Genomic DNA, 244,874 nt, shown 5'->3' with positions numbered 1-244,874 from the left:
GAATTCCTCAAGCCATCAAGAACGAGTTCGTCATGCGGAACATGAACCCCAACTCGTCCCGCACCTCCCTGGCCCAGTACGCTCCCGCTCCCACTCCCGCCCCTGCTCGTGATCCATACGCAATGGAGATCGATGCTACCCGACCTGGCCCTAGTGGCAAGACCTACCAGGACTTCCTCAATGCCATGCGCGGTCGATGCTTCGGCTGTGGATCCACCGGTCACAACAAGAAGGATGGGAATCATGGGGCGTTACGCTGCAACTACTGCCAGCGTATGGGACATGCTGCCACCGTCTGCCAGGACAAGTACATGGGATTCCCACCTGGACGAGGGCTCTCTCGACCCCCGCATCGTCGTGTCGCCGCCACCCAAGAAGCACCCTTTTCCCTCTTTGACGAACCTGCCCCTGCTGCCACTGCCACCGTTGCCGCCACCACTTCTGCTACGCCTTCTGCCCCCACTCCAAGCCTCGCCTCTCTCTCTGCCACCCAACAGCAACAACTCGACATCCTGGCTCAACTCCAGAGGCTCCATCAGGGTTTTTGAAACGGGTGCCCGTCCCTGCCGCAACGCAGGCACCCTTTGCTCCTCCGTACGCCATTTCTGAATATGACTCCATCCGTTCATGTACTATTAGCTCGATTCGCGAAATAAACCCCCGTTCGTCACACTTTCGCGTGAACGTGAGGCTCAGAGGCAGAAATCGCAGTACCAACTCCGCGGCCATGATCGACTGTGGGGCGACAGGCAAGTTCCTGGATAAACCCTTTGTCGATCGACACAACATCACCACCTTTCCTCTCCGCCATCCTATCCGACTCCTCAACATCGATGGTACCCCTAACCCAGTCCGGCAACATCACACATTTCGCACGGCTAGAACTCACAGTAGATGGCCACTCCGAATGGACCGACTTCCTTATTGCTGATCTTGGAGGCGAGGACATCATTCTTGGGCTTCCCCTGGCTTCGAAAGATCAATTCCAACCTCGAGTACTGGCGCACCGCACAAGACCTCAGCCGTCGACAGGCTCGTTGGGCTCTCTACCTCTCCCGCTTCCGGTTCTCGCTCACCCACCGCCCTGGCAAGACAAACACCCAAGCCGACGCCCTCTCTCGTCTCGACGTCCACCAGGTCTCCGACGCCGAGGACAACAAACAACAGGTGGTACTCAAACCCGAGCTGTTTGCCAAGCTCGCCGCCTCGAGCATGGTCGTCAACCCCTTGGAGGACCGTATCCGGCAGGCCAGTGCCCGAGAATCCCAGGTCCTGGATGGACTCGCCCAGCTCCGCAAGACAGGTCCCCGTCGTCTCACCTCTGGTCTCGCCGAATGGGAGGAGGATAATGGCCTTGTTTACTACAAGGGTCGCGTTTATGTTCCCCCTGACGATGAACTTCGACGCGACGTTCTCAAGCAATGCCACGACGATCCCACCTCTGGCCATCCTGGTGTACACGGAACTCTCGAACGGGTCGAAAGACAATACTGGTGGCCGACCATGCGAGCCTTTGTCAAGAAGTATGTGGAAGGTTGCGACATCTGTGCCCGGAAGATTACACGCCCAGCACCCCCGCGCCTCGACTCAGCCCTTGGAGGTACCTGATGGCCCTTGGGAGACTGTTGGAGTCGACCTTATCACCCAGCTTCCTGATGCGAATGGACATGATGCCATCATCGTCTTTGTCGACCACTACAGCAAGCTCCTCCACGCCCTCCCCTGCACTTCCGACATCACTACCGAAGGCGTCGCCAACATCTACTACCGAGAAGTTTTTCGCCTCCATGGCCTCCCACTCCGGTTCATCAGCGATCGCGGTCCTCAGTTTGCCTCCAAGGTCATGCGCACCCTCCTCAAGCGTCTAGGCATCGAGTCCAACCTCACCACTGCCTATCACCCTCAGGCCAACGGACAGACCGAACGAGCCAACCAAGAAGTCGAGAAGTATCTCCGCCTCTACGTCAGCCGCCGACAAGATGATTGGGATAAACACCTTCCTATGGCCGAATTCGGTTGATACTCCCGAATCCACTCTGCCCACGACCGATCACCCTTTGAAGTCCTTTATGGCTACGTCCCTCACTTCAACATCCCTGTCGGTAAACGAACTGATCTCCGCCCCGTCGATGAACGCATCCAACAGCTTCAAGAAGTCCGCAAGGATGCCGAAGCCGCTTTACGTCTTGAGAAAGCGCAACAGAAGGACTCGTACGAATCCGGCAAGCGATCAGCTCACCAGTTCAAGGTTGGAGACTACGTCTGGCTCAACGCCAAGGACATCCAGATCAAAATTCCTACGTCGGAAACTTGGTGACCTCCAACTCGGCCCTTACAAGATCATCGAACGAATTGGCGACCTCGACTATCGTCTTGAACTTCCCCCATCCCTCTCCCGCATTCACCCTGTGTTCCACGTCGACAAGCTCTCCCCCTGGAAAGGCAATGATGTCAATGGCATTCTGCCACCTCCGCCTGAGCCTGTTGAACTGGAGGGGGAGCTTGAATACGAGGTTCACGACATCCTCGACAGTCGCTGGAGAGGGACGAGGGAAGAACCGCAGGCTGGAGTATCTGGTCAGTTGGAAGGGCTACGGATCGACAGAGGATACTTGGGAACCGGAGGAGAACTTGGAGCACGCCCCCGACGCCATCAAGGAGTTCCATCAGCGTCACCCCTCTGCACCCCGCCGCATCTCAGCCACCACCTTTGCTTCTCTCCCTTGGCGCTCGCTTGAGAACTTCACCGACGCTCCGCCTACCGACTTTGACTGGGAACTCGGACGCCGCCTACCGTTGATCATCGAGGACGATGAAGCTTAGAAGGGGGGTAATGTCGTGAACAGCGGGTACGAGCCCCTATTTTTCCTTATCTTATCTTATCGCTTTCATCGCCCTTATCACCTTTTCTTCATTTCTTATTTTACCTCTATTCTCGACACGGACACTTTCTCCCATGGAACACTGCCTCGCTATGCCCTTCGCCCTACGTCCTTATTGTTCTCTCTATTCCTGCACTGCCTCGTTACTCCGTTATTGTCTTCTTCACTTTTCGCGCAGCCTTCGCGCAGCCTTGTGACTCTGTTTATTGTTCTTTTGTATTTCACCATCTGTTCGTCATCTTGACTCATTTGCGGCTATGTAGGCTGTAGAATAGGTATATAAGCTAGGGTAGATCCCTCTGTATTTCCTCAGCTTGACCTTCTTCGTCAATACACCGCTTCAGCATTCATCAGCATCAGTCGCTCATCGCTCTTATCTCGCTCTACGCTCTTATCTGCTCCGCACATCTGGTCTTTGGTTTGGTTTAGTGTTCGCTCTTCGCGACATTAATGTCGTGATTAGACGGTCACACTAACCACTGCACCAAAAAGGCGCCCATGTCCAGCTTAGGTGGACAGGCAGACCGTGGTATATAAGCACCATTCTATGTCATGATTTCGCCTGTTCATGACATTAGCCCCCTTCTATGGCTTACGTCCTCGTAAGACGAGAATGATGCATCCCCTATACCGGCCTTTCCAGGCAGCGGACAACTGTCATGCCTGCAGGTCTATTGAGGGCCCAGAAGGTGCCCGGGTGATCCATTACATTTGCGCCTATCACATGGTTCTTATTGTCACATGACCTTAAGCTCACATGACTCAAACCGGCCAGTAAATGTGTACATCCCGGGAGTTGAACCCTCGACCTGTTGAAGCTGGACATAATGTCGTGATTAGACGGTCACACTAACCACTGCACCAAAAAGGCGCCCATGTCCAGCTTAGGTGGACAGGCAGACCGTGGTATATAAGCACCATTCTATGTCATGATTTCGCCTGTTCATGACAGGAATGGTCTGGACATGTCGGGCATCATAAGAACAGGTTCTTCGCAGAAGCGTTTCTTCAGAGTGTCGAAGGCTTCTTGACATTCGTCAGTCCACTTGAATGCTTGGTTCTCCTTGAGGAGTTCGTTAAGCGGTCGAGCGATGTCGGAGTATTTCCGTATGAACTTCCTGTAGAAGTTTCCAAAGCCGAGGAAGGATCTGACTTGCTTGATGGTTTGTGGTGCAGGCCAGTCTTGGAGTCCTTTAACCTTTGCTGGGTCCATGGAGATTCGGTCTTGTTCAATGATGAATCCGAGGTAAGCAATCTTTTCCTTGGTGAATTCACATTTCTCGGGTTTGACGTAGAGATCGTTATCGCGGAGGATCCGAAGGACTTCCTTGGTGTGTCGTTCATGTTCCTCCTTGGTCTTGGAGAAGATAAGAATGTCGTCCATGTAGATGATGACGAAATTCCCTTCAATCTGCAAAGAGAATATGTGGTCCATCATTGCTTTGAAAGGTTGCTGGGGAGTTGCACATGCCGAAGAACATGACCGTAGGTTCGTGTAAGCCAAATTTTGTTTTGAATGCAGCTTTCCACTGATCTCCATCGCGTATACGGATATTGTTGTAACCTTTCAGGACATCGAGCTTGGTGAAGTATTTGGCTCCTTTCAGTTTGTCCATAAGGGTCCGTAACCCAGGGGAAGGGGATAGGCGTTCTTGACGGTGCCATTCGTTCCAGGTAGCGATAGTCTTGACATGGGCGCTTCTTTCCGTCTTTCTTGGGGACAAAGAAGAATCCCGATGCTTGTGGAGAGTCCGACGGTCGAATGTATCCTTTGGCCAGGTTGTCATCGATGAATTCCTTGACGAGTTTCTCTTCCTCCGGTGTAAGCGGGTAGACCTTGGATGACCTTGGTTTGAATCCTGGTTTCAGATCTATCCTGTGGTCCCAGGGCCGAGATTCGGGGAATCGGGAGGCCGCTTTCTCGTCAAAGACAGAGAGGTATTCGTGATATTCCGGCGGTACATGTTGCCTGATGTCCTTGATTTCTTCTTGCTGATTGTACTGTGAGTTCGAAGGCCTGTGAGTGGGTGAGGGTGGTGTTGATCCAGATGTCCTCCGTTTCGTCGGAAAGTTCTCCATTGATGAATGAGATCACCAGGTCGTCAGTCAAGAGAGATCCCTCGTCATTATCCCAATGGAAGTTCCCTTCTATCAGCTCGTTGACGTAGGTTTCGAAGGTGTCAAAGTGATCCTTGGGTATCATAGGAGAGGTGGTTGGGTACCAATCAGGCAGTGAGTCGAGGTTCTGAGGTTCGGTGTCTGGGATTTCTTCGATGGTGGTTTTGAAGATCTGGGTGTATGGCTTGGTAGGAGTGATCGGCAGTGTTGACGGAGGGCTCTGTCGCCATTCGAGGGTACCCTTCCTCCAGTCGATGATGGGGTTGGCTTCCTCAAGCCAGGGAAAACCCATGATGACTTTCTGTTTTCCAAGGCCGGTGATGTAGAAGGTAATAGGTTGTGTGTGTCCGTGGATAGTGACAGTCATGGTGGTCGAGTATCGGATGGTTCCTTGTTTATTCAGGGTTCCGTCTACGTTGTAGACTTTCAGAGGGGTTGGAAGGAGTTGGAGCGGGAGTCTCTTGTTTCGGGCGAAATTTTGGTCGATGAACTTTCCTCCAGCTCCAGAATCTATCATTCCTTCGGTGTCGACGATTATCTTTCCACTCTCCGTTTCGCCCTCAAGATGCATTGGAATAAATAAGCATTTATTGTTCTTTCGGGCTACTAAGGCAGAATGAATCGATAAATAGGGAGACACTGACGTCGATGCAGGTCTCCATTCTAAAAACCCTGATTGGTTTCGAGTTCCTTGTAAAATTCTTCAACGACTTCCTCTCCTGCTTCTTGGATTGCGGCCCGGATGTTGGTGTAGAGATCCTTGCCATTCTTTGGGCGGAAAGACCAGTTTTTGACGGTTACTGGTGTTCTGGTTGCTGGTCCCTGCAGAGCGATTGTTGGTGGTGTTATTGGGGCATTCCCAGGAGCGATGTCCGTCCTTTCGGCAACGGAAGCATCCTCCTCTCTTGATCAGGGTCGGCTCTCTCTTGGGGGGAGATGCTTTCCAAGGCCGATTGCCCTGATGTGTTGTTCTAAAGCAGTCCCTGCAGACTGGTCTAAGCCCTTGACTTTGGAGATGATGGTGTCGATGTCCATGGCCATAGGGTCCTTGGCAAGGAGCGGGGCAACTGAAGTTCCACTGCCTGGTTGAGGTCGAAGTTTTGGTCGAGGCCTTGTTGGTTAGGGCAAAGTAGCGACGGTAATTGTTGTCCTTTTCAATGGCCTTTTCTGTCCACTCCTTGAAGGTTCGAGGGGGTTTCTCAAGGTCGAAGAGCTTCTTTCGAAGCGGATCGTTCAGACTGGCTTGGAAGTAGTCTCGGGCTACAGTGTCTCCAGCGTCTGCAACTCTTTGATCTTCGGTTTTGTTGGCGTGGTCTTTGGAGAGAAGGTTGGTTTTTGATAGGACAATTTTGAAGTCGGCTACATGTTCTTCGGCCGTCTTCTTCCCTTGGGTCATCGTCTTCAAGCGCTGTAAGGCGTCTTCTTGTTCGTTGATCGGGGTGAACGCCTGTTTCAAGATGGCGACAAAGTCCTTCCAGGTGCCTAATTCGATATCGGAATCGGTCTCCTTGGAACGTAGCCATGCTTCTTTCCAAGCGGAGGCTTCGTCTCCTTTGAGGAATGAAAGGAGATAGGTGATTTTGCTGTCGTCATCGGTGTAGATATGCTTGTTGACCTTCAAGTAGAGTTTCACATCTTTGAGGAAGGTGCTTGAGGTCTTCCTTCTTGCCTGTGAAGGGAGATGGCGGATTTATTCGCCTTTCGGGGATCTTCTGGTTGGTTTCGTCGCTCATTACGACGTCTCGGGTTCCGTTGTCTGGGTTGGTTGGGTTGACCATGGTGACTGGTTGTTCAAGGGTGATTGGCATAAAGGGTTCTTCCTCTTCACGTTCTGGAATCAAGGGTCCTTCCTCTTGATGCTGTGGCTCGGTGCTGGGTTCTTCTTGGGCGTCTTGGAATTCTGCAGAAGGCTCTTCTTCAAAAGAAACTTCTGACTGTTCTTGTTTGCTTGGTTGATGTCTTGGGTCTTCTGGGTAATTGGGGCAAGGTTGGTTTTCGCAGTTGAACCAGTCGTTAAGATTTAGTGTCGTAGTGTTCGCTGGTGAGTCGATGTTGGAAGTTACTGCAGTCAAAGTCGTCGTCTTCTGAGTCTTCTTGGGTTCCTTGTGCTTCGTTGTCTTCTTCTTCTTCAGGGAGCGATTGGTTAGCCGCTAATAAAGATGGTGTTGATGGTCTGGTCGAGCTTGGGGTAAGCCCTCGGAGACGTCCTCTGGGTGTGGTGGACTGGGATCCGGGTGTTGAGGCAATTAGGGTAGCTACTGGGTCGACAAATGGCGGTGGTGTAGGGAGTCGTTCCGGGGGATCAGATGCCGAGTATGTGGGAATTCTGTGTGGTCGATGGGGTCGTCACCCGTAGGTACGGATGACGATGTGTTGGAGCTAGTTCTTCTGTTACGGTCAAGGGACGCGAACTCAAATGAGCATGCACGTCGACCGTAGAGTCGTGGTTCTGAGGCGAGTTCGAGGAGATAGGCGTCTAAGAATGCCTCACAAGAGGTATTGTCTTAAGACGACTAGAGCAAGTTAGAGGGAAGGGTAGAAGAGGGTATGATTCACGAGAACTAGCTAAGGAACAAGAGAGGTATCTACAGAGCTTATATACCTATCTAGCTACGTGAATATGAGTCAAGAGAAGTCAGAGAAGAAGGCTGCGCGAGCACAGGTTACTGCGGAGCGCAGCAGAGATAACTTAGAGAACAATAGAGAGTGGCTGCGCCGCAGCAAGAAGAAGTCATAAAGAGTCAACGAAGGCTGTGCCGCAGCAATAAGAAGAATTAACTGATAAAACAGTCACGAGATAAAGAAAGGGATCATGTGAACAAGAAAGTGAGTCATGTGATAGAGAAAGGACGCGAAGAGAAAAGATAGGGGCGGAATTTGTAACACCCTCAGTTCGAATAAAATTGATGAACTACTGATTGATGATGGCGGAGAACAAAAAGGGTGAGGGTACCGAACCGACTGGTCAGAACGGGGACGTTTTTGGCGGGAGGGGCCCGTGAGAGAATCGACTTAGGAATTTGTCGCGTTTCGAGGTGGGGCCTCTGAGGTACCAGCGGGAGTAGGTCTCTCAATCACTTAGGTACGAACACAAAAGCATGTTTAATTATTTCGATTATACTGTACATTGCATGTAGCACCAGAATATGACCACCCATCATGGAGAAATCGAACCTGAGAGTGATTTTGTGGTGCATGATACAGGGCTGGGGGAGGAAGGGAGCCGGAGTGGTAGAATCCCCAACCAGGGGAAGGTGGGGGAGGAAAGGGTGTATCAACCAAATGAGGTTGATGAGGGGTAGCCCTGGGAGTGGGCAAATGTCCGTTTCCTGCGACGCGACTATGTTCGTGTGCCCGATTCTGGGCGGGCGTTCCTTGGATTGGAGGAGAGTCATAGCTCGTCGGCGTTGAATAAAAGTTGAAATGGTGGTGTCGGTCGACGGATTGGGGCTGTTGATGGATCGCGGAATGGTCGTAATACAGCGAAGCTGGCGATGCAGCGAGCGTTCATGGCCAAAATTGGGCTGGTAGGGCTGTCCGTTGTAGCCTTAGGGTGTTTGGGCGCTGGACGAGCGTGGCGTCTGATAAACAGGACTACCATACTGAGCGGTGTTTCCACGAGCCGGGGTTGAGGGGTGGGTCCAATGCGTTTGGGAGCGGTAGGCAGGTGGAGGCCAATCGATCGGATATTGGTATTTGGTCTGGCGCTGGCTCGGGTTTGGTTCAAAGGTTGGGAACGGATGGCTACGCGTTGTTTGGACGTCGTCGTTGTTGACAGAGTGGGTGGTCGTGGGGCATGGAGGTAAATCCTGGAAGTCGGTTTGATGGGGCGTGATCGAGTCTTCCTCTCTTCCCTCGACCGCTCTCCAGCCTCTCCTCGACAACGACGACCCCGGCGTAACCGACACCGTCATCTGCCTTCCGTTTTCCAGCGTTCCCTACTTGCAAAGGCGCTGGTGTTGGCTGTGTCACTCCCAAAGTGGAGACAGGTTCGATGGGGGCTGGGTTGGGGAATCTAGCGTGACTGCCCGCTGATTCCGATTCTGGAAGAGGAGGGTGCGGGATAGAGGTGGTAGTCGAAGGAAGGACTGGTGTGGGCTGTGAAGGATCGGACAATGCACGAAGCTCCAGCGTGAGTTCTTCCCATACGGTCCATAGCTCGGATCCGTACGTCTCTTGCCATGACCATTGGTGCGTAACTCCCCTCAGGTCCTGTAATGTGCTGATGCCTTCTGCCGTAGCAAGGAGTTCGATTTCTGCGTCCGATATAATATTGCGGCCGGGCTGATCATAGCGAAAGGCCAGTCGCGTTCGTGTATTTCGACACGCCATTCCTCTAACCGCTTCACAATAGCCGGCGTCATCACTTGGTCATCACTTCTCGTCTTTTCACTGCGTTTCGACGATCTTTGGCTGGCGGCTTTCCAGAATCCAGATCGTACACGGTCCATTAGCTTGGGGTTACACTATTACAGAGGTCGCAGCATAGTAACGGCGGGACAGGGTCTGCACGGGAGTAGGTACAGGTGAGTACGCCTCGTTTTATCCAACGAGAATTCTACTTACCCGCATCCTCGTTTCCGTACACAGACTGTAGAACCTTCCTTCGACACAATGTAGTTTGGATAAATGCGAATAAACCCTCGTTTGCGTGTTCAATATCGATGCGAGGCTCCTTTCGCTCCGTGGGCAGTTGGTCGGATGCGGACTCATGCGGCAGTTGGCGCGTATTTTCCTCGATTGACCCCGCAAGCTGATGCATATTGCTGTACTTCCTTCTTCTTTCGTTTGTCTGTTGCCGTATGAGTTGTCTGGGCGCCGTTCGGTTGGGGGGTTTGGGTGCTGGATGCCGGATTTTCGCGGGATGGTGGAATTTCGTCCAAGTTAACGTTGTATGCTGACTTTTCAACCAACAGAACCGCCAATCCTCTCAGGTGAGGGGACCTTGCAGCACGACCGGCACGCTGAACAAATGTCGAAATCGAATCAGGCATTTTCCACTGCACGACCACCTCCACCTTCGGCAAATTACACCCCTGTGCGAGGTCAATATTGGCGTCACGAACGACAACGGCAGGCAAGTGAATGACCATCCCAGCAGCATCAGTACACACAAGTACCCTCACTATACCGAGTTTGAACAGCTTCAACACGGCCTCTCTATACTCCTGACTATACGCTGCACTGAAAGGGCGAACTAGGCCCTGGCCCCGCAAGTGTTCTGGAAGGGTGTCGTCCAAGTGGTCGGCTATTTCAGGGCATTCTTGGATGTTGTCCATATACACCATTGTCGAAGGTATGTCTTCCCCAACTTGAACATTGCTTGGGATGAGGAAGTCGAGATCTGAATAACTTTTCATAGTGTTGTGGATTGCTCGAACGACGATCGATACGTTTGGGCGGTCGTTGCCAATATTGATGAACACATAGCCATCCGACGCGAATTCAAGCTTCTTCAAGACGTCACGACGTACACGAAGGGGCAGGGTTGCCGACATCGCAACTACAGGTGTTGCCTTTGGCAGGAACGCTCGAATTATCCCCAACTCTCCGTACTTCTTGCGGAATCCTGACCGCTCCATTACACGAATACAATGCAACATTTAAACGACTACAAAAGCGCCGCAAAATGAAGCCCGCAGTCGACGTATACAGGGAAGTTACATCTGGTAGTCCAACTACCACCTCTCCAATCGACAACCCTCGCCAAACGTCACAAACTGGACCAGGAGCATCTCAGAAACCGGCCGTACATCTAGGGGCGTCTTCTTCTGCAGTCGCGATAGGGGAGGATGCTGAAAATGTCATCGAAGGCGAAGGCGACGAGGAAGACGAGGAAGAGGACGAGTGTCCGTTGACTGAGTCGGCCTTTCCGGGTGTGGACGAGGTTGAAGCAACCCTAGAAAGGGTCGGACTTGAAGATATTGCGTTCGATATGGATGTCGAAGAGGTCGAGGTCGAGGTCGATGAGGTGGAGGAAGGATTGGAGGGCATATCGTTGGAAGATGTGTTGGCGAGCTAGGCGAAGCGATACTGTTTGGACTTGTTTGTCAAAGGCCCCCGAGGCCAGAAAGCACAAGATCCCTTGCTCAGGTGCGTATATACCATATTTCGTATGTGAAAATGATTGTCTGACATGCCCTCAGTCATCTACTCGCTTCTTTCCACATCACGCAGCCTTTCTCTGGCGCAATTGCGATTATTCCAACTTTGACACTCTTTGTTACCTGAAATTCGTGGATCTCTTATCCCAAACACCTCTATTATCCGTTTTTTTGTGCTACCTCCAATGTGACACATTTCCCCAGTCAGGTTGCCAAGTTATAGGACGCACCGCAAAGATTAGACGAAGGGACAGCGAAAGTTGCTTTTCAGGTCGCCAAAGAAATGCGTTCTTTTTCCCTCTTTCGTCAGAACCAAGCTGATTCACGAGCCTACCGCTATCTATCTACCCAGTTGTTCATTGACAATGATTAATGAGGTCGCCCAAATGAGATAACGATAAGATTAATGAGATTAAGATTTCAGGCGCTTGGCGCATCCCAAACTGGGGCAGACTGGGGCCCGCGGTTGGTGGGGCCATCAGCCCCTAACCCGGATTTGGCCCTACCCGCCTAGTCACGTTACACTTGGGAGTGGGCAAAATTGAGCACTGGTATGGATCAGCGGCGGATGTTGAACCAGACTAGCCGAGACGAAACATCAACAAAATTCGCCCGCGCTGCCCCTCCCCACTTAAGTAGTCTCCTCCATCATCTTGCCTCACCCATCTTGCCTCCAGTCTATCATGTCTGCTCCTATCGATCACAATGTACCTCACCCCAACTGTAAGTACCTTCTTTCATTTCTTTTTGTTTGCTCTTCCGCTGTGCCAATTCACTTTCTCTCTTTCTTCAGTGGACGACGTTGATGTTCCGGTCGAGCCCAACCTCGACGAGTACGTCCGCACGGCCGACTTCGACAACGAGTGTCACAAAAAGGCTCGCATTCTCGCCAACTCATCCTCTGAAGAGGGCAGTAGCTCCGGGGATGACCTCTGTCCTAGCGACGACAGTGTCTCGAGTGCCACCACTTCCTCGTCCTGCCCATACGATGTTTCCAAACTCGAAGCCCTTCTTTACTACGCTGGCTTGGGACCCAAGGGACACGGACCCAAGCTCATCTACAGAACGTCTGATGACGTTTTCGAAGCACCCTCTGGCCCTGAGGCGTACAACCGTCTTATGAGGATTGTCGCAGTTCCTGATACCTTCGAGTTCGGTACGGATGTTACATGGGATAAGGTTCGGGATCAGGTGCGTGGCGTTCTCTTTATGCAACAATTTCTTTGCTCATGTTTCGTCCTTAGGTTGTGATGCTGCTCGACCGGAGGAACATCAAAGTTACGCTCGTCGATTTCGTCCGATTCACTTGGTTGAAGAAGCCAGTAGACCGGGAGATCGACGACGACGACGACGACGACGATGCGAAGGAAGAGGAAGAGTTGAACTATGACGACATCCCCCGCATCCAGACCGTCGAGTACGGAGACCGCCATTACACAAACCCGACAATCTGGATCGGGGTCTTGCCCGACACACTCACCGGTAGTGTTGCTCATGAGTCCTCCCTCGACATCCGTGCCTACCTCGACTCGCTCCACATCCAGAACGTCGACATCGCTTACAGGGTGTCGCGAAGAGCGAACACTAAACCAAACCAAAGACCAGTAATGCGGAGCAGATAAGAGCGGCGAGTAAGATAAGAGCGATGAGCGACGAATGCAGATGAAGGCGGAAGCGATGTATTGACGAAGAGGTCAAGCTGAGGAAATACAGAGCAGACTACCTAGCTTATATACCTATTCTACAGTCTACATAGCCGCGATGAGTCAGAATGACAAACAAATGGCGAAACGTCGAAGAACAATAAGAAAGGTCATGAGGCTGCGCGAAGGCTGCGCGAAGAACAAGGATGAAACAATAATGGAACAAGAGAGTGTCAGAATGAGTCAAGAGGCAGTGCGTAACAATAAGAACAATGGAAGTGGGGCGAAGGGTAATACGAGGCAGTGTTCCAAGAGTGAAAGAGTCCATAGAGGGAATAAAGGAGCGAAGGAATAGGGGCAAGCGAAACGATAAGATGCGAGACAGATCAGATAAGATAAAGTGAAAAATAGGGGCTGTACCGGCTGTTCACGACATTACCCCCCTTCTAACCCTCATCGTCCTCGATGACCAACGGTAGGCGGCGTCCCAGTTCCCAGTCAAAGTCGGTAGGCGGGGCGTCGGTGAAATTCTCGAGTGGGCGCCATGGGAGAGAGCTGAAGATGTATAGCGGAAATTCGGCGTGGTGCAGAGGGGTGTCGCTGGTGGAACTCCTTCACGATCTCGGGCGCGTGCTCCAAGTTCTCCTCCGGTTCCCAAGTGTCGTCCGTCGACCCATAACCCTTCCAACTGACCAAATACTCCAGTTTGCGATTCTTTCCTCGACCTCTCCAACGGCTGTCCAGGATGTCGTGAACCTCGTATTCAAGCTCCCCCTCCAGTTCGACAGGCTCAGGCGGGGGTGGCAAAATGCCATTGACATCATTGCCTTTCCAGGGGGAGAGCTTGTCGACGTGGAACACAGGATGAATGCGGGAGAGGGACGGGGGAAGTTCGAGGCGGTAGTCGAGGTCGCCGATGCGTTCGGTAATCTTGTACGGGCCGAGTTGGAGGTCGCCGAGTTTGCGGGACGGAACCTTGATCTGGATGTCCTTCGCGTTAAGCCAAACGTAGTCGCCAACCTTGAATTGATGAGCCGTTCGCTTGCCGGACTCGTACGCATCCTTCTGCTGGGCCTTCTCGAGACGTAAGGCAGCTTCCACATCCTTGCGGGCTTCTTGTAGCTGCTGAACACGTTCATCAACGGGGCGAAGGTCGGTCTGTTTGCCAATGGGGATGTTGAAGTGGGGAATATACCCATAGAGAACTTCGAAAGGTGAACGATCATGGGCAGAGTGGACGCGGGGAGTTGATCACGAATTCAGCCATCGGTAGGTGCTTGTCCCAGTCATCCTGTCGGCGAGAGACGTAAAGACGGAGATACTTCTCGATTTCCTGGTTGGCCCGTTCGGTTTGTCCATTGGCTTGAGGGTGATAGGCGGTGGTGAGGTTGGACTCGATTCCGAGACGCTTGAGGAGGGTGCGCATGACCTTAGAAGCGAACTGAGGGCCTCGATCACTGATGAACCGGAGTGGGAGACCATGGAGACGGAATACTTCACGGTAGTAGATGTCTGCAACGCCTTCGGTGGTGATGTCGGATGTACAGGGGAGAGCATGAAGAACCTTGCTGTAGTGATCGGTGAAGACGATGATCGCGTCGTGTCCATGGGCTTCCGGTAACTGGGTGATGAGATCGACTCCTACTGTCTCCCAAGGCCCTTCGGGAACGTCCAAAGGCCGGGTGGCAGCCCGCGGGTGCTGGGTATGCTTTCTCCGGGCGCAGACATCGCAACCGTCGACGTACTTCTTGACGAAAGCCCGCATCGTGGGCCACCAGTACTGTCGTTCAACTCGCTCGAGGGTTCCGTGCACTCCGGGGTGTCCGGACGTGGGGTCGTCATGACACTGCTTGAGGACATCGCGCCTGAGTTCGTCGTCCGGGGGTACGTACACACGGCCCTTGTAGTACACAAGGCCGTTGTCCTCTTCCCCATTCGGGAAGTCCAGATGTGAGACGGCGAGGTCCTGACTTACGGAGCTGGGCGAGTCCGTCTAAGACCTGAGATTCACGGGCGCTGGCTCGACGCAGTCGGTCTTCGAGGGGGTTGGCAAGGACGGTGTGGGCGGCTGCGAGCTTGGCAAACAATTCTGGTTTGAGAACGACTTGTTGTTTGTTATCCTCTGCGTCTGCGACCTGATGAATGTCGAGGCGGGACAGGGGATCGGCTTGGGTGTTGGCCTTTCCGGGACGATGGGTGAGCGTGAAGTTAAAACGGGAAAGATAGAGGGACCACCGGGCCTGTCGTCGACTAAGGTCTTGTGCCGTGCGCCAGTATTCCAGGTTGGAATGATCGGTGACGATCTCGAACGGTTTGGGGAGTCCTTCCAGGAAATGTCGCCAGTCCTTGAGTGCTTCGATGATAGCCAGCATTTCTCGGATCGTAGATTTCGTAGTTGCGTTTCGGCTGGTTGCATGGGAGGCGGAGCGGAAGGCAACAGGATGCCAGAGTCCATCGTCGAGCTTCTGAAGGAGGGCTCCTCCAGTAGCAAAGCCAGAGGCGTCTACTTCAACGCGGGTTGGACGGTCAGGGTCCCATAGTGTCAGTATTGGAGCGGAGGTGAACGCGTTTCGGAGGGTATCGAAGGCTTGTTGTTGCGGTTCGTTCCACTGCCAAGGGATGTCCTTCTTGGTGAGATCGTTGAGAGGCCGGGCGATGGTAGCAAAGTCCTTGATAAAACGGCGATAGAAGTTGGCGAAACCCAAAAATCCACGGACGGCGCGAAGGTTGCGGGGAACAGGCCAGTTGCGAACAGCTTCTACCTTGGCAGGGTCCATACGGACTTCTCCCTCCCTGATGACCAGACCGAGGTACTCGATCTCCTCCCGCTCAAACTCGCATTTCTCCGGACGAAGGTAGAGGTCGTGTTTCTTGAGCCCGATGGAGGACCTCGTGCACGACTTGGCGGTGTTCGTCAAGGGTGGCCGTGAAGATGAGAATGTCGTCCAAATAAACAGCGACCTTTCCTGAAGCGATGAGGTCCGAGAATATCGAGTTCATGAGGGCCTGGAACGTTGCTGGGGAATTGGTGAGGCCGAAAAACATGACCAGGGGCTCAAAGAGTCCTTGGTTGGTGGCGAACGCGGCCTTCCATTCATCTCCTTCTTTGATGCGGATGTTGTTGTAGCCCCATCAAACGTCGAACTTGGTGAAATACTTGGCACCACGGAGTCGGTTGACGATGTCAGAGACGAGGGGAAGTGGATATCGGTTCTTCACCGTGATCTCGTTGAGCCTTCGATAATCCTGGACGAAGCGGAGTTTGCCATCTTTCTTCTTAACGAAGAAGACCGGGGAGGCGAGGGGCGATTTAGACGGTCGTATGTAGCCTTTCTTGAGATTCTCCTCGAGGAATCGGTTCAGCTCCTCCTGCTCGTTCTGCGACATGGGGTAGACCTTGGTGCGCATGGTGGCCGGTGCTCCTGCAACGAGGTCGATGGCATGATCCCAAGGCTTGTGTTCGGGGAGGCGATGGGACTCGGATTCGGAGAAGACGGAGGCGTGCTGTCGGTACTGGGGAGGAACCATCTCTTCGAACGACTTCTGGGGCTTGGCCTTCTGGGACTTCTCGGCGATCTGTTGGGAATAGGTGAAACCAGCGGCGCACCAAAGTTCGTCGCCTGTGTCTTCCATCAACCCCTTACGAACCCATCTCCGCCGGGTCATTCGGTTAGCGCGGATGCGGCAGAGAGGAGGCGCGCTTGAATCAAAGTCGGGGTCGGGCGCCGGGAACTCGTTGGTAGGAACAGGCGGATCAGGGTCGTTGTAGATCTGTTCGATAATAGCATTGCCGGAGGGTGATTCCTTTCGAGGGGGCTGTGCATCTTCGTCGGGGATTTCTTCGATGGTAACACTGGAGACACGAGGTGGGGGAATCTCCAAGGTGCCCTTGCGCCAATCAATCTGGGGGTTGATCTTGCGAAGCCAAGGAAGACCCAAGATGACATCCTCTCCCCCGAGATCGGCGATGAGGAAGTCCGTCCATTCGGAGTAACCGTTCAACCGTGAGTTCCAAGCGAGCGAAGTGAGTGATGTGTCCAGCCTGATTTGGGGTCCCATCAATATTGAGGGAGCCGAATGGGGTGTCGGAGTGGGTACGTGGTGATCCGATGCTTTTCCACAAAAGGCTTGTCCAAGAATTTGCCAGTAGCGCCACAGTCGATCATTGCTGCGGGGTCCGCCGTACGGTTTCTGCCTCTGAGTCTGATGCGAATGCGAAAATGCGAGGAACCGGGGTGTATTTCGCGCACAGAGCTAATAGTACAGGAGTAAATCGAGTCATATTCAGAAACAGCGTACGACGGTGAAAAGGGTGCATGCTTTGCAGCACGAACAAGCACCCGCTTCAAAAACCCTGTTGTTGGATCTTCTCGAGGCGCTCCAGGATGTCCTGTTGGTTCTTCTGAGCAACCAAGAGATCGGCGAGTGAAACGTTAGACGAGGTGGCAGCAGGTGGGGCAGGCGAAGTGGCAGCAATGGTGGCGGCGGGTGTGGAAGAGTCATCGAAGAGCGAGAAGGGAACCTCCTGGGGTGGCAGCAACGCGACGACGTTGGGTGAGTCCTCGACCGGGCGGATAGCCCATGAACTTGTCTTGGCAGACGTTAGCGGAGTGGCCGAGACGCTGACAGTGGTTGCAACGAAGTGAGCCGTGGTTGCCGTCCTTCTTGATGTGGGCGGAGGATCCGCAACCAAAGCATCGTCCACGCATTGCTTGGAGGAAATCCTCACGGGAACGGCCACTAGGTCCAACACGGGTCGCGTCGATGTCCATCGCATAGGGGTCACGGGCAGGGGCAGAGCGAGACGAGGCAGTCGGGGTCAAGAAGGAGGCGCTGCTTCCGTGAAACGTAAAATCGTTCTGGTTGACGATGTCGCAGTAGTCTTGAAGGGTCTTGGGCTTGGCATCGTCCGGTTTGGTGATGGCGATAAGATCCAGCATGAGGCGATCGTTGGAACTGAGTTTGCGACGAAAACGTGCCATACCATCCTTCTGGGATAGACCGGTGCGGGGAAATATCTCCATGAACTTGGCTGCGAACTGGGAAGCAGATTGTTTACCCTGGGTAAGGGCCTCGAGCTGGGCTTCAGCTGCTTTCTCCTGGTCGGCGGGTTGGAAGCGTTTCTTGAAGGCAGCCACAAAAGTGGACCAATCGCCACTGAAGGGCCAGGGGTGGGCGGCCTTCTGAGCAGCGTCGGCAGCAGCCTCGTGGGCGGCAATCTGATCCAGGTATTGGACAGCCCAGGAGGCAGCAGCACCCTGAAGGTACGAGAGGGCAGCTGAGATCCACTTCTTGTCATCTCCTTTGAGTTCGGACTCGGCGGAGGCCCAGTTGGTGAAATAGCGGAGGAATCGCTGGGTATCACCAGAGTCACCCTTGAAGGGCTCAGGCGCTTTGACGGGGCTTCTAGTGGAAGCGGTCTTAGCAGCCGTGAGCTTATCCAGGGATTGCTGGATACGCCTGGTAGTCTCTTGTTGCTCGGCAAGCAACTTGAGAAGAGTGGTGTCGGACATACTGAGATCGGGGATAGGCTTTGCGGGGTTTGGTAACGGGGTCTTGTTGGACGAGCGGCAGAGAAGTGGGTGGGGATAATAAAGATGGTGATAAGGTGGAAGTGGGAGGTTCGTTATCTGAGCGTTGGGCAACAGACGTGTCCTCCGACTCCCTGGGGATGGGAAGTGGTGTGAGGGCGCGGCGAGGAGTGAGGGTAAGGGCTGTGGTGGGGGTGGAGTGTCCGGAGCGGCGGAGACTTGTTACTGCGGGAAGGGCTTCTGCTAACGCGGCGTAGGTAACGTGAAAGGGGACGGGTGTTTCGGAGTCTTCTTCTTCGGTTTCGTCTTCCTTGTCGTTGTTGTCCTCTTCCTCACTGTCTTCTTCAGATGATGTTGACGGAGGGCGAAAGGACTTTGGTGCGGTGCTGGTGGTTGCTGTTACTGGGGCAGGGGTAGAGTTGGCGGAATGGAAAGACTGGGGAGAATCCTCTGGTAAGAGCTGTGTGACGGTTGGCGGCGGAGTTACTGGTGGGGATTTCTTCTTCGATTCTTCTTTCCTGGATTCGGCAAATTCGCGGGCTTTTACGGCGTTGTCGGAGGTGCAAACAGCAGCGTAGAAGCTGGCTGTCTGGAGGCGTCGTAACTGGTGAAAGGTGGGCCGGAGACTGAGGCGGTAGGGGCAGGGGGAACTGTCACACTCTACAACCTCTTCCTTGCTATCGAGGTGGCAGTCGATGCCAAACCACTTGTCAGGGTTGAGGTCTTTACTAGAGGCGAAGAAGTGTGGGTATCCTGCGCAGCTAATCTTGACGGTGTCGGAAAACCAGAGTTGCCAGAGTAAGACCTGATCGGCAGGTCAACCAGAGTGCCAGGGGGTCCGGAATGCAGGGACAACGATCGGCGTTGCCAGTGCACGGGGGTAGCTTGACCTAATGTCGCGAAGAGCGAACACTAAACCAAACCAAAGACCAGTAATGCGGAGCAGATAAGAGCGGCGAGTAAGATAAGAGCGATGAGCGACGAATGCAGATGAAGGCGGAAGCGATGTATTGACGAAGAGGTCAAGCTGAGGAAATACAGAGCAGACTACCTAGCTTATATACCTATTCTACAGTCTACATAGCCGCGATGAGTCAGAATGACAAACAAATGGCGAAACGTCGAAGAACAATAAGAAAGGTCATGAGGCTGCGCGAAGGCTGCGCGAAGAACAAGGATGAAACAATAATGGAACAAGAGAGTGTCAGAATGAGTCAAGAGGCAGTGCGTAACAATAAGAACAATGGAAGTGGGGCGAAGGGTAATACGAGGCAGTGTTCCAAGAGTGAAAGAGTCCATAGAGGGAATAAAGGAGCGAAGGAATAGGGGCAAGCGAAACGATAAGATGCGAGACAGATCAGATAAGATAAAGTGAAAAATAGGGGCTGTACCGGCTGTTCACGACACAGGGAGTCGACCTACAAGCCGTCGGCCATCTGCATCCCAGCCCTTTACCCCCCCGTCGAAGACGGTCACTCTCTCAAAGACATCATGCCATGAATGAGTAAAAAAGTAGTGTTTGCGTTTCTCACAAGTCGAGATGTACATACAGCATGTAAATTAGTCTGTGTGTATAGTAGTCTGTACCAGTGGTCCCGAGTGTCTCGACGAATCCCATCTTAAAATTCAGTACTGCAAGACCACTAGAAGTTATTCAAGACTTGGTCGAAGAACAAAGATAGATAGATAGATATAAACGTCCTCAGAGGAGAACATGCACAAAACGTCGCACCGACAATCCTAAACCAGGAGCCACAGCCGGTGCTGCCCATGCGCTTTGGATTTCAAGACTGAGCAAGCAGAGGAAGGTGAGTGGGGAGGTTAGGCCTAGGGTATTGCTTTGGCGATTTCGGAGGGGGAGGGTGATGGCACACCCGCCTTTTGATGAATGGTGGCCAAAGCTCTGTTATACCGTCCGTGTCTGATATTTCGGTGCCCTCGACTGGCCATCGCTGAAGCGTAGCGAGGACTCAAAAGTGGGGAGCGTTGCGAAGGTGTGGCAGGAATCGAGTTCTGCTTGAGCCTTTTCTCGGATGAATCGTGTTGCGAGGACTGGACACGAAGCGCCTTGGAGGCTTGGATCGTGATTTCAGTATATACTCGACATACTACCCCAGACCTAGAGAGTGGATAGGGACTGACATCGCGAATAGGAAACTATTCCCGTCCTGTTTTGTGAAGTTTGATCAGAAATTCGCCTCGAGTGGCGAAAACGAAAAGCACTCACCAAAAGAAAGCAGACAAGCATTGATATCCCAGTTAGAACTTGAGGTCCACATGATACCGATGTCAGACTCGATAGTAAATGAGTAGCAGTTACTTACTGATCATCAAGAGCACGTAGCTTATTCCATTATTTCTCAGTGTCGCTAGCAGCGCACTTTTGAGATTTCTGTACTCGGAAGTATGGATACGATATACAATCAATGCGAGAACTGGAGTAAAAATGATTAGTGTCGTCACTCGTGTCCTAACGAGCCTCAATTGACGCGACTCAATCACCTGCCGTAGTCGACAGCGGTATTAGGAAGGAAATCCCTATCAGAAGCAGGTGTTCATCGCTGGCAGGGGTGCAGTGTATCCCTGCCGGAAGGTCGGTAGCTAAGACTTGAAAGAATAGCGCGAGTTCAGACAAAGCTTTATCAGAATCGAGAGACAAGAAAATACCTACATACGATTGACCTGAAGTACCAAGCTTCGAGGAAGAAAGTAAGTGAGTATGATATCTAATGTATATGCGTTGGAATCGGTGAGTGACAGTCGGTCGAGGACGAGTTTCAAAGGCCACGCACAATAAACTGAGCCGCCAGGTAGATCCCCAATGGTCGACTGATGTAATTGTCTTATGTATGAGAACACACTTGAGTCCAAGGGGCGAGTTACAGAGTACGGAAACGGTTGGCTGGAGGAGCGCTAGCGTGGAGACGTTAGTACAGTATGTAGGCGGTAGAGTGTATCGCGCGATTCAGATTGAGCTTCGGGTTTTACTTGCGACGCGGTATATATTTACTCTACATACACACTCTTGCGCAAACGTGGACTTGGATTTACTTACCTCGAAATTTTTCAACTCGAACTTGAACTGCGCGCAGAGCCGCGACAGAAGCCGATTCCTCCCCTCCATATTATAATATATACACTTCGAGTTACTTCGAGTCTGCACTTTGCTTCGACTCTCCAGCGCTCGAGAGAGGAATTTGCGATCCAAACCCTAACCCCACACCCCACCCAACTGATGCCGCGCGCCAGCCTCGTGTTGTTGAACGGACGAACGACGAAATCCGTGACGACGACAGTGACGGGCCCCTTCTCTCTCTATTTTTGTTCGCGCTTTCCCTTCTTCTGTTCTCACACACAACCCACGCCATCCCGACATCTGGAATTTATCCAAGCCTACTGCCTCGTGGCGATCTTGGAGCTGTAGGAGATCCAGGTTGGATATCGATAACGAAGGGGGCTCCAGAGTTGTTCAGGTTTTCAGGTATGTAACCGTTCAGGCCAGAGTTTGAAATATTCTTGTCAATTGGCCGCCAACCACCTGCGATTTTTTTGCAGCCCCTGAGGCCTGAGAGACTGGGATTTCGGGGTTAGAAATTCAGGCGTCGTCGGACTTTTGCACTGTTGGACCCTGACGCAAACGACAAACGACCAACGACCACCGGGGGCGCGCTGCCGACTCGACTCGAATCGAATCGACAGGACAGACTGGCAGCCAGCCAGCCAACCGACCAGCGGACGACAAACCGACTTATACGACAGCAAGCACACAGAACAAAAAGAAACGAAGCGGGAGAAGAGAAGAGAAGAGAGGGGGAGATACATATATACGAGAATTGTGTTGGGTCTGGGTTTTTAGCGACGTGTTGACGTTGTAGTGGGCTACAGGTGAGTTGTGGTTTCGTCGTTACGCTTGGTGGGTGGCTGCCAGTTGGGAGCGGTGACTAGCTTCTGAAATATTCGATATTCAATTCGCATTCGAGTGCTTAGACGTATCTAACCACCTCCTAGACCCACGACAACAAGCAAAACTCGAATCCAAAATGTCATCATCTCGCTCACCATCGACCAACCCTACACCGCCAACGCACACCACCACAACAACGCTATCCTCGACACTCCTAACCAGCACCTCCCCACCCACGCTCCAAGAATCGATCAAAAACTCGACGAAGCAGTGGCAGGAGGACCTTGCCTCGCTCTTCAAGCACGCAAAGGACCGGTTCCCAGATGTGGTTTGGGAGACGTCGAACGAGGGGTTGTTGGAGGACGATGGGCTGGGGCTGTCGGATGGGTTTAGTGTTAGTTATGTGAATGGGTATGGGGACGAGGAGGAGAGGAGGAGGACGGTGTTGAGTCGTGTGAGGGTTGAGGAGGTGTGGGGGCATAAAGGTGTGTCTTATCATTCACTTCTCTATTATTGAAGGTGGTACTAACGAGAGTGACTAGCGATTGTATATGCACGCGCTCCCCCGTCGTTCCAGAACCGGTATTTCTCATTCAACAGGCCGCACGGCGCGACGTCGCCTTTGGGGTACAACCAATCCGATGACTACCACGGGACCGACGATGACCACCACTCGCATTTCCAGCACCAGCAGAGTCTCTACCCAGCGGAATCGAGTGTCTCGCTCGGCCTCGACCTGCGCACGCCCTCGCCTTACCGCAGCGGCACGCCCTCGTCGATGGTCCACCCGACGACGAATCTATTACGTATCTCGACGACAATCAACCCGGCTTTGTTCTCCAATGAGCTGGAGTACCTCTACACCGGCCAAGGCTTCGGCGAAGCCTTTGAATTCCTGTTCGATTCGTCCGAGCATGCGGCTCTTGGTGGTGGACTCGTTACCGGCGTCGACGGCGAAGACGGGGAGGGTGGTGGAGGAGGAGGGGTGGTAGACGCCGAAGCACTTCGGATCGATAAGCTGCGCAAGGACCTGGTGTTCATGTGGCGCTCGCGGTTGTACTCGGACGTGCGTATTGCGCTGACGGGCACTTTTGCGAGTTCTAGTGGGACGCATGAGAACACCACCGCTATATTCTCGAGTCATCGGTTTATGCTCGTTTCGAGGAGTCCGTATTTCCATTCGGCGTTGCTGGGAGGGTTTAATAGTAAGAGGAGGATTGGAGGAGTTGGAGGAGGGATTGGGGGAGGGGACGATGGAGACCCGCCGACGCTTACGCTGCCTTCGCCACCCTTCACACCCGCCTCTCTGCATTTCACCTTGGGATTCATTTATACCGGCACCCTCATCTTCAGCCACAGGACGTACGACCTCTCCACCGCCTTTGCCATCCTCCGCGCCTCGCTCTACCTATCGCTCACCACCCTCCACGACGAGATCCAAGCACGTATCACGACTGAGATGCTGCACGGGTTGTTCCACGCCTTCCTGCCCTTTGCCGAATACGAGAAACTCACGCAAGGAAAGTGGGGTGTTGGGGGGTGCAGGTGTAGGCAGTGCGCGAGGAGGGCGCCGAGGGTGTTGGAGTTTAGTTTGGAACCGGACGTAGGGAACCAGCATCTCGAGCGAGGCGCCAGACGCGCACTGGTAGGCCTCTTCGGCGAGGGATGGTGTACAACCGAATTCGCGTCCCTCCCTCCCAAACTGCGCGAGTCCCTCCTCAAAGGCCTAGCCAAACGCACCACCCCGCAAAACGTCTGGGCTCTCCTCTTCGCCGCCGAGCACGCCTTGCTCAAACTCGGCCCCGTAATAGACGCCTGGGCTGATACGGTTAGGGAGAACATTTTTGCGGCGAGGAAGGTGGTGGATGAGGTGCTGTGTAGGGAGAGTGAGAAGTGTTTTGGGATGGAGGAGTGGGTTGTGGGTGTGGTTGGGGAGGATGGGGAAGGGGTTGGGTTTGAGGATATGGAGAAGGTTGAGTGGGCTATGGCCGCGGTTTTGAGAGGTGTGAGGGAGAGGTGGGCCGCGGGGGTTTATCAGGTGCGTTCGTTGTCCTCTTTCCTGTTTCCTCATCTCTCCGCTGCGCGCATATACTCACTCCCGCCCCCTACAGACACTAGTATCCTCCATCCTCCTACGCCCTCACCCGACTGAAGAAAACGCACCTCTCCTCAGCGCTACATCCCCGATTAGACAACATGTGGAACAGACGAGGCTGGAGTTGCTCAAGTGGATTGGGAAGCGGTGGATTGGGATACGGAATGAACATGGGTTTGATGAGCTTGAGGGGTGGGCGTTGAAGGAGATTAGTGATTGTGAGTTGTCGAGTTTCTGGGTTTGGGGTTTCCTTGCTCGTTGGTTTGTTTTTTCGCTGTTGATTTGCGGGGAGGTGTGCTTTTTCTGTTGGGTTATGGGGAGACCTTGGTTTTACGACGAGGTTTTGGTTGGTTTCTCGTGGGGTGAACCTTTGTTGGACGCGAACGAGCGGGCGATACGTCCTTTTTTCTCCCCCTTCCTTCGTTTTCGAGTTTACGCGTTTGTTTTTCACTCTTTTGTTTTCCCTTCGCTTCGGTTCAAAGTGATGGGCGTTGTTTCTTTATTGTCGGGGCTTGTCTTGATCGTCGAGGCTTGTCTCGTGGTTGGCGAGGGCTGTCCTGCAGATGAGAGAGTGAAGGAGGAGGCGTCAGATGTGCACGACGAGAGCGTTCGTCTTCGCGGAGTTGACAGGCTCTGATTATCCCCTTGGCGGCGTGCGTGATCCACGCCCTTTCCCTCTGCGGCCTCGACTGGACCTTGTCCTTGGTCAAGTCTGCTCGTTCGTTTGGTCCTCGTCGTTCCATTTCGCTTCGACCATTTTTGTTCTGTTTCACGCTCTTCATTTCCTTCACTCGCTTCAATCTATCTTCCTCATGGCTCCGGATCTTGGACTAATTTTAACCCCTTCTATTTCACAGATATCGAAGTACCTATCGAAGATCTGCTCAACCCCATCCCCGCCGAGAAGTCGTCACCGCGTGCAGGTGGCGGGCACGCTCAATCCGCTTCAGCAGCCTCGCGCACCAAGACCGGTTCAGCCTTCCTCCGTCCTCACTCGCAGCACCCACACACCTCGCGAATTGACGCCGACAGCGACACTGCGTCTTCGATGCGCGTTAGCGTTCTTACTCGCAACACCAGCACTGTTTCTAGCAGCAATAGGTATGGGGAGAGGAGCTATACGGCTTCGTTGACGCCCTCGAGGAGGAGGGGTGGGGGGAACGAGAGTGTGGCTAGTAGTGTGAGGAGTTCGGCGAGGAGCACGGCGACGTTTGAGAGTGGTGCTAGTGGGAGTACGGTGGGTGCTAGTGGGAGGAGGAGGGTCACGGGGGGTGGGTCATCCGTCGTCAGTTCGTCGGTGGCTAGTACTCGACGCGAGGCTTCCTCTACGGTTTCGTCTTCGCGCGCTGGAGGGGCGAGGGATGGGGAGGACTCGCCTGCGAAACGGATTGCTGCGAGTGTGAGGAGCAGGATGAAGGCTGATGAAGTTAGGGAGAGGGAGAGGGAACGGCCGGATTCGAAGTTGACGCCTGTGGAGGCGGATGTGTTGCGTGCTGGTGGTGTGGAGAGTTTGTATGGTGACGATGAAGACCTTGACGACAACAACGACGATGATGATGAGGATGAGGGGGAGATGAGGACTGCGCCAGAGGGGAGGTCGACTGTCCATGAGGATGATGATGATGGTGCGTTGACGGAGACTGAAGCTGGGGATGGGGAGGATAGGGTTACGGATTTGGAGGATGGGGAGGAGGAGCCGCAGGAGGGTGATTCGGATAAGAGTGTGGATGGGCGTAGCACGTCTACGGCTGGAGGACGACGTCAAGCACGACAGGTTAAGCGGACGCCTACTTCCGCTTCCTCTTCTACCACCTCCTCGTCTGTTGCTGCGAGGTCGACCGCCAACCGCACGCCTACCAGGACAAACACGATGTCTTCGAGGCGCACGACGCTTTCGAATGCGAGTTCGATGAGTGCTAGTCCGGCTGTTAAGAAGATGGTCATTACGAGGGCTAGTTTGGCGGGATCGGGAGTGAGTTTGTCGACGAGGGGGTCGGTTAGTTCGATGAGGAGTGCGGCGAGTGGGGTTGGTGGGAGGAAGGTTAGTGGGGGGAGTGTGGTTAGTGGTGTTAGCGGTGTTAGTGGGACCACAGGGCTCAGTAGGAGTACGGGCGTCAGTGGGAGCACGGGTGTCAGTGGCCGACCGAGTTCGAGGGGGAGTACGAGGACGGGTACGGGTACGACGCTCAGTTCGAGGTCTACGGCTTCGAGGTCCACACTTTCATCCATCACGACGTCGACGACTTCCACCAGGAGTTCGACGTCGAGACCCGCGAGTCGGCTGTCGAGTGTGAGCACGAGTACGGCGGGTGGTGGGAGGCCGGTGTCGACGGTTAGCACGGCCTCGAGTACGACGGAGGGTACGTGGCGGACGGCCTCGCAGGGTGGTGGGCTGGCTACGTCGCCGCTGTCGCCGACGGCTCCGTCCTCAGCGAGGACGAGGAAGACGAGTGCGGCGAGTACGGTTTCGACGGCGAGTGTGAAGACGACGACGACTGCTACTACTGCGTCTGCTGCGAGGGCGAGGAAGGTGTCGACTGGGAGTGTGGCGTCGAGGAAGGAACCACCTGCGGGTGCGAGTGCGAGTGCGAGAGCGAGGAAGGTTTCGACGGGGAGTGTGAGCAGTGTGGCTAGTTCGAGGAGTCCGGTTGCCAGGAGGGGAGGAGGGAAGGCTCCGCCTGTTCCTGCTATTGACCCGACGAGGTTGGCTCCGGCGGTGGGTGGTAGGAGGAGTGCTGGTGTGTCGCCTACGGCTAGTTCGTTCAAGGGTACGTCGCCGACGACGAGTACGAGCAAGCCTGGTTCCTCGCCTTCGAATAGCACGCAGAGGCCTGGTGCGGCGGGTGGTAGAACGAGCAAGGGAACGCCTTCGTTGAGGAGTTCGGCGTCGTCTGCGAGTTTGGCGAGTACGGCTGGTGGTGGGAAGAAGGGTGTGGGAGCTGGAGGGACGGTCAAGAAGGTTGCGTCGAGCCCTGCTGCGGGTGGTGGTAGTGCCAAGGGTGGAGAGAAGGAGGACGATAGATCAAAGCGATCGCCGGAGAAGAAGAGCGACAGTCTGCCCACGACGCCAGCGCTATCCACCAAGTCTCTCGGGTCGTCGACGAGTGTATCGTCGGACGCCACGTCTGTCGCTGGTGGGGGCGAGCACAAGAAGACGAGCAGTTCGGCGTCGAATTCGAGTGTGGCGACGCTTACGATGAAGAAGCGCGATTCGGTGGATACGATTACGGGTCGCACGAGGGCGGCGTCGCCGCCTCTACCCGCCCTCCCGCAGCAGGAGGAACCCGAGCCCTACGACCCGGCGGATTATGTGCCCAAAGGCGCGACCCTCGACATTGGTATCCCGTGCATCATCTCGTGCAAGCGCAAGCGGTTCAAGGCGTATGCGCGGTACATTGGCGAGGTGGCGGGCGAGCTGGGTCCGTGGGTCGGCGTCGAGGTGCCCATGCCGTCCTGGGAGTCGGCGAATTACGGGTACTCGTCGATTAGTTCTTCTTCCACCTCGGCCTCGTCGCACCCGACCAGCGAGATTGACGATCGGCAGTGGAACGACGGGAGTTGGGGCGGGATTCGGTACTTTGAGATTTCGAATCATGGAGGGGATGGGTGGGGCGGTGAGGATCGTGCGTCGAGGCGGCGGAGGGTGGATGCGGGGAGTGTGGGTGGTGCGGTGTGGGGGCACCAGTCGTCCTCGTCGTACTCGGGGAGCAGCAGTATGTTTGGGGGGAGTGTGTTTGGGAGGGGGACGTTGAAGAGGGAGGGGGATACTTTGAGCATCAACGCGGATAGGATGAAGAAGATGAGGAGTGTTAGTCCGACTATGAGCGAGAGCAGTAGTATGGTGGAGAGTCGGGGCTTGTTTGTGAGGCCTCAGCAGGTGCTGTATGTCGTGGATGCTATTGGGCCGGATTAGTCGATGGTTCGATGGTGGTACGGTGCGCGATACCTCGTATACCTCTTTTCTTGGTCGCCTTTTTACAGTATCCTATGGTCTTCTCTTCTCGTTTCGGTTTTAATCGTTGGTTTTTCGGCATGACTCTTTCATTTCATGAACCCCACCTACACGCTCTTTTGCATTTCCGTTTCCTCTTTTCTTATACCTCTCTCTCTCTCGAATTGTTATCGTTCGCTCTCATGATTTTTACACGCTTTGTAGCATCACATACACACACTCGTTCCGTTTTTTCTCTTCTTGTTTCTCTCTTCTCTCTCTCTGTCTCTCGCAATTGGCGCATTGATTCGTAATACAAGACTTGGGAAATTCTCCTCTGGTTACCCCGTCTGTTCGTTTGTTCGTTGTTTCTACTACGTCCATGACCACCCCTTTCATACTACATACATAGCTATAATACTGCTTTCTTGTTCTCGAGTTTCGGCGTTTGAATGAATTACAGGTTTACAGTCGACAGAATATGGTTAAGCTACAGCCAATGCTTAATAGAGGGTCCTCCGGGGTCCCTGTTTATGTTCGTCGTTGTTCCCACCTGGAAAGTGTATTCCGATAAGTTGAAAAGAAGGGAGTTCTTGGATGAGATGGAGTGAGCATGGATGTAATCCCTTCGACAGATAAACCTGAAGCCTTAAGCGCTCATGGACGACCTGGGCCAGTTATTCGAATTTCGTCGAGTGAATCCCCTCTCAAATCCTGTCGCCCGTTGTCCAATTTTAGGGAAACAGTTCTTTCTTCGCAACTCCGGGGACATCTACGGCGATTGTGCACGAGACGAAGATCTTAGATGCCCACATGAACTCTACTCGGACGGTAACGTCGTTCGACAGAAAGCGACCACCCGCTAGGGTTTCTATCCCGGGTTCGAAAGGGAGGACGCTGTTGGAGACCCTTACCCGTAACTCGCGTTTTTCGGCGACTTCTAGCTCGATTATCGTCATCTCGGCAGCTGACCAGAGTGGCGAGGAGTGGTCGGAGGGAAGTGTTATCGCCGTTCCTAACCCCCGACAGCGATGAACAGAAGATGGTAGAATCTATTATCCACCAATGTCACTTCTACCTTTTTTCTCGAGGGTGTACGCAGTCGAGCACACTTTAACGCTTGGGACAGCACTGGCCATTGATATCGCTGTTGAAGGTTCATCGTAGAGCTAGAGATAGAAAATATATCCAGAGATTCAACTTCCATTGATGAGAATGACAGACTGCAAGGCGCTGGAGGATACACTGAGTGACGATAGAGAACTGGTCGGACTATACACGTCCCTTCTCTCTCTACGAGAGTATGCGGGCTCATTGGTTATTAGAACTACAACAACTCAACTCTAAGCACTGGAGGTGACGCGGGCCGCGTCGACGTCAATGAAAGGTGCCAAAGCCTCCATCCAACCACTAACTCTCGTCTCCCCAGAACATATGCCGATATGGGCCGCCTCCGGCGTGTACACGACGCTCATAACAAAAATCTCGTGTCCCAGCAATCGCTGTAAGACGCGAGTGAACGTCTCTAGTAACGACCTCCCATTTGATGCCGGAATGCGCGCCCTTGCGGGTGGCCTATCGGAGTCGAATACGGTCAGAACCGGAGTGCAGACTCGGCTGTGTTGGCAACTGCGTTGGTCGGAGTCCTGGCTATCCTCCCTCAAGCTGGAGAGCGGGCAAAGTCGTTAGATCATCGGTGAGCCGCGCATACGAGGATACGGCGACGTACAGCATAAGGATATCATCCGTGACCCACCGTTCCCTCAACGCCCCCCACTCTCTTTCTTTCTCCTCTTCACTCATCGGCCGAACATACGGCCCCCTCCTCCAATCATCACTCGCTTCCTCAAGGTACACCACAGTCGTATCACCCGTCGAAGTGACGTTCACAATCCTCGTTCCGCGTCTGATGTGCATTTCCAAGCCATCCGCCAAAGTGTAAAGCGTGCCGATCGCTTCTTGGAAGATGGGGTACGACACTGACACTATCTCCGTACCACCAGCTAGGTTTACAATGTTAAACGTGGGTGCTGGGCGACGGATAGGCATCCTAGACTTGTAGGAATCCGTCAATATATGTACTACGAGTGGGAATGGAAGTTCGTTCTTACACACTGGAGTCTTGAACAACGAATAAGACGGGCGGGAGCAAGAGAATGGGAATTACATGACTGTTCGAACACTTCGTTTAAAAATTCATGGGTTCGCTCAATTTTCTTGCGTTCTCATCGGCATCCCAGGACCCACTCTGAGCCCACGCAGTATACTCCCCCCCCCCCCCCCAAGGACTCACCAATTCGGTACAATGCCGTCAGACATTTGCTTCTCTCTTCTGTGCATGTCGCTTTTGTGGCTGTGCTTGCCTTGGGCGTTATCAACGGTGTAATGGGACTTCCTCAGCCCCCCTCGACCGCGACTTTGCAGACCATGGAGCAGAGACAGAACGCCTTGGACCTAATCGATTCCGCGGCGCTGAAACCGGCGAGCTCGAGATCGTACCAGGCCCTGGCCTCCCCTCACTCGCATCCCTGGTCTTTGTGCTGTCGAGCACCTCCAGCGTCTCAAACTCAAACTCGCTGAACACGACAATGAACTTGAATCTGGGTCAAACTCGCTCACCAAAAGGTTCTGTCACGAGTGGATGCCAGCCACGGTCGTATTGCTGTAGGTCACAGATTCAGAATGACCGTTTAGCTCGATAACTCTCAACCCGGAATGGGTTTCTGATCTTTTCGCTTACTCTCGAATTAACTGCTCAAGGACATGTAATTTGGTGCACTATCCCTAGTAATGTCAATCCTAAGCGGTGGTATCTGCGCCCATGAAAGGAGCCAAGGCTTCCGTCCACCCCATGCTCCTATCTTCTCCCGCCTTGGACATAATGACGATCTGTGCCACTTCAGGATTGTAAACGAGCGACTCGACCCGAATCTTGTGGCCTAACAAGCGCTGCAAGACTCTAGTGAACGTCTCTAGCAACGATCTTCCATTAGAGGCTGGGATTCTTGTCCTTGCTGGTGGACTGTCGGAGTCATATATGGTGAGAACCGGCGAAGGACCCTTGCCGTGGTCCTCGCTGCCTCCCCTTGAGTTAGAAAGCCTGTGAAATCATTAGCTCGTCGGTAAGGATAGATATGTGATGAAAGCTGAACAAGCGGGACGTACGACTCCAAGATATCGTCCGTAACCCAGCGCTCCCTCAAAGCGCCCCATTCTCGTTCCCGCGACTCTTTATCTAGTGGGTGAAGATACGGTCTAGTGAACCAGTCATCAGCTGCTTCCTCAAGGTATACCAAGGTTCTGGTACACGTCGAAGTCACGTTGACGATATTTGTCCCAAGCCTGATGTGCATTTCCAAGCAATCCGCTAGAGTGAAGAGCGTATCGACCTCGTCTCTACCAATAGCGTATGATATCGATACTGTCTCCGTGCCTCCGGCAAGGTTTATGACATTAAAGTGGGCTATACGAGGAGCAAGCATGCTAGACTCATCGCAAGCGTCAAGCACTCTACGAATGGGAAGAAGCTGCGCATTTACATACCTGATTCTCGGACGCCAAAGTGGACGTGGTGGGAGGAGGGAGAAATTACAATCTCCTGACGGCCCTACAACTCTTTTAATGGGGTATCTGAGTTCTGTGTGTTCTTGTAGGCCATATGTAATCCACTCCGGACCTACTCAATTCCCCACAAGTTGGAATGGAATTCGTTTCATGATCATGAGATCAATTGGGCCCCTACAAGAAACGATTTCTTGCACACTCTCACAAGGCTGCAGCATAGCATATTTCTTCTACATCACATCAGGGATACCCACTGTCGTCTACAAACCACCCCACTCGACATCTTCTTAGGTCTAAGTGAATACAAGATCAATGCTCCGAGTATGATTCGGGGCAGTAACCTGTAGACGCATCGTGATAGGGATTCGATGTTTTCAGTGGAGCTGGCACTCAGTGTGCATGTGTGTGGCTCTTGTCCCTCCCAATGTATTGTCCCAAGAAGTTTGAGTGTTCGTCGTCTTATGACTAGGGCATCCTACAATCCCGAACGACAACCCGCCTTAGACGGAAACACCTACATCATAGCCCACGGAAACAGGCGCACAGTCGCAGAGAGATACGTAAAAAGCGTATATAAGGAGTCGCACATACTCCCTCAATACATATCAATACCCCTGACGCCTGAAACTCCTTCCCAAGCCTGGAGTTCACAAGCATTCAAACCCACCACACCGCGGCATAGGTAAAGCCTGAGCATACCGTACTTGACACCATCCTCATCAGACTGACACCTAAGACCTCTAGATATCGAACACAATGCAGCTCACCTTTGGCCTCACCACCGCTGCTATCCTGGCGCAGCTTCTGGTTCACGCCAGTATCTCCGCAGCCCAATATGGCCACGGTCGCGGCCTCGAACGGCGAGACCTGCTCAATCTCCTCATTGAGCTTGAAGCTCGTGAATGGCTCGAAGAGCTTTCAGGGAGATCCATCCCAAAGCGTTGCAGGGTTGTAAAAGGCTCGGGCCGAGGCCCATGCGACGTTAACGCATGCGCTGGCTTTTGGATAACTTGCATGGATGACTCCTGTGAGACAGTTCCTGATGAATTACATCCGGACTTTCCAGAGGAGTGCAGGAACTGTATTTGCGTAAGGCGACTCATGGCTTAGATACAGCATGTATTCATTTCGAAAGATATAAATTTTGTTTGGCACCTGTACTGGTGCTCTTGATATATCAAACATCTCTACTTAGTGATTAAGCGAGATATAGCCTATCTCTAGCTTAGAGACGGGGCGGCATGTCGATTTGCTCGAGCTCGAGCCCGCGCCCATTTGATCCGGAGAGCCGATTAAACCAGCAGAGGGCATCGACATCGGATTGGGAGGATGGCGAGTAGTTGAAACACTCACCTCTATTTCTTTACTGTACACTCATGGCCACGAGTTCATAAGACTCCTCTCCAGCGCTACAGATGGTCTGTCTTTGTGCGCACATTCCCTACATACCGTTTCGCTCTTCGCGCTTACCAGATCTCGTCCAAGCTCTCTTCTGGACGTTGGTGACCTGTGGCATCCGGCATCTTGAAAACTCCGACTGAAATCGCGTTCGGAGTCTGCCCTCCGATCTTGTCCAGTTACCCCTATCTGTGCTCGAGCAATGGAGGAGGTCCAATCGTTCCTGGATCGATTCACTATTGCGGAATTGCTGGCTGAAGTGCGCTCTCGTGTAGAGGTACAGGCGCATCCCAGAGACGACTCAGATGCGTACAAACAACCAGATCCAGAATGGAGGTGAGTCTCGGTCAACGAAGAGCTTGTATACGAGATGTCTTAACGACATCCATAGGACGATGAAACCAGACGAAGTGAGGATTCTATACACCGTGTGGGGTAACAGATCTGATAACAGTTAGATTCTCCATCGCGAGCGCGAGATGCGCCATATCGCAGCGCTCCTGCGCACACGCTACAACTCGACCAGACCGATCAACCTCCTCCCTCCCGAGATCCTCGCCACAATCTTCAGATTCGTGCAGGATTTCGAATCACTACACGATGCGTTCCCTATCCGCCCTGATGAACGATGCTGGCACAACGCGTGGCTGCCCATCACGCATGTTTGCCAGCACTGGCGGACGATTGCGTCGATGTTTCCCGAGCTGTGGACGTACCTGTTCACTAGCTCGAGGACTCGAGGCCAGGACGCCTACGCTTCCCATTTCCTGGATCGGTCAGGAACGATGCCGCTACATATCTTCTTCTCCTTCAACTCCTCAGCGTACTCCTATGCAACGATGAGGGTATCTGAGGACTGCGCCATACTCCCCCGACTAGCTCAATACGGCGATCGAATCGAGACACTCCAGCTTCAAGAAACCAAGCACTTACGAACGGAAATATGGGATTACCTCCGATTCGAAGCACCAAAGCTGCGATCGCTCTTCCTCGATCCTATACTGTGGAACTTCCAAGACGCTGCCCGACCGCTTCCTCTTCTTTTCAAAGGGCACACACCTTCCCTTGAGCGGTTATACCTTAACCATGTCGGGACGTGGACGAACGAGTTTCGTAACCTCACCCATCTGTGCCTTAGCAACCAACAAGACCTTGATCGACCCCTCCTATCCCAGTTCCTCTCCTTCCTTTCGCGTTCTCCGGGGTTGGAGGTGCTGAAACTGATCAACGCTCTTCCGACTCGAGTATCAGAATCCCGTTCCGAATCCCCATCGTCGTCGTCGTCGCTGATGCGCATCTCCCTCCCCCATCTTCGCATTCTCGAAGTTGGAGCCTTCGATCCGCGTCTTGACGGCGCCGATACCTTCGTGGACCGCCTCATCCTCCCACTTGACTGCCTGAGGGTGATATGGGCCGACCAACTCTTCACAGCCGAGGGGAGCGTGCTCAAGTTCGTCGATACCTCCTCATCCTCCCCAATCACGACAGCCGCCATTCGCACGAACGGGGGCGCCGATATGCTTATTTCGCGTCGAAGGGGAGAGGGGTCCGAATCCGAGTGGCTTGCAGTGGAGACGCCGTTCAACCCTTCGACGTATGTACACCTCCTGCGCCCCGTTCTGTCTGGCGTGACTACACTCTATCTATACACCATGCCCCGCAACGCGGCAGTGTGGAGTACGATTCTTGGTGGGTTTCCCGCGCTCGTTAGCCTGCATATCACGAATCGGTGTAATTACCATCCGCTCATTTTGTTACTCAAGTCGAAGACCGCGGCGCCGAGAGTGGAGGATGGGCAGATGGTTGAAGTTGTACCACTGTTGGAGATTTTGTATGCTCAGCCGCTGATTGGGACTGCGAGGTTGACGGCGGTGGAGAGGAGGGAGTATGAGTTGTTGGAGAAGGAGGAGGACCCTGTGATTTTGAGGCCTGCGCCTTGCAAACCTTGTCGTATCAGGTTTGTTGAGCCGGATTCTGGTACTTCGACGTACCCCAAGGAGATGATGTATAAGAAAACCGAAGTACAGCGCTGGTAGAATTGTGCATAGAAGGAAATAATGCTTGCCCTTTTCGAACGTGATTCAGGGAGTGATAGAGTGGATACAAGGTCCGGACTTGGTGTATGATGATGGCTTGGAGCTCTCTCGTCGTGACTCGTGGATGTGGGGTCATCATCAAGCCCATCATCACGCGTTGAATGTTGAACCCATCGCCATCGCCCCTTGTTCTCTTCCCCTTTTCCTTTCTCCCTGCTCAAGACGAGTTGGGCGTCGAGTGCCCATTCAACTGCCCTCCACCCACTGGCCTGCGACACGTCGCGTCCTGAATCCGACCATTTCCGAACCTACCTCCTCGACCTCCGCTCTGCAGTTTGGAACTCCTATCACGCTGGCAGCAAGACTCCTCACGCGATTGGAAATTCGATTCTACGACTAGACGCGCACGACGAGATAGGTCATGCTAGACCTTCGATTTTGGAATCTGGCTCTGCTCTTCGTCTTCGTTCTCCGTTGGGGCGTTTCTCCGGGCTTTGCTTCCCCTCTCGACTCAGGGGCTAGTGTCGAATCTCGTGGGAGGGACTTGTCTCGACGGAAGGAACTACGACGAGAGAAAGAACTACGACAAACCACGGAAGAACCGAAACCGTGTTTCTTCTCGTGTCCACCGACTGACGCGCGTGGTCTGCCCCTCGTACGGAGAGCGGGGGCTGTGGGACCTGCGAGCTGGTACGACGTGGTTGAGTGTGTGTGAGTACTTGGTTTTGCTGGGTTGTCTTTATGACTTTATGGGATTGTACTTTCCGTGTTCACTGGTTTTATACTTTGGACTTCATTGATTTATGCTTTTCGTTTTTCGTGACTTCACTTTCGTTTTGGTGATTTACTGTATACCTTCGTTTCGGCGATTTTTACTGAAATTTTCGTTGTTTTGATCTAGGTACGCACCGAAGCATTGGTACGATTCGGGACATACGTGCGTCTTTGATAAGGTACGTGCAAGCCCATTGCCAATCACGTTCCGATTCTTCTCTCCCCGTTTCTGTCACCAGGCTCTCACTTTTCTACTGATGATTCTATCTGCCTTGCCGAGTTGGCCTTGACTGACGGAAACTTTCTTTTACTCCTTTCCGCACTTATCTAACAGAGGAACGGCACCCCACGAATGGGATACGTAGGCGATGGGTGTCCTCCGCGGGGTGTACCCTGCTCAACATCCGACTCCTCCTCGACGTCGCCTTCTTCGATGTACTCAAGCCACGATAGGGACGGTGGAGAGCTTGGGGTTGACAGGCCGTCGAAGTTGGACGCGGCGAGGACGTTTTATGAGAGGACTAGGGATGGATCGGAGGGCTAGGGAAGGTTTAGAGGGTTAGGAAGGGTTTTGTATCTCTCCTAAGTACGGTTTTTTCTCTCCTTATTATGTACGATTTACTCTTCCTAAGAACGGTTCAGTGAATGACGCATCCTGTCATGTCGAAGGACCAGGAAGTCAATGTATCGCTGACAGTTATGGTGTAGACAGAGAACGCGTTGTTTAACGAGCGCTTAAACAGGTCGTCGACATGTTAAGGGGGCCTGGAATCGGTGGCTGTGCTCTGATTCAGACACAGACTGTCAGACTAATAGCGTCTCAGCTACGGTCCACCCCTGTTTGTCATTGTCAACCACCATGTCGAATCTCCCTCCCTCCCTTCCCGTATCCATTCAAAACTCGGACGCCGCGCAAAAGGCTTATAATGTTATTCTGGAACTCGAGAGGAGGTTGTTGCATCCTAGTCAGCACAACGAGGTTGGTAAACAGACAAACGTTTTGGACGAGGAACTTGGAAGTTAACGCTAGAGGCGGCCGAAGACGCACACAGACCTCGGTGAACAAAGGAACTTGGTGCTATGTCGGATCCTTGGGTACCTCTTACACCACGCGCCTACGGAGCAAGCTAGAGCGTCCGTTGTGGATGGTATTATCGCGTGTGATGGTGATGATGAAAGAGTGTTAGAATTTGGGGAGGTGTTTCTGGATTTTATTCGAGTTTGTGAGCTTTCACGCAGTCGATAAAATAAAGCGTTTGGAACTGACGATGTCACCAATATGTAGTGCATTCGAAGAAAGGCGAAATGAGGACACCTCCCGAGTTCCCGGACGACCGTAGATATGATCTTCGAGTCGAGAGGGTGGAATGTTTGAACGATCTGCCGAAGGACGATTGGACAGTCAAGAAATACGTGAGTATTGTTCATTTGAACGCGAGCCTTGAACTTACTACTTTGAACTTCCTCTGAACCCTCGTGCAGGCTTTGAAGCGGGATGGATACCGCTGCATGCTCACGGGCGCCTTTGATGCAACGGCGTGCGAGCAATTACCAGAGATCCTCGCCAAACTCACGGAGAATCCAAAGAATACCTATACCGAGACAGAGTGCTGGTATATCTTGCCGGACGCCATGAACCGCGGAGTCGACGACGATCACGACGCAGACAACTTGAAGGTGATTTTATGCTTTGTCCGATTCAGATTGAATTCACAGCTCAGATTTTTCCTCTTATATTAGGGACCGTGGGGTTCGACCGTTTGGAGGTTGCCCCAGCGGTTTGGGTATAACCATATATTGAATGAATTGAACGACTCCAATATTAACCGACTAGATAATGTGTTGACGTTGGCGCCAGAGGTACGCATTGCATTCGATAATCTCAAGATATGGTTGGTCCCTTCGGTGAGCACCGCTCGATCCAATCCCTGCCTCTCCTTCTCATCTCTAATCCCTAGGACGACCCTGAACCGAACACTTACAAAGTCGAGGCATCCCATCCCCTCCGCCTCAGGAAATTCCCGAAAGTCATCCGATTCCAGTCTAGCGATCCTGAAAACCTCCCCCTTCCCGACCCTCGATTCCTGGAGATCCATGCGTTGTGTGCGAAGGTGGCTCATTTCTCGGGTGCCACTTCGTATTTGGATAGACTTCTGAGGGATTATGAGGACAGTACGGTACTTGCGGACGACGGGTCGCACGCTGAACTGCTCAAGCAGCTCCTCATGCAGGCTATCCCTCGCGCGACGCGAGATCGAGAGTAGTTAGACTCATGCCTAAGTAGCGCATATGTACCGTTCACACTTTGAACTTTCCATGCGCGAACGACGGAACATAAACAAGGACCCCTAGATTAAAAGGCAATGATAACGTCAGTAAGTCACTGAAACGATGGTATAAACGAAAGGAAAATGACCGAAAAAGAACCATAATCCAGTAGCAAAGCTAACCAGCTCGCAGGTCCCACAGCCCCCGCTCTCCGTACGAGGGGGAGACCACGCGCGTCTGTCGGTGGACACGAGAAGAAGCATGGTTTCGGTTCTCCAGGCGTTTTAAAGGTCTAGCATGATCTCCATTGCTCAAACCGTGACGCTGGTAGGGGTAACCAGTGGGCAAGATCGGAAAGCAGACTCCGAACGCTTTTCAGTCGGAGTTTTCACGATGCCGGATGCCAAGGTCACCGACGTCCAGAGTGGTTGACCACTGCCGTACCATGTCCGCCGAGGTGACTGGTCCCGTATTCACCAAACTCCTCAGTCTCGGTCTCCAACGTTCCTCTGTCGCTCTCATGGAGGTGTCACAACGGACCCTTTGTATTTCCAGTAAATCCCAGTCGACAACCTGCTCGAGATTCCTACGGGCGTCTATTTCGCTACCCGAGGTGCTTCTCCATTCCCACGATCAGGCTGTCATTCTGCCTCGAGGTTGTTGTGCAGGGACGCAACGCTTCTCACCCTGTTCACCACCGCGTCTCTTTCCCTGGGATTGGTCGCTTTGATATCCTCTCAACGTCTTTACAAACGGTTCGGCGACGAACGCGAGGATGGTTGAAGGTCTACAGTCCGGGAGGGTTTACAAGATCTCGAATAAACGCTTCGGCGGTGCAATCGAGTTGGAAGTTGGGGTCACGAATGATACCAGTGAGGCCTTCCTCTAGGTTTTCAGTGTATCGCAGCGTCTTACCCCCAATCTCTGTAGCGCTCAATGACTTCACTGGCTTAGCGTCTCAGCACGTGGGTATCTCACCACCCACAACTACAGTATTAGCGAACCCCGTCGCTTACCAGAGTCCAGTGGAGGGTCACCATCACCAACGGACTCTGTTCCTTCTTCAACGTCGCAAGTGAGCGATATCTGGGCTTGAAGCAATCAAGGAGCACTGCAGCACTCAGCGATGGCGTCCAACTCGTTGGTACGGCGGATGAATTCCTCTGGGAAGTCACCCGGACAGGGACGGTCTATCGGTGAGTCCTGGCACAGTATTCATTCAATGGTTCATTAAGCAGATATCTCGACCCTTTCGTATGCTTAGGCTATCCGTTCCATACACCAACTACGTACTGGACGCCGACACGTACGGGACTCTTCCTGGAATCAAGCTCCAGCTGTACCAGAGGTGGACAGACTAGAGCAATCAGCAGTGGACGATAGACACTGGTACGCCCATCGTGATTCGTCGGCGCGAGGGTATCGCTCTCAAGGTTGACTTCTTTCTGCCTAAGACATCTTCCCTCGTATTCCCTGCCTCGAAAACCGCAAGTACAAGATCGTTAATGGTCAAAGTGGAACCGTGATGCACCTCTAAGATACCATGAATGGTACGTCCTCGGCATACTGTACTTCGAGACCACTGTCGAGTGACGCTGATTGGACATGCTCATCGTAGTGTCTGGCTTCCGGTACAACGAAGGAAGGAACCAACTGGTGCGCGCATCCTCAAGTCAACTTATCCATCCCGCATTGGCTGATGATTTCAAAAATTCAGTGGGAACCTGTACGAGTCGACGGCCTCTATCGATGGATGTTCAGAAACAGCCGGAATGGACAGTACCTCGGAATCAAGCGTGGCGACGCAGCGAGGGGAACTCGCGTCGTCACAGTCACCGAACCCTTCGTCTGGATAGTTATTCCAGACTTGACCGAGCGCGACGCATTCAAGTACGTGTCCCTTCACAACTTGACCATCCCTTCAGTCTCTTCAACCGGTGCCGCAACGCGATGGCTGACTAGTTGCAACACGTTACACCTCCCATTGCCACTACTAGACTATTCGTCCCATTCACAGGTCTCAACGCCGAGCTATACCTGAGTAGGTCAGATCCTGGGACCGTTATCGACCTGAGAGCTCGGTCTGCAGGGAAATATTGGAAATTCGAACCAGGTAATCCTGTCAAACCCCCTATTTGGGTGTGGATTCTGGCAATTATGATCCTTGTTCTAACGAATACGGTTTCGTAGTCGAATCGACTCCGGATCCACTCGCTCCTCATGTTTGCCTTCCCGCCAGTCCGGGACCTCCCCTGTGAAGGTACTACATGACGGGGTACTTTGGGAAATATTGGGTGAAAGGGAGCATCCGAACTTGACCCAAAAGACGTCCTCTACTACTTATCTGTGTATTATTAGCCCATACACATAAATAACATGGTCCATGTCACGAACCCTTGACAAGCTCAAATAGCCGCACCCACCACGGCCCAGATAATCATCGAATCGGAAGCTCGACCAAAAGTCCACGCATACAAAGTAGCCCTTAGTTCCATTTACACTACAATTACATCGACAAGAAACAACGGCATCTTCTACAAACACCAAGCTAGTAATCGTACTTGAAGCACCAAGGGTACGATTCAGTGTTCATGACATCGCGAATCGCAATAGGTTCTTGAAGAGTCGTGAATGGCATCATGAAATGCAAAGTGGTGTTCGTGAAGGGAGGCCAGGCAGTGGTGTATCCACCGATATCAGTTAGGCGGGCTGGGTCAGCGCTCTGCCACTTTGCCCAGACACGATCGAGGTTCCCGTGGTGCAGGTAGAACAGAGGGCTTATAATCCAAAAGATAATGTCAATCCCACGTAGAAATTTCGGTCAGAACGAACACGTACCACCAGGAGCGGACCACCCGTCGATCATCATACCACCAACAACTCCATGTCCAGCAATATATGGATACCCGAGCTGACAGCGAGAGGCGCAGCGCTGACCTCGATGAACATCCTAAACGCCTCAAAGTTTGGTTGGGCGAGCGTAGCGGCGAGAGCGGTGCTGTTCAAGTTGGCTGGACGTCTTCGTAGATCCCACGAACGAGGCACCTGTCCATGACCATAGTGCGGGGACCAAGACGGACGACATGGTCTTTGAAAGGATCAGTTTGGACGCAGCCTGTGGGAGCGGTAGGTCCGAAGGTTGTGCCTGGGAAGGGCTGGCCTACGGGGAAGGGGACGTCCTCTGGCCAGTCGGCGCCTGGGAAGGGAGGGAGGTGTAAGGCCGGAGGCTTACAGCGCGGTCCCACACGCTCATATACCCGACGGTGGCTGAAGAGGTTAACTCTTCAGTCATGCTACCGTTTGGTGTAGCGGCAAGTGCGTCGGCTTGTCGTCTTACAGGAGGGGTCCTGGAGGAGTGTACGTTCCTGGAACACCGTTGCCTCCGAAGCCGTGAACGTTGTCAAAGACGGGGGAATCGGCGAATCTAGGATTGTAGCGAGGTTAGGGAAGAATGACATTTTAAAACGACTTCAGACTTACGGGACGGAGGCGTCAGCATCACGAGTCCAGTCCCAGAACCTATGGTGAGCGGTTAGAGTAAACATTGTACATAGGAAAGATGGAACTTACGTTCCAGGACCCTTGTAACCGCACTCTTCCTTCAAAGCCTTGTTATACAAAGTCACAAAGTGACGATGCCATGGCAAGAATTGACCCTACCAGTAAAGAGTGAGTAAACGAACCATCAGAGTATTTCTCTCAGCGGCGTACGACAGGGTGAATATGGTGAGCCAAGTCGAAATGTGTGGCTTGGAATTCGTCATATCGCGTAACAATGGTGCCTGGTTGAAGAGTCGTGGATTAACTGCAACGAGCGCGGACACCTCCCCACAGTGCTTCGTTAATGTTTGTATTTACTTGGTCACCTCGGGGGCGTTAGCGTCTACCTCCCCGATGGTACCTTATTTGTACCAAACGGGCTGAAGCATGGAATGGTTTGGGGGAGAAAAAAAATGACTCCATGGTACTCCCTTTATACCACGTCTTCCCAAGGAATGCTATTACGGTAAGTCAAGCCAGACGTTGTCGGGTCTTCCGACAAAACGTTTGTTTATCTGGGCGCGTAGCTCGACGCCAAGACTCAGACTGATGTAGGCGATGGTAAGTCGTCTCTTTGCTCACCCTATTTATACGCCTCCGATACTCGACATAAACATTGTACGGGCAGCGTCCATCATGACATTGACTGGAGCACATAACAGGACAAGACGATGATACCGATTTACATCGTCTTCCTGCAGAACTGGGCGAAATGCCGAGTAACAACTCATCACTACGTTATCTTTTCTATAGGAATCGCGGATGGTCCGTGAGCACCGCTGAGCCCTTGGCTTTCAATCCGACGCGAGAGGAGGGATCATAACTGACCATACAAACTTGTGATGGTCCGAGCGCTTTGATCTACTTGTATACTCGTATTTGTTACAGGCGGTATTGGCGACCTTGAAGCGTAATTACTTTGTCTCCGCATGACTTGCTCCACCAGGATCCCTGGGACCCAAAATCAAAGTATCCCCGAAAGGACGTTCTGCAGTGCCAACTGAATGGTACCAATCATGTTGAATCAGCTTCCGATTTGGCCTGGTATTATCTGATAACTAACTCACCATGCTCAAACTTCCAGTGTTGATGAGAGTCTGCACGCCGGTAGAGGTGGATGACAGTGCCAGGCGCCGAGTCGTGCTGGCTCAAATCGAGAACCAATGTCGTATACGGGACAAGGATCCTTACTGCGTCCCCAATGATAGAGTCTGGAGCGATATACCAAAAGAATGGAGTGGGGGAGCCGACGACTCTAGTCCTCTCTTTGGCCACCTCCGAATCTGAGTCAATGCCCAGGTAGAGACCGTTGAACACGTTCTTGAAGGCCCATAAATAGGTCTCGTTCTCGAAAGGAACGGCTTCCCACTGTGAGCACTCGGAATAAGAGTTAGAGAGGGAAAAGGGGTACGACTCGTTGACAACGTACCAGTTGATTTCGCCCTTCATTATATCGAAACCCAGAAACTAATTTCCACGGAGGTTAGCCCAATATTATCTCACATGACAGGAGCCATTCCATCTGGAGATATCACCTTTTCCTGTATCATCTTCCAGATGAGCAACGCTACTACCGTTGGAGCTAGAGATTTTATAGGTGCATCCAACCACACAGGGCGGCTGGGGAGTCACATCTACGGTTTCGACACATTAAAGTGCGAAAATGCAGTAGAAGTGAGGTACTCACTATCGTCGAGATACCACATCTGGTTCCCCGAGAACCAGTTCTCATAGACGTAGACCGTATTGTATGGGAACACACCACCTATATCATGTGGAGACGATGCATCAAGAACATACGCCGTATTTGGGACGATAAACCTGACCGCATCGCGTCAGATTTGATCATAACGGAAGATGAGTCGAGTGAACGACAGTATCGGACACGCACTGAAGGCACTGTCTCCCCTCAAACTCGATGCGATTCACTTTCCATAGGAACTCGGTTGGAGTATCCGTGGTCAGAGCACAGTTTTTGGCGATCTTCCCGAGGTCGAGTCCCAGATTGTTTCCAGTAGCGACGCTTCTAAACTTCCACAGTCCCCCTAGGCCGCGACGAGCTTCCCACTAGAATTGATGAATGAGCACCTGGTCAACATGGAATTAGTACCATACATCACCTGCTGGTACGCAGATCCGGTGAAATCGTTAAGAACTGAGGTCAGAAAAGTAAGTTCTTTTCACAGTTAATTTCAATGATCAAAGGCGCGATACCTGTGCCATGGCCTTGACGGTCGAGTTCTAGTGTCGCAGAAAAGTGTACGTTAACGAAGCGATAGATAGACCCTTCCACTATGTCCAAAGTCATGCTAGGTGAGGCGATATCAGATGGAGAATGAGGAAGAGATGGGAGAATGAAACGAGGTCATCGATGTCACCTCGAGGCCCTTACGTAGCGATCTTATCGTGCCCTCGAGATCATGGGCGCTTAGGGCCCCATCATTGGAAGATCACTTTGTACCGATTTGTACGTGTTTGGAATAGAGGCCTTTGGGCCCGCTGCTGCCAAGGTGAACTCCCGTCAGGTCCTGCGCCGTTAGCTCCAGCGTTCTGGTAAGTCGACTAAAAGCCGGGCCTTGTGCCCTGTAGCCCCTTCCAAAGCCATGAAACTAGACGAAGTCCTTGAAACCCGTGCCACCGGCACGCTCGTCCTACTGACAGTAAACTGCCCAATCCCACGAAGGAGTTCCCGATCGCCCAAGTTTTCATAATTTATTTCTAGTCCTCCACCCACAAAGAGATTGTATTACATGTTCTGAAGTTGTACGATCATATTATTATTCCCCGCCGCCGGATGTGCACCTGGGTCATGACACTGATCAGTCCAGCGATCATAGACATGGCGCAGATTTACTAACCTTCTCTGTGCATCGCGCCTAGTGGCGTGTTGTGCAGTACGCAGTTATCAAGGACCTGTCGTCCGCCCAAGGCAACATCCCGACTGCATTGAAGATGAATGAATGACCACATAAGATAGTGACCGAGAGACGCACCATGACGACTGGGATTGTGTTCCATCAACAGTGTTCCCATACCATGCGACTTCATTCCCATTCCCCGTAGTGTGGCAGAACCTCGTCCTTGTCCACATTGGGACGACGCAGGCGGTGTTTCCGAGAGCGTAGAGATAGTTGTAGCAGTATTGTGACTTCGATAGGGAGATGAAGGCGCTTCCGCACCAGTTGTTGACTTGTCTAGGATCCTTTTCCTTGGACTCGAATAGAGGGTCGACTGAGGGATGGATACTGTCAGCGATTGCATTAAGTAGAGTTTAGACGAGAAGGTCGCACCACGCCCGTATCGCGCCATCATGAATTCCTGGGGCGGCTTGCACAAATCTGCTGAAGTAAGATTGAGAGATGCAAGACTCGGGAGGCCAGGCCCAGGAACAATCTCCGGGCATTCCTCCACGAAATTCTTCGCCCTCTGGGGGAGAGCGAGCGATAGGGTAAGCGCGAGGGCCAGGTAGAAGAGAGTTCGCATCATATCCGCCGACGAGACCTGCTGGGCGCAAGTTCTTCGATAAAAGTGCCTGGAGATCCCTCGGTCTTTAATACTGCACGACGTCCAAGAAGTTGATGAAATTTGTCAGCTCATTTCTGTCAGAGTATCAGGGAGGAGGAGCATAACAAACCGGCGGAATGCCCACGGATTACGTTCCCGAAAGGACCGTCATAGAAACAGATTACATATTGACCATGTGGTCTCTAAAAGAAACGGTTACCCTACCCATCAGGTGCGTTTTTCATACACACCGATGCAAAGTTTGGGAATGTGGGCGCTTAGATAAATCACCGAAGCATCTCCGTAAAGTCCGGTCACTGCTGGGAATCGCTGCGTATCAGAAGGTAGCTCTCCGCATGAGAAGATATTGGGAATGCTGTTAAAAACCTTGGAAATGTTGGCGGGTGGAATCTAAGTCGCCTTTCAGCGCATCGTTGTGCGTTGGACGTCCGGCTGGGGAGACTCACCAGTGCGGCAATACTCCGGACCAGGGTGAGTCCTACAACTGTCTCTTGGGCCCCGGTGGGCTCTGGTGGAGAATTTCAGCTCGCACCCTGCGCAATGACGGTTCCAGATACCGTCCACTACCGGAAGCATAACAGCTCAAAAAGGGCATGCACCTTTCCTGAATGATTTACACATGATCCCCTATTGTTCGGCGAAACGTCAATCAATCTGTTGGGCCTGAAGTAAATTCCGTAAGACGGCCGCCCTTCATTTATGTTGAGAATGATACAATCGAACGTTGAAGACGTGTCCACGTATTGGTTTCTCTCAGGTGGTTGGGCGCCATTGGCAGTACTAGTAGAGCACCCGCGACACAATCAACTATTGAAGGAAGAGATAGGAATCGCACTATCGCCATGACATGTACAATTTAAGAGGTAGTTCGGCTCGTTCGCCCGGGGTCACACCATCTCCTAACAGCACTCAAAGCCCGAGCATTCAGTGAGGATCGGCGGGGCCCAAAGCAAATGAGGTCTTGGGATGACTGTCGTCACTACTCCCCACTATAGGACGGTTAGTTTCACTCGCTCGGGGACGAAGGAAACAACTCACCTTTCTGGAACCTCCAATACTTCTTCGCAGCCCGTTTGTACAGATGGATGACGGTACCAGGAGAAGAATTACCCATGTGTAAATCCACGTTCATTTTCGTGTAAGGAACGAACATCCTGAAGGCCCCAGTGATCATGGAATCCGGTGCGATGTACCAGACGAATGGGGTAGGAGACCCAATGATTCTCGTTCCCTCTTTAGCGGTTCCGGAAATAGAGAGGTAGTGACCATTCGAGACGTTTTTGAAGGACCACATATATTTCTCGTTCTCGTACGCAGTGGCTTCCCACTGGGAGTCGTATGAGGCGCTTTAGCGAGAAGGATGTGAGGTTAGCACGTACCAACTGGTTCCGGCCTTCATTGTAACGATATCCGGATACTACTCAAACGGTGAGTTCCCTTCCAGTCAGCGCGTCTGAGAGACTTACCGTTTCCTGTATCATCTTCCAGGTGGACGACGCTACTTCCGTTCGAGCTGAGGATCTTATAAATGGATCCAGAGACGCAGGGCGGGCCCTGATCTACCTCTGTACATACAATGGGTCAAACTCGGCGATTCCCCCCTTGACTTTAGTAGTGATAACTGACTTGCATCAAGAAACCAGGTCTGGTTTGGACCCTTCCAATATTCCCATACCTGGACGTTATTGAATGGGAATGCTGCCTCAGCGCGCTGTGGGTAAGAACCTTCTAGCGCATAGATAGTATTTGGAACGAGGAGGCTAGTCATCAATCGATATTAATACCGGGCGTTCGCTCAGGATAACATGCTTACTGAAGACATTGTCGACCTTCTGCATTAACCTGTCTCACTTCCCAGAGGAATTCAGCTGCGGTACCGATGGTAAGGGTGCCATTCTCTGCAATCCTTCCCACATCAAATCCCAGATTAAGGCCCGTTGCAACGTTTCGGAACTTCCAATATCCTGCTATTCCACGACGAGCCTCCCACTAGAGGAAAGGATGAGAACGCCACCATTCTGTGGACGATAACAGGCGAGTACCTGTTGATAACCAGTTCCCGTAAAGTCATTCAACACTACGGTAAAATCAGTGCGTCTGATCAGGTGATTATTCCAAGTCCAGTACCTGTCCGTTGGCCTCGAGGGTCCAATTCGAGAGTCGCAGCGAACTGGATGTTGACGAAGCGGTAGATAGTTCCCTCTGTAATGGGGACCGGCATGGCGAGTGGATGAAGGGCAGATCTGATAAGGGATACAGTAAAACTTGCCATCGATAGCGCCGATACACCTCAACGTGGGCTTACGTAGTACTAGTCACGGTACGCGCGGTGGTGAGCACAGCATGGGCGCTTATCACGATCATTTTGTGCGCGGCTGATGGAACCAACGGACAAGAGCAAGTGACGCTTTGCTCATGTATCATAAGTTACACCTCGGCTAGAAACAACCCACGACAACCTTCCGGTCGACTCGACTTTTCCATCAAACACTGCGTCCCGACCTACCTCAGAGCTCGGTCGACAGGCGGCGAAGCGGGGAAGAATGAGAATAACGACATAACCTGGTGGTTGGAGGGCTTAGAGGATAAAGGGATAGACATATAACAGGTATCATTCTCTTATATCGATGCGCATTCTTGAAGTACATCGAGGGCTAAGCGAATCAATATACATGGGAAAGACCGTACACGGGGATTTCAAAATCTTGAGGAAAGGAGAAGCAAAAATTACAGCGACGCATATATATACACAATACTGTCTCGGGTCCCATTTCACATGTTGCGGATCGTGACGAGGAGGTTCTCATTTCCCCAAGCAGCATTGGAGCCTGCACACGAAGTGACAAGCCGTCAGACACACCAACCGCACCAAAAGCACTTCACTCACCTCCATAATGCCAATCCGGGACCCAAGGATTCAGCAATTTGCAGTTATTCAGCGCCCATACTACACCTTCAGCGACATCAGCACTGTCAACGGGAACCGAAAGTTAGAGCAAGGTCGCGGGTGAGATTTTCTTCACTCAGTCAGAGTCCGTCGAGTACAGTATGAACAGCTCACCAGCTCGATTGGGCGTAGGACACGCCATTCACCGCCCCATGCCAGGCGACGTTGTAACCAAACGAATCTACAGAATGACAAAAACCTCGATCCTCCGGATGGAACAGCGCAGGTTGTACCTCCAATTGCGTGGAGGTACTCATAGCAGAACCAGGCCTTGCTTAGGCTTATTTTATCCTGGTTGCAAGAGGGGGTGTACCGCTTCATGAGAGAGCCCGACTCCCCACTAACCTCTGTTAGATTGAAGTGGTTGAAGTGTATGCAGAAAGGTCAAGGTATGATCAGGACCAAGTCCAGTCTCTGGTTGAAAGATTACAATAACTCACCTTCTGCATCTTTACTTCGCTCGAGTCTCTCGAGTGCGCGAACGACGAGATCGCGAGAGGTGAGATTCAGAGACTCAAGAGATGGTAGGCCTGGGCCAGGCACGATTCTAAGCTCTCCGGTCTCAGCAGCTCGGATGAGCTCTTCAGCGGGTGGGCGCAGCCGGGAGTGCAGGATTCGTCAACCCAGTATCAGTTTACTGTGGCAAAGCTATGGCACATCGAATCGCACTCAAGGCAATAGCGAGGAGCGGAGCGCGTACGGAGGAGAGACATCAGCAAAACATAGATATGATTGCCAGACATTTTAGCCACCTTATATTGTCCGTAATTTCTTATCAACTCGCGGTATCTTGCTGAGCTTGTAAGAAAAAGTGAGGAGGTGACACTATCTTTCGCAGCTTGTAAGATTATCTACGACCTTGCAAGATTGCTCGGAACCTTGCAAGGTTACTCGATCATTACAAGATTCACCTGTGCCTTGCAAGATTATCCAAACCTTTGCAAGGATCACGACCTAAAATCGACCTATTGAAGCAAATCAGACAGTATTAAACAGAGAAATCTATAGCGCTGGACCATGACCACAAAACGCGACAGGTTCTACAAGTCCTCGAAAGGCCATTTCCAGGATAGCACAATTTCGACGAATCGGCGAGGAGGGATTGAGTGAGCTCAGGTGGGAAAGAAACAGGTTCACTATCGCCTTGAGAGTTGCATTCAGTTTTTCGACGTATTCTAGCTCTTTAATGTATAATATCCACAGCGGTGCACCTGGTTGGCATTCGTCGTGTACGGCCCAGACGACCATGACCGAGGTTGCTGGGAGGCATGGAAGCGCGCACGCCGGAATCGGAAACGGCGAGAGATTGCAAGGACTTTGAGAAATCAGAAGGCAGTGGGGAATAATATAAGAAAATCGCCTCACATGGCAAGGTGAGGGAAGTGTAATAGCGACCTTACAAGGTGACGGTATAGATTACAAGCTTTCGACGAACCTTGCAAGGTTTGCCGAAGCTTGCCGGATATTTTGGTGCTTCCGATCAAAACCCCTTTCCTTGCAACGATACCTCACTCTTGTCATCACCGTAAGCTCTTGGAATCATATCTATGTTTTGCTGATGGAAGAGCGACCATTGTGTTGGTTGTTGGATGTCCATTGTCAGTGCCTACTCTGGAATTTATAGCACCTGGCAAAGGTTGTAGGCAATGATGCCTGTGCCAAAGTGCACTAGTGCAGTACGTCTGGCCCCAAAGGTAGTCGCCGTGAAATTAACTGTGGGTGTCTGCAGTCCATCGGTCCCTTGGCGGTGGCACTTCCCTGAGAGCCTCCGTGCACGTCGGTCGGAAGGATAGATGCGTCATGGGCGCACAAAGAGTCGCTAGACAGGATATTGATTCCCTCAGGGCCTCCTTAACCTGGTACCTCATCACCCATCTCACCGATCCGCGCGAAACCACAAGCTTCAACCCAGCACCCGGTGCGGGTGCGTCCGCCATACGGCCCATACCCTCTTAGATCATTATTTCTGTGTGCTTATGTCGCCTTCATGCTGAGGCTGGACGATACTCAATCATTTCTCTTAAATTTCTTAGAGCAGCCTGCACCGACTGTGACCGACATAGAGATATGAAGCATGAGGAAAGTTCAAGGGAGACTCTCTGAGCTACGACCTGCTCGTTAATGCATATATGGATCTTCCGCTTGAACACCCAGGTCAACGCCCCGCAATCGTATCCTGCATCTGGTTCCTGGGATTACATTCAATCAAAAACCGTTGTAGGCTTCGCTCATGGTGTGGTGGAATAACGTGAGCGCTAAAGTAGACGCGCCATACTCCGAGTCGCACCTCGTTCTAGATCTAGATCTACTCGGTCCGATACAGCGAATACGATACCGTAAGCGCCGGGGTTGTAGGGCCCAAATGTGGGCGTCTATTGTCCACGCCAAAGACCTGGTGACTAGTTAAAATGATTCTCTGTGTACCTGCCTGACACACTGTGATGCGTCCAGGTGACAAGTGCGGCTCAGAGAACGTTCTCCGCCCATTTTCTAGACGACATGGTCCGGGATTCGGGGACACCATGACGCCTACTCTGTAGACGTCTCGTTTGGACCCTCAAGAGTAAAACCCCAAATACGATATTGTTACTTAACAGTAGGGGAAGATCGTTATCAACCTTGGCGGCCTTACCTACCTATCTATCGTTTTCTTTGCCAACACTCTAGCCCACCAGGAACGGTATACGAAAGATCATGGACCTTGTAGCACCTGGAAAAAGATTGTGGGCAACGATACTGTGCGTGTACTCCTCTGGGGTACTTATGCCGTCCGTCTGGTTTCGTGTAGCCGCTGACGCTGTGGATGCGCTGTGCGGGCCGCGGCTGTGTGCATCCGAAATGCATTGGGAGGTCGCTCATCGACCATCCCGCCAATACGGCTAGCCAAGTTAACCCAGCCCGCTGCACGGTGCAGATGCGCGCGCAATACACCTGATCCTCTTCTGGCATTATTTTCATGTATATATTGATATAGTCTCCGTCGTCTTCATGCTGACGATGGATGAAACTGAAATCGCTTCTCTTTCAAGTAGTACTAGTGGTAGCTAGTAGTAGTAGTAGGAAGTATGTAGCGTACAAATACTCTTCGACTAACATCTACTTTAAGAACTTCCATTGGTACGATGGACGCCAATTGTTTGAACTGGAAAGACATCGGGCAACCAAGCGTTCCAGTCTAAAATCAAGTAAGAATTCGTACTTATTCCCATCGAGCTCGAACAAACTTATACATTGGCACTACTACAGTTATATGTAGTGAACTTAATCGACTACACTACCTCACTCCATCCAGTCCATCCGACATCGAGCGAGCCGATTCCAATCACGGCGGCCGTTCAAAGTCTGCCGATCTCAACGATGAGGTTCTCGTTTCCCCAAGCAGCGTTGGTACCTAGTATATCCACAAATAGAGGGCAAGTCAGTTATAATGCAACGTTGATAGGCGCGCAGCCTGGGCGGTGGAGCCCGAGGGACGACGAAGACTAAGATGTAGTATGGATGTAGGAAAAAAAGAACAAACAAAATCGTCTCCTCACCTGGTACATTCTGGTACCCCGGGGGCACAGGCAGGAAATGACGGCAATTATCCAGCACCCATCGCCCACCATCCGCAACATTCGCACTATACCGTACCCACAACAGAACGAGAGGTTAGAGTTAGAGAGTTTGACTCGAAAATGTATGTAGTCCACGTAGTAGCACACTAGCAGCGCGGACACTACTGGGACTCACCAACTCGACTGCGTGTACGACACACCGTTCACCCAGCCCCACCACGCGACGTCGTAGCCGTTGTTGTGAGTCGAGTGGCAGAACCTGGATCCCGCGGACGGGACTGCACAGGTCGTGCCCCCGATCGCATGAAGGTACTCGAAACAGAACCATGCGCTGTATGGGGACAAGCTACCGCTTGAACTGCATGTCGGTGTATACCGCTTCTCGAGCTGCGAGCCGCCCGACGGGGAATCTAAGTATTATCATATAGTAGCAACTTTGATCAGTTCTTTTGCTCAATGAATATATACAAGGCCAGGTAGCAGGGCCGGAGAGGACAACTCACCTTCAGCAGCAGCAGCAGCTTCAAGTTTAAGCCGCTCCACCCTCTCCAACGCGCGAACGACGAGATCGCGTGAAGTGAGGTTGAGCGATTCGAGGGATGGGAGGCCGGGACCAGGCACGATTCTCAGTTCTCCAGCGTCGGCGGCATGGACGAGATCAAGAAGTTCCACGTTCAGACCAATACTAGAGGCCTCAGGACGTGCGCGTGACCCTGGCAAAGCAGACACTCTGCTAGTAGTTCCAAGTGCGCTCAAGCAACAACGAGGAACGAAACGGCGCGCGTGGCAGGAGACAGAGGGGAAGAAACCACCATATTTGAGTCACAGACTGTAGTTGGTTGGAGTGGTTGTGCTGGTGAGTGTTTATTGCCAGAAGCACCCAGCAGCGGATTGTTCTTATACTGTATAACTGGCACAGAGGCCAGGCTGGATCGATGTAGGCGCATCCCGGTGGGAGAGTACGCACACACATGGAGTCACACAAGATCGTAGCGGCGTATCTAGCCCTGAGAGTAAATTGGGCCAAAAGCTCTAGGCGGATGTCCGATGAGCGCTCGGGTTTGCCCACACATGTACTTACGACCCATCATGTAGGCGACGCCAACGACGATTGCAGGAACCAGAAGCCACGAGGCCTCAGCGGCCGTTCTGAGGAAGAGTTCTCAATTCGGACTTTCCCAATGCAGCGATCCTCCCGAGTCGCAACTCCGGTCCGACACAGGCGAGTCTGCTTCGAGTATAAACGAATTACTTACAGTTTACATACGGTGTGGGCCAGGTGCAGGGTTCAATGTAGGCGTCTTCAAGCTCAGTGACCCGTAACTCTCCACGTCACAGTCAAAGGCAGCAGGCTAGACCCGGCTAAAACATACGTAGTCAAAGTATCCGTCATACTGTATGGAAAGCAAGCAATCCACCCAGAGACAATCCCACTCTTTCGCTCGCCATCCCACTTTCGTTTGGAACTTTGGGACCAACACTCGGGATGCGCGTAGTCAAAGAACCGAAATATAGGAATTTCTCATTAATAGAAAAACTGTGACTGACATACGAAAATACGTACCGCAGGTTGTATCCTCAGAGTCCACCGACATAGACTGGGGCCCTCAGCGATCGAAGTCCGATTGAACAGGTATGTAGACGCTGGACGGGAGATCCAGGCATGGTCCATGGTACGTGCGCTAGGGATATAGGTGCGAGCAGTCTAATGACTCTCAATCTCGCGAGGACGGGCCTGCTTAAGGAGGTGTTCGAGTAGTTCGCCAGACGACCCGTCATCCGCAAGGACCGTGCTGTCTTCAAGGTCCCTCATCACCCTATCAATGTACTGAGTGGCGCCGGAAAGGTGAGCTATCCTTGCCACCGCAGCATGAACCTCAAGGTATCGAGGACTGGGAAGAGGGAGGCTTTCAGGATCGCTCGATTGGAATCGGACGATTTTGGGGTAGTCCTCGATGAATAACGGACGGGTAGCCTCGAGTTTGTAGGTGTTCGGTTCTGCATTTGGATCGTCCTGGAGGTTAGTGAGGAGCCGTAGACGAGGATTTCAGGTTAGTATGGGTCGGAGTGGATCAAGTGGATTGCTCACCGAAGCGACCAACCATATTTTGAGCGACTCGAAGTGAGCGTGCACGGTTGGATCCAATGTCATCACATTCTCCAGTCGGTGGATACTGGAGCCTTTCAGTTCGTCCAGCATACTAGCATACCCAAATTTTTCGAGTGTCATCCAAATGCTCGCACTCCAGTTGCCCTGCCGCGAAGAAAGCAAGTGTCAGCTAGAAATTTAATCCAAGGTGGTATAAATTACCTCGTCTACAGTGTTGTCGGCATCGTGGTTCATGACTTCCGCAAAGATATGGGAGCACCGAGTGGCTGCCCACCGACTTCCGGGCACCCCTCGTTTCTTTGCGAGGATCTCTGGAAACTGTTCGCCAGCATCTCCATCAAAGGCGCCGCTAATCATGCAGCGATATCCGTCACGCTTCAAAGCCTAAATGAACGAATACAGAGTTCAATAAAGGCGAGGCTCATCTTCGAATGGAAGGTACGTACGTATTTCTTGACTGACCAGTGGTCTTTGGGCTGCAAGCTCGAGCCGCTCGCGTCCTCCACTCGGAGATCAGATGCAGCACGATCGAATAGGTCACGGGAAGGTGTTGTCGTTTTGGCTGGGTTTGAGTGAACTATTCGTGCAAATGAATGTGAGCCCTTTCAACCCCCTCCAAGTGACTGAGGTAAAGCTCACAAGCTCGAATAAAGTACAAAAACCCCTCCCCAAACTCTAACACCTCTTCTGCATCACCGTTACACGCGAGGATGCCATCGATGACGGACGCTCTAGCTTCATACGTAGGGGCGTGGTGTAGGAGGTACCCGAGGATCCGACATAGTACCAATTTCCTCCGTTCACGGGGGTCCGCGTTCGTTTTCGGTTGACTCGTACTCGCCCGCCCAAAACCAAACTGGATTTCCTGACTGGGAATCAACAACCGCTTTTCGAGTTCCAGAAGGAGATTATAGGCCCTTTGGGCGTCGTCCAAGTCCTGAATGGGTTTGGGAAGGGAGGGTGGAAGTTTCGACATGGGTGGTGGAATATGATGAACAGGGGGGAGCGGTCCACCGGAGATTTCCGAGTTTTCACCTTGTCTCGCTTACCAACCACGAAGCCGTTGATGCCGGTTTGATGCTACCTGATATCCGCTCCCCTATATGAGCCTCGCCTCGACGCGTTGGCTGCGAGAAATACCTTTAGAATTTGCGTAAAAGAGATACCGGGCAGGAGGGAAGCATGAATTGCATTGCGTAATGTGTATTCTGCAAATGAAACGACTTAGACTCCCTTGCGATGATGATACTGAACCCTTTAAATTCGCAATACCTTCGAGCCCGTAGTGTTCGCTTTTTCGCCAAGGTCTGCCTGTACTCTGTCGGCCCATTCACGGACGTCCGTACTATGTCACTCTCGGAGCAAATTCGGTCCTTATCCACCTACATATATCCACCTCACCTTGGGTTTATACTCCAAAGGCAAGGGCAGCTTCCATGGGTGGCACCCTGTACGGTCGACTCCATGTCAATCGCCAAGTGCATTCTACTCGAACTCGCTCGCCTTCAGTCAATCGACCCAAATATCAACTTCTACATTATATTCGTTGGGACGGACAGGCTTGAGGGTATATCCCCCCATGTGTCCGCACTCAGGACCCACGCGCGCGCAACGCCGACATTCTACAGCTATCGCACAAAATTAGCATCGGGGCAGCCTGAGAGGTCAACGCAATTTTCGAACGGCATCCCGACCTTTACAGAGGCCATACTCGCAGGAAGCTGGAGAATGCGGATGGGGTTGACCACGTAAACCCTAGGTAGTAGGTCTTGGAAATGGGATGTGAGGGTTGGGTCAGTGGACTTACAAGTGCAGTAGTACGAGTCAGGACGCCGGGAGGATGCTGTTACCGTCCTTAAATCAGACCTCGGCGGGAGCAAACGACGACTTAACCAGTGGTTGGAGGGTTTAGAGGGTTAAAGGGAAAGGCATATATGTCATTCTCTTACACTGACATTCAATGTAGACACTTACAATATCGATGCGCATTCTTGAAGTACATCGAGGGCTAAAAGAAGTAATAATATACATGGAAAAGACCATACTTCTGCGATTTCAAAATCGCGAGGAAAGTCGGAAAAGAAGCAACAATCGCAGCGCCACATAAGTATATATACACAATACTACTGATTTGGGTTTTAATTTCACATTGTTGCGGATCGTGACGATGAGGTTCTCATTTCCCCAAGGCAGCATTTGAGCCTGTCCTCAAAATCAAGCCGTCAGGCCAGGCACACCTCCAACCTACACAAAGTGTGTACCCGCACTCACCTCCATAAAATGCCAATGTGGGAACCAAGGGTTCAGGAATTTGCAGTTATTAATATTCAGAACCCATAGTACTCCACCGTCTGCGACATTAGCACTGTCAATGGGTGAAACGAAAAATTACATAAAAAGCAAGGGGCGGGGGCGCGGGGTGAGATTTCGATCTGTCTGTCTGTCCCCGAGTCAGTCGAAAGACAGTATGAACAACTCACCAGTTCGATTGTGCGTAGGACACGCCATTCACCGCCCCATGCCAGGTGACGTTGTGGCCATACGGAGATACAGAATGGCAAAACCTCGATCCTCCGGATGGAACGGCGCAGGTGGTAGTACCCCCAATAGCATGGAGGTAAGTACTCATAACAGAACGCGGCGTGGCTTATGTCAATTGAATCTGCGTTGCAAGAGGGGGTGTACCTCTTCATGAGAGAGCCCGAACCCTCGCTAACCTCTGCTACGTTGAAGCAGTCCAAGTGTATGCAGGGAATGGTCAAGGAATAGTCAGGGATCAACTCCTAATTTCTGGCGAAAACTTGGCAAGGTCGGAAGAAACTCACTTTCAGCTTCTTTAATTCGCTCAAGTCGCTCGAGTGCGCGAACGACGAGATCGCGAGAGGTGAGATTCAGAGACAGACTCAAGAGATGGTAGGCCTGGGCCAGGCACGATTTCGGAGCTCTCCAGTCTCGGCAGCTCGGATGAGCTCTTCACTGGTAGTAGGCGCAGTCGGGAGTGCTGGATTCGTCACTCCGGCGCCAGTTGACTGTGGCAAAGCTACGACGCATCCAACCGCGCTCAAGACAATGGCGAGGAGCGGTGCGTGTACAGAGGAGAGGAGAGGAGAGCGACCATTGTGTTGGGTTGTCGGACGTTCACTGTCAGTGCCTACTCAGGGCTTTATAGCACCTGGAAGTGGTCGTGGGCAGCGATAGCGATATACCTGTCACAGGGTGTACTCGTGCAGTACGTCTGACCGCAGAGTAGTCGCTGTGAAACTAAATGTGGGTATCTGGAGTCCATCGGTCCCTTGGCGGTGGCACTTTCCTGAGAGCCTCCGCACACATCGGTCGGAAGGATGGATGTGCGGGCAGACAAATAGTCGCTACCGGTTATTGTTTCTCTCAGAGGCACCGTAACCTAGTACCGAATCACCCATTCTACCCATACACCGCACGCGTGAACCCACTAGCCTCAACCCAGCACCCGGTAAGTTGGGCTCAAGGGAGAATCTTTGCGCTACGACCTGCTCATAAATGCACTCGTGGACCTTCCGCTTGAATGATGGCACCCAGGTCAAAGCCCCCACAATCGTATCCCAGCACCTAGCTCATGGGATTGCATTCAATCAAAAAACCGTTGTATATAGGCTTCGCTCATGATGTGTGGATCAACACGAGCGCTAAATAGCTAAATAAAACAGACGCTCCAGTGGCATACTCCGAGTCGCACCTCGTTCTAGATCTACTCGGTCCGATACAGCGAATCCGATAATACGGCAAACGCTGAGGGTGTAGGGCCCAAATGTGGGCGTCTATTGTCCACGCCAAAGATCTGGTGATTAGTCAAATGATTCTCTGTTTACCCCTCCTGGCACAGCGTTGCGCCAGGTGACTAGTAGTGCGGCTCAGAGAACGCTCTCCGCCAATGTTCCAGAAGAACTGGCAGGATGAACTTGGCACTGCAGCGTACATCCCATACACCTGTGTATGTATGTATAATGTCACGCCTTCCCATAATTATAATAGAATCCAGGAGGACAGGTGTAAGCGACAGTCGTCCATGGGACCCGTTTGTGTACTGTGTACAGGGCCCCCGTCCCGCATCCGCGGATAACCGATAATCGATAATCTCGAGTCAAGCAGCCAGTGCTACGACATTTCCATAACGTGGTTTCCGCTACTAAGGCAACGAGACGAAACAACTCGCGACACACGTCGGATCGAAGTAAAACGCGATCCAAAAAAAGTTCCATGAGTAGAGAAAACTGTACTGACATATGAAAATACGTACCTCGAATTCAAAGCTCAGGGTAGTTGCAGCCATTCCACAATCGTAGCGAGATCATATTCCACGGACACGGCAATGACGACGACACTGGATCCAATTGTACAACCCGAATCGTTGGTCCGAGGTCGAAGTGACGACCAGTCCTCCCTCCCCCTACTTCCTGGCGAAGGTGATCTGAAAGGAAGGAAGAGGTATAGTCAGAACAGGGTTATGCGAATAGGAAAGCCACAAGAGGGGCACCTTGATCTTGTTCTCGCCATCGATCTTGAAGTTGTGCAGCGCATCTTTGGCAACGCCAGAACTCGCTTCGTCCAAAAACTCGACGAAGGCAATGTCTTTCTTGGTGGGGATGAGACGGACTTCGTAGAGGTTGGGGTACTGCGAGAACAAGGTGGTGAGCTGGTCCTTGGTGACAGACTCGGGGAGGTTCTGGACGAAGAGGATCTTGTTGGGCGGGAGGTACTCGTCGGGCATCTGGATGGCTTGGCGTTTAGCTGCGGGTGCGGCTGCTCCACCGTCGACTGGTAGCGAACGTGTAAGTGAGAGGGAGTAACGGGGCTATTGAAGAGGAGACGAACCGTCAGCTGCGAGGCGTTTAGCTTTGAACTTGGCTTTGACGGGGTTGGTATAGCGCGTCGCTTCTACATTCAGACTAGTCGTGAGATCTATAGACTCATGGGAAACAGGGAAAAAACGCACTCTTATGTTCCTCCCTCCGCGCCTTGTGACTGTCGAAATTCTCTGCATCCTTCTGCTTGACCACCGCATCCGATCGGGTCTTTGCGAACGAGATTTGCTATCGGTCCCTCATCAGTCTGGGGAAAGGGATGACGATGGAGAACGACTCACCATGGGCTTCGAGTACAACGGGAACCTCTGCACCTCCCGCATCGCCTTCTCAGCGATATCAGCCGACTCGAACGAGACAAACGCCTGGCCGCGCATACGCAAGTTGGAGTGGGCGACGACGTCCAGGACTGGTCCGTACGTCTTGAAAAGCCCTCGCAGAGTTGTCTTGAGGACTACATGCATAGACGTCAGTTGTGCTTTTCAGGGTGGATGAATGGCGGCAGGGAACAAGACCTTCGGGCTTGATTTTCTCGTTCAGGTTCTGGATGTAGAGCGTTTCGCATTTGTAGTCCGGAGCTGGAGTTTCAGAGGGTGCACTGACAGCACCAGGAGGGGTCGTGGTGGGAGGAGCTTGAGCGGTTTCTGCAGACATTATGGTCGGTTGGATAAGAACAGGACAAATCAACGCACGCGGCTCGACTGCGCGCTTTGCGCATGTTTGTACTCGAAGGCTTTGGCGTCCTGCCCACCACAGCCGGGATTGTCTACGGCTTTAGGAACAAGCCCACACAAATACATACATACCCTGTGTCCGTCTTTGTTTGAACCCTTGTTTGAACCAAACCATCCGCTCAACCAACGCCAACGAATCACGAAGCGTAGCCGCTGCTAGCTCTGCATACGCCCTCTCTGGTTCTAGACTCTCGACCAATCCCCGCCCAATCCACTGTCAGATAGCACCCCAGATGTATTCAAGAATCAACGCTCGTAACCCCCTTCAACATGCGCCTTGGAACCCCTGCTGCTTCTCTTCCTCGAAACTTCGGAACCGACAACGTACTTCGCAACGCCGGTTAAACCGTTCGTCCCCTTGGTTCCGGGGTCTGAGGGTCGCATCGTAGCGCAATCGCTTCTCAATTGAATCGACAAAGAGACTCTATTGGCCCTCTTGCCATCACCTCTACACGTTTCTAGATTTCGAACTCGTCACCGCATCTTGGTCTGCATGTCCAATCTCAATCGGATAACTCTGCCTATGAAATAGCGCATTTCCGATTGGTTTTAGCGAGGTTTCGAGGCTCGGAGCCGCTTGGGGCGGGTAGACCCTGTGACGTCGTCCTGCCATCCATTGCTTCTCTCTATACACCTAGGGGAGAAAAGGCGCTTCCCTCGTGCACTTGGGAGAGAAACCGTCCAATTGCCCAATCAACGGCGATATATAATGGATAAACCTCGAATCTGGGTTCTTCTGTGGACGCTTGGCTCAAATGCTAGTAAACGATTAGCCGACGCCCTACCCAGTCCTAAAGAATGCAACCTAGGGTCTCTCTTCGATGGATACTGGATAATACTGGCTACCGCGAAGCGCCAGACTCAACTCTCAGAATTACGTCGATGGTGTGTAGGTTATGGGTGCAGTTGCGCCTCTGAGGGAATATAAACACACACGCAGTACTCATCCTTCACAGTCTGGCTTATTTCTTGTCCCTCTCCGATGCTCGCCTTCCGCCCTTCGGTCCCGCTAGCCTTCTTATTCAATCCTCCTCGACATCTGTCAATATTTCGAAGCTGTCTGGTCCATCGGTGATGGTTTGGAAGCTCCTTAGGGTATTCAATCTCTGTTGAAGAGTCGAAACAGCCCGCTCTATGATCGAACTCTTGCATTTCGAAGCTCTCCAAGTAAGGACATTCATTTCAGTACAGGCAAGGACATTCATTCAATCCACGTTCAAACTCCTGTCAACCCGAATTGCGAATTACTGCCATCCCCATTCACCCCGCATTCCGAGCCTACACCTTCCAATTCATCTCATTCATCCGTCCACGCCGCATTCCGAATTCCGAACCCAGCGCTTCCCATTCATCCCATTCAATCCAATCGGTACATTCAATCTCTACTAGCATCGCACGAGTGGAAGCCTCCCCCCAACCTTTCACTCAATACCATCCCATCCCATTCCATTCCCTACCCCACTCTTCTTCGAGAAGCTCAGAAGCGACCTGTCAACACGAACATGATCCCTGGGTGAATCGTGATGGCATTCAATGATAACGAATGGGAACGTGAGCTACACTGGGTCTTATGAGAGACTGCAGAATACTCGGATAAAGCGACTCGGCCAAGAAAAATCGAGGACTAGGGATCCGGGTGGGTATATAAAGGCGTCTTTTTGGTGTATGGGGAAGCCGAGGCCTTCGGCACGCGTATACGTATACTTTCGACGACGACGACGACGCCGCTAGTACCAAGTACAACTTCGTTCCTGACCCTCTCTCTCCCCCTTGCGTTCTACGAGACCCACCCAGCGCAAGCGGCTTTACTCGTGCAAGACGCTCCTCGAGTTCACGACACTAACCTCTACGACCCACCTCTAAAAACGACCGACGACAATTTCAACGATGGTAAAACTATCGACCACCTTCCTCCTCCTCGCCGTCGGGATCCAGAGCGTCCTCGGCGCACCCACCACCTCGCCCGCTGGCGCTAACAGCACGCTCCAGAAGAGAGCCAAATGCGCGAATGTGCGTGTCCGTAAGGAATGGTGCGTATCCTTTCGCTTTCCAAAGCATTGTACCTCTTAGGACTGGAAGCTGCCAAAGCATTGTATCTCTTAGGACTGGAGGATTGTACCTCTTAGGACTGGAAGCTGATATACTGACGACTCCAACCCCCTACAGGCGCGACCTAACCGTCGACGAACGCATCGACTACACCCGCGCCGTCAAGTGCCTGATGGAGACGCCCTCCACGGCTACGCGCGAGGGTGTCGTCTCGCGCTTTGATGAATTCCAAGCGTGCCATATCGATTTGACGAATCAGGTTCATCAAGTCGTGAGTACCTCTTTCTCTTTCTTCCTCTCTCTCTCTCTCTCTCTCTCTCTTTTTGATGAAAGGTAGTATCGACTTTGCTGACGATTGTGTTGTCATTCGGCAGGGACACTTCCTCGCTTGGCACCGACACTTCTTGACTCTCTACGCCAACGCGATGCGCGATGAGTGTGGGTACCAAGGTCCCGCTACGTACGTCCTCTCCTTTTCCTCCCCTCCTCATCGTCTGCTCACGCCTAGTTTGTTTCGTCGAACAGGTACTGGGACTGGTCTCGCGACGCCGACGGGCCAGGACTGTAAGTACTAGTCCCCCCTCTCTCCTCTTCCTCCGCCAAACATTAAGGCTAACAAAACACCCAACTCGAATCTAGGATGGCCGACTCCCCCGTCTTCGACCCCGTCACCGGTTTCGGCGGTAACGGCGTCCCAGGCACCTACACCCCGCCTCCCAACACGAACCCAGGCTTCCCCGGGTTCCCTCAACCTACGGGTACGAACCCCGGTTTCCCGGGCTGGCCCGCCCCAGCCCCAGCGCCCACCACCACCGGTGCACCTCCAGGCGGCGGCTTCCCAGGGTTCCCCGGCGGCGGCTTCCCCGGCTTCCCCGAGCAAGGCTGCGTCGATACGGGTCCCTTCAGCAACATCACCGTCAACCTGGGACCTGGCACCGCCATCGGGCCTCACTGTTTGTTGAGGGGTATTAATGAAGGCATGAAGAGTAGTCTGACGAGTGCGAATGTGGATATTGTGATGCAGCAGACCGAGTTTGAGGTGTTTAGGACCGTGCTTGAGAATGGTGGACGGGGGAGTGCGGGGATGGGGATTCATGGTGGCGGGCATGGGGTTGTGGGTGGGGAGATGATGGATCCGTTTTCGAGTCCTGCTGGTGCGTGTTAATACTGCTGCGTGTTCACTGCTCAGTGGTTTCTCTGCTGCTGGTTTGACTTTTTCCGAATGCGAAACTGACGGGTTAATGCGATTTGATAGACCCCCTCTTCTACCTCCACCACGGCAACCTCGATCGTATCTGGTGGAAATGGCAGAACGCGGACCCTGAGAACAGGATGTACGCCATCTCTGGCCCGACGACGCAGCGTCCGCCTTTCACTCAGGTAAGCGCCGCTCTGGTTTATCTGGTTTTATCTGGTTTTACCTGGTTTCATCTCGTTTCATCTCGTTTTATCCGGCTTTTCCCTGGTTTTACCTGTTTTCATCTCATCTCATCCCGTTTCATCTCATCCCATGTTATCTTATTTCATCTCAATTTACTTGCCGTGGAGAACTTGACTGACAACCGCCTTCGTTTATAGGTAACCCTCGACTTTGTGATGCCGTTCACTACGCTGCTTAAGCCAGGCGAGGAGGTGACCGTGCGGGACGTGATGGAGACCGACGGCGAGCTTGGGTGCTTCACGTATGCTGATTAAGGGCTCGGTGCATTGTGGTGGTGTGGTGGTTTGGCGTTAAAGGTTTTACGGCTTCGAGGGATAGAGCCTGAGGCCGCTTCGTAGTGCTTGGTGAAGGATGCGAAGTGAAGGATGTGAAGTGTTAAATTTCAAAATTTGAGTTCTTTTCTTTTTTACTTATGCCTTTGCTTTTTACACTTTGAATGTGATTTTTTTGATCGTTTTTGTCACGAGCCATAGATGAGCAGCTTTCAAAGCATGCCATCGATGGTGCGCCTCATATGGAGTGTACCTCTTCGTCGACTACTACCTTCCGTGACTGTTATTCATGGCTATTCTTTTTCGTTAAAAAAGGTCATTCGCGACTGGTCGTCGTACGTAGCTATCCTCTCCATGGCCCTTCAAGCAAGCTCACGGGCTCTCCTTGGACCTTTGTGACTACCAGCCATGCGCTATCCTGAGCTATTTAAGCTGGAACCAATATGACAACGATGTCTTCGTTTCCCCATGCTGCATTCGCGCCATCCCTCAAAGCTCCATCGATAACACAGTTGTAGAGGACCCAGTGGCCGCCCAGCGCTACATTACGGCTGTACGATCGTTCATCATAGTTAAATTAACGAAGGAGCAGCGTGAAGTTCGATTCGAACTCACCAAGTAGACTGCACAGTCATCCCGAGGTGAACCTTCATGTTCATGCCCCACCATTCGACGCTCCCCGCGGGGCCGTCGGTATAGCAGAAGCGGATCATGTAGGTGGTGGAGTTGATGACGCAGGGCGTGCTGCCCAGTGCGTGGAGGTAGTTGAAGCACCCCCAGGCGTATTCGGGGTTCATGGCTGATGTGCTGCAGCGGGGCTCGTAGCGCTTGACGAGCGAACTTTCCCCTTCGTTGGCGCTCGTTGTAGCAATTGGAGGGAGGTCGAGGCTCAGGGGGGTGTCGAGTAGGGATGCGGAGGCTGGATTAGTATCTGATTATACATAGATGAGAGGTAAAGAGGTTAGGTATGGACGGGAGAAGGATGGGAAGGTGGGAGGACGTACAGGTCTTCATGAATTCCTCTGGCGGTTTGCAGAGGTCGGCGGATGTTAGGTTGAGGGATGCGAGGCTTGGGAGGCCGGGTGCTGGGATTACCTCTGGACACTCGCCCACCGACGAGTCCGTGGTAACTGGTTGTGGAAGGGCGAGGGTTGGACAACAACTGAGGGAAAAAATGAGAGAACAGGTGGCGAGGAAGCGCGTTAGAGCTCTCATCATGCTCTACAGAGTATGCGTAGGCGTCCAAAGATTAGGTTGTCTTCGAACTTGGCCCTATTTAAAAGTCTCCCTCAGTCTTCGTACGCAGAGGATACTCATTCTGAGCTTTCTGAGTGGGGATATATTTGTTGGGACGGCATTGGTCACGCACAACGAGAAGCTCTGGGACTCTAACGTCACGCGGGACGAGAATCACGAAAGAAGGAGGAAAGAAGAACAAAAGGAAATTAAGTGGGTACACATGGACGCACCCACACATAACGATAGATAGGTGTCACGATGTTCCCCGCCAGGTCTTCTATGTAGAACGTGGGCCTTCGCTAAGTCTTGAAATAAGCAGGTCACCTGGGATGTCTAAAGCACATCAGGGCGGGGAATACTAACCAGACAATCAGTATGATGTGCGATTGCTCACAAGGTCTTTGGCGTGGACAGGGGATGCCCACATTTGGGCCCTACAGCACCGTTACTGGGTTTAGGTTCGCGGTATCGGATTTGCTACGTCGGGCCGGGTAGGGCGGAGGTGCGACTCGGAGGATTACTGTACATGTCATGGCATACAAGGTTCAGTCGAACTTTTTCGAAAAGCCTCAGCTTGGGTCCAGGGCGCTCCGTAGCGCTCACCGAGCACTCCAGCCGACTGCACCCTCAAGGTGGCCTACAATGGTTTGGGCGCAGTCTAAAGCCCAGGTACGAGGTAGAGAGTGCACTTACGTGGTTCTCTACCAAGGAGATACCGAGTCGCAACCGGGTGGCCTACAGGACTGAGGGAGTGGTGGAATATCAAGAGTGCCTGAAACGCAAACAGTGAGCACCCACACCGATATTTAGCACGCTTATAAGAAGTGTAAGGGATGCAGACGTTGGAAAGACAGAGTCCATGATGACTTCCTTCCTCCATTCTGTTCGCGGTGCCTTCCTGCTCGCCGCCTTGTTTGCCTTCCTGTTCAATGTTTCCTTGGCTTTACCGCAAGCTGATGGAACTCCAAAGGACTTCAAATTACTCACAAAGGCAGAGATAATCCATTCGGCTGAAGTTGGGGATCTCGAGATTGTTCCAGGCCCTGGACTTCCCTCCCTCGAATCGCTGAACCTCACGTCTCGCGACCTCGTCGTTCGAGCGTTCGAGCGTATGGAGCGAATTAAAGGTACGTGCATCTCTAGAGACCACAATCACCGAGTTGCCCTCTCGATCCTGACGACCATGCATTCTCAGAGTCCCATGACGATTCTCTCGAGAAACGCTACACTCCAACCTGCGACAATGTGCTCATGTATGGAGAAGGAGGGTGGTTCTGTTTCGAGTACCTCCTCTCCCTCGGCCAGGCGAACTGCATTGTTCCTCCGTGGGGAGCTAGGTTCTGCCATACCAATTATAGCGTCTATGTGTATGAAGTAGCCTGGTATGGGGCTACGAACGGTCTCGGTCCTAACGATTGGACGCAGTCGAAATGGTACGTCTTTGACGCTCCATAGACAAGTGACCGTAATGACCCTTTTCTACTGCAAGCCACGAGGTCGCCAATGCTGGAATATGGATTTTGCACAACTGCCATACGCCTTACGGCGGGGCTCAGATGCAACATGGAGGTGAGCCTTGGTTTGATTGTATGCGATTGACGTATACTAATAGGCTTGTGACCAATCATTAGGAACGGAGGCCCCCTGGAATAACCAGAACTTGGTTGTTCGCATTGGACACAAGGGCTGGTGGGACAATCAACTGGGATTCTGACCGTCTCCTACGTTGCTTGGCTTGTATTGAATATTTTGTCGTTCTATGCTATTCGGGATCACAACCCCTTCAACTATTCATCTGATGCATTCACGTTGATGTTTATACTCATTCGAAGTTGTATGCTGTACGAAGCTCCTATTGCACGGTTTTCTTTTCAAACGTATACCCAGACCCGAAAGCTGTATGACAAGTCTAGGTACCACTCCGCTTCGGTCTCTGACTGAATTCTAGAGTTGATTGGGAAAGCATCCCCGTGGCGAGCTAATACTTACCATTTAGTAAACGGGGATTAGCCTCGCTTTGCTGTGTCTATCAGACCAAGGTCGGCGTCAATCATTGGTAATAGGCGCCCACAACTGACGTGAAGACCTGGTACACACTCGCTCACGCTGCTCGACGGTTATGCCCACTGTCTTCGGCAGTACCGTAGCTCTTTTGAGCGTGCGGTGGCCGTGAGGATTCGCTGGTGGTATCAGGAGTAGCCACTGAGTACGTACGTCTGAAGGATGAACAAGGTTCTGTACGCTATTATAACCATACCTCTGAATTTGCTGAGCTATATGCGCCGTATATACTCTATGCTCCAGCGCAGCTTGTGGAGGGGAGAACGATCCCAAAGAACTTCGCAGGAACACGGACAAAAAGGAAGAATTGGGGATGTACACAGATAACGATAACAGGGAATGTCCCCTAGAGTATGATAAGCATCTGCATCTAGAGTCTTCGCTTCTTTGCCCCCACGTGTAGTAGGCGCCAACAAGACACACGCTGATTCTAACCGAGCATGGCGGACAACCAGTGACAACTCGTAGGGTATAAAATGCTCACAAATTCTCCTCTGTTCTCGGGCCAACCAAGCCTACCGCTCAGCACTTCCAAGAAGTCTCCTTGATGCTCGTTCTCGTATATTTTGCGCTTATAGTCTCTGTGGCACTCGCTCTCCCGCAGGATAGTAGCAAGGTGGATGTCGAGTGTCCGGAGATCATACCTGGGCCTGGTCTTCCTAGTCTAGCCTCCCTCAACCTAACTTCGCAAGACCTATGCAAGTCGCCTCAGGAGTTTATGATGGCGCAGTACGGCTACAGTACGCCCCGTTCTATCCCACACTTCGTGAAAGTTTGTACAACTAATACTCTGCTAGTCGACGAGAAACTCCTAGGCGATTTACCCAAAGAAGATTCACACGTCGCCAGACAGGTTAACCAGTCATTATCCCCAAGGGTCATTCTTCGTACTGCTACAACTATCTTTGGGCCCTTGGAGACACACCCTGCGTCGTCCAACAAGGCGTGGGCTCGAGGTTCTGTCATTCCACCGGCACAGTTCGAAACGTCGCGTGGTATGGAAACACCGCTGACGGGCTGTACTCTCAATCAACTTGGTGAGTGATCCCCAAAGGGACGATTACGGCGTACATGTCTGAATCGGTCGTATCTTTACTATCTAGCCGTGATGTCGCCCGCGGAGGATACTGGGTGCTGGATAATTGCAAATTGTGGACATCGTATGGTTGGGAACTCACCGCAGGTAAGGAGTGATATCATCTCCCGTTGATCTTGCTGTTGCTTTGGCGCTCATTTCTAATCCTTGTGGCCCAGGTGCAAATGCTGCATGGAATAACTTTAACCTTATAGTACGGATTGAACTCATGTAGTAGAACATCAGATCTTATGAATGAGTCAGCGACGGTCTGCTATCCGAGCATCACGAAATGAGCTGTCTTGGCGTCCAGTTGACGCCCACAAATTGAGGCCACTGCATCGCGAGAGGAGTTTGAGACCGACACTACAACTTTCAGTAATCTCAAGCCAGATCGAGAAATAGAGTTAGAAGTCTTGGGAGGTTGAACCAGGTTCCAGACATGGCGTTCATTTTTAGTAGCGGCGTCTAAACCTAAGCGCGCACGTTAACACAAGTCGCTCGTGCCTCACACTCCAGTCATGGCCCCGGTTTGTTAGCTCGCAGTATCCACCTGTGGAGTCCTCTTGATTACCATGGCACAAAGGGGCACCAAATGTTGTAATAATCGTCGAACACACATAGCAAAAGGGCCGTACCACCAAACGCGGATTTCTGTGTCTGAGACGGTTGTAAGAGACATAGCTCTGTGGATGACGGAAAAACACTGTAAGAGGTTCATTAATCTGTGGGGGATATGCGCTCCCAGAACCTTGGTAGACCCTCCGTATTACAAATTCTCAATTCGCACGACGATATTGGTGCTCCCGGCTGCAAAGTTTGAGCCTAGACCACACAGGTGTAATAAGTACTATGACAGTAGATTGGACGTTGACACATCGCTATACACTCACCTTCTTGTTGGAGGCGGCCCAACGGCGAGTTGTGTATGACGCAATTATCAAGGACCCACTGTCCTCCACGGGCAACATCGCGGCTATTATTCATTTAGTCACCAAGCTGTCGGTTATCAATAGAGCTTGAAACGCCTACCAGGGCGATTCAGACCGTTGTGCATTGAGTGAGTTTCCATACCAGGCGACGTCGTTACCGCCTCCTGCTGTGCAGAATCTAGCACCGTACAGCGGTCCGACGGCACAGGCGGTGTTCCCGAGGGAATAGAGGTAATTGTAGCAATACTTTGCTTTTGAAGGGGAGATGGTCCTACTCCCGCACCATGGGCCCGTGGTTTGCCTGGAGCTGAGCTTGGATATCGAGCCCGCAAGTTGAGGATCCACTGAGAGAACGTGTTGGAAAGGGTCAAGAAATTGGTCCTGAACTACAGGAAGTGGACGAAGAACGAACCATAGCCGTAGCGCTCCATCTGAAATTCCTCGGGCGACTTGCACAGATCGGCCGAAGTGAGGTTGAGGGAGGCGAGACTTGGAAGACCAGGTCCTGGAATGATCTCTGGACAGTCCTCCGAGAGATCACTCGGATTCTGAGGAAGAGCGAGCACGAAGGTAAGAGCGTACGCGAGGTACAAGAAAGTTGACTGGATAAGCATTGTTGGAGAGGGGATAATCCGGGCGTGAACTCCTTGAGTAAAGTATCTGAAGAGATCCTGTCTTTATTTATACGGTACACAATAGAAGAACGTCGATTAATCAACGATTTGGCAGCTTCAGAGAAGTGTTTGCAACCTGCTGTCTACAGACGCAACTGTCCACAAAGCTCCTTCGATCGATTGTCCATGTGGTCCATGTCGAAGGTTAACTGGGGTGAGGTATCGATGTGTGTCTCGCGTACACACTAAATGCAGTGTTTGCGGGCGTGGGCGCTTGACTAAACCCCGAAAATCAGCCGCAGACCAAAGACTACAGTGCGCCCACTCGCGAGACATAGAGAGGCTTGGAGGATCCCGTTTCGATACGAAGTATGAAGTACAGACCTTTGAATTGATTCTATCCTCCTTCTGTTCCATTAATTATCCCGCCCAGGTAATTGGTTATTGACCCTGAGAAAGGTCTGAAGCTTCAACGCTGTAGGTGAGTGGGTCCTCCTCAAGATCTTCGACAAGTTCTTAGCTTCGCCAACGGCACGTTGGCATTCGCTTACTCGATTTTTGAACCTTCTTTTCTTTCGAGAATCATCCATTAGTTGCCGTCTAAATCCCGTGTGAGTTTGCGAGATGCTGATTCCGTGTTGGATGCAGTGAATGAACGCTCACCAGGATGCCAAGAACGTTTGAGTTTGGCACCCTTTGGTTGTGCTTGACATGAATGACTTTGGTCTCTGTCCGTCAACTTCCAAGTCCAACTATGCCTTTTGAATATAACAGAAACAAACACCGAAAACCCCGACTCACTCGTACACGTCCTTCCCTTCAACCGAATCCAGATAGCCAGATCTGCTTGTTCCTTCATTCGGTGACCATTGCTACTGCCTCGCGATGTGCTTCATGCTGGGACTTCGATCACAGTCACTGGGCACGACGCTCAACTGCTGGCCGGCTTGCAGCCTCCTACTCGGGACGGGAAACGAAATTACCGCATCCAGGAACGTCAACGCAACCCAAAGCGAATCCGCCTTGCCTCTAGTACCTTGATTCCTCCAAAAAAACGATCTTTCCTTGTCTTTGATTGCACTCACCTGGGTCGAGAAGTGCATCTGCACCCACTGTCCCTGTGCCGACCTGTCCCTGCTAATCCGCATCAACTCCATGGCGCATGTGATCAGCACCCTTCTGGCTGGAGTAGCACCCATTGAGTAACGGTGCGACCACTCCACCTGGAAAAAAAACACTTCTGTCGGCCTCGTGCTCGTACAATCGTTCCAATGGAAGGTTTCAAAGAGAATCGTGACGAAAATGACGGAGATTCTAACTCTGTGTACTTGCCAAGCGATTACGAACTCCTGAACATACTGAGGACTCTCAGCCGACATGCTCGTACTCACCAACCGAATCCCGATGCCGCATTCAGGGCCTATCCATGCCCGCGATCGAACACGACTGCCATGACCTCGTCAGGTGCCTGACCTCTATTCAGAATAGGGAAACATGCGGTCCGTACTTCTTACCTTTCCAATCGGAGGAACGAACGGCGGACATCGGCCGCAAGCTTCTCTCGTCTTATAAACTCCCACCTCTTGCTGCTACTCGATGTCATTCCCTGCATCCAAGTCGCAATGTTCACTTTTCTCTCGTCTGTGTATCTCGCTTTTCTTGTCGTTGCCTTTACTGCGATTGGTCGCGCCTTAGCGCTGCCACAATCCGCTGGGATTGTTCCCCAGATGTCCACCCCCGAGGAGCTAATTCGCGCTGCTGAGACTGGGGAACTCGTAATCGTTCCCGGCCCTGGTCTTCCTTCGCTCGAATCGCTCAATCTCACTTCCCGAGACCTCGTCGTTCGTGCACTCGCACGCCTCGAGCGTCTCAAAGAAGCCGAAGGTAAGCTCTTCCTCTCATGCGTAACCCAGATTCATGACCCATCCCCTTGATCCTGGTATCTCGCTAGACACTGAGAGAGGGTCAAGTTCACTCACGAAGAGATACACGCCGACTTGTGACTACAACAGTGCCCTTCTCCTACAAGATCGTGTTGCGTTCTGTTTCGAGTATCTCCACTCGATTGGAAGCACTACGTGTGCAGTTCCATCCTGGGGATCGAGGTTCTGTCATACAGTAACGGGGACTTGGGATGTATCCTGGTGGGGCAGGGTGAATGGGGCATCTTACACCCAATCTAGCTGGTGTGTACAAGCGAATTCCAATGACTGCTTGAACTAAATCAATTTCTCGCGTACAGTGCTGATGTCGCCAATGGAGGTTTATGGGTGATGAATAACTGTCGCTTCTACTATCCACCAAATAACCCTTACTATTATATCCAAGAAGGTGAGTATAGTCTTTGTCGTCACAAGTGATCGAGTTAAGCTCACTGTGAGCAGGTACAAATGCGGCGTGGGGAAACGAGAATCTCATCGTTGAAATCAAAGGATGGGTATAGGTAAAGCTCGGTTGAAATACGTCGATACGCCCACCTGCTTGTTATTATATCATCTCTCAGAATGGATCTCGAGTCTTGACAACACCCTTGCCACCGAGTTTGCGTTGAGCTCAACGAGAGGAATGACATAAGTAGTGACCCATTCCACATCCCTGGCTTCTGAGAAAGCCGAGCTAAGTACCAGTGAATTTGACCGCCGACAAGCTATTCCCGATTTATGATTAAGCAAAGCGCATGCACGAACGCCGTTCCCATTCTACTGACAATAAACACACATCGTCTTGTGCCCATGTATATCGGAATGAATAAGTAAGTTAAGAACGGGTGCAAGTCTCAGCCGTCCCTAACTGCTGTAGAAGGATCAGAAAGGGGTCGGCGTCTATCACCGGGGATGAATTTCCAACTGTGTGTAGTGGGACCTAATGCTGTTATGAGTGGGTATACCAATGTGAACTGTTGTCCCTCTTCTGGCTCGCCCGTGATACATGTAACACAATGGGGTACTTTTACTGTCAGCATGTCGGGCACCGATAGACCAGTCTGCTGTTAGGTCTAAAATGGGCTCGGCGTCTCTATAGGCGCCCACAGCAGACGCGACGATCCCGGGGAGTCAGGTCCCTCTGCATAATTATTGTTCTCCCTATCTGCTTGGGAATGTGACCCTCTAAAAAGCAAGTAGGGGATACCTACTATGGTTCCTACGTGTCGCAGGATCAAGTTGGCGGAACACACAGCCAGCGCCCACATTCGGAACTCTTCATCTTATAAGAACAGGCTTTAGGGACACTGAGTTCCACCAACCACAATGGCTTCTCCTCTGTCTATCTTTCGCACTTTATTCCTCGCTGTTTCTCTCTGTGCCATTGGGTCTGTCTTGGCTCTGCCACAGTCAGCCCCAGAGAACGGTCCTGGCCTTACTCCCTCCCAGCTAATTAAGGCGGCTGAGACTGGGGAGATTAGGGTTGTACCAGGACCTGGTCTTCCTTCCCTCGAATCTCTCAACCTCACCTCGCGTGACCTCGCTGTTCGTGCTCTCGAGCGAATTGAGCGTCTTCAAGAAGTCGCAGGTAAGATATCTTAGTATTTGTATTCTATCCCATCACGCCCGCACCTCGATCCTAACCATTCATGACCGGGACCTCTGATAGAGGACAGCAAGAAATTGAGCAATCTGACTAAGCGATACACCCCCACATGCGAGACCAGTCCGAACCTCAATGGTGGTTTAGGGTTCCTTTGCTACGAGTACCTGCACTCGATTGGGAACACGATCTGCGCTGTACCAGCTACCGGATCGAGGTTCTGCCATACCACGGGTGGGTCTCCTGACGTCGCGTGGCGCGGAAGGGTGAATTGGGCGTTCTACGCCGAGTCTAGCTGGTGAGTCCTTAAATAAAAATAACATGGCTGGAGAGAACGGAAAGCGATCTGACGTGGCCTCCTTACCCAACTTAAAAGTGCGAATGTTGCGGAAGGGGGGTTATGGGTTCTAAACGAATGTCGGAGTTACTGGTGGGCGGCCCCTGCTTGGTACGCGCTCCATCCAGGTGAGTGTTGTTCGTCTGCAGTAGCTCTGCGTCGAACGAAGTTAGCAGAAGCACTGATGGGTTCTCTCCTTACACAGGTACCCATGCGGCTTTGGGCAACGATAATCTTGTCGTTGAAATCGGTCCATTATAACTTGGTGGCAGACTCCTCAGTAGTATTTTTACCTCCTTGGAGTGTATATATCATTACAGAATGTCTCCGACGCTTCAATCTCCTTTTCTCACCTGGTACAATGCTATCCCCACGTGGAATCTGAATACTGCAGTGAACTGGGCGGCCGAACACCTTGGCCTGGCCATTCGGCGTCTATGTAAGCGCCCACTCTTGACATGAATTCGGGCCCAAGTTGAGTCTAAGAACTTTCCAGGCTGTGGTCGATAAGAGTGTTCTTCTAAATGTTGAACGGGCAAGAGTGCAACTGGAAGAATGAGAACCTCATCGTTCGGGGTCAGGCCATGCTGTGAGCTAGATTAAGATTAGATTAGATCATCGTACGTTACTGCGCCCTCCGCCTCCGCGGGCGACATGTTCTTGGCTCCTGCCACCACCACTCTGAGACACGTCGACACGATTACGCGCCAACGCCTGCAACAGAGCCTTAGTCCACTCCGGCGATGGTTCAGGGATACCTCTGTGTATCAGGTCCGTTTGGGGGTAAGTATATCCGGCCGAATATTAAATTTTAACCACCGAACGGAGGAGACAGAAACCTCGGCGAGATTGCGACGACGTGGTGTACCTAACCACGACTATGTCTTGACTATGCCAATGGCAACTGTCCCACCTTTTGGTTCCACTCTGCCCCAGATCTTTCCTGAAGGTATCCCTATGATGCTGTAACGGATATTCCCTTCCACGACGCCTACACCAAACAGGGGGCGAATGCTACCAGCGACGAATGGCGCATGTGGGCTCGTCGGCTAGGGTTTTTGATTAATGACGCCCCTACAGACCTCGGAAGGCATAAGTACCGTTGTAGAGGAGATACTGGAATGTCAGGGTGACCCAGAGAAGACGGGATGCGTTGGCGCAGTTTTTCATGAACCATCTGATTCGCGTTTGTGAGTGTCGTTCTTTGGTTGCTCGCTATTGCCAGTGCTCACTTTCCTCGACACCATGCCCCCAACAGTCCGATCAGACGATGAGAGAACACGCCATCACAGTCGCCTATCGTTTGAAGAACGCTTTCGCCCTTGCGGTTGAGTCTGAACGGCGAGACCATCAAACGCTGAGCGATCACTGGTCTCTTCTGTTTGTCGTCCATTTACTGGACTAAATTAGCCAAGGCTCTCGCTCACGATGGTTACCGCTGCATGGCCTCCGGCTCCATCGATTCAGCCTCGTATTTGGAACCGAACGATGAGGAAAAGGTGTTCCTAGACTTGCCACTGGGTGGTTATCGCAGGTTGCGGCTACGAACTACTGCCATATATTCCCCCCCCCCCCCCCCCCTCGACGGACTGGGATCGCAATCCTCAGGATACGATTCACCGAAAAGTGCTCCACGACATGTGCTGGAAGGCTTTGGTGGTATCGATGTCCTCAAAGTACTCGACGGTGATAGGATACATCGTTTGAAAAATGGGCTGACACTGAATGCTCAGTTGCACACTTTATTTGACGACACGGTGCTCTGGTTTGGAGAACGTCCAAATGTAAGTGTAGCGAAATTTATCCTACGTTCGAACCTGTTTCACATCGCATTGCTCAAGGGCCCGTCCAACTCCTCCCTCATGACAGGGAGTACGACGTTCTGTCTTTCGAGGCTTGGCGTTAAAGTTACAGAGATCATCTTGTTTTCCCTTCGTTGCTCGTGCATCTAATCCGACTTCCGCCCTCTCTCCCCCACATTTGAACTGACTGCTTCCAGCTGCGAATGCGAAGACCGATATTTCTCTGTATGGTGCGTATCATTGGTTCTACAGAGTCGATGGAGCAGGAGTTCAATCAAACCTATTCATAGACGAAGACGTCGAAAACAGGGAAGAACGGGATGGATTCGAGGTGATCGAGAACGTTCGCACGTCGTAAATTGAGGTAGCTACCGGCCAGTCCTTACATCGAGTTCAACGCCTAACAAATACCCCAGGTCAGCCTTCGAGCCCTTTTTGATACCGCCCTCCTTCAATTGAAAGGACATCTATTCCATCCCTTGAATTACAGCGAAATCCATCACATCGCATGAATCGAAACGATAAGGTTCTCCTTCCCCCATGCAGCATTGGTCCCTGTTGAATGTTTAATTCATGGAGAAAGAGTCGGAATCCTCGAAAAACAACACACCTTCCATTTGAAAATACCAACCAACAAAGATATAATCGCGGCAGTTATGGAGTACCCATACACCTCCATTCGCAACGTCAGCACTGCCCACGAAGATTAAAGGTATGTCAGATGATCCACCTCGGACGTAAAAGGCGTACTCACCAACTTGACTGGGTGTAGGACACTCCATTCACGCTCCCCGACCATGCAACATCGCCAGACCCAGAGACAGTATGACAAAATCGCGATCCCCAAGCCGGAACAGCGCACGTGGTGCTCCCGATGGCGTGCAGGTACTCGTAGCAGAACCTGGCGTGCTCGATATTGAGGGCGACGGAGGCGCCCAGTTGCAGGTGGGGGTATACCGTTTGGTGAGCGACTTTGATCTAGATCTAGATTCAAGAAGTTCGTTCGAATTGTGGTCTTCTTCAGCGAGTTCGAGCTTGAAACGCTCGAGGCGCTCGAGGGCGCGAACGACTAGATCGCGTGAGGTGAGGTTGAGGGATGCGAGTGAGGGGAGGCTGGGGCCTGGTACAATCTCGAGTTCGCCAGTTTCGGCGGCGCGGATTAGGTCTGAGGCCTTCTGCCTCTGTTCAGCTTCCGAGGGGGGCTGAGGAAGCCCCATTACACCGCTGACAGCGCCCAACACAGCCACAGCTACAAAAGCGAAATGCACAGATCTAGAAGAGAGAAGCAGATGTCTGAGAGAGAGCATTGTAACGAGTTGGCGAGTCGTCGGGTTATCAAAAGTGAAAGATAATTATTGATTCATTGGATTAGGGAAAATATTATATATAAATATTGCAGTAAATGCTCCAAATAAACAGAGTGGGATTTATAACGATGGTGGGTGCCTCCAGAGTATACACTCTCGTCGATGTCAGTGGTTGCCAAAGTGTGGCCACTATGGCTCCGAGTCGTGAGTGGTCTGGAGAGTTCAAGTACCCGCCGATCGCCAACCCCAAAGGTCTCGCTCGGCCTCGTGGATCTCACACACAGTCGTTCTAATCGAACGGCCCAACTCTGATCCTACCTGTTCGTATACACAGTCCGGATGGTGGCGTGCTAGGCATCATTCAAGAACAATGTAGAAGTTTGAGCATAGTGAAAACGGGTGATCCCAACGCACCCACATTGCGCCTACCACCTCCCCGATTTCTTATTGTCCTCGGGGAAGCAAATATGGAGTTAGGGCAGGTACGAGGATGCAGTCCTAGTCCTTGTCGGTCATCACGAGATGCGATACGGATATAACTAATATAATTTGCCGTCCACCCGCTGGTTTAGCGATGCGTTCTATTCAATATCCTTGATGCCGGAACAGTCACAATGGACCTACCAAGTGATCAGTGGCTCCTAGCCATGGCCTCACCGCTGGGCGGCTATTGAAGCGCCCACATCAGCCCGATACGAACGGGTGATGATGTTTATCTAACGGTCGTTTACCTAGGCACATCCAATGTGTCGGTGCTCACGAGTTGACCCTTATTCAGGTAATTATGATCACCGTAGCTGGCACGTGGGATGCCTCCCACATCTAAGGGACTCAGAGAAGTATACAACGACGGTAGGGTCCTTACTTAAAGTCTCGTAAACCCTGGGTCACATGTGGCCCCACTTCATCCAGGTGTCCCGTTGACAAGCCTTACCTTGATTGCGTAGTACCTAAACACGAGTACTCAGTTCACCAGAGCCGCTAAGCCTGAGGCCTGAGGGTTGAGCCGACTCGCATCAAGCTAAGCTATACCCCTGTTCTGCCGGAACAAAGGGTCGCGCTCAGTCCGAACAGACGCCCACACTTGCAACTGCATATGGAAAGTGTCCTAGGCCACTTGCTCGGCCTCGTGGCTCCTACGATCATTCTAATGGAACGTATTAGAGAGGGTAGTGGATGCACTTTGAGTTTAGTCGACAAAGTGTATCGTAAGCCTACATACGCCGTGCCAGCCTGGCGGCGTATTCCGGCATGATCGCAAAGTGCGAGCTTACCAGCGGAGATTTTGATCTCACTGCATATGCAGCGATTGGGTTGCTCTTCACCACTGGGTGATTATGAGGGTTCAAGGGTCTGAGGCTGATGGCTGCGAACTTGAAGAGATCGCCCTCCTGCTTTGGTCGCCGCAACTTAAAGGTGCTGTAGGTGGCGCGGACCTTGATCCACACTACATTCTAAAGATGCGCGACTTCATGTTGGATATTCGGCCGACATGGATATCTTATTGTCATTGGGTGATTCGAGCGGGTACGAGAATGTAGTCCTTGCCGGAGTTCGAGATGCGATACGGATATGACGAATATAATTCAGCGCCCTCCCGTGAGTCAAGTGATGCGCCCTATTCAATACCACTGATTAGCGACCTAAGCGATCGATGGGTTCCTGAACTTTGCTCCAGATGAGGAGCCATGTGGTCTGCAGCCTGAGTGACCGGTCTGCACCTCGATAACAATTTCATCTCGACTGGAGTGGCGGGGCGCCCACAACCTCCTCCCCATGTTATAATCCCTGCCTTTGGCTTGTTTCCCTTCCCCAGAACCCCCAACCAACCAACAACTCACAATGTTCTCTCGCTTTTTCTCTTCTGTGCACCTCGCCCTCCTCGCCGTTGTGCTCAGCATCGTCGGTCGTGTCGTGGGGCTTCCCCAGCCGGCGGAGGGCCCACCGCAAGGTCCCACTGCTGAAGAACTCATCCACGCCGCCGAGACTGGCGAGCTCGTGATCGTGCCCGGCGAGGGCCTGCCCTCTCTCGAGTCCCTCGGGCTCACCTCGCGCGACATCGTCGTTCGCACACTCGAACGCCTCGAGGCTCTCAAACAAGCTGAAGGTGGGTTAACTCATTAAACCTCACGTCGCTCATTTATTTAATCCGAAGAAAACACTTGCTTTTTACTATTTAGAGGCCAACAGGGATGCGAATTCGAGCTCACTCACCAGGAGGTATACTCCGACATGCAGCTGGAGCACGTCCATGTCCATCGACTATGCGTGGTTCTGTTATGACTACCTGCACTCCATCGGGGGCACGACGTGCTTTGTTCCGTCTGGTGGATCGAGGTTCTGCCATACGACCGCCGGGTCGAACAATGTTGCGTGGTGGGGTAGTGTGAATGGGGTGGCTTCTACCCAGTCGAGCTGGTGAGCGCTATTACCCCCTCAAGGTTATCGTGGACACTTGGACTGACGTTCGTTCGAACTTTGTCCGTGGACAGTGCTAATGTTGCGAATGGAGGTGTATGGGTGCTGAATAATTGCCGTACCTACAGTTGGGACTACACCTGGTACATGCTATCGGAAGGTGAGACATCTTTTCTGACGAGCCCTACGTTTAGACTTACCGCGCTTATCTGGGGACAGGTACCAATGCTGCTTGGGGAAATGAGAACCTTATCGTTACAGTTGGAAATATGTGATGAGCTCGGGGATTGGATTGGATCGTGCTTCAAGTCTATGTGTATATGAGATCGTGTACAATGTTGTCCTGTGTAAACTGTGTTTCCCTTTGTTGTACTGCATTCTCAAATGTATTTCTATTGATGTCCGCTCTAAGTAGTCATATCGGACACTGGGCGCTACTCCGAGGCGTCAAGACTTGGGATTAGCCTTCAAAGGGGGCCCGCGAGTCTCAGAGTCGCGTTCAGACTTTAGGGAACCTTAATCTGTTGTCCGACTTCGCATTTGGCGGCCTCAGAAGTCCCGATCGCTGCTTCTGAGAAGGAAAAGCGTCTCGGCGGCTATTCAAGAATCAAGCGCCCACACAACCCACACCGTTCATCGCACTGACCGTCTTTTGGCTAGGCCGTATCCCGTCCCGCACTCACATTCAAGCAGTCCAGTAACCAAGTATCCGAGTCTCACTGACTACCGTCTATAGGTATACAGCGCCTGGGTCACTCGTGAGTCGTCCGAGGCCTTCAATACTGGGTGATTATGAACCTTCAAGGGGTCTGGGGCTGTTGGACTTGGCTGCGAACTTGAAGACGCATGTTGGCAATAGAATAGACATTATGTATTATGCTTCGATGGATTTGTCAAAGTCCCGCTACTAGTTGTAATACCTCCTCTCTCCTCTCTCCCCTCCCCTCTCCCCTCCCCCCTCTCCTACATGGCGGAACGCGCGGTAGTGGTACAGCAATGCCAATAGGACGTTATTCATTACTATACTCAGCAACTCGTGCATGGGCGCCAAAAGCCTGAGTGATGATGATGGCTGTATGAACTCGAAAAACCACTCACCCTTCCAAGGGGGAATTTACTCGAGTATACTGTGCCGTGAGCAGACCAACGACAAAACGGCTAACCAGAACCCTCAACACAACCTCAACCCCAACCTCAAGTTGACCCTCAAGTTGACTTCAACCCGTAGAAACAAATCAAAACACGAATTACGAATTATCCCTCATGAGCTGAGTACTGAGTAATCTAACGTCTATCTAAACATCTTGCTTCAACCTTCAAGTTGAGCGTATGTATGTATGTACTATCCTTAATGTATCGTATGCGTGTAAAAACGAGTGGACGAAACACAAAACTGTTCGTTGAAACGAAAAAGCGAATGGGATGAATGTCGATGACGGTGATGGGTAGAAAGTCCAATTATATGTGTGGATGTGGGTGTATCGTGAGGAAGAAGAGGGTATTGTCAATGTCCGAAGGTGCGTCAATGGTTGGAGGTCTATACGAGGAGGAGAGGGTGCGTCTATACGAGGAGAAAGGGGAGGAAGGAATCTAGAGCGATGAGGATGAGGATGAGAGAGGTCTAAAAACATCCAAGATGTCCAAGAAAGAGGGGAATCGGGAAACCATGGTCAAAGTTCGTTCGTAAGCTTTGGTGACGAGGTTAGGCCACGCTTGAAGAAGTGCAGCGGAGACGAGGATAGGGAAAGGGTATACTGGCGGGATGGTATACATGACATCTCTTGACGAGACATCGTATGAGTGAACAAGATTGTATGGACGGGGGGAAAAGGGAAATAGTCGTGGTCGTTTACTGCTTCTGCAGCAAGTTCATATTCGACCTCGACCTCTCCAACACCTTATGTGCAACTTCAGGTCCATACTGGTCCGCCAATTGCCTACAAAAAACCCCCAACGTCAGAAAACATCAACCAGAAACCCCAACAGAATACGCACGCAGCATACTGATCCATAATAACAGCCATCGAGTCCATATTAAGCCTATACGCCTCCGGCATCATCCCCTTCCCAAACCTATACGTGACATGATTCGAGCACAAAAGGGCAGCAACCATAACCACCACATGCGCCGGCACAACCGCAAACGCCGTCTTCCAAAACACCTGCAAAATCCTCCTCTGATAGCTCAAATACGGGAGCTTGCACCCAGGCAGAACGCTCCTCGAATAACACGTCTGCGTCACCGTCGCCTCGACGTACGGACTAAAGTACCCGCAGCAGGAGAGCTGGTTCTGGATCCGTGTGCGGGCGATGGGCCCGAGGTTGCGCGACCACTGTTGGTTGACTTTGCCTTCGAGGTTGTAGGTGCGTTTGCGGTAGGTGATGTAGCCTGGTGTGACGAGGAAGATGAAGGTGATCCAGGTCATGAGGGTGTAGATTGAGAGGAACATGCGGTTGTTGAGGAGGATGCCGGCCCAGCCGATGACGGAGGTGAGGATGCCCAGCGAGGAGGCGAGCGTGCTCAGGACGAGCTCGGTGCGGTTGCCGAAGCGGATGACTTCGGCGTGCTTCCACACGTCGAACCATGTCAGGAGGCACACGATGAACGTGCCTAGCGAGTACAAGCTCAACTACACCACCACCAGTCAGCGAATGGGACGAGGAGGGAGGGATGGGTTAGGACGACGCACCAAAAGATTGGTAAAGAACAAAATCCACTTGAACCTAGTCCACCTCAGCTTCTGGCCACTCGCCCCGCCAATCCTCTGCTCATTGCTCTTAAAAGCGGCAGTCCCACCTCCACTCTTCGGTACATCAACGACCTCCTTGCCATCCCCACCACCTCCGGCACCGCCCAAATCCACGCGACTACTCCTCCGACTCAACAGCGCACCGCTAAACTTGGACGGAAGGTAGTTGACAGACAACGACAACCCCGTCGTCGACGTGGGCGTTTGTGCGCCTGAGCTCAAATTGGCTCCATAGCTCGAGTTGCGCGGGAGCTGGATTGAGCCGCCGAACCCAGCTAGAAAACTCGAGGGGCGGGATTTCTCGTCCCTACCGGTGGCGGTGGTGTCTTTGGTGTCTTTGACATCGCCGCCGACGAGGGCGGTGTCGCTGCTGAACGACTGGTCAAAGTCTTTGAGGTCGAGCATGGGGCGTGTCGACGTAGCCTGCGAGTAGACAGAGTCGGTGCGTGTCGAGCGTCTATAAACGGCCAACGATTAGACTTTGTCCTTCGGTGTTGTATAACCTCCGAGGGATGTGGTGGACGTAGAGAGGTCGAGCGAAAGGAAGAAAGAAAGAAAGGAAAGGGATGAAAAGAGCGACGAGAAGAGTGTGTGTGTTTTGTGTCCGAACACACAGAAACCGGGGCGAGATGACGAAGAAGGAGAAAAGCGCTACCCGCTGGCAGCGCAAACGATCTGGCCAATGGCCAAGCCCATGACGAATCGAAATAAGCGGCAACTGAGATGAGGTCACTTGACTTACGGCGAATCATACACCGCAGAAAAAGGGTTGTCCATCTTTCTTCTGCCTGCCAACAAGCGACACGGATTAACGACTTGACAACGAGGAAAGAAAAGCAATGTAAGTAAAGAAGGGAGAAGAAAGGAAGGGAGAGTTGGTGACAGAGAGAAGTCGCCACAGGGACACCTCAAGCGATAGCCTTCTAGCCTGGGAACCCCCGCCAAATCGGGTTGGTCGACCTTCTTCTCGGCAAGGGTTAGTTTGAATGGGCAAAGGTGACTGGAATGTGAGTGACAGAAAGCTCTGGGATTCAAGAAATAAACGTTACAAGGGACTCGGGCGCCAATATCACTCGGTGCCGACGGCATTGCCAAGCCCGAGAATTGCGGAAACGCGCCACGCGACCCTTCCGGGAATCCCAATCCAGCCACCACTCCTCCTACCACCACACATCCTTCGACTACACATCCACTCCTACATATCCTCGACTAAAGTACATACACATCGCAAAATGCCAACAACTACGATCCCACCATTCGGCTCCCCCCTATCCCACAAATTCCCCCAAAGCATCCCTCTCCCTCCTAAACCCTACGACGCAGTGATAGATACCGCCTTCCACGATGCCTACGCTAGTTGTGTGCACCACGAAGCTTACGCCCACTCCGTCCAACACGAAGCCAACGCTACCAGCAACGTCACGAGCAACGACGACGCGCTCCGACTCATATGGCCCCGCTTACTCGGTTTTCTAATCCTCGAAGCTCCCACAGATGTGGGGAGGAACGCGATGGCAGGGGAGATATTAGAATGTCAAGGCGACCCAGAGAAGATGGACGCGTTAGCACGGTTTTATATGGACCATCTGATTCGGGTATGTAAGTCGGTTTCAAAGCTTCAGCCTTCCCTTCTCGCTATTACCAGTGCTCATTAACATTTTTCTGGGACTGGACGCCTCACTTATAATTTTGCCCTGCCAATGCCAACAGTCCGATCAGCCAGACCGACAACACCTCCACCCTCTCATGACGAGGACTCGTTCGAAGAACACAGCAGCTCAGCCTCCTTCGTCGCGCGTGCGGTCGAGTCTGAACCACGAGATCATCAAGCTGCTAAGAGATCCGTGAATTCTCTTCTTCTCTTTTCTTCACGACGTCCATACATTTACCCCTCTTTTCTTCACGACGCCCATACATTTACTCCTCTTTTCTTCACGGCCTCCGTCCATCCACTCACCCGATACCAATTCAATATTCACCCAATAATCACAAGGCCCTCGCACGCGACAATTACCGCTGCATGCTCACAGGCCATATCGATCCACTTCCCTACGCGGAATCGATTCGGACTCGCTCTAACCAAAACAACGAGTCCTACGCGGAATCGATTCGGAGCTCTAGCGAAAAAGAGTCCCACGCGGAATTGAGCTCTGCCGAAAAAGAGTCCAGCTTGAACTTGCCACTTGGCCACACTTACTACACCGCGTCGCAATGCAGAAAGACGCACTTTTGCTATATTATCCCACCTTTGACTCCTGGGCCTGGGCGGGAAGATGATGATGTCGTCGTCGTCGCTCGTGATCAGGATCAGGGATGGGACTGTGACTCATGACCAGGATGGAACTTTGACTCGTGATCAGGATGGGACTTCGACCCATGATCAAGATGGAACTGTGACTCCTAGTCACAGAAACATGGTACCGGTAGGCACTTCGTTAATAACTTTGCTCCTGCATTCCGATTTATCATTTAACAACAATCCATACATAGACTGCTTTTGCCGGACGCGCTTGGGCAGCGCTACAAAACTTCGCCGGTCCCATGATCATCGACGTTCTTGGAGAACTCGGGGGCGACAAGGTCCACCGTCTACAAAACGGGATGACGCTAGACGCCGGGATGCATGGTTTATTCGACGAGATGGTGTTCTGGTTTGAGGAATTTCAACGTCCAAATGTGAGTAAGTAAGCGTGTAACGGACTTGCTCTGCATTCTCAAGTTCTGATAAAATCTAAAATCGCTCAAGGCTCCCCCCAACTCCAATTCCTATATCACGACGGGCATATTAGGAAGCGGTGAAACGGTCACCTTCAATACGACTCGGACCACCTTCAATTCGACTCGGACTTCCACCCTACCTCTACCTGACCCTCGATACTTAAGGCTACACGCCGCCATATGCAGAGTGGCGCATCTATCCGGTGCAGCTGCGTACCTTGCCCGACTTGAAGCTTGAACGTTGAAGCTTGGACGTATTGGATGGTTGGAAGATGAAAGAGGTGCACTGGGTGTTGGAACTTGGCGCCGTGTGAGATGGTATGTATGTACGTTGGGACTCGGCGGGTTTGCTTAGGCATCGGTTGAATGATATCGACATGGATGATAGATAGGATGATAGGACTGGTAAAAAGGAATTGTAATACCTCGATAGATGGACAATGTGTTAATTAATAAAATACTATTTAGATGGCAATGAAGACTCAGTACTCAGTGCTCAGTGCTCAGTGCTCGAGCAATGAGCATCGACATATTGGATGTTCCCAGGTAAACGACGATTACTAGTAGGTATATAGTACTTATCACCCTATCGGGCCAGTGCCCAGTACTGCTCCGGGCGCTTCGATAGCCGCCCAGCAGTGAACGTTTGAACTCTTGGCTAGCCGGCTAGGAGCGGCTCAGGGTCGCGTAGTAGGTCCATTATCGCATCTCGTGATGACAGACAATGGCTAGGATTGTATCTTCGTACCTGTCCTCACTCATTGCTTACTTCTCCGAGAACAACAACGAATCGAGGAGGTCGTAGGCGCCGTGTGGATGTTTGGATCAACGAGGTCCACTATGCTCATGAACTTCTCCATTGTAAGTAGTTTGTGGTTCGAATGACGCATAGCACGCCACCACCACCATCTGCCAGACTATGTACATATACGAACAGGTAGGATCAGAGTTCGGGCCGTTCGGTTCGAATGTCTGTGTGTGTGTGAGATCCACGAGGTCGAGGTTACAAGTTGGCGATCGGCGGGTATGTCAGTGGTGCAATGGGGCTTCCTCAGTCGCCCCGTCCGCGTTGTTGAGACCGGAGAACTCGAGATCGTACCAGGCCCTGGCCCCGGCTTCCCACTCACTCGCACGACGCATCCCTCAAGGCTCATCCTCAAGGCTCACCTCGTGCGATTCTCGTCGTTCGCGCCGTCGAGCGCTTCGAGCGTTTCAAACTCGGGCTCGCTGAAGGCGACAAGTTACAACTCGAACGAACTTCTTGAATCTAGGATCTAGATCGAACTCGCTCACCAAAACCGAAACGGTACACTAGTATACCCCCACATGCAACTGGGGCGTCTCCTTCAATATCGATCGACGATCACGCGTGGTTCTGGCTGTTATTGGCTTTGGGTTTGGTTTGAGTCTAAGGCCTAAGGTCCGAGGGTTTCAAATTGTCATGGCCTTGAGTTAGTAACTACTAACGATAAGGGTACACTTTGCTTGTCAAAAGGGATCATCGATGGAAATTTTCAAAAAGGAAGAAACACAGTTTCGTGGTTCATTATATTTCAGTGCTAGGAGCTTCAAGTTACAAAGATTTAATAACACCTCGTAATTTGTCACTAGTGTCAGAGATGTTCATGATCAGCGGGCTATTTCTATTTGAGCGATGTGTATGAGCTTAGTGCTAGTAGGGCCCAATGCGAACGATGAGGTTCTCGTTGTCCCAGGCGGCGTTTGCACCCAAAGAGTGGCAGAGTGGGAGAAAAATGAAAAAGCGGTCAGTACACATACAACGTATCGCCAGAGGATGTTAACGATATGTATATACATACCTTCATCCAAATAATACATTATAAAAGGGGACGTGATGTATACCAGACAGTTATCAAGAACCCACTGGCCCCCCATAGCTACTTCGCGGCTATAAGGTTGTGAATGAATTTAGTATCGATGGTCAATGATACGTGATCAGCCACTCGACATAAAGCCGACGCTTACCAAGTAGACTGCGTACTCCACCCATTCCCACTCGTCCCATACCATGCCACGTCTTTACTGCCCGACGCAGAGTGGCAGAAGCGCGAGCCGGTAGTGGGGACATGGCACGTCGTCGACCCGAGCGCGTAGAGGTAATTGTAGCACCCCTGGGCTTTGGCAACGTCCAGCCGAGGGCTCCCTGAGTTGCACCACGGGGTGTAGCGTTTGACCAGCTTCTTTGGTTCGGCGTCGGCTGGATGGGAGTACAAGGAGTGGAGAGCGGAGGGCGGATTAACTTGTATCAGCACTTGGAGACGTAGTATCCGGCGTGTAATAGACAGCTGGACTCACCGAGCTCGGATTCTCCGAGGAACGTGGCCCTAAACTCCTCAGGCGACTTGCACAAATCAGCGGAAGTCAGGTTGAGGGAAGCCAAACTCGGGAGACCGGGTCCAGGGACGATCTCGGGGCACTCTGAAGTTTCAGCCGCCAGCGTTAGCGTTGGATCGTCGTCGACTTTCTGAACGTCAGCGTTAACGTCGGGTGTGGGAATTTGAGGGAGGGCGAGGGCCGCTGTGAGGACGAGGAATAGGGTGACGAAGGGACGCTTGATCATTCTGAATGGGTTATAAGGTGTAAAAAGCAAAGCGCGATTGGGAGGGATGTGAGGGGAAGAGGGCAGTTACGGGAATCGGTGGTTTCCCTGAGTCTACCAGACGCACATGGGGAGAGACTAAATATGTATGAGAGAAAGGTTGTGGGTGCTCTATGTCTCTTCTCAGGCAGTCTTGGTGTCGTCCTGAGACGTCCCCACTGTACCTTGATTGAAGAGGCACATGAGGTAGAGTGGGCGAGTAGTTTACCTCAGAAGCACACCTGGACCGCCTTTGTGTGTGCTTCTGAGACTGTGGACTGCCTGGGTGTAGATGTGGAGTCCCTTGTGTCGGGGGCTATTGTTGTTCGGACGGATGCGGATGCCATCCATCGGGATACGGAATACGACATAGTACATATTTACCAACATTGGCAACCTCAGATGATCGAAGAACACGGAATTACACCTCAACCTACGTGTACGCCGCACCTGCCTAGCCAAAAGACAATCAGTTCGATGAACACTGCCTCCGACGTGTTCGGCAGGTCGCGCGCCCTTCCAGAATCCAAAGTTGTGTGGGCGCTTGATTCTTGATTCGTGAATATTGAATAGCCGCCGGGCCGGCTTTCTTCCTCTGCTCTCCGGGAGGCGGCGATCGGGACTGTCAATTCAGAAGTCGGACGACGGAGTAGGTTCCCTGAATTCTGAACGTGACTCTGCGAGATTAATCCTAAGCTTGAAGTCTTGACGCCTCGGAGTAGTAGCACAGTAGTTATGGCCCCGGTGACATCAATAGAAATACATTTGAGAATGCAATACAACAAGGGAAACAACAGTTTACACGGGAAAACATGTACACGATCTCATATACACATAAACTTGAAGCATGATCCAATCCAATCCCTGAGCTCATCACACTCGTCACATATTTCCAATACTAACGATAAGGTTCTCGTTTCCCCAAGCCGCATTGGTACCTATCCCCAGATAACCGCGTTAATTCTAAACATAAGTAGGACTCTTCAGAAAAGATGGCTCACCTTCCGACAGGACATACCAGGTGTGGTCCCAACTATAGGTACGGCAATTATTCAGCACCCATACACCTCCATTCGCAACATCAGCACTGTTTCGGACAAGGTTCGAACCGCGTCAGTCCAATTATCCGTTATAATCTTCGACAAACGGCACGAGGAAGGGTAGTAGGCTCGTAGCACTCACCAACTCGACTGGGTGTAAGATACCCCATTCACATTCCCCCACCACGCAACGTCGTCTGACCCCGAGACCGAATGGCAGAACCGCGATCCACCGGACGGAACGGCGCACGTCGTGCTTCCGATGGAGTGCAGGTAGTCATAGCAGAACCAAGATTTGTAGAATGCCATGGTCGTGCTCCAGTTGCATGTAGGAGTGTACCGCCTCGTGAGTGAGGTCGAGTTCGCATCTCGGTTGGCTTCTAAAAAGCAAGTGTTTCTTTGGATTAGATGGTGGACGCGAAGTTGGATGTTGAAGGTGAACCCACCTTCGGCTTGTTTGAGAGCGTCGAGGCGCTCGAGTGTGCGCACGACGATGTCGCGCGAGGTAAGCCCGAGGGACTCGAGTGAGGGCAGGCCCTCGCCGGGCACGATCACGAGCTCGCCAGTCTCGGCAGCGCGTATAAGCTCATCAGCAGTGGGCGCTTGAGGTGCGCCCTCCACCGGCTGGGGAAGCCCTGCGACACGACCGACGACGCTGAGCACAACGACGAGGACGGCGAGGTGCACAGAAGAAAGAAATCGTGAGAACATTGTGAGTTGTTGGGTTGGATGGGGGTTCTGGGGAAGGTATACAAGCCAAATGCAGGGATTATAACATGGGGAGGGGGTTGTAGGCGCCTCTCACTCCCGTTGGGAACGACGTGCGGGGGTCGGGAACTATCTGGCAGACCCCATTGTTCCTCCTCTGGAGCAGAGCTCAGGAACAGGTACCCATAGATCACGGGAGGGCGATTCATATCCGTATCGCATCCCGAACTCGGCCCGACAAGGACTACATCTTCGTAGCTGCTCGATTCACCCAGTGACAATAGGTATGATATCCCTATCGGCCAAGTATCTAACGAAGTTGCGCATCTGGGAGCCTACGGCGACGAAAACAGCACGAAACCTGTACCTTCGAGTTCAAGTTTTGGGCCAGCAACCGTGACCTCAGATGCTTGAAACCTCATTCCGTTAAACTCGTACTTTGCGATCGTGCTGGAATTCGGATGAAATGCCCACATGCCGTGTCGGCTAAGCTCAATGCCTTTGAAAGCACACAAACTTTGAAAGGCCCCCGAAAGCATACCCACTATCCTTTCTAATACGTTCGATTAGAATTATTGTCGGAGCCGCGAGGCCGAGAAAGTGGCCTTGGGTTTTCAAACTTGCCATGTGCAGTTACAAGTGTGGGCGTCTGTTCGTAGGGTTGGGATTGAGCGCGACACTTTGTTCTGGCAGAACAGGGGTGTGCATAACTTGACTTGATCCGAGTCGGGCCAACTCTCAATCGGGAGATTCGTAGGTACTACGAGAGTAACTGGTGCACTGTAGGTCTAAGGAATACATAATGCTTCTCAGCACATTCAGCGACGTTAACGGTTGTACTTGTGAGGTGGGCACATGTGACCGATGGTTTACGAGACTTAAGCTAACTTGGACACCGTCCTTGTCTATATGCTTTCCTGAATTTCCTCAGATCTGAGGGAGCATCGACTTTGGATGTGCCAAAGTAAACGACGATTGGGTAGTTATCACCCGTTCGCATCGGGGTGGTGGGCGCTTCAATATAGCCGCCCAGAAGTGAACTCTTAAAACTTCATCCTTGCACCTGCCCTAACTCTATGCTGCTTCCCCAAGGACAATAACGAATTGGAGGTCGTAGGCGCAGTGTGGGTGGGATCAGTGATCACCGCCGCTGTGCTCAGACTTCTCCATTGTGATTGAATGATGCCTAGCACGCCACCATCCTGACTGTGTATGCGAACAGGTCGGATCAGGGCTGTGACGTTGGATTCGAACGACTTACGACGACTATGTGTAAGCTCCACGAGACCGAGCGAGACCTAAGTTGGTTTTGGCGATCGGTGGGTACCTGAGCTCTCCAGATATCTCGTGACTCGCACCCACCCAATGTCCCCAACCACTGACATTGACGAGAGTGTGGACTCTGGAAGCACCCACAACCTCGCTCCCGATGTTATAAATCCCACTCCTGCTACTGCTTGATCACCCAACGACTCACCAACTCGTTACAATGCTCTCCCTCAGGCATCTCCTCTCTTCTGTGCACTTGACTGTCGTACTAGCTGTGGTTATCATGGGCGTTATCAGCGGTGTAATGGGGATTCCTCAGCCCCCCTCGGAAGCTGCGCAGAGGCAGAAGGCCTCAGACCTAATCCGCGCTGCTGAAACTGGCGAACTCGAGATCGTACCAGGCCCCGGCCTCCCCTCACTCGCCTCCCTCAACCTCACCTCGCGCGATCTCGTCGTTCGCGCCCTCGAGCGCCTCGAGCGTTTCAAGCTCGAACTCGCTGAAGAAGACGACAACTCGAACGCGCTCACCAAGCGGTATAACCCCACCTGTGACTATTGGGGTGTCAGCCTCAATATCGATTACGCGTGGTTCTGCTACGAGTATTTGCACTCCATTGGGAGCACTACGTGCGCTGTTCCGTCTTGGGGATCGCGGTTTTGTCATACCGTCTCTGGGTCCGGCGACGTTGCGTGGTCGGGGAGTGTGAATGGGGTGTCCTACACCCAGTCAAGTTGGTGAGTACGCCTTTTACGTCCGAGATGGATCATCTGACATACCTTCATTGACAATCTTCGTGGGTAGTGCTGACGTTGCGAACGGAGGTGTATGGGTGCTCAATAACTGCCACTATTATATCATTGGTACCGCTGGATGGTATTATCAAATGCAAGGTGAGTTGCTTTTTCGACGATTCCGACTTCTTTGTCCACGAACTAACCATTCAACAGGGACCAATGCTGCATGGGGGAACGAGAACCTTATCGTTTCGGTTCATGAGATGTGATGGATTTCGCTGTAATTCAAGGGAGGGAATGGATGTCATTTCAATTGAAGTAGGGCGGTGCCATGGCCACAAAGGGATCGAAGGTTCAAGGAGGGGTGTGTGTTCTCATTTGTTGAAAGTTAAATTCATATGTAGTAGTGCTAGGCCTAGAATCAACCTGAATTTCGGAACGTTTGAGGTTTCAGAAAGTTTGAGCTGAGCGTCTAAACTTGCTCGTGGGATCCAAAATCCTTGCCTCGAAATTGCAGTCTTGACGGCATGGAGTAGCACCCATTGGCAGTGACTGAAGTTACGTCGATAGAGGTGCATTTGAGACAACTAGGGAGACACAATATAGACGGGACAACATATACTGTACATAAATGATAAGCGAATCTCGTTGCGAGCATGTATGTACATGTGTGAATGGTTTCATTCGAGTCGTAATTTCTAGAGGCCGGATGGTTACAAGTAATTCACTCGAGTTGGAACTTGGCTCGGAAGACGGGTTCCGGTCTAAGGCCTACATCGGTCCAATACGAACGATGAGGTTCGCGTTGCCCCAGGCTGCATTTGCACCTGCGCAGTAGAAGTTGCGAGAGGTAAGTGTGAGTTCAATTCCAGGTGCTAATATTGGAAAATAGAATGGACCGGGCATACCTTCGTATAGGAAGTGGTAACCACCGGGTACGTATCCCTGGCAGTTGTCGAGGACCCATTCGCCTCCTCTTGCTACATCACGGCTACGAAAAGCAGTCGAAAATCAGTTGTAGTTTCGTTTCGTCTCAGGATTCTGGAAAAACGATCAGCACTAACCAAGTAGAGCTCGTACTAGCACCGTTCGCGCTCCCGCCATACCAGGCTACGTTCCCAGTCTGGGCTGAAGAATGGCAGAAGCGTGACCCGGAGGAAGGGACGTGGCAGGTGGTGGAGCCGAGGGCGTAGAGGTAGTTGTAGCATCCTTGGGCGTAGGTGAAGACGAGGGGGGTGGTGTTGCACCAGGGTGTGTAGCGTTTGACGAGCCTGGTGCTCGATGACGACGAGGAGTCGGCTGGAGTGGGTGAGAATAGGGATTAATACTGTGAATACGGACACTTGGAAGAGAAGCGAAGAAACTTGAAAGGAAGAATGATGCCCGACGAACCTTCCACTGATTCGAACCTTGAGTTGAACGAAGCGATGAATTCTTGAGGTGGCTTGCAAAGATCGGCGGATGTGAGGTTTAGGGATGCGAGGCTGGGGAGACCTGGTCCTGGGATGATCTCGGGGCACTCTGATGCGCTTTGGACGAGCTTTGCGATTTCAAGTTGAGTGTCTGTGTTGGTGGGGGCGGCTTTCTGAGGCAGGGCGAGCGCCGCTTTGAGGACGAGTGCGATGGTGAGAGTGAGTCTGAGGGAGGGGAGAGAGGGGAGCATGGTGAACGGCGAACGCTGGAGGAGCAATTCGAGGCGATATGGAAGGGTGCTTTGGAAGCGATGAGAGAGTGGGTTGAGTGCGTTAGTGGTAGTACTACTACAGAGGTCGAATTTATACGACCGAGGGCGCTGTGGGTACACTGTTTGCATTCCGGATTTTAGAGGTTTTGCTCATGGGGTGCGCCTACCTACCTACTGTACCTGGACGAGGTGGACACATGAGAACGGCGTTTTACGATATCGTTTGGCTCCACTTTGCTAAGAAGCGCCTCTTTGGACTGAGCCTGAATCCCGTCACCTCCCTTCCGCTGAACTGGAGGACGGTGGGTGACATCACATGTGCAAGTGTACTGCCGGAGTAGTATAGTAGTGAATAGTGATTAATTGATTGTCCGTTCAGCGGTTTGCGTATGTACCTAGATGGATAAAGGTCACTCGCGAGGATCGGCATTTTAGGTGTTTCACCCCGTATCGGGGGATTAGCACCTTGGAAGGAGGGTGTCTAGTAGCCTAACGACAATTAGGATCAGGTAACGGCAACTAACTTTCTAGGCGCTTTGGCTCAGTTAGACGAATGGCGCTAGGCAATATGTATCTCCATTTGTGTTGCTGTCGTTGCGGGCGCTTGGGTAAGTAGCCGTCGACCTAGACTAAGTCTCCGAAGGAGAGAGAGATTCTGTTTTTTTCTACAGAGGGAATTGGTATATTTTGAACGGGCCCCTGTGAGTACCGTGTATACGATATCTGTGATCGGGCAGCGTCGTGAGCCTACTGTACCTACTCGAGGCGCACGTCTGGATTGCATTGTTGTCGCCTTTCAGTGGGCGTCGCGTTTGCCCTTGAACAGGTGTCGAATCCCACGTGCAAGCGGGTATCATCCATAAACGCCAGAGAACACTCGCGACCATCGGGATCCGGCATACCAAATTCTATTAGTTAGCGGAGACGGAGAGCTGAAGAGCACAGATAAGTATATAGTAGTTGAAGAAGACGGATTCGCACAGGCGCACCTGCTGAGACTAAAAGACAATTAGGTTCCGTTGGATTCGTTGAGAGTCGGACTCGTTACTATGTATGTATCTCCGTTTGGACCGGATTACGATGGTTGTGAACGATCAGCGGTGCGGGCGCTTGGATAGACGCCGAGAGAAGTCTCACGTTGGTAGGTTGATAGGTGGCTGGGAAACTACGTGGTGTACTCGTGACCTGACTCGTGAGGGGGTCAGGTGCTATCTTCTAAATTCTGAACTCGATGAACTTGGGTTTGCTTGGATGATATACTATAGTGGTTGATTGAGAGGTCGGCGATCTTCGGACAGGCTGAGACCACCTGGACATCGAGAGAAATACAACTCGTGTTAGGGTACAGTAGCCAAGAGGTTGGTGCTGGGCTGAATAAGTATCCTTTGTCTGGGACCTCAGATTGGGTATTAGTATATTTACTAGCTAATATTACGTCTCCGCCGGGGCGAAGAGATTCAGTTCGCGTCATATTAGGCGTCGAGAAGTGACTGCATACTCCGGGTCTGGATCAATGTCTGGCCTGAGCTAGATTTGAGCCCACAGTGACGTGCGCCATACGTTTGGAACCTTGAAAGTTGAGGCTACTAAGTATTGATCCATGGGAGCATAAAAAGACGCCGTATTGTGTACAACATGACAAGTTACATCACCATGGAGGATATGGGCGGCAATTTTGGCGCCCACAACCTAATGTATTACGGTAAGGCTGTTTCTGATAAGAAGTTTACATTGTTGTCAGGCACATCATCCCTTTGAAACCTTCTTTCAAGACTTAGTATGGGCCAATTCGAACGGCCAAATTTCCATTATTCCAAGCGGCGTTGGCACCTGTGAGTCACAGGTAGTAAGCGCGTCGGCTGCCAAATACTGAGACCATTTACGAACCTTCCCACAGGAAAACTAAATCTGCCAAGATCTCTGCGCAGTGTTCGAGGACCCAATTCCCTCCCGCAGCTACCTCCTGGCTATTGATGCGATAGTAAATATTTGGGACAGTCCCAAGTCGTGGAGGAACCCTCACCAAGTGGATTGTGTCGTATGCCCATTGACGCTTGTCCCGTACCAAGCGACGTCGTCAGTGCCTGTATTAGAATGGCAGAATCTACTCCCAGACGGCGGCACAACGCAAGGCGTGTTTCCCAAGTACCATAGGTAGTTATAGCACGACGTTGCTTTCCAATACGAGACTACTGTTGAGCCGCTGCACCATGGCGTGTAGCGCTTCATGAGTGAGGGTTGTTCAATGTCGGCTGTGTCAGGCGCGAAAACAGCAAAGTCAGCCCAAGCACGGTCTGGAGAGTGTAAGGAGGTGGGACGAACGTAATCCATGAGCCTTTTGGAACTCTTCAGGGCTCTTGCACAGGTCGGCTGAGGTGAGGTTAAGGGATTTGAGACTGGGGAGGCCTGGACCTGGAATAATCTCTGGACAGTCTCCGGGAGCGAGATCGATAGCTTCAGCACTCGGAGCAGTGCTCTGAGGGAGTGCCAATGAAGCAGTGACCACGACCAAGAGGTGGAGCACACGGCGAGACATGTTAGCTTGACGAAGAGCTAGGGAATCAATCGAACGTATCTTGCTGTTTTATAGCACCAGTCGACTCGTAGCGCTTGGTGCCGTACCGTACCTTTCTCCGATCACAGCCGGCTTACTCAGTAGCCCCTGCCTCTATATCTTTCCCTTTGGGATGAATTGTGTGAGAGTAATTTCCTTCTATTCTTCGAAATGTAGCCCATTTGCCAGCATACCTCCAAATCCGACCAGATCTCCAGCGGTCATCGCGGGGAAGGGGATCATCGTCGAATCCACTTTACGAAATGCAGCGCACACATGTCTTCCCGTATCGTTGTGCGTACCTTGACGAAAGGCATATGTAGGCGCACTGTTTGTATCCTTGAGTAGCTGAAAGTCTCTAAGTGTGCATACGTGTGTCAGCCTCGTCCAAATCTCAACGGTCATTCGCGTTACTCCGAGTCGGCTGTGGGTACTACAATGTAGGTACAGTGTGGCAGGTGTCACCGTACAAGATACATGAGGCTTCCACCGATTCAATGTACATGACTCGAGATGTATAATGTCACCGAATCACGTCGTTCCAGTCCTTGAATATTGCAAGTCCTCACTACGATCAAAGCTGTGTGCGTTATTCAGCCATGAGGCACAGGCGAAATGCCATTAGTTATGGAGGTCCCAGCTGAAGTTCATTTCCGAAAACATCACGAGGGTCTTCAACTTGATAGACTGGTGATTTTAGCGCTGCTTTGATGAGTACACGACCGAACTCACTCACCTCGTTCAAACTTCCAGCATTTACCAGGAATCCGGCGAGGGTCCAAATGGATTACTGTCCCCGGTGCCGGGCTATCCCCACAAAGATCCATATTCTTCTCGGTGAATGGGACAAAAAGCCTTGGGACGGGGCTTGTCAATCAAGGCTCTGAGCTGCTCATCGCTACCAGTCGAAGCTTACCTGTACCCATCTGTTACTCCAACGTCAGGGACGACGTTCCAGAGAAAAGGCTCATCGCAACCGATGACTCGAGTCTCGTGTTTCGCTTCTTCGTGCTTTCGTATACCGAGGTACTTCCCATTGAAGACATTCTTGAAGTAGTAGAGGTACGACCTCATGGAGCCCTCATAGGGGATCGGTTCCCACTTGAATTGGGGTGATGTTAGTATCGCGACTACCATGAATGCGCTCGAGCGGGGCAGAAATCACTCACGAGTTGGTTCCTTCCCTCGTTGTAACAGAAGCCTGAAACTAAGAAATGAAGTGTAAAGTGTCAGCCCGTGGACATATCGAAAGGGCAGATGGCGTGTACCGTTTCCGTTGTTCTCCAGATGGGCAAGGGTTGAGGTCTGGATGTTAATTATCTTGTACATCTCCCGAGGTATACAGGGAGGACAAGGGGCGACGTCTATCCGGGTCGGCACGTATTCGTCAGATAAAGCATAAAGCTAGTCTGTCGAGCATTCATGACGTACTGGTGTCGAGTCTCAACTTTTGCCAAATGTGCGAGTCCCTGTCGGCAAGCTGAACCTGCATCTTGCCGGGGAAGTTCCCATGCTCATCCTCTGCCATCGCTTTCTCAGTGTTCGGTACCACGAGCCTTCAAATTGCATGATGAGACTCCATATTAGTAGAGACGTTAGAGTAGAACAAATGAATCTGACCACAAGTGACCATCCTGGTCGGAATGTGGGCGCATCTCCCAAACGAATGGAAATGGCGTTCCTGTGAGGGGAGTACCACCCCAGGCCCTAGTTTCAGGATCGATGCCCAGATAGTAACCCGTTGCCAAGTTCCTGAATCGCCAAAACCCGCTCGACGCCTTTGTGGCCGTCCACTGTACCATAGCGCCATTTCATGATGAACTTCTAGTGAAAATCATCAGCTGCAGACGCGCACCTGCTGGGACTTTGTTCCGACAAAATCGTTGACGACTGGCGTTCAATGTGGTAAGCACACATGATAAATTGGCAGGGAGTGGTACGCACCAATTCTATGAGTGCGTTCGTCCGACTCGAGGACTCCGCTGGTCCGATAGGAAGAAAAGTTAGGTATAATGTAGGTAAGTTACCGTGCGGCCCACCCAAACCATATAGGGCGAACTTACGCTACTTTATTCCCACGGTGAGGACCTTAACTTACGACGAACTTGTGAACTTAGGTTAACTTGGGGAGATTGTGATTAACGGTACGGTTTATGAGTCCCAGAGAAACAGGAGAGATATAGGTGAGGTAGCACTGATATGTAGTGGTAGCGTGTATAGCCTATATGTGAAGTTTAGACACTCGGCCTTCTTGGTAAGGGTGAAGGGGAGCAAAGTCGTGACTGTGAATCCCGAGAGGGGAACGGACGGCATAGCCACATAGGTAAGGGTGTCCTACAAAGCAATTACAGATCTAGTGCCAAAGGGAAAGATGAATGATCACCGAGGTCTGGCAAAAGTGGGTATTCACAGGCCTTGCTCGATATAGTAGTGAATATTGACCTGCCCTAAAGTGATAAGCGCCCACACGGCTCATCAACCTCACGTCCCATACCTTTATTCTATCGTTGTTCCTTGTGCCTATAGGTCATGTAAGCACTTTATTTGAGGACCCAATACATACATTAATACACTCAAATGTCTCTTTGGAGCAAATCCTTTCAGGAACTTCCTTCATAATTCACTCTGTTATACGTTATACGGAAGGTTCCATGTTCCCTCTCCGCCTTGGACACTATATTCCAGGTTTATATTACACCGGTGATTTAAAATTAATGTACGTATTCATGAACAAACATTATTACTACACATGTCGGACGCTGGTAGCTTCTAGCAAAGCAGCAAAAACTTGTTAAGGCTCGTGAAAAAGGGTTATCGATGAACGACGACCAGATTCCGCCTCCCGAAAAAACCGATGCTCTCAGCCACATGCAGACGGAAGCAAAACGACGGGTTTCCTAATCGGTATATTGGCGGGTCATTGTGCAGCCTACGGTACATGCGACGATATCTAAATGACAACTGTACATGCAGTTAGTCGAAGTGAAAGGTTGTGGAATGAGTCCTTGCTCGTACCTTATCCCACTGTTCCAAACGACCCTTGCTACTACGCCAGCTCATCAAACATCGCATACAGGCCCCTGTGTCTTTTGAGGTCGAAAATACCGTCCCTGTCTGAATGATCGAAGACCAGTGTCATGGTGGAAGCCAGGAACCAGGTAAGGTGCTCGCTCGGTGGTTCAGCTACGGCCTAATACGTAAGCTGTCCTTCTATATATGGTATGACCACCGTATAAGGGCGGCCGAACTCTCACCGGGCTCTCAGCTATCTCTCTAAACATACCACAAGTTTCGGCAAGTTCGTACCTTACTTTTTCTGTGCCCCACCAACTTACCATCACTTTACGGTACCGTATGTATGGGCCCAGTAGGGTAAGTTACCTTAAGGGACGATACGTCGCGCCGTCGATGAGGAGACCGTCTGCCATCTTGATAGTAGAGAGGATGGATCGTGGATAACGAGGGAAGACACGACCCAGTGCTCGAGGGCACTGATTCGTATCGATCGATACTAGTTGTGGCGTGTTTGGTGCTGTAATGTCACACGAAACAGAAATAGACGCCCAAGGAAGCAGCGCCAAATGGCAGCAAACACCGGGGGCTTAAAAGCAACGTTGCTGGGTGGACCTGGGATCGTGCACGGTGATTGGGAAGTGCACCTTCGTATTGAGCCGTTACACAGGCGCCTATTCTACCTGGCTTCCTAAAAGGCAACTATATTTGGGACCCAATTTGGAGGCTGCCGGAGGGGGACTACCTTTCATTCAAATGGGTCTTGGATCTCTAGATTTTGCGGTTGGTCGTACCCCAGTCGACTCGGGTATGTTGAGTAGCTCCTGAATTGCAATGCCTTCAAAGTCTACTTCTTACCCATCGCCTGCGAAGGTGTGATAGCGTGGAGGAAAGACAGTGGCGGCCAGTCCAGTTAATAGTGCACGACGTACCTGAACTGGCTTTCGGACCACGAAGTTCGAACGACGAAGGGGCCACCAATTGAACACAAAATCAACGGGGAATGAGATTAGTAAGGGGAATATCAAGAAACATATGCCCAGGTCGTATCAGGAATTAATACCGCTCATAGTGAAGGGTCTGAACCAGCTCGGGAAATCATCGCACCCCAAATCGTCATCGACCGCACAGGGAGGTTTCCCTTCGATCCAAATCCGAAATTCCGAGTGTCCTTTCAGTCGGGAAAGACGTCGCAGGCCCTCCAGAAACGCTAGATTCTCCTCTGATGCCGCCCTCTGGTCCTGAATACAGACCGAGGAGAGAAATACCTCCGCTCCTCCAACCGCGTCTGGCCCAGGGGTACGAGGAGGTTCGTCCGTCGGTAACCTCGATTTGCACATGCTGATAAGATCTGGGATGTAGGGTTCCAGACTGGCACTCGAAGACGCAAATTTGGCCGCAGTGCCGATCTTGAATGTGGTGAGGTTGGGTAGGAGGCATGGCGTAGCTGCATCGACCTGTACTCCGCTCTCGTCGCTACCCGTCCCACCGTGCAACCCTCCGGCTTTGTCGCTATTCCGTGACATCGCTCGGAGGAGAGAAACCAAACCAATACCCAACGCCGTCTCATTTGGCGATGGAAAGCCGAGCGTGAGTTCCAAAGTCTGAAGGGTCGTAAGAGTGCTGAGGACGTCGACCAGGGAATCGGTGTTTTCTTTATGGGGAATAAGGTTGGCGACGACGAGGCGCTGGAGTCGCTGTGGGTTACATCCGGAGTTCTGAATCCACTTCCCAATCAGTGAAGAAGTTGTGAGGGCCACGAAGATTTGGTTAGATCGGTGGTTCCAGAGGTTGATGGTCAGATCGGCTTCGAGGTCGACCAAGGATGGGCATTGGATGGGCCCGCTTCCTCCGTTGTACTGTGGAAGCAGGAACTCGCTGCCGATCCGGATACGTGTGAGCTTCTCGAGGTGTACTCGAGGCCAGATCGAATCCATGTCTCCGATCCCTTCTTCATCGGCCCATGATACTCCCCAACGCTTCCCAGATACTTCCTCGACGATAAGGCATTCTAGCTGTGGAGTGTTGCTGAGATATTCCATGAGGAGAGGTACGACGATCGGTCCAGTGACGTGTAAGTGCGAGAGCTGCGAGAGGAATGGAGTCCACGGTGGGAGGTTTATCTTGATGGAGAGGAGACCATTCAAGATCAACCGGTTGAGGTTAGGGACCTGCCAGTTCTTGACCCTCTCCGTGTGTTCCTCAAACGTGTGCGAAATGGACAATCCGTTATCCGTAATGGCGAGAGTTCTAAGCGCAGGGAGGTCGCCAGGGAGGAGGGACGATTTGAGCAACCAGCCAAAGTCCATGGAATGCAGGTGGACACTCGTCCAGCGAGCGAATGATGGTCCAAGGATAGGGCAGGCTATGGCGCCGAGTGCTTCTCTGTCTGCCTCCATCTCGAGCTCTGAGAAGGCCACGTCCAGGGGGGACGCTTGTCCGCAGGCCAAGTGATGCGAAAGCATCGGTCTCACCTGGTCGAGCGACCGCATTCGATGGTTGCTACGCGTAGCGTTGATACTGAGGGTCGACCAGAGTTGAGGGGTATTCCAGATAAGGTCCTTCCATTGCCGACAAACCATGGCGAGCATGAACTTCGCGGAACGGCTGGGAGGGGTAGTGTCGATGAAGGCATCGGTTTCCGATTCCAGGAGAGAGAATATTTGAATCAAGACTTCGTTCGGGAAGTCGGACAGTGTCCTAGAGAAGAAATTATCGTAAGCGCCGGAAGAGTGTTAACAACTGAGTAAATTGGATCAAGAATGTGACGCACAATTGAGCATTGCCTGTTAAAGGTCGGCCTGATGATGGGTTGGTCGATGTCATCTCAGCGAAGGTTCAGCTGATAGTCCAACGTTGAAGAGCACACCCTTTAGGCCTTTGTATTGAGGATTCTGTTGAATACTTGAACTGACCTTGATGGTGCTATGGAGAAAGCTGTCCATTACTAAGAGCCGCTGAGTGGTTATCGCATCGGCTGAGTTGAATCTGATTCACTTTCCGACGCTTTGCCGTCGGCATCGTCATGCTCTCAGGCATCTTGCGCGCCTATTTTGCATGTATTGAAACCGTGTCACGGTACCCGGTACCCTCACGTGACCAGCTATCGCCTGAAATCGACGGTCTTTTCGACGATTTGGGAAGTGGGAGGTCTTTTGAAGAGCAGAGGTCCAAGCTCGAGCGGATTTGGCAGGCGGTTTGGCGCCGAGCGATGCCGGCGTCCATTTCGGGCAGCGAAGTGCCCGTTTTGGTCGTTTTTGATGCGGAGCTTGAATTGGAACATTTGAACTTCACATCTCTCCCTTGCTCTCGATGGCGCTCGGTGCGTCTGTACATGAATTTCACGATTGATTAAGACGCAGATAGATTCTATCTGTACTATTAACTTATAAATGGGCTCCCATCCCATGTGTAGGAGCAATAATCAACCACCCAGGGCTCCATTGGCCAGAATTTCGGGTTGAACTGGGAAGAGACATAGGATAGATGAGCAATTCACAGGATGAGAGCATAAGAAGCACTTAGATAACGCTTAAATGAGCCTTGTTTGACTCCGAGAGAGCGGTAGATGGTCTGGAGGTGGACAGAACATGAATTTTCGCACCTGACTTAAGATTAATAGGGGCTAGTTTACTACATTGACCAAATCAGCCGTTTTTCGCTTCGGTGGGTATCAGGGTGGTGGAATGACAGCGGGAACCACGCCAAGGGTTCCCATTATACCGTATAATGTTACTGTGTACCGGTACCCCGCCCAAAAAGTGAGGGTACCCGGGGGTACCCCGGCTAGTGGTGAGTATGCCTTATATCCTATATGTCTCACATAGGCCGGATTCCCAGGCGCGCTATTGGGCGCTTGCTAAGCGCCAGACCACACCTTCAAACTGCACCGTGCCCTGTGTAAGGGAAAATCCGACGGAGGTCTGCTTCTCGAACCGTATCTTTATTCTCAAATGGAGAGGTGAAATGGAGAATTTCTAACACCTGCGTACTTCAAGTTGGGCCGACTCGCCGGGAGTTCGTTGAACAAGCCAAACGCGCCCGGCCATGGTCTTCAAGGGGCGTGAAGGGTTTCGCATTCTGGAGGCCCTGGGCATGTAGTATCTATGGAATGAAACATTTTGTGCGCTATCAAAGTCGGTGATATGCTACAAAATACGCCGCTCTAAAAGAGAGGTACTTTGAAGCGGCTACCTAACCGCAACGGATGTTCGCGGTCAGTTCCAAGCAGAGGCAGCAGAATTAGATATACGTGGAAGGCAGAGTAATGCCCAAGTAGCCCACCTCAGTACCATTCGTCCGCTTGCCATTCGTCTTCGCAGCCCTTCCTAGTACAGGGTTCCGAGAGGCCAAAGTCGATAAGGGTGAGCTTTCCGCTCGAATCTTGGACGACGTTCCGCCGATGGAGGTCGTGGTGGTGGATATCTAGATCGTGTATCGCCTTTACAACCGGGTAAAGAGTGGCTCTTGCGTATATCGATCATCGATTAGATTCTGCGGGCGCCCAAAATGTGAATTCACGTACTTCTGTTCTTCGGTGGGACCTTCGCGGAGTCTCTCGCCTTCGTATGACAGCACGAGGCATGGACGGGCATTCATGGTGCCAGTGGCGTACAGAACGGGAATTCCCTTCCCTTGGAGCTTCTCCAGACGTTGATAAGAGAGTAGTTCTTTCGCGTACGACGATTCCTCGCCGAAGACTTTGATGACCAATCTGATACCCCAGCGAGAATGTACGTAGACAATGTTCTCATGAGACTCGTAGACGGAGGACGCTTCTGGCAGTTCAAGCCCAAGAGAGAGCCAGCTGAGGGATAGATAAAGGAATGAGTAACGAGCAAAGTTAGAGTGGACAGGATACAGACCTTGAATTGAGTAAGACTGTATTACACCATATCGGTTTCAGGCTGTTGATCGGACGGAACCACTGCAGCCTTTGAGCCAGTAGCAGCAGCGGGAGAGAGAGCACCATCTGAACGTAGCAGAGGCAAATCGAGAAAATGTTGGACACGACCTCGAGAAACGTAACCTCAAGCGCCTCACCGGCAGCCGCGTAAAGCTCATCGATCTGCTTCTGCTGTTCAGGGAAACGGCTGCCAATCTCTTTGGCAGCGTCCTCATCGTGCTGGCAGACCATCGCCAGAGTGAAGGCGGCGAGTCTGTCGATGTAATCAAGCCAGTTACGAACGTCTCGCACAGCGTCGGGGACTGTAATGGACGTCAGGACATTGAACGAGTCGTGATTTGGGATAAGAATAAACTGAACTCACAGCTGCCAGAGACGTTTATTACGTCGGACCCGATTGCGAAGCGAAGACTCCCATCGGACGCTATGGGGGTCAAGTGTCCTGGGGCGACGGAGAGCGCATGCAGGACGAAGGGCTTTTTCGGAGAAAGACCTTTAAGATACTTCCCTTGTTTTCCGACCTATTTGTACAGTGAGCATTAGCATGATTGTCATCATCTACCGTAGGCATATTCACCTGGTCATGAATCTCCTTAGCTTTCTTGTCCATGCTGGATGACTTATCGGTGCGAAACGACGTGATATTTGAGTCATTGCAGCACATCGGAGTTTTCATCTCGACAGCAGTGACCAGACATCGTTTGTGATACAACACAACATCCAACTCGAGTGTTTTGTTGAGTTCGTATCTCTGCGACCTGTTCGGTTGAATTAACCACTGTGTGGCCCCTGCAGCAAGGGAAAAGATTGAAACAATGGTGTTCATGAGCGGCGTCATTATGAGGAGTGTAAACGTCTGCTCGTCGTAGTTGTCGATGATCATGTTCGAATAAGATTCGAGAGAACGAATTGTGACGGTAGTGTTAAGGACCTTCGGCGTCAGGTGCAGGTTAGGAGACTTGAACCGTCGAGAGTTGTAAGAGCGTGTTTGGTGGTGACTAGAAGGAGTGGTAGGGTTGCTTTCCTCTAGCTGTGGCTCAGGAAGATGAGACACGATGGTATTGGCCAGCCAGTGCAGGATGTCCCCGATTTTGACTGGAGGTGGCGAGTAAATGTCAGGAATATCGGTTGGAATAAATTCATGGATGGGTGAAGTTGTCTGGGGAGGTGCGGGAGCCGGAGAGGTGTTCTCGGGGATCGAGTCAGACGCTACGGGAATACTCGACATGGCTCTGGTCAAGAGAAAACCGACATCAACTGGGCAACACGCTCCAGGATGTTTGGCTAACCAAGGTAAGCCAAACATTGCAGCGCCCGGAATTGGAATCCACCTCCGTGCTACCTCTTCGAAGATGCCAATGGCAACTCGATCCTGTATCAGATTGACTATCTTGTTTTGATTCAGCCAGCACTCATGTGGGGTTGCAACTCTGAGACTGAGCCAACGTTCGGATGCTGTGACTTCTAACTATCTAAGCCTTCTAATTGCATTTCCAGATGCTACTTTTAACCTTCTATCTAACCGTAGTTGATCACCGTGGTCCTACGCAGTTCCAAAAAGAGACGGGTAGAGTCCAGTGGACGTCAATACCACTCGTCCGCCTGCCACTCGTCTTCGCAGCCATCCCTAGTGCAAGGTTCCGAGAGACCAAAATCGATTAGGGTGAGCTTTCCGCTGGTGTTTTGAACGACGTTCCGCCGATGGAGGTCGTGGTGGTGGATATCTAGATCGTGCATCGCCTTTACAACCGGGTAAAGAGTGGCTCTTGCGTATATCGATCATCGATTAGATTCTGCGGGCGCCCAAAATGTGAATTCACGTACTTCTGTTCTTCGGTGGGACCTTCGCGGAGTCTCTCGCCTTCGTATGACAGCACGAGGCATGGACGGGCATTCATGGTGCCAGTGGCGTACAGAACGGGAATTCCCTTCCCTTGGAGCTTCTCCAGACGTTGATAAGAGAGTAGTTCTTTCGCGTACGACGATTCCTCGCCGAAGACTTTGATGACCAATCTGATACCCCAGCGAGAATGTACGTAGACAATGTTCTCATGAGACTCGTAGACGGAGGACGCTTCTGGCAGTTCAAGCCCAAGAGAGAGCCAGCTGAGGGATAGATAAAGGAATGAGTAACGAGCAAAGTTAGAGTGGACAGGATACAGACCTTGAATTGAGAGAAACCGTATTACATCGCATCGGCTTGAGGCTGCTGATCGGACGGAACCACTGCAGTCTCTGAGCCAGTAGCAGCAGCGGGAGAGAGAGCACCATCTGAACGTAGCAGAGGCAAATCGAGAAAATGTTGGACACGACCTCGAGAAACGTAACCTCAAGCGCCTCACCGGCAGCCGCGTAAAGTTCATCAATCTGCTTCTGCTGTTCCGGGAAACGGCTACCAATCTCTTTGGCAGCGTCCTCGTCGTGATGGCAGACCATCGCCAGAGTGAAGGCGGCGAGTCTGTCGATGTAATCAAGCCAGTTACGAACGTCTCGCACGGCGTCGGGGACTAGTGAAGATGTCAAGACGCTGAGCGAATGGTAAGATCAAACTGCACTCACAGTTCCCAGAGACGTCCATTACGTCGGACCCCTTCGCAAAGCGACGACTTCCGTTTGACGCTAGAGGGATCAAGTGTCCTGGAGCGACGGAAAGTGCATGCAGGACGAAGGGTTTCATAGGAGAGAAACTTTTAAGATACTTCCCTTGCTTTCCAACCTATTTGTACAGAGTGGTCATTATTAACTTAATTGTCGTCGTCCACCAGCCACTATACTGACGTGATCACAAATCTCTTTAGCTTTCTTGTGCATGTTGGATGGCTTATCAGAGCGAAACGATTTGATATTCGGATCATTGCAAGACCTTGGCGTCTTCATCTCGACGGCAGTGACCAGGCCTCCTTTGTGATACAGGACAACGTCGAGCTCCAGCGTTTTGCCAGGTTCGTACTCCTCCAAAGTCCCCGTCTCGATTTGCCAGCGCGCAAAGCCCGCGACGGCGGAAAAGATTGCAACCATGGTGCCAACTAATGGTGCCACTATGCGTGTTGTGAATCTCCCCTCATCGTACCCGTCGATGAGCCTGTCTTGGAATTGTCTGGATAGATCGAGAGTATGAATTGTGATGGGAGCGGCAAGCAGCTCCGGCGTCAGGTGCAGAGGAGGGGATTGGAATTCTACAAAGCTGTAAGGGCGAGCGTGGTGGTGGCTCGAAGGGGTAGTAGGGTTATTTTTCTCTGGTTTTGGGTCAGGAAGACGCGACACGATGGTATTGGCCAACCAGTGGAGGAGGTCGCCAATTCTGACTGGATGCGATGAGGAAATGTCAGGAATGTCGTTTGGAGCAAAATCGTGGATGGGAGGGCGTTTATGGGGAGGTGGAAACACCGGATCGTGCTCGGGGATTGAGTCAGAGACTACGCGAAGAGCATTCGACATGGTGGTCAACGGTAAACCTACACACCCCACATCACGACTTTGTGATGCATTGATGTTTGGTTTACCATGGTTAGCCAAACATAACTGCACGAGTTCCCAGCACAGGTTGGATGGTACCTCTTGTCGCTCAAAAGATCGAGATAACCTACTTGTCTTACTATGTGGGACCTTTGAAGAGTCTCTGAGATTAGCCCTCTCACGACTCGATCCTCAGATTGACTATGGCGTCTTGATTCACGGCCGCTTAGGTGTCACGCGCCAGTACTAAGAACGTTATCATTCCAATTTCCATGATTCAATCATAACAGAGTAACTAAAGCGTATCCCCAGTCATTCATCTGGTAACCACTCATCGACGCAGCCCTCCCTAGTACACCGTTCCGAGAGGCCAAAGTCGATAAGGGTGAGCTTTCCGCTTTGGTTTCGAACGACATTTCGACGATGGAGGTCGTGATGGTGGACATCGATGTTATGCATGGCCTGTAATACCGGGTAGAGGCTGACTCTGTGGAACTTCATATTAGATTCTGTGGGCTCCGAAGAAGTGTATGCACGCACTTCTCTTCTTCCGTAGGACCTGTTCGGAGTCTCTCGCCTTCGAATGACAGCACAAGGCATGGGCGTGCATTCAGGGTGCCAGTGGCGTAGAGAACGGGAATTCCTTTCCCTTGTTGCTTTTCCAAACGAGTATAGCACAGAAGCTCTTTCGCGTACGACGATTGCTCGCCAAAGACTTTGATAACTAATCTGATACCCCAGCGAGAATGTACATAAACGATATTCTCATATGATTCATAGACAGAGCACGCATCAGGCAGTTTCAGGCCAAGGGAGAGCCAGCTACCGGAAAGAGGAGGGGATCAGTCACAGGAATGTTGGAGCCAGCGGGTTACAGACCTTGAATTGAGTGAAACCATATTACAACGCATCGGCTTCAGGCTGTTGATTGGACGGAACCACTGCAGCCTTTGAGCCAGTAGCAGCAGTGGGAGGGAGAGCGTCAACTGAACATAACAGAGGCAAGTCGAGATAACGTTGAACAAGGCCTCGAAAAATGTAAGTTCAAGCGCCTTGCTGGCAGCCTTATGAAGCTCGTCGATCTGCTTCTTCTGCTCCGGGAAACGGCTGCCAACCCCTTTGGCAGTGTTCCTATCGTGATGACAGACGATCGCCAGAGTGAAGGCGGCGAGTTTGTCTATGTATTCAACCCAGTTCTTCGCATCTCGTACGACCTCGGGGACTATTGTGGACGTCAAGATGTTGAACGACGAGAACATACTGCACTCACAGCTCCCTGAGACGCTTACTACGTCTGTTCCAACCGCAAAACACCTGCTTCCGCTTGAAGCTAGAGGGATCAAGTGCGCTGGAGCGACTGACAACCCATGGAGGACATAGCCCTTCTCCGGGTGTAGTCCTTTGAGGTATTTCCCTTGTTTTCCGACCTGCTTGGCCAACGGTGGTCAGTTTGACGCCCTCGTCTACGCCCCAACACACTTACCTGGTCGTGAATTTGCCTGGCTGTCTTATCCATGCTAGCTGGTTTAACGAGGGGAAAGGAATCGATGTTCGAGTCGTTGCACGATCGCGGGGTCTTCATCTCTATGGCAGTTACCACGCCGTCTTTATTCTGTAGGAGAGTGTCCAGCTCTAGCTTATTGCCGCTGAGATCTTCCTTGCTCAGCGGGGGAGCAACGTGCCACCCCTCGGAAAGCCCCGCTACAAGTTCGAAGATTTCAAAAAAGGTCCAAACTAGTGGTCCCACTATCATAGTCGTGAATTCCCCCTCATCGTATCCGCTGATTACCCTCACTGTATATTTGGCCATGGACGATTTGAGCTCGTCCTCGATGGTGACGGTAGTGTCAAGCAACTCGCGCGTGAGGTGGAGGTCGGGGGACTGGAATGGTTTAGAAGAGTAAGGGTGTACTTGGGTGTGGCTGGAAGGGGGAGTAGGGATATCCTTCCCTGGCTTTGGGTCAGGAAGACGCGACACAATGGTATTGGCCAACCAGTAGAGGATGTCGCCAATCCTCACTGTAGGTCGCGTTTTAAGGGGGGGAATCTCGTTTGGCGCAAATTCGTGAATAGGAAGCAGGTCATGTGGCGCGGCGGATATCACCTGGCCTTCGGGTATTGACTTGGACGCTGCGCGAAGTCCTTTCGACATGGTGGTCAATGGCCAACCCGACTCTTCGCAACACGCGCTGATTGATGTGCATCAATGTTTGGCTTTCACTCTTTGCCAAACACCGTGATTTGTCTTCACTGATCTCTCGGAAGCCCGAATGAAATCGCCCAGCTTCCCTCAGACTCGACTCGTGGATTGAGATATCCCTTGCGTATATCTGGGGAATGCAGATGGGATTGGTGTGAAAAATTTCACGGGGGGCCCTCGATAACTGTTGGGCAGACTTCTTTCCAATTATTTTAAGGAGGTATATCAACGAACAACGAAATTTTTCCAATCGGTCTCATACAGAAGATGAGCTCATTTGCTTTATCAAGTTCCTGTTAGACGGAACGCAGCGCGGGTAGCGGGAGCATTGTGGGAATCGTGAGTATGTGATCGCTATTCCACTACTTGGCGCTTAGATAGGCGCCCAACTTGGTTCTCAACGCGGCGCCCATCGGGCCTCCGCTCACAGATTGTGGATATCCCGTCACATTACATCTTTACATATAACCTGGCACCTATATACTTTCGCATATCCCCACAGCGGAGAACACCTGCATCTAATGGCCTCAGTGTGGGGCCGTCACAACGTATGTGTACACACTTTGAATGTCCACCATTTACACCCAACACCCAGTAACCCATCAGATTTCCGGCGGAATTTCTGTTAGTCTTCCACCTAATTGTATGTCTGTGTATACTCCTGTATCGCCCACAAACGTACTGTGCGTGGTGTTCCATGCTAGATAAATTTCCCTATTCAGTTCCCTGAATCCCATGAAGGTACTACTAATAAGCGCTTCCCTCGACTCTCTGTGGGACACAACAATACAAATTCAGACGTTCTGTAGGGTCTGGGAGTGGGCACAGAGCTGACATTCATGGCGAACCTTCCTCTCGCACAACCCCATTTATTATAAGGTGTTGTGCGGGAATATAAAAGGTCGAAGAAGACTCAGCCTCACATTCGTCTCCGAATAGCTCATTCCCAATCTACCTCTCCCAAACACTAGCATAAATGGGCAAAGACACTTCAATTCTCGGATTAACTCTCGTCACATTGTCACTCGCCATGGGTGGTGCAGTCGCCCTTTCGCAAGCGAGTGCAGGAGGCGTCACTGGTGCACTGGCACCACCTGCCGGATTCGCAGTTGTACCTGGCGAGGGCCTTCCGAGCCTTGAGTCGCTAAACCTTACATCCGCTGAGCTGTATCACCGTGCACAAGTGCGCTTCGACTTACAACATGCCTCCAGTGCGCATGAGTCAAGTAAGCGACGCTCCCAACCTCCCCTATCTGTCTCGCTGACAACTAGTTAGGCCTTGAGAGGAGATATGAACCACAGTGCGACGGAAAGGGAATCAACATCCAAAGGGCATACAGCTGCTTCGAGTATCTTCTTGCACTTGGGAACACCCCATGTGTCGTTACATCAGCCGGTGCAAGGTTCTGTCACACTACTGATGCGAGTGGCAATGTAGCGTGGTGGGGCGAGACGAACGGAATTGGTGGTGGTACAACCCAATCAACCTGGTAGGCCACAGTCACAGATCGGGAGACTTCTGTTGTCACTGATGGTATGTTACTCGTTCGAACTTGTGCTTCCAGCCGCGACGTTGCTAGAGGGGGAGAGTGGGTTCTCAAGAGCTGCTGGTCAAGAGTTCATCCAGCACTCCATTCAGGGGGTGAGCAACTTTTCCTCGTCGACGTCGACAAGTTTCATGCAACACGAGCTCATGACCTTGATGCTCTTTTGTAGGGAGAAACGCAGCATGGGGAAACGAGAACTTGATTGTACGAATTGGGAATATGTAGGGGGTGCATTGCTACCAGAACGGTTACGGTTCTGTCTGAATCGCAGTGTACCTACTGTCCAGCGATCGCTGTTCATGGTCGCGCTCTCCTCAACAAGGGAAGGCGTTGATCTAAAGTAATACTCTTCCGCTTGCTAGATACCGAATAAGATAAAGGTTTCTTAAAACACAATGGACTTAGGCGTACTCACATATACACCGAACATCTGTCGCACCCTTATACCCAATGGCGTCTTGAGCTCGCTCGCGATCTCCTGTATTTTGGGGTCAGCTTTACCCCTGTTGCCCCTGGACACCGACTTCAAGGACACTTTAAGCAGTTTCCCGGCTTTCGTTTGTGGGAGTAGCTTGTTTTGGTCAACCAGCTCTTTTTGGATCGCCAGTGGTTTATGTCGTCGATGCCCCCACTTGCCCAAGATATGGTCCACCACCTCCCACGCCCTATCTTCCTCCCAACCATGCCCGGAGTCCGTTCCCTGTGACGGCCTGAATGACATGGGATGAGATCTATTCCCGATGAGCTCTTTCCAAAACTTGGTCTTGAGTTCGTTCTCCCTACTCTCGGCAACGTATATCTTCTCGTCCGCAAACTTTCCCCATTTCGTGGTGAGAAGGACGACCTTGTCGAACGCAGCTTGACCACAGAGCGCTTTGAACAGCACGAGGTTCTTCATAGAGGTCGAATCAAAACGATCCAGCGATAGGTCATGGAGGTAGATTACCCCTCCTAGCTGTAATCCCTTAGCGTATCTTGAAGGCGACACTGGAGTTTGTGAGCGGCATCGATTCAATTGAAAGAGTACGTACGAGGTTGCCAGCCAAGCGGCTATCCTCTTCAACACGTCCACATCTTCCACCAAGGTATCGTCGAACCCAGGTGTGTCCACCACCACGATCCTTGCTTCCTCCCTCTGGGTTGCCTCGCGGTTCAAGGGAAGCACTACAGGTTGGACAAACGCCGTGCACGACGAGAGCCCCTCTCCAACCTTGAGATGTTCGTTTTTGCGTTCAGGCCCCAGTAGATAGTTGACGAACTATACCTGTATCGTCAGCCTTGCGCTCTGAGATACCAAAAGCGAGGTGATTTACGGTGCTCTTCCCTGCTCCGGTGAGACCCATGACCCTGAAAAGGGCTCACCACTTCAGCGATCCGATTCCAGGATCACAGGCGGGGCGTGGTAGAAGGGGGTATACGTACGGAATGACAATATCCGTGCTCCTTGCATCCTTGAAGATCGGGTCAATCTCTGCGCGAAGGCTCGTTCGAAGGGAACTCGAATTCCTGGATCGCGCGGACATGGTAAGAGTAAAAGCTGACTTTGACAACCGCACGAGTCAGAATCGCGGTGCCCCGGAGCCTTGAGGCTACCGCGAGGGGATCTCAACTACACGTTCCCGTCTCAATCGCGTTGCACAACTTGGTACATAGGATATAAGGCATACTCACCACTAGCCGGGGTACCCCCGGGTACCCTCACTTTTTGGGCGGGGTACCGGTACACAGTAACATTATACGGTATAATGGGAACCCTTGGCGTGGTTCCCGCTGTCATTCCACCACCCTGATACCCACCGAAGCGAAAAACGGCTGATTTGGTCAATGTAGTAAACTAGCCCCTATTAATCTTAAGTCAGGTGCGAAAATTCATGTTCTGTCCACCTCCAGACCATCTACCGCTCTCTCGGAGTCAAACAAGGCTCATTTAAGCGTTATCTAAGTGCTTCTTATGCTCTCATCCTGTGAATTGCTCATCTATCCTATGTCTCTTCCCAGTTCAACCCGAAATTCTGGCCAATGGAGCCCTGGGTGGTTGATTATTGCTCCTACACATGGGATGGGAGCCCATTTATAAGTTAATAGTACAGATAGAATCTATCTGCGTCTTAATCAATCGTGAAATTCATGTACAGACGCACCGAGCGCCATCGAGAGCAAGGGAGAGATGTGAAGTTCAAATGTTCCAATTCAAGCTCCGCATCAAAAACGACCAAAACGGGCACTTCGCTGCCCGAAATGGACGCCGGCATCGCTCGGCGCCAAACCGCCTGCCAAATCCGCTCGAGCTTGGACCTCTGCTCTTCAAAAGACCTCCCACTTCCCAAATCGACCTTGCTTTAGCTAGGTCCGTTTAGAGACCCATATTATGTAAGTTTTCAATACATGGAAACTGGATAACAAACATGGACAACCATCCTCGGCACGTTCGTCCCATTCCTGGCCCCACGCGGTCTCCCACCGGTCTCCATATGGCTCCTTACCTCCCTGGTTGGGTGCCGACGTCGCTTTCCACGACGGTCATTCAGCCTTCTCACTTCCCATTTCTATGACTTTTATCATCTTGTTCACATCAGTGGATGGTTTTGGCTTCTTGTCAACATGTCTAACCCTGCCTACCAATCTGTTTTCCTTACAAACTCCTATCCTATCGTCCCATCTTCTCCTCCTTTTGTCCCAAAAGAACGTCTGTTCCTTTCCAACCATGAAATCATCCGCACCGGTGTAATTGATATTACAGAAACATAAATAGACAGCCTGGCGAACAGACCGAATGTCTACCGCTAAATGGGGAGGCAATTTGAGAAAGATAAGAGGAGGTCGTTGTGGATGTCAAAGAGATGGGAACTGTAGATTTGCACACTACTTATAGCCAGGACGAGCATGCCATCCTCGACCTCAACAGATCCTGATTGACTGGAGGAATGAGGATGACGCAGGATAGTTGCAAATGTCATGCAACCAAAGGGGACGGTGGTAGCAAGAGAGCGGATGGGGGGGTGAAAAAGATACGGGACAAGCCGAGATGCTAAAGCAAGGTCCGGTAGTCGCGGTACGCGGCCCTTTTCATCGTCGAAAAGACCGTCGATTTCAGGCGATAGCTGGTCACGTGAGGGTACCGGGTACCGTGACACGGTTTCAATACATACGGATGATTGGACTTCATCGTCAACATGCGCCTTCAGAATGGCAGCCCTCGTGATGCACAATACTAGACCATAAATTGACATGTACTTGGATGAGATGGCCGATGGATAACAGACACGGTGTGTGCCGTTGCAATGAGACCACCCGAAGTCATATGGAGTCCGCTGTGACAACGAGAGGTCCCAAGATTGGGCATAGCGTCACGTGAATGTTTGTCCATGTAGTTGATCCCGTGTCCAGGTACTGGGTACTCTCATGTGATCAGTCTTTGCATGAACTCGACGGTCTTTTCGACGATTTGGGAAGTGGGAGGTCTTTTGAAGAGCAGAGGTCCAAGCTCGAGCGGATTTGGCAGGCGGTTTGGCGCCGAGCGATGCCGGCGTCCATTTCGGGCAGCGAAGTGCCCGTTTTGGTCGTTTTTGATGCGGAGCTTGAATTGGAACATTTGAACTTCACATCTCTCCCTTGCTCTCGATGGCGCTCGGTGCGTCTGTACATGAATTTCACGATTGATTAAGACGCAGATAGATTCTATCTGTACTATTAACTTATAAATGGGCTCCCATCCCATGTGTAGGAGCAATAATCAACCACCCAGGGCTCCATTGGCCAGAATTTCGGGTTGAACTGGGAAGAGACATAGGATAGATGAGCAATTCACAGGATGAGAGCATAAGAAGCACTTAGATAACGCTTAAATGAGCCTTGTTTGACTCCGAGAGAGCGGTAGATGGTCTGGAGGTGGACAGAACATGAATTTTCGCACCTGACTTAAGATTAATAGGGGCTAGTTTACTACATTGACCAAATCAGCCGTTTTTCGCTTCGGTGGGTATCAGGGTGGTGGAATGACAGCGGGAACCACGCCAAGGGTTCCCATTATACCGTATAATGTTACTGTGTACCGGTACCCCGCCCAAAAAGTGAGGGTACCCGGGGGTACCCCGGCTAGTGGTGAGTATGCCTTATATCCTATATCCCTGTCGCTCAATCGATCTAGACAATGAAACTTGGACGGCGCGAAGCCTCTAGATATCAGACAGATTAGCGCTTTTGAGATCGCCAGATCCGATAACGAAGACCTGCCACTGCCTCGTCACAATTAAGCGCCCATGAATCAAGGTCAACTTGAGCCAGGAAAAGTCGTCACATGGATGATCGTTTTGGCATTTCGGTGCCGATGTGATGGATAAGAGGCAGAAGCCTGAGATTCAGATCGTGGTTGGTTGGCACGGTGGATGTAAGATCGTTAGGAGGTGCGTGGGAGGTGCGAGGTTATAGCGGGCGCAGCCTGACACTCGTACACATATATATGTTGTTACTGTGGGCTTTGCGTTCTTTTCACTTACCCTCAAGCTCTACTTGTATCATGATGAACTATCAGCCTCGTGCAGTGATTTTGCCCGCTATCCAGCCCCAGACCACGACGCCCCCCGTCTCATTCGACAATTCGCAAATCCGCATCTACGGGAGTGAAAGCGAATACCTGGAGGATGCCAGGTCGAGCGATATTGTGATTGCATATTTTCCGTGAGTTCCAGTGCTTTCGTTGGCGGAAGGTTGTTCATGAGAAAGTAAAGCCGGGCTGGGCGAGATGTAAGTCGCTTCCAGTTCGTCCTTCCCCTGACCTCTGGGGACTAACGTGATGCACGAATCAGTCGATGCTCTTGAGCCTTTTGCACTCAGAGGCGCAACAGGGCAATCAAGCATTCTCGGACTACAAGGCAGAACGGGCAAGCTCAGAGCAGAGTGATGGTCATGATGGTACAAGAGTCGTCATCGTCAATATGGAGATTCCGGATCCGTTCAAGATCGATCTGGGCGAGGCAATAGCAGAATTATATGACAATCTGTGAGCAGGTTATCTCCGAACCTTCGCGGGAGTGTAGACTATGTCGCTCAAATTTGCCTGGCCTGCAGCTTAAATATGGGTTTTCCGAAAGAGGGGCTCAGGGTTATTAGCGAGACCCCTCATCGACGTTGGATGGCTGAGTCACGGCCGTCTGTCCCCAGCCGAGTTAACAAAGGCGTGGTTCTTGCCGCAGGATGGGGCGAAATTTATGGCAAGACATTGGATAACATCGTACTAGAGGTGCATGTGGAAGCGAGGAAGAAGTCATTCATGGACGATGGACTGGGAAACTTGGTGAACATTGGGTGGCACGTTATGTCCCTCTACCCAGAAACTCAGGAGAAGGCGTGGCAGGTTATCGAATTCATCTTGAGCGACAGGAACTACATTTATGACCCCATCTTCCGATTTCCGCGCGGTTATGTATGGAAAGAGGGCGACCGTATAGCATCTCCGTCGACAATTGGAGCGCTCACAGCATTTCGGCGCATCCTGCCACCCGGGGTAAACGTAACGGTGAACCCGGACGCTAAAGGCGTCACGTTCGAGTTCGACTAGCTACTGCACTCGTAGCACGTACTGCTTGCCTGCTTCTTCACTCTTAGTAGATCTACATGCACAGTATCTTCGGAATTGTGCACTTCTGCGCCCCGAGTTGCTTCAAAAGATTGGGAATCCCGGGACACTGACCACCTCTGCGACAGATTATGGTGACTCGTGTGCACGTTCAACGTTCAACATTCAACGGCGGAGCTGAGTCAGACTCGCAGATGCACCGTCGCATGATCAAGACAAACTTGCTTGAAGGCGATTGCTTATGTCGTGTGTGGGTCCCGGGAAGCGAAGCTTTTGTTCTTATCTGGCGGTACGTGGGAATAGGTGTTGCACTCGTGACAGTGCGGCTGAAGGTATGTGCGAGTATGCCCACTTGGACACGGGCCCTTCGGTACAGCTCTGGCGCTCCCTCCTATCCAAGCCCAGTCCACCACACCCCGCTTTCGCCTCAGTGAACATTTAATCCGGATCCGCACTTATGAGAATGAGTACCTCAAGGATGGCCGGCCAAGCGATATTGTGTTTGCGTAGGTTATCTGTGAGTTCATGTTCTGTAACCACTGACTCATTTCACTTAAGCGCCCATGCCATTAGTCGTCTTAAGGCTAAATCCTGATGTTTTTGGAATAGTGGTACCGAGGGGATGGATAGATCTCAGAAGACCGAGATTGGAATTGCAATGACATTGGGTAAATCGTCGGCGATGGATGCAGATGATAGAATATAGATGTCACAAGATCGATGAACTGTGACAGCCTGAGGTCAAACGCTGACGGAGTTCGTTGCATTTCCCGTCATCATCATGGTCTCTCATGTACCCTCCTCGCTGCCTGCTACCGATCCCCGGGCCACGCTGGCTTCGATTCCATACGACAAATTGCGGATCCGCACCTACGACAATGAAGAAGAATATTTGGGGGATGCCAGGCCAACCGATGTTGTGATTCTGTACTTGTATATGTGAGATCCAGTGTCTGCATCGGGAGACGGTGGATTGTTACTCACAGATAATGTATTAACCATAGTCATGGTTTTAATCTTGAGGCAAGTCGCTCATTCAGACGTCCCTCAGTAACTCACACGGTTGGACCAAGCAGAAGAAGCCGAGGGAGAAACTTCCGCCTTCAACAATGAAAGACTCGAGAGAAGCACAACCCGACCGCTTTATGACAGCCCTGGCAAGCTCAGAGCAAACGGATTATCGTGAAGGAACAAGAGTTGTCGTTGTCGGGGTCAAGAGCCTACTCTTTGAAGAAAAGCACTCTGCGACGCGGAAAATGACAGAGTTCCAGGATAAGCTGTGAGTAAAGAATTTTATTTTCTTGGGATCCTGGAACACGCCACTTAAGAATATCTTGGCTGTAGCCTCGGTATGGGTTTTCCGAAAAGGGGCCTGAGAGTTGTCGCCAAACTTCGTGGCCCATTGCATGTGCATCGCTTAGTAGGAGAATCTTCAAGATCCCCCAGCGGAATCGGCAAAGGAGTGCTTCTTGCCACAGGGTTCGAGGAAGTCTACCAGGAAACCAACGACAACTGGCTACGAGAGAAAGAGGTGGAAAGAAAGAAGATGCAACTGATGTTGATGGGAACTGGAGATTTGGTGAACGCGGGGTGGCATGTTATGTCTTTCTACCCGGAAACGCGGGAGAAGGTACATCAAATTATCGAGTTTCTCCTAAGCGACAAGGACTACATGTATGACCCTATCTTCCGATTCCCTCCCGGCTACAAGTTTCTAAGTGGTGAAGACGACGTCACGTTTACAAACTTTAAAAAATAGGTTGCCGTCCTCCTCCTACTACTACTTAGATCTCATTCATGTATTTCTACTTCTGTGTCCATGTGGCCTCAGAGAGATGTTTAGTGGACGTAAAAGCCCATAAGGGGCGACGCATGCGTGACAAGTTGCAGAACAGTCCTGACTGTACCGTTTCAGCACTAGCGGGGCCAGTTGGCTTCCTCAGCATCCGCAAACCCAGGTCAATAATCAATCGATGACCGATACTTGAGGCATTGGTATCTTGCGCTACTTGGAACAGGCGCCCACTTAGACGATGGAATATTTGACGCTGGATAAATCGTTTTGATCTTACTGAAATCTAAGAACCGCCCCGGAAGCGGGATGTAGTACTCGCCAAAAAATGCCAAACTTCGATGGCCCATAAAGTAAATAAAATTCACGGTGCACGCTGTACAACTGTACAAGGAACGAACTCAAATGATAATGTCAGGACAAGACCTAGTTATATGCCAAACCACCGGCTGGGACACCAAGAGAACGATGATGGCTCTGAGTCGGCGCAAACTTCTCCTCCTTGGTCAAAATCGGAGCAACCTTGGACTTGGCCACCACCTCGTCGAACGAAAAGTCCTGTGCGCTCTTGGGCAACAAATCGTAGATCGCCTTGGCATAATCGGGCGAAATGCGATACTGCTGAGCAAGATAATTGACCTTGACAACCTTGTAGTTGACAAGCTTCAATGCGACTGCGGTGTTGTAGTGGAGGTGCTGGCGCGCCTTCTCGTCCATGACGCGTGTGTAAAGCTCGCGGGCCTGGTCGTAGTCGGAGAGCTTGCCCTCGTGCCAAAAGTGGGACTGGCGCGAGACGACGTTGTCGGCAACCTGGTAGGGCACCTCGGCATCGTCAGGACGGAACTTGTTCACGAAGGAGTTGGGAGTGTAGTGGGGGTTGAGGCCGGTGTTAGCGTCGCTACGCAACGGACCGTCAAAGTTGAGGGAGGAGTAACTTTTCGCCATGAATGGACAGTTCACTGGGACTTGGTGAAGGTTAACACCAAGTCGGTGGTACTGCGCATCACGGTAGAAGAACATGCGGAATTGGAGGAGACTGTCGGGAGAGTCTTCGATACCAGGAACCATGGAGCCAGGCGAGAAAGCAGCTTGCTCCACGTCACGATGGTAATTCTCGGGGTTCTTGTTGAGGACGAGTTTTCCAACTTCGTGCATGGGGAATTGGCCTCGAGGCCAGACTTTGGTAACGTCGAAGGGGTCGAAGCCAAGCTTGTTGGGATCAGCTTCTTCAGGGCGCATGATCTGAACCTTCATGGTCCAAGTAGGTGTCTCGCCACGTTCAATAGCAGCCCACAAGTCGCGCTTGGAGAAATCCGGGTCTTCGCCACTCATCGCAACAGCTTCAGGCCAGGTGAACTGCTTCTGGCCCAGCTCGGCGAGGTAGTGGTACTTGACATAAACAAATTTGCCCTCGGCATTGACCCTAGGGAGAAAGTGTTAGGGTGACCGTGAAGCAAAAATATTGACAAAGGGCACCATTTGAACGTATGGCACCCATAGCCGTGGTTGTTCCTCCATCCCTTGGGTGTACCATGATCGCTGAAAAACATCATCCCAGCGTGGTTGGCTTCAGGAGTGTTGGCGAGGAAGTCGAAGGTGCTATCATAGTCCAGCATGAAGTTCTGTGGGTTACGTTGCTGGGAGCGAATGACGTCGGGGCCTTGCATGGGGTCGCGGCAAAAGAAGATAGGCTAGAAACACGTCAGCTCGGGGGACAATGCACGCGATGGTAGCAGCAAACGTACCCAGTTCAAACCGACAACATCATAATTGCCTTCCTCGGTGTAGTGCTTGATGGCGAAGCCACGAGGGTTACGTCCCGAGTCGGGAAATTCGCGTCCAAAGGTGACGGTCGAAAAACGAAGGAAAATGGGTGTCTTCTTCCCCGCCTTGCTGAAGAGCCCAGCCTAGTCGCGTTTGAAATGTGTATCAGCCCAGACTGGCCCAACGTCGAAACCCCAGACAGAACGCACCTTGGTGAGCTCACTCATATCGTTGGTACATTCAAAGTACCCGAAGGCGCCGGACCCAGAGGGATGAACCATACCTAAAACACGACGTACCATCAGCTAATGCACGACCATCAAGTTCAGGAAAGAAGACGTACGTTCCAAAGTCTTGCTCCGATTAAAAGTCTGCTGCTTCTGCATCAAAAAGATATCGCTCGCCACCGGGATTCCTCCAACATTCTTGCTGTGGGTTCCATCAGGCCACGGAATGCCCTCGTTGTTCGTAAAGTATGGCGCGTCGTCCTGCCTCTTCCCAGCCCCAACGACACCTGAAACCTTGGAGATGATCTCGGCGGGGCCTTCGTTGGCGTTCATGAACGTGGAAGAGCGCTGGACGGGGCGGGGATCGACGCCGACGGCGCCGAGCGCTTCTTTAGCAGCTTGCATGGGGTGAGTGAGGGGGTTGCTGTGGGATGAGTGGGACATTTAGGGTGCTGAGAGTTGGCTCGAAAGATAGGCGGGGAAGCAAGAAAGGCGATTTTGCCGGGCGTTGAGGGTGGCAGAGAGGTATATAACCCCTGACTGAAACAACTGCTCGACGCGCAGCACCAAATGTCTAGCGAAGTCGCGCCTTCACCGCAACCATCTGAGTCGTCCCGCCCCAATGCGAGACGCGTTCTTCCATTCTGGTTGGACGATTTCTGGGTCCGTGGAGAGGATATCTCCACATGTCAAGCTTCGAGACAAAATGGGTGGGTGTCAGTAAGCGACGATCGCGCCAACGCACCTAACAAGGGCAGAGATCTCCATCTTCGCGTTCCGCGCCCTCCGAGTCGAGAAAACAATAACATTGTCGAGCGAACGATAGGTAAATAACAGAAACGAATAGGCAACATGTACACTGGCATCCACTGAGACCAAAAACAGGAATTGAACGAAAAGTTTGCAAGAACGAACGAACCGCGACTAGATTTGCTATAGACCAGATCCCGAGTTCAAAGGTCAATCACTTCATCAAATCAACCCGATGGCTCTCCTCATCCCAGTCCACTTCCTGCCTCAACACGCCCATCAACACCAACTCTTGCGAGTAAACAGGTATACCGGCCTCAGCTATCACGCGCCATATATGCGCATCTTCCGGTGCGGAAATGACATATCGTTCAGGAGCACCCTTCAGGATTCGGACTGTCGGTTGTGATGTAGAGACCTAGGGAAGAGCAATGGAATTAATTCTAACCACGAAAGGCTGAATGTCGAGCAGGATGGAGTACTCACGGTACCACCAGAAGCAACGATCAAACTCTTCATCAACTGCAACCCAGCCTGAACCTTGGGCGTGATATAGAACGTCTTTCCACCCAAAAGCCTGCCTTTATTTTGCTTCGCCCGCTCCAGGGCAGTTTGGACTGTAACACCGTACCGCTCTTCACCAATTGGATCCTTGAGCATGTACTTGTCCTCAGCTGTGAACACCAACCACTCCGTCAGCTGATAGTTCAATGTGGGGATGGAAAGGAAGGACGAACGTAAGAGCTTCTTAGCCTTGGCCGAATCGTTCACCCAATCCTCGCTAACAATGAATGGAGCCCTCGACAATGCACACAAGAACTTTTCGGTCCTGACCAGACCCTTCGCGACGAGGTGCGTACAGTCGGCCGGTCGATCTGTGAACTTGGCTCCTAGCGCGACCATTGGCTATTCCACAGTCAGCACGAGACGTATCACCCAGCGAAAGACGGCAAGACTGACCTTGATAACATTATCCGAGAACTTGACCTGCGTAGCAAGAATGTATACCGGTTTCTCCAGTTTCCTAAATTGATGGATGATATGTTAGCGAACTTCCACCTGACGATCAAAGCGGACTTACGCAGGCGCCTCGTCTTTCTCTTTCTCCTTCCCGGCCTTGCCCCGCGACACAACCTCCCCACGCTGATCACTGATCCTCCTCTTCTTCTTCCCTCTCGACACCTCTTCCTCCTCTTCCTCCTCCTCCTCTTCCTGACGCGCTTTACCCTTGGCACCAGCCCCCTCCTCCGATCGTCGCCTCTTCTTCCCATCCTTGGCATCGTCCACTGTCCGCCCCTCCTCCTTTTCCTTCCCTTTCCCTTCCCCGGCCTTCTTCCGACTCGAACTCTCCCTGACCTCAGGCGCAGGCGTATCGCCCTCCACCACAAAGAAGTCCGATACACGTCCTTTCCCCTTCCCCTTTGCTTTATTGCTCTTCCGCAACTGCTGCTCAAAGTTGACGAGGTCAGGCATGAGCTCGTCGCGGAGCTTCGCAGTCGCTTTCGTCGCTGCGCTGCGCTTACGCGGGAGACTCTCCTCGGGAGCCGGAGTGGAGGTTGAACTGGGATGCGAAGATGGAGGAGCGCTGCGCGAGGGGGAAGGTGCTGACGATCGGGGTGGTTCCTCATCGTGGTCTTGGTCGACGTCCATCCGGTCCTGATCGTGTTCCTCGTCGTCCGAGGGAAGACGGACGGGTTTCTTCGTCGCTCGAGCAGGTTTGGCAGTAGACTTCGTCACCGCAGCTGCGCCTCTCTTCTTCGCCGGAGGTGCAGGCGTCTCCTCTTCTTCCTCGACGTCCATCTCGTCCTCAGCTCTCCTCTTCGACTTTGCCTTGGACTGCGGCTTAGCCTTCTCCCTCCCTTTCTTCCCTCTAACCGGCTCCTCCTCCTCCTCTTCCTCTGCGTCTTCCTCATCTTCTTCAACAGGCCTCGCCTTCGCCTTCCTCACTGGCTCCTTCTCCTTCTCCTTAGCCCTTCCCTTCGCATTGGCAGCCTCCTTTGCGCTTGCAACAGCCTTCCTCCCCTCTCCCGCAGCAGCCTTCCCCTTCTTTCTCACTGCAACCTCCTCCTCTTCCTCACTCTCCTCCTCCTCCTCCTCCTTCTCAAACCGCTTCTTCTTCTCCTTCTCCTTCCCTTTCCTCTTCCTCTCCACACTCAACTCCAAAGTCGGAAGCAAAACCGACACAACCCTCTTCGGCGTCCTCGCTTCAGCCGCTTGCCGCTTTTTGGGAGGGCGGTCTCCACCCTCTTCATCGTCATCGGTGGATTCTTCGTCCGTGCGTTCCTCCTCAACGTTCCGACCCTTGCCCTTCCCAGCCGACTTGGACGTTTTCTTCGACGTAGAAGCACGTGCACCAGGTTTCGAACTAGAAGCCTGCTTTCCAGTGTTAGCAGCAAACGCCCGATTGATGACGGTGGAGATGTCGGGCAAATCTTCGTCTGACGAATCACCCTCATCTTCGTCTGCATCTTCGTCTTCAGTTTCAGAGGGGGTGTCCTGTGGTTTCCTCTTCCCTCCGGTTTTGCCTTGTCCCTTTCCTTGGACCGTCACCTCCTTCGCTTTAGCCTTCCCTTGCACCGCCTCCTCTCGCTCCTTGGCCTTCGCCTTCCCCTTAGCCCCCCCTGTACCCGCCGCCTGGCCCGTCGTCCATTGCGAAATCATGATGTTACCGTCGTCCTCGCCATCCACGTCCATCCTGTCCCCTTCCTCCCCCTTGTCCTCGTCTTCGTCCTCGGTCTCACTATCGGTATCCACCCTCTTCACACGACCAGAACCACCACCGCCCCCACCGAGGCTCTTCCTAATCTTGGTCGACGCGTCTCCGCGCGGTCGGTCGAGTAAACTTGGACGGGGAGTTTTAGGTGTCGACTCGGACGGTTTGGACTTGGCTGATGTGGTCGGTTTTGAGGCTGTTGGTTTCGATGATTTGGACGTGGGTCGTTTAGGCGTGTCCTCTTGATCCTCCTCCCCCTCTTCTTCCTCTTCCTCCTCGTGATCACCGCGTCGCTTAACAGGCGACTTGACAACCTGCACAATCTCCACATCCGAGTCCGAATCTGAGGTTGGCCGGGTAGGTTTCTTCTTACCCTTAGCCGTCGCCTTGGGCGTTGACGACGTGGGTTTGGACTTGGATGTGGATTTCTTTTTCGACGAGACGACCTCTTCCTCGTCCTCCTCTTCTTCCTCGTCCTCCGCTGCTTCATCATCGCTCTCGGCACGCTTTTTCCTTCCTCCACCTGGACCCTTCGAGGACGCCTTCTCCCTCGACCCAGATCCAGACTTCCCTCTCGACCCAGACCCCGACTTCTCCCTCGAATCCGTCTCCTCATCCACCCCATCCTCAAACAACGCCTCAACCTCCTCCATCTCCTGCTCGTTCGCACTCGCAGCTGTACCCTGCGGTGCTTCATCTATGCCAACGTCAACGTCCATGCGTGTATCGTCGCCGTTCATAGCCCCCGTCGTATCACCCGTGATGTCACCAGTAACTTCTCCGGCGAGATCCCCTGTAACCGCTCCAGTGAGATCCCCAGTCACCTCCCCGCTGGCATGTCCATCAACGCTCATTCCAACCCCCAAATCAACATTGGCATCCTCCCCGTCCTCATCCTCGTACCGCTCCATCAACTCCTCGATCTCCTCCTCCATACGCGGGAGTTTGGTGGCCGGTTTCTCAGTCGAGGACGGCGCGGTGCGGGGGAAGATGAACGTTCCACCTAAAAAAAAGGGCGGTGGCGGTGTTAGTATATTGGTTTGGAGAAAAGGTACGTGGAACGAAAACAACAAGGGAACAGCACAAGACAAAGAAAGGCCCGGGGGATGAGAGGATCAGAAAGGGACTCACCAAATCCAACACCCCTCTCACCCAACACTGCACTAAAATCCACACCATCGGGGAAGCGGAGGTACTTCTCACTAGCCAACGTCAGGTTCCTCCACTGCACGAAACAGTCTTCGAGCCAGGTGTGGTTCACCACGGGGATCGACCAGGATAGAGCTTTTTGGGCTTTCGTCGAGTCTTTGCTGTTGCGTCGCGGGGTTAGGTTTGGTTAGACGTGAGGGAGCACGCCAGGTGTTAGGTTTTGTTGGAGATTAGAGATGCGGTTGGAGCGGGTATGGGACAGGTGGAAGGCAGAAAGAAGGCAGGCAGAGGGCGTTAGTGGTAAAAGGGAAAGAGCCCGTCAGAACAAGTTCCAAACGAACCAGGGAGGGAGTGGATACTCACGTAGCAGCGATCAAGACTGTATTCTTCCCGCTCATGCTAGGCGTGAAGGTCGCACCCATCGTGATGATGAGTTTCTTAAGGTACTCGCGTGCTTCACCTGTGTAATTCGTGACTGTGATTTCCTGTCATCGTCATTAGGAAGAAGGGAGTATTAGTGTCTTCGTCGTCGTTGGGAGAACTTGAAGCAAATGAAAAGAGGAACGTACGTGTCCGCTGAAGCCGCTTATCCTCTCCTTTGGGATGGGATAGTGTAATAGCTGGTCTTGGGGACGGGTGAGGACGCCCGTAGACTGGACGTGGTACAACCACGCGAGGGTACCGATCGTTTTATGCGAAGTGTACGCCTGTAGGGGAAGAGCGTTAGTGAAAGGTAGTGATAGGTAGATCAGAATTGACGTATTTGAAACGAGTGGATACGTACAGCCAGATACCCCCTCCCCTCCCTCCACCGCGTAATGAACACGTCGCACTCTTGAACAGCCTCAGCTTCCTTCCTGTCCAGATCCCTCTCTCTCCTCTCCTTTTTTAACCGCTCGTCCCTTTCCTCGGGTGTCTCGTCTTCCGGTCTCTTCTTCACCGCACCGTTAGCTGCCCCATTGGCATGTCCATGCATGGACGAGGAAGGTTCGTGTTTGGAAGGAGAGGTACCCTGTACCGAACTGTCCCCAGGCTTCGCTGGAGAACTGCTTCCTCCTGCACCAACGCTGCTCCGCGCCCTCCGACGCGCCATACCCGGCCCATCACTGGCATCCCTGCCGGGTGGGCTAACGGGTTCAGTCACACCCTCGTCCTCGTCGTCCCCCTCCCATCGAACGACTACGCCTCCCGCACGGCGGATACCCGCTTCGATGGCCTCGCGGCGCCGTCCTTTGCCTAGTTTCAGGGAGCGGCTTATGAGGATTCGGTGGCCCTTGAAAGGGAGGGTGCGGGGTATTGAAGCTGTAAGATGGGAGTTAGCGTTGATAACGATTGGAGTTCGCGTAGAGATGTATACGTACGGTCATCGCCTTCAACAAGCGTCACGTCCCCATCCTCCTCAATCACACCTTCGAACCCGGCGTTCCGTCCAGGTGTATACTTGACACTGGTCGTATACACGCTCTTCTTCAACGGGTCCTTCTCCGTCTGCGTCGCCTTCCTTATCTTCTGCTGCCTCTTCCGCGTTTCCTCGTCCACTGCCCCGTCAGCTCCGTGGTTCGGAAGCTGGAGGTGGTCGTTTCGTAGTAAAGGAGGGTCGGGGAATTCGTAGGGTTTGGTGTCGAGGTTTTTGATCCCTAGACGGACGCAGTCGTCGAACCAGTGTGGGAGGACGACTTTTACCCCGGTTTGGGGCTGGAAGTGGAGGGCGGTGAGGTATTTGGAGGCTTGGATTGCTGCTGGGGTTCTTGTAGAGTCAGGGGGTTAAATTGGTTGGTTCTTTCGATAGATAGGTTTGAGCAGGACGTACGGGTGCTCTGGGTCAGGAACGGAGCGGATTGTAAATAGATGGGTCACGTCTTTGGTGAGACCTGTCCTCCATTGGCCGCCCAGTGCTAGGATTCCGGCGGAAAGGACTTCGAGGTCCTGTGGAGGTAACTATATAGAGAATAGATCAGATTTCGTTCCAATATGAAATGGGTGTTACTTACCTCTGTTGCGCAGGCTACGACGCCTGAGAAAAGCATCGCCGGGTCAGGCGAGAAGAACTGGGGTCTACAAATTGTCTATCAGAAACAAGGTTTCATTAGAGCTATTTTGTAGACTTACGACTGCAATTTGCCCAACACAACGCTCCTCTCGACCCATTTAGGTGTTACAGCCCATTTCTTGGGTGTCGCATTCTCCCCTTCAAATCCACCTTTCACTTTCCCCTTTCCCTGGTCATCCGAGTTTTCGTCTCCATCGTGAACGCCCATCCCACCATAGGCCAATACAGCGAAATTCTGCCAACCCTCGAATCGAGCAGAGTCGGTGATCACGACGTCGGCGTCGTCCAGCGAGTCGGCTTGCGTCCCCCCGTTCTTGTCGAGCAGGTGCTTGGTGAGCTCGTAGGTGTGCTGCGACAGCGAGGAAGAGAGGTGGTATATCGTCTCTGAGAACAGCATTGTCGTATTGTTCTGGGCTGCGTCGTGTGGTAGATAAGCCGGTCGGTTATAAGTGATACAGTGGCGTGAAGCAGGCTTGGTTGGATCCTGGCTATGAGCTCGACATGGAGAACGGTGAGCGGAGGTTTGTGGACGACAACGGCGACGACGAGTAACAAGGAAAGTGAAACGTTACACGATGGTTGGACGCGATGAGCGTGACTGTGACAGACGCGTTGCGTGACCAAAGATGTTCTCACGCATGCGTCGGGACCGACGCGCCTCGCCATCGGGAGTCGAGGCCCCATTTGCAGCCTAAAATGAAGAGCTTTGAAGATGGACAAGTATCATGGCATATAAGTTCATGTACAATCTGACCACACCTGGGCTATAGGAGCGAAAAAGCAGACAAGTACGTGCTACGAGTACAATAGTTATTTGAACGAGACGTCGTCGCCCTCTTTCCATACATAACCACGAGGAAATCGGAAGATGGGATCATAGATGTAGTCCTTGTCGCTTAAGATGAACTCGATAACCTGCCACGCCTTCTCCGGAGTCTCTGGGTAAAGAGACATAACATGCCACCCCGCGTTCACCACGTTCCCCAGTACACGGCGCATGAAGTCCTCCTTCATACTTTCCACCTCTTTCTCTAATTCTCTGTTATCTAATGTCTCGCCGTAGAGTTGCCCCCATGTTGTGGTAAGAACCACGCCTTTGTTGACTCGGCTGGGGACAGATGGCCCTGACACAACCAAAGGATGCACAACCATTTCAGGGAGCTCGTAAACAACTCTGAGCCCCTCTTTCGGAAAACCCATGTTTGATCTGCAGCCCAGACACTCTTGAGCGATACTGTATGCTCTACACACCCGTGAAAGTAAAATAACTTGCTCACAGATTGTCAATGAATTCTGATATATCCTTTTCCACCTCCCAGACGCCCTGCATTCGGACGATGACGACTCTTGCCACGCCATCAGGATCATTGCCACTTTCTGAGGTTGCCTGGACTGCCTTCCAATCCGAGGGTGATTGGTTGTCCAGCGGCGTCTCTGAGTTCAGACCACCCCAGAATGTTACTGGTTGCGGTTCCTAGCACGACGTTAGTCCCTGATTAGTCGAATTGAGGAAAGGACTTACCCCTATCCATCGCCGGTCCCAGCAACTTTACTTATGTATGAGCACTCTTCCACCTCTCAACGAAAGCACGTAACTCACTAAATTGCAATCACAATATCGCTCGACTTCGCATCCTTCAGGTATTCCTCTTGCCTCTGGTAAGTGCGGATTTGCGATTTATTGAATGGAACGGAAGGCATCGTGGACTGCGGCTGGATAGCGGGCACATCCGCCGTGAACCTCTCAGTACCCGGAGGACGTTTGAACCGCATGGTAAAGCCTGAGGATTGTAAGTGGAAGAAGAAAAAGCCTACAGTTACAACGTATATATAGGTACGAGTGTCTGCGCCCGTTCCATGCGCCAACCACGGGCCTCCCACAAGGCCAACATCGATCTTACATCCACGCCAATCAACCACAATCCGATCTCAGGCTTCTGCCTCTTATCCATCGCATCGGAGCCAAAAGTCCAAAACGATCACCCTTGTGATGACTCTCCCGAATTGAATTGACCTTGTGGCTTGAGCCGCTTGATTCATATTCATGGGCGCTTAATTGTCACGAGGAGTGGTGGGTCTTCGTTATCGGATCTTGCGACCTCGAAAGGGCTAATCTGTCTGATATCTAGAGGCCTCAAACTATGTATAGTCCATACCGCAGTCCGATTGGACAACGGGAATCCTCGACATATGCTCAGGTAATCCAAATGCTCGACTTCCCGGTCGCCTCATTGCATTGGCGCTCACCACGTCTGTTATCGATCAACCATTTCCTCAACGTGCCTGTCTACTTATGGCTTAGTATTGTGCGTCACAAGGGCTGTAATTCTAATAAAGGCACGTGGTGAAGGCGAAGCTGAAGGCCAATCCGTATTTGCCTCTCATCGGCCGGTTTCCCAGGTTAAGCGCCAGACCACACGTTCAAACTGCACCGTGCCCCTATCTGTAAAGGATAAATAATACGGAGGTCTGCTTCTCGAACACATTAATTGCGACGCCGTGAACCGTATCTCAAATCTCAAATGGAGAGGTGAAGTGGATAAATTCTAACACCTGCGTACTTGGAGTTGGGCCGACTCGGGAGTTCGTTGAACAAGCCAAACGCGCCCGGGCCACTTGCACCTCAACCACCACGTCCTTACACCATGCAGCAGATGTTCTCGACACTGCTGATTCACGACTGCGGTACCGCCGACGGGTATCTGATCACCATTACTCTCAAAGCCTCGCCCTCGTTCCCTGGTGGCATCTGGTATAAGGAAGACTGGCATGAACCAGTTCCTGCCACAAGTGCACCGAAGGATATCTCCAACCTTGACGGGACCCTCGAGCTCAGGCTAGTCAGGCGCATCTCAGAGGGCCGCATTGGCGTAACTTACGTGGCAGAAATCGTCTCTGCAACGCGCAAATGCACTGACGTCCGCTCAACTCTACCGCCCACTCTCTGCCTCAAATTCGCAAAGCCCGAATTCAGTCGTAGCCTGGCGCGAGAGGCTTGGTTCTACGAACAACTGGATTCGCTTCAGGGCATCTCCGTACCCATTTCCTTCGGTTTCTTCGCATCCACTGCAGCGGAGCAGCGCCACTTTCCCGATGTCGAGTTCGAGCCCTGGAGGAATCGAAAGGTTTTGTTCAAGGACACAGACAAGATCCCACATGACATCGATCGATATGCATCTCCGGACTGGTTACCCGACGATGTGCCCGAATATTACAAGCGAGAGAGATTCGAGGACCCTCCCAGCAAATGTAATTCACCTTGGTACAAGTGGAGTCGCCTTGACGACAATCCAACTATCTCTGTACTTGTGCTCGAGCTACTCGGGGAAGCCTGCACCGGGATAAAGACCGCTGCCGACAAGTGAGTGCAGCCCTCATATTTCTCCATGATTACCCCTTACTCAAATGACGTTCCAGACAGGCGATCCAGGATGTAATGGATGATTTGGCTGAAGTCGGGGTGATGCATGGCAACCTCACTCCTTGGAACACGCTCGCATTCAAGCCTCAACCTCACAAAGAAGCACGACGATGCCCTCGACACAATGTAGTCCATCCCTGGAGAGTCATCGACTTTGACCGTTCGAGGATGGCAGATCCCAAGAACCTGTGCTTTCTTGGCAAGCGTCACATTACCGACACCGACGACATTATGGATGATGCAGCAGTGTACTTTGAACTTTGGGACTGAGGCTAGGTCACCAGGTGAGCTTTCTTTTTGTTTGAGCGTTCGCCCCTCTCGTCATCCGACGAGGCTGTTTTTCAACGTCGTCATTGGTTCCTCGCTCAGGCCCTCTCCCTAGGTCCAACGGCGGCAATCGACTTCGATCCAACCAATCCAACCACGATCAACGCTAGAACCACCGCAGGCCAATACTCACCCAAGCAACCTGGACGTTGGCTTTTCCTCCATTTGTAGACCTTGATTCGCCCGCCATCGCCAATCCGATTCGTCCAATGTTCTTCAATCAGTAGACCCAATTCTGTACTCGTATCGATACCATCTTTTTCCTTAGTGAGTGATGCTTCGAAGTGCGAGAAGTCGAGAGTTCATACACAAGTAATATGTCACAGAGCAAAAGTAGAACTGGGAACGTAATCAGCTAGGCGCTTGAGAGCTGGAGAAATGGGGACTATGGACCAGAAAGACACTCAACCCCGCCAGATTACTGGGTTTTTGGTGAGCGTAGTGTTGGGACGACGGTAGTAAGAACGCACCTTGTTAGACCTAGCAGGCGTTGTCAGTGCTGCTGAAACAGTAGAAAACTGACTTGTATTCTTCTCTGTGCGTAACCACTCCGTGCGAAAAGTGGAGCGGCTCTGGAAGGAAGTAGCGACGATGGAAGGACCAGGGTCCGAGTTCACGAATAGACAATGTAGTATAATTATTGGAGATCCCGTCGCACATATTTGGCGAACGGATCGAATTGAGAGCCTATGAAAATGAAGCCAGGATCAACCTCTCGGCGACCACCAGTAAAAGAATGAAGTTCGATAAGCGCTACCAAATGATACCAAAGTACAAGCCGTCCAGGAGGATTGTAGAAGTGAACTCTAAAATAGTCAAACCGCCGATCCAACGTCCTCGCCTGACGACCTCCGCTGGTGTGGCATGGAGTATCGACGGGACGAACCATTTTGTGCGCTATCAAAGTCGGTGATATGCTACAAAATACACCGCTCTAAAAGAGAGGTACTTTGAAGCGGCTACCTAACTGCAACGGATGGTCGTGGTCAATTCCAAGCAGAGACAGCAGAATTGGATAGATATACGTGGAAGGCAGAGTATCGCCCAAGTAGTCCACCTCAGTACCATTCGTCGGCTTGCCAGTCGTCTTCGCAGCCCTTCCTAGTACAGGGTTCCGAGAGGCCAAAGTCGATAAGGGTGAGCTTTCCGCTCGAATCTTGGACGACGTTCCGCCGATGGAGGTCGTGGTGGTGGATATCTAGATCGTGCATTGCTTTTACAACCGGGTAAAGAGTGGCTCTTGCGTATATCAATCATCGATTAGATGCTGTGGGCGCCAAAGAAGAGGATTCACGTACTTTTGGTCATCCGTGGGACCTTCGCAGAGTCTCTCACCTTCGTATGACAACACGAGGCATGGGCGTGCATTCATGGTGCCAGTGGCGTAGAGAACGGGGATTCCCTTCCCTTGCAGCTTCTCCAGACGCTGATAGGAGACGAGCTCTTTCGCGTACGACGATTGCTCGCCGAAGACTTTGATGACGAGTCTGATACCCCAGCGAGAATGTACATAGACGATGTTCTCATGAGACTCGTAGACCGCGGACGCTTCGGGCAGTTTGAGGGCGAGAGAGAACCAGCTACTGGAGGAAGGGGATCAGTCGCAAGTGAGGTTACAGCCGGGGGGTACCGACCTTGAATTGAGAGAAACCGTATTACATCGCATCGGTTTCAGGCTGTTGATCGGACGGAACCACTGTAACGTTTGAGCCAATAGCAGCAGCGGGAGAGAGACAGCCGTCTGAAGGTAACAGAGGCAAGTCGAGAAAAGGTTGAACAAGACCTCGAAAAAGGTAAGCTCGAGTGCCTCACCGGCGGCCGCATAAAGCTCATCGAGCTGCTTCTTCTGCTCCGGGAAACGGCTGCCAACCTCTTTGGCTGCGTACTCGTCGTGCAGACAGACCATCGCCAGAGTGAAGGCCGCAAGTTTGTCGATGTATTCAACCCAATTCTTCACATCACGTACGGCCTCGGGGACTATTAAGGATGTCAGGACGTTCAAGAACGTTGAAAACAGCTTACACCCACATTTCCTAGAGACGTTCATAACGTCCGAGCCAATTGCAAAGCAATCACTTCCATTCGAAGCTAGGGGGATCAAGTGCGCAGGAGCGACTGACAATCCGTGGAGGACAAAGGGCTTCTTCGGGTGCAATCCTTTCAGAAACTTCCCTTGTTTTCCAACCTAGTTGGCCAAAGGTCGTCAGTTTGATGCACCTCAGCCACCCACCCCTTCACCCACCTGGTCGCGTATTTCCTTAGCTTTCTGATCCATGCCAGTGACTGGTCTTGAGAATGCCCTGATGTTCGAGTCATTGCAGGAGCGCGGCGTCTTCATCTCAATGGCTGTCACCACCTGTTCAGAATCCTCTATGATAACATCCAACTCCAGCTTTCGCCCGCTGGTATCGTCATAGAAGGCTGGCGGAGCGATGTACCATCCCTTGGACACTCCCGTTCCAAAAGCGAAGATCCGAATAAAGATCCCCACCAGAGGTCCCACTATCTTGTTTGTGAATTCCCCCTCGTCGTATTCGCTGATGCGCTTCATTCGAAACTCCTCAATAAATGTTTCGAGACGAGGCTGAGTGGCGACGGTAGCGTCAAGAACTTCGCGCGTCAAGTAGAGATTGGGGGCTTTGAATTGTCGAGAATCATAAGGGTGTACATGGCCGTGGCTAGAAGGGGGAGTAGGGTCGCCCTTCCCTGGTTTTGGCTCAGGAAGACGCGACACTGTGCTATTGGCCAGCAAATGGAGGATGTCGCCAATCTTCACTGTAGGATGCGAAGTAATGTCAGAAATGTCGGTTGGAGTAAATTTGTGGATGGGAGAACTCCTATCGGGAGGTGGGGTTGCCGGTTCATGCTCAGGGATTGAGTCAGACGCTATGCGAAGCCCTTTCGCCATCGCGGTCAATGGTAAACCGACACACCCGCACACTACGCGATGCATCAATGTTTGGTTTACCCGGGACAGCTAAACATCACAGCACTGTGGCGACTCGCTATGTGTCACACGGCAGTGCTGAGTAGTATGTACTTTGTTCAGACGTTGCGACTTCTATTTAATCATTCTGATCGTACCAAATCCACGAGGGCCAACTTGTAAGATGAAGCGAAATTATCTGTGTGGCCGAGTAACTAAAACACGTCCTCAGTACCATTCATCCGTTTGCCATTTATTGCCGCACTAGTACACCGTTCCGAGAGGCCAAAGTCGATAAGGGTGAGCTTTCCGCTTTGGTTTCGAACGACATTTCGGCCATGGAGGTCGTGGTGATGGACGTCGATGCTATGCATGACCTGTATCACCGGGTAGAGGCAGGCTCTGGGGCACTTTCTATTAGATTCTGTGGCTATCAAAGTCGGTGACTTGGAACGAAATTGTAAGGGTTGTGTGCGCCTGGAATGCCTAACCCCCGGTTCACACACGCAATGAGCACGACCAAGGTATATTATGGAGCTATGTACTATGCGTGTATGGACATTGGGGGTGGTAAAGGCTAGGCGTAAGGTAAGAAGGCGAGCCGAGGGCGCAGGATAGGGGCGGACGCCTCCCTTACAGAAATGCACCACTCTAAAAGAGAGGTACTTTGAAGCTTCTATCTACCTGCAACGGCGTTGTCAGTTACAAGCAGAGACAGCAGAATTAGATATACGTGGAAGGCAGAGTAGCTCAAAAGTAGCCCACCTCAGTACCATTCATCCACTTGCCACTCATCGTCGCAACCCTTCCTAGTACAGGGTTCCGAGAGGCCAAAGTCGATAAGGGTGAGCTTTCCGCTCGAATCTTGGACGACGTTCCGCCGATGGAGGTCGTGGTGGTGGATATCTAGATCGTGCATTGCCTTTACAACCGGGTAAAGAGTGGCTCTTGCGTATATCGATCATCGATTAGATGCTGTGGGCGCCAAGGAAGAGGATTCACGTACTTCTGTTCTTCCGTGGGACCTTCGCGGAGTCTCTCGCCTTCGTATGACAACACGAGGCATGGGCGTGCATTCACGGTGCCGGTGGCGTAGAGAACGGGAATTCCCTTCCCTTGGAGCTTCTCCAGACGTTGATAACAGAGCAGTTCTTTCGCGTATGATGATTCCTCGCCGAAGACTTTGATGACGAGTCTGATACCCCAGCGAGAATGTACGTAGACAATGTTCTCATGAGACTCGTGGACGGAGGACACTTCTGGAAGTTTCAGCCCAAGAGAGAGCCAGCTGAGGGACAGAGAAGGGAATCAATTACGAGTGAGGTTAGAGCCGGGGGGTACCAACCTTGAATTGAGAGAAACCGCATTACATCGCATCGGCTTGAGGCTGCTGATCGCACGGAACCACTGCAGTCTCTGAGCCAGAAGCAGGAGCGGGAGCAAGAGCACCATCTGGACATAGCAGAGGCAAGTCGAGAGAAGGTTGGACAAGGCCTCGAAAAATGTAAGCTCAAGCGCCTCACCGGCAGCCACATAAAGCTCATCGATATGCTTTCTCTGCTCCGGGAAGCGGCTGCCAACCTCTTTGGCTGCCTCCTCATCGTACTGACATACCATTGCCAGAGTGAAGGCGGCGAGTTTGTCGATGTAATCAAGCCAGTTCTTTGGGTGTCGAACGGCGGTTGGGACTAGGTGGACGTCAAGACCATTTCAATGGGAGAACAAACTGAACTCACAGGAGCTATTGACACTCATAACGTCCGAACCAACTGCGAAGCAATCACTTCCATTTGAAGCAAGGGGGATCAAGTGCGCAGGAGCTACCGACAATCCGTGGAGTACGAAGGCCTTGTCCGGGTGAAGTGCCTTGATATACTTCCCTTGTTTTCCAACCTACGGGCCAACAGTCATTGGGTTAATTGGTTTCGCCCAGGCAACGACGGACCCACCTGGTCGTGAATGGCCTTGGCAGTTTTGCCCATACGAGCGGGCTTAATGTAGGGCAACGCCTTGATACTTGGCTCGTTGCAGGACTTTGGTGTCTTCATCTCGACGGCGGTCACCGTGCCGCCTTCGTTCTGCAAGAGGACATCGAGCTCGAGCTTGTAGCCGCCAGGACCATACTTGCTCAATGGCGGAGCAACGTGCCATCCTGGGGAGAGCCCTGCTACTATTTCGAACATTTCAAAAAAGGCCCAAATCAGCGGGCCCACTATCATGGTGGTGAACACTGCCTCGTCGTATTCCTCGATGCGCCTCACTCGAAAGTTCTCCATGGAACCTCTGAGACGATAGTGAGTTGTCCATGTGATCGTTGAGTCCAGCACCTTGCGCGTCAGGTGGAGATTAGGTGTTTTGAATTGCCGAGAATCATAAGGATGTACTTGAGTGTGACTAGAAGGGGGAGTGGGGTCGTCCCTCCCTGGTTTTGGCTCAGGAAGACGCGACACGATGGTATTGGCCAACCAATGGAGGAGGTCGCCAACTCTGAATGTAGGTTGCGAGAAAATGTCAGAAATGTTGGTTGGAGTAAAATTGTGGATGGGAGAGTCTGTATGGGGAGGCGGGGACACCGGATCGTGCTCGGGGATTGAGTCAGCGCGAAAAGCATTCGACATGGTGGTGGTCAACGGTAAACCCACACGCACTCTTCGTGATGCATTGATGTTTGGTTTACCATGCTTAGCCAAACATAGCGGTTTTCCGTAGCTTCAATCATGATGAAGTGGCTCTCTGAATTCCCGCGTTTCAAGCAAAGGCGTGCCTACTGCTCACCATTTGTTCCGCCAATCCATAATTTCCGCGTGCAGGTGCCAGGATAGTCGAGTATGAGAATTCTACGTCCTTTATGGTTTCCGAAAGCTATCGTTCCGACAGCTTTGAAGAGGAGCGCAATTGGATTGTTCTCCAAGCGGCGCCCTTTGGGACGCAGGTATATAACTATTTAAACGAGACATCGTCTCCCGCTTTCCATCCGCGAGGAAATCGAAAGATCGTGTCATAGATGTAGTGCTTATCGCGTAAAACGAACTCGATAATTTTATGCCGAGAATTTTATTCCCGGAGTGGCCGCTGGCGAATCAGAGTTACAGGTACAGATCCCTATCTACAATACTATGGGCGGAAGATTGTCTTCAGAATTCCACACATAGCCACGTGGGATGCGAAAGATCGGATCCCAGATATACCCTTCATCGCTCAAAGAAACTCGATAACCTGCCATGCCCTGAAAGATGTATAAGGGTTGTAGGACATTATATTCCACCCCTCGTTGACCAGAGTCCCCAACCCATACTTCATGAATTGCGTCTTATGGAAGTCGATAGTGATCTCCATATCCCTATTATGTTGTGAACCCTTGTATATTCGAGGCCATCCACTGGTGAGGGATACCGCTTTGGGGGGGTTTGGGTTGGGAAAGAGATATCTGAAGAAGGCATCGGTTCTCTGTGGGGCGAGAAAGTTGTCATGAACCCATAGAACTTTGAATTGTTGCGTTGTCAGGCCTTTTCCGTAGCTGAATCAATGGAATGATTTCAAGTAAGTCCCTCACAGGATGCGATACATTTCTCCTGCTCACCATTTGTTCAGCCACTCCTTGATTTGCGGGTTGCACGACCACTTTTGTGGACGGGGGTAAGGTATATCAAACATCAGGATTCTCCGTCCTTCGTGGTTTCCCGAGGCGATCGTTCCGAGCATTATTGGTTGCACTGGTTTGACTCTGAGAAACGGGCCTGGGTTCTCTTGAATGAGGCGCCACCCGTTGGGACACAGGTGACATAGAAGCTGTTAGAGATGTTCATAAAGGCCACTCGATGCGAGGACGAATTGAACTGCAGCGTTACCTCTACCCTTCCATCATTTTCAGCACCAGCGAGCCTTTGCAAACATCTGTCAGTGAACGCTGCTGCATTAAAATAGATCATTCAAAATGACGCACACGATTAAGAAATCACTCAGTCTCGCGTCCTCCAGATAATCATCGCCGTCTTTGTAAATGTGGAAGTGAGATTGGTCGATGCGATGAACAAAAGACTGGGCCATGGGGCGTCTGGTGGGAACTTCCCGTGGCCCTTCTCGGGTTCAAATACTTAGTTGCAGGGCACGCGGGCCCAATGTTCAACTTAGTAACTCTTGACTGTGATGTCTTGTGACGCTGACAAGAGGTCAAATTCGAATTCTTTGAAAGACGAAAAGTCCCATGCGCTGTCAGATAAGAACAAAAATCCTCGCTTCTTGGGACCCACAGATGCATTCTGCTTTGGCACTGGTCATGCAATGTCGGTGTAATGGTGGCTTAGATCCGGAGTTGAGCCCGCAGTCGTGTCATTGTTAAAAGTAGAATTGGGGATTGCGTATCGTCACATTGCACAGCTGGTGTAGTTCAGGGGGAAATTGTAATCCGACTCCGAGTCGGATTCTGCGCGCATTGAGTGGTTCCTCAACCAAGCGTACAATTTTAAATTCAATGCAAAGCAGACGTCGCTTCGATACATCCATACTCAGTATACCTAGTATGTCGCAATGCGAACTGCCAGGTTTCCGTTATCCCATGCTGCATTTGCACCTTTGACACAAGAAGATGCAAGTCATTCAGCTTCAATATGAGCTGGACAGTTATGTTCGTCCTTACCTTCTTCTACAGTATCAACAAGTATCAACAGGAGGGCTGGTCGGGATCCTCATGCCGCAATTGTTAATGACCCATGCTCCCCCACGCGCAACGTCGCGGCTAGGAAAGGTCTGGTCAACATACGGACGTCAACAGGAATTGAACCACTAACCAGGTAGACTGGGTAGTCGTGCCGTCCACGCTGGTGCCGTACCAAGCAGCAGGTAGCCATCCACTTGCTGTGCAGAATCGCGAACCGCTTGGAGGAACGACGCAGGCTGTATCTCCCAGAGCATAGAGGTAGTTGTAGCAGCTGAGAGCGTTTGAGAGCGTAACAACACTGCTCCCACCACACCACGGCGTGTATCGTTTGGCGAGCCTAGGTTCTTCTTCGACTGTGGCCACCAGGTGAGTGCGCATATGTAACACGAACTTCAGAGCGACGGACCTTCACCAAGAGATGCGATGAATTCTTCCGGTGGCTTACACAAGTCCGCCGATGTGAGGTTTAGAGATTCCAGAGAGGGTAGTCCGGGCCCGGGGGTGACTTCGGGACATTCGTCAATCACAGGAAGTCTGTCGAGTGCGTCAATTGCTGGAAGGTTTCCCTGAGGCAAAGCAAACGCTGCTGAGGCCAGGAGTGCGAGGTGAAGAAGACGTTGAATCATGGGGAATCTATGCAGAAGGTAGATGATAAAGCGACTGGGAAGTTCTTTGACACTTGACTTGAGCCATTTCACCCTTTTGTAGGAAACCGATGGCTTTGGGCCCGATTCAACGGACTCCGACAGTCACCCATCGCGTACCTCCTGCTCGTCCATCATGATTGCAGCGAGGTACAGTGGGTACACGATGGGCGACACGCCAGCAGGAACGGAGAGTCACCTGAGGTTTGAGGGCCAGCCGCACCAATCGGAAGAGGGGAGGTCAACGGCAGTGAGCCAAGCTTAGCTCGACAGAGCTCTGCAGGTAGTATATGGACCTTGTTTATGCAACGCCGGACTTTAGGCCACAGCCCGCAGGGTGATTATCTGCACCACCGACTCCTCTTAACAATAAGCTTTATGTATATCAGACTTCCAAGACGCTCACCTGATTTTGGGGTTATGATTATTGTCAGGAACACCAATATGTCTGAGGATCATGGGAGGGGTCTCCACGGCGATTTGGGCGCCCACATCCTTCATTATTTGCCCTCATTTCTGGTCTTGTTGCTTTCGCCAATTGAAGCGAAGACGAGGAGTTCACGGATGCAGTGCACACTCTCTTTGTGAGTCAACAAATTGAAGGAAGTTGAAATTGCAGGCTTATCGGCGTGGTTCCGTCTGCCGTCGTCGCGACCAACGGCATTGCCTTCCGGAGCAAACATGTGCAAAGCTTCGTGTTGGAGAGCCTCCTGCAGGGGGCATGCAAACCACGCCATTGACCCATAACTGTCAAGAACCCTAAACAGCCTCTCAGAGGGGACCTTCATATCTGGGCCTCTCGGGTGATGCTGAAGGATGTACGAACCAGAAGTGCTCAATCCGTGACCATCAGCGCCGCCGGTACAACTGCTCTCCGAATACAGTTCGGCGGCTATTTAAGCGCCAGCCAACCTTTACGCATTCGACTTCTCTCCGAGTGAAAGAACATGTGAGATTATGGGGCCATACACAAAAATATTGAAGAAAGCTGAATCCCCAATTGCGCGTGCTACAAGTCTCCAATCCGCACAATGAGATTCTCGTTGTCCCAAGCAGCGTTTGTACCTAAAACGTTCTGCTATTAGATTACCAGTTCGGTTCATTTATAGTCTCATTCTTACCTCCAGAAATAGATAGGATATGATAGTACCCTTTCCTACAATTGTTTAGGACCCAAATTCCTCCCCAGGCAACTTCGCGGCTTCACAGAGGATCAAATTAGCTGGGTGATCGGCGAGGATAGGCGTCAGCATACCATGTCGACTGTGTCGTTCCCCAGCCAATACCGTTTGTACTCCCATACCAGGCTACATCATTGTAACCTGCGGTCGTGTGGCAGAACCTAGTACCATAGGGCGGAACCACACATGGGGTGGTATCAAGGTATTCGAGGTAATAGTAGCAATTCCATGCATCAAGCGCGCTAATTTCAATCCAATCGCACGTAGGGTTGTATCTCTTCGTCAGGCCTGAAAGGATACGTCAATTTAATCGATATCCATGGTAGAAATGTGATAACCTACTTGATTCCTCGTTGGGACTCGTGGAATGCAGAGTAACCATGCGTCCGATCGTCTTTTCGTAGAGATCGGCAGAGGTGATGTTGAGGGATTCCAAGCTAGGCAGGCCGGGGCCGGGCACTACCTCTGGGACCTTCTGTGCCCTCAGAAAGGCAACGATGTCGACATCGCTCTTGTCTTGAGGGAGAGACAATACGCCGGTCAAGGCAGAGGCAAAGGCAGCAAAGAGGGTAAGAGAATGTTTGAAGAGCCGCATTGGTACTAATGCTACAGGTTTGACTTCTTTATTATCCGCTTTTTAAGTAAAAGAGACTACCTTTTTGTAGACACCACTGTTGTGATCGCCCATGTCAGGGCTAATTTGCTGCTCCAAGGGTCCCCGGTCCAGAGGCCTGTACCCACGAACTGGACCAAGTCTCGGCGTGTATGACCTCTGACGAACGTCGCGTTCGAGGCTTCATGTTCACGACGAGCACTGGCTAAATTGCTAATAACGAGACTTGTTCCTGAGTTCAGGAAGCTGTAAAGTTCCAAATACCAACGCATAAACAATAGCGCCCACAGGGTTCCTGAGTCGAGGTGCAGGTTGTGGATACTCGTACAGCAGCACCGCGCACCTTCTAGTTTCCTTCGAACTTCTGATGTTTCTCCGCGTGCGAGATATGGTGCTTCAACAGGAATGAGCAATCACAGGAAGGGTACAAAGCTGCGGTTGCTGTTTAAGCGCCCACCGATCCGCGCCCACATCCCGTCAACGTCGCAAATAGCTCCGAGTCTTACCACCCAAGCTAGCCGAAAATCGCTGGAGCACGAGGAAGCGGCGGCGATAATCGATTAAACTCAACAGCACGTGGTGCATCGAACTTTCGACATCCCCGTTGACTTACGAAATGACTTCCCTCTGCACACAACGCAATGGCAGACGCCTACGTTCGGATACCGATCTCCGTTTCATCTCCCCGTGTCCCTCTCTTCATTGTTTCAAATGAGAACGTCGCAATTGTTATGCACAAATGGGGAGGTACATTAATTCTACCGAAGGGATAGTGGGCGAGTTCATGGGGTGACAACGGCAGGGGCGGCGTTTGGCGCAGCAGCGGCAGGCGTTGCAGCAGCCTTGCCCGTCGTCGAGATCGCGCTGCAGTTGGGTACCATGGTCGCTGGATCAGGGCCGTGCTGGATGGGGTTGCAGCCAGGGAGTTCATTGAGGTCTAAAATATCGGTTAGCGTTTGGGCGTTGGACGTCGAATAGGATCGGAAGGTACTTACACACTCCCTCAGTCACTTCGTCGACTTTTGGCTCCTGCTTGCATGAGTTCATCTCCTCGTCGGAGATTTGGGTGAGCTCGGGGCAGGAATCGGGGAGACCGAGGATGTCGGCACCACAGTTGTCCATCGCTCGCTGGAGTGCGTCACCTTCCCATCCGAAGATGTAGTCGCCGTGATGTCCATAGCCAGTTCTATGGGCGTCGTGATGTCAGTGGATTGAAAGGTATGAGTCGAATGGGAATTAGAGGGACTTACGGGTCTCCTTGGCTGAGAACGAAGGGCTGGCTGCCATCCTCAGGCCAGAGGTGGTTAAACTGGGCTGTGTCCCAGAGGGTCTCGAAGAAAAGCATCGGAAGTCGGACGGGGTGGGTCTCGGGGCACTTGCCATTCATGAGAATGATACCCATGTTCGGATTGACGGTTCCTTCCATGAAAGCCACATGGCTCTGCAGCAAAGGTAAGGATAGGTTGGGAATGGCTAAGTGTAGGCAACTTACGGAATGGTTGGGAGAATCGAGGTTGACACCGTCCCAGCAACTGAATTGAAGGAATGGTGCAGGAGGTGAGAAGGGGGTGTGTTGATCGGTCATTGGAAGAACTTACGAAGGGAAGAAGATGTTGGCGCGGATACCATATGGGCAGGGCTTCTTCGGAAGCTCGACAGTGTCATACGGCCCGGCGCCTGGAGGGTAGGAGTTGGAGTAGTCGAAGAAGCCAGGGGTTTCGTAGCATCGGAATGAGGTAGACCAAGCAGCAGGGCTGGTAGGATCGTAGTTTGCCTGCCTTCGCAGCATTGGGTTTCCGGTGATCATTCGGAATCCCTAGGTCGATCGAGTATTAGTAAGAGAACGTTCGAAGCGTCTGAAGCGCTTGCCTTTTGGAAGGCTACAGTGGGCGAAAGGTCGGGAGGTTGAATGTAGTAGACAGTCATACCGCCGTCGGGGTTGCCTGTGAGGTGGTTAGGCTTCTGGGGCACCTATGTTTCCGGCTATCGTTACTGCCTTGAGCCAGGTGGTAGACCGACCGAAAGTTCTTACCCGAATGAAGCTCCCGTTCGGGTGCTTGAAGTAGAGGACTGCAGTCCAGTAGTTCGACTTATTCTCCTTGAACTTGCATGTTGTGCACGTTGCAACGTTCGGGAGGTCGAGCGACGGGTCCATCGACAAATTGAAGCTACGGAATACTTGAGTAAGTTGCTCTTGAACTAGCAACATCGAAGCTTACGCATTCTGAGATGGTTGGGGGTGAGCGAAGGCGGAGATTTCAGAAAATAATGAACACGTACGCCACCAACGATTTGGTGAAGGTGGGGAGATACTTCACCGGGGGTGACCAGACTGTTTGGGGAGGTAGGTACGATGAAACGATCCTACGATGGAGCACATACGGATCGAGACGCTCGGTTACGAGCTGAGCGCACGGGAATCGGATGAGCGCTCGAGCATTTGGCGCAACAGCACCAAAAGCGAGAGCCAGGAGCCAGAGCTTCATCGTCAATCGCACAGGGATAAGCGTCGGTCGAAGATATCTGGCAGGCGATGGGTAGGGCCTAAATATGAAACCCACGTGGACTTAGAAGGGATGTTTCGAAGGCGATAGAGAATGACACTCACCGTTAACGCCTCTAGGCATGGCAGGGCCAAGTTGGAATAAAAGTTCTTCCTAACCCAGCTGCGCTTCGCGAAGACATTGCTGACATGGCCTTGAGGGTAGAAAAACCGGGAATACTCCACCCAGTAGCGAGGCTCGCAGCAATTACTGGAGGGTAGGAACTGGCAAGAAATTTTCCATTGTTGAGGGCTTCTTGCGAGTGCTAAGTCAGATTTCCGCCGGTGAAGTACCGGGAATGATGTCTAGAGTGTTGCCCTTGACTCCACCAGTACTGGCCAGATGACCTGACTTCGGAGACGGCTGAAATTCAATATAGTATGAGCACGCGTATTTGAACCAGCAGGCTTCAAAGCTTCAAACTTGAAGCCCAAGTTCCAGGTCGTAATTCATCCTGATAAATTATACCACCATCGTAGGGCGCGAGGTCAGCGTGGGTCGTCGACGATAAGTAAGACACAGGTCGTACCGATCATTGACTGCAAAATTGAAAATCGCGTCGAGTTTTGGGACACGCCTCTGTATCCTCGAGTTCGCGGCTGTGTAGCCCTGCAGCAGTCAATGGCCGAACCCGTGTAACGGTATTTGGCGCTGTGCAATGATTGCGATTTGATTGGCTTTGTTATTTGTTGGGGCCCAAGCGGATCGAGGCAAACTTAACGCCCCGATTCACCGCTTCTCGCCAAGTCCTCCAAGTCCTTGCTCTCTCTTTATGGCCTCCAAACTCCTCCAATGTTCAACGTTCGACACTTGGTGGGTCCTTGGTCTGTATTGGCAAAATCTCCAGAACTCCCCTGGCCTGAGGAGGCTTCTGCTATACATGGCAAGTCCGATCAGGACAATTACCCTTGGTCTGGCTTTACGACATACAACGTATGCGCTGTGCCTGCTAAGCACTAAGCCAAATCGCCATTAATTGTCTGTCCCCTGCTTCAGCGCCCCATCTCGCCTCGCTGTGCGGTACTGGGAAACGTCCGGGACTTGTAAGTCGAGACCTGGGGTGTAGTGAGCAGGATACCTTTACTGAGGCGAGCCAGAGGGTTTTGAGAGGATTCCTAGACAAAATAGAGACCCCGAGAAACGGCGGCAAATTTGCCTCCGTTGAGCGCTATGCACTGGAAATTACCCTTACAGGTAAGAATTGACATTTCTCCGTTCTTGGCTGGAAACTCGCTTACCATCCGACAGTTTATTTTGGTTCCGCTGACGGTGATCAGTCAAGACCGCGGCACCATCAGGCAACATTGGCGGTCATGGCAGCGGCTTAGTCTGCCCAGAACATTCGGTCGCTCAGTTGGGAAGGACCCTGAAACCCCTATTCAGTCAGTGTCGCTTGGATGTCGAACGCAAACCGGCGAGGTGACGGTGGCACACATTGGAGGTCTCCTTCTTCCCTCTCATTCGCTTTCACATCTGTGACTCGTTTTCGTGACCCCAACTTGCGCTGGCCTTCGTGAACCGCGCACCCACCTTCGTTGTACTCACTTTCTTTCCGAAAGTCCCTCCATCACCGTGCTTCTACCATGAGCGACGAACCGGTCGTGAATAAGATGGATGGGGACCCTCGGTTTCCAATCAAGTTCGAGCCATTGTTCGCTCGAATGCAAGGTTCTCAACTGATTGCGGCTTTCATTAACTCTTTGTAAGTTCTGCTTCTTATCTAAGTTATCTAATTTGAGCTGAACCTGCTTGTAGCCTTTATGCAATAGGCATGGTATGCGCTCCACTGGCACCGGAGCCACTCTCGGAACAGATCATCGTACTCACCCGACCGACTCGCTCAGCTAATGGTCTCTCGGTACTTCCGTCATCACTCGAAGAGGGATCGTAAGACATTACAAGGCGTTGTTGGAGTGTTGTGGTGAGTTCTAGACTGTCCTCAGCTGTAGGATTGAAAGTAACGGGGATCGTTTAGCACGCTCGCAACGCTGGAGACGATATTCACTTGCCACCAGTCCTACGACACTCTGATTACGAAGTGGGGAAAGGTCGATGCATTGGACGAGATCATTCCGTACGTTGGTCGATCCTGGTCTGGAGTCACGGTACTGATTTACTATGCGGTGGTAGCTCCGTCCCAGTAAGCTCATAAATCCATGCCAGTCTCGTTGTACATGCTCACCTACACCGGAAGGGCAAATATGCATGCGTTGTGGGTAATCATTCCGATTCATTAGTACCTAAATTGACCCAAAGGTTTCTCAAGTATCTTACGGCGTTTGTGGCCCAGGTGTGAGTCTTCAAAGCGTCATCATCCTCTTATCATCCCCTTACTGATACATGAACCTATAGCTTCCTAGGATCGCGCATTTGGCTTGGTACGTGGGTCGCGGTTGGGGATGCCAGTATCTGATCATCCAAATGCAACTAGTTGGAATATCCAGTGGATCTCTCTGGAGATACATGGTCTTCCCGGTCGTACGTGAAGCCCCACTTTCGCCACCCAGTGTGTTCTAAGCCAAAAGCTCCATTCAACAGGTCTTCTTCTCGGTATTCCAGCTCGGTAAGTGCCTGCTGCTGTCGAAGAAAGGCTTTAGTCCGATATTAACCGGTAACCCTTCATTGGAAGCGGGTGGCTTAATGATTGTTATCCTCATGTAGGTCTGGTCATCTTGGGTGCGGGGGCTTGTCTGAACGAACTCGTCTAGGATCAAAACTGGATCTTTCTCAACGCTTTCACGCAACACCGCCATTCTAATTGTGAGTACTGTCGTTGTTGCAAGTGCGGGTACTAATGGGTGCGTAGGCGGCTAACGCGATCCAAGGTGCGGGTGCAGCACTCGCCGACATCTTGATTACAATCGGCCTCGTCGCAATTCTGAAAGCAAATATGACCGGTTTTCGACGGTAAATAGCTTTCGGGGGAGTCTAGTAAAGCGTTCATGCGACTAATGACCGTGTGTCTCTGTCTCCAGTGCCAGCACATTTCTGTCGAGGATCACGTCGCTTTTTATCAACCGGGCTCTGGCGACCAGGTAGGCTTTCAACGCCATCATCGCTATATTGTATGACTCACGGTTACTTCCCAGCATTCTCGCTGTTTTGAGTGTCTTTTTGGTACCTGTTTTACTGGCGCTTCATCCACGTTGTGCTGGCTGACTAGTATGCTTTCAGTTCTATTTCTGCTCGGGGACGTATTACTTGTGAGTCGCGTTCGACGTCTCGTATTGGGATCCTCCGCTAACCTGACTGAGCTTAGTATGATTCCTTTACTTGCTAACACCCATGGTGAGCTGGTCATTGAATATCAGGCATGGCTGCGCGTCGACTAACCTATCGTAATCTTGTCTCAGTATATGTCATTTCCGTCCTAGCGATGTAGGTTTCCTCTCGTGGTCTCGGTCATTTGCTGACTACCCGTTCACAGCCTGGTATCTCGCGAAGGGTTACGACAGGATTTGGATCGTTCAATCCATGTTTCTGAAATGTTGCTTGAAACTATGGGCAAGGTTGATAAAGATTCGACTTCTCAATTGGACGTTCCAGCGTGCGCTCAATCGGTAAGTACCAGCGAAGGCTGTCCCAATACTGGGTGCAGTGGAACGGTGTTGATCGATACATCGCCAGGGTCTTCAGGTGTCGATTGGGTATTCGGCTAGTGACATAACTAGTGCTACACAGAAGAGTTGATCCCATCGGCGTCTCGATTTCGTTTGGACGGATCTGTATCCAGCTCCTACAGCTCACTGAATCAATTGATTGACTTTTGTAGTGTCAAAGGTGATTTGAGGTGACATCCGTCCAAGGCGGACTGCCGTTGGATTTCCACGACGACGGAGACTGCACCACTTTGCCTTGGAATCACCGCGAGGTTCTTGATGAATGTACACTCGACGCCCACAGGCAACATAACATGTCCTTTGAAACTGCTTGTTCTCAGTCGGGGTCAAATACCTGCAAAGTTCTGAACAAGCGCCCGGAAGTGGTCATGATCAGTTAGGTATTGGAATCTGGAATCCAAGATAGACAGTAGTATTAGGAACCTGATAGCACAAGTATTCGACTCACTTCGGTAAGATTGTGTACCTGGAGGCTGCCCTGGCTGCCAGAGTTGGTGGTCACAAGCCGGCGCCCGATTCCCGAGAACGGATTATCCGCCCACATTTAGGCGCCTCCTCTGATAGGATGTGTATATGCCGTGCCTTGTGTGAATATTCGAGCCCTGTTCTGCAGAGCCCACGTAAAGGTACGTATTGTTAGCTCACCGTCCAAGGGCTTTCGGGCACCGAACCGGTGTGTAGGTGAGTGTGGGTGAGGGTGTAGTATAAAAAGGTTGACCTTGCCACCTCAGTAACCTTAGGACATCTCTCCTACTAATCTTTAGGCTCTGTTCCGTTATAGATCGCCATGCGTGTACTCTTCTACCTCGCCTCTGCTTTCACCCTGTCGCTCGCTCTTCCACAAGGCTCTCAAGAGCTTGTGGCGACAGACGATTGTCCGGAGGTCGTCCCAGGGCCTGGCCTACCAAGTTTAGCCTCGCTCAATCTCACATCCGCCGACCTCTGCAAGTCACCTGAAGAATTTCAGATGAGTCTCTATGGACAAGGTACGAGCTTGAACGTCATTCTATGTGATGTGTAATAGCGAACTAAATTATCGCTTTCAAGTGGAGTCTCCGTCATCGGCTCAGGACTCGGCGAACGATGAGAAGCAATTGGTCAAGAGCACTATGAGACCGATCCCCAGGAGATTCTCCTGGGGAACTCCTGCGGGTCCTGCGCAGGCGGGTGGATTCCTGCCAACGCAGGATGAGTCCCGCGGAGGCAGTTTCGTTGATCAACCCCGCCCTGGCGGTAGGGTTGATCCCGCATGGGCAGGAGGAAAAGTCGGCCCCGCCGGTGCAGTTTTGACAAACCTGCACAAGCAGGACGAAGCGCCGGACCCGCCGGTGCAGTTTTGACAAACCTGCACAAGCAGGACGAAACGCCGGCCCCGTCTGTGCGGTTTTGACGAACCTGCGCAAGCAGGAGTCCCTAGGCAGGGCAAAAACGTTGGCCCGCCTGGGCGGTTCGACCAACCTGCGCAAGCACAAGGGAACGATATCGGGCCCACCTAGGCGGTTTCAACCACAAGATACCAGCGACAACAGGCCGCCCTCGTACGCGAGCGCGAGATCATGAAGGACGTTCTGGCTGGGAGGTGTGTTCATTCATGTGGATGAATTGGACTTGGAGGGTGGCTAGCCACACTGCACAGTAAATAGACTTTGTGAATAAAATGTTTGTATGCGCCATCGGCCCATCGACGACAACGGCCACGTCAATGACGTCACGCGTGTCGATGGTGTCATACAAAACGTGCTTTAAGTCGACTCCTCGCTCTCACCTTCAACCTTCAACGTTCAACCTTCATCGTCAGCCTCCCTTTAGGCGTTTTCCTTAAATACTCGCGTTCCTTTCAAAACTCATTTCGAGTTGCCTTGATGGAGTAGAGCATGCCCCTTCTCAGACCACCTTGGATAACTCCCCCTCTGGCAGTTGGCTGGGTCTGCAGACACCCGGCGAGTGGGTCGTCTTGTTTGGCAAGTTCTTCAGGTGCGCTTATTCCACCCTGGTACCCATGGTTCGTCGTCTGAGACCTTGATTCCTCTAGCCTTCTCGTTTATCCTCTTTTTTTTCTCATAGGTCCGAGTATCTACGTAAGTAAATAATCTAATCACCATCAAAGAGATCGATGACTCCACTGACATTAATACATACTGTCCTTGCAGTCCGCCTTCCATGCCTCTCTGGGCCTCAGATCAGATCCCAGGCTTTGTTTGGAATGTTATAAGCATTTATTCGTGTCGTATATACCATGAATACAGTCATTCTATCTTTCCTGCACCTCCAGTTAAAATAAGGAATTACCTGCTCCCGCAGGTCGATGAGAACCCGCTCCCCCGGGTGCACCGTGTTCCAGCCTCCTGGGTAGGCAGGTCCTGCACCCGCGCTGGCGGAAATCCCGCAGTAAAACGGCAGATTTCCCCAGGAAAATCTCCCGCGAGGTGTATGGGGAGCAGAGGGACGAGACTTCGGGATTTCCTGCCTCGGCAGCAAATCCTCCCGCACTTGCAGAGGAACCTCCTGCTGGAGCGGGAGTTCCCTTCCTGCTCGGGCGGGAATTCCCCAGGAAAATCTCCTGGGGGGCGGACTTACAGTGGAGATACACTCCTTGGTGCTCCGGGACTCACATATCTGCGCCATACGCCGCGTCGTGCTTCAACTACCTATATGCCCTTGGGAGCACCGCTTGCGAGGTTCCACAGGGCGTGGTGTCTAGGTTCTGCCATTCTACGGGATCTGGGACACTATAAGTATTAAACACGTAAGACGATGTACCACTGCAAGTGGGGAAGAGTTCGATAATATTAGTACAGATATAAATTACAATGAGGACATACCTGCAAGTGGGGAAGAGTTCGATGGGGGAACTCCCACTTGCAGTCACTACCTATATACGTCTGGGGACAAAGGGATGTCTATATACGGTAGAACAATAAGATGTCCGAATTGGGAATAAGGGATACAAGAGAACAATAGAACTACTTAATATATCCGAGATCAGAGAACAACAGAATGTCCGTATAAGGATACATGAAACGTTCGTACATAATTGGGCATCCTTGTACCCGTAAATGGAATAGATGTGACATGTGCATGTGTATTCCAACACACCCCCTCCAATGTAATGTCACTAGATAATTACACAAGTCCCAGTGCGATTCGATGACGTTCAACATCTTCTCGATGGAGTGGTTTTGTTAGAATGTCGGCGACCATGTCTTTCGTTGGGCAGAAATGGATCTCGATCTCCCTGCGCTTGATCTCTTGTCTGATCCAGTGCATCTTGATGTCGATGTGCTTCATTTTGCTGTGATGCTCTGGGTTTCGAAGGACTTTAATTGCTGACTGGTTGTCTACCATCATCGGTGAAGGTTAGTATCGAGTGAGAACCCAATTTCCCTCAGCAAGTTCCGTAGCCATATAATTTCTCGTCCTGCTGATGATGCAGAGACATATTCCGCTTTCAGTTGAAGAGTTGGCCACAGTGCTGCTTGCTTCTTGGCAGACCAGCTGATGGCTCCTGTTCCCATCTTGATGACGAATCCACTTGTTGATCGTCTCGTGTCGAGGCATCCTGCATAATCGGCATCACTGAATGTGTGGAAGAGTTCAGAGGCGAGTTGGGGGTTGTTGTCCATGCGATATGTGAGTTTGAGATCCATGGTGCCCTTGAGGTAGCGGAAGACGTGTTTGACGGCTGTCCAATGTGTCATTCCGGGGTTTGAATTGAATTGTGCTAGCTTTGCCACAGCGAAAGCAATGTCAGGTCGAGTGCCGATTGCGAGATACATGAGTGCTCCCACAGCGTTCATGTAAGGAATGTTCCGCATCTCTTCTCGTTCCTCTTCTGTCTTGGGACACTGATCTTTGCTTAGGCGGACGCTTGGGTTCATCGGCGTTTTGACCGTGTTAGCCGCATCGAGGCGGAAACGGACGAGCATGTCCTGGATGTACTGCTTCTGTGATAGTTGCAGTGTCCGTTTCTCTCGATCGTAATCAACCTTAATTCCCAGAAGGTAGGATGTTGGTCCAAGGTCTTTCAGTTTGAACACCTTTGCCAAGGCGTCCTTGACCCATTGTATCTTCTTCTGGTCTTTCGAGATGATTGTGATGTCGTCGACGAAGACGGGGCAGGGTGACTCGGATGCCGTCTAATTCCCAAATGTAGACACTGGGATCGGACTTCAGTTGTTTGAATCCGAGTCGTTCGAGTTCCTCTGCCAGTTTCTCGTACCAGAGTCGACCACTCTGCTTTAGCCCATACAGTCCCTTCTTGAGGCGGCAAACCCATCGTCCCCCATTTTGGTTGGGGACTTCGAATCCCTCTGGCTGGACCATGTATACTTCGTATTCATCTTCAATTTCTCCATTGAGGTATGCATTGGAGATATCGATGGATTCGATGAATTCACCGTTCATGGCAGCTTGTGCGAGGATTGCTCTGATGGTGGCAAGGCGGGAGGTTGGAGCGAAGACTTGGTCATAGTCGATTCCTGGTGCTTGGGCAAATCCTTTAGCGACGAGGCGTGCTTTGTACCGGTCAATAGTGCCATCAGACTTTCGCTTGATCAGGAAGACCCAGCGTGATCCAATTGCTTTGCGTCCTTGTGGGAGTTGGACGAGTTCCCAGGTGCCGTTGGCAATGAGGGCATCAATTTCCGCTCGAGCAGCACTGATCCACTTGTCTCTGTCTGGTCGGGCCATTGCTTCCTTCCAGTTGCGTGGCGAGTCCTCTGGTCGTGTGGCCGCTCCGAGTGCTTTTTCCTTCACCTTGTCGAGAACCATTTCGAGTGCCATTTCACATGCTTCAGCCATCGTGAGGTACTCTCCACTCATCCCGTAGACGTGCAGGATGGAGTCGAGGACTGGTGTTGCTTGAAAGTCTGAGTGGAAGTCGGGTTCGTCCTCCTCATTAATGTCGTCGGCTGTGATAGGTGGTAGATTATCCTCTCTTGCACCCCCTTGATCTACTACCTGATCACCCCCTTGGTCCTGGTTCAGTGGATGACCATTTTCCTCTGCTGTTCGTCTTGGGGCAGGCGCAGTGCCCCTGCGTGAGTGTCCAGCTAAGGTGTAGTAATCCGTGACTCTTGCCGTGGAACGTATCGGACGAGGGTTTTGGGATGGCCTGTGGAGGTGGTTTTGGCTTGGGTTGCTCTTCCCTGTCCAAAGTTCGGTGCAGGGAGTGGAGCGGGATTCTCTACCAGTGGTTCTGGTGACGATGGTGGGACAGGTGGTTGCGATCGGCCTTGTGGTGTGGGTGAGGCTTCCTCTTCTCGATGATAAGGTGCGTGGCGTGCGACTGGAGGTTTTGCCGTTTGGGGTAGAAGGGGTCACTAATTCCTCTTTCACTTGTGGAGTGTCTGTTCCAGAGTGTTCTTTCTTGACCTGAGGTTTTGGCGTGTATGGAGGAGTGTCGTCATCATCGGAATCAGAGTCTGACTCGTGCGTGGTTGTGCTCGGAGCGTCCCCCGTACTCCTAAAGCTTGCTGGGGGAGCTGGAGGATCAGGTGGTGCTCCCGGACCATGCGATGCTGTATCCCATTCATCGTCATCATCATATGGCCAGATGTCTCGGATGCCGACTGGTTTGACCGTAACCGTGGTTGACTTTGTGGATAGGCCAGGAAAAAGGGTCTCATCGAAGACGATATCTCGAGAGATGATGAATTTCTTTGATTGTGGGTCAAAGCATTTCCATCCTTTGTATCCTGGTTCAAAACCGACAAAAATGCAACGGGTCGTATGGGAGTCGAGGTTCCGTCTATCCTTTCGCTGGATGTTGACATATGCTCTACATCCGAATGTTCTGATCATGGACAAGTCCGGTTTCCGACCTTCCCATACTTCGTAGGAAGTCGTGTTGGAGACCGATGCTGATGGAGTCATATTGAGGATGTCGACGTAGTAGAGAAGGGCGAGTGACCAGAATGATGATGGGAGATTTGCTTGGCAAAGCCATGGCTACCACTCCTTCAGCTGCGGTTCGGTTGAATCGTTCACTGACACCGTTCTGTTGTGGTGTGCTTTTTACGGTGTGTTGGCGAGTGATTCCAAGTTTCTCGCACCACGCATTGAATTCCTTTCCAATGTATTTACCCCCTTTGTCGTCTCGGAGTTCCTTGACCTTTCGTCCGTGTTTCCTCTCAACTTCGGCCACAAATATCTTGAACTTCTCGAAGGCTTCGTCTTTGCTCCTTCAAGAGGTACACTCGTTTATAACGTGAGTAGTCATCGATGAATGTAATCCAGTATTTGTGTCCGGGCAGTTGTGCGGGTGAGAGGGCCATGGAGGTCACTGTGGATGCGTCCGAGTAGTTCAGGGGAACGGTTGTTGGAGTGAGTTGGGAAGGGATCCCGATGTTGTTTCCCATCCTGACAGTGCTCGCACACGTTATGGACTTCAGTGTTTGGTTTGACAAGAATGCCTGTAGCTAGCTCCTTGTTGATGAGAGTGTCAAGTCTCCCTTTGCCTATGTGTCCAAGTCGACAGTGCAGGGTTTGCTTATCGACTCGTGCGATGTATGCCTGCTCGTTATATGCCAGAGTTGTGCCATTTAATGTGCCAATAGTGCCCTTGATGCTCGCTGTGAATAAGACCTTGTTGTCTCTTGAAAACTCGAGACTGTTTCCCTCAATAACCACTCGCATTCGACTCTTTGTAACAACGGTGAGGATAGAAAAGAGGTTATTTTGCAATGCTGGTACATAAAGGACATTCTGGAATATAACAGGACTCGGCGGGTTTGCCATCTACAACCGGGGAGAATACAACACTTCCCTTCCCGACTGCCCACACTACGGTGTTTGTTGGCAAGCTCGACGGGAATTCTGCATGGGACCCATATTTCGGATCCACCTGCGGTGTGGTGTCATATGAGAGGTAGCTCCTGAGTCTGTGTTCCAAGATTCGTCAGCATTGGTGTTAAGCGAGCGGATACGAGGGGGACTTGCGAGGTGTGCGACTTGGGCCATCTGGGCCTTGACGATAGCGGGAGGTGTTTTGTCATCCTCTTCAGCGATTTGAGCCTTCTGCTGCTGAGCCCTGCAGTCCTTGTCGTTATGGGACTTGTTGGGGCCATGGACCGAGCAGTTGAACTTGGCCTTCGGTTTCTTGGCCGCCTTTTTAGAGGCCGCGAGGGCAGATGCAGCTGAAGCTTCTGCAAGGGCAGTGTTCTTGTCGAGAGTGTCTGCTCGGCGAAGGTGCTCAAGAATGTCGCTGGCCGTAGTGCTCTTGAGGTGGGCGAGGGTGTGACGAAGAACCTTGTCCTCTTCAGCTATAAGGCCAACGGTCATCATAGCGGCAGCAAAAGTCGTTGACGAGGTCAACAGCACTGTATCCCTTGTCGAAGGTGGAACCGGTGACCACAGTCTCCGCTGTCACTGGTGTTGCGCCGGTCGCTTGTGACGTGAAGAAGGAGCCGGATGCTGTGGTTTCCTTGACGTAATGGGACCAGAAGGGAGGCGATTGATGAGCTGTTGTCCAGCAGCGACGCATCGTGCACCATAATCCGCGTACGTCTCGTCTTCCTGCTTTCGGAGTGTCATGAGTTCTTGGATCGCGGAAGTCCTTGATCCAGAGTCCTTGGGCTCGTATGCAGTAAGGAGAGTGGTCCAAATTGTTGGTACGTCTAGGATGTCGACATCACCAAGGAGGGTCTCCGTCTGCGCATGGTCGAGTGTGGAGCGGCAGGTAACCGGCCATCTTGGAACGACGCTCCTGATAGTGCTGGCGAGCCTTCATCTGCCCGCTGGCCAGTTGGCGCCGTTTCTTCGCCCGTGAGGATATCATAGGCGGCGAACTCGAGAGCTTTGTTGATGCAGACCCGCTTCCATTGTGAAATGGTCGTGGCCGACAGTGGGTTGTCGGTGGTGACGGTGGTGGACGACATAACGGAGTGTGGAGGTAAGGGTATGCGTCAATTGGTTGACTTGGGAGCTCCCAAGTCAGCAACGACGAGGCACGAGGTGGCAAGTGGGCTTAACGAGTCCTGGGAGCTCCCAAGACTGGTTGTAGGCACAGGAAAGGGGAAGACACGAGGCAGGGTTGGTCTCAAGGTCAAGTGGCACACTTGGACGATGAGAGAGCAAAGGGGGAGCCGTAGGCGAGGTGATCGAACAGATCGTCGTGAGTTGTCAGGCGGCGCGAGCAGTAATACTGATAAATCAGTTATGCCCGGGGCTCATAACCTATTAAACACGTAAGACGATGTACCACTGCAAGTGGGGAAGAGTTCGATAATATTAGTACAGATATAAATAAGTACAATGAGGACATACCTGCAAGTGGGGAAGAGTTCGATGGGGGAACTCCCACTTGCAGTCACTACCTATATACGTCTGGGGACAAAGGGATGTCTATATACGGTAGAACAATAAGATGTCCGAATTTGGGAATAAGGGATACAAGAGAACAATAGAACTACTTAATATATCCGAGATCAGAGAACAACAGAATGTCCGTATAAGGATACATGAAACGTTCGTACATAATTGGGCATCCTTGTACCCGTAAATGGAATAGATGTGACATGTGCATTGTATTCCAACAATAAGTCCGCCCACCAGGAGAATCTCCTGGGGAACTCCCGCGGGTCCTGCGTCGGCAGGAACTCACCCGCCGGCGCAGGATGAGCCCCGCCGGCGCGGGTTTCGACGACCGGCCCTGCCCTGGCGGTTTTCTTCGACCCTGCGGAAGCGGGAAAGAGGTGGACCCCGCCCTGGCGGTTTCTTCAACCCCGCGTCAGCAGGGGCAAAGTCCACCCCGCCGGGGCGGTTTCTTCAACCCCGCGCCGGCAGGGTCTGAGTCTAACCCGCCCTGGCGGTTTCTTCGACCCCGTGTCAGCAGGGGTAGAGTCCACCCCGCCTGGGCAGGGTCGCGTCGTCGCCCTCGTCACCGACTCACCGTCGTCGTCGCTCTGTCGTCGTTGTCGCAATTCATGTACACATGATGTTTAACACGAAAAGCATGTGTCATTAGTCAAAAAATATACATATTTCAACGAAAAAAGTGTTTTCTACGCAGGCGGGAGAGGTCAATTTGTGTTACTCAGAACCGTAACGTGCAAAGTGGGACTTAGATAAATGGCGCGAGTCGAGATCTGCGGTGGACTGTGGGAAGATATTTGATAGTCAGCCTCCAGATCACTTTTATGGCGTCGTCGCTCTTTTATCCTTCTATTTTAATGTCTCCCTCACTGTCCTCTCAAGTTTACCTCAGGTTTCTCCAGCCAGTTGTCAGGTCCTTCGTAGCTGCACTACAATGAGCAGGGGCTCAGTTTTCTCATAGCAGTGAGTCTCAATCTTTTTATCTCCGGGCTGTTGCTGACATTTACGCGTACGGCTTGCCTCCTCCACCATCCTCTGCGCGCTCATCTGCGCCATTGGGACCACCCATACTTGGAACCTCACTAGGCGGGTTCTCCTTTCCTCACTGCCCACGTCATTGACTGATTAAATTCCCAGTTTGTCGACGGTCGTCATGCAGATTTGGAAATTCCCGCTCTTCTCGCTCTCTTATTCAGTTACTCTTCAATTCAATGATCGTTCGAAACCGTTTTTTAATACGCATTTTGTACTACATACATGAATATAATCCATTTTGTGTGTATCCTGCACCTCCAGTAAAGAAAATTCAGCTGAGCCTGCAAGCCTGCACCCCCGGGGAAAATGTGGTCCTGGGACAGCAGTATTGCTGCCCTGCACCCGCGCTGGCAGGAAATCTCGCAGTAAAACGGCAGATTTCCCCAGGAAATTCTCCCGCGGGTTGTATGGGGCGTGCTCGACGAGGCCTCGGGTTTTCCTGCCCCGGCAGTGAACTCTCCTGCACCTGCAGGGGATTCTCCTGCGGGAGCGGGAGTTCCCTTCCTGCGCCTGCGGGAATCCCCCAGGAGGTTTTCCTGGGGGGCGGACTTATAGTGGGAGCAATGTCGCTTGGTATGGTAGCACCATTGATGGGCTTTACTCTTCGTCCACTTGGTGCGTAACTTCTGTTTTATGGAAGGAAAACTTTGCTTACTCTCGGGGTTGGGGAAATTATAGCATGGATGTCGCTCGGGGAGGAGAATGGGTGTTTTGGAACTGTATTGCTTCGGCTCCCGGTGCTGGACCACAGTTTATTAGGGAAGGTACGTCGGGCCTATTTCTGCGCTTATTTCTGTGGTGTTGGGTGCTGAATATGTGGATCCCAGGTGCAAATGCTGCTTGGGGAAATGCTCGCTTAGCCGTTCGTATCGGTCCAATGTAATCCGCAATAATCCTTGTATTTGTTAGAAATCTTTAGTAGTCATGCCATACTTATGGAGCTTGAGCACCATTTCAAAGTCGGTCGGGACGCCGTAAAGAGTCGACAACGGCGAAGTACTCAGACCCATGGACCCCGGCGTTTATCTAAGCGCCCACATATGACGTTAGCTCCTGCACTGGTTGTGGGCATGCCTTCCCAGCAACAGAACAAAGACGCCCTGATTTATTCCCCAGGTCGGACTCAATACCCGTTCCTGAAGCATAAAGGCCGGCAATAGGCCCTTTCCCTCATTTGGGGAGTGATATTTCTGTGATAACCACAAAAACAATGAAGCTTCCGTCACACATAGGGACTGTGTGAAGGCCCAAGGAGAACCACTCCATCCCAGTCGAGCCTAGGACTGAATCCGCAGAGACAGCCATCCACGAGGCTCAACGTAATCAAAGCCGTTTTCCATGTATTCATTAGAAGGAGAGTCTGGAATCTGCAACAACGGGGTTCCCGGGCGGCTAAGCGCCCACAGTACATAACGTGAACTGCAAGAATAGCCAGGGAGCGCGCAAGTCCGAGCGCGGCGGTGGAAATCCGCCAGGCGTCAGACGACCTTTAGTAGGCGAATTGTTTGTGTTAACTTTAAGTCTCGCGGCGACCTGGCTCTTGTCGCGTGAGGATCTCCGTGAGCTGTATCAAAGGCCCAGAATGCGAGTCGGGCAGCCGCTACGGAGGGGAGGTGTATAAAAGGGATGTCCTTAACATCCAAAAGAGACGGAATTTCTCGTCCTATATCAACCACTTCCCAGAACATGATAGCTCTTGTCTACCTCACCATTACTGCTCTCCCTCTCTCTTTTGCTCTTCCCCAGAGACCTCCAGTAGACCTGTCTCCAGAAGGCAGTTGCCCAGACATCGTCCCAGGGCCGGGGCTCCCTAGCCTAGAGTCGTTGAACTTGACTTCCGCCGATCTGTGCGTGTCGCCGAAGGAGTTCCAAGCTCGCTACAGATCTCTACATGGTGAAGGTGCGATCCTGTCCATGACCTGTCATAAGCGCCGCTGACTCCGGATTTCTAATGTGAACATTGACCTTCCAGACGATGTCTCAGTGGAGGAGTCCAAAGAGGAGGAAGGTCAACTGGTTAAGCGCTACACACCGTGGTGTAGCCTCAACTGGCTCTCACATCCCGATAAGGCTAGATCGTGCTTCAATTACCTATGGGCGCTTGGAAACACCGCTTGTGAGGTCCCGCATGGGGTGACGATAAGGTTTTGTCATTCCACCGGTGGCTCAGATGTTGCATGGTATGGAAGTACGATCGATGGGCTTTATAACTGGTCTACTTGGTACGTTGGTTCTGAGTCCCCTGAGTATGTGTAAACGAGAGCTGATTAACTTCATGCTTATCTTATAGTCGCGATGTTGCTCGAGGAGGTGAATGGGTTCTTGATAATTGCTGGACTACGTGGCCTGGGATGATGTGGATGACGGAAGGTGTGTAATGTGTTTTTTATGTTGACCTTTGGGATATGTTTTCAACAAAATTCCTGAATGTAGGAGCAAATGCAGCGTGGGGAAACCATGCTTTGGTTGTTCACATTGCGAATATGTAGAGGGGACGTGTAGGGAACAAGCCCATGATTTATGTGTACAGCGAATTCTTTGTCTCTTCCAGAGTCGGTATTCATCTACGAAATGTACTTGCTATGGCTAGGCGCCTTGAGGGGTTTGGTGTGCCTTGCAAATTGCGCCAGCCATCCGACTCCAACATTGCTCGCACATCGGGATTCGGAGCTGAAAAGGGTATCATAGAGAATCCAAATCTTTACATACAAAGGTAGTAGATACTAGTAGTCTCCACTCCCTCCATCCCTTGGTCGACGGCAAAGACGAAATAGAAGGATGGCGAGCGATCAGGTGCATGGGAGGGGCGGGTACAGGCACTTGGCCGAGTCGTATCCGCCCCTGGCCAGCCCTGGCCCCTACATCACGCTGCCTATCGCCATGCCCAAAAGTTGAAAGAAACTGCAATATCCAACACGTACTCAGTATCCAAAACGTTACGGCAGCCAAAATCGCTGAGGTTTGTGGGATCTGCCATCTTGGATCGGTCGAAGTCGATGATCCGCCAGGGATGGACAACTCCGTGTCGAGGGCATAGCTGTGGCTCACTCTGCGGAGATGGCTTGAATGCCAGTGTGTTCCAAGGTGTAAGATTATCATGCACCACGCCGACTGCAGCCAAGTCGTCCATTACTTCATGAATTGCGTGTCTGGAGTCCAAGTCTTAATGTTGAGCCAGATATATTACTGGGAACACATGTGAACGAAGAGCACTCACTTGTCTGCAGCAGTTTTCCGCCCGGTACATGGTTCGCCCAGCAGCTCGAGGACGAGGACGGAGATGGTGGGATTGTCGTCGAGGTTCCGACTCCATTGGTACCAGGGCGAGTCTAGTTCGTGGTGCGTGTGCTCAAAGGTCCGTTCAGCGTAATATTCGGGCACGTCGTCGGTGAGCCAGTCTGGCGAAGGATACTCGTCGATGTTGTCCGGGGTCGAGTCCGTATCTTCGAATAATACCTGTCGGTCAGTCCAGGGCTCAAACTCGAAATCGACACCGGGGAATTTGGGTTGTTCCGAGGCGGTGGACGCGAAGAATCCGAATGAAAGGGGTACGGAGATGCCCTGCAACGATTCGAGCTGCTCGTAGAACCAAGCTTCTCTAGCTAGGCTCCGACTGAACTCTGGCTTGGCGAATTTGAGGCATAAGGTGGAAGGGATGGTTGAACGGACGTCACTGCCGCTTTGTGTGGCAGAAATAACTTGTGCCACGTAGGTTATGCCAATTCGTCCCTCCGAGATGCGTTCAACAAGCTTGATTTCGAGCGTCCCGTCGAAGCCAGAAACATCCTTGGCCGCCCATGTGGCTGGAACTGGTCTTTCCCAGTCTTGCTGATACCAGAGGGCTGCGGGGAAAGAGGGTGAGGCTTTGAGTGTAATAGTTGTTGGTTCGCCATCGATGGAGCCGCAGTTGTGAATCAGTATTGTAGAGAACATCTGGTGCGCTTTACGGAAAGACAGGATGGAGGGTGGAGTCAACACACAACTGAGGGATTGTCATGCCACGTGGAAATTTCGTCCACCTTGCGCCGTGCTCGTGGGACCTAGATTATCGGTATTAAGTTTGACGCTCCGCGAAATCCCTGGGACATGGAGGTTACATACCACGACTTGACCACGACTCTTTGTAGAGTGGCCGTTGTCTGATGGACAACGGTGTTTGGATTTCGGTGCGATGGCAAACACCGATCTTGCGGCCCGAGCTCTTTTTCTCCAATCGACCGTCTGGGCCTCGAAACCACTTCCCAAATGCCACGATACCCAAGGAGCCTATACTAGGGTCCTTCAAATCGGAAATTGGAATGTCTCTCGTCAAGTAAGGGTATCTGAATAGAGAAAGTAAATCTTTACATACAAAGGTGATAGACAGTAGTCTCCATTCCCTCCACTGTCCCTTGATCTACGGCAAGGAGAAGTAGAAGGGTGGCAAACGATAAGGTGCATGGGAGGGGCGGCTACAGGAACTTGATCGAGTCATATCCGCCTACAGCACGCTGCCTATTCCCATGCCCAAAAGTCGAACTCAGTCGCAACATCCAACATAGACTCTGTATCCAAAACGTGATAGCTGCCATATTGGCTCAGGTTTTTGGGATCTGCCATCTTGGATCGGTCGAAGTCGATGATCCGCCAGGGATGGACAACTCCGTGTCGAAGGCATAGCCGTGGCTCACTGTGCGGGGATGGCTTGAATGCGAGTGTGTTCCAAGGTGTTAGGTTACCCTGCACCACGCCGAGTGCAGCCAAGTCGTCCATTACTTCATGGATTGCCTGCCTGGAGTCCAAGTTTTGATGTTAGCCAAAAAGAATCACCGGGATTATATGTGAACGAAGAACACACTTGTCTGCAGCAGTTTTCCACCCAGTACATGGTTCGCCAAGGAGCTCGAGGACGAGAACGGAGATGGTAGGATTGTCGTCGAGGTTCCGACTCCATCTGTACCAGGGCGAATCCAGTTCGTGGTGCGTGTGCTCAAAGGTCCGTTCAACGTAATATTCGGGCACGTCGTCGGTGAGCCAGTCTGGCGAAGGATACTCGTCGATGTTGTCCGGGGTCGAGTCCGTATCTTCGAATAATACCTGTCGGTCAGTCCAGGGCTCAAACTCGAAATCGACACCGGGGAATTTGGGTTGTTCCGAGGCGGTGGACGCGAAGAATCCGAAAGAAAGGGGTACGGAGATGCCCTGCAACGACTCGAGTTGTTCGTAGAACCAAGCTTCTCTAGCTAGGCTACGGCTGAACTCTGGCTTCGCGAATTTGAGGCACAAGGTGGAAGGCAGGGTTGAACGGATGTCACTGCCCCCTTGTGTTGCGGAAATGACTTGTGCCACGTAGGTTACGCCAATTCGCCCCTCTGAGATGCGCTCTACAAGTCTGATTTCGAGCGTCCCGTCAAAGCTAGAGGTATCCTTGGCTGCCCAAGTGGCTGGGACTGGTTGTTCCCAGTTTTCCCGATACCAGACGGCGCCGGGGAACGACGGTGAGGCTTTCAGAGAGACTGTTATTGATTTGTCGTCGATGGAGCCGCAGTTGTGAATCAGGATTGTCGAGAACATCCTGTGCACTTGACGGGAAGGCAGGATGGAGGGGGGAGTCAACACGCAACACGCGACATGGGGATTGTCATACCACGTGGAAATTTCGTCCACCTTGCGCTGTGCTCGTGGAAGCTAGACTATCGATAGTTTGACGCTCCGCGAAATCCCTGGGACATGGAGGTTACCACGACTTGACCACGACTCTTTGTTGTAGAGCGCCCATTAGCTGATGGACAACACGGTGTTTAGATTTCGGTGCGATGCCAAACACCACCCTTGTGATCTCCAGCTGTTCACTCCTTTTCTCCAATGTCGACCATCTGGACTTCGAAACCACTTCCCTCTTCCCTTCCTCCAAGGCTTTATGAATGATGCCACGATACTATAGGAGCGTATACTTCGGTTCTTGAACTCAAAATGTCTCGGGAAACCCCAGTCACGAACCTCGCTACTTGCTGCTTCACGCTCCGACCAATTGGCAACGTTCCTCGATTTCATGTCGCTGAGAAGATATTCTGTCGTGTTTCTCTGAAGGACATGACTCGTCTGGATCTGTGAATAGCCGCTCAGTCTCAGGAGTCAATGAACGAATTCAAACTGACGTGACGATTAGTTTGGTCTGCCTAGGTCAAAACACTGACTCTGTCGAATGACTCTGTGCGTTCCTTGCTCAATCCTGGAGCTGACAGCACGAGTAGTGTGTAACTTTGTCAAGATTGTACGTTCAAAATCGTGTCTCACAGTTTCTCACTTCCTTGACTTACCTTTGACCACCAGGCTATGGAACGAGATGGCTATCAGCGTACGGTTACGGGACGATATAAGCGATCGGCGTACGTAGCCTTCCCCATGATACGGTGCAGAATGAGAAGGGAGCAACATCTTCGACTGTGCAGGACGTGCTGTCCTCATGCCCATACCATACCACAGTCAACTTCGTCAATGAGTAGCGAAATCGACGGCGACTTACTAGGCCAGGTAAAAAGTTCCACTTCTGTACTTTCAATGACACGTTGACGCCTTAATTAGCGACATAGGAGCTCAAAATACTCAAGCGGTTTGGGTATGGCAACTCGTCGACGAATTGAGGATTCAGAGATTGCTCGATGTGGTGTCGTTGTCCATGGACCTCCATGAACCATGGGATGTGGCTCGTCCCCTCGGTGAGGTGAACCACACCCGTGATATTCTACACCAATCTAATTTCTATTAATGCTCTTCAGTGCGACTGCAAAGTTTCACAAGTCAATCACCTAGCTAGGATTGAGTCACGCGAGCCCACCGCCCTGCTTGACATCCTGAAAGCGTCGGATTCGAATCAAGCGTTTCCGACCGACTCTCCCTTCCGAATGCACGATATTTCGAGATCCATGCCGCCTGTCCTAAGATTCCACGTCTTTCCGGCGCGGCCGAGTACTTCGACACGACTTCGAGAGAGTGCGATGCAAGGCCCGTCCTTGCCAGCGCTGGGTCGGCTCCTGGTACTGTTCTCGTGCAGACAACGAGACGCCCAATGCTACCGCAACACCAGCCAACGGCCCAACCCTGTCGAGCTCGGGGATAAGTTCAGAATCGAACTGGTGATTGCAGCGGGTAGGGCGATATCTGATGGCTAACGCAACGCACGTACTGGCTGTATTGTGCTGTGCTTATCGACAAGCGATCGGCTGCGGTGGGGACTGCGATTGGACGGTCCTTGGTCACACTGTCACGGTGCTTCTGATCTGTCGCCCAAAATAAGACTCGGAGGTGTCTGGAGGTTCCATGTATATCCCGAGTGCGTATTCATGCTATAGGACCTTCTTGAATGGAAGTTTCATTTCCAACGCGATATAGTCCGATGTTACTGGGAGTCGAAAAGTTGTGGCAATTGTCACGGACAGCACGTGTTCATTAGTCTGGAGGTTAAAATTGGTTATCGCAATCCTACCTATCAAATTAGAGTGAAGAAGTTGATAGCTTTACAGCTCTGCGCAGTTCCATTAGCGCCCTGGTCGCGAGGCTTGAGGTTTAAGAGCGAGTCGACCTCATGTTGGACATGCTCTCTAGCCTCTCTTAAAGTTCTGCTACTGATTTCTTGATGTCGTCTGCAGCACAATCTGGTACAGCTGGCCTGCATTTTCGCCGTCGGAGAGGGTTTCGGTGGGATTACGCGACATTTGGTGGGACCACGGTTCCGCTTTCCGCCCCGAGTGAAGAGAGTGTGGGGACAGTCGGCTCGGGAAGCGTGGAGGACGGTGTTGGCGGACTCGTTCCACCGAGCGTTCTGAGCGCTCCTGATAGCTCAGAAACCGGCTCTCAAACTCCTACATCCATGACAGGTGTAGGCGTATCTTTGTCAGCGCACCAACAACCCTCGGTGCAAACAACGTCTCCAGCTGTTCCCGACTCGGACTTGTTGGTCGCGGATGCAATCGACTCTTTGCCAGGCCCACTCGGTGCGGAGAATAGTGACGAGGACGAGGAACCAAGGTGTCCTTTGACGCTGGAAATAACTGCGAACAAGGTGGCTCGGTGGATCTCCATCATTGTTCTAGGCTCTCTGGGAGGGTGGTCCCTTTTCCCTTCGGAGGATAGGATTCCAACTTCGATGCGCTGGGTTTTGTGCGTCGCGTTCCTGGTGAATTCGTGAGTGTTTGTTTTCTGGAAATGAAAAGGGAGGTGCTGATCATTTGAGTTAGGGTTGTTTGTATGGCGTCTTTGGATACGCTGTACCCTCCCGCCGTTAGTTGGTACTTTCGAAAATCGTTGAACAGGTCTAGATTGTTGAAGGGTGGGGGAAGCACAGCTGGTGCAGATCCAGATCCCATTCTCGTAAAGTTGCGAGGGTACGAGATTGTCAATGCGGGTTTAGTTTTGGTGTATCTTGCGTTCAAGTACTGGAAGAGAGAAGATAATACCGCGCTGGCGTGGGTGGATATTGCGCATGGCTTGGTTGCTGGAGCAGTGTAAGTATTCAGCTACCCTTGATATGGCTACTATGCCTTACTGAACGGACTTTCTGCGACTTCAGATTGTATCAAGTCAATCAGATTCAATGGCCAACCGGCTGGAAGAGATTTAATCGCTGGATGTTCAAGAAGAATTTCGCAAAGTTGGCGATTAATAGTGCGTAATTTTCTTATTGCAGCGTTTAGTGACTTATTGGGTCTTTGCCAAAGTCCTATCCGTGATCTATGGCCTCAGTACGCTATAGTCACATACCTGACCGTGCATCGGCTGATGGTTTCCTCGAGGCACCTGGTGGTGGACCTACCTCCGCATCATAGGCGTCATCAAAGTGATTCGCCAAAGGCGCGACCCCTCCGTCCGGCCACAGTTCCTCATCCTGATGGCAGGGATGGTCCTTGAAGCGACTGCTATTCTCCTCTTTGTGTTTTCGGCTGTGGTGTGGAGGTTCATTGAGAAGCTGGGTGATAATGGCGTTCTTGTTAGGTTGGGGAGGGAGGTTGGTGTGAGGAGGAGGTTGGGCGAGTTGGATGAGATATGGTACTCGCATTTCGTTCCGATGGTTGCGGTTGCGTATGGGTGGGTTGTGGTTATGATGGCTGGGTTTTGGGATGGTGTTCCGATGGGGTTTGTGATACCTTGCTCGCAGGGAGGATGGGTGGTTTGCGAGAAACTGGCTAGATATGTATGAGTGGTATATTTTTTCCGTTATGTACATCCACGGTGGTCTGCTCCTGGGGTTCTGGCTGGATGTTGCTATATAACTGAGAAGAGAAAGGTCGAGGTACATGGGACTAATGTAAGAGTGTGGTAGACTTACAGACGTTGGAGAGCGATGAAACTTTGAAGGGATGAAGGACGGAGGCATTGGATACTAGCATTCACGATCGAAGGAAATACATAACTTCGGTCTTGAACTTTTGAACTTTGAAGTCGAAGAAGAAGCCGATCAAAACATCGATTCCTGCTCGTGTCCCAAGCTAAAGTCATCAGAGTGACTCGGAAGACCGGTTGGCACATTGAATATTGATCACTCGAGGGAGGGAGGTGCCGCTGAAGGGATCTTCGAAGCAAGTCGGAGAGAAGTAGCAATGACGAAAAGGTGGAAACTGGAGGGCTAGAACACCTGTTAGTGTGTCAGTTAGCAAGGATCGCACCACCACCGCTTCCAAGTTCCTCGCGAGTCCGACCTAGAATAAAACGCAGAAAAAAAGAAGGGGTATCATAGAGAACGTAGTAAATCCTACATACACGGGGGTGGTAGATAGATAGATGGTAGTAGTCCTAGCAGGGGGTAGATAGTAGTCCGAGTAGCAGGGGGTAGTATGTACGCGGCAAACAGCAACAACAACAGAAACTGATAGCGCAACAGGGTTCGATTGCAATTAGAGGTATATGCAAAGGAAAGGTGTATTTCACAACACGACACAACATGGACGAACGAACGAACGAAAGTAACGCAAGAAAGGAGGCAAAGGAGGAGGAAGGAAGGCAAAGGAAGGGAATAAATAGATTCAAAAAGCTACAAAATGATAGAAGGATTACAAAAGGACAAGGGGACGAAAAAGAGTCTTGTATTCAAACGATGATGCAAGAGAACGGAAATGGTCTTTGTGGGGTTTGATATTAAAGAGATAGATAGATAAGTTCGCGTTGTCACTAGGCTAGGAGTTGGATGGGGCGATGGGATGAATCGGAGGATGGGGATGGGCTGCGAGTGGGTGATGGACAACGAGTATAACGAGTGGAGATGGACAACGAGTGGTAGTGGGGATGGTCAACGAGTACAACGAGTGGGGATGGACAACGAGTGGGGATGGACAACGAGTGGGGACGAGCATCGAGTAGGGATCGACAGCGAATGGAAGAAGTTGAAGAAGAATGAAAATAGCGAGCAGTACCGTAAAACGGGAGAAGAGCAACGGGGTATCGATTTATCGAGGGTGGTATCGTCCGGGGCTGGGTAGTCGAGATTGGACCGAAAACTTTGAGATTGGACTCAAATCGTCGAGGTCGGAATCAAAAACAGCGAGATCGGAATCGAAGAAGGACGCTTGGATCGGCGGTGGTACCGATTGAACAAAACACGAAGAAACGGTGTGACGCATCCTGCGGTGCAACAACGAATGGTGGTGAGGCGACCAATCTTGCGCGCTGGATCTTCGAATTCGAACTCGGCCTTTGCTTCCTTCGCTCGCCAGTTCGTCTTCCCCCCTCCTCCTTCGTTATTCGATGTGCCATCACCGTCTGCTGCTCATCGTTCCAGGCTCCAGCAATCCTCCCACCATTTCCAACCACTATTAACCGGGGTGGGTGTTATCAAGAGAGCGCCCCTCCCCCTCCATCCATCCGTGTGTCCAACCATTTTCTAGCGGAACCCGGGATCTATGCATCGCTTCGTTGGTTCATCGTTTCATTGTGCCCCTTCGTCGCTCATTGTTCGCCGCTTCGTCGTCCACTCACCCCTCTATTCTCCATTTCCACCTCTACCCCATCCCTTCTAACCCCAACCTCCACCATCCCCTCTCCCACCTTCTCCCACCTTTCCACTCTCCCTTCCACCTCCACCTCCACCTCCACCTCCCCTCCATCTTCACCATTCTACATTTTACATAATAACACACTCCTTATCCTCCGCTTTCGCACCCTGAATCCCCATCTCGGCAAACGTGGCGGGGTGCTTCTTGCCTGGCGTTTGTGTCTGACCGGGAGTGGCGACCGTGCTGGGATGGGGTGTTGGGGTTGGGCCTGTGTCTGTTAGCGTTGTTGGATTTGCTGTTGATTCCGACGCCTAGTCGGGCTCCGCGTTCGAAGCATTCTCGTGCGTGTTTCAAGTCACCGAATGTTTCGTAGTCTCGTCCGAGGCGGAACCAGGCACCAGCGTAGCCACCCCTCGCAGCCGTCTCGAAATCCCGGAAAGCAGACTTGGGATTGTGCGCGATGTGTGCGGGGAATGCACCGGTTGACTGGAAGAGAGCACGCATGTACACCGCTTCGGCCTGCCACGCCTCCATTTGGGAGCTGGTGGACGACGAGTGGGGCTGGCCTGGGGGAAAGGGCGAGGCGATGCTGAGCACCATCGGTACGGCTGCGTTGAGCATTTGGGCGAGATCGGGGTCGAGGGCGGAGAAGGGCATGGGCCCGATGATGGGGTCTGTCAGCGAGGGCACTGTACCGCCTTGCGTCGTCAGTGTGAGGTGCAGATGGTGCGCCCGGTCGGCGAGGAAGAGCACGTCGCGCGCCCAAGTGATCTTCAGCGACGGGTCGAACTGCGGCTGCTGGATCGCTGGCAGGGCCTCGAGAAGGGTTTTTATACTCGGCAGTTCGGCGGTGAGAGCGTTGCTGGATGAGGGCGGGGGCAGAGGCGGCGGTGGGTGCGCTGCGATCGTCATCGGCGCGGGTGTGGGTGGGAGGGGGGTTTGGCGGGCGATGTTCCATGGTGTCCAGCCAGAGTCGTCGTGTGTGGTGGCTGGCGCTGAGATCGGGCCTGCTGGGCCGCCGAACGACGGGGTGGGCATCGTGAATCCGCTCGTCGCTGGCGCAGCTTGGCTGTCCAGTGAATGCCCGATGCTGGGATCGATCCGTTGTGGGCGCGGCGCGGCTAGGGGCGACGACGCTGCGTAGCGGTCCTGCGCGAGTTCGTGGCGAAGATCGGGCGGGACTGGAGGGCGGGGAGGCGCTGACGAGTACGACATGGTCACCGTCCGAGAACAACAGCAATTATCGAACAATCAAAAACAAGCGCGCACACATCTGCATAAACGCCAAGTCCCGAGCCTTGGCATCACGGACAATCCCCCGATGGCTGTGCACTGGCACTGCCGACCTTGGCACGACGTCATAAATCCTTCCATGTTCCTACGTTAGTGGTAGTAGGTCTACAATAGAGTTGAACCGACAAAACCCTTCACAGCCACAACACAGCCACCTCCTTTCGTAACCTGTTTTCTTGAACTCGAGTAATCAATCCCATTGCGCCGTTCGAACAGAAATCTAATCATTGCATCCTGCACCGCTTCTGGCACAAGCACCTTCAAATCCTCTTCCAGCCCTGCCCCCCATGGTTGAGTGCACGTCGGCCAAGCTTCCCTTGCTCGACGCTGGCCAACTGGTCTGCGGACCGCCACCATACCCAGCCCCGTGTTTCCGTTCTCAGTTTTTATTAAACACGTAAGACGATGTACCACTGCAAGTGGGGAAGAGTTCGATGGTATTAGTACAGATATAAATAAGTACAATGAGGACATACCTGCAAGTGGGGAAGAGTTCGATGGGGGAACTCCCACTTGCAGTCACTACCTATATACGTCTGGGGACAAAGGGATGTCTATATACGGTAGAACAATAAGATGTCCGAATTGGGAACAAGGGATACAAGAGAACAATAGAACTACTTAATATATCCGAGATCGGAGAACAATAGAATGTCCGTATAAGGATACATGAAACGTTCGTACATAATTGGGCATCCTTGTACCCGTAAATGGAATAGATGTGACATGTGCATTGTATTCCAACACACCCCCTCAATGTAATGTCACTAGATAATTACACAAGTCCCAGTGCGATTCGATGACGTTCAACATCTTCTCGATGGAGTGGTTTTGTTAGAATGTCGGCGACCATGTCTTTCGTTGGGCAGAAATGGATCTCGATCTCCCTGCGCTTGATCTCTTGTCTGATCCAGTGCATCTTGATGTCGATGTGCTTCATTTTGCTGTGATGCTCTGGGTTTCGAAGGACTTTAATTGCTGACTGGTTGTCTACCATCATCGGTGAAGGTTTATCGAGTGAGAACCCAATTTCCCTCAGCAAGTTCCGTAGCCATATAATTTCTCGTCCCGCTGATGATGCAGAAATATATTCCGCTTCAGTTGAAGAGTTGGCCACAGTTGCTTGCTTCTTGGCAGACCAGCTGATGGCTCCCTGTCCCATTCTGATGACGAATCCACTTCGTGATCGTCTCGTGTCGAGGCATCCTGCATAATCGGCATCACTGAATGTGTGGAAGAGTTCAGAGGCGAGTTGGGGGTTGTTGTCCATGCGATATGTGAGTTTGAGATCCATGGTGCCCTTGAGGTAGCGGAAGACGTGTTTGACGGCTGTCCAATGTGTCATTCCGGGGTTTGAATTGAATTGTGCTAGCTTTGCCACAGCGAAAGCAATGTCAGGTCGAGTGCCGATTGCGAGATACATGAGTGCTCCCACAGCGTTCATGTAAGGAATGTTCCGCATCTCTTCTCGTTCCTCTTCTGTCTTGGGACACTGATCTTTGCTTAGGCGGACGCTTGGGTTCATCGGCGTTTTGACCGTGTTAGCCGCATCGAGGCGGAAACGGACGAGCATGTCCTGGATGTACTGCTTCTGTGATAGTTGCAGTGTCCGTTTCTCTCGATCGTAATCAACCTTAATTCCCAGAAGGTAGGATGTTGGTCCAAGGTCTTTCAGTTTGAACACCTTTGCCAAGGCGTCCTTGACCCATTGTATCTTCTTCTGGTCTTTCGAGATGATTGTGATGTCGTCGACGAAGACGGGCAGGGTGACTCGGATGCCGTCTAATTCCCAAATGTAGACACTGGGATCGGACTTCAGTTGTTTGAATCCGAGTCGTTCGAGTTCCTCTGCCAGTTTCTCGTACCAGAGTCGACCACTCTGCTTTAGCCCATACAGTCCCTTCTTTGAGGCGGCAAACCCATCGTCCCCCCATTTTGGTTGGGGACTTCGAATCCCTCTGGCTGCTGACCATGTATACTTCGTATTCATCTTCAATTTCTCCATTGAGGTATGCATTGGAGATATCGATGGATTCGATGAATTCACCGTTCATGGCAGCTTGTGCGAGGATTGCTCTGATGGTGGCAAGGGCGGGAGGTTGGAGCGAAGACTTGGTCATAGTCGATTCCTGGTGCTTGGGCAAATCCTTTAGCGACGAGGCGTGCTTTGTACCGGTCAATAGTGCCATCAGACTTTCGCTTGATCAGGAAGACCCAGCGTGATCCAATTGCTTTGCGTCCTTGTGGGAGTTGGACGAGTTCCCAGGTGCCGTTGGCAATGAGGGCATCAATTTCCGCTCGAGCAGCACTGATCCACTTGTCTCTGTCTGGTCGGGCCATTGCTTCCTTCCAGTTGCGTGGCGAGTCCTCTGGTCGTGTGGCCGCTCCGAGTGCTTTTTCCTTCACCTTGTCGAGAACCATTTCGAGTGCCATTTCACATGCTTCAGCCATCGTGAGGTACTCTCCACTCATCCCGTAGACGTGCAGGATGGAGTCGAGGACTGGTGTTGCTTTGAAAGCTGAGTGGAAGTCGGGTTCGTCCTCCTCATTAATGTCGTCGGCTGTGATAGGTGGTAGATTATCCTCTCTTGCACCCCCTTGATCTACTACCTGATCACCCCCTTGGTCCTGGTTCAGTGGATGACCATTTTCCTCTGCTGTTCGTCTTGGGGCAGGCGCAGTGCCCCTGCGTGAGTGTCCAGCTAAGGTGTAGTAATCCGTGACTCTTGCCGTGGAACGTATCGGACGAGGGTTTTGGGATGGCTGTGGAGGTGGTTTTGGCTTGGTTGCTTCTTCCCTGTCCAAAGTTCGGTGCAGGGAGTGGAGCGGGATTCTCTACCAGTGGTTCTGGTGACGATGGTGGGACAGGTGGTTGCGATCGGCCTTGTGGTGTGGGTGAGGCTTCCTCTTCTCGATGATAAGGTGCGTGGCGTGCGACTGGAGGTTTTGCCGTTGGGGTAGAAGGGGTCACTAATTCCTCTTTCACTTGTGGAGTGTCTGTTCCAGAGTGTTCTTTCTTGACCTGAGGTTTTGGCGTGTATGGAGGAGTGTCGTCATCATCGGAATCAGAGTCTGACTCGTGCGTGGTTGTGCTCGGAGCGTCCCCCGTACTCCTAAAGCTTGCTGGGGGAGCTGGAGGATCAGGTGGTGCTCCCGGACCATGCGATGCTGTATCCCATTCATCGTCATCATCATATGGCCAGATGTCTCGGATGCCGACTGGTTTGACCGTAACCGTGGTTGACTTTGTGGATAGGCCAGGAAAAAGGGTCTCATCGAAGACGATATCTCGAGAGATGATGAATTTCTTTGATTGTGGGTCAAAGCATTTCCATCCTTTGTATCCTGGTTCAAAACCGACAAAAATGCAACGGGTCGTATGGGAGTCGAGGTTCCGTCTATCCTTTCGCTGGATGTTGACATATGCTCTACATCCGAATGTTCTGATCATGGACAAGTCCGGTTTCCGACCTTCCCATACTTCGTAGGAAGTCGTGTTGGAGACCGATGCTGATGGAGTCATATTGAGGATGTCGACGTAGTAGAGAAGGGCGAGTGACCAGAATGATGATGGGAGATTTGCTTGGCAAAGCATGGCTACCACTCCTTCAGCTGCGGTTCGGTTGAATCGTTCACTGACACCGTTCTGTTGTGGTGTGCTTTTTACGGTGTGTTGGCGAGTGATTCCAAGTTTCTCGCACCACGCATTGAATTCCTTTCCAATGTATTCACCCCCTTTGTCGTCTCGGAGTTCCTTGACCTTTCGTCCGTGTTTCCTCTCAACTTCGGCCACAAATATCTTGAACTTCTCGAAGGCTTCGTCTTTGCTCTTCAAGAGGTACACTCGTTTATAACGTGAGTAGTCATCGATGAATGTAATCCAGTATTTGTGTCCGGCAGTTGTGCGGGTGAGAGGGCCATGGAGGTCACTGTGGATGCGTCCGAGTAGTTCAGGGGAACGGTTGTTGGAGTGAGTTGGGAAGGGATCCCGATGTTGTTTCCCATCCTGACAGTGCTCGCACACGTTATGGACTTCAGTGTTTGGTTTGACAAGAATGCCTGTAGCTAGCTCCTTGTTGATGAGAGTGTCAAGTCTCCCTTTGCCTATGTGTCCAAGTCGACAGTGCAGGGTTTGCTTATCGACTCGTGCGATGTATGCCTGCTCGTTATATGCCAGAGTTGTGCCATTTAATGTGCCAATAGTGCCCTTGATGCTCGCTGTGAATAAGACCTTGTTGTTCTCTTGAAAACTCAGAGACTGTTTCCCTCAATAACCACTCGCATTCGACTCTTTGTAACAACGGTGAGGATAGAAAAGAGGTTATTTTGCAATGCTGGTACATAAAGGACATTCTGGAATATAACAGACTCGGCGGGTTTGCCATCTACAACCGGGGAGAATACAACACTTCCCTTCCCGACTGCCCACACTACGTGTTTGTTGGCAAGCTCGACGGGAATTCTGCATGGGACCATATTTCGGATCCACCCTGCGGTGTGGTGTCATATGAGAGGTAGCTCCTGAGTCTGTGTTCCAAGATTCGTCAGCATTGGTGTTAAGCGAGCGGATACGAGGGGGACTTGCGAGGTGTGCGACTTGGGCCATCTGGGCCTTGACGATAGCGGGAGGTGTTTCGTCATCCTCTTCAGCGATTTGAGCCTTCTGCTGCTGAGCCCTGCAGTCCTTTGTCGTTTATGGGACTTGTTGGAGGCCATGGACCGAGCAGTTGAACTTGGCCTTCGGTTTCTTGGCCGCCTTTTTAGAGGCCGCGAGGGCAGATGCAGCTGAAGCTTCTGCAAGGGCAGTGTTCTTGTCGAGAGTGTCTGCTCGGCGAAGGTGCTCAAGAATGTCGCTGGCCGTAGTGCTCTTGAGGTGGGCGAGGGTGTGACGAAGAACCTTGTCCTCTTCAGCTATAAGGCCAACGGTCATCATAGCGGCAGCAAAGTCGTTGACGAGGTCAACAGCACTGTATCCCTTGTCGAAGGTGGAACCGGTGACCACAGTCTCCGCTGTCACTGGTGTTGCGCCGGTCGCTTGTGCACGTGAAGAAGGAGCCGGATGCTGTGGTTTCCTTGACGTAATTGGGACCAGAAGGGAGGCGATTGATGAGCTGTTGTCCAGCAGCGACGCATCGTGCACCATAATCCGCGTACGTCTCGTCTTCCTGCTTTCGGAGTGTCATGAGTTCTTGGATCGCGGAAGTCCTTGATCCAGAGTCCTTGGGCTCGTATGCAGTAAGGAGAGTGGTCCAAATTGTTGGTACGTCTAGGATGTCGACATCACCAAGGAGGGTCTCCGTCTGCGCATGGTCGAGTGTGGAGCGGAGGTAACCGGCCATCTTGGAACGACGCTCCTGATAGTGCTGGCGAGCCTTCATCTGCCCGCTGCCAGTTGGCGCCGTTTCTTCGCCCCGTGAGGATATCATAGGCGGCGAACTCGAGAGCTTTGATTGATGCAGACCCGCTTCCATTGTGAAATGGTCGTGGTCGACAGTGGGTTGTCGGTGGTGACGGTGGTGGACGACATAACGGAGTGTGGAGGTAAGGGTATGCGTCAATTGGTTGACTTGGGAGCTCCCAAGTCAGCAACGACGAGGCACGAGGTGGCAAGTGGGCTTAACGAGTCCTGGGAGCTCCCAAGACTGGTTGTAGGCACAGGAAAGGGGAAGACACGAGGCAGGGTTGGTCTCAAGGTCAAGTGGCACACTTGGACGATGAGAGAGCAAAGGGGGAGCCGTAGGCGAGGTGATCGAACAGATCGTCGTGAGTTGTCAGGCGGCGCGAGCAGTAATACTGATAAATCAGTTATGCCCGGGGCTCATAACCTATTAAACACGTAAGACGATGTACCACTGCAAGTGGGGAAGAGTTCGATGGTATTAGTACAGATATAAATAAGTACAATGAGGACATACCTGCAAAGTGGGGAAGAGTTCGATGGGGGAACTCCCACTTGCAGTCACTACCTATATACGTCTGGAGACAAAGGGATGTCTATATACGGTAGAACAATAAGATGTCCGAATTGGGGACAGGGATACAGAGAACATAGACTACTTATATATCGAGATCAGAGAACAACAGAATGTCCGTATAAGGATACATGAAACGTTCGTACATAATTGGGCATCCTTGTACCCGTAAATGGAATAGATGTGACATGTGCATTGTATTCCAACACACCCCCTCAATGTAATGTCACTAGATAATTACACAAGTCCCAGTGCGATTCGATGACGTTCAACATCTTCTCGATGGAGTGGTTTTGTTAGAATGTCGGCGACCATGTCTTTCGTTGGGCAGAAATGGATCTCGATCTCCCTGCGCTTGATCTCTTGTCTGATCCAGTGCATCTTGATGTCGATGTGCTTCATTTTGCTGTGATGCTCTGGGTTTCGAAGGACTTTAATTGCTGACTGGTTGTCTACCATCATCGGTGAAGGTTTATCGAGTGAGAACCCAATTTCCCTCAGCAAGTTCCGTAGCCATATAATTTCTCGTCCTGCTGATGATGCAGAGACATATTCCGCTTCAGTTGAAGAGTTGGCCACAGTTGCTTGCTTCTTGGCAGACCAGCTGATGGCTCCTGTTCCCATCTTGATGACGAATCCACTTGTTGATCGTCTCGTGTCGAGGCATCCTGCATAATCGGCATCACTGAATGTGTGGAAGAGTTCAGAGGCGAGTTGGGGGTTGTTGTCCATGCGATATGTGAGTTTGAGATCCATGGTGCCCTTGAGGTAGCGGAAGACGTGTTTGACGGCTGTCCAATGTGTCATTCCGGGGTTTGAATTGAATTGTGCTAGCTTTGCCACAGCGAAAGCAATGTCAGGTCGAGTGCCGATTGCGAGATACATGAGTGCTCCCACAGCGTTCATGTAAGGAATGTTCCGCATCTCTTCTCGTTCCTCTTCTGTTCTTGGGACACTGATCTTTGCTTTAGGCGGACGCTTGGGTTCATCGGCGTTTTGACCGTGTTAGCCGCATCGAGGCGGAAACGGACGAGCATGTCCTGGATGTACTGCTTCTGTGATAGTTGCAGTGTCCGTTTCTCTCGATCGTAATCAACCTTAATTCCCAGAAGGTAGGATGTTGGTCCAAGGTCTTTCAGTTTGAACACCTTTGCCAAGGCGTCCTTGACCCATTGTATCTTCTTCTGGTCTTTCGAGATGATTGTGATGTCGTCGACGAAGACGGGCAGGGTGACTCGGATGCCGTCTAATTCCCAAATGTAGACACTGGGATCGGACTTCAGTTGTTTGAATCCCGAGTCGTTCGAGTTCCTCTGCCAGTTTCTCGTACCAGAGTCGACCACTCTGCTTTAGCCCATACAGTCCCTTCTTGAGGCGGCAAACCCATCGTCCCCCATTTTGGTTGGGGACTTCGAATCCCTCTGGCTGGACCATGTATACTTCGTATTCATCTTCAATTTCTCCATTGAGGTATGCATTGGAGATATCGATGGATTCGATGAATTCACCGTTCATGGCAGCTTGTGCGAGGATTGCTCTGATGGTGGCAAGGCGGGAGGTTGGAGCGAAGACTTGGTCATAGTCGATTCCTGGTGCTTGGGCAAATCCTTTAGCGACGAGGCGTGCTTTGTACCGGTCAATGGTGCCATCAGACTTTCGCTTGATCAGGAAGACCCAGCGTGATCCAATTGCTTTGCGTCCTTGTGGGAGTTGGACGAGTTCCCAGGTGCCGTTGGCAATGAGGGCATCAATTTCCGCTCGAGCAGCACTGATCCACTTGTCTCTGTCTGGTCGGGCCATCGCTTCCTTCCAGTTGCGTGGCGAGTCCTCTGGTCGTGTGGCCGCTCCGAGTGCTTTTTCCTTCACCTTGTCGAGAACCATTTTCGAGTGCCATTTCACATGCTTCAGCCATCGTGAGGTACTCTCCACTCATTCCGTAGACGTGCAGGATGGAGTCGAGGACTGGTGTTGCTTTGAAAGCTGAGTGGAAGTCGGGTTCGTCCTCCTCATTAATGTCGTCGGCTGTGATAGGTGGTAGATTATCCTCTCTTGCACCCCCTTGATCTACTACCTGATCACCCCCTTGGGTCCTGGTTCGGTGGATGACCATTTTCCTCTACTGTTCGTCTTGGGGCAGGCGCAGTGCCCCTGCGTGAGTGTCCAGCTAAGGTGTAGTAATCCGTGACTCTTGCCGTGGAACGTATCGGACGAGGGTTTTGGGATGGCTGTGGAGGTGGTTTTGGCTTGGTTGCCCTTCCCTGTCCAAAGTTCGGTGCAGGGAGTGGAGCGGGATTCTCTACCAGTGGTTCTGGTGACGATGGTGGGACAGGTGGTTGCGATCGGCCTTGTGGTGTGGGTGAGGCTTCCTCTTCTCGATGATAAGGTGCGTGGCGTGCGACTGGAGGTTTTGCCGTTGGGGTAGAAGGGGTCACTAATTCCTCTTTCACTTGTGGAGTGTCTGTTCCAGAGTGTTCTTTCTTGACCCGAGGTTTTGGCGTGTATGGAGGAGTGTCGTCATCATCGGAATCAGAGTCTGACTCGTGCGTGGTTGTGCTCGGAGCGTCCCCCGTACTCCTAAAGCCTGCTGGGGGAGCTGGAGGATCAGGTGGTGCTCCCGGACCATGCGGTGCTGTATCCCATTCATCGTCATCATCATATGGCCAGATGTCTCGGATGCCGACTGGTTTGACCGTAACCGTGGTTGACTTTGTGGATAGGCCAGGAAAAAGGGTCTCATCGAAGACGATATCTCGAGAGATGATGAATTTCTTTGATTGTGGGTCAAAGCATTTCCATCCTTTGTATCCTGGTTCAAAACCGACAAAAATGCAACGGGTCGTATGGGAGTCGAGGTTCCGTCTATCCTTTCGCTGGATGTTGACATATGCTCTACATCCGAATGTTCTGATCATGGACAAGTCCGGTTTCCGACCTTCCCATACTTCGTAGGAAGTCGTGTTGGAGACCGATGCTGATGGAGTCATATTGAGGATGTCGACGTAGTAGAGAAGGGCGAGTGACCAGAATGATGATGGGAGATTTGCTTGGCAAAGCATGGCTACCACTCCTTCAGCTGCGGTTCGGTTGAATCATTCACTGACACCGTTCTGTTGTGGTGTGCTTTTTACGGTGTGTTGGCGAGTGATTCCAAGTTTCTCGCACCACGCATTGAATTCCTTTCCAATGTATTCACCCCCTTTGTCGTCTCGGAGTTCCTTGACCTTTCGTCCGTGTTTCCTCTCAACTTCGGCCACAAATATCTTGAACTTCTCGAAGGCTTCGTCTTTGCTCTTCAAGAGGTACACTCGTTTATAACGTGAGTAGTCATCGATGAATTTAATCCAGTATTTGTGTCCAGCAGTTGTGCGGGTGAGAGGGCCATGGAGGTCACTGTGGATGCGTCCGAGTAGTTCAGGGGAACGGTTGTTGGAGTGAGTTGGGAAGGGATCCCGATGTTGTTTCCCATCCTGACAGTGCTCGCATACGTTATGGACTTCAGTGTTTGGTTTGACGAGAATGCCTGTAGCCAGCTCCTTGTTGATGAGAGTGTCAAGTCTCCCTTTGCCTATGTGTCCAAGTCGACAGTGCAGGGTGTGCTTATCGACTCGTGCGATGTATGCCTGCTCGTTATATGCCAGAGTGTGCCCATTAAATGTGCCAATAGTGCCCTGATGCTCGCTTGTGAATAGACCTGTTAGTCTCTGAAAACTCGAGACTGTTTCCCTCAATAACCACTCGCATTCGACTCTTTGTAACAACGGTGAGGATAGAAAAGAGGTTATTTTGCAATGCTGGTACATAAAGGACATTCTGGAATATAACAGACTCGGCGGGTTTGCCATCTACAACCGGGGAGAATACAACACTTCCCTTCCCGACTGCCCACACTACGTGTTTGTTGGCAAGCTCGACGGGAATTCTGCATGGGACCATATTTCGGATCCACCTGCGGTGTGGTGTCATATGAGAGGTAGCTCCTGAGTCTGTGTTCCAAGATTCGTCAGCATTGGTGTTAAGCGAGCGGATACGAGGGGGACTTGCGAGGTGTGCGACTTGGGCCATCTGGGCCTTGACGATAGCGGGAGGTGTTTCGTCATCCTCTTCAGCGATTTGAGCCTTCTGCTGCTGAGCCCTGCAGTCCTTGTCGTTATGGGGACTTGTTGGGGCCATGGACCGAGCAGTTGAACTTGGCCTTCGGTTTCTTGGCCGCCTTTTTAGAGGCCGCGAGGGCAGATGCAGCTGAAGCTTCTGCAAGGGCAGTGTTCTTGTCGAGAGTGTCTGCTCGGCGAAGGTGCTCAAGAATGTCGCTGGCCGTAGTGCTCTTGAGGTGGGCGAGGGTGTGACGAAGAACCTTGTCCTCTTCAGCTATAAGGCCAACGGTCATCATAGCGGCAGCAAAGTCGTTGACGAGGTCAACAGCACTGTATCCCTTGTCGAAGGTGGAACCGGTGACCACAGTCTCCGCTGTCACTGGTGTTGCGCCGGTCGCTTGTGACGTGAAGAAGGAGCCGGATGCTGTGGTTTCCTTGACGTAATTGGGACCAGAAGGGAGGCGATTGATGAGCTGTTGTCCAGCAGCGACGCATCGTGCACCATAATCCGCGTACGTCTCGTCTTCCTGCTTTCGGAGTGTCATGAGTTCTTGGATCGCGGAAGTCCTTGATCCAGAGTCCTTGGGCTCGTATGCAGTAAGGAGAGTGGTCCAAATTGTTGGTACGTCTAGGATGTCGACATCACCAAGGAGGGTCTCCGTCTGCGCATGGTCGAGTGTGGAGCGGAGGTAACCGGCCATCTTGGAACGACGCTCCTGATAGTGCTGGCGAGCCTTCATCTGCCCGCTGCCAGTTGGCGCCGTTTCTTCGCCCGTGAGGATATCATAGGCGGCGAACTCGAGAGCTTTGTTGATGCAGACCCGCTTCCATTGTGAAATGGTCGTGGTCGACAGTGGGTTGTCGGTGGTGACGGTGGTGGACGACATAACGGAGTGTGGAGGTAAGGGTATGCGTCAATTGGTTGACTTGGGAGCTCCCAAGTCAGCAACGACGAGGCACGAGGTGGCAAGTGGGCTTAACGAGTCCTGGGAGCTCCCAAGACTGGTTGTAGGCACAGGAAAGGGGAAGACACGAGGCAGGGTTGGTCTCAAGGTCAAGTGGCACACTTGGACGATGAGAGAGCAAAGGGGGAGCCGTAGGCGAGGTGATCGAACAGATCGTCGTGAGTTGTCAGGCGGCGCGAGCAGTAATACTGATAAATCAGTTATGCCCGGGGCTCATAACCTATTAAACACGTAAGACGATGTACCACTGCAAGTGGGGAAGAGTTCGATGGTATTAGTACAGATATAAATAAGTACAATGAGGACATACCTGCAAGTGGGGAAGAGTTCGATGGGGGAACTCCCACTTGCAGTCACTACCTATATACGTCTGGGGACAAAGGGATGTCTATATACGGTAGAACAATAAGATGTCCGAATTGGGAACAAGGGATACAAGAGAACAATAGAACTACTTAATATATCCGAGATCGGAGAACAATAGAATGTCCGTATAAGGATACATGAAACGTTCGTACATAATTGGGCATCCTTGTACCCGTAAATGGAATAGATGTGACATGTGCATTGTATTCCAACAGTTTTGAGGAGGAGGAGGGGGGCGGGAGGGATGTGTTGGGTTGGGTGTGTGGCATGTGCCATTCTTGGCATACAAGTGGAACAGGGACACGATGAGGTACTTGTAATGAGGAGATATCTGACAAGAGCCCTAGTTTGGGTAGTAGCAGGCGATGCGGCGAAGCGCGCTACAGTAGATATAAGGTAGGGCCATATTTCTCATTCATACATCTTAGTCTCGCCTTCATGTTTCTCCATCGTTTCTCCGCACTTCTCTTGTCGAAGATTCTCTAGACGTGTCCTCTATAAGTACTGTATGGTTTTGTAGTAGATACCTCATCCGGAATCTCGACTAGGATCTCCATCCTCCCTTCTGCATCGACTAGGACTCAATCCCCTCTCCTCCATCGACTAGGACTTTCCCCTCATCGAATCCTCTGTCCGAATTCCTAAGTCTAACTTAACTCTCTCCACGTCTTCGACCGTTGAGCCTTTAGCTCCAGTCGTCTCTCTACGTCGCGCTCTCGCCGCAAGGCGTCCGTCCGGTCCGTCGGCCTAGCCAGCCATAGGAACCTTGACGAAGGGTACACGTTCTTATAACGTGAGACCAAGGCTAACCTCCGACCCCGAAGTCTCCTCTCCATCTCAGACTTCGCCTCACTCCTCTTCACTCACGCCCATCTCCTGACAGGCGTTAAGACTTCTCTTGGATCCATTTTCCTTTTCTTTGGTGAGAGTTGTCTGCTGGTGGTTATATATGGCAGCTGAGCCCAAATGCAGACCACTCACTCTATTCTCCTGTTATTGAGAATGTCGAGCTTTACCTACGCAAGACATTTTTTCTGATAGAAGGGCGCGAGAACCGTCCACCAGAGGATAGTGTCGGTCGTACAAGCTCAGGAATGTCACTTTGGAAATGTCCAAAAGGTGCATGTTACTCGGCTTAAATAAGCTGAGTGTAATTTAACGTGAGCGCGCGCGAGCATTTTGTTCCCTTTCATCAGTCAACTGGGAACTTATTACCTTATATGGTACATTGCAGCAGATTTATTCAGTCTCCGCTTTCACTTTCACTTACTTCCTGGATATTTTTCGGTATATTCATGTCAAACTCCCTCTCTCCTGTCATATAGAATACTCTAAGTAACATTAACAGAAAAAAAAATAAAAAAGGGGTTTTATAAAAACCTGTAGCTGCAAAAACATGTTGCCGCGGTTGCGTCGGAGTTTGATACACCGCAATGTTGCAATAAGCGGAACTGATTGAGTCCCAGTTCCGCTTATTGCATCAGCCAAGCCAATGCCAAGCTAATGCTCCACCGGTACCTGGAGTTGAGGGGGAAAGAAGACACACTACTGATATCTCCTTCATCTTTGGTGTGTTTTCTTGGATTTTGGGCTCGTTTTGAAGCTAATAATTGGTGTTATGAGACACTAAAATTTTATCCCGCACAATGCCGCCGTTGTGGGAGGAGATTGCGGCCGGGTACATGAGGCTGGGGATTCCGGAACGAGGAGGATCATTAGTGAAAAGCAAGGGTCGGCTGACCCCTGCAGGTTTTCGGGTCAACCCTGCGATGGGTCGGGTACGGGTCGCCATTTTCAGACCCGAGATCTTTAAAACGAGCCACAGATCATCAGAAACGGATGGGAAATGGCTGATGTCGTGAACAGCAAGTACGAGCCCCTATTCTCCCTTATCTTATCTTATCGTTTTCATCGCCCTTATCACCTTTTCTTTATTCTCATTTTTGCTCTTATTCTCGACACGGACACTTTCTCCCATGGAACACTGCCTCGTTATGCCCTTCGCCCTACGTCTTATTGTTCTCTCCATTCTTGCACTGCCTCGTTACTCTGTTATTGTCTTCTTTATTCTTCGCGCAGCCTTGTGACTCTCCTTATTGTCCTTTTGTATTTCACCATCTGTTCGTCATCTTGACTCATCGCGGCTATGTAGACAGTAGAATAGGTTTATAAGCTAGGTAGATCCCTCTGTATTTCCTCAGCTTGACCTCTTCGTCAATACACCGGCTTCAGCACTCATCTGCCTTAGTGTGCTCATCGCTCTTATCTCGCTCTCCGCTCTCATCCGCTCCGCTCTTCTGGACTTTGGTTTGGTTTAGTGTTCGCTCTTCGCGACAGCTGAGATATGGTCAAATTATTATTTTAACCATATCTCAGTCATTTCTTATCCGTTTTCGATGATCTAAGACCCAACCTGTGCGGAAAACCCGTCGGGTTACGGGTGGGGTTAAGCCAGGGGTCGGGTCTATTAAACATGTAAGACAATGTACCACTGCAAGTGGGGAAGAGTTTGATGATATTACTCGGCTTAAATAAGCTCAGTGTAATTTAATGCGTGCGCGCACACGCAAAATGGCCACTCCCATCAGTCAACTGGTAACTTGTTTCTTAATCTGGAATGGAGTTCGAAATTGCCCTTCACGTCTTTCCTCGTTCTCTACTTCCCCTTCAACTGACCGTATACTGTCGTGTTCCAACTTGTTTTTGTTGACCTTTGTAGAAACATATACAGTCATTGATCACGTAACGTGACACAATCACGGCACAAATTCTGTGCTGAGCGCACTGCTTGCTGCACGACGCAGGGGAACAAAAAAAGAGTTCGAGAGGGTGAATCATGGTATAAATAAGACAGTACAATACGAATTACAGGCATGAATCAAATCAATGTGTGTTATGTGCTCGAGAAGTAGGACACCTGCAAATTTGGCCAATTTCGGCACCCATCACACAACGTGACAGTACACCGGACATAGCCGCAGCCACCCATCAATCATCGTCCTCGTCATCCTCGTCGCTCTCTCTATCGCTTTCACCGTCACTCAGCTCTGCTTCATCATCACCATGGACATTTTCTTGCTCGAGAGACTTTTTGGCGGCTGCTATGAATGATTTTAAGGTCGGTTTTGGTGCCTTTTTTTCAATATCACGTTGTGGTTTCGGGATGCTGAACCTGGTTTTCTTCGCTCGCGCAGCATTCTTCATCTTGGTCCAAGCTGCCACCTCTGTCTTCAGCTCCTCCTTCGCTGCATCAATCTCAGCATTCTTTGCCTCCCATTCCTTCACAGCCTCCTTCCATGCTGTCCTCGCATCTGCCTTCCTTCCGGCCTCCTCAACCTGCTGCTGTTGCCATTCCGTGAATTTCACCACTTGCTCGTAGAAGCCGTCGCCTGAAAGCATGCGTGGAAGGCCATCTCCCATGAGTTTTGTATTTTTCTTTCCCTTCTTCTTCTCCTTCATCGCTAACTGGATACGTAATTTGTTGCAGTAGGCATCGTTGAGAATCTGGGCAGCTTGCAAGGTTACGATCCGTTGTCGAAGAACTTCTTCAACTCCAACTCCCGGAGTGCCTGCAATAGCAGCGCTTCTTGTTCTGACTTCGGTTCAAGCTTCAACATCTCGGCGATGGACGGGGATGGGTTTGGAATGGGCTCGGTGTCAATGGTGATCCGTGGTGAGTTTGAAGTTGCTAGAGAGTTGCCCAGAATGTAACCCATGTTTGTCTTTGCTAGTTCCTTTGCTGCTTCGCCAATTATTGCCCGTCGGCGTGCGACCTGAGCCTCGGATGGAGATGGTGGCCCATCGGAATCATCTTCTTCATTGATTGTACCTAGTGGGGTGTCGTTCTCGATAGATAGTGTGTGTAACATCTTCGTAATCAGTTTCAATGGAGTCGGAGGGGGTGCAGGTAGATTTGAGTCTGTGAGAGATGATGTTTGGCTGGGAGCAAGCATATGTGGGGTGATGACCGAGCGGTCAAATGGAACAACACCTGTCTTCCGAAAGGCCTCTTTGACGTTGTGAGAGGTGAGTGCATCGAGATGGGCCCGCCCATAGATGCCAAGGAAGTTCTCTTTCGTTATATCTTGGCCCATCTTCCTGACAAATTCATCGCGTTCATAGCTGAGGCGGCGTTTGAGGACGGAGAAGATGATGACGTCCAGTCCCTGATAGATGTGCGTGGTGTGGGAGGGGTAGCACAAGACGATAATCTTGTGTTCTCGGGCGAACGTGAGGAAATCAAGGCTGTAATGCGAGGTGTGGCCATCAACTAGGAGTAACCGCCATTCCCCTTCTGCCTTGTCTGCTGTCTGCTCATTGAAAAGCTTGAGCCAGTCTGTGCCAATCTCGTTATCAGTCCATCCCTTCTTCGAATACCCGATTCTGGATGTAATGAGGGTGCAATCAGCCGACATGATTAAAGATCAAAAAGCGGAACATACGAAGCATTGGCAGGGTTACTTTGGTCACCCCACTTAACCTGATAGCCCTTGCCCTTGAAAATAATGGCCGGAGGAGGTGCTGTTCCATCAGCACATATAGTGACCAGGACAGTGATATTCTCCCGATTCCCGGTGCGCTGCTGAAATTGGGGACCATGCTGATGTGTTCCGATCACGCGCTCGCGTTCTGCTCCATAAGGCTGACATCCGACTTCATCAACAGCGTAGATATTGTGCGTTTTGATGGCGTATTCTGTGAGTGTGCCCTCGAGTAGGTCAAACCACGCTTTGTTATTGTTCGGATTTGCTGCCTTGAGCCTCTTTGACTCCTGTGGGGTCGACCATACTGTTTTGAGCACATCGGCATGCCTCTTTACAAATCTCTCTGTCCACCGTTTCCCTACTCCACCCTCCGGGAACTTATCACCAAGACGAGCTCGGAGGATCCTGTCAACTTCGATTTTGAGACGTCGATGGCTTAGTGGAAATCCTTGACTGGCGGATTTGATGATATACTGGATAACGACCTCTATTTCCTCTGGCAACAACCACTCCAACTCCTGTGCTGCTGCTAGTTTACTCTTCCGCCCTTTCCACTGTTCCAGCAACGTGTTGTGATTCAGCTTGATGATTCTACCGGTGGTTTCGAGGTGGATTTTCTCATAATTTTGACATATCGTGCGAGAACTAAGTCTGGAAGCGCCCGGCGGCTTTGCCTGCTCGAGATCATAGGCAGCTACAGCCCTCTTCATCAACTCTTCCTTCTCCTGGGCAAGTATCCTGGCCCTTTCTTGCTGAGATTTCGCTTTGTTGACCATCGGAGAGTTACAAGAGTGTTGGAAGGGGAGTAGGCATAGAAATGAGGATGAAAACTCACGGGGTACACGCCTGCCTCACCTTGTATTGACCTTGCGGTATCAATGAGCTGATTTCTCCGAAAAAGGTCCTGTGACATGAGGCGTGTGTTTTCAAGTCAATGCTGTAAAGGCGGCGGAAACAACACTTGGCGCATCATCTCTGATGGCTTACGACAATAATGGCTGTCCTACCCAAGTGACAGGATCCCTTTCTACGTCCAAAAGCAACCAAACTTTTTTCATATCCATTAAAAACCTTGTATTTTGACTATGTACTGTGTTATTGCTGTCGATGCTTTAACTCGGCTGATGAAGTAAATGGATATACATTGGAGGCATACACTGCGCCTACTAAGCGAAGACTTTCGAGCAAAAAATCTGGCTTAGAGCGCCCATTTTCAGTCATTTATGGCGCCTTATCTTTATCAGTGTCTCGCTGCTTGATCATGTCACGTGACCTGATCAATGACTGTATTTAGTGGTCATAAAATAATTATGTAAAAACCCGTTTTCAACCTCACCTTTCCATTTAAAAAATATGCCCAGCCCTCTGTCGGAGTTTCAAAATTCAAATGGTTCCTCGACGGCAACCGATTCCTTCCTGTTCGTCGTATACTACTTACCCGACTTCTTCTTTGTATACTTACCCGGGGTCTAATACTTAACTTGGTTGTGTATTACTGGGTGAACTGTAATAATAGTAACTAGTCTTCTTTTCTCTGTTCAGCGTGCACTTACCCGAAATCTTCGATGAGAACTGTATCCTAGCTCTGACTTGGTCAATTTCGTTGTGTATTCGTTAGTGAACTAGCTATAGTAATACTACTCTTTTGTTACATTTTCTAAATACATCAGTAAAGGTGATTACGGCGGAGCCTTATTTAAGCCGAGTCTCCGCCATGCATGTGCATTGGCCCGTATACTAGTTGAGTTTGGAAGGGCTTAAGTTCTTGAGTACGCTCAGCGCGCTATTCATAGCTGCACTTAGCGAGGGGGAGTGTTGAACTTATCTTATCTTATCTGTAGATTATATCGTAGATTAGATTAGATTAGTAAGACTCAGTCCAGAACACTCTAGAACATTCTAGTGTAGAACATTCTGGAACGTCACATGAGTAGGTGCTAATACTTGCACCATATTGTGTCATTATCGCTCATGATGACTCATTCGCTTACTCACCCGTCACACCTTCCATATTTATGTAGTATACGTCACATCTGTCACACTTCCTGTAAACTATAAATACCGGCCCTCCCTGGCCTTGGAATAGATGACAGAGTTCGTCACAACTCTTGTAGTTAGCCACTAGTTAGCCTCACATAACACTCTACCTGGTAAGTCTTAGAGTAGACCACCTTAGCTAGATAGTGTTTGCTCGACACCTACAAGGATATGGCTTACCTCAGCCAGAGTTACAGATGGCTGAGTTGACAAACGAGCTTCGAAGGTGGAGTGGTCGAGAAGAGGAGATGGCGAACAGGGCGGACGAAGATGTTGGCCGATTTAATGCAGAACAACGAGCGTTGTACGATGCGGTGTTGAGTGCAGTGATGGATCAGAGGCCACTGCGCCTGTTTGTTGACGGGAAGGCGGGCACAGGAAAGACGACGGTGGTTCGAGCATTGTGCAACAGGCTCAGATCGATGAGGCGGGTGGTCCTGCCCACAGCAACACCAGCATTCGCTGCTCAGCTGTACGAAGGTGGTCGAACAACACATTCTACATTCAAGGTGACAAATCGCACATTCATATAGGAGACACTTACGAAAAAATGCCACCCCACAGGTTCCAGTGAATGAATCCAACGAGATGTTGGTTGCTGGCATCACCGCTGGCGACTCTCGCTCCGAGTTGATTGAGAGTGCGGCGATGATTGTGTGGGACGAGGCGCCGATGGCCAACCGAGCAGTTCCAAGCTGTGTGAACGATGTTCTGTGTGACATTATGGCGACGGACGAACCATTTGGAGGGAAAGTCATCATTCTGCTGGGAGACTTCCGTCAAACTTGCCCCGTCATTCGTCGAGGCTCCCGTGCAGAGGTTGTTGAGGCGTCCATAAAATCTTCACCACTGTGGAGATACTTCACAATCCATCGACTGATCCACCCAATCCGTAATGCTGAGGATCCAGACTTCGCGGCGTTCGTTAACTCAATTGGCGACGGAGCAGGACCGGACATACCTTTGCAAAACCTGGCCATAGCAGCAGACGAAGACCACATGTGCAATTTCGTCTTCCCAAACGGTGTTCTAGCCGATCCCCGCCGATGTGTACTGCGCGCCATCCTTGCTCCGACAAATCGACAGGTAGATGCGTATAACGACCGAATGCTGGATCGACTTCCTGGGGATCGCAAGCGTTACTTCGCCGCAGATAAGATCAAGGAGTCCGAGGAAGCTGACCTACCTCCACCCGAAGGAATCCTTGACTATGTCATGCGCAACAACCTGCCAGGCATCCCTCCCCACTCAATATCGTTGAAAGTGGGCGCCGTGTGCCGACTCCTCCGCAATTTCTCAATTGATCGAGGATTGGTGAAGAACATCCGAGTGGTGGTTACAGGCCTTGGAACGTGTTTGATATCAGTACGGGTTCTTAACGACATGAACATGGCTGGGGCTGAGGAGGTGTTGATCCTGAGAATTACGTTCGAATACTTCCTCCATTCAGGGCATACACTGGCTCGACGACAATTTCCTTTCGCGCCCACCTACGCTACAACGTTCAATAGCTGTCAGGGCCTAACTTTAGATCGCGTAGGAGTTGACCTCACCTGTCCAGTTTTCTCCCATGGGCAGTTATACACTGCAATGTCGCATATCCGGAATCGCACACATGCTGTTTTCCGGTTACCTGCAGGTGCTACTTCGACGACAAATGTAACCTATCACGAGATATTAGCGTAAAAAGTAGATTATTTATGACCTTAACGAACGTTGAACGTCGGATTCACATTCCAACGACCACGTGCCCCTTCGGGCCTTGGGGAACCCGGATGCCGGAGGACCAATGCCCTGCGCGATGGCCCAAAAAGATGGAATTCGTGTATTGTGGCATTCAATTTTTGGCACTATAACAATAGAAGTACATGAAATGGTGCTACTTACATGACCCCCCTCTGTTACAATGCGGCGGACCTCTACAAACTCAAGGTAGATAGGGCACTAGGCTGCACTAGGGTCCACTAGGGCTAAGTTAGGGTGTGCCGAAGCGGAGCGAGGCTGAGCTTGTCTCATCTATATCAGGATCTCCGATCCGGGAATCCGGACCGACACCGAGCCCCGCCATCAGACAATGAGCGCGTCGGTTCTTCGACGCGACGACGAGCGCTAGACGCGAGCGGGTGACCCGAGAATTTCAGGAAAGAAGGGGGAAAAACAACTCTTACCTATGCACGAAACAGTAGCCACGAAAGGTCAATATAGAAAAGAGTTCTTCATCCTCAACAGTCCCGAGATTTACCGAAAGACGAAGGAAGCTGTCAAGGACTTCCCCGCCGCGTCCAATATCACCGTTGTCGCAGTCAATGCAGTTTCACCAATCAGGAAGCCGATGTCCCTGTCCCCCGAGATGCGCTCCTTGCACCCGCTCCTCCGACCCCGGCGCGAGGTGAACCATGGGATGGATGTTCTTATGACGGGCGCTCCAGGTCACCGACTCCGATTCCGTTGCAAAGACGATCCACCAGACATCATCAGCAGCCGAATGGGCAAGGGAACGGTGGTGGCACAGATGATTCGGGCAGTGACGACGACCGGGAGGACAACATGCCGGGGTATGTGGAACCTGAGGATGGTAGGGAGGGACGACCAACACTTCCTGCCTACGAGAACGCGACATTTCAAACGGCACATGCTGTTAACCTGCAAATCAACAATCTCAACGTAAGCCACCGAGACAACAGGATAACCGCCACGAGTCTCGTCAGCATCAGCGCAAGCTCCATCGACGAGCTGTCGACGGAAATTATCCGCGCGATCGATACCACATGCGGATCTCACGAGACGGCGATGGCGTGCAATTGGGGATCAGGGCCTTTCGCTGCCGGACTCACAATCAGTCAGGCGGTGCAGTTCCCTTCCTGGTTCATTAATGTGTGAGTGCATCACCAACTTTCCCAATACTCTGAAATGTTCTAACATAACTCTTCCCCCAGCGGTGTGCCAGGTGATACACGGATTGACGGTTTTGGAAGTGGAGTCACCCGGCAGGTGCTTTCTTCTGCTGTGGGCAAAGCTTGTCAACGGCTCGGTCAGAGCTGGGTGGAGCCAACCCACGGAGAAAGGTATGGGACACTGTCCGGCTTGAGATCGAACCGATTTGCCTCGACGGCTAGGCGCACAGAGTGCTTCACCCTTGGGGTGATTCGTGCACTCTGCCTCGTCATCGGAGAAATCCCCCCATTGCCTGTTTCCCCTGCACTGATCGTGGCAGCCGTGTGTTAAAAGGGAAAAGTGACCACATCCGGAATTGAACCAGAGACTTCCTCTACACATGAGGGACGCTCTAACCACTGAGCTATATGGTCTTGTTCAAAGCAGGAGTAGGAGTAAGTATAACCTCCTAGGATGGGTTTGAAGGGGCTTATGCCACGTTGGGCTGTGCCACAAGGGGGCTATGCCACAGGTTGGGCTTATGCCACATGTTCAGGGACCCTGACCATGATCAGAGAGTGAAGTCAACAGAGTGACATATTCACAATCTAACACCGTGGAAGGTGCAAGTGCCATCGTTGACCGCGAGTTCCTCCACCTGCTGTTCCCTTCTGTATCTGCGTTTGTTGGCCTTATCCCTGAGGACCATGGTCAGGGCATAGCCTATTCCCAACCGCTTCAGCTGTTCTTCCAATCATGCTTGGAAGACTTTCAGGTGAGTAATAACGTCAGTCCTAGTGTCGTAATACACCACTGACTGACACCAATCACTAGGTTACGTACGGTCAACCAGCACAATCCGCCGAAGATCGACAAATGATAATACATGCTGCCGTCACCGGATCTCTCCTCTGCCATCCAGTAGAGGAGGATCAGGCTGACTGTAGACTCTTCCAAGCGTTCTCAAAGGGGTTCAATATCCCACTTGCGGGTGGAGGAGGTTTGAAACCGGTGAGTGTATACTCGGAGTGTGGGTTTTTTGCTGGACTGAAACACATCTTTTAGTTCCTATCAGGTTCGATCAAGGCGATTGTCGCCAATGCATATCACTGATCAATCACCTCCCCGTTCGATCTTATTCCGAAGCTCGATTTCACGTTCTCAGATGAAATCACGAGGGAGGACCAGGAGGCGTTCTCCAATGCATTCAAGCGCTATGTACATGGCGTCGGTCACCCTGGCTCGCCGGAGATCGAAGCAATGGTTTCCGCGGAAACCCGGGCGGCAGAGGCACACGATGCATTGTATCGTGCGAAGCGCGTCGCAATGGTCACTACTGGGGTCGACCTGCTTCCTCACCAGGGGCAAAATATCAAGGTATCTATTTTCTATGCCATTCAATGCTGCTTGTCCTAAAAAAGTCGCTTTTTAGATTGAACTGAGCTCAGCGCCCCCGCCAGACAGCTATCGTCAACGGCTTGCAGACGTAGGTGTTGGCTTTCCTTTTCTTTCCTTTTCTTGGTTTTTTTTTTTTTTTTCCTCTCTCTATATGCGTTGTCTGATGATCATTACTATGCCAGGTGGAACGACAGGCACTCCTTGGTTATGTCCAGGCGTGCTTCTTCAAGGTTATATTTTTCCTCAGCGACCCTTTGCGCACTGCACTGCAGCAATGGAACAAACCATTGGGTGAAGATACGAGAATGGACATCATTCTCCATCAAACATTTTGCATGGTAGGAGGAGTGGAGGATGGTTATACACTTTAACGATTTTCAGTAATCATTCGCTTCTTTTTTTTCATTCTTTTTCTTTGGGAATCAAGACAGCGCTCATCATTCGTTTCTTTATGATTTTTTTTTTTTTTGGGAGGATCAAGACATAGCGCATTCGTTTCTTAATTTTTTTGGGGGGGAATCATGACATAGCGCTCCCTACTGTTTCATTATATCAGCTGCACTGGTTTCATTTCATATTCGTTTATTCATACAATTATGTCTCGCTGGCTCACGGTTTTTTCACACTCGCTTTTCCTTTTTTTTTAACTTTACTGGGAAAGTTGTCTTTTCCCCACTTAATATTATTGACGGACGTTGGTGCATTATATCGCGATCTTAAAGCGGGGGCAGACATAGCCCAGTAAAATATACCCTCCCACAGTGCTTCCCGATGGCCCATTGGATTCGATGTACTGGTGTAGCAGTTGAAGTTGGTGTGGGGTATAAGGGCATGATTCAGGTTCGACGTTGACAATTGAAAACTCCTCTGGCTCCACTGTATACTGGTAAGGAAGTTGGTCATCTGTCCTTCCCGCTGCCTCTTGACGTTCGTTGTGACTGGTACGGGTAGGGACGTACTCGACATCGCGCCAGTCAATGCCATAGCCAACAGCCTCGTCATCAGTCATTTCGGGAGCAGGGGGAATGGTTCGTTGAAGCAAACTCTCAATGCGACAACCTTCCGGAGGTGTGGTTCCTTCGGGGAACTGCATACAGTGGTTGTTCCAAGTTTGCCTCCAGGCGTCAATGTCGGAATTGATAACAGGTAAGAAGACCCGATGGAGGAGCCAAATGTGTTCAGCGGAGTCGGGGTTCAGGAGCCCAAACTCCAGGTATGTGCTCCCTTTGAATATATTAGTGCTTTCCTCTCACTGCTGGACTCCAGTTCGCTGTTTTAACAGGTTATGAGCCCCGGCTCCCTCTAGCCACCTCCTGAACAGTCAACTCGACGCTCCCAGCAGTTGTTTCGCAATTTTCTGCGCAACCGAAGGGCCACGTCATCCTCGTTTTTTCTGCCACGTCCCCTCGTTGCGCGCTACCTCTTCGCTCAACAACGAACGCCCCTCGCTGTTCGTTCACCCGCTATCTACCGTTCGAATCAGCTGTCCGCGCTCTGTGAGCTGCGCACTCCGATTCATTTCGACTCTACCGGCTCAGTTTCGTCGCCGTTTCGCTTGTTTCTTCGTGCACGTCCCTGCGTCCCTGCGTCCCCGTCCACCACCGTCTACCACGATGTCAACGTCGACCCCGACCTTCGCCGAGCTAGGCTCAACGAACTACAGTCTCTGGGCTGGTGACATGGAGGCCTGGTTCCGGGCCCTTGGACTCTGGAGGATTGTCAATGGCACCTCTCTTCGCCCTACCCGTGTTGGGGACATTACCATTACACCGTCCTCAGACGCGGTAGAGGCCTGGGAGACCAAGGCAGACAAGGCTGCTGGCTGGATCTGGCTTATGCTGGAGGACAGTCAGAAGATCCATGTTTCTTCGCACAGGGACGATCCCTGCAAGATGTGGACGCTGCTGCGTAATGCCCACATGCAGCAGAAGCCTGGCACCCGCTTCAACGCCTACGACGACCTCTTCTCCATCCGGAAACGCGAAGACGAGTCCCTCCAGGCCCTCATGAACCGTGTGGACGACGTCATGAAGCTCATCAAGGACCTCCGGCCTGCCGACTTCACCCTGGACAAGCTGGACAACGAGCTGACCGCGATGGCACTCATTCGAGCCCTTCCGGACGAGTTCAGCGCCTTCACCTCGTCTCTTCTGCTCCTGGACAAGGTCGACAGCGAAACCATCCGTCAGGCCTTCATTGCTGAAGAAGCCCAGGGAGATACAGACCCTGCTAGCCAACGGTACTTGGACTTCGGCTGATCTGCCTCCAGGAGTCAAGGTCTTGCCCTGTGGATGGGTCTTCAAGATCAAGTTCAATCCGGACGGCACCATTGAGCGCTACAAGGCTCGTCTCGTCGCCAAGGGCTACTCCCAGCGTCCCGGCATCGACTTCACCGAGGTTTTCGCCCCCACTTACCGTCCTGCTGCGCTCCGGCTCGTCCTTGCCCTTGCTGCATCTTGCTCTTGCTGCAGCTGAGGACATGCATCTGCGCTCTGTGGACATCTCCTCTGCGTTCTGTTAGAATTTGTGACTTTGGCACTTTCCCTTGGTCGATTCCCTTCATGTTTAGTGTCATTCGAACCGGCCTTTTACGCTCTTTCTAACGTTACGCTCTTTCTAACGGTACCCGGGGGACGGTAATCCGTCCACTGGTTACCGAGGTATTTATGTTTTACTTCGTTTTGCTAATAACTCCGGAGCCAAGCCCCGGATTCCTTGGCTTCGTTTCTTGTGTTCTCGCCTATGCGGACCTCCGTCTCCAGACATTTCATACTCCGCAATTGTGTTATATATAGTCGCAGCATCATTCTGGAGTCCCTCAGTGCTTTCCTCTCACTGCTGGACTCCAGTTCGCTGTTTTAGGGTCTCTACAGCTTCGAGAAACAGATCGAGCACCGTCTGCGCTCGATTGTTATTGTGGGCGCGGAGTCCTGCTGTCCCAAATCGTTAACAGACTGTGTGTGTAAACCGGTTGGCCTGGTGGCACCACTCCCGCTTCTACTGCTCAGCGTTGGATGGTTCTTGAAGACACGCCCAGCTGCCTGGCCAGGGAGGTGGAGCCCTGATGGCAGAGAGCCGTGGTAAGCATCGCCTGGTCGATGACTTTCCTAGGACGTCCGGGATTTCCAGTGTACTCGTCCTGTACAAACAAGGGATGAGGACCTCGGGGGGCTGGTGCTGATGACATTGCCTGCTCGAGTTCGTCTTTCATCCTCGCGATGCTGTCGTCGATAATCCATTGTTGGTCGGGGGAAGGGTTTGAATAACCTGTGGAGGGATATGTGGAAGATGGCAGTGCCCTGGGGTCGCGATTACCGCTGTGGATGTGCAAGCCTCGGCGAGTGTCCTCTTGGAGTCAAGAAAACTTTCTGGCAAGGTTGGGCTGTGGCATTGGGCAGTAAGTTTCACAAAAAGATTGCCTCGTTTGGTTGGCTTATACAAGAGCTATAAACGTCCGTCGTGGAGAGGGAAGCTTGTGAAATGTGTTCTTTCTGTTCAGTTTCCGAAGGGGATCCACCAGTTCTTGGGTTCTTGATTTCACTGTTTATATACAGATTCACGTTGACTACCTACACGCATGCCAATGGAAGCTTATGCCAACAGTTTCGGCTTTAAGGCGTCGGGTCTCGCCCAAACACCCGGGACCATGCCCGTTCTATCGCAGGATTTGCAACTGAGCGACTAAAGCTATTAATCTTGCCTTGCGAGTCGTGACTCTGTTAAGAAGTCGGATTGTTGCAACCCGGAGTCGGAAGGAATTGTACCTACGATCGACCACCGTCGGACGTTCACCAAAACCCAACAATGACGATGACTTCTTCGCCGCCCGCCACCAACCACCAACCAGCACCAATAACTTGCCCACCACACCAACCGCTTCCACTCACCAAGCCCAACACTACACCAGAAGGAGTTCGTGCTGATCGGGCGTATAATGAATAGTGAGAGGGAACGACTGGTCGAAGGTCCAACCGCCAACTCTACCAACGCATGGACACCGACCATGGAGGCCTAACCGCTCGACCCAAGATGACAAGTACCGACGCTCGTAACAAGTCAGGTCAGACTTTTTTGCGTCTAACTCCTGCACAAAGCAGTCACCCAACGAAGAGTCCGATGCACTCGACCAGACGAAGGGTCCTAAAGTCTCGCCCGAGAATTTGGCCTAATACCGAGGGATTTGCTGCAAGCTTTTACCCGACCTCACCGTGCTCGTCGACGGTGCCCAATCTCGGTGAACAGGAATTCTTCAAGCCCTAATCGAATGGTAGAGAACGGGCGTATGGCTACAATCACAGCAGTCACAGCTATCATCATCGACAGTACATAAGTCTGGCCAGTGCACTCTCAAGTTACCAAACCAATGATGAGCTCGCAGAGGCCATAGGCCAAATGGATTTGGAGTGTTCTTGGATGGAGTGGGACGAGAATGCTCGGAGGTGTTCATATTGGGGCGCGTCTCACTACCAATCGACCCTCCAGCATGTTTTAGACACCACTTGATTTAACAGAAATTGAAGGGGATACGTTAGAATCATCGCTCACCATGTCTACGGCCCTCGCAGCTTCAAGCTCTCAGATGCTGAGCTCAAAAACGAAAGGGTTGCTTCTGCTGTACAAGACTATACGGACAATGAGAGGTATATGTGGTGTAGAATAAAGGAGACGGTTTCGGACGACGATGGGTAAAACTGAATTTCTGGTTCCTTTAGACAGGGTCACAGTCACCGTGACGTGCGTGTGACAGGCCTGGCTGCTGTCACGCTGCATCAAGCTTCCACGTCTTCCCACTCGTTGTCATCATTGTCCTCCTCATCCTCTTCGATTTCCCCTCCGGTGTTTTCCAAAAATCGCGAAAGCTGAGGCTTGGGTGGTTGCGGAATGGGAGAGAAGTCATGGTCAGTGGATTTGGGCTCTGGGTGCGTCATAATCCAGTCTTTTACGTGCACACCTATCTCTTTCATCGCTGCCTTCTCCGCAGCCCAAGCACTCTTCGCTTCTGCTAACCATCACTTTCTCATCAGGTTTAACTCCTTCCGCTCGACCTCAGCAGCCTCCCATGCAGTCACAGCCACTGCCAGCTTCCTCTCTGCCTCTGCCTTCTCCTCCTTACGTTGCTTCTCCTCCGCCTCCGCCTTCAACTGTGCTTCAGCTCGTTCGATCAAGACATCATCAGTCAAGACCCGCCGATCGTCATCACCCTTCAGCCTTGTCAATGATTTTTGCTTCTTTGACTCCTCATGGCCAACTGGTGACGAACTTTCCGGCAACAAATGCTGCAAAACCATTCTCGATTGGAGCTCGATGCTACGGCTCTTCCAGTATTGGGATTGAGTGTGCAAATGGAGTGCCGCCTGTAAATCGTGTTCAAGGGAGGTGTGCGCCGTATGTGATAGTAGCTTGTCAATATCATGTCGTTTTCCCCCCGCTACCAACTTTTGTGGGTGATATCTGGATTGTCGGGTTCCGATGACGACTTTACCGGTGATTTGCTGAAGAGGAAGCCAATGCTGGTCTGCTTCAGCTCGTCAGTGGCCGTGCGAGTCCTAAATGTGATGGCTGTCTGCTTACTCTTGAGAATATCAAGGTGGACACTGCCATATATAGTGAGGAAGTTTTCTTTGCTAATATGGACTCCATCCTCGCGTAGAAGGGCATCCCTTCGCTTGCCAAATACTTGCTTCAGGGGACTAAACACCACAACATCGAGGCCCTAATAGACGTGGGTGGAGTGGGGAATGTAACAGAGGACCCGAATGTTGTTAAGACGACAATAGTTCACGAATTCAAATGTTGTTTGAGAATTGTGGCCATCAATGTACAGAATGCGGGTACGTCCGGCAGCAATTTCGCGTGTTTGATTGTCGAAATCCAGCGCATATTCAACGCCTATAACCTTGTCCGTCCATCCATTCGGTGAAAATCCTAATCTGATACATGCTCAGTAATTAAACCAAAGACATTTGATCTGTTCACCTCGCTTTAGCCGGATTATCATGACATTTCAGAAGAAAAGCTTTTCCAGCATACAATACAAGTGGCTTTAAAGCCACGCCATTCCCCGCAATGTTGACAAGGACAGTGATATTCTCCCGTGTTCCTTTCAGCTTCTGGGATTGCATCCTCTGGCCAGCACCTCCAATCACCACTTCGTAACCCTCCTTCCCATTCGGCTGAAATCCTGTCTTGTCCATGGCAAAGCACTCTGTTAAATCAGCGAACTGGAGTCCAGCAGTGAGAGGAAAGCACTGGTATATTCAAAGGGAGCACATACCTGGAGTCCAGCAGTGAGAGGAAAGCACTGAGGGACTCCAGAATGATGCTGCGACTATATAACACAATTGCGGAGTATGAAATGTTGGGAGAGGGAGGTCCGCATAGGCGAGAACACAAGCAAGGTCGAAGCCTAGTAATCCGGGGCTTGGCTCCGGAGTTATTAGCAAAACGAAGTAAAACGTAAATATCTCGGTAACCAGTGGACGGATTACCGTCCCCCGGGAGGGAAAGTGCCAAAGTCACAAATTCTAACATTCACCTCGTCTCTTCTGCTCCTGGACAAGCTCGACAGCGAAACCATCCGTCAGGCCCTCATTGCTGAAGAAGCCCAGCGCCGTCGTCGTGCAAATGACGCCTCCACCGCGGCTCTAGCCCATTCCGCTTCGACACCCCTCTCCTGCGACTTCTGTGGCATGAACAACCACGTCGTCGCCACCTGCCATGCTTACAGTGCCCAGGCCAACGCCAGGGACAACGCCGTCAAGCGTCGCAAGAAGCGCGGTCAGCAAGCCAAGCAAGCACAAGACTCCGCTCCCACTGATGCATCGGCCTCCCAGGCCTTTGCAGACGTGGTTGAGTACGCTGGAAATGCAAGTACCCGTCTCCCGGATCCCAGGGATCCTTCCTCTCCGCTTCAGCTTATGCTGTTGGTATGGGCACGACAGTCTTCCAGCCTGTTGTAGATGGGAGGGCCTCTAGGCCTGGTTGAGTTATCACGAGTTTTGCATGTACCAGAGCTCCGGAGCAATCTGCTGTCTTGTCTGTACCCGGGTCAAGGGTTTCAATATACTCATTTCTTCTTCGCAACTTCGCTTCATTCGTGCTGGTTCATGTCTATTCACCGCCTCCATCCATCCCAACAACTCTGCAACACTCGATGGCACCACTGCAGCCTCTGTAGAGGCAGTCTCAGCCGCCTCCACTGTTCCTGTCACCCTTGAACTGCTCCATTGTCGTCTCATTCACCACAACCACGCTGATATCAAGCGTCTGCTGGACAACAAGATGGCGACTGGCATCCCTACAGTCTCCACGAAGCCACCGGTGTACGGGCCCTGCATCGATGGCAAGTTGCAGTCTGGTTCCTTTCCTTCCACAGGCAACTGCGCTTCCACCCCGCCCATTCTGACTTGCACGGCCCCAAGGAGGTCCCTACTCGCGAGGGATACCGCTACTGGATCACCTTCATCGACGACTGCACTCGTTTCCGCGTTGCTGTGCCTCTCAAGCGCAAGAGCGACGCTTTCGACGCATTCCGGAGATACAAGGCATGGGCAGAGACCCAGTTGGGCGCAAAGATCAAGTGTTTGCATGGGGGAGTACATGTCCAACGCATTTCGCAAGTTTACAGACGACTGCGGCATCGAGCGACGCCATACGACGCGCAACAGAGCGAGCGAACAGGACGATGAACGAAGACATCAAGGCGATGCTTTCCGAGTCAAAGCTGCCTCCTTCGTTCTGGGGTGACGCCCTGGCGACTCAGATCAAGATCTGGAACTGCCTGCCCACTGCTTCGCTCCCTGGCATGACGCCGTACCAGGCCTGGTACAAGCGCAAGCCAGATCTCAGCATGATCAGGGTGTTTGGGTGCACGGCCTATGTGTTTGTGCAGAAGGACCAGCGCAAATCGCTCCAGCCGCACGCGCAAAAGTGCATCTTTGTGGGTTATGCGCCACCCGCTCGATCAATGAAAGCCATGGGTCCCCAGACCCCTGCTGAAGTCGAGGAGATGCGCAACGTTCCCTATCTCGCTGCCGTTGGTGTTAGAATTTGTGACTTTGGCACTTTTCCTTGGTCGATTTCCTTCATGTTTAGTATCATTCAAACCAGCCTTTCACGCTCTTTCGAACGATACCCGAGGGAAGGAAATCCGTCCAGCGGTTACCAAGATATTTACTTGATCTTATTTTGCTAATAACTCCGAAGCCAAGCCTGGTATCGCTTAGCTTCAACCTTGCATGTGTTTACGGATGTACGGAGCCCGTCTCCCCTCTGGAGTCCCCCAGTGCTTTCCCTCACTGTTGGACTCCAGGTATGTGCTCCCCTTTTTGAACACATTAGTGCTTTCCCTCACTGTTGGACTCCAGTTCGCTGTTTTAATAAAGTCCTTAGTCCTTCAACTCCCATATGAGCATGTCGCCACCCCGCGTTACATTCATTTCAAAGTTTTTACCGAGAGACACGCACACCGAGAGAACACGAGCTTGAGTCTCGCTGGTCGCCAGTTAGTCACGGTATGCTTTTAATCTCGGGTCAATTGACTTACAATACCGCCACTCTTGTACAGGTATGCGTTATGTAGTAGAGAGTTTTGGTTTTCTGCCATTTCCAACAATGCGAATGGCTCCTGCAACAGTTCAAGCAGACGTACCATCTTGGTGTTTTCGACGACCTTGTCGATAATAGATACCCAGTGTTTCCCTTGTTCTTTGTATACGATCAAATGCAGCTTCATGAAGAATGTCAGATACGAGGTAAAATGACTTGAAGCACAACCTACTAAGATGACTTTGATACCAGTGCTCGCTCGAGGAAGTTCGTCAGTGCAAGGCTTTACAAACGAGATCAGTTATAATACAAGATGTCTTCATGTGGAATAATACCTACAGAAGTAATTTCCGAACACTTATTTGCACGGGCAAGAATCTATTGTTGGTGGTCGAGGACTTCTCCATCGTTGGAAGGATGATGTACGATTTTTGGGAGATACAGCTCAGGTTCTACTTGCCTTATGTACAATTTTCGGTCCATGAGGCAAGGCTCTCGACATTTCGAAGTTTCATTCTGGGTGGACCTCTTGTGGCAGGAGGGCTGGAGTTGCGGGAAGGTAATATGACGATATCACATTTCTAGAAACGAGAGGTAGACTGTTAAGGAAGCGGATGCTATATACTATTAGCTTCCTATAGGCCGCCATTGTCTTGTTTTAATTGTCGAGAAAGGAATTAAGCTACGAGGTAGATAGTGCAGATCGGGTGTTCCTCCAATTCCCCATAGTATTGCAAGCCAGTTTTTAGCGCTAAAGCTTATTAGGACGAAACTTGCGAAGAATTTATCCTGAGACCTACTATACTAGTACTAAATTTTTGATGTTGAAGATGTCACATTCCACGATGAGTGACTTGAACACTTACCTCACCATCCAAGGACCAAGATGGTGCTTTCAACTTTCCCGTAGATGACATACTTCCATATGTCCGTCCGGTAGACCACTGCCCCTGGCTGAGGGTTTCTAGAATCAGTCTCTGCCCGGTTTTTCCTGCATGGTCAGAGCACATACTGAGTAGGTGATAGCTTGCCAACAGCTTTTGCTGACAGCTGTAGCAGGTCCAACTTGAATTGGCATGGTTTTCTGTGCTTCTGAAGCAATGTTGATGGAACACGGATAAAGCAAGGTTAGGAAGAACATTCATAAAGAACGGCAGAATCTACGATAACCCACGGTAAACACGGGCTCTAGTAACAGATAACGAGAGAAAGAAGAAAAAAGCCAACTTGAATGTATCCTATTTTTTTCAGTGGAAGCCTTCCAGGGAGGAAGATTCTGTTTTTGGGTTAATTGGTGACGAAACCACACAGATCTACTGTGTGGATAGGGGATTCGATCTCAAACACGAAGTATCCAGAGCACCAATTGTGTTATTGCAAGCCTCAATAATCTCCAGATTTCAACCCCATTTGGAGGTTATCGAGACTTGCAATAAGCAGTCGGGATTTTCCGCGTGTGGGTATGTAATATGAATCCATTGATTTTCCTCTGCAAGCACTGGAGTAGGCGGCGACGAATTGTGGAACTAACAAAACAGCCAGCTCAACGCAGGATGTGCAGCATGATATTATTTGTACATATTTATACGGTTACAAATCTCGGTTCACATCGTTGACAGACAAAGTCCTCGCCACGGCGGACGACCTGGACTCGGCGGTCGCGCTTTTGGCATTTCTTCCTTTTTCCCTTGCTAAGACCTCACCAATGAAGTTTGTGCGAAACTGACGACTTGACTACCCAACCGCCTACTAGACGACGTGAAGAGCTTATACGCCCTTGACTTTACTCCAAGCATAAGGGGCGTGGGAGTATTCGGTGGGAAGTGGGCTTGAACGCCAACCCTCCGCCCTGTGGGCACCCTCGCAAGTCATGCTTGCAATTATTTGGGGAAGCTCGTCAACTCGCCATCATCAAGCTAATGTAACTTGTATACACATTCGTGAGCTTTGGTTGATAATCCACCTTCCTGCCTACCCTCCGCATTTCCTCCTAATCATCTGATCCACTTTCCGCCGTAGTCAGTGGATCTGACACATCCATCGCAAAGCTGGACCAATGCGATGGTCAATAACCAGGGATTCTAGACCGGGGAGCACCACCCCTAAAATGCTGATGAATTCAGGGACATCGATGCAGTGTGATAGGCGTGAGTGAAGAATCTTCAAGCTAGATGTAACTCTATTTGACTCAAAGGTGTCTAGAAGTGAACTGAAGGCATCGAAGCCCAGTATTGGCATTATGGAGACATCCTCGACTGCCCTCCAGAATGCGAGCCCGACGAGTGGCAAATTTGCGTCAATTATGATCCTTCTGAGTTGAGGAATGGTGTTGATGGAAATGGGGCATGCGTCTCTTAAGCTTTCTGAAGCTGTTTCGGTTGGAAATTGTCTTTGCCTTACTACATGGAACTGCTCCAACATATTGATAAGGGGAGTGATGTGAGTATCTGACCGATGAAACGAAAGATAGGTCAAGTAGAGAAGCCAAGCAAGGAATTGAGCTATATGCCGATCTGTAAGGAAATTTTCAAGCATTTAAGACCATCTCAGTACTCTAGTACCTGACGTAGATATCTCAGGTGATAGGGTATGATCTCACCGATTACAGAAAGCTGTACTTTACTAGTATACGGGCCAATGCACATGCATGGCGGAGACTCGGCTTAAATAAGGCTCCGCCGTAATCACCTTTACTGATGTATTTAGAAAATGTAACAAAAGAGTAGTATTACTATAGCTAGTTCACTAACGAATACACAACGAAATTGACCAAGTCAGAGCTAGGATACAGTTCTCATCGAAGATTTCGGGTAAGTGCACGCTGAACAGAGAAAAGAAGACTAGTTACTATTATTACAGTTCACCCAGTAATACACAACCAAGTTAAGTATTAGACCCCGGGTAAGTATACAAAGAAGAAGTCGGGTAAGTAGTATACGACGAACAGGAAGGAATCGGTTGCCGTCGAGGAACCATTTGAATTTTGAAACTCCGACAGAGGGCTGGGCAAATTGTTTCAATGGAAAGGTGAGGTTGAAAACGGGTTTTACATAATTATTTTATGACCACTAAATATATGTTTCTACAAAGGTCAACAAAAACAAGTTGGAACACGACAGTATACGGTCAGTTGAAGGGGAAGTAGAGAACGAGGAAAGACGTGAAGGGCAATTTCGAACTCCATTCCAGATTAAGAAACAAGTTACCAGTTGACTGATGGGAGTGGCCATTTTGCGTGTGCGCGCACGCATTAAATTACACTGAGCTTATTTAAGCCGAGTAATATCATCAAACTCTTCCCCACTTGCAGTGGTACATTGTCTTACATGTTTAATAGACCCGACCCCTGGCTTAACCCCACCCGTAACCCGACGGGTTTTCCGCACAGGTTGGGTCTTAGATCATCGAAAACGGATAAGAAATGACTGAGATATGGTTAAAATAATAATTTGACCATATCTCAGCTGTCGCGAAGAGCGAACACTAAACCAAACCAAAGTCCAGAAGAGCGGAGCGGATGAGAGCGGAGAGCGAGATAAGAGCGATGAGCAACTAAGGCAGATGAGTGCTGAAGCGGTGTATTGACGAAGAGGTCAAGCTGAGGAAATACAGAGGGATCTACCTAGCTTATAAACCTATTCTACTGTCTACATAGCCGCGATGAGTCAAGATGACGAACAGATGGTGAAATACAAAAGGACAATAAGGAGAGTCACAAGGCTGCGCGAAGAATAAAGAAGACAATAACAGAGTAACGAGGCAGTGCAAGAATGGAGAGAACAATAAGACGTAGGGCGAAGGGCATAACGAGGCAGTGTTCCATGGGAGAAAGTGTCCGTGTCGAGAATAAGAGCGAAAATGAGAATAAAGAAAAGGTGATAAGGGCGATGAAAACGATAAGATAAGATAAGGGAGAATAGGGGCTCGTACTTGCTGTTCACGACATCAGCCATTTCCCATCCGTTTCTGATGATCTGTGGCTCGTTTTAAAGATCTCGGGTCTGAAAATGGCGACCCGTACCCGACCCATCGCAGGGTTGACCCGAAAACCTGCAGGGGTCAGCCGACCCTTGCTTTTCACTAATGATCCTCCTCGTTCCGGAATCCCCAGCCTCATGTACCCGGCCGCAATCTCCTCCACAACGGCCGGCATTGTGCGGGATAAAATTTTAGTGTCTCATAACACCAATTATTAGCTTCAAAACGAGCCCAAAATCCAAGAAAACACACCAAAGATGAAGGAGATATCAGTAGTTGTCTTCTTTCCCCCTCAACTCCAGGTACCGGTGGAGCATTAGCTTGGCATTGGCTTGGCTGATGCAATAAGCGGAACTGGGACTCAATCAGTTCCGCTTATTGCAACATTGCGGTGTATCAAACTCCGACGCAACCGCGGCAACATGTTTTTGCAGCTACAGGTTTTTATAAAACCCCTTTTTTATTTTTTTTTCTGTTAATGTTACTTAGAGTATTCTATATGACAGGAGAGAGGGAGTTTGACATGAATATACCGAAAAATATCCAGGAAGTAAAGTGAAAGTGAAAGCGGAGACTGAATAAATCTGCTGCAATGTACCATATAAGGTAATAAGTTCCCAGTTGACTGATGAAAGGGAACAAAATGCTCGCGCGCGCTCACGTTAAATTACACTCAGCTTATTTAAGCCGAGTAAGTCCGAGTTGTTCACGGAAATGCTCAAACTTGACATGACCGAGAGGTTTGGTAAACATGTCAGCAGGATTGTCATTAGTGTCAACACGAAGAATCTCAACGTCTCCCATCTTCAACACGTTCGCGGATGTAGTGATAGCGAACATCAATGTGTTTGATTTGACGTTCCTGAATAGGGTTTGAGCCAATGAAGATAGCTCCATTGTTATCCGTGCAGATCGGCACTTTGTCGATGGGCATGCCTAATTCATTGAACATATGTTTTAGCCACATGACCTGACGGCTACAATCAGAAAGCGCCATATATTCGGCTTCTGTAGACAAAGTAGCGATGGTTTTCTGGGCATGGGAAGTCCAACAGATAACAGCATTAGCCAACTTGACGATGAATCCAGTCACGGACCTGCATTTGATGGGATCAGCGGCAAAGTCCGAATCCGAGTAGGCGATGAGTCCTTGTGAGGAAGAACCATCTAAGACCAGTGCGTAGTCCATAGTCCCTCGGAGGTATTGGCAGATGTAGAGCGCCTTGTCGAGGTGCTCTTTGGACGGATTTGCTGCAAACTGCGACAGCTTGGTGACAGCATGCGCAATGTCGGGACAAGTGCCTAACATAAAGGTATAGCAGCGATCCAATCACAGACTGGAAACATTGTCGAAGTTGGTGATCCACGGGACCGGTATTCGGAAGAGGTTTGTATCCCTCAACCATGGGAGTTCGAGCCACTCGGCAGTCCATCATTCTGAAGCGTTCTAAGACCGTTTTGAGGTAATCTTTCTGATCAAGGCGTATGGTTTTTCCTTGACGTTTGATCCGCATTCGGAGGAAATTCAGTTGGTTCGCGAAGATCACGGCATTCCCATTTTTGCTTGAACTCGTCTTTCTTTTGATTGACAAGTCGCTTGGAGGGTCCCATGAACAGGATGTCATCGACGTATGCGATCATGATGACGAAGTTGCCATCTTTCTCCTGGAAAATAAAGATTCCGGTATCGGTCGAAAGTCGTCTAAAGCCAAGAAGTTTGGCAGACTCTACAAGTTCCTTGTACCAGGAGTTGGAAGCTTGTTTGAGACCGTAGATAGCTCGGAGCAGCCGGAACACTTTATGCTCCTGACCAGGTACCTTGAAGCCTTCGGGTTGTTCCATATAGATCTCCTCTTCAAGTTTGCCATATAGAAAGGCATTCTTGGCATCGACGAGCGGTGACGTACCAGCCTTCGAGTGCAGCGATGGCAAGCATCGTGCAAACTGATTCATAACGAACCACAGGAGAGAAGATTTCGTTGAAGTCAACACCTTCAACTTGGGAGAAACCCTTGGCGACAAGTCTGGCTCTAAGTCGACCGTCTGGTTTGACGTCGAACACCCATCGGCATTTGATCGCTTTACGACCAGCAGGCAGAGTGACGAGGATATAGACGCCGCGCTTCTGGAGTGCCTCAATCTCCAGCTTGCAAGCAGCTAACCATTTCTCACGCTGTTTAGGCGGAAGTTTTTGGATGTCACGGAATGTGTATTCACATGGCGACTTCTGAAGGGGTTTATCGGGCGAAACTGCCTTAGAGAAGCAAGTATGTGATAAACTCTACTCCCCCTTCCCTGACCAATCGGGCCAATCGTTTCTCTAGGTCTCCACGCTCGTCAGCAGTGCCACTATCGCGATTTGGACTATCGGCAGGATTTGGTCTGGGAACCTCATCCTTGCGTTCTAGACTTGTGGTAACCGGCAGGCCTTCGCTCGGTATCTCCAACAGTCTTTCTCCAATCACGCTGCGATTGAGCATCAATTTGAATGAAGGGCGTTTTATCCCCATAGATGGAGCCTGGATGAGTAACGGTTCTCTGCTCACGGCCAGATCTTCGAGGTTGGTCCGGTTGTGGTTCCGGAGCCAGTGGTTCCTCTGGTTGATCTCCCAGGGCAGGTGGCGGTGGATCTTGAGGTTGATTGTCGTCACGATCTCCCCCTCGATCCCTTTGGGGAAGGTCATCATTTTGGGAGTTGGGACGATGGACAAAGTCATCATCATCACCTCCTTCAGGAGAAATGTTGTCATCTCCGCGATCCGATGGTGGAGGTGGTTTGTCGCCGGCACGAACGCCACCTCGTTGAGGTTGTGCACCAGGACACTTCGGGAAGTAAGTCTCATCAAAGACAGCCGTAGCGCCTCGGAAGAGACTGTTGTTGTGTAAGCGCATGAAGAGATAACCCTTCATTCCCTCAGGATATCCTAAGAACACCATAAGTTCAGATTTGGGTGATAGTTTGTTCTTTCGGACTTCTTCGGGAAGGTAGATGTAAGCGCCACAACCAAAGACACGTAAGTGCGAGATGTCAGGGACCTTCTTGTGTTAATAGCTCATACGGAGTTTTCCACTTAAGACGTCTGACAGGCGTGCGATTGTAGAGATGCACGGCATGTGACACTGAGAATTCCCACCAGGACTCAGGAAGACAGGCGTCAAAGCGAAGTGCCTGGGCCTTATCCATAATTGTCCTGATAAAACGCTCAGCCCTGCCGTTTTGTTGGGGTTGACGCGGAATGCTCTGTAGGATTTTGATGCCAAGTTCCTTCAGTGCGTTATCGAATTCTTCGGACTTAAATTCTCCCCCTCCATCCGACATCCACTCTTTGATGGAGGCGTTAAATTGGGTCTTGACCATAGCAACAAAGTCGCGTAAGGCCTTGATGGCATCATCCTTCTTTTGGAGAAGGACGATCCAACCGTGGGAGGTATAGTCATCGAAGAAAGCGATGAAGTACTTGTACCGGTGATAGGATTCTACCGGGAAGCTCTTAAGATCAGAGTGAATCTTCTCAAAAGGCTTCTTCGCACGAGAAGTTGATGGTGGGAACGATTTTGATGGCATCTTTCCCTCATGACATCCCTTGCAGGGAGACATCTTTTCGGGTACAGAGACATTCTGTGGGAAACCCTTGGTATGTCCCTTTGCTTTCTCAAGCACTTCCTTTGAGGGGTGCCCAAAGCGTCGATGCATGGTTTGGTAGTCGACGGAATGAAACCATCAAGAGCTGTTTTGCCGCTAGACTCTTTACGGAAGTGATCCGAGTCTTAACCCAGAAAATGGTATGACCAGGTATAGCCGGACAGCAAACTATAGCTTGAGATTGATCGGGTTTATAGATGCCGATCGATTTGTTATCACCGTGAACGTAATGTCCCACGTTGTTGAAGAAACTCTCCCATAGAGAGTAGTCGTCCATGTAGGTTGGGGACATGATAGACAGGATATAGACGAGTCCTGACTTCTTGATATTTCCCATGAGAATCTTTCACCATGTGTTTGATGAAGACGGATCCAACTCCAGCCCAACGAAGAGTAGCCTTTTTATCAGCTGTGCGAATTTCGGGCTAATTTCTTAATGGAGTATAGGATGCGAAATCGGTCTCATCACTAGTGACGTGCATAGAACAACCGGAGTCCATCATCCAGACGTCATACCCATGAAATGGACTGTGGCATTCAGAACAACTCGCGAAGAATGAGGAAATAGACATATATTGCCGAGTGAGGTAATTCATAAGCAATACATAAGTCCATATACAGATCATCACGTAATACAGCAGCATCGATTAGAATAGAGTGCTGTGTGAGATCAGCAAGTTGTTCGTTCAGCCGACGGGATGACACACACCTTTGTTTGTCGATGTGTCCGGTGTCAAGTTCCATGGCTGTGTCCTCAATCTCCGTATCTCGCTTTGAAGTCGGGTTCGTCATCGGTATCCATGCCAAGTGAGACTGTGTCATCGTTGTCGGAGTCTGTAAAGAGAGGAGACTCGGAACGAGCACATTTGGCAGGAGGAGGTGATTCGAGACGATCTTTGAGAGACTTCTTAACGGGAAGATCCAGGGGTGGTATCCAGTTGAAAAATCCCAAAAAACACGGTAATTACCGCGTTTTAAAGTTGCCAGTTGCCATGGTAAGTAAACTGTCCGGTAATACTGAGTAAATTCGATTTTCCGGTAATTACCGAGCGAAAAGATTTCGCTCGGTATTACCTGACGATTTTTTTGCTCAGCACTGCGGCGAAATCGTCGCCCTCTAAACCAAACACTAACATACACTAACCCAAACCTAACACTAACAAACACTAACCCAAACCTAACCTAACCTAACCTAACCTAACCTAACCTAACCTAACCTAACCTAACCTAACCTAATACTCCCAACCCTAACGTAAAATAAATAAATATACCCTGATCCCTAACCCTAACCGAACCCCAACCTAACCTAACCCCAACCTAAACCTAACCTAAACTAACCCTAAACCTAACTGGCACCCCGGGTGCATGCTATTCTTATTAAATGTCCCCCCAAGAGGCCATAATAAAATATGAGCGAAAATGTAGCATTAAAAACGAGGTTTTTTGATACCAGATCAATGAGATCAATAATTTCGCGGTCCGATCGATGAGAAATCCATTGCCCTGGCATTATCGAAGCATAAAAGAATGCCTCGGTAATACCGAGCGAAAAAATTGTCCGGTAATACCGAGTGAAAAGATTTCGTCCGGTAATTACCGGAAAATCGAATTTACTCGGTATTACCGGACGGTTTACTTACCACGGCAACTGGCAACTTTAAAACGCGGTAATTACCGCATTTTTGGGATTTTTCAGGCAGATACTAGTGGATCCAGGAGCGGACGAAGATTGCGAGCGGTCTTTGGAACGTCTAGACCATCACAAATCTTCTGGGCCCTAGCCAAGTCGGTGTAAATCGGGTGAGTCCGGGGGTCAGTAGTCTTCTCAGCAGTAGCAGGGGTATAAACTTGAGCTGGAAGATTGATGGGAACTTTGTTGACCTTGATGCCGGACGAGCTAAACGAGGCGACGGAGGCTGTGGTGGGCTTCGGAATGTGAGGATGAAGGGAGATAGTGTGAGAGCCCAGGAATGTAGCAGAGGCAATGTGAGATGTGTCATCGTCGGAATCAGAATCAGCATTGGCCATGTGGGTATGATGGTGATGGTGGCCTTGTTGCTTCTTCTTTTTCCCAGACGACTTGCCGCGTTTGGCCTTCTTGTCGTTAGACTGCCCTTGCTGCCCTTGGGTAGGCGAGTTAGAAGACGACTGCTGCTGCTTCTGCTGCTTGAAGTTGGGGTTACCCTTCTTCCGCTTGATTGCTGACATCTTGTTGGCGTGAACGGAACCCTGAGTTCGACATTCATACTCCGCCATGATGGCTTCGCGCACATCAGCCAATTTGAGTTCCTTGACCTTTTTGTTCTGCATCAACAGAACCGCAATGCTATCCCATTTCTGGGGAATTGCGTTGATCAGGATCATGGCTTGGAAGAAGTCAGGCATTCTGACACCATTGGCGTGAAGTCGATCAAAGACTGATCGGAGATCATCCATTTGTGGTACCGGATTTTCATTTTCCGAAAGCTTGAAAGCGATAGCCTTCCGGAAATCGGCAAAGACCACGGATGCCCCTGGAGTACCGTAACTTTCCTCCAACTTTGTCCAAATGGTTTGAGCCAGTTGGTTTGACTGGATGGTCAAGCGAATAGCAGGTGTCATGCGCAAGGTGAGGGCACCTTTAGCAGTCATATTCTTCTCGAGCCACGCCCTTTGCTCCTTCCGGCAAGCTTCTTTGTCTTCCTCCTTGGCATCGGGGGGAAGATCAGAAGGCTCCGGATTGGTCCCATCAACAACATCCCACACGCCAGCAAATTGGAGATAAGTGAGGGCGAGCGGCTTCCATTCTCAATAGTTGGTGCCATCGAGAACCGGAACAAGTTGAGTGAGGGCGGAGGACATGGTTGTTGAGATCTGTCAAAAAGACCGATCATCAGCATGGCGTTCTCGTGAGAGAATAGAAGGACAAGTGTGCAGCCAAAAAATAGTGCTCCTTAGTCCCCTGATCGCAGCCAAAAATAGCGCAGATCATGACGACCACAAGTAGTAAGCCTTAGAGCATCTAGATGCAGCCAAAAAAAGCGCAAACTAGATTCTGGATGCAGCCAGAGACTAGCGCAAACCAGATTTTAGCAATGCAGCCAAACAAGCACAAAGCTAAAGCCTAGCGGGGCTCATAACCTGTCGAGCAAACACTATCTAGCTAAGGTGGTCTACTCTAAGACTTACCAGGTAGAGTGTTATGTGAGGCTAACTAGTGGCTAACTACAAGAGTTGTGACGAACTCTGTCATCTATTCCAAGGCCAGGGAGGGCCGGTATTTATAGTTTACAGGAAGTGTGACAGATGTGACGTATACTACATAAATATGGGAAGGTGTGACGGGTGAGTAAGCGAAGTGAGTCATCATGAGTAGGAATGAGCGGTAATGACGCAATATGGTGCAAGTATTAGCACCTACTCATGTGACGTTCCAGAATGTTCTACACTAGAATGTTCTAGAGTGTTCTGGACTGAGTCTTACTAATCTAATCTAATCTACGATATAATCTACAGATAAGATAAGATAAGTTCAACACTCCCCCTCGCTAAGTGCAGCTATGAATAGCGCGCTGAGCGTACTCAAGAACTTAAGCCCTTCCAAACTAAGGCGTGTCTCCAGGTCGCGTGTGTGCATATCTACCAAGTATTCAGCAGTCAGTCGGCCAAAGATGGTGAACCGCTCCTCCCGTAGGGGACGTGCTCGGTAATGCCACATTTGCGTTGTTGTAGCCTCCTGTTCAGGGTTTCCACCAACACCACCGTCCAAATCCCTCATAGAGCCCACAATACCCCAGCCCAACGTTGCATGAGGAAAGAAAAGGGGATACGCAAGGGGTTCCCATAGGCGGCTGATGTTGGCGATTCGATAACTTGAGTTGTTCAGTCGTGACACGACCAAACGCCGACCGGAAATTTCAGAGACTGTTGTGTTGTGAAAGGAAATTAAAGCCGCAATTTCATTTGAGGGACCCTTCTCGTTGACAACTAGTGAGGCGGTTGGAATGCTGGAAGAAGTGTCTGCAACCTGTCGTATTGCCCAAACAAAGGGATTGATACGTGTAAGGGCAACCCGGACAGCGTCGATCCACTCCATCGGGATATCTTGCGCAAGGTCTTGATGTGGCATTGCATTTACCATGAAGCCGTCATGTAGGAGCCAGCGGACAGCTGAATTCTGGTGGGAAGGGCGGATACGATGATAGATCTTCCCTTGGACAGCAACCATCCCGCCATGTGTTGAAGGAAAGGTGTGTGTGGTCTCCATTGCTGCAAAGGAGAAGATAAGGTTTAGAACGCGAGAGGATTTTGAAATTGAAGGGTCGTTCAGCAAGATGTTGAATTCTGGTGGAAGGGGAGGAAGAGGGGGGACATCGTTCCGGCATCTACCTTGGGGGCCACAACAGAAACCTGCCGTCTCCCCAGATAGCAGAATAACTCCGCAATGTCGACACTGGTTGCGTCTACCACCACGGGCAGGGCCACCCCACTGAAGCACAGGTGCAGCAACACCTCGGATAATCCAGCAGTGACCAGTTTGGCTCGAGGACATCGATAGTAAGAAGGAATACTGCAATGTTGAACAGCCAACGAATTCAAATTTCAAATTATCTGTACACAAAGAAACAAAAGAGAGGAGCGACGCGCGAAACAATAGGTGAACACAAAAAGTAAGATGGCCACACAGCCACCGTTTTGAGTTCAAAGGTCAAACACTTTCGAGGGAAGGCATGGAGCTGTGATCTGTGTCACTGTCCTGTTAGAGAGATGGACGTGAGGCAAAACCTGTCGTAAGAAAGAAGACACCCACTATGGACTCAATACCGGGTCAAAACTACCCAGATACCGTATAATGGCACGTAGTATCCTTAGACAGGATAGTTTCGAGCAGTCCAAAACAGCACGATTTTTTCGACCTTTCCTGGAATTCACAGGCCGTGTGAATACTATCCGGTTCTACCTGAACCGGATACTTTCTATTTCCCTTAGGATCAGCGTAAGTGTGGCCGGTAGAAAACTATCCGGTGGAGTTATCTGTGGAACTTACGTTGAAATTGGTGGTAGTCATGCATACAGGTTATAAAAAATGCAAAGGAGCGTTGAATAGTAAGCTAAAAGGCCATGAAGGTATGCTCTAAAGTACAAAACAAGTGGGATATACAGATATCTTAAGCGGACATTGATGTAAGTTAATGGGCAGAAATCGAGACAGTGGCAAATCGAGATTCAAGAGAAGCGACATACGAGGACACGGAATGGGAAGAAAGGTTTAAAGAAGTGAGAGCTCTGGGGAGACGCCTAGATGCTGCTTTCAAGGGGGTGTGCCTCTGGACCTTCAACGAGGAGGCGGCGATATCGTTCTTGTTGCGCTTGTAAAGATCTGCGATAGGCTTCGAACTGTTGCAGGGCCATTTCCCTTGACACGTCAACAGTTTGGAGCTCGGTATCCAGGTGGTACATCTTCAATCGGATCTCCCAGGTCCAAGGCGCAGCCGTTGTGGTGTGTGGTGTGTAGGATGGTCCTTCGACGTCCAAGATAGACTGCACCGGAGATACTGAATGGTCGCTAAACGAGCGCTCGGATTGAGTCGCAGTGCAGCGGGATTGGTTAGAAGGAGAGGGAGAGTACTCGCTGGGGTGACCGTCCGAATAAGTGGAGCTTGAGAATAGAGCACGTCGAGAAGCTCCGCGAGGACGTGACCGCAAGTGGCTCAAAGGGGAGCTTTGCATGGCCATGTACACCTCTCGTTCTGTCGAGGGAGGGATAATCTCGCCAGTGGTCGACGGCGAGCAAGAGCGAGACTCTGTGGCAGTCGGGGTTGACGTGTGTTGCGCGCTACATATGTCGAAGTACGGCGGCTCGTGTCGGTCACTGCTGCTGTGGTAACTCGCATTGGCGTCGCTGTCGGTGACCTCGCCGCGGTCGCTTTCATCTGTCTCGCTGTTCCCCCCAATGCTGCTGGTGTCGTGATTGCTGTCTGACTCCCCTCCAATGCCACTGGGGGTACTGTCGCTGAAGCTGCCACATTCGCTGTTGGCCGCATCGTTGTAGTTGTCATCGGCGCTGGCGTCCTCGCTATCAGTGCTTGAATGCTAGGTAGATGTTAGCGAACAGAATGCTCTTGTGACAGACTGAGAAGGCGCACCGATTCCGAGAGCGCTTTGGCCTCTTCAGCAAGCATTCGGGTATTAAGATCCCATGCCTTTCGCTCGATGTAGGACATGGTGATGCTCTGGCTGTGTGGCTCCCAGAAGCAATCGAAATCCCCGTTTACAACGTCAAGAGAAGTCGAAATCGGGAGTGGTGGATGGTTGGAACTTGGAAGGTGGACTGTGATACGCGCTTGCTCGGCGGGATCCCTCAACATATCCCTGTGGTTCCCACGAGAAATTCACACCCAGAATGTACAAGGTCAAGATAGCATTGCCTTCAAGATACAGTACAGTAGAGAAATAGATTAATACTACTCGTCGTCAACAAGCTCAGGAGGGACCATTCCCCCACTACGATCATAGAGTGCCCAATGTCCCCCTTCACCCCACTGCAAACGCGCGACCAGGGCCTGAATTGTGGTCAGGTCGACGATTTCCGTGCCTGCTTTCATTTTGGGATACACATAGATATGCAGGCCTTTAAGCTTTCTCTGGCGAGCTAGTACTTCGAAGTCCTCTGAGTCGAATTGACAGGGGTTCATCTTGACGAACACGACGACTTCCGGTTTCTTGATTCGCAGTTCTTTGGCCACAGGCATCTCAATGTAGAAGACTTGAAGGACCTCTCCAAAGAATGTTTCTCTGACGAGGTCCTCCTCAGCTTTGTCGTAAGGGAGAGCGGCGTTGCGATCGATAGCGAGGTCGTACTAGGAGGCATCATGAGGACCAACAAAATGGCAAGGCTAGTGAGATGCTTACTCTGGCAAACAACACCTCTCGAGAGTCCAGCGCCGTAGTCTTGCATATTTCTGCCGCCCGGATAGTATCCCCGCCATTCAGGCATTTGATTCGACCGAAAATCTGGACATTTTCTCGCTTGAAATACTTGCGAACAGTCTTCAATGAGATGGCCTGTCGTCCTGGACGCGTATAGCGAGTGGCTAGGGCTGCAGCAAGCTTGCACTCGGTTCCGTTATCAATATCTGGGTGTTGGATTCGAGGGGAAGATAGCATAAAGTCGTCCGAGTCTACGTGAAATCAGAAAGGAACATTTCGGGGAGCAAATCAGGACAGACTCACAACATTTTTCCGGGATTACAAAGTCTCTAATGTTCTCGTGGTTCCGTTTGAAGGTGAGGACTTTCTTGAGGTTGAAGTTGTGCATTATCTGTGAAACCTGCGCAGCAAGAACGACATAGTTGTCAAGCGCAGCCCAGGGATAGCGATGGCTGTGGAGGAACGGCCGGAGTCGCCCACAAAATCTTTCCATCGCGAATGCCCAGTAAGCCCAAACCGGCCCATTGGCTTCAATGTTGTCGGCGATGTGGAGTAAGGCGTGGATGGTGGAGGGGCATGCAGGTAGACGTGACCTTTCATACTTAAAATACAGACTATCTGTCGTGTCAATATGATATTGTGGCGACACATTCGGAAGACTTACCGTTCGTATTCCAGCACCCAATCAATGAACCCAGAACGGATGTTCTCGATATCCTTGCGTGAGTATTCAAATTGCAGGCACAAGTTGATGAGGCGGACAAGGTGTCGGAAGTGGCGGTAGTAGTCGTGGTTCTTGAATTGTCGCTGAAGGAGCACAGGTGCAAGACATAGGGTCCAGAAGGACCAGGTATCGGCGGTTGTAGCACCAACGTCCTTAAGGATATTCTTCGGCCGACTGCTGTAAGCGCTCGGGATGGTTGAGCCCGCATCTTCTCCGGCTTTTGCGATGGCCTGCCAAACAGTCTTGTCGATAACGTAGTCCTGGTCCAAATGATCCAGGTTCTTGAAGTCGCCTGTCCAAAAAAGAACAAGATTTTTGATGAGGTTCTCCCAAATGAGATGCATGAAGTCAAATGGGAAGGAGTCGGGGAAGAAAAACGATGGGATTTCGGAAAGCACACTGACACCCTTGATACCTGACGCCTTCGCCCGCTTCTCGCGCTCTGCCTTGCTGACGGTGGGGTCTTCGGCAGCCCTTGCATCTGCCATCCACTCCTCGTGGGTCCGAAGTGGCAGGTCGGCGGGGTCGTAAGGCTCTTCACCGTCAAAGCGCGCCAGAGGGAAGTAGTGGGAGGTGCCTTTGGCAGTGGGATCACGTATCCCTTTGATCTTACAATCACGGCAACCGCAGATGCCGTTATGTCCTTTTGCGCACAAAAACATTGAGACAGCTGGGATGTCGCCAAATCCGTCTATTGGGAACGCTCGCATCTGGAAGTTGGAATTCGATCGTCGAGAGAATGTGGGAACGCCGATGGCAAGCTTCTTCATCTCGTTGACAAAAGGGATGAGAAATGAATTGCTGTCTTTGGGTTTGGTGGGACCTGGGATGATGCCGATACAGAGCGCCCACTCGAGGTGGAAGCGGATGTCTGGAGGGAGGTTGTAGTTGAAGAGGAGGATAGGCCAGCACGACTTTTTCCTTCTTCGGAATGGACAGAAGCCGTCGGTCGAGAACCCCAGGGCAATGTCGCTCTTCTGCTCGAAGAAGCGGTGAGCGTAACGGATGCCGTCGATCTCGACGCGCTTCTTTACAAGTCGGCGGTAATTCCGTCCATCGAAGATATCCTTCGTCGTCTCCTTCACAGTATATGGGTCGTCGTTGGGATTGGTTGGAAACTCCTTGGCGCGGTAGTCCATCAGTTCTTCGGTGTCGGTGTTGCTGAACATTGCTCTAAGGCGGGGGGTGACAGGGACATATGTCCAGACTTTGTATGGCTTGCTGTTTGCGTCGTAACGAGGGTGGTCGCATATGGGGCAGTTCGTCAAATCTGTGTACTTGCCGACAAAGGCTACGCAAACCTTGAAACAACAGTGGTAGGTCTCCGGTTTGAAGTCAGCGAGTAGTCGGAGCTTGCTTTTGCTTGCTTTGATGCTCGTGAGGCCGGGCTGGTCGGGGCATGCAAATGGCAGTTCATTGAAGGCCTTGTCGGTAAGATTATTTCGAAGCTTGTAGACAATGGCGTGGAGAATAGAGGCGGTGTCGCCTTCAATATAAATTTGACCTGGTTATTGGCTATGTAAGCCAAGTGTACCACTATCAATCGCTTCCGCCCACATACGCTGGAACTCTTCATCATCGTCGTACGTGTTGTACATATCTTCTTCGTCGTCCCCCAAGCCATCAAAGACACTCTCCTCTTCCCCCCATTGCTCCTCCAGACTATCTGCTAATGACTCAACTTCCTTATCAAGGTCCTCGTCCTCCGGCACCTCCTCTATCTCAACTCTCCACCTTCGGGGCTGCTGTGGGCTAGGCTGCTCATGAACCTCCTCCATCACGACTTCTATTCCTTCACCTGGGTTGTCAAGAATGGGTGGTTGTTGCGGAGGGCTGGAGTCCCTCACGCTCGCGGTAGGGTGTTGGCTTTCCACTGAAGCTGATTCAAGTGTATGTTGCTGTGGAGAGGGGAAGCGGGGGTCTGAAATCATCATTGGCGAACTGAACCATTGTGAGGGAGAGAGAACAGGCGGAGAGCGGGGTGTGTAACCGGTGGAGAGTCTCGGGGATCCTGGCACACTCCTTGTTGCCCTCTGGAGGAACTTCTTCCCCTTTTCCTTCAGGTTCTCAGCGATTTGTGATGCCTTGGTAAGAAAAGGGATGTTCTTTCCGCATAAATGTCGCCTGATATGTCGTCCAGAAAGCATCCTGCCGCAGTGGGGGCATTCACGGAAGTCGTCATCATCATCGAGCTCACCACCTTCAGACAGAGGGTCCCCAGATTTGCTCCCGGAAGAATGACCACCATTTGATGATCTGGATGGTGAATGAGATTTTGTGCGTTTAAAAATCGATGGCATCTGAGAAGTAAGTCGAACGGTGGTGTAGGGGAGAAGGTTAGAGCTTGGAAAAAAAAACCGCGTCCTGCAGCACGTGATCACGCAAGCCTTCGGCGCGTCGCTGCTCAGCCAGCACCAAGACCGCCAACAAGAAGTCGTCGAAGTCCACTGCCCTTGCCAAACCCGCCAACAAGGGCAGCAACTCCAAATCGACCAAGAAGGCTACCCAGGACAACACCACTACTGGCGATGACGAAGAGGACACCGCAGAGCCCAAAACCAACACCAAGTCCGCCAACAAGAAGACGTCAAAGCCCACTGCCCTTGCCAAACCCGCCAACAAGGGTAGCACCTCCAAAGCGACCAAGAAGGCTACTCAGGACGACGACAGTGACAGCAACAGCAATGACCAGAACGACTCCCCCAAACCGAAGAAGAAATCTGAACTTGCCAGACCTGCCACGAAGGCTAGCACCTCCAACCCCGCCGGTTCACCAAGCAAGAAAGCTCTGAAGAGTGGGAACAAGAATCAGGTGGACAAGAAGAAATCTACAAAGAAGTACCGTGCCCGCTGGTACAACTCAGGTATGTTTATTCCCCCTTAGACTGGCAACCGAGCTCATCGTCGTGGTAGTCAATCTCAAGCCGACCTCTCTTGCCAAACTGGTTGCTCGGACGGCGACTGTTAAATATATCCCCAAACCTCCTGGGGAGCCAGGAGAGCCAGGCGGGGGTGGCTACACGATTGAGACGAAGGTTCGCATGGACAAGGCGCGTTACGGAAAGCATTTCCGTCGGGAGTACCTTGATATCCAGGTAGGTGACTTCTTCACTTACGAACACGTCTGACTTTATTTCGCCTAGCAAACCGTTCGTGACTTCTGCAGCGCTGCCAAGCTTCCTCCGTACTCTCGCCTTAAAGACCAAGACCTCGCCGTTGTTGGGAAAATCATCGCAATGGTCAGTGCTGGTCTAACTTACACATATATGCTAACAGTCTTTACTTCAGGTCGCTGTCAAACATCCGTACATGAACTCGAAGCGCTTTCCCAATAATTGGGCTATAGCTGCCATGCTCAAGACCTTCCTTCGTGGACAGCGTGTGGGTGTTCGGAAGAAGGAGAAGGACCTGAGTGACACGGTTATCAGGGAGCAGGAAGAGGAAGAGGAATCGGGATCCGACGAGAGCGACGTTGAAAGCGACGTTGAGGGTTGCCCCACCAAGGAGGAGGTACTCAGAGCGTTCGCCACGGATGCGGACGCCGACTACGCATCCGACTCAGAGGTTCCCACAGACAAGAAGGTCAGGACTCAGATCATCCAGTGTCAATTCAATGCTTTTTTCTGACTTCCCTCCACATCCTCAGAAGAAAAAGGTTTCACAATCGAGCAGCAGGAAGGCGAAGGGAAAGGCGAACACCAACAACGACGGAAGCGACGAGGAGGAGGCTGCGCCAAAACGCAAGCCCAAGGCCAGCAAACCCCAGACGCCCGCGGACGACAACGACGAGGAAGAGGAGGCAGCGCCGAAGCGCAAACGGAAAGCCAAACAGCCAGCGGACGATGACGAGGAGGAGGAGGAGGCTGCGCCAAAGTGCAAGCCCAAGGCCCGCAAACCCCAGACGCCTGCGGACGACGACGGCGAGGAAGAGGAGGCAGCGCCGAAGCGCAAACGGAAAGTCAAACACCCAGCGGAGGCCGACGACAGCGACGACGACGACGAGCCTGAGCTGGAGCTTCCGAAGACCAGGCCCAAACCCAGACCCAGGGCTAGGCTGTCAGTCGACATCGCCGAGGATGGGGACCTTGAAGAAACCCCTGTACCAGCTGCAAAACGAAAATCAACTGCCATCGACGATCATTTCGACCTTGCTCGGAAGAAGGGAAAGACGACAGCAGGCCGGGCTCCAGCATCGCCTTCGAAGGCCATCCGAAGCAGCACCTCAGCCTCTGCAGGAACATCGTCCCGGCGCAATAAGAGCGACGACGAACCGGAACAAGTTATGCGCGCCGAGGACGACGATGACGAATTCAACGACTTTCCATTTGATGAGGACGACATCGACCTGAACGCCAGGGGTAAGGGGAAGCAGAAGAACGCGGAGGACGACGACGATAGCGAATTTTCTGATTGAGTATGCCTGAATGAACACATTCCCCTCTGTATTCCCTTAAGTTCCACCTTCTTCCTGGACTGTAGCATCTCGCCGCCACCTGCGCCACCTGTTTTCATACCCCGCATCCCTCCACCACTGTATTCTAGCAATGTAGCATATTCGCATTACGGAAATTCAACGAAATTGTATTTTTTGTCGCCGTGCACAAAGTATCCTATTTGAGACAAGCTATCCAGGGACCGGAGGGTTTCAGCCTGCCATTGTAAAGTGACACTGGGATACAAAAGTACTCGTCTACAGGGTACATATCATCCACCCACCTGTCCACAACCGACCGGATAGTTGCGGACATTCACCGCCATAAAGCTAGCCTTTTACCGGATACCTCAAACTATCGGCCCGACGGATGAATGAAGTCCCCAGGAACGAAAACTATCCGCCCAAAGGATAATCCCCTACCGGCCAAGGTATACTTTACCGGATAGATTCCTTCCTGTATTGGGCCCACAGTGACCACATACAGATGATGGGGAAGTGAGTGAAGAACTGGCAACATAACGGCGAATGTATGCGACATGTTCTTCGTACGAACAGTCTTTGGTGATGGAGTTGCCTTGGGATTTGTAAGTCGCATCCGAGTGTTTCATTGCAGGGAAGCAGTCTTTGAAAAGACGCCTTAGGAAAGCGACTTTCAAGAGCGATGAGTGCTAAGATTAAAGGGAAGTGTATCCCACTTACGCAGATTCAAAATCATCAGGGACATAGATCGGGGAAAGTTGAAGAGAAATTAATGAAATTCATACGATATAGATACATGCCAATATTTATGAAAGGACAATGATCAACGTCTCTTAAGTACAAAGGAAGACAATCGAGGGCCAAAGCACAAACAATAAAGTAGATTATTAGCAAGGGTCCAAAAAAGCGGCCATTATAATGGTCAAAGCATAACTGATTAAGCTTCCTTTTCCTTCCCCTTGCTAGAAGAAGGAACAGGACTATCAGGGACATAGAAGTCGTCCATGGGCGCATCGGCTTCAGGGAGAGGGGCAGGGTCGACAGGTTCGTCGTTCTCGGGAGTGGTGGCAGTCTTGCGCGTGGACTTGCGGGCAGGTTTAGACTTGGTAGTCTTGGCCTTGGGAGAAGATTTTGGAGCCGAGCGACGCTTTGCCTTTGACGTAGGGGAAGGCACATCTGATGCCGAGGATCCAGAAGGGGAAGGAGGCACAGGATCACCGTTTGAGTTGGAAGATGAAGCAGCGGGGCTGGACAGGGTGGAGGTGGAGGGGAGAGGCTGAATGGGGTTGAGGATAGCATCGTACTTGCGACGCTTTGGAGGGCTGCCATCTCCAGGGAAGCTGTCGTTGGTGTTGCCGTTGATAACGGGGTCTTGGGCATTGAGCGCAAGGTGAACGACGCGGATGCGCAAAAGCCCCCCGTGCTGGAAAGAATCAACGGTGCCGATGACACCAACGCAGGAGGAAGGGTAGGGGGAAGGGACACAGGACCACCTCTGATTGTTCTCGAAGAGGCATTGAATTATTGTGTGCTGCGTCGCATCGCGAGCCCAATCAGCAACGGCGAGCGAAAAAATACGACAGCCACTGGCAATGTGTTCGGTGTTGCCATGGACGTTGCCGAGAAGGAAAACGGACGGTGAAGCGACGGTTGGGAGATGGTTGTCGTAAGAAGGGTCGATACAGCGAAGATATTTGAAGGGCAGAGTCGGGGGCAACTACATGTTCACGGGCTGGTTTGGCAAGGAGCACACGGGAACAGGTGAGAGGGGGCAATTTTGAGAGAGGTGAGCGACAACGGAAGAGCGATAAACAAAAGAACTGACAATCAATAAGGAAAGAACAAATAGATACAAACAAACATAGGCAGTTTCGTTAAGACTAACTAAGGATATATGATCCCAGAAATAGATGAGAGCTAAGGAATAGATGTAAGATAAGATATAGATGTAAGATAAGAAATAGATGTAAGATAAGATATAGATGAGGAATAAGAAATAGATGAGGAATAAGAACTAAGGATAGATGAGAGATAGCATATAGAAGAAGAATAAGATATAGATGAGGAATAGCATCTATTAAATAGGTCAGAGGTAACATTTGGGTGAGTAGTAAGGAATACATGAGAAATAACGGATACGTGAGAGATAAGAAATAGATGAAAGATAAGATCTACGGTTTGCGTGATCCATAAGCGGTTTGCATGATGCATAAGCCAATTTGGATGATAAATAAGGCCATTTGCGTGATTTTGTCTCATGGGGCCGCTCATAATCATCCCTTTTGTAAAACTCAAGGGATGGTTGCAACACCTGTTCTACAAAGTTACTTACTTATAAATACAGGTAAAAATATCAAAAACACCGGATTTTCCCATAAGATAAACTCTTGATTTCACCAAGTGAATGTGATGTATATGGTGTCTCACATATACAGAAAGTGTACTATAAATAGTAGAAGACATATCCAACACATCTCTCTCACTTTGGAAAGCGATAATGTGTAGAAATAAAGAAATGTCTAAAAATGCAATTTTTCATATGTATTTCACATTTTTCAGTATGTCCCACTTTCCATAAAATTACCAAAGTGGTATCATTAAAGGGGCGACATTGAATGCTTTTTGGAACAGTTTGAATCTCAGTAATCGGCCCAGTGGAAGCAGAGATATTGTCTGAAAACTCCGAAAATGAGTAGTGATGGAGTGTCAGGAACCGAATTTTGGAAGGTCTGGGTCCTGGCTTTCAGACCCGGGGTTTACCCGTGATGAGCACTAATTGTCTTTTGCTGATGAGAACAATAAGGAGTAGGGCAAAGGGCATAATGAGGCAGTGTACCATGGAAGAAAGTGTGAGTCATGTTGAGAATAAGGGCAAAAACAAGAATGAAAAGGGAGACGATAAATCATAAGGGAGATGGAAACAATAAGATAAGAAAATGGAAAAATAGGAGCTCGTACCTGCTGTTCACGTGACACGACATGTATGAGAATGAATATTAGGAGTACATGAGATATGAGATCTCGGAACAGGTTTGGACTTTTGCCTCTGTGATCATGTGACTTAGGCGCACCAGAGCGCTTGTGCCCCCAGTGGGCCAGTTCACGCCTGAAGATCTCGATCGGATTGAGGTGAACGTCATCGAGAGACCTCCAGACTCACCTACGCCGTACAGGTCGACATTTAAGGAAGTTTCGTTGGTCGCTTTAGGAAGGAAGGGCAAAGAAGAGAAGACGAAGAAGATCGACATCAGTGACACATCAAGTGAAGATAAGAAGGACAAAGACGTAAAATCACTCACCATGACGAACGCAAGTACAAAGACAAAAGCCGACATGCCGGCACCAACATCGAAGGAGGCACCGAAGTGGAAGGGGAAGGCGAGGAAGTTAGGGGAGTTTTGGGCGAGGTTTGAGGAGTACGCGACGAGTTGCAACGTACCAGTGGCGGATAAGGCGGAGATCGCGCTGAGATACGTGGTGAAGGACAAGGACAAGGAGATTTGGGAGGCGGTTCCAGGGTATCCGGCGGAGTACGAGAGGTGGAAGAACGGGGTGAATGGGTTATATTCGGAGGATGAGAAGAAGGCGAGGAGGTCATTGGCGGAGTTAGCGAAGTTCATCGAGAAGTCGAGGAAGAAGAAGATTAGGAAGGAGTCGGACCTCACCTCGTACTATCGGGAGTTCCTCTGGCTTGCGCACCCGTTGAAGACGGCTGGAACACTCCCCGAGGCGATGATGAACAAGGAGTTTTGGTTTGGGTTGCATAAGAAGGCGAGGGAGGAGATCAATGCGAGGTTGACGGTGACGAAGGAGAACTGGGATAGGAAGAACGCACCAACGATTGAGGAGGTAATGGCAGCAGGACGATATGTATACAACAGCGACGCCTTCGACAAGGTCACCAGTAGCCGTTGGAAGTCTCGGTATCGCCCTTCGTCGAGCGACTCGGATTCGGACTCTTCAAGCTCAGATTCGGATTCGAAGACCTCGTCAGATTCGGACAGCGACTCAGAGGACGAGAGGAGGAGAGGAGGAGGAAGAGGAGGAAGGAGAAGGACAGGGAGGACGAGGTGACGACGAAGAGGGTTGCGTTCGAGACGCCGAAGGCCAAAGTGGACGACTCGAAGCGATTCGACGACATCAAGGACATCACCAGGCGACTAACCGGCCTCAATGTCACCGATTCGAACTACGCCGTGTTGTTACGCCTGCAGGTCGCTCGCGAATAGCATACCGCCGAACTAGGTTTAGTCGGACAAACGTACATCTCGATAAGCGACCGAAAAACCGTTAAGGGTACCGTGTTCTTCATAACCGGCGGTCACTTGTTCTGTCATATGAGTTGAGACCGAGCCCAGAGTCGTCAACTAAGTCGAGCTCCAAGAACGAATCAGAAAGAGGTTGAACGTAGCACATAATTGATACCGTATAAACTAACGGGTTAAGGATGTGCACTGAACCGATTGAAGATCGCACTACGGCAGTAAGGCTTTCGCACGAAGTCTTCACCGCCGGGAGTAAGACTATTCATGGGAGTGCACGATCGACTCTAAATCGACTAGAAAGTTAATAGCGACTTAAACGAGAATGACGACATGCAGAACCAGCGCCCGCAGTTACTCAAAAAGGCAATAACCGTAAGCGCCGCCGGGCGTTCGGAATTAGCCATCAGTCATGGAAAGCCAAGGGACCTCCACGGAATAGGCACAAGATCGATAAGATAGAAGCCGAGATAAGATAACCAGAACGACGGAACCAGGAACGGATCACACGAAATGTTCCATTCCGTTGAACAGGTGTTCTCATCAGGACAGATGAAACGGGGGACTAACCGTCCCATGACCTGTCACAGAAAAGAAGTAGCTCAGAAAGAGGGGACAGAACAAGGGATCCATACGCCGCCCTCCGGCGGTGTTAACAAAAGGGTATACCTGTTGTTTCCGCGGAAGCATCTTCACGGAGTAACAATAATTGTTTCCGTTCCGATAGTCGATGAACTACCAAAATTCACTGCGCTTCAACAGCATCATCAATAGACACCTATGGGCATAACCGGCACGACACCGCTGGTGCTTCTTTTGTCGCATTTCTTTCCTATTTCGTATTTCCGATCCTCATGTATCTCCGCTCCGTCTCTCTACTCTCATCGTCCGTATCTGGTTTGTTTTATAGTCTTTGCTAGTCTTTATTTCGCTAGCGTCGTAGTCAAACAACTTGTACCATATATATAGGCCCGCCGGGCAAAAGAATCAACAGATACCCCTTTGACTCGATTATATATCTTGTCCTGATCGACTCAAGTCGTTCAGTAAACAAAGAGGAATTCTCTGAGTGTCGAGTTAGCGAGTGAACGAGTTAGTGTCGAGTTCGAGTTTACGCGTGAATACACGAGTCCGAGTTTAAAAACGAGTCAACGAGTGATCCCGCCGGGGGCGAGTTTTAAGTGTGTCCGAGTTTAAATTCGAGTTTCAAGCCTAAGTCGTGTGCAGATCGAGTCGCGAGTCGAACTTAGTGTTTCCCTTGTGTGTAGAGCACAACAAAATACAAAACACCGTCTCGTATAAAGTCAAGAGCCTTTTCAAAGCTCTCAAAACCCCAAAAACCGTTCTATACGAGTTAGAGAGTCTTCTCCTCGTTAACTTAGTCTACTAAAACAACAACCCCATCGAACTTGCGTGCCAACGTACAGTCAGTACATAAAAAGTCTTTAGATTCGGCCGTCGGTCTTCATCTTCGTGTCACTTGCCTCACAACAAGTTCCACTCGATTCGGGACCGCCGGTTGTTTTCTTGCTCTTCTTTGTGCTTTCTGTGCTAGCCAGCACATCAGCGTTGTACACGCGTCTGAAGGCTCATGGCTCCGATCTTGTCGAAGGACTGGCGTCACCTTGGGCGCTTAACAATACCTTCCAAGGTAAATGCTGCGATGGCTGGACGATCGGGCGGCGGTCGAGGATTCGGACGTGGTGGTGGTCGAGGAGGACACCAGCGTTCGTACTCTGGGCCCCCCAACTTCTTTGGGAACCAACCAAACTTCCACCAAGGCCCATCGAGAAACTTGTATCAGCCTCCCGCTCAGAGCTTTGGCTCACCCGGCTGTTATTTCTGCGGCGGCAATAGTCACTACATGCGCGACTGCAACACGGCAGCTCGGTACCAAAACGAAGGATGTTGCCAGTACGACTTCAGGGCCAACCGTTTCTTCTTCGGCGACGGCTCTCCCATCATCTTACCACCTGGAGGTACGCTTCAAGCTGTGATCGACGCGCGTGGATCCGGAGGAGAGGGGAGTGGGAGTGCAGCTAGGGCACCGTCTGCTGCACCCGCTACGGCAAACCAACAAGCCCCGGTAGTTCGGTTTTGCGCAGTAGTTGAGGAGCCAGCGGTTCTCGCCACTCTCACAGAGGTGAAGGACTTAGAGGATACGGAGGGAGCGCAGCAGAGCGATTCGGAGGGCCCGAATGATGCTGCATTGGAGGTGAGCAATGAGGATGTGGTTGGACATTGGGATTGTCGTGAAGAGCGAACACTAAACCAAACTAGGAACCAGATAAGGCGAGCGGTTAACGAGATAAGAGGAGTGAGAGCGATGAGAGATGTTGAGCACTGGATTAGAGCAATGAATAGAGCGATGAATTGACAAAGAGGTCAAGCTGAGGAACATGCAGAGCGAACTACCCTAGTTATATACTGTAACTACAATCTACATAGCCGCAATGAGTCAGGATGACGAGCGATGAGGCAATACAACAAGAACAATAAGAAAAGGTCACAAGGCTGCGCGAAGGCTGCGCCCAAACAAGGTTGAAACAATAAAGAAGTAATGACTAGTCATAACGAGTCATAAGGCTGTGCGAGAATGAAAGAACAATAGAGAACAGGGTAGAGGGCAAAACGAGGCAGTGTTCCATGAGAGAAAGTGTCCATGACGAGAGTAAAGGGGAAAAGACAGGGGCAGCGATAAGATAAAAGATGAACGAAGCGATAAGATAAGATGGGAAAAATAGGGGTCGTACCAGCAGTTCACGACATTACCCCCCTTCTAAGACTCATCGTCCTCGATGATCCTAGGCAAGCGGCGCCCCTCCTCCCAATCCAGGTCCGTATGCCAGAACGGTTGAGTTGTCGGCTGTTTCTGCCAGGGAATAGATGCAAAGGCGGTGGCAGAGATACGACGTGGTGCGTTCGGATGTCGACGGTGGTATTCGGCGATGAGCTCCTGCGCGATTCTTCAGGTTCTCCTCCGGTTCCCAGGAGTCGTGTCCAGCGCCATATCCCTTCCAACTGACCAGGTACATGAGCTTCTGGCCCCTCCCCCTCTTGACGAACTTGCTATCCAGGATGCTGTCGACTTCGTACTCAAGCTCCCCCTCCAGTTCAACAGGTTCAGGCGGGGGTGGCAAGGTGCCGTTGACATCATTACCCTTCCAGGGAGAGAGCTTGTCGACGTGGAAGACAGGGTGGATGCGAGAGAGGTCCTTGGGGAGATCGAGCTTGTAGTCAAGGTCGCCAACGCGTTTGAGAACCTTGTAAGGGCCGAGTCGAAGATCGCCAAGTTTGCGAGTGGGTACCTTGAGCTGAATGTCCTTTGCGTCGAGCCAGACATAGTCGCCTTCCTTGAACTGGTGGGCAGATCGCTTGCCGGCCTCATAGATGTCCTTCTGATGAGCCTTTTCGAGTCGAAGAGCAGCTTCGGCGTCCTTCCGGACATCCTGCAAGTGCTGGAGGCGGTCATTGACGGGTCGGAGTCCAGTTCTCTTGCCAATCGGGATGTTGAAGTGAGGGATGTAGCCATAAAGGACTTCGAATGGTGAGCGGTTGTGGGCGGAGTGGATATGGGAGTTGATAACAAATTCGGCCATTGGAAGGTGTTCGTCCCAATCGTCCCTGACGGCGGTTGACGTAAAGACGTAGGTACTTCTCGACTTCTTGGTTGGCTCGTTCGGTCTGCCCATTGGCTTGAGGGTGATAGGCCGTGGTAAGGTTGGACTGGATGCCGAGTCGACGGAGAAGGGTGCGCATGACCTTGGATGCAAACTGGGGACCGCGATCGCTGATGAACTGCAGGGGAAGGCCGTGAAGGCGGAAGATTTCTCGGTAGTAGATGTCTGCGACCCCTTCGGTGGTGATGTCGGACGAGCAGGGGAGGGCGTGGAGAACCTTGCTGTAGTGGTCGGTGAAGACAATGATGGCGTCGTGTCCGTGTGCTTCGGGAAGCTGAGTGATGAGGTCGACACCAACAGATTCCCAAGGGCCTTGGGGTACGTCCAGGGGTTGGGTGGAGGCCTTGGGGTGCTGCATGTACTTCTTCCGTGCGCAGGTGTCGCAACCGTCCACGTACTTCTTGACAAATGCTCGGATACCGGGCCACCAATACTGTCGTTCAACTCGTTCAAGTGTTCCATGGACGCCGGGGTGACCAGAGGTGGGATCGTCGTGGCACTGCTTGAGGACGTCGCGGCGAAGTTCGTCGTCCGGGGGAACATAGACACGTCCCTTGTAGTACACCAGACCGTTTTCCTCTTCCCATTCGGCAAGACCGTTAACCAGACGGTGGGGACCAGAAGTGCGGAGTTGGGCAAGCCCTTCCAAGACGTGCGTCTCGCGAGTGCTGGCGTCGCGGATACGCTGCTCCAGGGGGTTGACGAGCATATGAGCGGCGGCGAGCTTGGCGAAGTACTCTGGTTTGAGAACAACTTGCTGCCTATTGTCTTCGGCGTCCGTGACCTGATGGGTGTCTAGGCGAGAGAGGGCGTCGGCTTGGGTGTTGCCCTTGCCAGGGCGGTGGGTGAGCAAGAACTTGAAGCGAGAGAGATAGAGGGCCCATCGTGCTTGTCGGCGGCTAAGGTCTTGAGCGGAGCGCCAGTACTGGAGATTGGAGTGGTCGGTGACGATCTCGATCGGGTCGGGGAGTCCTTCTAAGAAGTGTCGCCAGTCCTTGAGGGCTTCGATGATGGCCAACATTTCGCGGTCGTAGATCTCATAGTTGCGTTCAGCCGGCTGCATGGAAGCGGAGCGGAATGCGACGGGGTGCCAGAGTCCATCATCGTGCTTCTGAAGGAGGGCCCCTCCTGTGGCAAAGCCTGAGGCATCGACTTCAATGCGAGTGGGCCGGCTAGGGTCCCAGAGGGTGAGGATAGGAGCGGAGGTGAACGTGTTCCGGAGGGTATCGAAGGCCTGTTGCTGGGGTTCGTTCCATTGCCAAGGGGTGTCCTTCTTGGTGAGGTCGTTGAGCGGGCGAGCAATAGTGGCGAAGTCCTTGATGAAGCGGCGATAGAAGTTGGCAAAACCGAGGAAGCCTCGTAGGGCACGGAGGTTGCGGGGAACGGGCCAGTTGCGGACTGCTTCAACCTTGGTGGGGTCCATGCGCACTTCGCCTTCTCGGATAACCAATCCCAAATACTCAATCTCCTCTCGTTCGAACTCGCACTTTTCAGGCCGGAGGTACAAGTCGTGCTTCTTGAGGCGTTGAAGGACTTCGTGAACGATCTGGCGGTGCTCTTCCAGAGTGGCGGTGAAGATAAGAATGTCGTCAAGATACACTGCGACCTTGCCGGCAGCGATAAGATCGGAGAAGATGGAGTTCATGAGCGCTTGGAAGGTGGCGGGGGAGTTGGTGAGACCGAAGAACATGACCAGGGGTTCGAACAGGCCTTGGTTAGTCGCAAACGCTGCCTTCCACTCGTCTCCTTCCTTGATGCGGATGTTGTTGTAGCCCCAACGAACATCAAACTTGGTGATGTTACGGTCAAGGGACGCGAACTCAAGGGAGCATGCACGTCGACCGTAGAGTCGTGGTTCCGAGGCGAGTTCGAGGGTATAGGCGTCTAAGAGTGCCTCACAAGAGGTATTGTCTTAAGACGACTAGAGCGAGTTCGAGAGAAGAGGAGAAGTGGGTATGATTCACGAGAACTAGCTAAGGAACAAGAGAGGTATCTACAGAGCTTATATACCTATCTAGCTACGTGAATATGAGTCAAGAGAAGTCAGAGAAAAGGGCTGCGCGAGCACAGGTTACTGCGGAGCGCAGCAGAGATAAATTAGAGAACAATAGAGAGTGGCTGCGCCGCAGCAAGAAGGAGTCATAAAGAGTCAAAGAAGGCTGCGCCGCAGCAGTAAGAAGAATTAACTGATAAAACAGTCACGAGATAAAGAAAGAGATCATGTGAACAAGAAAGAGAGTCATGTGATAGAGAAAGGACGCGAAGAGAAAAGATAGGGGCGGAATTCGTAACATTACCCCCTTTGTATGATTGAAGTCCCTTCAATCCCAGCTGCTAGCGTCGGGGCCAGAGGTCGACCAGTCGGGGATCAGACTGTCGTCCCAACTGTTGTTTCCTGCGGGGGTTTCGTCAAAGCGGACCTTCTTTCCTTGATCGGCTTGTCGGAACTTGAGGGGAATCTTGATCCCGGCGGACCTCCTAGAGATGGCTTCTTGAGTCGTCCTTGCATAATCGTGGGCGGCTTTCGATCGTTGGTAGCGGTTGCGATGATGGGCCCTTCGTCGTTCCTTTTCAAACCCGCACTCGCGGATGACGTGCCCGTCACGCTTGCAGTTGTAACAGGGTCTTGAGACGGCTGGCAGGCGAGTGGTAGGGGGAATTCTCGTAAGGGGGAGTGTAGGTGATCCAGGCGTATTCTTCTCTGCCTGTCCAGTCATTGCGTGCCGAAAGATCACGAAGGTCGATGAGGGCGGGGACGATGGCTTTGTGAAGGGCTTTGTAGACGAATCCTTCGCATTTCTCTTGGAACTCTTCCCAAAGGAAAAGGCGGAGGTTGATGAGAGTGACTCGGGTTTGGGAGCCTACGCGCCGGTCTTGAGGGGGAATGCGAAGAATGGCTCTGTGAATCTCGACCATGTGGCGGTCGAGATCTCGGAGGCGGTCTAGGACGATGTGATGCGCATATCCTGCACATCTCTTGAGGGTTAGTCCAATCGCGGGGGTCGGCGAGCAGGTGGCATGAGTTCGGCAGCGCAGGTCATGAAAGTGGAGTTACCCCCTTTGTAGGGGTCAGTGGGTTCGTTGGCAGGGGGGTTTTCAGTGGTTGATGTTTCGACGGCGGTGGTTTCAGTGACGGATTCGGTGGAGGGGGACGGGGAATTCGAAGGTGAAGGCGGCACCGGAGTCGATGATCATGTTGGTCATTTCGAAAGGGAAGTAGGTGTGAGAGTAGTGAAGAGGGGCAAGTGGATTTGTGAGGTGAAGTAGCAGATGGGTGGTTTGCTGGGGGAGTGAGTCTGACTGGTTGGACCTTTTATTTCCGACGTTGTTTGCGGTTCTTTGGTTTTTCTTTCAGGTGAGTCGTCTTGTATTGTGTCAGGATCTTGCTTGCTCCGGTCATGAGGTTGTCTTCATCTTCCCACGTTGCTTCTTCTTCGGAGTAACCTTTCCAAAGCACAAGGTACTCCAGTCCGCTTCGGGTTTTGCGGTGTTTCAGAATGCGCTCAATTTCGTAAATGTCGTCCACTTCCGGAGGTGGTCTGGGGAAGTTGGGGCCGTGGACTTCATTCTCGACGTATGGCGTGAGGAGGGTGGCGTGGAACATGTCATGAACTCGGACTCGTTTCCAGTGATCGGGGATATTGAGCCGATAGGTGGTCGGTCCTAACACATCTAAGATCTCGAAGGGTCCTTCTCGTTTGGCTTTGATCTTCTTGTGGTATCCCAGGTTGAGGTTTTTGGATTCTAACCACACCTTTTCGCCTTTCTTGAAGGGTTTGAAGGTGGACTTGATCCTTTGAGCCATCCTTTGCTGGGCCAGTGTGTGTGCGGCAAGGGCTTCATGTCTTATTCGATCGAGAGCTTTGATGCGTTGTTCTGCAGATGGGAATTGAGTGTATTCGAAGGAGGTTGGGATCGCTTTGGGTGCTATTCCCATCATGAGTTCGAATGGGGTATATGGTCGATCGGAGTGTCTTCGATTGTTGTGGGTAAATTCTAGGATGCCAAGGTGTTCGGACCAGTCTTGTGGAAAGGCAAGACAATAGATTGACAACCAGGTCTCGATTTCTTGATTGAATCGTTCCGTGGTGCCATCAGTTTGGGGATGGTGAGCGGTGGACAGTGCGGATTCCATCTCGAGAAGTTGGAGGAAGTGTCGGAAAACCTGAGCAGCAAACTGGGGGCCGCGGTCGGAGATCATCTTCTCTGGGAGACAAAGGCGTTTGAAGAGGTTGTTGACAAGGAGTTGTGCGGTCTGCTCTGCCGTGATCTCTTTGGTGCATGGGATCAAAATTACCCCCTTTGTAAACCCGTGGTCCACCACGGACAAGATAGAGTTGTATCCGTTAGATTCAGGGAGGTCGGTAATGAAGTCGGCTGAGATCTGGGAGAATGGTCGGAGTGATTTGGCCGGTGGGGATGGGCATGAGAGCGGGTTTTGATGGGTTACGGTTGATCTTGAATTGCTGACATACACCACATCCTTTGACGTAGTTCTTAACAAATGTTCTGATTCCTGGCCACCAATAGTGTTGGCTGACGTTATTGAAGGTTTCTAGTTCTCCTGGGTGTCCTGCCGTTAGGCGAATCGTGGTATCGATGTAGGATCTTGCGTCGAAGGTCTAGGTCCTGAGGGATATAGTTTCTCCCCTTGTAGAATAGGAGTCGGAATCCATCACGTTCTTCTACTGTCCAATCTTGTAGATCGTCCTTCATGGCTTTTGGTCCATCGGATAAGATGATCTTCAGGGCGTCGGTGGCTTCCGTGTCGAAATTCTGGCATTTGGCGATCTCTTCTTGTAGAGCAATGTCAACCAGTCCTACGGTGAGGGTTTTCAAGTCGGCGAGGTTGACGAATAGTTCTTCCGGTAGCAGGGTGATGTTTTCGTTATCGTGGTCTTCTTCAGGGCACAGGTCGGGGCGTCGGGACAGGGCATCCGATAGGATCATCTTGTGTCCGGGTAGATGTGACAACTTGATGGCGCTCTCTGACAGTTTCAATTGCCAACGTGCTTGTCGAGGTTTGAGCTTCTGCGGAGATCGGAAATATGTGAGGTTGAGGTGATCGGAATAGACCAGAGTTTCATGGGGGCTTCCTTGGATGTAGTGGCGCCACTCGTCAAGTGCTCGAATGATTCCAAGGAGTTCTCTGTCGTAGATCTCGTAATTCCGTTCGGCAGGGGAGAAGGACTTGGACAAGAAGGCGACTGGGTGGCGGTTACCATTGGAGTCCATCTGTGTCAAGACTGCTCCGGAGGCGTATTTGGAGGCGTCAGATTCGATCTGGAATGGTCTGGACATGTCGGGCATCATGAGAACAGGTTCTTCACAGAAGCGTTTCTTCAGGGTGTCAAAGGCCTCTTGGCATTCATCGGTCCACTTGAATGCTTGGTTCTTCTTGAGGGAGTTCGTTGAGCGGTCGAGCGATGTCGGAGTATTTCCGTATGAACTTCCGGTAGAAGTTTCCGAAGCCGAGGAAGGATCTGACTTGCTTGATGGTTTGTGGTGCAGGCCAGTCTTGGAGTCCTTTAACCTTTGCTGGGTCCATGGAGATTCGGTCTCGTTCGATGATGAATCCGAGGTAAGCAATCTTTTCCTTGGTGAATTCACATTTCTCGGGTTTGACGTAGAGATCATTATCGCGGAGGATCCGAAGGACTTCCTTGGTGTGTCGTTCATGTTCCTCCTTGGTCTTGGAGAAGATAAGAATGTCGTCCATGTAGATGATGACGAAATTCCCTCCAATCTGCAAAGAGAATATGTGGTCCATCATTGCTTGAAAGGTTGCTGGGGAGTTGCACATGCCGAAGAACATGACCGTAGGTTCGTGTAAGCCAAATTTCGTTTTGAATGCTGCTTTCCACTGATCTCCATCGCGTATACGGATATTGTTGTAACCTTTCAGGACATCGAGCTTGGTGAAGTATTTGGCTCCTTTCAGTTTGTCCATAAGGTCTGTAACCAGGGGAAGGGGATAGGCGTTCTTGACGGTCCATTCATTCAGGTAGCGATAGTCTTGACATGGGCGCTTCTTTCCGTCTTTCTTGGGGACGAAGAAGAATCCAGATGCTTGTGGAGAGTCCGACGGTCGAATGTATCCTTTGGCCAGGTTGTCATCGATGAATTCCTTGACAAGTTTCTCTTCCTCCGGTGTGAGCGGGTAGACCTTGGATGACCTTGGTTCGAATCCTGGTTTCAGATCTATCCTGTGGTCCCAGGGACGAGATTCGGGGAATCGGGAGGCCGCTTTCTCGTCGAAGACAGAGAGGTATTCGTGATATTCCGGAGGTACATGTTGCCTGATGTCCTTGATTTCTTCTCGCTGGTTGTACTTGAGCTCGAAGGCCTGCGAGTGGGTGAGGGTGGTGTTGATCCAGATGTCTTCCGTTTCGTCAGAAAGTTCTCCATTGATGAATGAGATCACTAGGTCGTCGGTCAAGAGAGATCCCTCGTCATTATCCCAATGGAAGTTCCCTTCCATCAGCTCATTGACGTAGGTTTCGAAGGTGTCAAAGTGATCCTTGGGTATCATAGGAGAGGTGGTTGGGTACCAATCAGGTAGTGGGTCTAAGTTCTGAGGTTCGGTGTCCGGGATTTCTTCGACAGTGGTCTTGAAGATCTGGGTGTATGGCTTGGTAGGAGTGATCGGCGGTGTTGACGGAGGGCTCTGTCGCCACTCGAGGGTACCCTTCCTCCAGTCGATGATGGGGTTGGCTTCCTCAAGCCAGGGAAAACCCATGATGACCTTCTGTTTTCCAAGGCCGGTCATGTAGAAGGTAATGGGTTGTGTGTGTCCGTGGATAGTGACGTTCATGGTGGTCGAGTATCGGATGGTTCCTTGTTTATTCAGGGTTCCGTCTACGTTGTAGACTTTCAGAGGGGTTGGAAGGAGTTGGAGCGGGAGTCTCTTGTTTCGGGCGAAATTTTGGTCGATGAATTTCCCTCCAGCTCCAGAATCTATCATTCCTTCGGTGTCGACGATTATCTTTCCACTCTCCGTTTCGCCCTCAAGATGCATTGGAATAAATAAGCATTTATTGTTCTTTCGGGCTACTAAGGCAGAATGAATCGATAAATAGGGAGACACTGACGTCGATGCAGGTCTCCATTCTAAAAACCCTGGGGTTGGTTTCGAGTTCCTTGTAAAATTCTTTCAACGACTTCCTCTCCTGCTTCTTGGATTGCAGCCCGGATGTTGGTGTAGAGATCCTTGCCATTCTTTGGGCGGAAAGACCAGTTTTGACGGCTACTGGTGTTCTGGTTGCTGGTCCCTGCAGAGCGATTGTTGGTGGTGTTATTGGGGCATTCCCAGGAGCGATGTCCGTCCTTTCGGCAACGGAAGCATCCTCCTCTCTTGATCAGGTCGGCTCTCTCTTGGGGAGAGAGCTTTCCAAGGCCGATTGCCCTGATGTGTTGCTCTAAAGCGGTCCCTGCAGACTGGTCTAAGCCCTTGACTTTGGAGATGATGGTGTCGATGTCCATGGCCATAGGGTCCTTGGCAGGAGCGGGGCGACTGAAGTTCCACTGCCTGGTTGAGGTCGAAGTTTTGGTCGAGGCCTTGTTGGTGAGGGCAAAGTAGCGACGGTAGTTGTTGTCCTTTTCAATGGCCTTCTCTGTCCACTCCTTGAAGGTTCGAGGGGGTTTCTCAAGGTCGAAGAGCTTCTTTCGAAGCGGATCGTTCAGACTGGCTTGGAAGTAGTCTCGGGCTACAGTGTCTCCAGCGTCTGCAACTCTTTGATCTTCGGTTTTGTTGGCGTGGTCTTTGGAGAGAAGGTTGGTTTTTGATAGGACAATCTTGAAGTCGGCTACATGTTCTTCAGCCGTCTTCTTCCCTTGGGTCATAGTCTTCAAGCGCTGTAAGGCGTCTTCTTGTTCGTTGATCGGGGTGAACGCCTGTTTGAAGATGGCGACAAAGTCCTTCCAGGTGCCCAATTCGATATCGGAATCGGTTTCCTTGGAACGTAGCCATGCTTCTTTCCAAGCGGAGGCTTCGTCTCCTTTGAGGAATGAAAGGAGATAGGTGATTTTGCTGTCGTCATCGGTGTAGATGTGCTTGTTGACCCTTCAAGTAAAGTTTCACGTCTTTGAGGAAGGTGTTGACGGTCTTCCTTTTTGCCGGTGAAAGGGGATGGCGGATTGATTCGCCTTTCGGGGATCTTCTGGTTGGTTTCGTCGCTCATTACGACGTCTCGGGTTCCGTTGTCTGGGTTGGCTGGGCTGACCATGGTGACTGATTGTTCAAGGGTGATTGGCGTAAAGGGTTCTTCCTCTTCACGTTCTGGAATCAAGGGTCCTTCCTCTTGATGCTGTGGCTCAGTGCTGGGTTCTTCTTGGGCGTCTTGGAATTCTGCAGAAGGCTCTTCTTCAAAAGAAACTTCTGAGGGTTCTTGTTTGCTTGGTCGATGTCTTGGGTCTTCCGGGTAGTTGGGGCAAGGTTGTTGGGCGCAGTTAAACCAGTCTTCTTCGTTGGTGTCGTAGTGTTCACAGTTAAACTGGTGTACGAAGTTGCTGCAGTCGGTGTTGTCTGTCTTGTCTTCCGAGTCTTCTTGTTCTTCTTCGGTTTCTTCTTCAGGGAGCGATTGGTTAACCGCTAGTAAAGATGGTGTTGATGGTCTGGTTGAGCTTGGGGTAAGCCCTCGGAGACGTCCTCTGGGTGTGGTTGACTGGGATCCGGGTGTTGAGGCAATTAGGGTGGCTACTGGGTCGACAAATGGCGGTGGTGTAGGGAGTCGTTCCGGGGGATCAGATGCCGAGTATGTGGGAATTCTGTGTGGTCGATGGGGTCGTCACCCGTAAGTACGAGTGACGATGTGTAGGAGCTAGTTCTTCTGTTACGGTCAAGGGACGCGAACTCAAGGGAGCATGCACGTCGACCGTAGAGTCGTGGTTCCGAGGCGAGTTCGAGGGTATAGGCGTCTAAGAGTGCCTCACAAGAGGTATTGTCTTAAGACGACTAGAGCGAGTTCGAGAGAAGAGGAGAAGTGGGTATGATTCACGAGAACTAGCTAAGGAACAAGAGAGGTATCTACAGAGCTTATATACCTATCTAGCTACGTGAATATGAGTCAAGAGAAGTCAGAGAAAAGGGCTGCGCGAGCACAGGTTACTGCGGAGCGCAGCAGAGATAAATTAGAGAACAATAGAGAGTGGCTGCGCCGCAGCAAGAAGGAGTCATAAAGAGTCAAAGAAGGCTGCGCCGCAGCAGTAAGAAGAATTAACTGATAAAACAGTCACGAGATAAAGAAAGAGATCATGTGAACAAGAAAGAGAGTCATGTGATAGAGAAAGGACGCGAAGAGAAAAGATAGGGGCGGAATTCGTAACAGGTGAAGTACTTGGCACCACGGAGACGGTTGATGATATCGGAGACAAGGGGAAGCGGGTAGCGGTTTTTGACAGTGATCTCATTGAGCCGACGATAATCCTGGACGAAGCGAAGTTTACCATCCTTCTTCTTGACGAAGAAGACCGGAGACGAAAGAGGGGACTTGGAGGGACGGATGTAGCCTTTCTTCAAGTTCTCGTCGAGGAAACGGTTGAGTTCCTCCTGCTCATTCTGGGACATGGGATAGACCTTGGTACGCATGGTAGCCGGAGCTCCGGGGATGAGATCGATAGCGTGATCCCAAGGCTTGTGCTCAGGGAGGCGGTGAGACTCGGATTCGGAGAAGACGGAGGCATGTTGGCGATAATGCGGAGGAACCATCTCTTCGAACGTTTTCTGGGGTTTGGTCTTCTGCGCTTCTTCAGCAATCTTCTGGGAATAAGTGAACCCGGCTGCACACCAGAGTTCGTCGCCAGTGGCTTCAATCAATCCCGCTCGGACCCATTTCCTACGGGTGACGCGGTTGGCACGGATGCGGAGCAATGGCGGTTCCTCTTCGGGTTCCGGAGCAGGATCTGGAGTCGGATCTGGAGCGGGATCGGGAAAAACAGGTGTGGGGATCAGGGGCAGCAGTTACGTCAGAGCTGCTGATCTGCTCCAGAATGGCGTTACCGGAAGGGGCTCCTCGGTAAGGGATCTGAGCGTCTTCGTCTGGGATTTCCTCAATAGTGACACTGGCAACCTTGGGGGCAGGGATGTGGAGTGTGCCTTTCCGCCAATCGATCTGGGGGTTGATCTTGCGAAGCTCAAGGGAGTCCCAAAATGACATCCTCACCTCCAAGATCGGAGATGAGAAAGTCCGTCCACTCGGTGTGTTCGTCCACCGTGAGTTCGAGTCGAGAGAAGTGGGTGATATGGCCAGCCTGGTTTGGGGTACCGTCGATGTTAAGGAGTTGGATAGGATGCCGGAGGGGGTAGGTGGTGATGCGGTGTTTGGCCACAAAGGGTTTGTCCAGGAACTTGCCAGTGGCGCCACAATCAATCATTGCCGGAGGATTTGCCGTTCGGTTCCTGCCTCTGAGTCTGATCCGGATGCGAAAGTGGGATGAACCAGGGTGTATTTCGCGAACTGAGCTAATAGTACATGAACGAATGGAATCATACTCGGAGATCGGCATACGCGGAGAGAGGGGTGCAAGCGTTGCGGCTTTAGCAAGCACCCTCTTCAAAAATCCTGTTGGAGCTGCTCAAGCTTGGCCAGGATTTCGAGTTGACGTTGCTGGGCGGCATTGATGGCGTTAATATCGACAGAAGGGGACGGGGTGGCAGCGACAGTGGCAGTAGCGGTGGGAGCGGATGAGCCTTCGTTGAAGAGGGAGAACGGAGCTTCCTGAGTGGCAGCAATGCGGCGGCGTGGGGCAAGACCTCGACCTGGCGTGATACCCATATATTTGTCCTGGCAGACGTTGGACGAGTGACCCATGCGTTGGCAGTAGTTGCATCGGAGACTGCCGTGGTTTCCGTCCTTCTTGACATGGGTGGTCGAACCACAACCAAAGCACCGTCCGCGCATGGCTTGGAGGAAGTCATCGCGAGACTTGCCGTTGGGTCCTACACGGGTTGCATCGATGTCCATGGCAAAGGGGTCACGAGCTGGGGCAGAGCGAGCTGTCGTAGAGGTGGGGAAGGGAGTACTGCCGCCGGAGAAGGTGAAGTCATTCTCGTTTACGATGTCGCAGTAATCCTGGAGAGTGGCCGGCTTCTTGTCAGCAGGCTTGGTGACGGCAATAAGGTCCAACATGATGCGATCACGGTTGTTGAGCTTCGCGGCGGAAGCGGGCCATGCCATCCTTCTGAGATAAGCCGGTGCGGGGGAAGATCTCCATGAACTCGGCGGCAAACTGTGATGCGGACTTCCTTCCTTGGGTGAGAGTTTCGAGCTGAGCCTCTGCAGCCTTCTCCTGGTCGGCAGGTTGGAAGCGCTTCTTGAAGGCGACAACAAACTCGGACCATTTGCCTCCAAAGGGCCACGGTTTCTTGGCCTTGTCTTCATCTGTGGCAGCTGCCTCGTGTTCGGCGATCTGGTCGAGATACTGGAGTGCCCAAGAGCCAGCGCTGCCTTGAAGATACGAGAGGGCGGACGAGATCTTCTTCTTGTCGTCGTCCTTGAGCTCGGAGTTAGAGGTGGCCCAGTTGGAGAAGAAACGGAGGAAGCGCTGCGCGTCGCCTGATTCACCCTTGAAGGGCTCGGGCTCCTTGACCGGATTTCGAGTTGAAGCGGTCTTGGCGGCGGTGAGCTTGTCCAGGGAAGCTTGGATGAGCTGAGTGGCGCGCTGCTGCTCTTGCAACAATTTGGTTAGCGTGGGGTCGGCCATGACGGAGGTAGTGCGAGGGTTTGTGACGGGGGGAAGGGTGGAAGAGAGTTGAGAAGTAGTTGAAGTAGAAGGTACGATGTCTGAGCGTTGAGCGTCAGATGCAACCTCCTCCTTCTGGGGAATAGGGCCGGGGAGAGGGGAACGGATTGGTTGCTTAAGCGACGGACGTGGGGTGGCGGAGCCGGATCCGGAGATGCGGTGACGAGAGGTAACGGGTGTGGAAGCGGTGAGTTTAGCAAGGGCGGCGTCGAGGGCTAGTGCGGGTGACGGTTCAACGGGGGTTTGCGGGGTGGAGGGGTTTACTGCGGTTTCCTGGGTGTCGGATTCTTCGGACGAGTCGGTGGGTAAAGCGTAACCCTTGGCGGTCTTGGCGGTAGACGCAGGGGAGGATTCGGCAGAGTGAAATGCTTGCGGGGATTCCTCGGGTAGAGGTTGATCAGTGGCAGGGGGTGGGGTTGCTGGTGGTGCGGAAGGCGACGGTGGTGGGTGTGCGGAATAGAGGACTGTGCGGTAGTTGTCGGTCGAAGCCTCAAGAATGAGGGCGTCTGCTGGGAGATTCTTTCGGAGGTAGTCCGGGTCTTGTTGTCGGAGTGGGTTATAACGGTGCGGGCAGGGTTGCTGTTCGCAGAGTGCGGGCTTCTTGCCTATATACCCGTCGCGGTAGTGGCTAGTGTTGGGCCGGTGGATGACAAAGTGCGGTCTAAACTCGCAGGGTGGAATCTTGACGGTGTGAGGGAACCAGAGTTGCCAGAGTGAGACCTGATCGGCAGGTCAACCAGTGTACCAGGGGAGCCGGAATGCAGGGACAACGATCGGCGTTGCCGGTGCATGTTAGACTCTACGGAACTACGGAGTCTGCGGAGTCGAAGGGACCTTGGCCTCAACGTATTGCGTTGTGCCCACGCTGGTGGTATATGGTCCAACCCGAAAGGAGAGGGGAGGAGAGGGAGAGAGAGACGCGCCTTACGGCGGAAGACGAGGAGAGAGAGGAGAGAGCCTTGCGGAGCGGAATCAGGAGCACTGTGCGGAAATGCGGAGTGTGCGGAAAAGCTCTAGCAAGCCTGAAGGCTCAAGACTGGACAGAGGAGAAGTTCTGTATAAGTCTGAATCGAGATTCCGGATGAGTATCTACTACAGAAATCTAGCTAGCTTATATATCTGTAGATACTCTGGATATACTCTGGGACAAGTCTGGGACAAGAGATAAAACTGAGTCATAAGAAATGCGGAATACCGCGGAATGCGAAGAGGATGAGTAAGACGATTCCAAAGAACAATAGCAAAGCAAGGAAGGGAGTCATAAGGAAGTATAAAGGGTCACATGCAGAGTCTGGGCGCCTAGAGGGCGGTTACGAGGTTTCTCCGCACGGTCCGCACCGGCCCTCAGTTGCGGGCCGTGTCGTACCGGCGGCGCTCCGCATAAATGCGGAGCGGAGTGTCTAGCGCCCGTAAACTCCGCATGCGGATCGACTGCGGAGCATGCGGGAGTGCGGAGGGAAGGGTCGCGGAGATATGGGGATGTGGGATGCAGAAAGGTGATGGCGAGTGTGGGGATGTGCGGGATCATGCGGGAGATCATGTGAGACTGTGCGGGGAGTGTGGGTCAAGGCTGGTGGGTTGTGGATAGATGTGGGTGGATGTTTGAGACCCCTAACAGTACCTCCCTGTTAAGGCCGAGCCCTCGAGGCTTGTGTTAGGACTCGGTCCATGCACAGAATCTGATGTCCGCATTTTGCAACTCGGCATCATCAGCATGCTTGTGACTCTGCGTTGTGTTTGCGGAGAAGTGAAAAAACAATTTCTTGTCCTCATGAAGTGGAAATGGAAAGTGCGGACAGGAAATGAAAATGAGGAAAGAGTAGCGGAGGTAAAGGAGAGATTGAAGCATAATGTGCGGAGTAAGGGAAGGCATAGTGAAGCGGAGGAAAATAAAGACAAGTGGAATAAGTGGAGTAAGTGAGAACATCAAGAAGAGAGGAATGCGGAACAGGAGAAAAATGTCAAACAGGTAAGGCATAGAGGAGTGGAGGAAACATAGAGAGGAAAGGAGTAACGCGGAATCACAAATTGAAGAGGAAGAAGCGGAAGAAACAGGATGCGGAAAATTGCGGAAAGCGGAAGAAAAGTAAAGTCGGAACTTGGAAAGTAGAAAGGGATACAAAGGTGAAGAAGAAATGCGGAGTCAACTGCGGAATGCGGGGAATGCGGGGAATGCGGGGGAATGCGGGGAAATGCGGGGAATCACCAATGGGGACCAGGCTTGTCCGGGTACCTCTTGTGGAACTCTCCAACGATCTCTTGGGCATGTTCAAGCTCTGTGGCAGGGAGCCAGCTGCGTTCCTCGTCCGTATTCTCGTATCCGCGCCACCGCACTTCGTAGAGGAGCTTGCAATGTTTGCGGCGACGATCCAATTTGGAGTCGAGGATCTCCGCAATCTCGTATTCAAGTTCCCCATCCACCTCGATTGGAGGCGGAGGCGGTTCGTGGCGATGCGGAATCTGAGAGGTGTAATGCGGTTCGAGCATAGAGACGTGGAAGACAGGGTGAACAGCGCGGAGAGAGTCGGGGAGGCGGAGAGTGTAGGAAACCGTTCCAACTTGGGCAATGATCTCGTAAGGGCCAAAGTATTGTTCCGAAAGCTTCTTGGTAGGTCTGGTTGTGCGGAAGAACTGGGCCTTAACGAAAACTCGGTCGCCCACCTTGAAGTCTGGCGGAGGTAAGCGCTTCTGGTCCGCATAGCGGCGTGCGGACTCCTGCGCGCTGGCGATACTGGTGCGGAGGTGTTCGTGGAGCTCCTGCAGGTCGCACCGCAAAGTCGCGGGCTGCGGAACTCGCAAGATCGCGTTCAGGGTGAACAGAGATGTTCGGATGATAACCCTTATTGGCGAAGAATGGTGAAACACCAGTTGTGGCACTAGGCGCATTGTTGTACGCAAACTCCGCAAGTGGGAGGAGTTCATGCCAGTTGTCCTGCTGGTAGTTACAGTAGGTCCGCAAATACTGCTCAAGCGTCTGGTTGACCCACTCTGTCTGTCCGTCTCCTTCTGGGTGGTAGCCGGATGTGAAGTGGAGCTTCATGTCCAGGGCTTCCCCCAAACTGCGGAAGAAGTGGGAGACGAATTCGGAGCCGCGGTCGGAGGTTACATGGCCAGGAACACCATGTTTGGAGAAGACGTGGAGCACAAACAGTCGCGCAAGCTCTGCGGAGGTGAGGCGGGAGTCTGTCGGAACAAAAATGGCTTGTTTGGACAGTCTATCCACCACCACCAAGATATCCGTGTATCCGCCGGATGCGGGGAGCTGTTCGATGAGATCCATCGAAATGGAGTCCCAGGGGCGGAGCGGAATAGGCAGGGGCTTCAGCAAACCATAAGGCTTGTGACGCGGAGACTTGTTGCGCTTGCAGACTGTGCAGGAGCGGACGTAGTCCGCAACAAAAGTGCGGAGTTCCGGCCAGACGTAGTCGCGGCGCACCAGCTCAATCGTCTTGTTCTTGCCATAGTGTCCCGCAAGCGGATGGTCGTGTTTGAGCTGAAGTACGCGGAGGCGGAGTGCGGAGTCGTCCGGAACGTAGATGCGTCCGTCCTGGCGGAGTATACCATCTGCGGAGAGAGTCCAGCAAGGGTTGGAAGGTGTGGGGAGGTGTTTGGAAGCGATTTCGTCCGTGGAGTAGGCAGCCTTGATGTCCTTGAGGAGCGCTCCCTCATCAACTACGACCGATGCGCGGAGTGCGGGGAGCATGATCGAAGTTGCGCGGAGCGATGCGGACAGCTGCTCATTGGTGAAGATGGGTCTGAAGTTGTGGGGATTGACTGACGCGTAGTCACTACCTCCCTGTTTAAGGTAGACGTCCCAACGTCTAGTGAGGGCATCGGGCTTCGTCCCCAGCTTTCCAGGGCGAAAGCGGATGACAAGGTTGAACTGGGAGAGATACTCCGACCAGCGCGCTTGCCTGCGGGTGAGGACCTTGGAAGTGGCGAAATATTCCAAGTTCTTGTGGTCCGTCATCACATTCACAGGCTCCGCAGATCCCTCGAGGTAATGCCTCCAAATCTTGAAGGCCTCGAAGATAGCCAGGAGCTCCTTGTCGTGGACGTCGTAGTTGAGCTCCGCAGCTTGGAAAGTGCGGGAATGGAATGCGACGGGGTGGATTTCGCCAGAGTCGAGTTGTTGGGACAGGATGGCGGCAAGGGCGTAGTCAGAGGCGTCAGTTTCCACAATCAGGGGTCGGTCGGGTTGCCAGTGCACCAGGATGGGTGCGGAAGTGAATGCGGACTTGAGGGTTTCAAAAGCGGAACGTGCGGAGTCGCCGAACACGAAAGGGGTGTCTTTGCGGGTGAGGCGGGTGAGCGGAACAGTGATGTCGGAGTAGTTGTGGATGAAACGTCGATAGAAGTTGGCGAAACCAAGGAAGGACTGTATATCCTTCACAGAGCGCGGTTCCGGCCAGTCCTGGATGGTCTTGGTCTTGTCCGCAGACATAGTGAGGCCTGCAGGCGACAAGATGTAACCCAAGTATTCCACGCGCTCCGCATGAAATTCGCATTTCTTTGCGGAGGCGAAGAGACCATGCTTCCGCAAGCGGCGGAGGACTTCCTTGACGTGCTTGCGATGATCCTCCATGTTGTCGGAATAGATGAGGATATCATCCAGGTAGACGATGACACTGACATCAACCATGTCCGCAAAGATATCGTTCATGAATCGCTGGAATGCGGAGGGCGCATTGGTCAGCCCAAAAGGCATCACCAGCCATTCATAAGACCCGTAACGTGTGCGGAATGCGGTCTTCCACTCATCCCCGTCCCGCAATGCGGACTAAGTGATAGGCATGCTTCAGGTCAATCTTGGTGTAGACCTTCGCGCGGCCGGGTGCGTCGAGGAGATCGGAGATCAGCGGAAGCGGATAACGATCTTTCTTGGAGATGCGGTTGAGTCCGCGATAATCGACGCAAAGGCGGAGCGATCCATCCTTCTTCTTGACAAAAAGGATGGGAGCGCCTAGGGGAGAGTTGGAGGAGCGGATGAAACCAGCCCGCAAGTTCTCTTCAAGGAACTCGCGGAGTGCGGAGGTCTCCGCAGGAGACAGGGAGTAGAGACGACTCGGTGGAAGCGGAGCGGCAGCGTCAAGCTCGATCTTGAGGTCGTAGGATCGATGCGGAGGCAAAGTGTAGGCCTTAGCATTGCTGAACACGTCGGCAAACTCGTGGTATTCCTCTGGAACAGAGGAGAGGTCGACGGGTTCCGCATCAACTGCTGCGGCGCATGCCCGCACCACATTGTCGCTCTGGGAAAGGGAAAGGGAAAAGGAGTGTGAGCCACGCATCGCGGATGCGCGGCGGAAAGCGGCTGCATTGACAAAAGAAATCGGAACTGGATTGCTGGTGAACGCGCAAGAAGGGGAAGTGGGCGGAGCACTAGGCTCCGGTGCGGAAAGAGGCGGAGGGATGCTGGAAGTTGCGGAGGTCTCGACGTTTGCGGCGGCGAGTGAGCTCAATGCGGAGGAGTTATCGGATGATTCGAACGAGAGTATCTGGCCTCTGCGCCAATCAATCAACGGATTGTAAGCGGGCAAGCCAGTTGTGTCCTAGAACCAACGGATACAGGGCATCCAGGGTTGTGATGAAGCACTTGATATGGAATTCCTCGCCTGAGGAGATGCGGAGCGTGATGTCCGCAGCTTGCGATAACCAGCGCGAAACGGTTCCATCGAGGAGTTTAAGCGGAACAGGCGGAATGTCATAGAATTCGATATTGTGCTGGGATACAAATGCGGAGTCGATAAAACAGTCCGTACAACCCGAATCAATCAAGGCGCGGAGTTCAGCAGAGTCCAGAGAGGAGGAATGAGTTGGGGTGCGGAGAATCGAAAAGAGAATGGAAAGAGCATTGGGATCAGAGAGGGCTGCCGCATTTAGTCGGGACCTCAAAGCCTTTCTGCGGCGGAGACGCAGCCCTGAGGGAAAGGCGAGGTCACAGGGCTGCTCAGTGATTTCCCGACTGAGAGGAGTCAGAAACCTGCGGAGCGGACGCGTTGGCCCTGCGGGCATGGCGGGTGCGCGGGCAGTCCGCTGCGCGGTGTCCTGAGGCAGCGCAGACAAGGCAGAGGTTGTTCCGCATGCGACGTTCGCGCTCCTCAGGGCGGAGGCGACCATTAGCGTCCAGGTTGTTGTTCCAAGGGCGCTGCTGGCCACCGCCTTGACGGTTGTTGCGGTTGCCGCCTCCAGAGGAGTTAGCGGAGGAGGCGGAGGGCGCGGACGTGGAAGCGTGCGGAGCGGAGGGTTGCCGTTCTTGCGGACGGCGGAAATTGTTGCGGGAATGAGGGTGACGAGAGTGGTTGTTGCGGAAGTGTGAGGGGGCGGAATGATGCGGAGTGGAGCTGGAAGAGGAAGGACCAGGGCCACCGGAGGAGTGATTGTTGCGGGGGTGCGGAGCAGGGTTGGATCCGCGGTTGGTGGTGCGGAGTGCGGCCTGCTCCTTTTTGATCTCCTCCTGGCGATCCAGGTAGCGCTCGTCGATCTTGAACACCTCAACCTGGAGGTCCGCAAGGGTTGCGGGGTTCTCCCGCTTGGAGAGCTCGTTCTTGATGCGGTCGAGGAGTCCATTGTAGTACTGGTCGCGGAGCGGCTCCTCATTCCAGTTGATCTTCGCCGCAAGCTGATTGAAGGCCAAGTTGTACTGGTAGGCGCGTCCGGTCATCTTGAGCGCCTTCAGCTTGCGGGTTGCGTCCTTGATGGGGTCCTTGGGTCCAAACACGCGGATCAGTTCGTCCTTCCATGCGCGGAAGCTCTGGAACCAATCCGGGACTCGAGCGTCTCCGCGCGCGCGGGCGGCCGCAATCTTGTCGCCAAAGTAGGCATAGGCGTCGCCCTTGAGGTAGGTGAGGGCTGTTGCGACGCGGTCCGCATCGTCGCGGAAACCGTCCTGGTACCTCCCGAAGTAGAGGGTGAGCTGGGTGATGAAGTTGTCGAGTTTGTCGGGGTCCTCCCCATCGAAGGGTTCAGGGGGTCGTGCCTTGGGGCCCTCGCGCGGCCTTGTGAGTGCGGCCTCCATGGTCCGCGCGAGGCGGCGGTTGGTCCGCGTGAGGCCGGCGAGGAGCCGACTGAGGAGTTGCGGAACGTCCGGTTCGTCGTCCGCATCGGAGTCAGATGAATCCGAGCTGTCATTTCCATCGTCCGCAGGGCCGCCGGGTGGACCGCCGGGTGGGGGCCCTCGATTCGGCTGAGGAGGGCGACCCGGGCCCTGAGGTGGTCCGCCTCCGCCCTGCGGAGCGTCTGCGGGCGGCTGCCCGTCATCCGAGCCTGGAGGGTCTCCACCCCCGACAGGCGGGACAGCAGGGGGTTCGTAGGGCGGAACTGGGTCGTTGGAGCCTCCCGCAACCGCGTTCTGGAGTAGCGATGCGGTGCGGAGGGGTGCGGGTGTGACGTAGGATAGGTCCGCCGATGCGGGTGGTTCATCGACTGTTCTCCCCTCGCCGGAAAACGGGAGTAAGGCGGGGGTGACAGTGGCCTCCTCTCCGC

General features: G+C 51.6%; 80 protein-coding genes and 1 non-coding gene across 81 annotated transcripts; 34 read left to right on the top strand and 47 right to left on the bottom strand.

Annotated features, from left to right (window-relative positions):
- Positions 1–8,744: 8,744 nt before the first annotated feature.
- On the bottom strand, positions 8,745–9,332 carry CC1G_10022 (hypothetical protein; the record flags this gene model as incomplete). Its single annotated transcript, XM_001832756.2, has 1 exon — positions 8,745–9,332. The coding sequence occupies one exon, from the start codon at positions 9,330–9,332 to the stop codon at positions 8,745–8,747; it is 588 nt and encodes a 195-aa protein (XP_001832808.2).
- Positions 9,333–9,709: 377 nt separating this feature from the next.
- Positions 9,710–10,582, bottom strand: CC1G_10021 (hypothetical protein; the record flags this gene model as incomplete). Its single annotated transcript, XM_001832755.2, has 1 exon — positions 9,710–10,582. One exon carries the CDS (start codon positions 10,580–10,582, stop codon positions 9,710–9,712), a length of 873 nt encoding a protein of 290 aa, XP_001832807.2.
- Positions 10,583–10,629: 47 nt separating this feature from the next.
- On the top strand, positions 10,630–11,022 carry CC1G_10020 (hypothetical protein; the record flags this gene model as incomplete). The annotated part of the gene is made up of 1 exon (XM_001832754.1): positions 10,630–11,022. The coding sequence occupies one exon, from the start codon at positions 10,630–10,632 to the stop codon at positions 11,020–11,022; it is 393 nt and encodes a 130-aa protein (XP_001832806.1).
- Positions 11,023–11,787: 765 nt separating this feature from the next.
- On the top strand, positions 11,788–12,726 carry CC1G_10019 (hypothetical protein; the record flags this gene model as incomplete). Its single annotated transcript, XM_001832753.1, has 3 exons — positions 11,788–11,827; positions 11,898–12,295; positions 12,349–12,726. The coding sequence occupies 3 exons, from the start codon at positions 11,788–11,790 to the stop codon at positions 12,724–12,726; spliced, it is 816 nt and encodes a 271-aa protein (XP_001832805.1).
- Positions 12,727–20,105: 7,379 nt separating this feature from the next.
- Positions 20,106–21,402, bottom strand: CC1G_10015 (hypothetical protein; the record flags this gene model as incomplete). Its single annotated transcript, XM_001832749.2, has 6 exons — positions 20,106–20,353; positions 20,603–20,713; positions 20,950–21,004; positions 21,071–21,107; positions 21,140–21,180; positions 21,334–21,402. 6 exons carry the CDS (start codon positions 21,400–21,402, stop codon positions 20,106–20,108), a joined length of 561 nt encoding a protein of 186 aa, XP_001832801.2.
- Positions 21,403–22,318: 916 nt separating this feature from the next.
- On the top strand, positions 22,319–28,190 carry CC1G_10014 (hypothetical protein; the record flags this gene model as incomplete). Its single annotated transcript, XM_001832748.2, has 4 exons — positions 22,319–22,667; positions 22,725–24,220; positions 24,294–24,495; positions 25,135–28,190. The coding sequence occupies 4 exons, from the start codon at positions 22,319–22,321 to the stop codon at positions 28,188–28,190; spliced, it is 5,103 nt and encodes a 1,700-aa protein (XP_001832800.2).
- A 1,361-nt stretch (positions 28,191–29,551) lies between these two features.
- Positions 29,552–30,257, bottom strand: CC1G_10013 (hypothetical protein; the record flags this gene model as incomplete). The annotated part of the gene is made up of 2 exons (XM_001832747.2): positions 29,552–29,873; positions 29,938–30,257. 2 exons carry the CDS (start codon positions 30,255–30,257, stop codon positions 29,552–29,554), a joined length of 642 nt encoding a protein of 213 aa, XP_001832799.2.
- A 750-nt stretch (positions 30,258–31,007) lies between these two features.
- Positions 31,008–31,690, bottom strand: CC1G_10012 (hypothetical protein; the record flags this gene model as incomplete). Its single annotated transcript, XM_001832746.2, has 2 exons — positions 31,008–31,308; positions 31,374–31,690. 2 exons carry the CDS (start codon positions 31,688–31,690, stop codon positions 31,008–31,010), a joined length of 618 nt encoding a protein of 205 aa, XP_001832798.2.
- An 838-nt stretch (positions 31,691–32,528) lies between these two features.
- CC1G_10011 (hypothetical protein) lies at positions 32,529–33,068 on the top strand (the record flags this gene model as incomplete). The annotated part of the gene is made up of 2 exons (XM_001832745.1): positions 32,529–32,861; positions 32,997–33,068. The coding sequence occupies 2 exons, from the start codon at positions 32,529–32,531 to the stop codon at positions 33,066–33,068; spliced, it is 405 nt and encodes a 134-aa protein (XP_001832797.1).
- A 281-nt stretch (positions 33,069–33,349) lies between these two features.
- CC1G_10010 (hypothetical protein) lies at positions 33,350–35,206 on the top strand (the record flags this gene model as incomplete). Its single annotated transcript, XM_001832744.2, has 3 exons — positions 33,350–33,506; positions 33,562–33,580; positions 33,629–35,206. The coding sequence occupies exons 1-3, from the start codon at positions 33,373–33,375 to the stop codon at positions 35,204–35,206; spliced, it is 1,731 nt and encodes a 576-aa protein (XP_001832796.1). The 5' UTR covers positions 33,350–33,372.
- Positions 35,207–35,627: 421 nt separating this feature from the next.
- Positions 35,628–36,433, top strand: CC1G_15231 (hypothetical protein; the record flags this gene model as incomplete). The annotated part of the gene is made up of 3 exons (XM_002910549.1): positions 35,628–35,917; positions 36,108–36,143; positions 36,346–36,433. The coding sequence occupies 3 exons, from the start codon at positions 35,628–35,630 to the stop codon at positions 36,431–36,433; spliced, it is 414 nt and encodes a 137-aa protein (XP_002910595.1).
- Positions 36,434–36,839: 406 nt separating this feature from the next.
- CC1G_10009 (hypothetical protein) lies at positions 36,840–38,244 on the top strand (the record flags this gene model as incomplete). Its single annotated transcript, XM_001832743.2, has 6 exons — positions 36,840–36,959; positions 37,011–37,203; positions 37,266–37,393; positions 37,463–37,657; positions 37,721–37,885; positions 37,939–38,244. 6 exons carry the CDS (start codon positions 36,840–36,842, stop codon positions 38,242–38,244), a joined length of 1,107 nt encoding a protein of 368 aa, XP_001832795.2.
- Positions 38,245–39,023: 779 nt separating this feature from the next.
- Positions 39,024–39,609, top strand: CC1G_10008 (hypothetical protein; the record flags this gene model as incomplete). Its single annotated transcript, XM_001832742.1, has 4 exons — positions 39,024–39,120; positions 39,179–39,213; positions 39,275–39,444; positions 39,513–39,609. 4 exons carry the CDS (start codon positions 39,024–39,026, stop codon positions 39,607–39,609), a joined length of 399 nt encoding a protein of 132 aa, XP_001832794.1.
- An 808-nt stretch (positions 39,610–40,417) lies between these two features.
- On the bottom strand, positions 40,418–42,012 carry CC1G_10006 (hypothetical protein; the record flags this gene model as incomplete). The annotated part of the gene is made up of 9 exons (XM_001832740.2): positions 40,418–40,584; positions 40,672–40,748; positions 40,810–41,025; positions 41,127–41,293; positions 41,329–41,515; positions 41,586–41,672; positions 41,729–41,767; positions 41,819–41,904; positions 41,932–42,012. The coding sequence occupies 9 exons, from the start codon at positions 42,010–42,012 to the stop codon at positions 40,418–40,420; spliced, it is 1,107 nt and encodes a 368-aa protein (XP_001832792.2).
- Positions 42,013–42,702: 690 nt separating this feature from the next.
- CC1G_10005 (hypothetical protein) lies at positions 42,703–44,096 on the bottom strand (the record flags this gene model as incomplete). Its single annotated transcript, XM_001832739.2, has 8 exons — positions 42,703–42,788; positions 42,856–43,156; positions 43,218–43,255; positions 43,324–43,422; positions 43,476–43,609; positions 43,680–43,855; positions 43,909–43,943; positions 44,003–44,096. The coding sequence occupies 8 exons, from the start codon at positions 44,094–44,096 to the stop codon at positions 42,703–42,705; spliced, it is 963 nt and encodes a 320-aa protein (XP_001832791.2).
- A 545-nt stretch (positions 44,097–44,641) lies between these two features.
- CC1G_10004 (hypothetical protein) lies at positions 44,642–45,274 on the bottom strand (the record flags this gene model as incomplete). The annotated part of the gene is made up of 3 exons (XM_001832738.2): positions 44,642–44,729; positions 44,782–45,019; positions 45,079–45,274. 3 exons carry the CDS (start codon positions 45,272–45,274, stop codon positions 44,642–44,644), a joined length of 522 nt encoding a protein of 173 aa, XP_001832790.2.
- Positions 45,275–46,237: 963 nt separating this feature from the next.
- Positions 46,238–47,534, bottom strand: CC1G_10003 (hypothetical protein; the record flags this gene model as incomplete). The annotated part of the gene is made up of 8 exons (XM_001832737.1): positions 46,238–46,302; positions 46,352–46,640; positions 46,693–46,730; positions 46,780–46,878; positions 46,940–47,073; positions 47,127–47,302; positions 47,356–47,390; positions 47,441–47,534. The coding sequence occupies 8 exons, from the start codon at positions 47,532–47,534 to the stop codon at positions 46,238–46,240; spliced, it is 930 nt and encodes a 309-aa protein (XP_001832789.1).
- Positions 47,535–48,085: 551 nt separating this feature from the next.
- CC1G_10002 (hypothetical protein) lies at positions 48,086–48,517 on the bottom strand (the record flags this gene model as incomplete). The annotated part of the gene is made up of 3 exons (XM_001832736.2): positions 48,086–48,141; positions 48,201–48,283; positions 48,375–48,517. 3 exons carry the CDS (start codon positions 48,515–48,517, stop codon positions 48,086–48,088), a joined length of 282 nt encoding a protein of 93 aa, XP_001832788.2.
- A 760-nt stretch (positions 48,518–49,277) lies between these two features.
- CC1G_15230 (hypothetical protein) lies at positions 49,278–49,581 on the top strand (the record flags this gene model as incomplete). Its single annotated transcript, XM_002910548.1, has 2 exons — positions 49,278–49,366; positions 49,464–49,581. 2 exons carry the CDS (start codon positions 49,278–49,280, stop codon positions 49,579–49,581), a joined length of 207 nt encoding a protein of 68 aa, XP_002910594.1.
- A 479-nt stretch (positions 49,582–50,060) lies between these two features.
- On the top strand, positions 50,061–50,331 carry CC1G_10001 (hypothetical protein; the record flags this gene model as incomplete). Its single annotated transcript, XM_001832735.1, has 2 exons — positions 50,061–50,184; positions 50,294–50,331. 2 exons carry the CDS (start codon positions 50,061–50,063, stop codon positions 50,329–50,331), a joined length of 162 nt encoding a protein of 53 aa, XP_001832787.1.
- Positions 50,332–53,522: 3,191 nt separating this feature from the next.
- Positions 53,523–54,903, bottom strand: CC1G_09999 (hypothetical protein; the record flags this gene model as incomplete). Its single annotated transcript, XM_001832733.1, has 5 exons — positions 53,523–53,831; positions 53,907–54,071; positions 54,129–54,311; positions 54,374–54,504; positions 54,567–54,903. 5 exons carry the CDS (start codon positions 54,901–54,903, stop codon positions 53,523–53,525), a joined length of 1,125 nt encoding a protein of 374 aa, XP_001832785.1.
- A 652-nt stretch (positions 54,904–55,555) lies between these two features.
- CC1G_15229 (hypothetical protein) lies at positions 55,556–56,556 on the bottom strand (the record flags this gene model as incomplete). Its single annotated transcript, XM_002910547.1, has 6 exons — positions 55,556–55,695; positions 55,735–55,770; positions 55,902–55,935; positions 56,076–56,129; positions 56,199–56,292; positions 56,408–56,556. The coding sequence occupies 6 exons, from the start codon at positions 56,554–56,556 to the stop codon at positions 55,556–55,558; spliced, it is 507 nt and encodes a 168-aa protein (XP_002910593.1).
- Positions 56,557–58,353: 1,797 nt separating this feature from the next.
- CC1G_09998 (RNA binding protein) lies at positions 58,354–59,422 on the bottom strand (the record flags this gene model as incomplete). The annotated part of the gene is made up of 6 exons (XM_001832732.2): positions 58,354–58,374; positions 58,441–58,721; positions 58,779–58,841; positions 58,900–58,996; positions 59,050–59,222; positions 59,284–59,422. 6 exons carry the CDS (start codon positions 59,420–59,422, stop codon positions 58,354–58,356), a joined length of 774 nt encoding a protein of 257 aa, XP_001832784.2.
- A 1,967-nt stretch (positions 59,423–61,389) lies between these two features.
- On the top strand, positions 61,390–63,246 carry CC1G_09997 (hypothetical protein; the record flags this gene model as incomplete). Its single annotated transcript, XM_001832731.1, has 7 exons — positions 61,390–61,532; positions 61,669–61,822; positions 61,926–62,011; positions 62,077–62,115; positions 62,191–62,705; positions 62,807–62,931; positions 63,130–63,246. The coding sequence occupies 7 exons, from the start codon at positions 61,390–61,392 to the stop codon at positions 63,244–63,246; spliced, it is 1,179 nt and encodes a 392-aa protein (XP_001832783.1).
- Positions 63,247–63,691: 445 nt separating this feature from the next.
- On the bottom strand, positions 63,692–64,479 carry CC1G_09996 (hypothetical protein; the record flags this gene model as incomplete). Its single annotated transcript, XM_001832730.2, has 3 exons — positions 63,692–63,815; positions 63,880–64,195; positions 64,269–64,479. The coding sequence occupies 3 exons, from the start codon at positions 64,477–64,479 to the stop codon at positions 63,692–63,694; spliced, it is 651 nt and encodes a 216-aa protein (XP_001832782.2).
- An 886-nt stretch (positions 64,480–65,365) lies between these two features.
- CC1G_09994 (hypothetical protein) lies at positions 65,366–66,217 on the top strand (the record flags this gene model as incomplete). Its single annotated transcript, XM_001832728.2, has 4 exons — positions 65,366–65,630; positions 65,699–65,936; positions 65,993–66,072; positions 66,135–66,217. 4 exons carry the CDS (start codon positions 65,366–65,368, stop codon positions 66,215–66,217), a joined length of 666 nt encoding a protein of 221 aa, XP_001832780.2.
- An 894-nt stretch (positions 66,218–67,111) lies between these two features.
- On the top strand, positions 67,112–67,774 carry CC1G_09993 (hypothetical protein; the record flags this gene model as incomplete). Its single annotated transcript, XM_001832727.2, has 3 exons — positions 67,112–67,304; positions 67,362–67,601; positions 67,668–67,774. 3 exons carry the CDS (start codon positions 67,112–67,114, stop codon positions 67,772–67,774), a joined length of 540 nt encoding a protein of 179 aa, XP_001832779.2.
- A 634-nt stretch (positions 67,775–68,408) lies between these two features.
- Positions 68,409–69,185, bottom strand: CC1G_09992 (hypothetical protein; the record flags this gene model as incomplete). The annotated part of the gene is made up of 4 exons (XM_001832726.1): positions 68,409–68,464; positions 68,533–68,615; positions 68,672–68,915; positions 68,984–69,185. The coding sequence occupies 4 exons, from the start codon at positions 69,183–69,185 to the stop codon at positions 68,409–68,411; spliced, it is 585 nt and encodes a 194-aa protein (XP_001832778.1).
- Positions 69,186–70,912: 1,727 nt separating this feature from the next.
- CC1G_09991 (hypothetical protein) lies at positions 70,913–71,628 on the top strand (the record flags this gene model as incomplete). The annotated part of the gene is made up of 4 exons (XM_001832725.2): positions 70,913–71,069; positions 71,137–71,371; positions 71,428–71,516; positions 71,570–71,628. The coding sequence occupies 4 exons, from the start codon at positions 70,913–70,915 to the stop codon at positions 71,626–71,628; spliced, it is 540 nt and encodes a 179-aa protein (XP_001832777.2).
- An 805-nt stretch (positions 71,629–72,433) lies between these two features.
- On the top strand, positions 72,434–73,308 carry CC1G_09990 (hypothetical protein; the record flags this gene model as incomplete). Its single annotated transcript, XM_001832724.2, has 4 exons — positions 72,434–72,695; positions 72,777–73,008; positions 73,087–73,175; positions 73,253–73,308. 4 exons carry the CDS (start codon positions 72,434–72,436, stop codon positions 73,306–73,308), a joined length of 639 nt encoding a protein of 212 aa, XP_001832776.2.
- Positions 73,309–75,348: 2,040 nt separating this feature from the next.
- On the bottom strand, positions 75,349–76,066 carry CC1G_09987 (hypothetical protein; the record flags this gene model as incomplete). Its single annotated transcript, XM_001832721.1, has 4 exons — positions 75,349–75,404; positions 75,460–75,542; positions 75,604–75,750; positions 75,807–76,066. The coding sequence occupies 4 exons, from the start codon at positions 76,064–76,066 to the stop codon at positions 75,349–75,351; spliced, it is 546 nt and encodes a 181-aa protein (XP_001832773.1).
- A 1,932-nt stretch (positions 76,067–77,998) lies between these two features.
- CC1G_09986 (hypothetical protein) lies at positions 77,999–78,849 on the top strand (the record flags this gene model as incomplete). The annotated part of the gene is made up of 4 exons (XM_001832720.1): positions 77,999–78,263; positions 78,337–78,574; positions 78,649–78,734; positions 78,794–78,849. The coding sequence occupies 4 exons, from the start codon at positions 77,999–78,001 to the stop codon at positions 78,847–78,849; spliced, it is 645 nt and encodes a 214-aa protein (XP_001832772.1).
- A 1,574-nt stretch (positions 78,850–80,423) lies between these two features.
- On the bottom strand, positions 80,424–82,101 carry CC1G_09985 (tetraspanin Tsp2; the record flags this gene model as incomplete). The annotated part of the gene is made up of 4 exons (XM_001832719.2): positions 80,424–80,511; positions 80,570–81,204; positions 81,265–81,781; positions 82,067–82,101. The coding sequence occupies 4 exons, from the start codon at positions 82,099–82,101 to the stop codon at positions 80,424–80,426; spliced, it is 1,275 nt and encodes a 424-aa protein (XP_001832771.2).
- A 455-nt stretch (positions 82,102–82,556) lies between these two features.
- CC1G_15228 (hypothetical protein) lies at positions 82,557–83,172 on the top strand (the record flags this gene model as incomplete). The annotated part of the gene is made up of 2 exons (XM_002910546.1): positions 82,557–82,919; positions 83,035–83,172. 2 exons carry the CDS (start codon positions 82,557–82,559, stop codon positions 83,170–83,172), a joined length of 501 nt encoding a protein of 166 aa, XP_002910592.1.
- Positions 83,173–83,597: 425 nt separating this feature from the next.
- Positions 83,598–84,280, top strand: CC1G_15227 (hypothetical protein; the record flags this gene model as incomplete). Its single annotated transcript, XM_002910545.1, has 3 exons — positions 83,598–83,747; positions 83,815–84,000; positions 84,071–84,280. 3 exons carry the CDS (start codon positions 83,598–83,600, stop codon positions 84,278–84,280), a joined length of 546 nt encoding a protein of 181 aa, XP_002910591.1.
- A 1,744-nt stretch (positions 84,281–86,024) lies between these two features.
- On the bottom strand, positions 86,025–86,623 carry CC1G_09983 (hypothetical protein; the record flags this gene model as incomplete). Its single annotated transcript, XM_001832717.2, has 2 exons — positions 86,025–86,260; positions 86,359–86,623. The coding sequence occupies 2 exons, from the start codon at positions 86,621–86,623 to the stop codon at positions 86,025–86,027; spliced, it is 501 nt and encodes a 166-aa protein (XP_001832769.2).
- Positions 86,624–87,819: 1,196 nt separating this feature from the next.
- Positions 87,820–88,392, bottom strand: CC1G_09982 (hypothetical protein; the record flags this gene model as incomplete). The annotated part of the gene is made up of 2 exons (XM_001832716.2): positions 87,820–88,061; positions 88,128–88,392. 2 exons carry the CDS (start codon positions 88,390–88,392, stop codon positions 87,820–87,822), a joined length of 507 nt encoding a protein of 168 aa, XP_001832768.2.
- A 1,486-nt stretch (positions 88,393–89,878) lies between these two features.
- On the top strand, positions 89,879–90,662 carry CC1G_09981 (hypothetical protein; the record flags this gene model as incomplete). The annotated part of the gene is made up of 3 exons (XM_001832715.1): positions 89,879–90,393; positions 90,461–90,549; positions 90,607–90,662. The coding sequence occupies 3 exons, from the start codon at positions 89,879–89,881 to the stop codon at positions 90,660–90,662; spliced, it is 660 nt and encodes a 219-aa protein (XP_001832767.1).
- A 502-nt stretch (positions 90,663–91,164) lies between these two features.
- Positions 91,165–92,056, bottom strand: CC1G_09980 (hypothetical protein; the record flags this gene model as incomplete). The annotated part of the gene is made up of 4 exons (XM_001832714.2): positions 91,165–91,220; positions 91,302–91,384; positions 91,458–91,692; positions 91,786–92,056. The coding sequence occupies 4 exons, from the start codon at positions 92,054–92,056 to the stop codon at positions 91,165–91,167; spliced, it is 645 nt and encodes a 214-aa protein (XP_001832766.2).
- A 1,795-nt stretch (positions 92,057–93,851) lies between these two features.
- CC1G_09979 (hypothetical protein) lies at positions 93,852–94,613 on the bottom strand (the record flags this gene model as incomplete). The annotated part of the gene is made up of 4 exons (XM_001832713.2): positions 93,852–93,907; positions 93,965–94,044; positions 94,101–94,329; positions 94,400–94,613. The coding sequence occupies 4 exons, from the start codon at positions 94,611–94,613 to the stop codon at positions 93,852–93,854; spliced, it is 579 nt and encodes a 192-aa protein (XP_001832765.2).
- Positions 94,614–95,256: 643 nt separating this feature from the next.
- Positions 95,257–96,159, bottom strand: CC1G_09978 (hypothetical protein; the record flags this gene model as incomplete). Its single annotated transcript, XM_001832712.2, has 6 exons — positions 95,257–95,318; positions 95,368–95,486; positions 95,548–95,732; positions 95,801–95,838; positions 95,900–95,995; positions 96,063–96,159. 6 exons carry the CDS (start codon positions 96,157–96,159, stop codon positions 95,257–95,259), a joined length of 597 nt encoding a protein of 198 aa, XP_001832764.2.
- Positions 96,160–98,692: 2,533 nt separating this feature from the next.
- Positions 98,693–100,469, bottom strand: CC1G_09977 (hypothetical protein; the record flags this gene model as incomplete). Its single annotated transcript, XM_001832711.1, has 2 exons — positions 98,693–100,343; positions 100,417–100,469. The coding sequence occupies 2 exons, from the start codon at positions 100,467–100,469 to the stop codon at positions 98,693–98,695; spliced, it is 1,704 nt and encodes a 567-aa protein (XP_001832763.1).
- Positions 100,470–101,928: 1,459 nt separating this feature from the next.
- Positions 101,929–103,777, bottom strand: CC1G_09976 (protein kinase subdomain-containing protein PKL/ccin4; the record flags this gene model as incomplete). Its single annotated transcript, XM_001832710.2, has 6 exons — positions 101,929–102,109; positions 102,169–102,450; positions 102,534–102,615; positions 102,687–102,851; positions 102,914–103,070; positions 103,127–103,777. The coding sequence occupies 6 exons, from the start codon at positions 103,775–103,777 to the stop codon at positions 101,929–101,931; spliced, it is 1,518 nt and encodes a 505-aa protein (XP_001832762.2).
- A 356-nt stretch (positions 103,778–104,133) lies between these two features.
- CC1G_09975 (protein kinase subdomain-containing protein PKL/ccin4) lies at positions 104,134–105,987 on the bottom strand (the record flags this gene model as incomplete). Its single annotated transcript, XM_001832709.2, has 6 exons — positions 104,134–104,314; positions 104,374–104,655; positions 104,739–104,820; positions 104,892–105,056; positions 105,109–105,265; positions 105,328–105,987. 6 exons carry the CDS (start codon positions 105,985–105,987, stop codon positions 104,134–104,136), a joined length of 1,527 nt encoding a protein of 508 aa, XP_001832761.2.
- Positions 105,988–106,317: 330 nt separating this feature from the next.
- On the bottom strand, positions 106,318–108,157 carry CC1G_09974 (protein kinase subdomain-containing protein PKL/ccin4; the record flags this gene model as incomplete). Its single annotated transcript, XM_001832708.1, has 5 exons — positions 106,318–106,492; positions 106,546–106,827; positions 106,885–107,227; positions 107,276–107,432; positions 107,489–108,157. 5 exons carry the CDS (start codon positions 108,155–108,157, stop codon positions 106,318–106,320), a joined length of 1,626 nt encoding a protein of 541 aa, XP_001832760.1.
- A 1,078-nt stretch (positions 108,158–109,235) lies between these two features.
- Positions 109,236–109,699, top strand: CC1G_15226 (hypothetical protein; the record flags this gene model as incomplete). The annotated part of the gene is made up of 2 exons (XM_002910544.1): positions 109,236–109,431; positions 109,482–109,699. 2 exons carry the CDS (start codon positions 109,236–109,238, stop codon positions 109,697–109,699), a joined length of 414 nt encoding a protein of 137 aa, XP_002910590.1.
- A 141-nt stretch (positions 109,700–109,840) lies between these two features.
- CC1G_09973 (hypothetical protein) lies at positions 109,841–111,275 on the bottom strand (the record flags this gene model as incomplete). Its single annotated transcript, XM_001832707.2, has 5 exons — positions 109,841–110,110; positions 110,168–110,726; positions 110,784–111,010; positions 111,066–111,099; positions 111,175–111,275. 5 exons carry the CDS (start codon positions 111,273–111,275, stop codon positions 109,841–109,843), a joined length of 1,191 nt encoding a protein of 396 aa, XP_001832759.2.
- Positions 111,276–114,271: 2,996 nt separating this feature from the next.
- On the top strand, positions 114,272–115,309 carry CC1G_11922 (hypothetical protein; the record flags this gene model as incomplete). The annotated part of the gene is made up of 4 exons (XM_001832706.2): positions 114,272–114,429; positions 114,480–114,495; positions 114,558–114,751; positions 114,820–115,309. The coding sequence occupies 4 exons, from the start codon at positions 114,272–114,274 to the stop codon at positions 115,307–115,309; spliced, it is 858 nt and encodes a 285-aa protein (XP_001832758.2).
- An 896-nt stretch (positions 115,310–116,205) lies between these two features.
- Positions 116,206–117,086, top strand: CC1G_11920 (hypothetical protein; the record flags this gene model as incomplete). The annotated part of the gene is made up of 3 exons (XM_001832704.2): positions 116,206–116,246; positions 116,379–116,606; positions 116,774–117,086. 3 exons carry the CDS (start codon positions 116,206–116,208, stop codon positions 117,084–117,086), a joined length of 582 nt encoding a protein of 193 aa, XP_001832756.2.
- A 459-nt stretch (positions 117,087–117,545) lies between these two features.
- CC1G_11919 (catalase) lies at positions 117,546–119,554 on the bottom strand (the record flags this gene model as incomplete). Its single annotated transcript, XM_001832703.1, has 5 exons — positions 117,546–118,542; positions 118,596–118,810; positions 118,865–119,026; positions 119,093–119,166; positions 119,227–119,554. 5 exons carry the CDS (start codon positions 119,552–119,554, stop codon positions 117,546–117,548), a joined length of 1,776 nt encoding a protein of 591 aa, XP_001832755.1.
- A 520-nt stretch (positions 119,555–120,074) lies between these two features.
- Positions 120,075–126,169, bottom strand: CC1G_11918 (hypothetical protein; the record flags this gene model as incomplete). Its single annotated transcript, XM_001832702.2, has 13 exons — positions 120,075–120,278; positions 120,347–120,534; positions 120,598–120,766; positions 120,821–120,884; positions 120,942–123,576; positions 123,705–123,883; positions 124,086–124,207; positions 124,292–124,429; positions 124,507–125,024; positions 125,084–125,469; positions 125,533–125,648; positions 125,714–125,777; positions 125,832–126,169. The coding sequence occupies 13 exons, from the start codon at positions 126,167–126,169 to the stop codon at positions 120,075–120,077; spliced, it is 5,121 nt and encodes a 1,706-aa protein (XP_001832754.2).
- Positions 126,170–126,582: 413 nt separating this feature from the next.
- CC1G_11917 (hypothetical protein) lies at positions 126,583–127,545 on the bottom strand (the record flags this gene model as incomplete). The annotated part of the gene is made up of 4 exons (XM_001832701.2): positions 126,583–126,979; positions 127,050–127,246; positions 127,295–127,319; positions 127,373–127,545. The coding sequence occupies 4 exons, from the start codon at positions 127,543–127,545 to the stop codon at positions 126,583–126,585; spliced, it is 792 nt and encodes a 263-aa protein (XP_001832753.2).
- Positions 127,546–128,417: 872 nt separating this feature from the next.
- On the top strand, positions 128,418–129,463 carry CC1G_11916 (protein kinase subdomain-containing protein PKL/ccin3; the record flags this gene model as incomplete). Its single annotated transcript, XM_001832700.2, has 2 exons — positions 128,418–129,133; positions 129,190–129,463. 2 exons carry the CDS (start codon positions 128,418–128,420, stop codon positions 129,461–129,463), a joined length of 990 nt encoding a protein of 329 aa, XP_001832752.2.
- A 1,115-nt stretch (positions 129,464–130,578) lies between these two features.
- On the bottom strand, positions 130,579–132,428 carry CC1G_11915 (protein kinase subdomain-containing protein PKL/ccin4; the record flags this gene model as incomplete). The annotated part of the gene is made up of 6 exons (XM_001832699.2): positions 130,579–130,759; positions 130,819–131,103; positions 131,180–131,261; positions 131,333–131,497; positions 131,549–131,705; positions 131,763–132,428. The coding sequence occupies 6 exons, from the start codon at positions 132,426–132,428 to the stop codon at positions 130,579–130,581; spliced, it is 1,536 nt and encodes a 511-aa protein (XP_001832751.2).
- A 784-nt stretch (positions 132,429–133,212) lies between these two features.
- On the bottom strand, positions 133,213–135,064 carry CC1G_11914 (protein kinase subdomain-containing protein PKL/ccin4; the record flags this gene model as incomplete). Its single annotated transcript, XM_001832698.2, has 6 exons — positions 133,213–133,393; positions 133,453–133,734; positions 133,817–133,898; positions 133,970–134,134; positions 134,183–134,339; positions 134,396–135,064. The coding sequence occupies 6 exons, from the start codon at positions 135,062–135,064 to the stop codon at positions 133,213–133,215; spliced, it is 1,536 nt and encodes a 511-aa protein (XP_001832750.2).
- Positions 135,065–135,644: 580 nt separating this feature from the next.
- On the bottom strand, positions 135,645–136,148 carry CC1G_15225 (hypothetical protein; the record flags this gene model as incomplete). The annotated part of the gene is made up of 2 exons (XM_001832697.2): positions 135,645–135,963; positions 136,027–136,148. The coding sequence occupies 2 exons, from the start codon at positions 136,146–136,148 to the stop codon at positions 135,645–135,647; spliced, it is 441 nt and encodes a 146-aa protein (XP_001832749.2).
- A 948-nt stretch (positions 136,149–137,096) lies between these two features.
- CC1G_11912 (hypothetical protein) lies at positions 137,097–137,729 on the bottom strand (the record flags this gene model as incomplete). The annotated part of the gene is made up of 3 exons (XM_001832696.1): positions 137,097–137,181; positions 137,234–137,456; positions 137,510–137,729. 3 exons carry the CDS (start codon positions 137,727–137,729, stop codon positions 137,097–137,099), a joined length of 528 nt encoding a protein of 175 aa, XP_001832748.1.
- A 1,184-nt stretch (positions 137,730–138,913) lies between these two features.
- On the bottom strand, positions 138,914–139,523 carry CC1G_11911 (hypothetical protein; the record flags this gene model as incomplete). The annotated part of the gene is made up of 3 exons (XM_001832695.2): positions 138,914–138,969; positions 139,034–139,216; positions 139,271–139,523. 3 exons carry the CDS (start codon positions 139,521–139,523, stop codon positions 138,914–138,916), a joined length of 492 nt encoding a protein of 163 aa, XP_001832747.2.
- An 800-nt stretch (positions 139,524–140,323) lies between these two features.
- CC1G_15224 (hypothetical protein) lies at positions 140,324–141,330 on the bottom strand (the record flags this gene model as incomplete). The annotated part of the gene is made up of 5 exons (XM_002910543.1): positions 140,324–140,478; positions 140,537–140,727; positions 140,792–140,982; positions 141,034–141,073; positions 141,140–141,330. 5 exons carry the CDS (start codon positions 141,328–141,330, stop codon positions 140,324–140,326), a joined length of 768 nt encoding a protein of 255 aa, XP_002910589.1.
- A 301-nt stretch (positions 141,331–141,631) lies between these two features.
- CC1G_15223 (hypothetical protein) lies at positions 141,632–142,168 on the bottom strand (the record flags this gene model as incomplete). The annotated part of the gene is made up of 4 exons (XM_002910542.1): positions 141,632–141,709; positions 141,822–141,873; positions 141,924–142,107; positions 142,150–142,168. 4 exons carry the CDS (start codon positions 142,166–142,168, stop codon positions 141,632–141,634), a joined length of 333 nt encoding a protein of 110 aa, XP_002910588.1.
- Positions 142,169–143,667: 1,499 nt separating this feature from the next.
- Positions 143,668–145,751, top strand: CC1G_11908 (hypothetical protein; the record flags this gene model as incomplete). The annotated part of the gene is made up of 16 exons (XM_001832692.1): positions 143,668–143,786; positions 143,898–144,005; positions 144,060–144,158; positions 144,215–144,224; positions 144,341–144,376; positions 144,437–144,462; positions 144,516–144,562; positions 144,623–144,647; positions 144,682–144,741; positions 144,793–144,844; positions 144,891–144,991; positions 145,060–145,119; positions 145,259–145,287; positions 145,438–145,462; positions 145,512–145,644; positions 145,683–145,751. The coding sequence occupies 16 exons, from the start codon at positions 143,668–143,670 to the stop codon at positions 145,749–145,751; spliced, it is 999 nt and encodes a 332-aa protein (XP_001832744.1).
- Positions 145,752–146,491: 740 nt separating this feature from the next.
- Positions 146,492–147,044, top strand: CC1G_11907 (hypothetical protein; the record flags this gene model as incomplete). The annotated part of the gene is made up of 2 exons (XM_001832691.1): positions 146,492–146,690; positions 146,752–147,044. The coding sequence occupies 2 exons, from the start codon at positions 146,492–146,494 to the stop codon at positions 147,042–147,044; spliced, it is 492 nt and encodes a 163-aa protein (XP_001832743.1).
- A 7,690-nt stretch (positions 147,045–154,734) lies between these two features.
- On the bottom strand, positions 154,735–155,086 carry CC1G_15222 (hypothetical protein; the record flags this gene model as incomplete). The annotated part of the gene is made up of 3 exons (XM_002910541.1): positions 154,735–154,800; positions 154,905–154,941; positions 155,031–155,086. 3 exons carry the CDS (start codon positions 155,084–155,086, stop codon positions 154,735–154,737), a joined length of 159 nt encoding a protein of 52 aa, XP_002910587.1.
- Positions 155,087–156,738: 1,652 nt separating this feature from the next.
- On the top strand, positions 156,739–157,430 carry CC1G_11902 (hypothetical protein; the record flags this gene model as incomplete). Its single annotated transcript, XM_001832686.2, has 3 exons — positions 156,739–156,952; positions 157,025–157,274; positions 157,343–157,430. 3 exons carry the CDS (start codon positions 156,739–156,741, stop codon positions 157,428–157,430), a joined length of 552 nt encoding a protein of 183 aa, XP_001832738.2.
- A 494-nt stretch (positions 157,431–157,924) lies between these two features.
- On the bottom strand, positions 157,925–158,985 carry CC1G_11901 (protein kinase subdomain-containing protein PKL/ccin3; the record flags this gene model as incomplete). The annotated part of the gene is made up of 2 exons (XM_001832685.1): positions 157,925–158,201; positions 158,270–158,985. The coding sequence occupies 2 exons, from the start codon at positions 158,983–158,985 to the stop codon at positions 157,925–157,927; spliced, it is 993 nt and encodes a 330-aa protein (XP_001832737.1).
- Positions 158,986–159,546: 561 nt separating this feature from the next.
- On the bottom strand, positions 159,547–160,605 carry CC1G_11900 (protein kinase subdomain-containing protein PKL/ccin3; the record flags this gene model as incomplete). Its single annotated transcript, XM_001832684.1, has 2 exons — positions 159,547–159,823; positions 159,890–160,605. The coding sequence occupies 2 exons, from the start codon at positions 160,603–160,605 to the stop codon at positions 159,547–159,549; spliced, it is 993 nt and encodes a 330-aa protein (XP_001832736.1).
- A 2,062-nt stretch (positions 160,606–162,667) lies between these two features.
- Positions 162,668–164,227, top strand: CC1G_11899 (hypothetical protein; the record flags this gene model as incomplete). The annotated part of the gene is made up of 5 exons (XM_001832683.2): positions 162,668–163,215; positions 163,269–163,535; positions 163,601–163,695; positions 163,749–163,772; positions 163,824–164,227. 5 exons carry the CDS (start codon positions 162,668–162,670, stop codon positions 164,225–164,227), a joined length of 1,338 nt encoding a protein of 445 aa, XP_001832735.2.
- Positions 164,228–164,968: 741 nt separating this feature from the next.
- Positions 164,969–165,615, top strand: CC1G_15221 (hypothetical protein; the record flags this gene model as incomplete). The annotated part of the gene is made up of 2 exons (XM_002910540.1): positions 164,969–165,149; positions 165,428–165,615. 2 exons carry the CDS (start codon positions 164,969–164,971, stop codon positions 165,613–165,615), a joined length of 369 nt encoding a protein of 122 aa, XP_002910586.1.
- A 548-nt stretch (positions 165,616–166,163) lies between these two features.
- On the bottom strand, positions 166,164–167,231 carry CC1G_13357 (hypothetical protein; the record flags this gene model as incomplete). The annotated part of the gene is made up of 1 exon (XM_001832682.2): positions 166,164–167,231. One exon carries the CDS (start codon positions 167,229–167,231, stop codon positions 166,164–166,166), a length of 1,068 nt encoding a protein of 355 aa, XP_001832734.2.
- Positions 167,232–181,691: 14,460 nt separating this feature from the next.
- CC1G_08555 (hypothetical protein) lies at positions 181,692–182,162 on the bottom strand (the record flags this gene model as incomplete). Its single annotated transcript, XM_001832675.1, has 1 exon — positions 181,692–182,162. One exon carries the CDS (start codon positions 182,160–182,162, stop codon positions 181,692–181,694), a length of 471 nt encoding a protein of 156 aa, XP_001832727.1.
- Positions 182,163–185,421: 3,259 nt separating this feature from the next.
- Positions 185,422–186,910, top strand: CC1G_08553 (helicase-like protein; the record flags this gene model as incomplete). The annotated part of the gene is made up of 2 exons (XM_001832673.1): positions 185,422–185,733; positions 185,789–186,910. The coding sequence occupies 2 exons, from the start codon at positions 185,422–185,424 to the stop codon at positions 186,908–186,910; spliced, it is 1,434 nt and encodes a 477-aa protein (XP_001832725.1).
- A 484-nt stretch (positions 186,911–187,394) lies between these two features.
- CC1G_08552 (hypothetical protein) lies at positions 187,395–189,867 on the top strand (the record flags this gene model as incomplete). The annotated part of the gene is made up of 8 exons (XM_001832672.2): positions 187,395–187,613; positions 187,703–188,100; positions 188,161–188,255; positions 188,722–188,873; positions 188,933–189,109; positions 189,245–189,475; positions 189,531–189,584; positions 189,679–189,867. 8 exons carry the CDS (start codon positions 187,395–187,397, stop codon positions 189,865–189,867), a joined length of 1,515 nt encoding a protein of 504 aa, XP_001832724.2.
- Positions 188,460–188,532, bottom strand: CC1G_20182. The gene has a single exon. It is a non-coding gene; the product is annotated as a tRNA-Thr (tRNA).
- Positions 189,868–190,199: 332 nt separating the features above from the next.
- On the bottom strand, positions 190,200–190,589 carry CC1G_08551 (hypothetical protein; the record flags this gene model as incomplete). The annotated part of the gene is made up of 1 exon (XM_001832671.2): positions 190,200–190,589. The coding sequence occupies one exon, from the start codon at positions 190,587–190,589 to the stop codon at positions 190,200–190,202; it is 390 nt and encodes a 129-aa protein (XP_001832723.2).
- A 7,915-nt stretch (positions 190,590–198,504) lies between these two features.
- Positions 198,505–199,121, bottom strand: CC1G_08547 (hypothetical protein; the record flags this gene model as incomplete). The annotated part of the gene is made up of 3 exons (XM_001832667.1): positions 198,505–198,624; positions 198,910–199,020; positions 199,056–199,121. 3 exons carry the CDS (start codon positions 199,119–199,121, stop codon positions 198,505–198,507), a joined length of 297 nt encoding a protein of 98 aa, XP_001832719.1.
- Positions 199,122–206,464: 7,343 nt separating this feature from the next.
- CC1G_15220 (hypothetical protein) lies at positions 206,465–206,785 on the top strand (the record flags this gene model as incomplete). The annotated part of the gene is made up of 2 exons (XM_002910539.1): positions 206,465–206,659; positions 206,759–206,785. 2 exons carry the CDS (start codon positions 206,465–206,467, stop codon positions 206,783–206,785), a joined length of 222 nt encoding a protein of 73 aa, XP_002910585.1.
- A 4,156-nt stretch (positions 206,786–210,941) lies between these two features.
- CC1G_08540 (hypothetical protein) lies at positions 210,942–211,867 on the bottom strand (the record flags this gene model as incomplete). The annotated part of the gene is made up of 2 exons (XM_001832660.1): positions 210,942–211,736; positions 211,790–211,867. The coding sequence occupies 2 exons, from the start codon at positions 211,865–211,867 to the stop codon at positions 210,942–210,944; spliced, it is 873 nt and encodes a 290-aa protein (XP_001832712.1).
- Positions 211,868–215,590: 3,723 nt separating this feature from the next.
- Positions 215,591–217,711, top strand: CC1G_08538 (hypothetical protein; the record flags this gene model as incomplete). The annotated part of the gene is made up of 6 exons (XM_001832658.1): positions 215,591–215,604; positions 215,710–216,161; positions 216,211–216,392; positions 216,441–216,536; positions 216,586–216,879; positions 216,944–217,711. The coding sequence occupies 6 exons, from the start codon at positions 215,591–215,593 to the stop codon at positions 217,709–217,711; spliced, it is 1,806 nt and encodes a 601-aa protein (XP_001832710.1).
- A 3,300-nt stretch (positions 217,712–221,011) lies between these two features.
- CC1G_08536 (hypothetical protein) lies at positions 221,012–221,940 on the top strand (the record flags this gene model as incomplete). The annotated part of the gene is made up of 2 exons (XM_001832656.2): positions 221,012–221,560; positions 221,620–221,940. The coding sequence occupies 2 exons, from the start codon at positions 221,012–221,014 to the stop codon at positions 221,938–221,940; spliced, it is 870 nt and encodes a 289-aa protein (XP_001832708.2).
- A 1,696-nt stretch (positions 221,941–223,636) lies between these two features.
- On the top strand, positions 223,637–224,277 carry CC1G_08535 (hypothetical protein; the record flags this gene model as incomplete). The annotated part of the gene is made up of 2 exons (XM_001832655.2): positions 223,637–224,188; positions 224,254–224,277. 2 exons carry the CDS (start codon positions 223,637–223,639, stop codon positions 224,275–224,277), a joined length of 576 nt encoding a protein of 191 aa, XP_001832707.2.
- Positions 224,278–234,924: 10,647 nt separating this feature from the next.
- CC1G_08530 (hypothetical protein) lies at positions 234,925–235,807 on the bottom strand (the record flags this gene model as incomplete). Its single annotated transcript, XM_001832650.2, has 2 exons — positions 234,925–235,565; positions 235,651–235,807. 2 exons carry the CDS (start codon positions 235,805–235,807, stop codon positions 234,925–234,927), a joined length of 798 nt encoding a protein of 265 aa, XP_001832702.2.
- Positions 235,808–244,874: the final 9,067 nt, after the last annotated feature.

The sequence above is a fragment of the Coprinopsis cinerea genome (assembly GCF_000182895.1).
Source record: "Coprinopsis cinerea okayama7#130 chromosome 9 map unlocalized cont3.9, whole genome shotgun sequence".
Lineage (NCBI taxonomy): Eukaryota > Fungi > Basidiomycota > Agaricomycetes > Agaricales > Psathyrellaceae > Coprinopsis > Coprinopsis cinerea.
This window is presented reverse-complemented; position numbering and strand designations above follow the sequence as displayed.